This window comes from Arvicola amphibius, chromosome 9, assembly GCF_903992535.2.
Source record: "Arvicola amphibius chromosome 9, mArvAmp1.2, whole genome shotgun sequence".
NCBI classification, from domain to species: Eukaryota; Metazoa; Chordata; class Mammalia; order Rodentia; family Cricetidae; genus Arvicola; species Arvicola amphibius.
In genome coordinates, this window is record NC_052055.2 from 42,228,666 (window position 1) to 42,507,931 (window position 279,266).

General features: G+C 49.2%; 2 protein-coding genes across 4 annotated transcripts; one reads left to right on the forward strand and one right to left on the reverse strand.

The window, feature by feature from the left end:
- The first annotated feature begins 3,553 nt into the window (after positions 1-3,553).
- On the forward strand, positions 3,554-65,803 carry Mpped1 (metallophosphoesterase domain containing 1). Its single transcript, XM_038343951.1, is given in 7 exon segments — positions 3,554-3,760; positions 3,762-3,778; positions 10,993-11,174; positions 45,732-45,957; positions 60,825-60,940; positions 63,642-63,755; positions 65,685-65,803. Coding segments are annotated over 7 exon segments (981 nt in total).
- Positions 65,804-74,353: 8,550 nt separating this feature from the next.
- Positions 74,354-240,956, reverse strand: Efcab6 (EF-hand calcium binding domain 6). Of its 3 annotated transcripts, XM_038343334.1 has the most exons (31): positions 240,812-240,956; positions 231,565-231,776; positions 218,851-218,939; positions 210,528-210,594; positions 192,495-192,631; positions 185,974-186,086; positions 185,265-185,267; positions 176,500-176,624; positions 168,172-168,320; positions 154,559-154,669; positions 151,480-151,588; positions 149,752-149,919; positions 147,296-147,355; positions 147,030-147,190; positions 146,205-146,378; positions 144,444-144,612; positions 136,470-136,584; positions 134,174-134,307; positions 130,450-130,682; positions 124,883-124,979; positions 120,805-120,923; positions 113,409-113,588; positions 109,814-109,969; positions 105,558-105,756; positions 102,232-102,423; positions 89,063-89,290; positions 80,272-80,511; positions 78,961-79,111; positions 78,607-78,791; positions 75,688-75,837; positions 74,354-74,476 (listed from the first exon to the last, which is right to left on the reverse strand). In XM_038343334.1, exons 1-31 carry the CDS (start codon positions 240,951-240,953, stop codon positions 74,354-74,356), a joined length of 4,491 nt encoding a protein of 1,496 aa, XP_038199262.1. In that variant the 5' UTR covers positions 240,954-240,956. The 3 variants fall into 3 exon arrangements, with proteins under 3 accessions (XP_038199262.1, XP_038199260.1, XP_038199263.1); XM_038343332.1 differs by lacking the exon at positions 185,265-185,267 and having other exon boundaries at positions 78,961-79,132; positions 109,814-109,985; positions 113,401-113,588; positions 240,812-240,953; XM_038343335.1 differs by lacking the exons at positions 130,450-130,682; positions 134,174-134,307; positions 136,470-136,584; ... (14 more) ...; positions 231,565-231,776; positions 240,812-240,956 and adding an exon at positions 125,966-125,982.
- Between the last annotated feature and the right edge of the window lie 38,310 nt (positions 240,957-279,266).

The window sequence follows — 279,266 nt, forward strand, 5'->3', positions numbered from 1 at the left end:
CTCATTGCGTGCTATCTTGTTTCTAAACTCTGTTTTCTTCCAGATGCTACTGTCTGGAAACACATTTTTTTTTTGTTTATGTATGCATTTACCCTCTGCTCCAGCCCCTCCTTGGGGACAGGGACCTCTTTATGTTTTCAGTGTTTTTATTTATTTTTCTTTTTGCACAAGGGAAAGGGACAGAAAGTGGGAACTGAAATTTATTTGTTGAACAAGATGGATTCCTTCTTTCCTTTCTTCCTTCCTCCTTTCCTTCATTTCCTTCCTCCCTCCCCCTCCCTCCTTCCTTCCTTTTCTTTAATCCTTTTCTTCATTCATCCTTCCTTCCCTCCCTCCCTCCCTCCTTTCATTCCTCCTTCCTTCCCTCCCTTTCTTCCTGTTCTTCATCCTTCCTTCCTTCCTTCCCCTCCTTTCTTCCTTCTACCCCACTTCTCTGCATCTTTCCCCAACCTCTGGAGTAGTCCTGGCAGGACCCCCTCTCCCAGATGATCTGTGAGCTGTTCAAGGTTACCCCACGGACAGGGAACCGACTCAAAACTTTGTCACCCACCGTGCACATTGGGACCAGGTGTGAGCAATTTCCCCCGCTGAAAGCCGTTTTTCCCAGGAAGCTCCTCTCCCTCAGTGGACTGCGGAACTGCATGCGGGTGTGCTGGCGGCTGCTGCAACAGCCCATACACATGAAATGGAAGCTCAGAAGGAGGCACTGGGTTCCCGGTTTCCTTGGTTTCTCTAGGGCAGACCTGCGGTGAGTCCTCTTTATGTGAAGCGCAACACGGCACGGCAGGGCTGGTACCCTGGTATTCCCTGCCTGCCTCTTCCCTCTGAATCTCCTGCTGCCAGGCAGCTTTCCCACTGAAGTGTCTCTGCTGGCACCTGATTACCGGGTTGTGGGGAGGCAGTGGTGTGTTGTGGCTTCCCTCGATTCCTCTTGGTCCAGGCTGGGCCCCGTGTGACCAGCACTCTGATGGGCTGATGGCATGGGAATGTCAAGGGAAGAAGACTGTGACTCCTCAGGCTTGGACTGGGCTCTACAGACACCCATTCTCTGCCAGGTCTGTGCTGGGTGCTAGGGAAGGAATCTGACCAGACAGAACTGTCCATATGCATGCATATGTCAGTACCATCCATCCATCCATCCATCCATCCATCCATCCATCCATGTTTTTCATCCATCTGTGAAGCTCTGTGATGGCCACCAGGGAGAGACTGGATGCATTCACTGAGCACTTGCTGCGTACCCCCAGGCCATGTGACAACCATGTTTTCATGGGTGTCATCTTGTTTACTATTCACAAAACTCTGAGCTGGGGGACTCTTGCTCTCTCGTGTTGTGGGTGACCAGACTGCCCATGGGAGCGTCTGCCCATGGGAGCGTCGAGCACTTGCTTGTGGTCACAGCTGGTAGCATACAGGAATAAGTCATGGGGACATCATCTGCTCTTACCAGATATCCAGGTTTCTCACAGGACCCCCAGCAGGAAGGTTTCTGGTCCAAGGTCTTGGTCCGCTTAGAGGTGAATGGTGAGTGGTTGTCACCACCTGGACAGGAGATAGTGACTCAGGCTGAGAGAGCAGGATTGGGCCAGGAGGTTTGGGCTGGTGTTTTCAGCTTTCTGTGTGACTCCGGGTCAGATTCTACTTTATATTTCTCTCTCTCTCTCTCTCTCTCTCTCTCTCTCTCTCTCTCTCTCTCTCTCTCTCTCTCCCTTTAATTTCATATTTAGCATCTTTAAAAATATTTAAATTTTATTTTCTGTGCATTGGTGTTTTACCTGCATGCATGTCTGTGTGAGGATGTCATATCCTTAGAACTGGAGTTATAGACAGTCATGAGCTGCTATGTGGGTGCTGGAAGTCGAACCCGGGTCTTCTGGAAGAGCAGACAGTGCTCTTAACCACTGAATCACAGGGTGTTATATAGCCCAGGCTGGGCCTTAAAGTTGAATGATCTTGAACTCCTACCTCCCGGTTCTCCCCCCTCCACCCCCCGTCTCAAGGACTGGGCTTACAGACATATCTCACCATATATCTAGCTCTCCCATCTTTGTGAGATGAGGTCTGAAACTCACAGTTATCCTCCTGCCTCAGCCTCCTGAGACTACTGCTGTACCTACCTTGCCTGACAGGACTGTCCCTTTCTTTTCCTGTTTTGAGAGGAGAGATTATTGCTGTTTTATTTACCTTGTATGGGGATGATTGAGAATTTTTTTAAGAATTAATAACCCGTTTCTTCTCTTGCACGTAATTAAAATGTTCTCCAGTCTCTAATTTTTGTCATTTTCATAATCTAATTTGTTTTCGGAGTGTGGTCGATTCCCTTCCGAACACAAACAAGGGGGATTTTTCTTCCTTTAATGTGACTGGGATCCAAGTGTCCAGGAATCATTTAAACTACGTGATTTTTCTCCTTGGTTAATACAGCATAAGCAGGGCCATTGGAGGATCTTAAAAATCACAAACCCCAAAACAAGGCAAAAAAAAAAAATCTCCAAGTCATTGCTCACACAATTAAAAAATTACTCAGAATGGGATGAGGGAACCACGGTGTCAGTGACCAAGGCAGGCACAAGTCACCAAGATAAATGCTGTTCTCACTGGCCTGGCCTATGCCTCCAGGCTCCACACGGCTGGCTCAGAACCTGCTGCAGGGGAGTTTAGTCTAGTTAAATTCATCGGCAAACCGCAACCTTTCCACTGAGAGAAAAGTTAAGAAAAACTATAGAATTTTCGCTGTGTGATTGGGTGGGTTCTTGGATCCCGGGACCCTGCTGGGGCCAGGGAGGGAGACCCTCTCCACCAGCTTTTCTCCTGGGACCACTGTGCTGCCTCCGCAGAGGGGTTGTATGGCCACTGCTTGGAAAACCCCTCCTCTGGGTGCCTCCAAAAGATGTCCCGAGGTTAAATTGATGCTAAAGAAGGAATTTTCATCCTGTGCTCTTCTACCTGCTTAGACTTGCTGGGGTGAGGGTGTGGCTCTGCGGATGTGTTTGGGGGGTATGTGGGGAGGAGCTGGAGTTAGACAGGAATCCTTCTTGTTCCCCAAATCAGAAAAATAGAAATTTAACTTCCTTGTTTACAAAATACCAGCCATTGTCTCGTCCCCAGCTCAGCTACTGTGTAGATTCCAAGAATCTTGTTGGAGGGAAAAAAAAAAATGTCTGAAGTATTTAAACATGTTGGACCGCACATGCATCCGTCCATGGCATCGCGGGCTTTTTTTTTTTCTCCTCATGGTCTTCTCCCTCCCTTCTCTCTTCCTTTTTACCAAAGTATATTCATCAAACTGCTGAGTTGGAAAGATTTGTAATGAGTTTTTGAGCTGTGTGCGACTGTGTTTTTTCCCCCTTCTTCCCCCCACCCTTTCCCTCTTTCTAAATCTTCATCTGACATTAAATAAAACAAATCCCAAACAGATTAACTGTCGCATGGTTCTGCTCTGTCTCTCCAGTCTGTTTGCAGGTCTGGCGGGGGACCCGGCAACGGCGACGGAGGCGACGGCGGTGGCGGCAGCGGCGGTGGTGGGAGATGCCCGGGTGGCCCACGGAGGTCCATGTGGCGCTCTAGGTGGGATGCTGGCATCCTGAAGGCCGAGGCCCTGGCCCTGCTCCCCTGCGGCCTGGGCATGGCGTTCTCTCAGTCACATGTGATGGCGGGCGCGCGGCACCAGCATGGCCGGCTCATTATTGAGGTGGACGAGTACAGCTCCAACCCCACCCAGGCCTTCACCTTCTACAACATCAACCAGGGCCGCTTTCACAGCACCTCACGTGCAGATGTAAGTGCGATGCCCTGGGACCGGGCGGGTACAGGGCTGTGGTTTCCTCCTGGCTTCTGGCTCATCCGTGCACTACACACTCTAGGGGCTCGCGGACCAAATCTCTCTGTGCTACACTCGGGTTAAAGTTGGGAGGGACCTGAGGGAAGCCCCAGACTGGTGGCCCTGGGGACCCACACTGGTCCTTCGGACCCCTTTTATTGGACTAGATGAGTTCTTCAGCAGTGTTTTGAAAGTGAGATGGTTTGCACAGAGAGATTCAAGATTTGATAACGGAACCAGACAATTTCACTACTCGGGGCTCGCTTGTTCTGGGGAATGTCTCGGGGCCGAATTTCAGCTCCTAGTCTGATTTATTCCAACAGGGAGACTGAGGCACAGACAGGGAGAGGGTCTTTGCTGTAGGACCAATACTAGGTTAGGACCCCCATCCTGGATGAGTTGTCTCCTCTCCCTTTTGTTTGACTCCATGCTTCTGAAGTGCTCTACAGAGGAGGTAAGGGGGTCCGGGAACACCTCCTTTCTGTTTCAGACACATTCATAGCATTCTCACTGTGCCTTCTGGGTCAAGGTCACCTTGATCCCACACAGAGTGGGGAGAGACTGATGGCTCCCTGCTGACAGAATGAGAGCTAAGCAGCTGTGGCCGGTGTGGCCGGTGTCACGGGGTTGCTAGAAGGCCCTCTCAAGAACATTAGCTTATCCCTGGGGGTGCAGACACTGAGCTTCCTCTAGGGGCTGGAGCCCTACTTCTGAGTAGTGTGTGGGTTCACAAGGTCCCAGTAGCTGTCACTCAGGGTCACTGTACAATGGGTGAGTTGCTCAAATCCCAGCATGCAGAGGGATGGGGCAGCAGAGTGGTACGCACACCTTCCTTTCTGTGTGGCTGCCTGCAACCCCCGTTCTGTTAAACAGTGTTCTGGGGAGATAATTCCCTGGAAGAAAGACGTCGACGGTGGCAGTCGTGTGTTCTGGAGTCAGGGTTCCAATATGGGAATGCCTTCTTTCACAAGAGCACTTGCCGGAACAATGTTCCTTCCTAGAGGCTTCATCCCATATGGTCAGAAGGTGTCGTTTTTGATGGGTTACTAGCTGAGTACTGTGGAGGATTTAAGCAGCTAAGGGCACCATTGAGGACATGGTGCTTCTTGGTCTTTGGCACCTAGCAGCCTGGTAGGTATGCTGCGGTAGAGGTCCGCCTTTTTTCTGCTTAGATTTGTTGTTGTTGTGTTGTTGGTAGGACTGGAGATGATGATGATACTCAGGTCCTAATGCTAGGGTTGGTCCTGTCCAGCGGGATGTGGGTGAGCCCCAGGCCCTCAGGCAGAGCAGTTGGTGCTGATGGAGTACATTTGTAGATACACTCATCTGTGAATGTCCTGGCCTCAGGGATGTTGCCCTCTGGGGCCATTGGGGAATGTGGCTGGGTTGGATCAACCCGTGGAGACCCTAGCCTGAGGAAAAAAAAGCCACACAGACAGATGATAAGAGAGGAGAGCTGAGGATGGCTCATCCAATTTGGGGTGTCTGGGAACGTCTTTCTGGATGAGGTAGAGTCTAGTTGAGACCTTCAGGATTGGGGGACGATTGGGAAGGGTATTAGGGTTCCCTGGGCTAGGGAGAAGGAGTGTAAGGGTAGAGCCCCCAGAGGGCTGGAGAGCGTGTCTGAGAATCTCAGAGGTGCCTACTGGGTAGAGGACCCCTGAAGGAGAGGTTGGCTACGGGCCCTGGGGCCAGACTGTGTCCTGGGGAAGGGCAGTGAGTGGATGAGTGAGAGAAGGTGCCTGTTCCCGGTTCACCAGGGAGCAGTGGAGGCCGGTCCTTCCCTCCCCTCTCCCTTCCTTTGTTCATTCATCAAGTTCCATGGGAACAGTTAGGCAGCTCGTTGCTTAGAAACATGGGTCCTGGACTTTTCTACCTGGGTGGGGCTCTCACCGTTTGATGCCTCAGTTTCCCCAACTGCAAAGTGATGTTTACAGTGATGCCGAGGGCGCAATAGGGACGTCCCCGTGCAGTGGAGTCATGCGACCAGCTGGTGGTCATCATAGCACGAGCCAGGCCTGGGCGTGGAGCTTAATGCTCAAAGTGATTAGAGGCAGCTGCCTGCTCTCACAGGGCTTACGTTCCAGGCATCAGCTGATGGGCAGCTGTAGGTCATCAGAGCAAGATAGTGCTGGCACTTGTAACAGCAAAAGCCATGGAGAAAAAGCATGGCAGCTTACCTGTCTGTCTGTCTGTCTGTCTGTCTGTTGTCTTCCTGGTCTGAACCCTCTCCTGTTTGGCCTGCTCTAATCGTCAGCGAGAAACCTGGCTTCCATGAGCAACGGGGGCTGAGTGGCCACTGGGGAGCTGGAGGAGGCCTGCAGGCTGTAGGGGATTCCTTCACCACGTGGCCACTCTGCCTCCAAGAGAGGTGTGCAGGGTGGATGCTGCTTCCTGCTTGGTGTCTCATCACTGCCATGGGCTTTGTCCCTGGGGTGAGGGAAGTAAGGGGGAGGGCTATTTAATAATCCACAGTTTGTATTTAGTAAGAACAGTGACGGTTCGGCGTGGCCTCTCATGGAGCTGTTGTGATTTGCTCAGGTGCTCTGAAACCCTGGTGGTAACTTGTCTGCCTTTGCCTGAGTGATGACGGTCTGCAACTGCGACCTCTAGCTGTGGCCCTTGGGGCTGAGAGATCCAGGAGGTTCTCGGAGAGCCCTCCAGGCATCAGGACCCTGGGAATGCAGGTGTCACAGTGGACAGTGAGAGGAGGGACAGTTATTGGCGCCTGCCATGAAGGTACCCGGGGATGGGCACACTCGGTGCTAAGCAAAAACTCTTCCCTCTGCTCTTTTGGGGTCACTGGAGATATGGGTCAGAACCTTTAAAGACTTCTGGGCCCCTCAGGTGGTGCTAGACACTGGAGTATGTAGGGGCAGGAATAGCAGAGCTAGGCCGAGAGGGGACTTCTAGCCCTGGTCCCCAGCACTTGACTGGGTTGACACCTGACCCCTCCTTTCAGAGGCAGAAACTAAGGCTTTGGAAGGGGAATATGCACAGCCAGGACACCCACTTGGCCCTGTGCAGTGGGCTCATCCCGTCCACTAGCTGAGAGGCCGCAGACTCAGGCCGAAGCTGGGCAGGGGCCAGGGGCAAAGCAGGGGAGGACTCGGCATGTACTGCATTCCTAGGCAACAGATATAGCAGCTGCTTCTGGTTTTCCAAACCTTCCAACCTTCTTCCTGCCCCAGGTGTTCTGTGTTGTGTGCCTGTGGATAATTGTATGTGCATGAGTGTGGCGTGTACATGTGTATGCATGTATGCACGCACATGGTATGTGTATGTGTGTGTGGTATGTATGTCTGTGTCCGTGTGCATGTGTTTGCACATGTGTGCATGTGCAGTGTGTGCTGTATGAATATGTGGTGTGTGCACCTGATGACCTGGCGTGTGTGTGTGTGTGGGTGTGTGTGTGGTATGTGTGGTATATGTGTGTGAGAGTGTAGTGTGTGTATGCTGTGTGAGTGTGTGATATGTATGTGCACCTGGCGTGTGTGTGTGTGTGTGTGTGTGTGTGTACTCATGGAGGCCAGAGGTGTGACCCCCTTAGTAGCTATCCACCTTACTTTTGTTGACCTGGATCTTACCACCTCCTTACCAGGAGCCTCCTGTCTCTACCTTCCTAGTGCTGGGATTACAGGCGTGATATCTGATCTGTGGCTGAATCTCTGTCCAGTTTTCAGTTGACTTCTAGGGACTGAACTCTGGGGTCCTTCTGCTTCTGAGGCCAGTGCTTTCCTGATGGAGTTATCTCCTCAGCCCAGCCTCGGATCTTTGCATGGCTATTGTTCCCGTTGCTTCTTTAGCCCGTGTGCTCTGTGTCCTTCGTGGGTCACTCTTTAGGAAAGCCTTCTCCAACTCCTACTGGTCACACATGTCCGGCCCTGTCTCAGCTGTAGATGCTTCTTCTGAGGGGGCACAGTTCCTAGGCACCCCTGTGCTCCCCGCCCATGTCTGGGCCCTTACACGGCAAATGGAAAGAAAGAAGGAGGCAGGAGGGAGGGTGAGGCCAGGAAGAGCCCCGGGGATGCGGGAGGGTCTGGGCTCTGAGGTGCTGCAGCCTTTGAGGGAAGCAGAATGGACCACCCCAGCTGGAAGGGCTGGCTAGCCCAAGGCTGAACGATAGCAGGAAGTACAGGCTGAAGGGTGTGCATGGGCAGGGTGGCCAGGTCACCTTGGAACCCACCCTTCTTGGGCAGAGCACTAGAAAGAGAGGGCTGGGGCAGTTGTGTTGAATGGACAATCTATTCTCTTCCTGCCTTGGGCTTCAGTCTCCTCTTTTACAGGGTTCTCAGACAACATGGCCCAGGCCCACAGCTGTCCATGTTACAGGGACCTCAGACTTCAGAGCCCCCTTTACTGTGGGGCACCGGAGGGACAACATAGATAAGACCTGTGTTGGTGTTTGACACCAGGCATGCTGCTGTCCAGGGTGGCTTTTGGGGACAGAGTTGAAGGTGCTTTACCCACTGAGTGGTCTCCCTGGTCCCGCTGAGGTCAGCTTCTGTGGGTGACACAGCCTGTTCCAGAGCCTCAGTCTTGTCGCCTGTAGAGTGGGAATGCTGGCAGGGCTACTTTGCCAAGGGTCACCGGGAGGAGAGGAGAGGAGAGGAAATGTGAGGACTCTGTTGAGTTCCCTGCTGGCCTCCCAGACACGGGGAGTGGAGCTCGTTCTCTTTTTGTGCAAGGTTGGGCAAGCAGCTTTGCCGCCGAACTGAGCTAGGGAAAGGAGACGTTAGCTCGCTTGCTCTCTGGGGATCTCTAGGCTTCTATCTCCACAGTTCTCAGAAGCCCCGGGGTGCAGGGAAGTAAGATAAAGTTAATTAAAGAGCTCGGGCTCCCACAACCGCTCCCGTTGATGAGAGCCCTCGGCTGCCTGGTGGCCAGGTCGCCTCCTAAGGAGAGACTGCTGGATCCTACCACACTCCCAGCCCCCCTTATTCCTTTTTCTCGATTTCTTTGACTTTGTAACTTTATGGCATCTATAAAGTGTGCGTGTGCGTGCTTGTGTGCGTGCGCATGTTTGCGTGTGTTGGGTGAGATGGGAGAACAAATGGATGTGTTTGGTTTGCCCGGGTTTCAGTGTCCACTGGTATAGGTCACCCAGTGCTGATTGGCTGCCTGGGGTCCAGTCAGCGCTGTGGGGATGGGCAGAGAGCACAGATGGGGGACCCGCACACCCCGAACTGTTTTGGAGAGGAGGTGCTGAGAGTCCTAGCAGACATAGCAAAAGTGAGAATTGCAGGGAGATTTGCCTTCCAGATCTGGTCACATACTGCCTCCTTCTGGAAGCTTCCAGGAACCCAGAACAAGTTAGGGCCCTCTCTGATCTTTAAGCCTTCCATTGCCCTATTAAACTGGGACCGCAGAGACACAGTCTAGTCAAATCTGTGCTGCCTGCAAGCTGTGGGCTCCTGGTGGGCAGGGCCCTTGCTCACTCCTCCCTCTGGCCCTCACTGGCCTCAGAAGTTGGTACCTATTAGGAACTCAGTACTTGTGCTAATTGAACACAGAATGGGTGGACGGCGAGAGGAGACGAGAGCCCAGCACCTTCCTGACTGCCCATCATTGGACTCATTTGGCAAATTAACCTGCCTTTCTAGCTGGCCTATCTCCAAGCTGCCGAGGCTCTCTGTCTTGGCTTAACAGCCCCCAGAGAGGGACCAAGGGTACTACCCACTGTGGTGCCTCAGAGATGGAGGAGAGGCTGGCATGGTGCCTCTACCTGCTGCAGATCCAGCTTGAGGAGGCACCGTACACATTAGCATGCTGAACCCATGTCTCTCATAAGGTGTTAATTAAATTTCTCCGAAGTATATTGTCTGAAAAAAAAAAAGGATAATTAGAAAGATGTCTTTAAAAGTATTTATGTAACTGATACGGTACTGCTTTTGGTTTGACGCATAATTAGATTTAAACACGACTCCTCGAGCGGCGTACTCGTTTGGAGAGGGCTGCTTGTTGAAATGTCATTGCGTTGTTTTTAAGCGTTGTGAGCCTGGTGAAGTCGTTTAGTTGGGGATGCAGTACGCTCTGCGGGGAACACTGGACTGGGGGCCTAAGGCAGGTCCTTGGCTGGCTGCAAGGGCTCCTGGGAACGGGGTGGAGCTCAGTTAGCTATGTTCTTTTAATTTCTGGAGTGTTCTTGTCCAGGAAGGTGCAAGGCCATGGGTTCTGCTTGTGTCTAAGTGACAGTGGCGGAGCTGGGCTCAGGGACCTGGTTTTTTGACTGCAGGGGTGTTGCTTTACACAATCCCAGAAGGCTCTTGGTATCAAAATGACCACATTCTCTTAGTCCTGGGAGGACGCTCACCTTTCTTTTGTGGGGGGGGGGGGGGAAGGGAAGGAGAAAGGGGGAAGGGCCTCGCCTGCTGTTTTCCTGGGCAATGTGGCTTCGGCATCCTGCATCTAATGGACTAGGATTTCAGGCCACTAACCGTCAGCGGGGCAATAGTGCCCCCCAGGGGTGAAAGCTGGTTTTGAGAGGTTGAAAATAAAAACCATAGGCAGCTAGCACAGGAGACAGTGATTCTGTGTTTGTTAAAACTCCACGGGGCCAGCAGTGATAGCAAAGCCGGGAACTGTCCAGAACAGCTGGGCTGTAATTGTCGCTGCGCGTGGGCATGGCGACCGGGCGCTCAGAGGTTCTCTGAGGTTCTCACATAACAAACAAATGAAGCAGACCAAGCAGCATAAGAAAGGTTTATTTTGGCTCAGAGTTGGAGAGGGCACAGTCTGCCATGGCTTGAAAGTCATGATGGCGGGAACGTGACAGAGCTGGTCCCTCTCTATCCAGAATCAGATAGCAGGGCCAGATGACTGCTGGCGCTCAGCTAGCAGGACTCCAACCGTGCTCCCTCCATTCAAGACGAAGCCTTTAGGGAAGGGTTTCACGAACTCCCAGTTCTGTGTTTCCTTGGTGATCCAAAATTCCATCAAGCTGACAATGAAGATTAACCCTTACACTGAGGGACAGAGTGGAAACTGAGGCACAGGAGACAAGAACGTTTTGCTGGACCCGCCAGAAGGCTACACTCGGCTCATGTCCAGTTGGCTACTCTCTGAGCTGCTATGACTGGGAGCATGGAGTGGCTGTATTTTGGGGACCCACTATCCCACAGGATCACAGCTCTGTGACCCCCTGTAACCCACAGCATCTTCTCTCCCTGCAGGGTGGACCCAGTGCCTCACGACGCCCCAAAGCCACCTGGCTACACACGCTTCGTCTGTGTTTCTGACACCCACTCAAGGACAGACCCCATCCAGATGCCCTATGGTGATGTGCTGATCCATGCCGGGGACTTCACGGAGCTAGGGCTCCCGAGCGAGGTGAAGAAGTTCAATGAATGGCTGGGTAGGTCCTGCACACGGAGGGCACCTGGTGCTTGGGAGGACATGGCACCTGGAACTGCTCCCTCCTAGTAACGTGTCATCCCTGCCTTGCCCTGCTCCTCCTGAACCTACCGCTGTGTCTGTCCACCACCTTGGAGACTTCCCTGGCCTCTCAGATTGGGTCTTGTTCCTCCCTCCCATGCTACCCTGGGCTGTGACGTCCCACTTATTTGTCGAAGTCTTTGGTATCGGAGGCCTTCCTGAAGGGACTTGACTCCCTGTATATGGTCCACCCATGTTTTCAGCCTTGAGTGCCTGGCACAGGTGCACACAGTGCAACTGGTAGATGAATGAATGAATGAATGGCTGAGTTGGTGTGAGAAGAATGACTGTTTGGGAACCGTGATGCCAGGGCAGGTTCTTTACTCATTTGCTTGTGGCTCAGTCTCCAGTGAGAAGACCCTGTCTGCTCTGTGATCCCATGGAGTCACAGGGACCTGAGGTAGTTTATCCCGTGGGCATCAGCTGGTGTTGGTGAAGAAACTGAGCACAAGTCATGGGTGGGGCTTTGTCCCAGTGCTTTTCCTTTCCCAAAATAAAGCTATAAACTAACATGCTCCTCCCCTAGCATGCTCCTCCCCTAGCATGCTCCTCCCCTAGCATGCTCCTCCCCTAACACGCTCCTCCCCCAGCACGCTCCTCCCCTAGCATGCTCCTCCTCTTGCAGGCTCCTCCCCCTAGCATGCTCCTCCCCTAGCAGGCTCCTTCCTTTAGCAGGCTCCTCCCCTAAATACTCCCCCACCCAATACCTAGGGTAGGGAATTTGCATGTTCTGGATTCTGTGGAAAAGTCACGGTGAAGTGTGGCTCTTTCTCCGTCTTGGGGAGGGTTGGACAGATGGATGGCTCCTGTGTAGCCTGGTGCACTGGTCTGCTGTCCTGGAGAGAAGTAGGTGTGTTGATCCCTTCCCTAGGAAGCTCCCCAGACTATCCAGTCCTTTGCTGCCCCTGGGAGTGCCCTGCGCAGCTGCCTGGGATCTGTGGAGCAGGAGCCAGCCATGAGACGGGTAGCCATAGTGAGTGAGAGGCCTGACTCTGCCCGTGGAGACAAATATTTACTAGCAGAGCTTTTCTTCCACTTGGCAGGCTTGGCTCTTTAAATATTGATTTTTCAAATGGGGAATTTTAATCCAGGCTCATTTGGGCTAGAACATGGGAAAGCTAGGGTAGGGGAGTATGTAGCCAAGACCAGTGGTAGCCAGGTGCTTGCCTCCTTCAGGGTTCTCTATGCCAAGGGTAGCTCTTTAGAGCTTCCCTCTGGCTGGGTCAGGGTCACCACAGTCCAGATACTGTGTGCCAGGCTGGCATGGCAGGTTCTTTTTTATTCTCTGCCTTGGTGAAGTTGTGGCCATAGTTTTGGTGAGATGTTTCTTTGTGCATTCGCTTTTGACAGATGAGACTTCATGGACCCTGCAGTATGGTTCAAATACTTGAGCTGAGTGGCCTGTTGACCTGGATTGCTAGGGGACCATGGGGGTGGGCTGTGGCTTTCTCCAGGGCAGGGAAGTCTTCAAGGGGAACTTGACTTGGAGGCTTGGGCCTTGATAGAGGAGTTGAGAGTCAGTCAGTACAGGGTGTGGTCAGATAAGGTTTGGGGCAAAGCATGGGACCCCAAAGACTTCCTCCCATAGTCCTCTCTTCTTGGCTGCCTTGAAGCATTTGGAGAGGCCTGGGGTGTCACCGTGTAGGGTGAGCTCCAGGCTGGAGAGACGAAGCTGACCTCTGTTCTTGTTTCGGGGCCAGGAACCAGCCACTTTGTGGTAATGTTATTGGTTGCTAGAGTACTGCTTCTGCTGGGGGAAGAGAGACTCCCAAGGGCTTGGAGATTCTGGCTGGGAAATAGTTGTGTGTGTGTATATGTGTGTGTGTGTGTGTGTGTGTGTGTGTGTGTGTATGTGTGTATGTGTGTAGTGCATGTGGATACAGCATGTGTTTCCTGAGGGTCTACTTTGTGGCCTCCTGTGTAGAATCATCCCCTTCAGCCCTAATGACCCGAGGGAGTAGCTATTGCTAGCTCCATTTCACAGAGTAGAAAATCAGGGCCCAGAGAAGCAAAGCAACTTGCCCAAGGTCACACAGCTAGCGTGTGGCCGAGCTAGGGTTCACACTCAGGCAGTAGGATTCTGCTGTGGGACTCTTAGTTGCATTCCTTGCTCTGCCCAAGAACTAATAGAGTGGGTGTCCGGGTCTGACACCCTGGGCTTGCTTCCTGAACGGGCGACAGTGGCAGCTGGAGGTCTTTTCCGGACCTCAGTTACCCCATTTTGCATTGTGGCCAGGCGGGACTACTTTATCCACCTCCAAAGCCAGACCAGAGCCTGGTGTGGGAGAACCGATTAAGCTTTGTACTGTAGTGTGGAGTGCATGTCACGGTTGCTTCTGTGAACTGGTATTAGCCATATCAGGGCTTCCTCAAGAAAGGAGTGGAGAGAGAAACTTAGGAGAGCCGACAGGGCTGGCTGTAAATGCGCGTTAACCTCTCTGCTTCTGAGTGTTGACATGCAATCGCCGCCGTCAGTTGTCTCCATAGACAGAACTGACGGGAAGACAATGCTCTTTTGACACACCTTGGGAGAGTCCATAGGAGTCAGCATGCCTCAGGTGCTGGGGACAGTGGGGAGTCAGTGTCCAGGGCCCTGCTTGGTCTGTTGGGGAGATGGTGGCCTGGTCAATAGAGAGAAGCAGGAATCTGCCGAGGATTGACCCGGGAACCCGAGGGTGTGATAGTGCAGGCCTTTGACTGGGTGGTTCTGGGACACCCTGCGATGGGCAACCTTGGGCCAGGTCTGAGGGTGGACACAGGGTAGAGCTTGCAGAGCTGGGGAAGACTGTGGGGTGGGGGGCAAGGCTGCTGTAGGCCTTGAGGTGAGACAGAAAACAAATGAGAGCCGTGTAAGGAGGGGCTGGTTAGGAATTGGCGCTGATTCTAAGGGTGACAGGGGCTTTGGGGCTTAAGGGGGGAGGACTCCATGGCATCCTAAAGACAGATCTGGATAGCAGAGTCAGGGTGGTGGCATCATGGGCAGATACTTGGAAGGTTCCAGAATGGATGTCTGGGTCAGAATTATTTCCTTCGTCATGGCATTGAGTTCTTCTAGTTACTTAAGGAAAGCATGTGCTATCTGCAACAGATAGAACAGAGCTCATGGCTCCGAGACCTGTCCTCCTGGGTGGCTGGTGCTCTACGTCTGTCCAGGAGGGGTGGGCAGCATGCCTGAGAATCCCACCTGGCAATTCAGCCATCCCAGTGTACCCATGAGCCTTTCTCAGCCTGCAGGCCATGCCACCTCCCAGGTCCTAAGCTGAACTCAGGCAACGCCTTCCCTACCTGCTGGTCTCAGGGATAGATGTGAGGTTTCCTTCAAGGCCAGTTCCTCATGGAAGGGAGATTTAAGGCTCAGACTTTCAGTGAGGCAGTGAGACCTGAGCGGGGCTGAGCGGCCTGCCCCATGCTGCCTTTGAACTGCTGCCAGCAGGCAGGGATGCCTGTTTTTGTCATTCCAGGTGTCTGTCTAGGTTCTTGGAGGAGGAGTGAAGGTGGGGGCTGCAGCACCCCTGTTTCTCCCGTGACTGTCCCGGGAAGAAACGGCTGAGGGCAGGTCCTCCAACTTTTCTGAGTAAAAGAGGAAAATGCCAAACTTGCTGAATGGAGCTGGGGAACTGCTTCTTCTGCCTCCCCCTCACCCTATTCCCAAGGCTGCTTGGTTCAGGGCTGAGGACACCAGGTCAGATTCTGCCACTGCCACAAGATTGATGACAGTCCTGTTGGGAAGACGTCCGCTCATTGCTGGACTGCCTCCTGGCCCCTGGCTGGGGATACACGGTCTATGCGGCCTTCGTTCCCATTTCCAGCTGCAGGTATCAGGCCCTGCATGCCCTAGGGTGGGCCAGAGGCCCAGGGCGGCTCGCTCCTCCCCGTCCCTCCCCCTAGTCTCTGCTCTGTGCACCTGGCACCTGATTGGCACTAATGCACAGTTCTTCCTGGCCCCCGAGTCTCCTTCCTCTTTGCTTCTCCATCACTTCTTTGGGGCCCTGTCCTGATCCATGAAGGGGCAACCCTTTGTGCCTTCCCTCCCAACCACGTTAACCATAGACAGTGCCCTAGCTTCTACCCCCATGCTACTCTAGGGAACTCCACTTTCTCCAGGGCCAGTAGAATCTACCCCCCCCCCCCCCGCACAGGTGTCACTAGGCCTCCAGAACCCCCCCCCCCCCTCAACACACACGTAGGTATCACTAGGCCTTCAGGCTCGACTCAACCTTCCTTAGCTCTGCCCCACTCCCATGCATCATGGCATGAACTACATCTTGCCGCGTAACTGGTGGCTGGTGTCTGCCTATCTGGGCCCAGATGCCCATCCTCGTGGCCTGCTGGCCTCGCCACTCACCCGTGTCACCGGCTGAGCGCGTGTAGTGCTGGATGAGCCAGTCTGCCTGGCTCCTGTTCATCCTGTGGGCCTCCTGTGCACCTCTGAAAGGGCTGGAGATGGAGATCAGGCTAGCTCACCCAAGGCAGCTTAGCCTTGGACACGGAAGAAAAGCAGCAGAGTGAGGTCTCAGAAGGGCACAGTGAACCGGCTGATTCAGTCACAGAGTCTCAGGCAGAGGAGGAAGACGGGGTGGGGGGTGGGGGACCCTTAATGGAGTGTTTAGAAGTGTTATAATTAACTTTTCCTGGCACCCTGGCATAGAACGATAGAGAAGACAATATAAAAGGGGGCCAAGGATTTAGTTAAATAGAGCTCGCTCTTCTGCAAGGAAACCCTTAATTAAAATCTGAGAGGGAGGAAGGGGGTGGGGAAGTATAGGATTTACCGCACACCCGGGTCCGGATCTCGCCTCATTTGTAGCCTTGCTGTGGCTGTGTTGAAGGCCCGAGAGCTGCATGCACCTCTTGCCTCTTTGCAGTTCAGGTGGGCGAAGGAGCCAGGGGAAACAAGTGACCCTGCCAGCCCCCTGCCGAGTGGGCCCTGCTCAGAGTCTACCTCTTCCGATTATTCCTGTCGAACCGAAAGTGTTTCAGATGCTGCTGGAGTTTGATGACCCTCCTTAGCCACCTCTCCCACACTCCTGATTAGCTCTCACCTGTTCATCCCATGGTATGGTGGCTCCTGCTGTCCCTCCCCTCTTTGGAGGCCAATCTTGGACTTGGAGGGGAAAGGCTCCATAGTGCTGGGGTGTTAGGATGGGCCGGCCTTATACTGACCTTTGGCAGGACCCAGAGACCTTGAACTCAGGACCCTGGGACCACTGGTGGCTCTGTTCTCAGCAGCTGGTTAACCATTGCAATCAAATGAGAGCCCCGAACCTTGCCCGTGGGACTAGAGTTTCCTTGTCCTGTCCAGGGAAGCTGCGCTGGATTTATGGTGTTATGGCCCCAGCGTGGGTGAGTAGGGGGTCTGCCTGTAGACAGGCAGGGGTCCTCCTTCAGCCCAGTAGACACATGGCCTGGGGTCTGCTGTGCTCCTGATATGAAGATTCAGTGGTAATAGCATGGAAGTGTTGTTTTGACCCCTGAAGTTGTGACAGGTAACCCAAGTGAGAGGGCGGGATCATTTAGTAACAGACAGAAGATTCCAGTCAACTCACAGAGTGTGCGTGCGTGCGTGCGTGCGTGTGTGTGTGTGTGTGTGTGTGTGTGTGTGAGCTGGCTGTGGTGGGAGCTGCCTGGAAAGATCCTCTGGGAGGGGCCTGTGCTGAGAAGGCCCAGCCGTGAACTTCCCGGTGCTGGTAGAGGTGGGAGCCCAGGTCCGGACCACTTGCCACAGCAGCCTCTGGAGTTTAGCCTCTGCTCTGCTGTGGTCACCAAGGGCTTCTGGCAGGGGCGGGGGCGGGGGCTGGTCGGGCTGTGTTCAGGAGCCTCACCCACTGCAGGGTGGAGATTGAATACAGAAAACAGAGTGGCTGCTGGGCCTGGGGTGTTGGGGTTAGTGTCAGCCAGACTCCATGGTGGCTCAGACTGACCTGGCAGTGCAGAGGGCCAGGGCCAGGAAGGGAAAAAAACAACAGGGGGCGTTGCCCAAAGGTGTAAGGGGGGCAGACTGTTGACCTGGTCCTAACAAGAGAATGAGGTGAGATAAACTCATCATTGAGATAACGTGGGGACACAGTAGTTAGAAAAAAATCTATGTGAGCACCTTCATGGTGCTCACAGCAGCTGCCTGCACAAGACCTGCTCAGTATCAAGCTAGTCAGAGCAAATCTCCATGGGTAGGGGAGGGCTCCTAAGGCCCCACTCCAGCTGAGAAGCCATTGGCAGTTGCAGGTGGCTGGGGGAAGGGGAGTCATTCTCTTTGGGGCGTGGCTACTGGTAGGTTGCGGTTGCGCCAGCGGATGGCCCCCACCACCTGCATCTGGGCAGCACTAATTGAACACAGAGGGATAGTGAATGAAGGAAAGAGAGAGAAAGAAGGAAGGAGAGAGAGAAAGAAAAAAAGGGAACACAAATTAGGGTCCAGAGGAACTATAGGGGAGCGGCAAGGGTGGCATCATTGAAATACATTTTATACATGTATGACGCTGTCAGAGGACAAGCTAAAACAATCAAAATGTCCAATGTAACATTTAAAGGCGCTGGTGGTACATGCCTTTAATCCCAGCACTCAGGAGGTAGAGGTAGGCAGATCTCTGGGAGTTCAAGGCCAGCCTGGTCAGAGAGAGAGAGAGAGAGCGAGAGCGAGAGCGAGAGCGAGAGAGAGAGAGAGAGAGAGAGAGAGAGAATGGATGCCCAGTGCTGTGGAGGTTGGCATTCATTTAAAAATTAATTTCCTATATTCCTTATTAAAAAAACAAAACAACCCTTACAAAACCAAACTGTGTTTTAGGGGCTAAAAGGAGAAAATTAACTTCTAATAAAGATGAAAGGCCTGAGATTGGAAGTTGTAGTGGGCAATTTTGGCTGGCCATAATTACAGTATTTTCATGGTAATGCATAAGCCCCTTGAAAGGTGTGCTTAAGCGCTAATTACCTGTTTACAGGAGAGTGGCTTCTCAAATGAAATGAGACCCACCGGTGTGCCTGCCTGTGCGTGTGTGTGCGTGCGTGTGTGCATGTGTGCGTGCCTGTGTGTTTATGTGTGTGCGCATGTGTGTGCATGTGCGTGTGTGTGTGTGTGCGCGCGCGCGCGCGCGTGCCTCTGTGTGTGCATGTGTGTGCGCACACGTGCGTGCATAGTGTGGTTCACTGTGGTATATTTTATGGTGTTTTTTTTAGGACCAGAATTTAAAACATTTATGTCTTAAATAACAGCAACAGCAACAAAAATAATAACGTTCAAAGAAGACAAATGTGTTTCTCTGAAAGCCCTGCACTGCCCAGGGAGTTCTGGCATGGTTTAGGGTTTTAGTTTTTGCTTACTTGTGTCACATCTTATGTCAGAGGGTTTAGGATGTCTTATACACTAACAACGGCATAATAAAACACTCAAGTGTTTGCGGTGGATCAAAAGTCAGCACCTGGAGTGTCAACACGGGGCTACGTGGCTCTGGGAGTGGGAAATCGGAGTTAATCTTCCTGGGGGCCAAACTGAACATGGGAATGTGCCGATGCCTTCCCCTGTGATGCCTCGCTGCCGACTAAAGTTCGGGTTCATCCCCAGGGTTCCACTTGCGTCTTTCCCTGTGGGAGGATCTTGTCAAAAGAGTTTATGTGAATGACCACAGAAGTTTAATGGTTTCCTAGTGTCTAAAACATGTCCCCTTCTGTCACTCATTTTGAGCTTCCTGTCTCCCCCCCTCCCCCATTACCCCTGCTTTCCTTCTGACTGATTGAAGTTTCTCTTCTGCTCTGCTGGTCTGGGGATTTTTTCTTCTTCTTTTGCTGCATCTACTTGGTTACTCACAACGTCTTTATCTCCTAGACGACTCAGGAGCCAGCGTCACCACTGTTCCCATGGGCATCTGCACGGCCCCTTCCTGCCTCCTATTGCCACCATCTCGCCAGCGTCTTTGCTGCCCAGAGATTCCACCTCTTGGTTGTTTAGTAGTCTCCCCCGCCTGATGGTCCCCCCTGGCATTTGTTTTCCAGTTTTCAGGGTCCGCTACCCAGTCAGCGTTTGCTGAGCACCTTGTACGGGTTGAGCTTGACTCCAGATGCCCAGCGATTTGGCGGTGAGCCTCTGTGAGGCCATGGGAGAGGGCAGCACATGCAAAACCAGGGCTGCGATACAAGGAGGTATGGAGAGAGCTGCAGGAGAGGGTAGGGCCCTCAGGGAGGGGAAGGCTGAAGAGCCGCGAATGGATGGGGCTGGCACTGACCCTGTCCCAGCTCAGAGGCAGCTGCTCTCTCAGGCTGAGATGAGGACCAGGAGACCCACAGAGCGGCTGAGCCAGGGTGGGACAAAGCCAAGAATTCAGAGCTTCAGGCAGAGGGCGCTTTGGTGGGCTTGGGCATTGGGAAGTGTTTGGACAGAGGAAAGGTAGCCTCAGTCCTTCTAGCTTGAACAGGTTGTGGGACAGCTGGGAGCCTAAGGCTGGAGCTCCTACACACTAGTGACTGTGTTCCTCTTCCATACAGCGTCTGTAGAGCAGCTCCCTCCCTGACTACACACTTTGTGCTAGATGCTGGGTGGGTGGACAGTGGCAGGAACCCACGGAGACACCCCACGCCAGAGACATTAAAACAAGAGGATGAGGAGACAGCAGAGGGAGAAACTGGGACCAGGTTGGACCGATCTGGCTTCAGTCTCAGCTCCTTTTGCCTCCCAGATGTGGCACGGAGGACTGCCATCTGCAGTAGGGAATGTGCCCAACCTCTGGATGGAGGATGTGGCATGATCCTGATGTGTGGCCCGACCTTCCCTCTCAATTCAGGTTCACCAGCACTTGTCAGCTCCTGGTCAGGGAGTGTGTGTTCGTTACCTTTCTCTCATGACTCTGACAAAACCAGCTACAGGGAGGAAGGTTTCAGGTTTTGCAGTTCCAGGGCTCAGTCCATTGTGGCAGGGAAGGCATGGTGGCAGGCATGTGCGGCATCTGGTCTGCACTGGGGGACAGAGAAAGAGAGGGAGAGGGAGAGGGAAAAGGAGAGGGAGGGAGAGGGAGGGAGAGAGGGAGGCAGAGAGAGAGAGGCAGAGAGAGAGGGGCAGAGAGAGAGGGGCAGAGAGAGAGGGGCAGAGAGAGAGGCAGAGAGAGAGAGAGAGAGGCAGAGAGAGAGAGAGAGAGAGAGAGAGAGAGAGAGAGAGAGAGAGAGAGAGAGAGAGAGAGAGAGAGAGAGGCGAAGGCTGGTGCTCAGTTTCCTTCTTGTTATTCAGGCCAGGGCTCCAGCCTAGGGATTGGTGCTGCCCATGCCCTCTTCACTTAAACCTCCCTGGAAATTGCCTCACGGGAACACTCAGAGTATCTCTTATGTGATTCTGAATTGAGTCATCTTGGCCATGAAGATGAGCCATTGTGGTGTGGTCGGAGAGCTAGCCAGTTGCTAGTTCAGTCGGGAAGTGAATCTTGTATGATATGCTTCCTCTGCTGCACAGACATGGAGGGGTGTGTTGGGATGTGAAATAAGCCCGTGGGTTTTTTAAATGTCATTTTTCATATTGGATCGTATTCCAGAACAGGAATAATCAGGAAGCCAGAAAATCCTGGCCAGCACAGAGCTAAAGTCTTCTGTCCCCATGCACAGAGCTCTGAAATGCCTGGAAGGTTCTGTTTTCTCTCCCCCACCTCCCCGCACCAGAATCCACACCTGGGCTCAGCATCAGCCTCCTGAGAAGCTCTGGGCCTGGCGCTTCATCTGAGAATGTTGTCAGGCAGAGAGGCGGCAGGTGCTGGAGTCTGTTCCCAGTACAGAGCAGCCTCTTCTCACAGGAGAGGTCGGCTGTCCTGGTCTAGTCCTCGTTTTAACGTGGGTGCAGGGTGTTCCTATGTGTGTGTGTGTGTGTGTGTGTGTGTGTGTGTGTGTGTGTGTGGTGCATATGTGAGGTGCATGCATGTGTGTGATCCTGTGTAAGGTGTGTGTGTGTGTAGTGTATGTGTGTGGATTACTGTGTATGTATGTGGATTACTGTGTATGTGTGTGGTGCATGTGTGTGTGTATAGTACATGTTTGTGGATTACTATGTGTGTGGTGCTTGCATGTGTGTGGTGCGTGCATGTGTGGAGTTCCTGTGGTGGGGGTGCATGTGTTTGTGTGTGTGTGTATGTGGTTCCTGCAGTGGGAGGTGCATGCGTGTGCATGTGTGTATGTGGTTCCTATGGTGGAGGTGAATGTGCGTATGTGTTTCTGTATGTGAGGTGTGCTGGTGCATGTGTGCGCACATGCTTATGGAGGCCAGAGGTCAGCTCAGGTGTCATTTCTGAAGTGCTTCTCCACCTTGGTTTTTGAGACAGGGTCTCACTGCACCTGGATCTCCCTGATCCTCCTAGATGGTCTGGCCACGGAGCCCCAAAGATCCTCTGGTCTCTGCCTCCCAGTGTGTGTTACCATGTCCTGCCCAGCTTCTTCACATGGACTCTGGGGGAGTGTCAGATGGGTCCCCATGCTTGTGCAGTGCTCACTTTACCACTGGATCATCCAGTCCCTGGGCTTTTGTTTTAAAAACATCATTTTGTTTATATTTGTGGTGGTGGCGGGGTATGCAGGCCATGGCATGCATGGAGGTCAAAGGACAGCCCACAAGAGTCAATTCTTTCTCCTCTCCAGTGTGGGTTTTGGGGATCAGAGTTAGGCCACCACTCTTGGCAGCAAGCCCCCTTACCTACTGAGCCACCTCACCTTCTCGTGTTTGTTTTGGAAATCAAGTCTTATTATATATAAGCTACAGCCCAGGTTGGTCTCAGTGTGCCAGCCTTCTGCCTTAGTTGGGTTTAGAGGCATGTGCCACTTCCTCTGGTTTCTGGCCTTGCATTTGCTCTCATGCTGGCTCGTCATAGACTCTTATCATCTGGCTCTCTGCTGGGCAGGCTCCCAGTGAACTCAAGGTTTCTCATGCCTTACAAGCTCCCGTAAGATATCCGTCTTTTTCTCCTGAGGATCACACCTTGAGCATCAAGGCCCTAGACTAGCACTTTCCAGAACTTTCTGAGGTGTAGCAATGCTTTATACCTGTGCTGTCCTTGGGACCCACCCCACAAGCCTCATGGGAGTAGCAGGCACTTGAAACGCCACTGTGACTGAGAAGCCGAATTTCGCATTTTACTTGTTTGTAATGAATTTGAAATGAAGTAGCCACAGGAGCCTGTGGCTGTGCCCTCGGACAGCACAGACGAGTCCGGAGGGACGTGTGGGTACTGTCTTTATTACAGACAAGGAAACAGCGCCTCTGAACAAGGTATCTGTGATACAGTGGGAGGGAACGATGCTCTGTTGCATTAACACCAGTGAAAATCGAATCACGTTGAAGTTGCTGCTAGGATATGAGAATTCCAGCCTCCTGGGTTTCCTGCTGAAAAACACATTTTTCTCCAAAGCCAAGTGTAAGCCCACAGGAGCTTAATGATGATGGTCTTCCTGTGTTTTCCATACTTGTAATTTGAGAGAGGCAGCCCCAGGCCTGAGCAACACTCTCCCCTCTGTCACAGATGGGGAAACTGAGGTTCAGTGTGGATTGGAGAGTAGGAGCCTTGATACTCCAGGGTGACGCTCTCGCTCAGAACCATGGACAGTTCCAACTCCAGAAGGTGTTAAGGGTTAACTTTAGAAGGTGCCCATCGCTTAGACCAACCTTTGTAATGCTGTGACCCCTTAATATAGTTCCTCATGTTTTGGTGACCCCCAACTATGAAATTATTTTCATTGCTACTTCCTAACTGTAATTTTGCCCCTGTCATGAATTGTAAATATCTCTGTTTTCTGATGGTCTTAGGTGACCCCTATGAAAGGGTCATTTGACCCCCAGAGGGGTCACAACCCACAGGTCGAGAACGAACCACTGTTTTAGCCCTTAGTCTGACTTCCAAGTGCATGCCCCTTCACAGACACTGACACTCTGGGCCTCTCCCTGCATCACCCCTGCTGCCAGCAGAGAGTAGAACGCCCTGAGGTTCCTACACGTTGGAAAGGCAGTTGAAAGCCCAGTCCTGGGGCTAGAGTTGGACTCTCTCGTGTGTTGCCTCCCCCGCCCAGGTGTGTGACCTTGCACAGCATGGTGACCCTCTCTGAGCCTTAGTCTTCCTCTTCGGGAGGGAGAGACGCCAGCCAGCCATCTGTGCGTCTGAATGAGGCAGGGCAGGGGTGAGGATGCTCAGTCAGATACAAGCTGAATTCACCACTTCTGCCTCGCCCAAGTGTGGTACTTTCAAGAAGCAGGGACAGTCGGCTTGCAGCGGGGACTGTGGGAAGGATGGGATGTCCTGGAGCTCCCAGACAGGTGAGAGCTGCTTTTCTAGGCCCAGCAAGGTGGCAGTGGTTGACAGAGCCCTGGGGCCTTCCTGGGTACACCAACTGCTCTGCGGATAGGGTACATGAAGCAAGCAAGCCCTTGGCACTGAGACCAAGCATGCTCTTCCCATCGACCCCTGGGTGGGGGGACAGTTGATACCCTTCCCACACGGTGTACCTGAAGCCCGGGGTCCCTGGGAGTCTCCACTGGTAGAGCATGCCTTGTTTGTAGAGGGAGCTGGGATGTGGTGGTGTCCACTGTTCTGCCTTGCTTCGTTCTGCAATGATGCCCAGGTGTTCGGGATGGGGATGAGATCCCCTCCCTGGCCTTGCCTGGCTGTGTGCCTTCTGTGCAGACTTGAGGAATCTTCTCCCCCTGCCTCACTGTCTGCACCCACAGCCTTGATGGAGCTGTATTATGTAGACTGCTGCAGGGATCTGAGCGTGGCCGTCATTAGGGGCTGTTGTGTGTGGATTCTGAGTTAGCTCCCCTTCGGCTCCTGCTCCCAGCATGTGGCTTTGGATGTGTTCTGTCACCTCTCTAAGCCTCAGTTTTCCTCTCTGTAGTGGGTGCTGAGGTTGGAAGGGCCAGGGGCAGTGGGGTAGTCAGGGCTCAGCATGGGCCTGGTGAGGGACAGTTATAGCGGTAGTAGTAACTGCAGTGGCAAGTGTATGCACACGCCCAGAGAGCCTGGGCTGGTGTTTAGCAGTGGTTTTAATTATTAATACCTTCCGAGTGTGCACTTTCTCCTTGCTTCTCAATCAGACAGTGAAAAGTTCGGATTTAGCTCTTTGAAATTTGTTTTCAAAGAAAAGCAGATATTTGAAGTGCTGAAGTTTGTTCCTCTGATTTCTCTCAAGGAGAATTTCACACCTTTCTCAGAAAGCGTGAAGCAAATGAGGACCTGCAAGTGTGCGGGGCCCTTGTTGAGCTAATTCTGGGCTGGGTTGACAGCCGAGAAGCTGAAGCGGGGAGCTGGGAGCTGACAGAGGAAAGCTGGATTCCGTCACATTGCGAACCCTCAAAATAGTCACTTCCCAACTGATACCGTCATAGCAGCATTCGGGGGGGGGGCATTAAAACATTTACTGAACTGTGCGACAACCCCCTTGAGGTTCCTCCAGAGATCCCCTGCTGTGTCCTGTCATCCCGTGTGAGGTTTAGTTTTGTCAGCTTGACACAGCCTAAAATCGCCTGGACCGGAGCCTGGGTGAGGGGTGTTTACATTGGCCTGGCCTAGGGGCATGTCTGAGGGACATTGTTGTAATGAAGTTCACCGATGTGGGAAGACCCAGGGCATTGTGGGTAGCATCCTTCTCTAGGTAGGAGAGTCTTGAACTGGCTGGGAATGGAGAAATCAGGAGGGGCACGAGCAAGCAAGTGGATGAGCCTGGATACATTCATTCTCTCTGCTCTCGACTGTGGATGCAATGCCAGCAGCCATTTAGGGTCCCCACCTAGATTTCCCCACAATGATGGGCTGTAACCTGGAATCGCAAGGTAAAATAAATGCTCCTTCCCCTTCGGTTGCTTTTAGTTAGGATTTTTTTTTTTTTTAAACCACAGCAACAGGAGAGAAACTAGACTACCTGCTTTGGTGGGACTTGCCGGGTACCCCCAGACCTGGCTCCACCCATCCCTTTGTCCACCATTGGCATCTAGGCTGTTGTCAGATTGTTGCAAAATTGTTTCCCGCCTGTTTCTTACCTGTTCCAGCCTCTCTTGTATGCTCTACTCTTCTGCGCCATGCCAGCCTTTGCAGGGGATGGGGAGCTGCTGCTTTTCCAGATCACATATGCAGACCCCTCCCTCACTCCTGGCCAGCCTCAGCTGCTTCCCAGTGTCCCCAGGAGACTTAGGTGGGACCTGTTTCCTGTGGTCACTGTGGGAGCCAGGAAAACGACAGTAGAATGAAGGACTGGGTAAACAGAGGCGGCAAGGCGATGTACTTTCAAACGCCCAAATGCCTAAGGTATTTACTTATCCATTACAAGAACCGATTTAGAAGATAGAAATCTTCAGCCTTATTCCTTGTTTATTTTGTGTGTTCGTACAGGTGCATATAAAAGTGTGCGCATGTGTTTGGAGGCCTAAGTTGGCGTCCAGTGTCTTCCTCAGCCGCTCTCCATTGTAATGTTTGAGACAGGGTCTTGGAGCTCACTGATCTGGCTAGGCCAGGGGCCTTTGAGCTCCAGCCATCCTCCTGCCTCCACATTACCAAGCTCTGGGATTACAGGCAAGTGCTTCTCGCCTGGCTTAGGGCACGGGGATCTGAACACGGATCTCTATGCTGTGCGGTAGACACTTTCCCATTGAGCCATCTCCTCAGCCTCCCGACCACTTAGGCTTCACCTCAGAATCATTTCAGTTGCTACGGTGATGAAGTTTGACTTTGGATGAAACCTTTCTCCTTTGATAAGTGGACTGTGGCTTAGATGTGGCTGTGTCTTAGGAGTAAGCCTTTTGGAGCAATGCATCTTCAGTAACCCCAGGAAGTTGTCCTGGAGCCCTGCCCTACCCCCCAGGGCATGCTGTGGAATCCTCTGGTGGAATGGAACCAAGGGCAGCTTCCTCAGAATGGCCTTTCTAGAACGCTGAGTACCCCACATGCCAAAGCTCTTCCTGCCAGGGTCCAGGCTGCTCATCTTTGCAATGATTTCTCTATATAAACAATTTAAAATGAGTTGTGGAAAAGCGCACCCATCGTGGTACATGCTACTGTCACGTTTCTGGTTGGTCATTTTGTTGCTCCCGGCTTTTAGACAGGGTCTCGTGTCGCCCAGAATGGTCTCCATAGCTGAGGATGGCTGTGAACTGGTTCTCCTGCTTCCACCTCCCTGGTGTGGGGATTGTAGGCTTCGTTATCACAGCATCTGGTTTGCACAGTGCTGGCGATCGATGGAAATCAGGGGTTTGTGTTGAGCCGTCTGGGCCTGTGGCCATCTTCAGGCTGTGACCTCACCTTTGTCACCGGGTCTGTGCCCGTTCTCCTCTTCTTGTAAGGACCCTGTTCCATGGGATTAAGTCTCCCCTCTGGGACTTCATTTTATTTTAATTATCTCTTAAAGGCCCAGTCCCCACTCTGTGGTCATACTCTCAGGTCCTGGGGTTTTGGGCTTTGACACAGGAATGTGTGGGCCCAGTTCAGCACACACAGCTCTCAGCACCTTCACTAGAGCCATCTTTTTTTGGGGGGAAGGGTTCGAGACAGGGTTCTCTGTAGCTTTGGAGCCTGCCCTGGAACTAGCTCTTGCAGACGAGGCTGGCCTCGAACTCACAGAGATCCACCTGCCTCTGCCTCCCGAGTGCTGGGATTAAAGACATTCACCACCACCGCCCGACCTAGAGCCATCTTCTTTCCCATCATGCTTTTCCAGAATATTGTTAGTGCCTTGCCTCATCTGGGGTGCAGTGCCTTCCAGTTTGGTCCTGGGATCATTGAGAGCCCTGCTTCCCCTCCACCACACTGTCCTTCCACCAAGTGTCTCCTCTGCCATGCTGTCCTTCCACCACGCTGTCCCTCTACCACGCTGTCCCTCCACCCTGCTTCCCTTCCACCACACTATCCCTCCACCATGTGTCTCCTCTGCCATGCTGTCCCTTCCACCACGCTGTCCCTCCACCCTGCTGTCTCTCTCCACCACGCACCCCCTCCACTTTGCTCTGAGAGCTCAAGTCCACCCCTCTCTCCGACTGCCTTGAAGACTATCCACACGGGCTTCTGGTGTTTTGACTATTGCATTTATCTCCTGAGGCTGCTGTAACAGATTGCCATAACCTGATGAGTTTGACACAACAGGAATTGATCTGTTCCCAGTTCTGGAAGCTGCAAATCTAAAATCTAAATGTCGGCAGGGCTGCTGTTCCCTCTCAGGGCTGTGATGGGATGTGGGATGAGGGTGGGGCATCTTTGGGTTTTTTGTTGGTTGTTGCCAGTTTTGGACTTCCTTGCTTGTGGCCACAAGTTCTTGGATTTTGTTTGTTTGTTTTTAATAAAAATACATAACTTTCCTTCCTCCTTTCTAATCTGGATGTTGTGAGTGTGTACGTCTACGTGTGCGTGTGCGTGCGGGTGTAATGCATGAACGTGGACGTTTCCAGGTGTGTGTGTGTGTGTGTGTGTGTGTGTGTGTGTGTGTGATGCATGAATGTGGTGTTCCCAGGCAGTGGCATGGGTATGGAGGTCAGAGGGGAACTTCAGCTGGTTTGTTTTTGCTTTTCTGCTGCATACACTGGGCAAACCAGCTGTGAGCTTCCAGGGAATCTGTCACCCTATTTTCTTTAGGAGTGCTGGGATTACAGATGTTCATGCCATTGAGCAATCTCTTCAGCCCAGTGCAGTCTGGGTGCTTTCATTTCCTTGTCTTGCTCAGTTGCCCTGGCTGGAACCTCAAGGACATTGAATCAACCTTGCATCCCTGGGACAAATTCCATTTGATCAGGTGTAAATGCTTTCTGTGTGTTGTTGGGTTTGATCTGGAATATTTTAAGTTTTATTTTTAAATTATGTGTGTTGGGGGGCGGGGGATGAACAGGCCAGAAGAGGGCATTTGGCTCCCATGAACTGGAGCTACAGCTGGTTGAATACTGCCTGATGCAGGTGATGGAAATCAAACTCAGCTCCTCTGGAAGAGCAGTACATGCTTGTAAGCACGGAACCTTTTCTCCATCCCCTGACCTAGCTGTGCCTTCTGGTTTGCTATAAGGGCCACACAGTAAACTGAGAAGTGTCTCCTCAGTTGTGTTTGTCAGGATTGGTGTTAATGTCTCTTGTATTGTGTGTCTCACCAGTGAGGCTGTCTGGCACTTAGCTTTTGATTGTTGCACAATCCTTTCTTCTCTCCAGTAATGCTTTCTGACTTCAGGACTACTTTATCTGACATCGGGGAAGCTATTTCAATGCTCTTTTGGTTCTTGGTGGGTGGCGTATCTTCTTTTGGCCTTTCATTTTCATCTTTTACTCTTATTTATTTTTTTTCCATTGAAATTGCCTCTTAGCCTGTTGTGGTAGCTCACGTCTATAAACTCAAGACTTGTGTGACAGAAGAAGAGGAATGCTATGAAGTTTGGGGTCAGCCAGTGTTACAGAGTAACCCAATCCTAAACAAACACAGAAAGAAGAAAGAATGTCTCCTATAAGCAGCCTGTAATTATCTTTTAAAAGTTCTGTTCTTCTAATCCCTGCCTTGTGACTGTAGTTTCTAAGCACTTTATATTTAATACAATCACTGATGACATCTTAGTCTTCTCCCTACCCTCTTGTTCTATTTACACATTAATTTATATTAAATAGGTATTCTGTGGTTTATCATTTTACAGCCGTCCCCTGACCTGTGGTTTTCCTCACCTGCAGTTGAGAGCATCATCATGGCTTGGTGGTCCTCTCCATGGGTAGTGTAACTGGGCCTTATGGTCGTTCTTCTGTCTGAGTTTCCATGCTGATTTCCATAGCGGCTGCATCAGTTACAGCAGCAGTGTAGGGATCTTCTTTGTCCATATCCTTACCAGTACTTGTCATTATTATCATTGTTGTTTGGAGACAGGATCATTCAAACTTTGTAGCCCTGACTTTTCTGGGACTCTGAACCTCCTCTCTTTGCCCCTGAGTTCTGGGATTACAAGTGTGTACCACCATATCCTGGTTATTAAATTTTAAAATAGCTATTTTGTCTGGGGTGGAGTGGAATCTCAATGAAAATTTAATTTACATTTCCCCAATGTCCATTAAAGATGAATTTTTTTAAACATATTTTTTGTGTGTGTGTGATCGTTGTGTTTGTGTGTATGGTGTATGCACACGGGTGTGTGCTGGTGCTCACACCTGTGCACAAGTGTGGAGGCCAGAGGAGGGAATCAGGTGTTATCATTCTCCACCTTATGCCTTTTAGACAGGTTCTCTTACTGAATCTGGGGCTAGGCATCAGCTGTCTGATTGTCTCACCCTCACCCATAACTCTGGCTTGACAGACATGTGTGCCCAATGCTTTACAGGTGCTGGGGGATCCACACTCAGATCCCGAGGCTGTGCAGCAAGCACATTGCCACTGAACCATCTGTTCATACTTGCATTGCGTGTGTGTGTCCGTCACCCTCTAGGAACCAGGTTATGTGTGTGTTTTTTTAAAAATATTTTTTATTATGTATACGATGTTCTGTCTGTGTGTATGCCTGAAGGCCAGAAGAGGGCACCAGACCTCATTACAGATGGTTGTGAGCCCCCATGTGGTTGCCGGGAATTGAACTCAGGACCTTTGGAAGAGCAGGCAATGCTCTTAACCACTGAACCATCTCTCCAGCCCCAGGTTATGTGTTTTGCCGATGGCTTTCTACAGTTGGATCCTCCAGGGACCCGTTGTCTGTCTGGCAAAGATGAGTCCCGTTCTGTGCTCCATCTCCTCCCTCTTCACTGTTTCCTTTACAATGTGAGAAGGTTTTTAGTTTGTTGTAATCTTGTTCGCCAGTTCTTTTACTTATGGATGGAAATTTTTTTTTTTGTCCCAAAGTGGTCTCCCCTATCAGTTTCAAAGTTTTAGTCTCTGCATGTAGATGTCTAGTTTCTGAGTGTCTTCTTTTCTCTGACATGTGTCGTCTGTCACATTTGTCAAGAATCAAAGGCTGCAGCTGCATAACTTGTATTTGGGGCCTCTCTTATGGTTCACTGTTTGCTGGTCTGTCTGCACGCCCGTGCTTGCCATTGTCACTAGGGCTCTATAGCACAGTTTGAAGTCAGGTTTTGGGCTGCCCCCGGCTGTGCTTCTTTTGCTTGTGGTGGTTTTGGCTGTCTTTTGTGTTTGCATGTGAATGTTAGGATTGCCTGGTCTGGTTCTATGAAGAAAGTTATCGGAATCTTTATGGGAACTGCACTGACTCTGTAGACTGCTTTTGGTACTGTGATCACAGAGCTGGGGAGAGGGCATCAGGGGCGAAGTGATTCATGTGCAGGCATAGGACCAGAGTTCAGACCCTCAATGTCCATGTCAATGCCAAGGTGTGTGGTCCACATATTCCCAGTGCTCAGGAGGTGGAAACAGGATCCCTGGAGCAAGCTGGCTAGCTAGGCTAGCTAGATCAGTGAGCTCTGGGTTCACATGAGAGACTATGCCTCAATATATACCATGGAGAGTGATCAAGGAAGATGCTCAACATGAGCCTCGGTCAACTACATGCACACATGTGTATATTCACATGTATGTGTACCTACACATGTGAACACAGACACATGCCAGAAATGTCATTGAAATTTTGATGAGAATTTCATTGAATCTGTAGATGGCTGTTGGCAATATGGCCATTTAAACAATATTAATTCTCATGGTCCATGAGCATGGGAGATCTTTCCATCTTCTTGGGTCTTCTTCAATTTCTTGCTTATGTAGATGTCATTGTTGAGGTCTTTCATATGTACTCTTTGTTGTTTCCTAGGAATGATGTTGAGGTTATTGACCAAGATGGTTCTCCTGTTTTTTTCTAAGCACATTTATTATTGGTGTATAGAAAAGGTACTGACTAAAAAATAGTTTTAGATTTATATATGTGTGTGTGTGTGTGTGTGTGTGTGTGCCGTAGCACATGTGTGGTGGTCAGAGGACAGTTTGTGAGAAACTGAACCCAGGTCCTCAGACTCAGCAGCAAGTATCTTTGCCCACAGAGACCACTTGCCAGCCCCAGTTTCTGATTTTTGCAAGTTGATTCTGTGTCCTGCTGGCTTTCTGGATTTGTTCATCAGTTTCAAGAGTCTCCTGGTGGAGTATTTAGGTTCCCCTGGGTGCAGCAGATTATCAGCTCCAAACAGGGATAACACAACTTCCTTCTTTCCTATTTTTAGCCCCCTCATTTTTTCTTCTTGACTGAGTCCTCTGGATAAAACTTCAAGTTCTATATGTAGGACGGGTAGGAGTAGATGCCCTTTTCCTGTTTCTCCATGGTTTTCAAGGATTTTTTTTTTCTGCTTTCACCTATTTGGCAAGATAATGGCTAGGCATGTGTTCTGTATAGCTTTGATTATATTGACGTATGTGTCTTCTTTATTTAGCTCCCTCTGAGCTTTTATCATGAGGGGGTATTGAATTTTATCAAAAAGTCTTTTCTGCAGTTGACATGGTCTTCTGATTCTTTTAATGTGTTGTGCCATATGCATATAACTTATTTGCATATGCTGAACCATCCTTGTACCCCTGGGATGGATCACCTTGGTCATGATATATGATCTTCTTAATGTGCTGTTCAATTTGCAAAGTGTTTTATTGAGAATCTTTTCATCTTTGAAAATATTGGTCTATAGTTTTATTGTTTTTCCTGTATCCAGTTTGGGTACTGTCTTAGTATTCTATTGCTATGAAGAAACACCTTGACCACAACAACTCTTATAAAGGAAAAACTCTAATTGGGACTGACTTACAGTTTCAGAGGTTTAATACATTATCATCATGGCTAGGAGAATGGCAGCCTGCAGGCAGACATTGTGCTGGAGAAGGAGCTGAGAGGTCTACATCTGGATCCTCAGGCAGCAGGAAGAAGAGAGAGCCGCTGGGCCTGGCTTAGGCTTCTGAAACCTCAAAGCCCACCCCCCAGCGACCCACTTCCTTTAACAAGGCCACACCTCCCAATCTCTCTCACTCCCTGGTGACTAAGTATTGAAATAGATGAGCCTGTGGGGGCCATTTCCATTCAAACCAACACAGGTATCACGGCTGCACTGTTTTCCTGGGTTAAGTTTTGAAGCACTCCATCTCTTCTGTCCTGGGGAGGAGGTCGAGGCCCACCAGTATTTATTCTTCTTTAAAGGTTGAGTGGAATTCAGCCATAATTCCACCCAGTTCTGACTTTACGTTAGAGAGACTTTTAAAAATAACAGTTTCAATCTCATTACTTTTTATCCCTCTTTTTAGCAGTCTTTAATCCTCTTGGCTCAATATTGGAAGATCATATTGTATCTAGAATTTTTCCTGTTTTCTAATATAATTTCTGAAAAATATTTCTTCATAGACCTGTGGTGTTCATCTTTGCCACGAGCTAACTCTTTTTGATTCCTTGTATTGTTCCTTTATTTGCTATTTATTTCTTTTCTGATATTCATAATTTATTTTCTTGATGATCTTGGTCTTGACTTTTTTCTTATTTTTCTAAGTCCTGGAGAAGCATGACCTAGATCAGCATTCAGCAAAATGACCCAAGAGTTAAAATACCGTGTAAATCAAATGGACCTAAAAGACTTTGATAGAATATTCCACCCAAATTAATAAAGGACACATTCTTTTCACCTACTAATGGAATATTATTCCAAAATGGATCATATTTTACTATAAAGCATCATTGCAAATATTGCATGTATGCGTGTGTGTGTGTATGTTCATGTGTGTGTGTGAGAGAGCAGGGCAGAGACCTACTTGTGTATCAGTCTTGAGGAGCTATCAACCTTGTTTTTAAAACTGGCCTGCAGCTTGCTAGTTAGGCCGGCGAGTTCAAGATCCTCCCAGGTCTCTGCCTTTCCAGTGCTGAATTACAAATATGCACTGATATGCCCAACTTTTTTTTTTCTTCTTTAACATGGGCTCTGGTGATCAAACACAGCATCTTATGCTTGCATGATCTTTTATATCGACTGAGACATTTTCCCAGCCCAGTAAGACCAGTTCTAGGAGGAAAGTTTATATTTGTAAGTACTTAACCCACAACACTAGAGAGATCTCAGAAAACAGAGGTGAATGTTGCATCTTAGCTCTGCTGTCTCTCGTGGCTGCCAGACCCACCCTGGAACCTGATCCACAGCAATGCCAGTGCTCGATCCTCAGGACCATGGAGGAGCCAGCTAGTGCCAGTTCATGCTCCACCTGTCTTTACAGCAGTGTGATTTGTGACATAGCTTTGGTTATGTTGTGTGTGTGTGTGTGTGTGTGTGTGATGGTCTCATGTAGCCAAGTGCTTTAGTTTTGTTTTCTGCAGACCTGATAAAAATACCCTGACCAAAGCAACTTAAGGGAGAGTTTTTTTTTTTCCCCCTTTGGGCTTACAATTTCAGGTTACAGTTTATCATGGGGAAGCCAAGGCAGGAACTTGAAGCATCCAGTCACATCCCATCCCATCAGGAGCACAGAGCAATGGATTGAGGCATGTGTGTCTTCTACTCAGGGTGCTTTCTTCACTCCTGTGCAGTTTAGAGCCCCTTCCTAGGGAATGGGGCCGCCCATGGTGGGCGGGTATTACCACCTCAATTTATGTAAGATAATCACCCATAGACTTGCCCAGCAGTTAACCTGACAATCCTAGATTGTGTCAAGTTGGCGATTAAAAACCAACCATCCAACCTAGGCTGTCCTCAAATTCCCTATGTAGCTGAGGATGGCCTTGAACTCCTGATCCTCCTGCATCCAACTCCTGAGTCCTGGAAGTAGAGGTGTGTGCCACCATGTCAGCTTTCATTGTTGGCTTTGGAGCAACAGGAAAAGCAGGTGAGAGGTCAGCCTGTCTGGATGAAGTTACAGAGTGGATGATGAACTCCTTTTTTTTTTTTTTTATTAAAAAATTTCCGCATCCTCCCCGCCTCCCATTTCCTTCCCCCTCCCCCCACTCCCCTCCCCTTCCCTCTAGAGTCCAAAGAGCAGTCAGGATTCCCTGCCCTGTTGGGAGTCAAAGGTCCTCCCCCATCCATCCAGGTCTAGGAAGATGAGCATCCAAACAGGCTAGGCTCCCACAAAGCCAGATGAACTCCTTTTTATTTCATTGAAATGGTGTTTGCTTTCTGGTAGTGCCACAGAGTCCCCCAAGGCTAATAACGGAGGCAGTGGTCCCTGCATGCTTCCTCCCCTTCCTGATGCCCACTCCTAGATTCTGCTTTAAAGCACCATTTATTTATTTATTTATTCATTCATTTAATTTATTTGTTTATTTGTTTATTTTAGTCTTGAGAATATAATTTGATTACATTTCTCCCACCCCTTTTATCACCCCCCAGATCTTCCCACATACCCACCCTGACTTTCCTTCAAATTCATGGCCTCTTTTCACGAATTGTTACTGTATGCACCTACGTGCATCCATATATATCCCTAAATATAACCTTGTGTGTATGATTTTAGGACTGACTATTTGGCACTGGACAAGCAGTTGGGTGCTCTTCCCTGAGAAAGGCCACCTGTCCTGCTCCCAGCTTGCCTCAGTTGTCCTTAGCTCGTTGTGTAGGGTTGAGACCTCATAGGCTTTCCCCTTCTGGTGTGGCATGCCCGTTGGTGCCATCACCATCCTTGTTCAGCTCATGTTTGGGCAGCCATGTTGGTGAGACTTCATGGGTATGGCTTCGGATATTAAGAAGAGACACAGTCTCGCAGCAAACCCCCTGATGCCCTGGCCCTTATAAATGCTCTGTCCCTCTTCCAGGATGTCTCCTGAGCCTTAGGAAGCACCTGTGTCTTTAATGCACACCTGGAAGCTGCTACTTCTGATATTCTAGTTTCACTTGAACATTTCTTACAACTAGCAACCGTGTTTCAACATGGGGCCCCCGTGCCCTTGCCTGGGGTTTGGTTGGTTGTGCATTGTGCAGCATCTTGCTTCTCCCAAAGCATCTGACTGTCTTGTTGGTTTGGTTGTGTGTGTGTGTGTGTGTGTGTGTGTGTGTGCGTGTGTGTAGCTGCTGCAGCTCAATAGAACCGCCCTAATGGCATCACCCTCAGCATCCATTGAACAGGGACACACATACCAAGTGCCCCTGGGTACCAAGCTCCACACTGGGCTGTGTCTCACAGAGAGCTTGGAATGTCCATGAATGATGTGGTGGGAGATGCTGAGTTAACTCAGCCTTCTTTTCTTGTTTGCTCTCCCTGAAGCAAAGGCCTGTACCTGCCTGGACTTGGTGAAGCCCATCAGAGCCACCGTCCCGGCATCTCCCTTCACCTTCTCCTTACCTTGCCCCATCGGGGTCTCAGGTCAGTTCTCGAGGGTTGTGGCCACAGCTTGTCAGCAGCTTCCGGCTTCCTGCTCTCTGTGTAGTTTCCTTGGCTCAGCCCAGGTGGGCTGCTCATTCATCTTTGTAGCTTTCAGACCTCTGCACTTATAAGACCTGTTTTTTTCCTTGGCTGAGCTTTGTTGAGCTCAGGGAATGTCAGCTGTTAGGAGAGAGGAACCTGAGTGCACCAGGTTTCCTGGCCTATGAAAGGGGCTTTTGGTCCTTCCTGTTGACCTGCCTCCACCTATAACACCTACCTGGAGATTCTCAGGGAGCTGAGAGGGCTCTCAAGGTTCAGGACCTTTGTTCTACCCCCCAGTGCAACATTTGGGGAAACAGAGGCTCTGGAAGATTGCAGGGTGAGATAGTTGTGAGCTGAACTGATCCCTCTTCTGAGCCCTGGGCTCTCCATAGCCTCACAGTACCAGCCCCATATGGGACTTCATGCTCTGGGCTCTTCAGGCCTACCTTCCAGAATGGAAACTAGTATGTTTTCCAGACTGCTGCCAGAATGACCAAGCACATCTTAGCCATGGTGCTCACCATCTCTGGCCACCATTTGACCTTCTGGAATGTCCTTGGCCCTTTGCTAGGGAAACGTTTGCAGATTCATCTGACCTCACTGGCTAGTTAACTGTTGTTGGGGGACAATGATACCACATCCATTCATTCAGGGGATGTGTATTAGGCTTACTTGATACCCTGCACTGGGCATGTAGAGAAGTGTTGGGCAGGGGCCATCTCTGAAGGACTGATATGTGGGTCTGCCTTTGGAAGCTTGTTCCCAGGACCAGTTGGAGAGAGCCTACACAGAGAAGGCATCTTGGAAGGAGCAGCACTTGGCTGGTGGACATGGCATGAATTAGAAAGGGGGGGGGGCTGGAAGGAAAGGGTGTCTAAGGTGCATGGATCAGAATACACAGGTGACTCAGAGGTGAGATGCCCACTTGGATGGGAAATCAGAGCAGAACAGTTATATAGGCCACCACAGCCATATGCAAGTGCCACGGTCACCAGCTATGCTGGTTGGCTTTTTATTGATTTGACACATTTGGAAATGGGGGACCTCAGGAGATAAAATATGCCCCTAAGAGACTGGTCTATGGGAAAACTTAACATTGCATTTTCTTGATTTATGACTGATGTGAGAGGTGCAACCCCTGGGCAGGTTGTCCAGGGCTATGTCAGAAAGCAGGCTGGACAAGCCATAAGAACACGCCAGTTAGCAGCCCCTCTCCACAGCCTCTGCTTCGGTTCCTGCCTCCAGGTTCCTGCCTTGGCTTGTGCCGTGTGACCCAGGGTACATAAGCCAGGTAACCCCTACCCCAGCAACCCCCAGGTTGCTTTTAGTCTATGATTTATCGCAGTGATAGGAAACCTAATGAGGACACCAGCCCTCCTCCCACAGGTCTTTTGTGAATGTGCTTGGGCATGTATATTCTGCCAGATCATGGCTTCTGGGGTTATAGGAGACCCCACAGACTCCCTTCATCTGTGGGGAGCCTTATTAGGGGGTATAGAAGCATGGGTACCTTTCATCATGATGTGGTCCACACTGTGATAGCACCAGAAACACACAGTTGAAGACGGCTAGGACTGAATGTCCCTGTTTGAAAAACATTTCCCAGGAAAAACAAATGTTGGAAAGTTAAACATTTGGGCTATTAGTGCGGAACAGAAGAAAAACCGCATTTGCCTTTTAAATATGGGCACCAGCGTGGCACAGTGGTTCCAGGAGCATCCCACGCAGGACCCACAGGAGCCATCGCTGCGTGCAGTAGGGCCAGCCTTCAGTCTAGCAGAATGCCTGCCGTGGCAGCACACATCCGCCAGCAGCGATGTCTCTGCAGCAGGGAGCTGAGGGTGGGTATGGGTCCCCGAGCCTCCGCATGCCCTGGGTAATGCTGGGACTTTTTGGAGCCTCTGCGTTAACCGCCACTGTCTTGGCTCCCATTTCTGGGCTGTGTAATGAATTACGATACTGAATTCTCCAGAGAACCCCGTGATGCAGTGCAATCAGCAGAAGTCCCGATGTAAGATGCGGACCTTCGGCTTTTCTATGCTCCGATGCGTTGACAGCTTGGAGCCTCACCGGCTGCAGGGACTGGACTGGCCAGGGGTAGGTAGCAGCAGTCCTTCCACAGGCAAACCAAACACACCACAGCCCGCAGCCCCTTTGTGGGGCTCTCAGCTGGGACCTCGCTCCACTTGCCCTGATTATCCGGAGTACCGTACTATAAGGAACAGCTCTTGTGCCCCAGAGCCACTCAGAGCCACCAAACTGGTGGCCTTTAGCCTGTCCACTTGCCTGTTCGGCCTCATGGAGTGAAACCACCACTGAGGGTCTTGTCCACATTTCTACTTCATCTTTTGACTGCCTGAGCTTCCCTCGTGGGTTCTGGGATGGCATGGATTTAAGCAACCGAGTGCCCCTTCCCCTGTGCACGTCTGTCTTGTACAGCTAATAGAACAAGTCGTGGGCGGGGAGAGCTTGTGACTTCCTATCTTCACTAGCTCATGATGAGCTTAGTGAGCATTTAGGTTATAGGTGAGGGTGCTGGAGACCCCTCTTTGACCAGCCAGTGGGAGGTAGAGACGGGATTGTGCTTGGCAGCCTGGTACCCCGCCCTGCTGCCTTCCTCTGCATACTGAGGACTATGGTCCGTGCTTGCAGAGGATGTCAAGATGCATCAAGTATACATTCTAGTCCTGGTGCCTGACCCAGGGATGTCACTGCAGGGCTGCAGGTATATCCTGCACCTCCCCTGCCCGACTCTCACTGTCCTCCCCCCGTCCAGGTCACACATGGGATGTTCTCCTCCTCATATCGTTGGTCCACATGGCCCATGCTGTGTGCATGGCCCTATGGCTTAGGGGTCGTTGGCAGCTTGCTGCTGACTTCAGAGCTAGCTTTTTCCCAATGTTCCCCTAGACTGCGCCACGCTAAGCCGTCTGCTAACTCGAATCTCCCAGACATTGGCAAGCGTTTAAACCCAGAACTGTCAGCGACGCACTAAAAATGCAATCAGAGATCGTTACACCGTCTCTTATCCCACCCCCCTCCGCTGTGTTCTGTGAGATGGGGAATGGGCAGGAAAAAAAGCATAAGCGGGCATTTTCCTGATTGTCATTGTGTTTAGAGCACACTAAAATCCCGCCGGGTGCAATGCGCCACTCCGGGACCGGCACTGATAGTGCAGAAATATGCGTGCCTCTCTTTGAGTGTGGAGAGCATGCCGTGTGGAGGCAGTGCTTCCTATGGCATGGCACATGTTATCAGTAAAGAATGGTAACCCCTTTGGAGGGAGATTAATGTCAGGACTTAGGAAGCAGGCTCCCACAGGAGTCCTCCAGCAGGTTCTGTGTACCCCAACCTTGCTGCCCCTGGAAGCTTGTTGTGAATTTTCTTGGACTTCATGCATCTGGCAAATGCAAAGGAAAAAAAAACCACACGTCACCCTTATCTGCTCTCCTGATGGACAGTTTGTGGTCTCTTTACCCACTGAGACACCCTCAGCTAGCAAGCTAGAAGGGGTGGACAGCAGAGGGTCACTGTGTTGGCATGGTAGGGGGTGCCCACCAGATCTGAAGAGCCAGGGGTAGAGGCTGGTTTTGAGGTCAAGGGTTGGGGATCAGCATTCTGATGCGCCCTGCAAGGCCATCTGGTGTGTTTCCTATTGCAGGACTTAGGGTGTCCTTCAAACCACTGTTCTGGTCTTCCTCGGTGTCCCCAAAGCTCTCCTGTCCCTCAAAACCCTCGTGGGGTACGTCCCAGTAGAGGCTGGCTGTGGCGGTTTGAATAAGAATATCCCTGATAGCCTCACATGTTTGAATGCTTAGTCACCAGAGAGTGGAACTCTTTGATAGAATTAGGAGGATTAGGAAGTGTGGCCTTGTTGAGGAAGTGTGTCACTGGGCTTTGAGGTTTCAAAAGCTTACGTTAGGCCCAGTCTCTTTCTGCTGCCTTCAGATCAAACTGTAGAACTCTCAGCTCCTTCTCTAGTACCAAGTCTGCCTGCATGCTGCCATGCTCCCTGCCATGATGAAAACAGACAAAGCCTCCAAAACTGTAAGCCAGGCCCAGTTAAATGCTTTCTTTTATAAGAGTTTCCCTGGTCATGGTGTCTCCTCACAGCAATAGAACAGTGACTAAGACGTTGTTGGAGTGCTGCCTGAGCAGGAGGCCAGGGTTCAGGTCCTAGGTCTCCACTGTCCCACTCTGTGACCTTCAACAACTCCATATCCTCTCTAAGGCTCACTTTCTACTCTATCCCACAAAGGGCATGGGCCTCTGCAGGTCCCTAGACTGCTCTTGTCAGAGGAAGAGCCCTGTCCCTGAGATGGAGATTTAGCTTTAGAAGAACATCTGCCAGGGGCTGCAGCGTAGAAGGGCTGGACTCAGGCTTCTAGTAGAGCCCAGTAATGAAGAACATAGGCTTCCAGCCTATTGTGCATTTGGCCAGGCTGTCCAAGGTCTCAACTGCCTCTGGACTGAGGAGGACAGGGAGAAAGGAAAGGCATTTGGACTCGGCTGCTACCCTGAGCCTGGAACAGCTATCAGCTAGCTATCTAAGTCATCTTCTTGCTCCAGCTGCCCCCAGCTGGGACCTTCCAATGGCTGCCTCTTCTGGCTTCCCGCATGTGCCGTTCCTGGCTCCCCAGGGTGACAGTGTGACTTGGTCTTAGATGGTGTGTTCTAATCACCCCCACCTCTGCTTGCAGAACATCCCCGCCCCAGGGGCCACGCTCCTGTCTGGGCACTGGAGGCTCCTGGGCTGTCAGACCTCTTCTCTGCTGGGGGTGGGAGCAGGAGTTGCAGCAGCTGGGCACTAGGGGGGCTCACACACTCTCTGTGTGCAGGTAGAGGGTGGGAGGGTGACGCTACACAGAAATGCTTTTACCAGGAGCTTCCGGCATCTTAGCCACACTCAGGTCGGTGAGAGGTTCTGGGTTGTGGGACTAGAAGAGGAACCTGTAGCAAGGGATCATAACCCTAGGTCAGAGGAGGTGGCTTCACCCAAGTCAGTGATGACCAGGCCGCTGAAGAGCCTTCGTCTGGCTTCCAGTCTTTCCATGTGCCATAGATGGACCATGAAGATGGATAAAGGAAGGGAGTCCCTGGCAGGAACAGTTGGAGGGAAGGATACGGGAAGATGAAGCCCCCTTTGATGTGAAGGAGACAGAGCTATCCCAGGGTGGACTGACCACTAACAGTGTCCCTCCACCCATCTCTCCGCTCATCTCCCTGTGTGTCCATCTACCCACCCATGTTGGCATGCATGCATGTAAAATCCACTTATACACCTTTCAGTCATCCACCCTTACGTATGCTCCCCTGCCCCACCCACTCATTTAATCACCCATCCATTCACCTACCCATTTACTCTTTCACCCACCCACTAATCCACTCAGCCATCCTTCCTCTTACCCCCTACCTACCCACCCATCCATTCGCTCCCCACTCAATTATCCATCCACCTGCTCGTTCGCCCACTAACTACCCACTCACTCATTTATCTGGTCATCCATCTGCCCACCCACCCATCCATCCATCCATCCATCCATCCATCCATCTACCCACCCATCCATCCATCCACCTACCCACCCACCTATTCACCCATCTGTCCACCCACCCATCCATCCATCCACCCACCCACATATTCACCTATCTGTCCATCCATCCATCCATCCATCCATCCATCCATCCATCCACCTACCCACCCACCTATTCACCCATCTGTCCGTCCATCCTCTCATCCTTCCTCATGATGGCTCAGAAAGTACCTCCATACTGTCACGCTGGTGCCAAGTGTCTGCTGTCCACCATGGTTTTTGGTCACCCTGTTGCTGACTTGTCTTATGCTTAGGCAAGCCAAACCATTTTACTCAGATATCAAAAGGAAAGAAAATGCTCAGAGTCTGTAGAGGTCACAGGCAGCAGGTGAACTGCCAATTCCAGCTGACCACCCAGGCAGATGTACTCATGGCTAAATCTCCATCTCAGGGACAGGGCGCTCCCTCTGACACCCATCTTGTTGAAGGGAATGGATTTTTGAATCTGTCACGCTGGGAAGGTACAGCTCCGGCCTGCAGCCTGGCTTCGGGTGCAGGAAGTGACCCTTTGTGTGCTATTATAATCACTGGAGACTTTATTCCTCAGCTCTCCTTGTCTGCCGGAGGGAACCCCTGGGGGGAGCTGACAGCTTCATGCACACCCAGCCCCCAGGGAGTCACTGCTGCAGAAGCAAATGGAATTGTGCAGTTGGTGTAATTTGATGATTTGCTTAAGTGGCATCCCCAGTTAGAGACATGACAGAAATCCATTAGTGTGGCTCCGCCCCCAGCTTCACCGGCACTGGAAGTAGGATGGATGGGTGGTGAGAAACGGAAGCCAGGATGAATCAGGAACATTGGCAGCCAGTGGAGGCCACCCTGTCCGTCCTGCTGGGTTCTCTTGTGACGTGGTCCGGTCCTTGTCCTGTGCTTGGGCAAGGACTGATGAGGTTCCCAGGCTGACTCTGGTGGCCTTGGAGGACTCTGAGTCAGTGACCCAGAGGTACCGAGTTGGTCAACACCTGTAATTTGCCCCTCCCCTGCTCTGAGATGTGGGGCCCCTCCGCCTACTGGCTTCAGCTCTGAGGCCCTCAGATACGGAATACACTTGATGACCTCTACCTCAGATGACTCTGTGGGCAATCAAGGTCTCGATGACACCAGGACAACTGCCCACGTGGGCTCCGGGGATGGGTGGCCTGTACTGCTCCTCTCTGCCGCTCTGCCCACTCGGTCCCCAGTTCTGGCAGCTACCTGCGTCACTCAGCTACAGTGCTGCTGGTGGCTTTATTCACCAGGCTTACGCTAAGAACAGAGATGGGCGTAGCTAACACCTTCACTCCCCTGATTCTGAGGCTTTCCGCCAAGGGCTAGGCTGTGTCAAGCCTCAGGACGGGGTACGGAGGCCCCCATCTTCCGCATCTTCACTGGAACTCCCAGGCCAGGGCACAGTGATTGCAAGGCTCCAGATACCTCTGACAGCAGATGGCACCTCAAAATGGGTGAGCTGGGCTCTGTGAGACGACAGGACTGGTGGGGACTGGAAAAAATGGGTATTTTTATCCGGTCTAAGGGGTGCATAGTCAGCATGCCATGACTGAGCTAGGATCATTTATTTAATGACAATAAAGTAATAATAATAACGAAATATTGGATAAGTGAAGTTTTATTGGGAATCTCTCAAATTTTTATTTCTGGAAGCAAATCCAATTAAAAACAAAGTTGTACCAAGCTAAATATATCTGGAGATGGGATGGGGCTTGTAGCATCTATTGGACAAATTCTGGCTCAGAGGAGTTGATTTCTTTTTCCTTTTGAATAGCAAAAGTTTTTGTCCATTTCCATTCAATGTGTTCTGTGGAGCCAGAGTTCTCACAGGGGAGGTGTTCCTGTTTCCATCTCACGTGTGAGGAAACTGAGGCACAGTTTGGTGTGAAACCACACGGGGTTAATGGTGGAACTGAGCCAGGGACTCAGACCTCTCCCATCATTGTGGCTTCCTGGAGCTGATCAGCAGGCTTGGGGGGGGATCGACCAGTGTGCAGATTGGGGATGTGTGCACCTCTGAGTTCATCTGTGACCACACTGCCCTGGCCAGGTGGAAAATGAGTGGTTGCCCGCAGTTTTGCCTTGACTGTTAGACAAGTGGCCGGGTAGGTTGTGTAAGTCTCAGCCGGGCAGGCTTGGGGAAGTGTGTCACCGGCTTCTAGATTGTTCTGTTTGAGCACAGTCAGAATGTGTTATGTCAGGGGGAGCTGGGGAGTTTGTGCCAGGCTAAGTTACAGGAAAGAACTTAAGGGCAAGTCAGTGAGGAACAGAATCAGGGTTTATTAGATTTAAAATTGTGTCTGTGGGCATATGAGCGCACCAGCTGCAGAGGCCAGCAGAGGGCGTCAGATCCGCTGCGACTGAAGTCATAGGCAGCTGTGAGCCTTCCCATGTGGGTGCTAGGGACAGCACTGAGGTACCCTGGAAGGGCAAAAGCATTTTTAACTGCTATGCCATCTCTCCCCATCTCTCCAGCCCCAAAAGAAATTTTGGCAGTTTTAAGTATGGGTATTAGAGAGTGGGGTGTTACTTGGGCAAAAGATAGTATGCACTACTGTACCCCAGGTGTGGGTATGTGCTGGGTGGGGGAAGAGAGGGAGAGAGGGAAAAGAGTGGGGGAGAGGGAGGAGAGAGGGAGAGAGGAGAAGTTGACCTTAACTGTCCTTCCAGTAGTCATGGATGTGTTTTAGTGGCTTCTAACTTACATCTCCAAAGGTTTCGAAGGGTCTCTCTGACTTCAGAGGGTGGTTTAGGGAGTACAGTAGCTAGGATCATGGCTGATAAGGTAAAGCCCTGGGTCACAAGGGTTATGCAGGGAGTTGAGAGTCGCTTTCCCTGTGAACAAATTGTCTTGTTAGCGAGACTCGCAGGAAACTGCAGGTGACACGCGGAAAGAAGTGAGGGCACATTCCAGGTGGCATGCACGGGCTCTGAGTCCAGCTCGCTGCCATGCTAACGTCATGGATCTCCGTGTGAAAGGGACGCTGACTATGTCGGCAACCTGGGTCCTCAGCTGGTGAGAAGCTTCAAGCAGACCCCGAATTTTTCACCTTTCTGTCTTTCGCGGATTATGCAGCAGGGACTGAATAAAGTCACAGTGTATCACCTCACAAGGCCCTAAGCCTGACCTGCCTGTCCTGGCTGTCACATGAGGGTAGAATCAAGCTTCTTCCCAGAGTGCACACGGCGGCCAAGTCTCAACATGGTTGTTGAATCTGATTCTAAATCCTGAGTGTGGGTTGCTGAGAAGGCAGACAGAACTTGGTTCTTCTGTGAATGTGCACACATAGGCTGTATGTGTTTGCATTTGCGTGCGTGTGTATGCGTGCATGCATGTGTGTGTGTGTGTGTGCGTGTGCGTGCGTGCGTGCACGCGTGTGTGTGCGCGTGTGTGTGCGCGTGTGTGTGCGCGTGTGTGTGTGTGCGTGTGTGTGCGTGTGTGTGTGCGTGCGTGCGTGTGTGTGGTGTGTGTGTGCGTGCGTGTGTGTGGTGTGTGTGTGTGTGTGTGGTGTACGTAGGCCAGAGGTCAGTGCCCATGTTATCCTCTGGCACTCTCTGCCTTGATATTTTGCAGGATGTATCATTGACCTGGAGCTCAGCAGGTAGGCTAGGCCAGCTAGCCAGTCAGCCCAGGGACCCACCTCTCCCCACTTCCCTAGGACTGGGATTACAAGCATCAGACCTGGATTTAAAAACAACACAACAACATGGGTTCTGGGGCTGGAACGAGGCAGAGCAAACACGTCATCAGTTAAGCTATCGCCACAGCCCAACATTTCGTTTTTTATCCAAACCGGGGGCTTCCAGAGCCATCACAGCTTCCTGAGCGCAGCAGCCAAGGCAGAGGGCTGAGCAGCGTGGAGCCTGGGCACGGAGCGAGGGCAGGGAGAATGGCGTTTTCTGGGCTGATGGGGTTGGGGGCCTGTAGGTAGGCACGGCCCTGTCACTCCAAGACTATTATCCTCCTGTTTTTTGTAACTTGTATTTGTTTGTTTATTTATTTATTTATTTATTTATTTATTTATTTGACAGGATTTCTCTGTGTCCTGGCTGTCCTGGAACTCACTCTGTAGACCAGGCTGGCCTTGAACTCAGAGATCCACCTGCTTCTGCTGGGATTAAAGGTGTGCGCTGCCACCACCCAGCTAGTTTTTTTTTTGTAGCTTGTAACTTGATCATGTGGTTCTCGGTGTGAACTATGCGGATGGCGTCACCCCATAGTGTTCCAAAGGTCGGGCATTCCTGGACCTCATTTTGACTGTGAATTCCATGTCGGTGCCACTGGGCACTTAGGGTTTCCTGAGTGCAGCATCTCTGAAGGTCTGAATGGGGGCTCTATGGAGAACTGGAGGTTTCTGTTGGGATGTGTAGGCTGAGGAGCCCAAGATGGAGAAAGCTGAGAGATTTGGTGGCAGCCTGGAAGCAGAGAGGGTGAGGCTGGCACCCTGCAGCTTAAGTGTGGGGAGGACCCTGCTCCTGTGCTCAAGGACTGATGGCCAGTAGAGGAGGGAGAGCCAGAGGCAGTGATAGGGTCTCTGCCTCCTCTAATTCACAGCACAGGATGGGGGTGGGGAGGGGCGATCCCAGCTCTCTCCCTTTGGTGGCTCTGTGGCTTCCAGAAGGGCCGCCAGCAGCCTGCTCTGTGCCTGTCCACCCCACAGGCAGCCTGCCCTACGAGTACAAGATCGTGATTGCGGGCAACCACGAGCTGACCTTCGACCAGGAGTTCATGGCTGACCTCATCAAGCAGGACTTTTATTACTTCCCGTCCGTGTCCAAGCTGAAGCCGGAGAACTATGAGAATGTCCAGTCGCTGCTGACCAACTGCATCTACCTGCAGGACTCGGAGGTCACGGTGCGTGGCTTCAGGATCTACGGCTCCCCGTGGTGAGTGTGCCCGGCCCCCATCTTCACCTCGGGTTACGGCGAGAGAGCGGTGTTGGTGACTCCTGTCTCCTAGAGGTGCTAGGGACCCAAAGCTGAGGCTCAGGGACAGTGCAAAAGGGACAGAGGAAGTGGGACTTCATTTTGCCCTTCTCACTCTCTGTCTGACCTCAGGCAGGCCACCGTTACCCCTGGGCCTCAGTTTCCCATTTGGAATCAAGGAAGGGTGACATCACTTATATCCTCTGTTTTACACGCAGGCAGGTGCCATTGTCTCCAACTCCCTGACTGTCTATGGTGACGCAGACAGGCAGGGGAAAAAAAGCTTCCTCACTTTCGGATATTAAACATGATCCTTTAGCACTAGGGATCTCCCCTTTCTGCCTGTCTTCTGTCCTCCCACAGAACGGTGTGTGGTCGTGGGGAAGACGATTCATCTACCTAACTGGAGGAAGGCATGTGGGATCTGCAGCTGGATTCACCACACACATTTCTGTGTGGGGACAGCAGCTGTTTGAAAACATGCACAGTGAAGCCTTATTCCGATGGAGACCCGGGTATAGGCTGGGACTTCTCTCAGAACTCATCGGGTCACCTGGTTGGGTGGTTCTCAGAGTGCCCATGGGTCCGGACTGTCTTTGTGATGGCCAGTGTGTCCGTGACGTGGTATTCACTGTAAGGATGCCGCTGCTGGCTGCAGTGGCAATGATGGCGAAGATGGTTGGGATGGTGAGGATGGCGTTAGTCATAATTATGGTGCTGGGTATGGTGACGTCGTGATGGCAGCAGTGGTGATGGTATGATGATGGTGGTGGTGAGGTTGGTAGCGACGAGGATGGTGGTGGTGATGATCAGGTGATGAACAAGATGGTGGTGATGCTGGCTGTGGCATCATGGCATTGGTCCATGGATCGAAGCTTTCACAATACTCTCGTGGGGCCGGTTTGTTAGATCTTTCTACAAGTAGACAGATCTATTGGCCCTTGAGTGGCCGTAGGGTGTGAAGTGTTGGCCGGGTGAGTGGAAGCACTTCAGAGGAGATGGATGACCCCAGCCTCAGGAGAGGACAAGTGTTCACATAGGCAGGGAGGCAGAGGCACTGACTGGGGCATAGATACAGCAGGGTGAAGGGCTCTAGGTGAGCCATGCAGACACAGCACATCTGGGAAACCCTGGGCTGTCGTGTTTGATGTCCCGGGGTGATTTGAGGCTGATGTGGGCTAGGAAGCTGTCTGGATCTTAGAAAGCCCAGGAGGGGAGGCAGGTGCCAGCCTGACCCGTTCCCCAGGGGAGCCTGCTGTCTCTGCCTGAGGCTTGTGATGCTTAAGGGTTCGATGTACTCTCTGGTGTCTGTAAAGGTTCTTTGGGCACTTACGGATGTGTGGGACTTGAAACCAAGGGTGAGGAGGTGAGAAGGTGGCTGAAGCTGCCTGGCAGGCCACAGGGGCCAGTCTGGAGCAGCCGGCTCATGCAGCAGCAGCTCAGCAGGAGTGTATAATGGGAGGCGTGAGCAAAGGCTTGGGTACTGAGGCTGGCACAGTCTGGACAGGGCAAAGGTGGAATGGGGCCAGTGAGAGGTGGGGGCTCTGTGTATGAGGTCAAGAATCGGGACTGGCTCTTTGCTCTGTGGTTTACAACCTACCACACACACTCACACTCATACACTCCCCCACAATACTACACACATATCACACACACTGCACCACATAGACGCCACACAGTACACACACACAGTACAACACATACATTACACTAACTCATGACATGTTACACACACACACGCACACACACACACACACACACACACACACACACACAAAGTTCCCCCTTAAGAAAAGGTATTGTAAAGGTTAGACACATGCTTGGGGACCAAAATAACTGAGTTTAATTTTACCCTCACATTTTGTAGGTTGTGTGACCTTGGGTATCACTGGGTGACCTCTCAGAAAAGGGGTGGCAGTGTGCCCTCCTCCAATTGGTGGCCATAAGATGTCAGAGGGCTCCCCTGAACCCACGGCAGTCGCCGTAAGTGCTTGTAAGATAGGATGCCCTTCCTACATGGTCTAGTAACAAGGTTGAGGGGGTTGGTGGAGGTGGGCAGGGCTCTCAGGGTCTGACCACTGAACAGCCAGGCTCATCAGAGCCCTCCTGATAGTCAGCTGGGTGGCTTAGAACTAGGGCTTCCTACGTGTGTGATCCTTTGTCCAAGGGAGGTCATAGCTCATCACTGAGCTGGCTTTGGGGAGGCCAGCTGCCAGTTCAGCTATTGTCCAGCTGCTTTGAACTCCAACCACCAGTGGACCCACTGTGACTTTCAATGTGGACATTACTGGCCTCTCTAGTTCCTGGCTTCCCCCAGGCCTGGAGATCAAGGAGCTCTTTTATCCTGGTCACAGACCTCTGTCAGCAGGAGCACATGAAGGGATAGGATGTGGGGGAGGCAGGGGGCAGCAAGCTGTGTAGTTGTGCTCCTGAAAGGGCTCGATGGAATCCAGAACACTCCCTGTTGGAATGGGCTTTAGAACTAGGACTAAAGGAGGTGTGGCTGGGGGAGGGGCACCTGTATTTCTCAGTCTGTCTGTGCTTATGATAGGACCAGGCTTTCCTTGGCCTAGTGTCCGTTTGCTTGAGGCCACCTGGGGCTGGGAGCAGGTGGCAGGAGGTGACACACAGCCTGATAAAATGGCAGTATTTCACTACACCTTCAGCTGCTATGAGCTGATTGCTTGGATCTGCTTTTGCGGTGCCGCAGAATTAGTCCCGAGAGCTGTCCCCTCTCCTCTGGGACCTGCATGCTGGGGAGGCTACGTCTCTGGCAGCGTGCCGCACACACAGGCTGTGACAATCAAGACACCACCACTCCAGGCAGCCCCTCTGGTCCCACTGAGTCATGGGAAGATGATGCCACTAATTATAGCAGGGCTTGAGGTGTGTCTGGATGAAGGGACAGAGGAGCACCATCAGTGGGTCATGGGTCTCACAACTCATGATCAAGGGGGCATCCTCAGAAGGGGGGTTAGCTTTATGCCAGCTGAGGGTTAGGCTGGCAACCACCCCCATTTTATAGATAGGAAAGAAGAATTCAGGTAGACACATGGTTCAGCCAGGGCTACCAAGGCAGAGGTACCCCAGCTCCTGACAGCTGGGGAGCTCTGCCCTTTGTGTTAAGGTCATGCAGTACTTTCCTAAGTACCACTCAGGTGCCCCAGGGTACATGGAGGCCTGAGACTCATTCCCCTGGTTCATTAGTAAATGTATCAAGTCATCCATGAGTAGTCACTGAGAACCTGGCATCCATTGAGCCCTCATGGACCTGGTGGGAACTCAACCAATGTAGACACTGATGTCTGGGTTCCTGCCCTGGTCACAAATGGTGGTCAGCAGCTGTCCTCTGATTCAGGAAGAAGTCCTGGGAGTTGGGGTCTGGGGAAAGCACCCATGGAGAGAGCTGGGCACTGAGGAGGTGGGGGAGGGTGTGGTTTGTCATAGGCAAAGGCAAAGGCCACGAGGCTGGAGAGGGCACCAGGCTTGTGGGCACTGTAGCGTCTCTTCCAGGCCCAGTGTGGGTCACAGTAAATACAGAACCACAGGCTGGGCAGCCAGAGCCTCTGCCCCCGGGTTCTTGACTGGAAGCCCTGCCCTGTCTTCCCCCAAGCTACTGGGAACCAGGCTTTCCAGAGTAAACTCGCTCAGTGTCCCTCCAGGGAAGGGGTTGAGGACCCCTGCAATGCTGAGATGGATGGGTGTGGCCCGCTGCCTCCCTGTGACTTCTCCAGGAGAGCCCCACCCTGTGCATGTGTGCATGTGCATGCACACCCAGGAAGCTGTGTCACTGCTGGGGTTATAGGTGCCTTCCCTCCTCCTGTCTCAGGAGGCCCTGGGGGCAGCCATCATGCCCCTGGTAGTGAGGCCTCTGTGACTCTTGCCAGTGTTCTGGCCTGGTGAGTTGGCCCTGTCACCTAGGAGTCAGGTTCCAGTCCTGCCATGGAGCTGCAGAAGCATTGGCCGAGCTGTAGAGCCTTCCCGAGGCCTATGTCTGACCAGTAAACATGATGATGACGTGAGTCACAGGACAGGGATGGACATTACCCTCCCAAGTCCCTTGGTAGAGAAGGGACCCTCAGTGATCCCAGTCCCAGGGATGCTAGAAGCCACACACTTAAAGTGGTATAAACCAGCCCTTAAATGTGTGTTCATAGCTTGAGAACCCCCTGACCTGGCTACGGATGCCACTCAGACCTGGGCAAGGTATCTGGGCTAAAATCTCAGCTGTGGCCTGAGGTCTGAGGTGGATACTCCTTGGCACTGGTCAGCTACCCCTAGGGCAGCTAGCTCATGGTGGGACAGAATGACTGATAGTTATTGACACATCCCAGACCAGCCTAATCTACAGTCAGTCCCTCATCACGACTCCTTTTCCAGATGACTGGCCAAGTCGATGATTAAAACTAACCAGTATGTGGATGGCGGGGTTATTGCTCCTCCCTCCCTGGACACATTGGTGATGTGCGGCTTTCAGGTATCCTTCGTGGTTTCAGAGGCATGGATATGCCAAGAGGGGGTTGGGGTGGACCACACAGCATGTGTGTGTCGGGGGTGATAAGCAGGTCACCATCAAGGTGGGAAAATACACGCAGGACTGTGGTATGAAATCCCCGTGGCTTAGGAAAGAGGTGATCCGCTTGCACTGCACGAGGGGTCCGCACGCGAGCGGCGATTGTCTGGAGCCCCCTGCCCTCTCACTTTTACCTGAGTGTGGGGGATCCAAACTCTGGTCCTCACGTTTTCTCAAGCACTTCATCCGCGTCGTTTCCTCCGCCCCCTGTGCTCCTCAGCGAAGCCAGTTTGCCAAGTGACGTCCCCTGCCAGCCGCTGCTTACCTGTCCGCCTGCCAACACTGGGTACCATAAGGCTTTACTTGCTCTTGGGTGGGTGCTGGTGCTGCCGTGGGGCTTGGAGCCTCTTCAGGGTTTCTGGCCGCCCACATCTCTCTTTTCTGAAGCGCTTACGTCTTCTGCTTAGTCCATGACTTGGGGCAGGGATAGTCTGTCTTTTGGTTGGTTTTGGTGACATGAGGATGGGATCTAGAGTCTCACACATGCTAGGCAAGTTCCCTTATCACCTTATGCATTATCACCTATGCCTTATCACCGGGTTGGCCCCTTGGCCAGCCCTGTTTTTTTTTTCTTTCTTAGTGCTTTCTAGAGTGTCTCGTTGTGTCTGAGTGGGGGATGAGCCCTTGGCCACTTGACGCCGTTCAGATGGCCGTCCATCTTCTCTTCACTCATAGAAGACCTGTATTTTGGTGTGATTGAATGTCTGCATTTTTCTTCCTGGCAAGGGCTTCCTGTGTCCTGCTGACAGGATCCCCCTTTTTACCAGCCCCCCAGAATCTTAATGCCGGCTTTTCAGGCTTGAGCACTGGAGCCACTGGGAACGGTGGTGTTTGATGTGAGGTGTGTATGTGGAGGTCCCCACTTTGTGTTTTCCCTGTAGACACCATTGGCAGGCACCATGAAGGAAAAGTCTGTGCTTTGCTCTGCCTCCACAAGGCAGACTGGGTCTGCTCTTGCCCCTCTCCCCACCAGCTTATTCGGAACAGGATTGGAGTGTCACACATCACCCTAACAACTGGCTTCTTTAGTATCACCTCTGCTCTCTGGAACACTCGGGACCAGGGCCCGCTATCACACATAATCTCTGTTTCTAACTTCAGAGCCCAGCACGGCACAGTACCTGGCTTATGTTGATTGATGTTTCTCCAGGGGATCAGTGCTCAGTGGGGAGGATTCCAAGCCATGGGGCAGCCACTGCAAGCCCTGCCCTGATTGTTTGCCTGTGCGTGCATCTGTCTGTGGCTCTGCCTCAGGCCTACACCACCAACTCCTCCTGCACTAGGCTCCTGTGTCAGGCTGGACTCTGCACAACCATGGCCTGATAGTGCCATCTCCTGTCTCACCACACTGCCCACTCTCCCTAGGACACCAAAGGCCAGTTGCTTACTTCCCTGTGCCCTTGACCTGGCCTGCCACCCTCCAACATCTGGAAGGTAAAGAAAGTTCAAAAATCTGGGGAAACCTGCCTCCCTCCAGGGCACACAGTGACTCTGTGGGACGCTGGACACTGTTGCTGGTCCCTCAGCTGCCATCGGGCACACGTCCATCACCCAGAGTGGTTCTGGGGCATAACTAACTGCAGGAACAGGATGGAGTAATTTTCTGCAAAACCCTGCCTTTTTTTTTTCCAATTCCGCATATATACCCTATTCATTTATGGGTTTTGGATGCATTTTTTTGTTCTCATTTAACTAAAAAAGGCCTTGATTTTAAAAAGAGAGAGAGAGAGAGAGAAAGGAGTGAGAGAGAGAGTGAAGTTGGCACGCAGCAGGCCCATCTGCTCTAATTACTTCTGGTATTTTGAAAGAAGGGCTCTAAACCTGCTGAGACACGGAACTTTGGGAAGCGGCTGCGGGACCTGTGCCTGGGAGGCTGGGCTCAGATACGGATTCTGTGTTTGGCTGGGCTGCCTCCCATCATGGCTGGACCCTGAGGCTTTAGGAGGGGGCTTCTCTTGTCTCTAGAAGCCAGAGCCTCAGGGGGGCACTCTGCAAGACTGGACTGAGAACCCAGCCTGGCGTGTAGGTGCCAGCAGTGTGGCTGTAGCTGGGACCTTGGCTTTGTGAGGTGGTTGACACAAGGAGTCCCCTTGTCCTTTGAATTCAAAGAGGCCAGATGTAGACCATTGCCTGGCACACGGTTGGTGCCTCATCATGCTGCGGGCTGTGATCACCCGGTGTTGGGGTCAGGGATAATAAGAGCTGCTTTTACATAGTACATAGCCACAGATAACAGTCCTTCATTCAGGCATGGAGCAGCATCTGATGGTCTCCGTGGGTAGGCCTGGGGTGGGCGCTCGTGGTCTCTGTGGGCAGGCCCGGGTAGGATGCTCGTGGTCTCCGTGGGCAGGTCCGGAATGGACGCTCATGTCATCCTTTATCCCCAGTCTCCTACTTTGCTCCGTTAAGCAGGCCTGTTGCACAGCCTGGGGCAGGAGTGGAGCAGCCTGGGAACCTTGTCTGCCTGGGATGGTGCTCAGGGAAGCCTGCTGATGTGACAGGTGTGTCTGTCTTAGCACAATCCCCAAGACAATTAGCGAGGCCCCCACCTGTCCCTCATTTTATAGAAGGCACCGAGACTCGGGAAGCGAGGTGACTTGCCATGAAGGAGGGCCCCACAAGGACGAAGGGGAGCTGGTCCAGGGACGGAAGCGTGGTGCCCTCAGGATGGCCACAGTGAGGTGCTGCGTGAATGTCTTTCGCCAGGGGAGGAGCACAACCCTGTGTGATGCACAGTTTAGGGTGTTGCCCCTCAGAGGGGCTTGCCTACCTCAGTCTGTGAGTGTACCCAGCAGGAACCACCTTATGCCGGTGTCTTGGCTTGGGACATCCTGACTGTGGGCTGGGGACCATTGCTGGAGCTCTGGGCTCTGGAGTCTCTGGTAGAAGATCTGGCACTGTATCAGGGTATGCACTGTATGAGGGCTTTGTGGTCTGCTCATCTATTGAAGCCCTGGGGGCCTAACTTGAAGGTATATCACACACCTGTTCTCTCCCCTTCCCTGGCTTGGCAGCTTCTTGCTGTCCTACTGATGTTAAGGACCGTTCCCATGAAGTCCCCACACAGCATCTGCCTTGGACCGTCTTGCATCTTTGGGTGGTATTAGCTCGAGGTTATAGCCTTCATGGCACCCAAGCTGGTACTTGGTGGCTTCCCTAGAATTGTTCTGTTTGATCTCTGTCCCAAATGAACAGATAGGACTATGCTATCTTGTGTCATGAGCAAGCTGGGGATGTGCAGAGACACTGAGGGACTGGCCTGTGATGTCAGCCCTGGTAGGAGGCAGGTGTGTGGGTTGCTCTGCTCAGGCAGGGTGACAGCCTCAGCTGGTGCTAGAGTGGGTAGACTCCCCCGACACTGGCCTGCCCTCTGGTGGCCCCTTGCAGAAGGCTGGGCTTCTGCTCCCACATCTCTGCTCTCCTATGGCTGAGTCTTAGCCTACCTATGAGAGGTGAGGCAGCTGCTGAGCACTGAGCCATGGGGGTGGTCAGCCACCTCAGTAATGTCTGTTATTGTCTGCAGCCCACATACAGTCAGAAGCCACCTGTCTGTTGCAGGGAGCTGTCTATATGACTGGCTAGGCTTAGCTTCTCCGCAGAAAAACAAGGGCAACCTGTGCTAGCCACATGGGGGCCGGCAGCATCAGACACAGCTCAGGCCCTGAGAGACCCTGTGAGTGGGGCCACTGTTGCTCACCTCTTCTGTCTCCTCTTACTGGTACTGAGCATTCCAGACCTGGCACGCTGTGTCTATGACAGTCTCTGAGACAGGGGAAGAGAATCCTCGGCTTCTGGACTCTACTGAGCTGATTGTGTACAGAAATGTGCACATGTGCACATTCAATACACGGATGTAATATAGTCAATAAACAAAAAAGCCTGCACACACATTCATTTTATATATATATATATATATATTATATGCCTTAACACATACATGTGCACACAAACATACTCATGTGTCCACATGCACAGCTGGGCTAGAGATGTACAAATAGGCACACAGCGACACACACATTCAAATTGGTACGCTTGATAGGAGTGTACTCTCAAGGATACACACATGCACACAGGCACACTCACAATCTATTCATGTATGTGCACACATGCACAGGTAGACTAGGGAGGTACAGAAGGGCACACAGTTACACACATTCAAATTGGTATGCTTGAATGCACTCTCAAACACACACACACACACACACACACACACACACACACACACACTTCTTTTCCCTCTTCCTATCCTTATCTCTGTCTCCCTGAACCACTGCTTCACTGTTGCCTGTCCTCTTGAGCAGGCTGCTGTGCGCCCGCTCACTCTCCCACTCAAGATTAACGTCTGAGACGATCATCTGCCACCTCTGCACAGAGTCCCAGCAAAACAAAAGATGAGCAATTCCGCATATTGGAAGGGTGGGGGAAATTAATTAGGAATGACAAGGGACCCACTCTGCTGTTCTACAGTCTCTGCTGCTGACTTGCTGGCTGTGGTTGTGGCCCCAGCAGGTGCATGTGTGACAGACATCTGGGCGCTGCCTACTCTCAGCAGCCTCAGGCTTCTGGCTACAACCTGTCCACTCCCTCAGCCTCTGGCCTCAGCATGCCAGCACCCATGGGTATAGAGGGGCAGCTGACTTAAGTGTCTCCCAGAGTAGGAGGTGGTGTCCCCTCTGTGCAGTCTAGATTCTGGGCTTAGGAGCTATATTCCTATCCCTGGTTTCTCTGAGCCTCAGTTTTCTCTTCTGCAAAGGGGGTACAGCCTAGCTGGGGTGCTAAGGGTGAGTGGGGCCTTAAGAGGAGGGAATTAGAATTAGCAAGCTAGGGGCGGGTCTCCTGCAAAGGGCTACTGTGGTGTCTGAGGACAGCCACCAGAAGGCCAGCCCTCTCTGTACCCGAGTCCACTGTGGAGGTAGCGAGGATCCCAGCTGTCAAGCTTTCTGAGCATCAGAATGCAGGTCACTGGGGCCCAGGTTCTGCCCTGTGAAATGGTCACACACTGCCACCTAGGCAGGCCCTTGAGAGGGGAGGCAGCAGGGAGCTGAGCAGGTGGTGGACATCCATGCTCGAGTTGCTGTCATTTTGGAGCTTGACTGGCAAGCCTAGGGCAGGGCTCCCACTAGGAGAGTGCAGAGGGGAAGTACAGACGGGAGAGTGCAGAGGGGAGGGCACGGGAGGGTGTTAATATGCACTCAAGCAGAACACCTGCTGGCATATTCCAGTTTCCATTCATGCTCTCCTTGGACACACCTCCCCTAGGGCCACCCTGGCCCAGCCCTCTTCCAGGTGTAAGGGACACTGGCCCTGTGCTGGTCCAGACCATCAAGGTAGGGATGGGGATCCAGTGCCTAAGGAGGGGGGTGAGGGGACACTTTTGGACGAGATGGCCTTTGAGTTGGGCCTTATGAATATGAGACGTTGGGAAGGACCTCGGATGTGGGGACAGCTGAAGACGATGTCTAGGGATAGGTGGTATGGTCACATACAGAGCAGAGAGCGACAGTCAGGGCTGTGTGGGAACTTTATAGGGACCTGAGCTGATTTGTCTGAGTCAACCCAGGTGGGTTCAAGGGCCCTGTGTGCCACGAGGACTGTCCTGGAGGCAACGGGGAGCCGTGGAGGGATCTGGAGTAGTCACAGGGAACCTGTGAGGGACTCGGGGTCCTCTTTTCTATTCAGTCGGGCCGAAGGCTCCAAGGAATCTGTGGGAGCTGCTCAGGCAGGAAGCTCCAGTAGAAGAGGGAGCTGGTGCCTACCCACCCCAGGGGGTTCTTTGCATCCACCACAGACTTGGGCATGGGGTACAGGTGTGTGGGATCCTGACCCCAGTCCTTTCTGCTCCCGGGCATCCTCAGATATGCCACGCCTCTTGCCTTCTCTGCGCCAACAGTCCCTTGTGCCTAAAGGAGGACCTCCAGCAGGTCCACCCCAATGGTTAACTGAGCAGCTAAATGTGGAGGGTGGTAACATAGAAGGGTGGCATTCTATCATTTTGGGTTGGAAAAGGGAGCCTGGCTATGGACTGTATCCCTTAGGTATGGCTCTGCACCCCAGCTTCTGTGTCTGTGGTAGCCAGGGTGGTAGAAGCCTCCCCCATAGGTGGGGAGACTGAGAGACCCCTGAGCTGCCCCTCTGTGGATGTCCTCACAGTGTTCAGGAGCACCTGGGGTCTCCACTGCCCTATACTAGGCTCAGGAAATAGGTTCAGCCAGGGGTCACTCTGCCCCAGCTGAACCCCAGGGACGATGCCCACTCCGGAGCTTAATGCCTGCTCCGAGGAAGCAGAAACTGGGGCTGGACAGGCTCTGCTTCAGCTGCTTGCTCTACATGAGTGTCGGCAGCCCCATCAGCTCTCAGGGAACTGAACCTCACGCTTCAGCGGGACCCTGTAATGATTGGCCACAAGGAGGTCATTTGTATTGGCTAAGCAGGCCTAATTAGGCTTGATCTGAAGGTTAGCAGAAGCTCACAGAAAAGCTGTTAAGGGGTTAACCTCGGAGAGATTACGTTGTATTCAGCGCTCTGTTAAAGTTTGAATTAATTTTTCCCATGGGTTTGCTCACATTCTAATTTTCAACTAAATGAGACATCTGTTTCAGAAAAGGAAAATTTGCTCTGGTTGTCATGGCAACTATCATTCTGTAAGAAAATTATTCCAATGGTTACTTTAGAACAGAAAGACAGGGATTCAGGACATAAAGCTGCCTTCGGCTCAGTCGGAATTCTGATGGGCCACTCTCTGTAGCCACGAGGAGCCTTCGATGGGGAGGCCAGTGGCAGGTGGAGGTGGTGCCAGGCCCGTGTGTTGGGTTGGGGTAGAAGCTGGTTCAGGGACTCCTGGGAACCCCGGTATCCTGGCTTGAGCGTTCATGGATGGTATTCCAGAGTTGAATAGTAGTGAGGGCCAGGGCAGGATGGGTGTATCCTTCCTGGGAAATGTGACAGAGCCATACGGAGAGCTGGTCACTGTGGCTGTTCAGAGCGCTAGGCTTCCCTGGGTACAAAGGGTCAGTGCACCCCAAACAGCACCCCAGGAGGCTCCAGTGTAGACTTCACACTGAAGATGGTTTCTCTTTTGTCTCCTGGGTCAGCAGTGACTGGTAGTTGTGCCCGGGCCATGGTGGCCCAAAGGCCTCAGTGGGACCCCTGGAGTCTGCTTAGACCTTGATTATAGCACAGCCACCCAGGACTGCCCATCGCCCCGGGAAAAGCCCTCCTGGAACCGCCTCAGAAATATCTTCCAAAAATGCGACTTCAGGCTCTGCCTCCCTCTGCTCTCCAGTGATAATGGTAGACAATGGCATCTGGGGCATTGCCTGTGTGCACACATTCCCCCTGCCGTGTCCAGCCATATCCTTATCAGCCCCTCTTCTTCTGCGTTGCACTTAGCAGGACACAGTAGCCACCCTTGGGGGTCAAGCCTGGGAGGGGTGAAGGGTCGGTCCAGAGCAGAGTCAGTATGACCCTGCTTGGATGGCATCCCAACCTGTCAGAGGGGGCAGGCATTCCCCAGACTTCCAGGAGCTGAGGACCTTGCTGACTGCTGCCCCTGGCTGGGAGCAAGGTAGAAGCTCACCTGTGCTTTGGGATGGGAGTGGGGAGAGTCTCACGGCCCACAGGTGGGAGGGGTAAGATAGGGAGAGAAGGAGAAACAAAGGACAGAGGTGGGGAGGGGAAGTGGAACAGTTTGGGGCTAAATATCCTGCTGGGTTTGAGTCACCACAGGCTCTGCCAAGAGTGCGGTGTTGTCCTGGGGGTGTGGAATGGCTCCTCTGGGCATCCCCATGAGAAAGTCTGTCCAATCTTCCCTCCAGAGTAAGGCTCTGTGGCGCCCGGTGAGAAAAAGCTGGCAGACAGTGTGGCCTGGGCTGGCTTTGGGCGTCCATGGGCTATTTCCCGTGTTTCTAAGAGCTACCTACCCCTGCAGTGGCTCAGGAGCGCTAACACTAACAGGTGCCTCTTCTCCACACTGATGGGGCTTTGTCCTGCAGAATAAATATTTGATTAGAGTTTTGAAAAGTGAAGCCTGTATTGGGAAGACAGCAGGTAGTCACACATTGTTCCCCATCCTGTGTGCTGGCAGGATGCTCAGTGATTTTGGGGCTGCCGTGGTCTTTCTGATCCCCACCTCACAGTGCCTTCAGCTGCAGTTCCGAGAATCCTAGACGGTGATTGAGAAATTGCACAGCCCTTGGAATCCGTAGAGGGGGATGCCAGCACCAACCAGGGCCGTGGCAGGAAAGGACCCTTACCTTGTTACCAGGGTGTGTGACTTGGGGATGGGGATATCCACATACAACCCTTTATCAAGCTGAAGTTCCGTTTCTGCTCTCAGGTTCTCTGAGGTCTCCTATCCTGCTTCCCCTTTAGAAGTGATCTTGCCAGCCATCAAAAATGCAATATGAAAAACCTTCCCCTAGATAAAGCCTTATACCCAGACTTTGTGGGTGGCTTTTAGGAGTGGTCCATGGTGATGGGTGTGGTGGTGATGATGGTGGTAATGGAGGTGATAGGGATCGTGATACTGGTGGTGATGATAGTAATAGTGGTTTTAATGATGAACGACGATGAAGGTGATGGTGGTGGAGGCAGAGATAATAATGGCGATGGTTGTATGGAGGTGTTGATGGTGGAGGTGGTAATACGGATGGAAGTGGTGCCAGAGATGGTCAAGGTGATGGGGATGGTGACAGTGATGATGGTCAAGGCTGTGGTGGAGGTGATGGTGGTGACAGGGATGGTGATTGTGGATGTGCAGACTGGATGGTGGAGGTGATGACGGTAGTGACGGAGGTGACAGAGATGGTGGAGGTGATGGTGACGGAGGGGGTGAGGATGGTGGTGCCACGGCAGGGCACTGAGTTCTCACTGTTGAGCAGACAGTGCCACCTCCATTAAACAGAGAACCCCAGACACTGAGCTCTGGAGGAGTCAGGTGTTTACCACTTGTGGTCAATCTCATTTTCTTAAAACTCACCCCTCATCCAAGATGTATAGGTGGCAAGTGGTGGACTATCCTGACCTCAGTCAGTTTGACTCCAGGGCCCCCTTGAAGCTGTGTGTAAGTAGCATGTGTGCGTGCGTGCATGTATGTGCGTACGTGTGTATGTGTGTTGTTTTCTTTCAGAAGAACGCTGCTGAAGATGGGCAGGAGCAGGCATGAGTCAGCATGTCTGAGGGAGGAGGCATCTGACAGGGTCACCTCTGCCTGTGCTGCTCTTCCAGTGGCCAATCCCAGTCTAACCACTGTCCCCTGGTGGACACTTCCCATGTGCCGGGATCCTGTGGCTAAGGTGGCCATTCTGTACCTGGGCCTTGATCCTTGGTTCACCTCTCATCTACCTGAAGTGAGAATCATGGTCCCCAGCCCAGGGACAGGGCCACCTCCTCCACTGGAGGATCTGGAACCTGCTCCAGTGGACAGAGGAATCAGGCGGAGCCACAGGTACCTGCGACTTAAGAGTCAGGGCTGGGTGTGGTAGCTGGTGTGTGCTAACTGTCTTTAGCAAGCTTTCCTGGAGGCTTGTGTGATGAGGAGCCAGCCTCAGCTTTGAGGTGCTGGCTATGACATGGTACCAGGTCTGCTCTGTGTCCTGACCACAGTGACAAGACCACAGTGTCCTGACCACAGTGACCAGATCACAGTGACAGGATCAAAATGTCCTGACCACAGTGACCAGAGGGCCCTCTGCTCCATTCACCAGCATTTATCTGCCTCCAGCGCCAGTGTCTGACATAGAAAAAGGACCTTTGAAACCGCCACCCCCCACCATATGACCTAGAGTGGCCACCCATGCTTCACATGCCCAGGTCCAGCACTGCAGGCTTGATGCCAAAAAAAGCAGTCCTACAGCTCAGAGCCTACGAGGATAGGATTGGGAGTTCTTACATGAGGTTCTGTGGAAGCCCTGGAAGTCCTAAGTAGTCATGTTGGTGGCTGCCAGGAGTGTAGGGGCATCACTGGGTTCACAGCCATCGATGTCAGCCATGCTGGCCAAGGGTAGGATTCAAGGTGACAACTTTGGGCACACAAGGGGCCGTGGGGGCAATGCCTGGCCTTACCCAGCTTGTGGTGTGTGCTGGTCGGCAAATTAAGGGGCTGCCTGTACTGCTTGGCTGCTGTTCCTGGAGTCTGCTTCACCCCGGTCTGGCTGCACTGACGGTAGCTGGTCGCCATGGCTGCTTGGCCTTGTACCCTTCTCTCTGACTGTGCCATCCTTGAGACCCTCCCTAAAGTGCCCTTCTTCTCTCCTAGGCAGCCCTGGTTCTATGGCTGGGGATTCAACCTCCCGCGAGGGCAAGCGCTGCTGGAAAAGTGGAATCTCATCCCGGAAGGTGTTGACATCCTCATAACTCACGGACCACCACTGGGTAAGCTCTGGTTCACCTGCCCAGGCTGGACCGGGTCCTGGAGGATGGAGTTTTTGGTGCCAGGCTGTGCCCAGTGGAGCCCTGGGTTGGTCAACTGGGTCTGACTTGCTGGGGTGTCGCCCTCACCTAGCCAATGCCCCCAGGACCGAGGATGCCACCTCCTGATGTTGCCCCTGGCTGCTGTACCCTAACTCTGAGCCTGTTGCTCACCTGCTGCCACTTTTCGGACCCCCTGGCTTCTGCCTGGCCCCCACCAGTCCCTTCTCCTATCCATCTAACCCGCCCCCAGCTCCTTCTCTGATGTTGCTGTCGCTCCTCCAGGCTTGTACCTTGTGTTGACCACCCTGGCTCCTCACTGCCCTCCACTCCTAGGCAGCTGCTCCTTCTCCATTTTCAGTGGAGGACACTTGAAGCCCAGGCCTCTGCTGGGACAGCACAACAAGCTGCTGACCCAGCTGTGCCTATCCCAGCCAGGGCCTCCAGGCCATGGGCCAAGTCCTTCCTCAGTTTCATCTGAATTGTGTGGGTTCTGTGGCCCTCCACCCCCTCATCCTCTCTATTTCCTGTTCTCCCCTTACTTCCTCCGCTTCCTTTTCTTCCCTCCTTCCGGATTTCCTCCTCTACCCATTCATCTTTTTCCATCCATCCATCATCCGTCCATCCATCCATCCACTCATCATTCATTCACCCATCCATCCATCCACCTGCCCATCCATCCATCATCCATCCATCCATCCATCATCCATCAATTTTATTAATTCATCCATTCATCATCCTTCCTCCATTCAGCCACCCATCATTACCCATCTTCAATCTTTATCTCCCATCATCCATCCACCCCCTATCATCTATTCATCTATCCATCTGGCAATAATTCATTTACCTATCCATACACTCTCCCGCCTGTCCGTCCATCCATCCACCCATCATCCATCCATCCACCCATCATCCATCCATCCACCCATCATCCATCCACCCATCCACCCATCATCCATCCATCCACCCATCCATCCATCATCCATCCGTCCATCCATCCACCCATCCATCCACCCATCATCCATCCATCCACCCATCATCCATCCACCCATCCACCCATCATCCATCCACCCATCCACCCATCATCCATCCACCCATCCACCCATCATCCATCCATCCATCCATCCACCCATCATCCATCCACCCACCCATCCATCCATTTATCCAGAATTCCATCCTTTGGCTTCTTCTCTCCAGATGCCCTGCCCTAGTCACAAAGCACGCTGCACACCTGTTTTGGGAATGCCTGTGCACCAGGTGGTGTCCCAGCCGGTTCTAATGCACTTCCTTTCAGATTGTAGTTGCCAGGGCAATTGGGTGACTACAGTTAGAGAGTCCCACCCCCAGCCCTGTCAGCCCACACTGCCACATAAAGATGGGCCTACATGATTCCAGTTCCTAGGGCAGCACTTCTGACAGCTGGATGAAGCCAAGACACAGGGATATGAACCTGTCTGTGCAAGGTCTAGGAGCCACAGACCCTAACTACTGCAGATCCCAAGCCGGCCACCCCATCACCCAGTGCCGTGTCTGTCTCCCTTCATTCCCTCCCTCCCTCCCTCTCTCCTCTCCTCTCCTCTCCTCCCCTCCCCTCCCCTCCCCTCCCCTCCCCTCCCCTCCCCTCCCCTCCCCTCCCCTCCCCTCCCCCCCCCTCCCCTCCCCTCCCCTCCCCTCCCCTCCCCTCCCCTCCCCTCCCCTCCCCTCCCCTCCCCTCCCCTCCCCTCCCCTCCCCTCCTCTCCTCTCCTCTCCTGGGCTGCACTCTGTCTCTCCCAGCGAAGCTTGCTGGGTGCACTGAGTTGAAGCTCTCCAGCCCTTGCTGGCAGCTCTACAGCATGTCTCATCCACCCAAACAGAGAGGGGCTGACAGAAACCTGACTGCTCACTCGAGGCATCAATTATTCTTCGTTTGTGTAGCCATGTGAGGATAATAAGCCACCACCATATGGGGTGGCTCTGGGAGGCTGGTGGCCAACAGACACAGCGGGCCTCAGCCAAGGAAACTAGCTCATGCTTCTGTGCACCCCTTCTCCCATCTCATGTATCCCAGGCCAGCCTTGCAGTTTTTATGTAGCCGAGGATGACCTTGAACTCATAGTTCCACCTCCACCTTCCCTGTGCTAGAATCAGAGCCATGCACCGTCACATCTACAAGTGCCCAGAGCTTCCTGCCTGATAGGCAAGCCGTCTACCAACAGAGCCATGCCTCAGCTTCTATGTGGTTTTGTAGAGAACATTTTTGTATTGGAAATCTCCCTCTGAGGCTATGGAGGCTCCACTCTGCTTCCAGCCACTGGGGTACCATGGACACCACGGACTCAGTTTGCTCTTCTTTGCAATGGGTGGCACACACAACCCTTGGGGCTGCAGGAGCAGTCATGGGCTGGGATCTGTAGTGGTTATGTGCATCTGGGCCCAGGTACCTGGCCTCCCCTTGGCTCTTGTGAAGAAACCTCTTAGCACAGCCCTACCCACGAAGGGAAGTTGAGCCTCCAGGAGCTGCCTGGTGACTAGGCGTCTCTCTAGGGGCAGAGGCAGGGTTCTGGAGCTTGTGGCACTGAGAAAGCAGCTATGCTGGGGCTGTAGCATAGGGCTCCAGGTGCCACCCAGTTTGCACTCACAGATGCCCGCTGTCTCCATCGGTGACCTTATTGTCTTCCCGCACAGGCTTTCTAGACTGGGTCCCCAAGAAGATGCAGCGCGTGGGCTGCGTGGAGCTGCTCAACACCGTCCAGAGGCGAGTCCAGCCGCGGCTACACGTCTTTGGCCACATTCATGAAGGTGAGTCGGCAGATGGAGAGGGAACTCCCACTGGGGTGCTTCTAACTGGCCTTTCTGAGGGGTTTCTTGTCTTCCTTAAGTCCTGCTCACCAGCTCCCTCACTGACTTCTGCAGGAAGCAGCCTGCTTCTGCGGCCCATGCATAGACCGCCTCACAGGCTTGCTGCCTTGGTTAGTGTGGATATGCTGACTAGCAGAAGGCAAACTCACTGGAGTGCCAGGTTTGGCCACACTGTGGGCAGGTGGCTCACAGTCCTAACTACCCACACTGCCCACACAGCCCATCCATGCACACCAGCTTAGTCCTCAGGCATTAGTCCTGGAGCCTAATCTCAACTACTGATGTAACCCTCTCCCCACACTCCTGCTGTTGTTTTCACACAGGGACCAGCAGGGCTCACAGTCCCATCGGACAGGAACCATGTGGCTGCTTGAGTTGGGATAGGGACTGATAAGGCTTGTCCCAGGAGGGTTGACTGGTCGCTGACCCTGGCTGTGGTGGGACCAGGGCTCCTGGGCCTTCACCTGTCCACATCTCATAGTTTTCTAACTTGGAATTAAACAAACTCTTAACAATTTTCTGGGCATCTCTGCAGTGTGCTTGGAAGTCAAGGTAGCAGAGCACACTGGTCCCTGAAGAAGCTCCCTGATTGCCGGGCAGCAGCCAGGCAGCCAAAGGCAGAATATAAGAGCTCGTAGGGCAGCTCATGAGCCCTGAGATTATCATGGACCCTCTTGTGTGCATGCAGGGCCAACATATGTAAGGTTGCCTGGGGCCCAAACCATACCCCTACATATTTGTGGAGGTGAAATGGCGCTTCAGAGAAGAAAGGGAGAAAGTGTGTCCCTTCTGGTGTGAAGACAGCCTGAGCCAGAAGAAGGGATCTCAACAAGCAAAGGCGGTGGGGGAGGGCATGTGATTGGAAGACGGGAACGTGGCAGTGGTGACTGTGGTGATGTGAGGCTGAGGCTCTCAGTGGTGACAAAGATGTTGGTGGCAGTGACACTGAAGACAGCGAGGATGGTGATGTCATGACAGGGCAGTGCTGGCAATGATGGGGGTGTTGGCGATGGTGATAGCAGTATGGTGATTATAACAGTGAGGGTGACAATAGCGATGGTGTCAATGACAATGGTCACGGGGTGGTAGCAGCGGTATGGAGAAGGATAAGGGCTGGAGAGGAGGAGAACACTCATGGTGCAAATGATGCCATGTGATAATGGCAGTGTCGGGGACAGCAACAAAGATGGTAGTGATGTCGTCCAGGTGACAGTGCTGCTGATGGTGTGGGGATGATGACGCCATGGTGACGAAGGTGGCAGTGGTGGTGATGATAAGGACGCTGGTGATGTTGCAGGTCGCGAGATGAGGATGATGGCAATGGCAGGGATGGTGATAAAGATGGTGATGTTGATGATAATGCAGCTGCTGTTGGCGATGCTGATGCTGGTGGTCATGGGGATGATGACAGTGAGCGGGATGGGAATGGTGGCTATGATGACGATATGGTGATGCAGCCTATGGACACACCTGATCATATCTGATGCTGCGGGGATGCTGGGGACTGTGGAAATCAGGTGACTATTCCTGATCACATCTGATGCCAGTGGTCACAGGGAGCATGCCGAGGACACCATGGGGATGATGCTGATGGCTAGGAAGACGACTTAAGGATGATAGTGACTTACTATGTGCTTTCCCGTGACATGCATTGCCCTAAGCATTGCATATGGGCCGTGACCTCAGCTGGTCCCCCATGGCAGGCTCAGAACCACCCTCTTAGTATCATTTCCACTTAACAGAGAAGGTTTGAGAGCTGCAGTAGCTTGCCCCACACATGTCCTGCCCATGGTGGCAGAACACATGTAGCTGCCACAGCCACTAGACAGCTCCAGGTCCTGGTCTGACAAGTGTGTGCTTCCTTTCCAGGCTATGGTGTCATGGCGGACGGGACCACCACCTATGTGAATGCATCCGTATGCACTGTGAACTATCAGCCTGTTAATCCTCCCATAGTCATCGATCTCCCAACACCCCGGAACTCCTGACTGCTCCCCACTCCAGCTCTGCCTGCCCATGTCAGCTCCGTGTATCTGGCCGAGAGCCTGGATCCCCTAACCCACCTCCTCCCATGCAGAACAGCCCAGACGGTCCATCTGGCCATGGGACCAGCCAGCAATGAGTAGAATCCTTGGGATAAAAGAAATCGCCTTTGACTGTCAGCCTTCTGCCACTCACTGCTGGGGCCTTGAGCAGCCCCATCGGGGCACCGTGCTCACTTCTGTTTTCTGTGTGTCCATCTGTCCTTCATCGCAGCGCCTCACAGGCTCACAGCCCTCTCTGGTGGGGAAATGACAGAAGTGTCACCACACTCGATCAGCACCCTCCTGCTCTAAGGAGCCACTGCCCTTGGATGAGTTCTGGGAAGTTTTATACAAATGTCCTGTTATCCAAGTGCATCTCTGTAGCTTTGAGCCCCAAGGTTGGGGCACACACAGCCCTCCCCTGGATGGAGGAAAGGATATAGGCCTGCTCCTTGTGTGCAGGAATCTCGGAGTGTTCAGGGACATCTCAGGAATTCCAACAGCCCCTGGCCAGGCCTACAGCCATTGGCTTGGCTTAGTCCCTCTTCTTCCTTAGAACCCTGCTGCTGGTGTGGACAATAGACGGGTGTCCCTAGCTTCTGCTTAGAGCCTGGATTTGGGGGTCTTGGTCCTTCTGGGTGGTTCTTCTGGCTGACTCCTCAATAATAGTGAGGCCATCTTGGGCCCCCTGGGACCACATGACTCTGTAGATCACAACATCCAAGGGGGTTCTGCGGGCTGATCCCCTGCACCTGGTCATATACATGTCCAATCTGTGTGGCACACACGCCCCTCCACTCCTAACCTGGTTCTGTTCGTGTCCACAATGGGCTTCATTGCTTGATGTGATTTCCCCTTCAGAGGATTGTTTGCTGGGTTTGTCAGTACCATTGGTTACCAGGAGGTGGCGCCGTGACAGAGCAGCCCTGGGCACTGATGGCAAGGCTACCTGGGGTTGCAGCCTTTCTTGGGTTAGGCCTTGGGTGAGCCCATCTGCAGGGGACAGAGCCAGCAGGCCCTGGGGCAGGAGCAGGCAGGGTCAGAAGTTGTTATTATTTAAAATGCTGATATTTGTTCTCTGTGGACTATTTTTGCACTTAATTCCGATTCCTAGTAACACGTCACAAAAATAGTTATTTGTCCTGACCCTTGCTGTTTTACACCCTCTGTGTCATGCATCTGACACAAAGGCCTCACTTCCTTGGCCTGGGACCAGCTATCCTGGTACCTTTCATTCAGTATAATGTTGGTTTCTCTACAGTCATTCCTGCAAGGTAGGTGGGTACTCTTACCCTGTTATAGAGAAGAGGCCACCGAGGCCAGAGAAACGAGGTCACTTGCCTGAGGATGCATAGTGCAAAGTGGGCAGCGACGAGATTGGGACCTCATCTCTGGTCACCCAGCCCTCACTGTCACCACCAGAGTTCTCTCTACAAGGCAAGGCGTGGGCCAAGACTGTTTCATGTTGAAGGGTCCTGTTCAAAACTGGCTCTCGTCCATTCTCGATGGAGAGCCCCTTAGACCCTAAGGAATTCTGAGCTTCGAGCCTGGTACCCCATCATCGTGTGAGACCCATTTCCAATTCTTTCCCAGCAAGTGAATGAGCCAGGCTCATGTGGTGGCTCACTGTGGGTGGGGCTGCATTCCCAGGAAGCCTGTGGTGCCGGGACAGGGGTGTCCTACCAGCCACAGGGCCGCAGGAATCTCGCTTGGGCCAAGTGGTTCTTGGTGTGTGGGGACATTTACAAGGCCTCTTCTCTGTGCCTCAGATGCATGGCATGTTTGGGGCAGAGGAAACGCACCTCCCGTGTGCTGTCTCATCTCTACAGTTTCTATGTGGACCAAGAACTATAAACTTTTAAACAAAGGTTTTTCCTAGGGCATCTTTAGAATATGGCATATTTTTATGTGGAGAAGGAAAGCTGTGGGGGCAGCTATCTTTAAGGGAAAAAAATTCACTGGAAGTCCTCAGGATTCGAAAGATGGCCTGCTCCTCAATCATTTTGGCATAACTTGATTGTGGCTGTAATTTTTTTTTGTCAAGCATGTCAGACAATAAAGTCTTTGTAAAAAGAAAAAGCCGAGTCTGCCTGACTGATCTTTCTGTGGGTGTCCCTGGGTCACGAGGGGGCAGAGGGAGGAGAACCCCGAGTTCTAGAGGCTAAAGACATCCCTGTGTGTTGGTGATGAGCCCTCCATGCTTATCCCCACCTCCTGTGTTTGCAGGGGCTGCAGAGGTGGTGTCATGGCAGGGCTGTGCTTGACTGAGTGTCTGAGCTCCCAAATGAAGCACTGTGGTGTGGCTTGTTCTAAGGTGATACGGCCAACCAGCCCTAGACAGACAAAAGGTTCACATATTACCTAAGAAAGCCACCCCAGTTTAAGTCTCTCCTGGCTACAAATTTCTACCATTTATACACATCCACTGTCCAGCTATTCATCTTTCTATACACTCACTCACCCAATGGCTCATACTTTCGTATGTCCATTCATCTACTCACCCAGCAAGCTCTCCATCTGTCTACCATCCACCCACCCTTTCATCCACCATCCCTCATTCCATCCATCATCCATCCATCCATCCATCCATCCACCATCCATCCACAGAATTATTCATCTCTCTATGCATCAGCCAAGCTATCTATCCACACTCATTTGACCATACACTACTGATGAAACCATTACTTTACCTGACCTCCAGGGTATCCCTCCATTCATCCATCCATCCACACATCAAGTTATCCATTCTTCCACTCATCCTGAATAACCCGCATCCAGCTCTTTATTGATCCAGTCACAACCCTTAGCACCTCCCAAAGGGCCTGGCTTGGATACAGAAATGCTGCAGTGACAGACAGATTTGGAAGGGAAGATTGGGAAAGGTAGATGGGAGGACAAAGGCCATGGAGAGCCAAGGACGGCAGTAGATGGGGGTGCCAGTGGGAGTGTGGAATTCAGAACAGGTATAAGCAAAAGCCACACAGATCTGCTTGGGCCTCCTGAGCAGGGGGTGACCTGGGGTCGTGAGAGGAGGTGTCCTGTGGTCCAGTTGACAAAATGACACGGAGTAGAAGCTTCTCTTGGGACACATCTGACACAGTAAGTAAAGTCATGGATCTGGGGCAGAAAAGGCCTGAGGGGTGGCCTAGGACGGGCATATAACAACCCCCCATAAACCTCTCCTCAGACTGCCCAAGGCTTCACAGGCCTGCAGCATCCTGCCCCGGGACCTTGACTTCTGAACCATTGCTCCCGAAAACCCTTTTCCGTAGGAAGAACCACCCCAACTTCCGCCCATAACCATCGGAGCCACAGTCGGTAGCGTTCCTCTCCAAGGCTGCTGCCTTACGGCATCATCACATTAAAGCTGCTTCAGTGCAGCAGACTCTCTGGGGCACACCTCCCTCCCACCTCCTTTCCTTATTTCACACACTAAGCAAGCACTCTACTACTGAGCTCTACCCCTCTGCAGCCCTGCTGAGACGGCCTACAAGAACTCATCCGGGCAGGTGGATGTCTTGGTTCTCCTGCTCCTCCTCCTGAGGGCTGACGTCACAGGTATGATGGCGGACTCTCATTGGTTAATAAAGAAACTGCCTTGGCTTTTTGATAGGGCAGGATTTAGATAGGTGGAGTAGACAGAACAGAATGCTGGGAAGGAGGGAAGTTAGTCAGATGCCTCAAGCAGTCGCCATGACTCTCCTCTCCGAGATGGATGCAGGCTAGAATCTTCCCGGTAAGCCACCCCTGTGGTGCTATACAGATTACTAAAATTGGGTTAATCAAGATGTGAGAATTAGACAATAAGAGGCTGGAACTAATGGGCAAGACAGTGTTTAAATGAATACAGTTCGTGTGTTGTTATTTCGGGTGTAAAGCTAGCCGTGTGGGAGCTGGGAGGGATGAAAAACAGGCCTGCCCGCAGCCCCTCACTAAACAGGTAACTACCACAGGGCCCTGGGGCTCAGAACTCCGATTCTCTTCCTTGCTCACATGTGCTTTAAGCACCAAGCCATCTCTCTGGCCTCTTGTGGTGGTATTTAAAATCCTATATATTCTCTCTGTCTGTGGGTTGGTCTTTCCAGTCCCATTCTCAGAGCAAATGCTGAACTCTTTCAGTAAGCTCAATTTGTCGTTTTTTTTCTTTTGTTCCATTGTTCTTCGTTGGGAACTACTATTTTCAGGTGTGTTACTTTTGTTTACGCTGCATTTGTTTAACTCTGTGAAGCTGTGTTACTGTGCCTGCCTAAGATGCCTGATGATCTAGTAGAGCTAAACAGCCAATAGCAAGGCAGGAGAGAGAAATAGGTGGGGCTGGCAGGCAGAGAGGATAAATGAGGAGAAATTTGGGAGAGGGAGGAGGAGGACTTCAGGGGCCAGCTACCCAGTCACCCAGCCACCCAGCCACCCAGCCAGACATGGAGTAAGAAAGAAAGAAAAGGTATACAGGAAGAGAGAAAGATAAAACCTCCCAAGGCTAGAGATAGATGGGATAATTTAGGTTAAGAAAAGCTGGCAAGAAACAAGCCAAGTTAAGGCCAGGCATTCATAATTAAGACTAAGCCTCCATGTGTGATGTATTTGAGAGCTGGGTGGTGGGCCCCCTACAGAGCCAAAGGTAAGAGCGAAGACATCACAGCAACAGTATCATTTGTATCATTTGTAACAGGTGTTTCCCAGAGTCTACTGATAGGACATCATCAACCTGTGGCTCTACTGGGAGGCGGAGCCTAGCAGGAGGAAGTTTAGGTTACTGCAGGTTTATGGTCAAAGGGAGTGCTGGGAGCCCATATTCTCCTCCTTCCTGGCCGCCACAAGGTGAGCAATCCTTTCCACCAGGCCCACCTGTTACGTGTACCACACAGCCGAAAGCAACCAGGCCGATGGACTGAGCCCTCTGAGACGGTGAGCCAAACTGAACCTGCCTTCCTCAGAAGTGTCCCACCTCAGGTGTCTAGTCACAGCGACGAAATGCTGACCGAGGCAGGCGGTGCTTCCAACCCGAGGTCGGGCAGACTTCTCTCAGGCTTAAGTTCTGTTTCACACACCTGTGTGTTCCGGGCTCAATCTTGCATGGTGTGAGGTGTGCCGAGGTTCATGCTCTACACACAGGCACTGCTCCTCCATGTGTCAGAGTCAGCAGGGTGCATCTGTGTGGGACAGTTCTGGGCTCCCCATTTTGCTCCATCATCTTTTGATGACGCGGTACCCCTAACTACTCTGCTTGTGTGTACTCCTTCCGATTAGCTTATGTGAGTCCTCAAATTATGTTGTTTTTTCCCCCCAGATTTTGAGGGAGAATACTCCATCCTCCTTTTTTTTCTACACATAATTTTGGGTTAGCTGGCTGCTGTCTACCAAAAACACCCTCTGAGATCCTGCCTGGGACTGTATAGAAGGCACTGCTCAAACTGCGGGGAGGGAGGCCTGGAGATGGCTGACTTGGTAGTTAAGGGCACTTGGTACTCTTGCTGAAGACCAGAGTTGGATTCCCAGAACCTATGTGGGATGGCTCAAAACTTGTGCTCCCAAGGATTTGACTTCCTCTTCTGGTCTTTGCGGGTACCTGCACACAGGCACACACAATAATATCAGTCTCTGGGGAAAACCTAACTGTGAAGATGTGTTCGCACTACCGAGTCTTCCAACTCAGGAGCACCATGCATCTCCTTGCGTTGTGATCTATGGTTTTGTTGATCAGTGCTTTGCAGTGCAGTCTGCCACTGTACAGGATCACCTGTGGGGGTTTGGGGTTTACTGTTCTTCTGGAAGGGGCTTTCATAAGCAGTGTGTCATAAACACAACTTCCCTTCCAGTTGAGCATGCTAACTGGAGATAGTGATGTCTAATGACCCGGTGGCACATTGCCTACTTAGTTCTAGGAATGTCCTGTGAGGCTGGTCATGCTGGTTCAACACAACGATTCTTGTTTCCTCACTGTTTTGACTGCTGAGAGAAGTTTGTGTGTGTGTGTGTGTGTGTCGTGGGGTATAAGTGTGCACGGGGGTGTGCCTGCATGGGAATGGGTGCGCATGCATATGTGCATGCATGCGTGCGTGCAGACTAGAGATCAACCTTGGGTGACTTCCTCAGTCACTCCGCCTTATTTTCGAGACAGGGTCTCTCCTGAATCTGAAGGTCACCGAGTAGGCTAGGCTGGCTGCCTGAATCCGCAGGGATTCGCCTGTCACCCCCTCTCCCAGCACTGAGATTCCAAGCACATGCCACTGAGCCCTACTTATAAACGTGTCCTTTGGGTTGTGTGTGTCTAGAAAGCTGCGTTCCCTAATCTGGCAGGGCCTTCTGCCAGCTGTGGTGTTTCGGCCATTCACCCGTCAGTCCTCATCTCTGGCCATCTGGGGAGAGGTGGTTTCTGGGAAGAGATGGGTCTTCACCCTGGCCCTCTGCAGACAGTGGGCCTCATCCCTTGGCTGGTTCCACAGCTGGGTGTGCATGTGACTGCACCTGGCCCTGTATTCTTCCTTCTGACGTCCGGTGTCACCAGCAGGCTTGTGGAGGGTCTCTCCCTTTCCTCTGATTTCCTGCCCGACAGCTCCCAGCGTCCTGTCATTTCCCTGCCCCTCTCTTTGCGTCTGTGCACACCCTGCCGGTCTGCTACTGTGTCCAGTCTCATTTGCTGACAAGCCCGTCGTCGTGCCACTGTGGTTTGCATTTGCAACACTTTTCTTGATCCCTTGGTCTTCCTCGCTGCTGGAGTTTCCTGTGCGGTCAGGCTCACCATCTTCCTCTCCCATTACCATTTGTAACAAGCATGTCTGCTCCTTTCACCTTCAGGTAGTGTCCAAAATCCACGTCGAATCTGAGCCTCATGCCTGTCTCTGCAGACTGTCGTTTTTTTTGAAGGCTGGGCGTGTGTACCAAGGGGCTCCCACCCTTCCCCATGCAGGGACAGGGAGTGAATATTCTGGGCTTTGTGGGCCCCCTCAAGTCCTGCCTCCTATTGTTGCCACCCTTTCCCCCTCTCAGCTCCTAAATAGTACCAGACAAGAGTGTCTCAGCCACAAGAAAACAGGAGTTGGCTTTGCATTCTGAGGAGGAACTGGCAGAACAGACAGCAGATTCTGAGTTCAAGGTTGTGTGAGAGTCCGTGTGGGGAAGACAAAGGCTGAGGCATATGTGTGAACACCTACAACCTCCCTCCCCCCGCAACTTCATCCTCCACACTGGATTTCATTAGGTTACTCAGCAGACGCAGGGACCCTTTGGGTGTCTGGGGCTGGAATGGCATGGACCAGACATCCTCATGAGCCCAGTGAGGGACTGCAGTAGGACCCTATCCATGTCACACCAGGCATCTGGCTGACAGTGCTGGGAGCCAGAGATGTGACCAAGTTTAAAAAGTAGGTCTCCCTGCAGAGCTGATCCCTGGACTCAAGCTACCGGCCAGCTTGCAGCTTTGCTTTCCTCCTGAGAGGGATCCAGAGGCTGTGCCTGACCAGACTAGGCGTGGTCACCAAGTGTGGGTGCAAAGTGGTCTGCTGTCGCACCCTGCCAGTCGGACTCGGTGCCCAGTGCTACTGGGAAGAGGGAGGGATGAGGGTGCACCCTGCACGGGGATACTGCCCTAGGCGGCCCCAGAGGTCATGGGAGGGTCCCCACCTTGGAAGGAGTGTGGGACTCAGGAGAAGAGGGCAGGGGCAGGGACACTGTCCTAGTTGCTGCTGCAGCATAAACATCATGACCAAAACCAATTTGGGGAGGAAAGGGTTTATTTCATCTTACAGCTCTGAGGTCGCACTCCATCACTGAGGGATGCCAGGGCAGGAACCAGAGGCAGGAACTGATGCAGAGGCCACAGAGGAACTCTGCTTACTAGTTTGCTCCCCATGACTTGCTCAGGCTCAGACTCAGGACCACCTGCCCAGGGGTGGCACTGCTCACAGTGGGCTGGACCCTGTCATATCAATCATTAATCAAGAAAATGCACTACAGACTGGCCTATAGGCCAAGCTGATGGAGGAAATTTCCCAGTTGAGGTTCCCTCTGCTCAGATGACTAGCTTGGGCCAAGTTTACAAAAAAACTAATCAGGATGGCCATGGCCACGGGGCTCCAGCTGTCCTCTGATCTAAGGCAGAAGTGGGTGGGCAGAAGCAGCCTTGGCTCTCAGATAATGGTGCAGGGACCATGGATGGGAGGGGGTGCCCTGCAGGCAGTCGTGAACAAACCCCTAAGAACCCCAAGTTTTACAACATTTTATTAGCAGTAGTTCTTCCAAAGTCTCAAGAGTCATTCCTGCAAAGACTATTTTATTTGCTCATACTAATGAGTGAGGGCACCCGAGGCCAGTGGCCGCCCTGCGGTTACCCAGGGAGGCCCCAGTGAGGGTTGGAGTGAGAGCCTGCACGTCTTAGGAAGGAGCCTGATGCTGGGTAGGGTTAGGCTATAAAGTCGCTTTGGGGAATTCACTGCAGCCCTCCATTGTCTGGTTTTGCTAGTCTTGGGGACAGACCCTGAGGCCCCATCTGTCCCCAGTGCAGCCCCGCCTGGATGCCTACTGCAGGAAGGCGCGCAGGAAGTCATTGTAGGAAATCTTGGACGACAGCGACTTGTCGTAGTACTCGAGCACATGGAAGAACTCCTCCTCCGACAGGTTGATGCTGTACTGCCGCAGCACCTGGGGGCCAGCAGGTGGGTTAGCAGTGGCGGTGGCTGCAGGTGGACGCCCCCATCCTTAATCCTGAGGTTCAGGGCACAGAGGAGCCCTGGCTGAGGATGCTAGGTGCCCACTGCCATCACCTCCTTCCTTTCCAGTGGCAGGACCCAGGACACCTTCTCTGAAGGGACGGGGCATGCCTTTTTCTTAATGTCTGGGAAGAGGTGGGGGCTCCGGAAGCCACCTTGGACCATGAGGTGGGGAAGGAAGCTGGGTGTTGAGGGTGGCAGGACAAAACTGGGTCCCCGACCCTACCGTTGAGCCAGCTCTGGAAGTCCCACCTCTAGCCTTCTACATGGGAAAAACGAGCCTTCCTCCTGAAGCTGTTATTGTCTTATACCCTTATAGCCCAGACAAATCCTGCTAGAGTTCCCTGATAATATGTAGAAATTAGGTTATCGTTTTTCCCTGTGGCTCACGTTATCATTCATTCCTAAGAAGAATGGGCTAAAACATGTCCCTAGAACATGGGCTAAAAGATCCCAGGGCCCCAGGATTGAGGGCAGCTGGTGGCCATTGAGCCTAATGGAAGAAAAGTAGAGGAGGAACCTGAGGCCCCATTCACACCCATGTCCCGCACCTCCAGTTCTGCTGAAGACGTCCCTCTCTTACCATCCTCTCTGCTTGACCCACCCTGCGTCCCTGGGAAGGGGAGGAGAACCCTAATCTTATTGTCTCCTATCTGAAATGGACTAAGACAGACTCCCTGGCTGGGATGATGCCTGGCCCCAGCGCGCATGGGAAGCTGGAGTGGCATATGAGTGGGTTGTGGGTGGGAGGCAGAGGGTGGCAGACCCAGAGTTATGTGGCATCCAGGATTAGCTGAAGCTAAATGACACCACTGTGGGGTGGAGTGGGGCTCCCTGTGTAGGAAACCACTATCACGTGCACACTGTTGGGCTGTCCCAACACTCCCCAAGACCCTGATAGGACACAGGACTAGGTTGGGAGCCTAGCAATAGCAATAGTGTGGTCTCAAAGGAAACACAGGTATTGTGTGTTCATACACACACACGCGCCCACTCCTTGGAGTTTCCATAAGTAAGGGGCAAGCAGGCCATGGCCTGGGCCTCTGTGGGCAAGTGCAGGGTCTCTAGAGCTTTCCATGCTACTGGCCTTTCAGGCCTGGTCCCTGCACCACATCACCAGAGCCAGGGAGAGCAGCGTCTCACCTTCCTGAAGTCAGCCACGCTCAGGAGCCCAGTCCCGTTCTCATCGTAGGTCTTGAAGGTACGCCGCATGGGCCTCCAGCAGTGAACAATCTTGGGCTGGATCCTCAGCAAGGCCGAGTAAAAGGACTGAGTCTCCACACCGGCTTCTTTCTAAAACCAAGATCAGGAAGGCGTTTGGGAACTGGGGCGGGCCTGGCAGAGACACAGCACACTGCCTCCTCAGCGGGAGGCCTGGCCCTGCTCCGATCTACTGCCTCACAGGTGCAGAGGGTTGTGGGAACACCTCAGAGTTGCCACAGCCTTCGGGTAGGGGATTCTTCCTGCCTCCAGTTCTCAGATGGAACCTTGTGGCTGAGGGAGGGAACATGATCCCAGCTCGAATCCAGTCACAGCAGGTCCCATTTGTAAGGACAGGGCCATGCAGACACTAGGCCAATTTCAAAGTCCTACTGGGGTAAGGACAAAGACAAGGCCTTCCAGCAGGTTCTTTGATGAAGGGCATTTGAAAAGCTACAGGGTGCAACCGTGCATGTTAATGGAAATTATCACAGCACAGTGCTTATTCCTTTAGGTGTGATGTCTGAGTGTTTCAGCCCCAACACATGTCTGCGTAGCATGGAGGTATATTGCAGGCAAGAACATGAAGCGAGTCCTAGGAAAGCTCAGACCAACATGGCCCGACATAAAACAAACTAGTGAGGTTCCATTGCTTTCAGTTTGTCACTTAACATCTGGGAAGGAGACACCCCCAGTGCCCAGAGCTTTGCTGGCTGACAATCTGCCCACCTGCCAGGGCCCTGCTGTAACCTGGCTCACCCACACTGCTGCCCAGCCCAACCAACCCTGTGGCCCAAGCTGCTTGCCCACGCCATGCCTGCCCTACTCTCAAAGTTTCTGAGCAAACTGAAGCCTCCAGAGGAGGAAATCTCCCTTTCAGCTTCCCTGCAATGGGGCTTCTGAGCCGAGGCCATGGCACACCATGGCCAGGATGGCCTAGGACAGGAAGCCTTTCCAACCAAGGAAGGAGAACCATTCTGTATTCAATGAACACTGGGGGCAGGAGAATCCAGTGGGTGTATTCTGGGACATCTGGCAAGAGCCTAGTCTCCTTCTGACACTCAGAGTTCCCATCATGGTCCTCCAGACTTTCTAAGGACGGGGAAATATCTGGAGGAGGCCTCTGTTCCAGACAGCAGGTTATCAACTTTCTCTTCCCAAGAGACCCATTATCTACTCCTCATAGACCATTCTAGATCATTTCTAGGAGGGGAATCTGAGGCCAGAGAAGCAGAAGGAGACTAGATTAGGGAGGCTTTGCAGAGTACAAGATCCCATGGTTCTCCAGCTAGGTTCCTGGGCCCCAAGAATGTCCAAGGAGGACCAGAATGGCATCTACTACTCATAGGGCTGGGCTAGCTTGAGGTACAGTTGGCTTTGCCTTTCACTGGCTCCTACGGGCAAGCGGCATCTGATACTGGATCTCACCTAGAACTTCACGGGGCTTCCTGTATGGTTTTTGTTTTTGAACGTACCATTTGTTCCAATCCCTCTGATGGCTGCCCAGGTGAGGGTGTGGGTGGGGTGAGGTCATCAGTCCCCATTGAGCTATGAGACTGGAATTAGATTTGCTTGCTTCTGGGCCCTATGTGAGCTACTCAAGCATGCTCCCCTCTCTACTGCTCAGCAGTGTGCCCAGCCCAGATGTACTCCTTATCTAGCTCAGTATTCCAGACGATGGAATAGGGGCATAGAACACACTTTGTGGTCCCACATTCTTGAGAACCGTGAGCACGGCTAGGGTATGATGGAGCTCAGGTAAGCACTGGATGTGCTTGTTGCTTGTAATGACGATTTCACAGCTGAGAATGAAAGGGGAGCCAGGGCTACTCTCCTGGTTGGGTCTCAGTGCCTCTGCCATCCTGTGAAGCCACAGTTGAGCGTTGGTGGCAAGATAGAAAGAGTGCAAAAAGTTTGAGGCCTGCCTGGGTCACATGGTGAAACTGTCTCCAAAAGCTTCGCTCCACCAACAAAGAGGAAAGGCAAGCAAGGGCAGTCACAGAGGATGAGCAGGGGTGGTGGTGTGGTGGGGTGTTAGCTGCTCAAGCCCCAACCACACTCAGCCCAGGCTCCACTCCCTCGGTGTACATTCACAGCCAAGTGCTGAAAGTTTAATGTGGTTGTGAGCCCTGGGCCCCCCATGCCCACTTGGCCTTTTCTTTACCCCAGGGCACTCTGCGGGGAGGAAGCACTGCCCCAGACCGAGAATGACCACTGTGAGTAGATGGCTCCCTCCAAAAGACTTTCAGGCCCCAGGCTGTATCTCTAGACTCTGCCCTCGGGGTTCCAGAAGTAGAGGGAAGATTTTTTTTTTTAAAAAAAATCAATTTCTAGGACATTTTTAATATCACAGATTTGATGTCTCCAAAGTCTCATCTTTACCCTAACACACAGTCCCCGCTATCTTAGCAGACCTGGCAGCCTCCTCCCACTGTTCTGGGGCTTCAGATAGTTAGGGAATGGAGGTGCAGGGTCTCATTTTCAGCACAGATCCTGGGGCTCAGCCAGAGATCCAAGGGGGCATTTGTGGGGAGGTGGCGAGTCCTGGCTGGTGCTGGCAGGGCAGGGTCAGGCTTTGACTGGCAGCCCCTGGGGACCCTGTGGGTCCAGGTCCACCTGTGCTGACAAGCGAAGGGTGCCTGGTTCATGACCCTATGGTCTCCAGGGCAACACACCTACCATCTTTTTTTTTTTTTTTTTTTTTTTGTTTTTTGAGACAGGGTTTCTCTGTGGCTTTAGAGCCTGTCCTGGAACTAGCTCTTGTAGACCAGGCTGGTCTCGAACTCACAGAGATCCGCCTGCCTCTGCCTCCCGAGTGCTGGGATTAAAGGTGTACGCCACCATCGCCCGGCACACACCTACCATCTTGTCTGCATTCTGGATCCTCATCCTCCGCATCAGTGAGGTCTCCTTGGCCTTCAGCAGGAGGACGCAGCTCTGAATGAAGTCGCAGTAGGCAAACTTGCCGTTGTTCTTCAGGTCGTATTTGACAAGGAGCTGCTGGCTCTCCTCTTTGCTGATGTCCAGCTTGAACTTCTCCACGAGAGCTGAGGACCAAGCAGCCCAGAGCACAGTTGCTGGGGACTCAGGCATTCTCGCCCTCATTTGGCTACCAGTAGGCTCCACCCAAGAGCACCCTCACAGGTTCCTCCCATCTCCCCACCCCCAGAGCTGGCAGGACAGAGGCACGTCTCCCCAGGGGAGAGTCAGACGGACCCAGGAACTCTGCTGCAGTGACACTTCCTTGCTTGTTCCTGTCCTTCTCCTTGCATTCCTTCAGGAGCTCGCGCCAGCAACCCTGGATCTGCTTGCGGAGCTTGCTCTCAATGGGCTCGCAGTTCTGCAGGGGTGGGGTGCCCAATGGGGTCTGTGGGGAGGGAAAGGGTCTCTCAACTGGAGGTCTCCTGAGGGCAGTCATGGTAACCACAGGGTGGACCTGAGGTCTGAAGTTCAGCTCTGTTGGCGCCAGGAGAGGGACCCTACTTCTGCCCACGAGCCATTCCATAAGAACAGCTTTGGAATTAAATACACAGCCATGTTTTAGAGCGTGCACCACTTCTTGCTCTTCCTAAATTCCACAAACTCCCTGTGCTCCTTGGCTTGGGGATCCTCCCACCCTCAAGATCAGCCACATCAGATGGAGCCTTTCTCGGGCCTACTACCTCAAAGCTACGCTTATTTCCCCGGATTCCCAGTTTAAAGCCCCTTAGTGCCGCTGGTCATCTCTCTGCCCAGATCTCAGCAGAAAGACCAGCAACCTAATCATCTCCCTCTAGTGTGTGGTGTCTAGGATGTGGCTAGCCTTAAGGAGTTGCTGACTCCTGTTCACCTCTGACTTCACTGAAGACCACGCTCACTGTCACCCTGGGATCTGTGACACCAGAGCCCCTTTGGGTGGGGACCTTTGTCCATCTGGAGCCGTAGCAAACACCCAGTGCACAGACAGTCTATAGAGACAGTGCTGAGTGTATGAGTGCCTACCAGACCCTGCACCTGAGGCCACATTTCTCTAGGCGCATGGTGTAAGCACACAGCAGCTGCCTGGTGGGCACTTGGCGTGGTGTCAGGTGCCCTTCCCTGGAGTCAGTGCTATTCTGCTCAAGGACAAGGGAGGCGCCCCCGCCCCCAGCCAGGGATGACTCAGGGCTCTGTCACACTGAGAGGACTGAGGCCCAGGGAAACACCCAAGGTCTCACCTGACTCCAGTGTAAACTGGGAATCCATTCATCCGTGCGGGTGGTGCCCAAGGTCAGAGCCAGGCTTCCCGCCCATGGAGGCTGTGCCCTACTTCTACCTCTTCCTTCCCTTCTGGCCTTTTCTAGGTTCCCCTTTCCATCCTGCCCCTCCCCCATCCTTCCTCAAATTGCACCCCCAACCCCCACCCCCGCTGCAAACTGATACTAGAGCTCCCCCCCCCCCAGAATCATGAGCCCAATCTGTCACCTGCACTGTGAGGGAGAAACACCCGGCCCGTGTGCATGGATCTGCCTGAGATGACATGGGACACATATCAGGCTGGGAACTCACACTGGGGTAACTCCTTGATTTCAACCCAGTTCTGGGGGCCCGAGGAGAGTGGACGGTGGATCTGGTTCCTTGGGAGGCCTCAGGGGCACTGCTTCCCCTCTGGGCAACGGTCGAGTCTCCAGAGTCTCCAGCAGCCATGGGCGTCGAGGGTGCTCTCTCGGTGCTGAACCTGCTGAGGAAGTCCTGGTACTTGAGCCTCCCCTTGGCATTGACGGGCATCTCGCTCCACAACCTGTCAAACTAATAGCATTGAGTCAGTCCCAGGGGAGCGTGAACCCAGCCTGAGTCCCTCGGGAGTCCTGGAGAAGTGAAGCCAGAGGTGGCAGGATGTGACTGTGGACCAGGGTTCACGTCAATTAAAAAAAATTAAGGAGAAAAAAATCCATTTGGTTTCTGCAGGATAGAAGCCTCTGGAAGACTGGGGGGCGGTGGGGGGGGGGAGAAGGCAAGACAAGAGGATTATTCATGGCTTCCGCAGGACATTTTTTAATTGAATTGGGTCCTTAGTGAGCAGTTTAAGGCCATTAAATCCTGTGATTAGTCACAGTGACCGAGCTGTGGTGCATAAAAACATTTTAGGAGAAAATGCAAATCAAACCAGGGCCCCATCTCCGTCCCAAGAAAGCCGCCGGCCTCATTCCTCAGCTGTCCCTGCACACCTGAGTCACAGTGGCCCGCAGGTGCCACCGCCTCAGCCACTGCCTTTGCCGCCACAATTTATTTCACCCCAAAGGTAAGAAATGTCCCTCTTGCAAGATGAAAAGGAAGCATTTGGAAACCGGAGAGAAGTTTATGGCTTTGTGTGGTGACTGTCTGATGCCACAGACCATATGGAAACTACAGCATGGGACAAAGTGACAGGCGGTTTCCCACATGAGCTGCTTTGGATGGCTACAGGGCTTTCAGGGAATCAAGAAGACAAGCTCTTGTCCCCCTACCTGACTGCTTGCAAAACCCCCAGCTGACAGACCCTGGCATCAGCCCCCCACGGGATAGAGGCCAGGAGGCTGAGCTAAGGGACAGTTTCCTGTTCCCCTTGCAGTCTAGAGGTCACCAGAAACATACTTTCCTCCTGGGTGTCTCCTGGGGTTTACCCACAGTAAATGACTTAAAGTGACCAACTCTTGGGCTCCGTCTAAAGTCCCCAAAGACTTGCTAACTGCCATACCAGCCTACTTGTGGGGTTAGACATGTGGGTGCCTCCCTGGGATTAGAGCATCTTTAGATTTGTACCACCCTGACCTGTGCTCAGGCAGGCAGCTGCCATGTGTGGGATTTACAAGTAGGTATGCATACCAAGCGTATTCCCAGAGGTTGGTGTCTGGAGCTGAGAGGATTGGAAGTCATTGAGAAAATTAAAAACAACCCATGATGGGTAATAAGACTCCACAGAGCTGATGAGCTTGGAGGTGGACTAGCCCGGGGCTTCTCCAGCTCTAGGAAGCAGAAACCCCCAGGGAGTCAGCTAAGACTTGCCCACAGGGTTCTGATTCAACTTCAGAACCTACAGGAAAATTAAAAAAAGAATATATTGGAAATGTACAAGATTCTGCCAAAAAGCAAGTGAAGTGGACCAACTCACACCTGGGAGGCTAACAGGTCCACCCCAGGCTCGCCCTGGTCTCCAGACCCAGCCAGCACCTTTTAGAAGCTGTGATTCTCACAGTGTCCACACATCTGGCCACTGTGTAGACAGAGCCTCATCTGCCATTTGGCTGCAGGCCTCCCTCCTCCCTCCTAGTCCCTATTCTTCCACGGCGTTCTGAGGAACTCTCTCCATCATCACAAAACCCACATCCTCATGTTCCCTCTGAACCCAGCTCTGGCAGATGCTGCCCCTGAGGATGATGGGGGTCTCTGAACTCCCACAGCTCCTTGTGTTGGGTGCAGAACTGCCTCCCAGCATGGAAACGTGTAGCAGCATCTCGCAGGCTCCGGCTTCCTCCCCTCTGTGCCTCTGTTGTCATCTTTGGTCAATGTATTCCTAACGACAAGTGCGGGTCCCTGTTAACCCTGATTCTTTGTCTTAGTGAGGTTGCTATGGCTGTGATAAGACACCATTACCGCTCAGTGTTGGACTTAGGCTGGCCACTCCAGAAGCAGCACAACCGTCTGTGATGCTCCTGGAATCTCATCTGCAAGCAGTATTATCTTAGCCCATCCCGGTCCCACATTCTACTTGAAACCATCTGCATATCCATCTTCCCTTTGTTCTGCTGTGCTCCTCACCTGGCCCCAGGTGCTCACTCCACCTCCCCCTGCACCGAACTTTCCTGGCAAAGCTGATCTCGTAACTAAACACAACTGCAGTGTAACAGCTTCCAGACTGCAGCCCACCAAATGGCATGCAAAGAAATAAAGTTACCACACAAATGAAGGAGCAAAGCCAAGGCTGACTCTGCCTTCAGATATCAGAACTGTTAGTGCCCATACCTGAATGTGTTAAAATCAAGCACTGGCATTAGCAATGAGAAATACACAACTGACAGACATTTGAAATTAGGGGAAAATAAAGTTCCTTGAAACAAAAATGTAATCACTGGAAAAATTTCATAACAGATCACAATCAAAGGCCATACTTCTTAGAAGAAAAATATAGGCAGAAAGAAGAAAGGCCTCAAACAGAATGGGTAAAGAAAGCAATGCTGAACAAACACCGTCGGGGTCAGTGATCCATACGGGTTTAATCTGTAGAGAAAAGCTGCAAGACAAAGATTAAATACTAATAACAATATCATGAAATGCAAGAAGGCCACTGAATCACAGCAACTCAATACTCTCACAAACTGGAGAGTAAGGGAACCTGGTTTAAAAACTGGTAAGATGTAAAGGTAACAGCCAGTTATTGATGAGGAAAGTATGTAGCTTTTGCCAATAGGCTAGAAAAGGGGTTTTAGAAAGCTCAATCAAATTTTATCAAGAAAATACATTTTCAAACAATGTAAAGGAAATAAGCATGGCAGGAAGCTTAATATTGACAACAGAAATAAATGGAAACAACAACAACAACTAATGTAAATGAGCCAAACACCCATGTAAAATGGCAGGGATCACCAGAGAAGATGTTTAAGAATCTACTTATGTACTATTCATAAAGCCTACATGTAAAATGGAAATATCAGGGTTGTCAAAGATTTGAAGAAGTTTAAATAGATATATCAAGCAGACACTAAATGAAAGGAAGGCTCAGAGGCCACACTGCTATCACATTAAATAGACTTTAAGATTAAAAGCTATTTTCTTAGAACTTGATACATCTAACACTGAGTTGCAAGTATCCACATTTCTGAGCCATTGATGGGCCAAGTTAACAGAGAATAGAGATTCTGAGGCTAGAAGTAGCAGCTGGTTTCAATCAGCAGGTGTAGACTGCTTCATAAGGCTCCATTCAAAACACACCATCTAGCTACAAATGAAACATTTATAAAGAATGACCACACATCCAATCTCAGATAATTCTAATAACTGATAAGATCCAGTCTCATTCTCTAATTAAAATCATGTTCATTTATAAGTTAATAACTCTTTAAAAACACATTCATTCGGGAACAAAAAACCACCCGTATTTCAAAATCAAAGGACCCAAGATGGGAATAAGAGACTAGGAGCTCCATTATAATTTTACAACTATGTATCAAAATTTGGATGCAGCTAAAGTAGTAATTAGACAGAAATGTACAGTTTTAAGTGCCTATTATGGAAGGAAGAGCAGCTGAAATTCAAAGCCTGCATCCAACCTATGCCAAGGAAGAGGGAACAAGAGCTAGAGGCTGTCAATACAGCAGGAAGTCCACAGAGCTGAAAGCAGATCCTCAGAAAAGACTAAGAGCACACACATGGTAGTGTGAGCTGGAGGGGGGGCAAGTGCTGTGTGGTTCAGCTGTGTGGCACATACAGCAAGAAAAGAGGACACATTCTATGATGAGTCAGTGCATGCCAATCAGAAAAGTGAGGAAAAGTGAACAAATCATGTAAAAACATAAATCACTAAAGTGGATGAGCCTGGGTGGCCCTGTAACCATCAGAAAAACATACTGGCAGTTAAAACCCCCTTACAGAAAACTCCGGGCCCTGGGAGGCTTATAAGCATTTTTTAATTTTCAGGAAGCTGGTGGCCCAGTTCTGCCCAGGCCTCTCTGACGAAAAGAGGAGTGTACAGTCCTAGATTCTACTTACACGGTTGGCGTACTCTTGATTCAAACGAGACACAAGCACAAGGAAGTACAGATGACTGTCACAACCGTCAGCACAATTGTTTTCAGGTTTAGAGGGAGGTGAGAGCGTGTGCACATGTGGGTGCTGCCAAGGCTATAAGAGGGCACTGGATTTTCTGGAACTGGCATTCCAGGCAGCTGTGAGCCACCATGTAGGTCAGATTCCATCCTAGTCCTCTGCATGAGCAGTCAGTGTTCCTAACCACTGAGTCACCTCACCAGCCATGGAAACACTTTCAACACGCCCTGAGCAAACTGTAATTACATTTGCTTTCCGACCATGTGGTCCATCAGCACAGCTCACTGCCTGAGAAACCCAATAGGAAAAGCTCCATGCCTATCTCGATACATGTATCCATGTAGGGGAAGCATTGGATACAAATAGTACCCACCTACGGTTGCTAGGTTTTAGAAAAACAGGCATACAAAGAACTTAGATCAGGAGTTCCTGACATGTGATATAGAAAAGTACCTCTAGGGAAAATAGATCTAACCTCGGAACCCTGGAGCATTCCTGTTCAATCAAGGCTAGAACAGGGAAGCTGTTACAGCGCTGTTTAGATCTGTGGGATCTGGGCATTGCTACAAAGCAAAAAAAAAAAAAAAAAAAAAAAAAAAAAAAGACACCTGCCTGCTATTCAGAACTGGCCTGAGGTATCAGCTCAGGGAACTGGTTGACAACTTATTATTACAATGACTGAATTTAACAAAGTCATTATGACAAAAGCCAACAAAACTTAACTGAAGGTATGAAGTTACAAGTTTTCTTACAAAGAAACAAAACAGACATTAAAGACACAAAAGATACCACACAGCAACAACAATAGAGCAGAATGAAAGGTAGCAGACACCTATAGGAAGAGAGGGAGCCTGGGTCAGCGGAGAGGAAGCTCAACTGGTGCAGTCCAATAAATGTAACAGGCTCCCCTCCCTCATCTCCCCTCCCCCTGGGGGCAGGAACTCCTGAAGCCCCACTGGCAGAGAGCTCTCGATGCCCCTGCCTCAGTATGGGCACTACAGGCGTGTAGCACCACACGACTTCCCAGGGGAACCCATGTGATGGCGCTGGAACACTCACAAAGTTGAGACTGGCAGACCTGATGGGGCCACGAAGACCCGGGTGCTGGCTATTTACAAGTGGTGGAGCACAGTGGAGTTGGAGCAGACCTCCGTGAAAGAACGGGTGACAGACAGCGCTGGCACTGAAGATGAGGAGGACCAGAGTCCCCAGGACTATGCAGCCCCACTTCACATAGGTGGACAAACAGGTGCTGCCCGCATGGCAAGAACAGAAAGTGAAAGCTCCGAAAACTTGAGAGAGGACCAGCTGACGATGTTCCTATAGCCTCGGGTAAAGTGAGGATGGCTCAACCACAGCTAAGAGCGGAGCAAGAGTGAGCTGTGTGTGTGGGGTCCACTCAACTGCAGTGATGTAGTATATAAAAGAATACGCACATGCATATAGTGTGAACGCACACATGGGCACACATACATGTGCATACACATATCCACATACGTAGTTGCACACTCACACATACACACATATGTACATGCGATTCACATTCAGCTCCTCCCCAGCTTCTCCTCAATGTCACTGTGGTTGCTGGCTCTTTCCTTATGCTCTCTCCAATCTCTATGACTTCTCAATCTGTTGTTCCCAAGCTCTGTCTGTTCTTGGCACCGTGAGCCTGTATCTTAGGCTCTTAGCTATGCCCTGTCCACGTTCACCTTGCCCATCCTCCAGCCTCTGCCTTGGGCACTCTTCTCTACAGCTTCACGTGGACAGTTGGCCTTGAACCTCCTTACTCCGTGCTGCCCAGTACCAACACCTAGCTCCACTGCCACTCACAGACACCGGCACACGCTGTGGGATTCACCTCTGACACCCTCAACCTCTTCTTGTCCCCTCTGTCAATGGTCTGCCCTTGATCCCTGCCCTTCATCTCTCTCCACACAGAAGCCAGAGGGCCCCTGTTTAAAGCCACTGATCAGGCCAACTGGCATAGGGTAGGGACAGCCCTCTCACATCCCGAGTGAAGACAAATGCACCCACTTGGCTCCTGTCCTATAGGATAGACTCCTGTAGGGAGTCTTGGGCTCATCTCCTCAAAGCACTGGTCATCTGCCAACGGTCCAATCCCATCACAGTTCTGTAATCCATGTCCCTCCTGCTTCCTGCTAACCCTACCTAGTAGCCAGGTTGTCCCTTTGAGGCTACCTGCTCAGAGAGTCTCCCCAACCCTGCTAGTTACAAGCATGGCTCCCATTCCCTGTCTGTACTTTTTCCTTTCCTTAAAGAAATATACAACATCATCGCTGGCCAAGAGACCGTCTGTTTTACTTTCTAAAAGTTAGTATGTTTACTCTCTAAAAGTTCTCCGAGAATGCAGACCCTTCAGGGACAGGGTGGGGCTGCTTTGCCATCAGGCTGCTGGCAGCAGGAGTAAAACCTGCTGTTCCTGGTTCAAGCTGCTCCTGTCTGCACTGCTCTCTGTCTCTGTGGGCCTGCATCCTGTTGTCAGGGAGACCACGGTCCCCTGTAGGTGCCTGGTCATGGCCTCTCAGCTCCCACAGGCTCCTTCCCAACAGGCAGTAGCCTGCACTGCTCATAAGCTCTGCTTCACTGGCCTCTGATGTCCCTCCTCTGCTGTGATGATTAATACTGACTGTCAACTGGACAGGACCTAGCATCACCTAGGAGATGAACCTCTATACATACCTGTGTAGAGGCTTCTGGATTAGAATAATTAAGGAGGGGAGACATACCCGAAATGTAAGCAGGACCATTTGATGGGTTGGGGTCTTGGGCTGAATTGAAAGTAGGAAATGACCAGCAGCCACCTCTCTCTCTGCGTGCTGGCTGTGCATACAACGTGGCAGCTTCCTTAAGCCTCTGTTGTCATTGCATCCCCATAATGACAGACTGTGCCTTCACACTCAGAGCCAAGACAAACCCTCCCTTACTCACGGTGCTTCTTCTGGTGCCTTGTCACGCAGCATCAGGGGAAACTCTTCTGTTGACAGAGCCTAGCACCAGCACTCACACCTGAGTAGGCTCTGCTGCCTCTGGGCATTTGCTGCCCATCAAGATGGGTGCCTATGTTCATAGAAACTGACTCAGAAGCCAAGGCTGTGATCAGGAGACCAGGGGCATGGGAAATGGGAAAGAGAGGAGGATGGAAGGGCCAAGTGGGACATGACGAGCTCTGACAAGTGGGACTGGGAAAGGCCTCCCTCTGCATCTGGAAGGAGGAGTAGACAGAGATGCAGGGGCCAAGTCCTGGCAGAGGCAAAGAAGGCGGCTGGCCAGAAAGCAAGGGTGCCAATAGGGCCCAGGGGAAGCACCAGAGATTCCAAGTGACTGTTCTGAGTCACACAGCTGGACAAGTGCACAGCTAAACAGGCGCACAGCTTGCACAGGCGCACAGCTGGACAGGCGCACAGCTGGACAGGCGCACAGCTGGACAGGCGCACAGCTTGCACAGGCGCACAGCTTGCACAGGCGCACAGCTTGCACAGGCGCACAGCTGGACAGGTGCACAGCTTGCACAGGCGCACAGCTGGACAGGTGCACAGCTTGCACAGGTGCACAGCTGGACAGGCGCACAGCTTGCAGAGGCGCACAGCTGGACAGGCGTACAGCTTGCAGAGGCGCACAGCTGGACAGGCGCACAGCTTGCACAGGGGCACAGCTGGACAGGCACAGAAGCCTGAGTTGTTTCATTACCTGCAAGCATCATTCTCACTTTGGCAGGTGTCTGTTTGGGGGACAAAATTGCACATAAATGTTCAGAGAGACTCCTTCCTGATAGAGATGCTTGCTTTCTCTGGAAAGTCGGTTGTACCCACAGGCTTCCAAGTCATATCTCTTCCCCCACTCACAGAGCTCTGGAAGTCAGGAGAGCTGGACTTCTTTGAGTGTGAGACAATGCAGGTGAGCCAGACCATGGGGGACAAGATGGCAGTTAAGTGGTACTTAGTACTCCAGCACCATCCCAACACGCTTGGCACAGCATGCTGCCCCAGGGTGCAGGAGAGATGAGGAAAGCCCTGCCAATCATACCAGCACCAGATGATGACAGATGCACAGGAAGCTGGAGCTGATTTTAACAGCAAGAGGGACAGGAAGCTCACCCTGATGAAAATGGTGTGGTTCACAGCTGTGATAGCAACAGCCACTCCTGTGAGTTTCAGTATGATTTACGACAAAATAAAACCTCAGCAGGGCGCGGCAGCTCATGCAGGCACTCCTGGGACTGGGGAGGCTGAAGCAGGATGATCAATGCACGTTTAAGGTCAGTCTGGTCTACACACCAAGTTCCAGGTTATTCCAGACTATATATTGAGAGCTTATTGAAGAGGAAGGGTGGGGGGAAGAGGAGAAAGAAAAGGGGGAGGGAAAGAGGGGAGAGGGAGAAAAGGAAGAGGAAGAAGTAGAAGAGGAGGAAGGGGAGTGAAAAAGAGGAAAAAGAAGAGGGATGAGGAGAAGAAAAGGGGAAGTGGGTAGGGGTGGAATTCTTTGCTCCAACAACGGCTGTGGCGGGGGTGGGGTGGGGGGCGGGCAGCCACGGTCCTACCTGCTCGTCTGTCAGGATCTGTACATGGCGGGTGCAGACAGATCTGAACTCATCTCTGGAGACTGTGCTGCTCTTCATGGTGTCAAAGTTCTCAAACTCCTGGGCCATGGCATGGTAGTGGGACGCCACTGCCTTGTGCACTCGTGCCAAGATGTCTTTGTTGGCTACTTCTTTGGGAGATGTGGGGGGTGAGATCTTGGGCATCTTCTCTGCCCACTCGTCAGCAGTCTGCACAGAATGGAAAGGAAATTGATCCACTGAGTAAACAGTAGGTATCTTTTGTCGCTGGGTGCGGGGAGCAGAGCTTAATAGGATAGAGAAGAACAGATGAGTCACGATTTCTGATGACAGGTCAGCCCAGCTGTTTGGAAGCTTGGACTCGCCTGTCATGAAAATGGTCCCCAGGGTAGCATTCTGCCCTTGGAAGGTGGATTGTGGAACATTGAGAAGACCCAGGAAGGGTTCACTTAACACATGAAAGGGTTGGGGAGAGGGCTCAGTTGGTAAAGTGCTAACCACAGAAGGTTAACAAAAGAACTTCTGGATCCCCAGAAGCCTGCAGCGGTGGCTGGAGCTGTCCATGGTGCTGGGACAGAGAGCTGCTCAACCTGGGCCAAGATCAGGGACTTCCCAGACCAAGGCCAAAGCAACTTTATGAGCAGGCAAACCCCACCTTCAGTGTCTGGCACTTCACTAGGGGGATAGATGGACTGGAGTGGCAAGCAAGGGGTAGTCACTCTTGAAACATCAGCAAAGGGGCCAGGAAAACTCTCAGTTTATTTGGAGCCAGGCAAGTCAGATCTCTGTGGAGACTGGTCGCCGTGATGCAGCCAGGCTTGGGAGACCCAAAGGGTCAAGGTGTGTGTTAATAGAGTCTTCAACCTCCTGCAAGGTAGGAGACAGCTTTGAAAAGTACCTCCTTGCAGAGTGAGCCGAACCTCCTAACACTAGACCTGGGGGAGGGAAAGTTATGCTCTGATGGTAAAGACCCGGCCAGTGATAATCCAGTGGTGAGAGAATCCAAAATATCCAGTGCAGGAGCACTGACCATGGCCTGGCCCTGGTTCCAGCCCTGGCCCTGGTATATCCTGATTGATGGGACTCATCATAACCTTGCTTTGATTCTGGCTCTTACTGTGGATACCACGGCTGTGCTAGACATTCAGCAGGTTTAGACAGCAGATCCTTATAACGAGTATTCCAACTTGGCCATGCTTTAAATGATCTCACAGCAATGTCTGCACTCTGTCACTGTCTGGCGGCATGCTTTATGAAACTGTAGCAAACCCCAGCAGCAGCTGGGAGTGTCCTTGGGAACATAGACACACGCTTCTACTTAGACCCCAGCCCTCTCACACACCTACTTGAAATCATTTGTAAGATAAAGAAGCATCTCCTCACACTTGAGAAAAATCAAAGTGAAATCACTGATGTGTCACATGCCTTTCAGAATTCGTATGGTTGGAAGTGTGAGTCCCAGAGCTCAGAATACTCTAGCATCCCTATCCTTCCATAGTGGGTCAGCATCCAGGGACCAGAGGGTACCCTCCTAGTGTGGAGTCCTGCCTCTAAGTCTAAAAACACACCTGAAACACTGCGGGGAGCAGCTCAGTGTGGGAGAAAGGCAGGCCCATGGCTGGCTCCAACTTGACTCCACCTCTGCCTGACTGGAAGAATATACAAGTAGCTTGCCTACTTTTTGCCTGTTTCCTCCTCTCCTGAGGTGGAGGTAGGTAAAACTGACCTGGGGTAATGACTGTGTGATAGCTGAGATGACCTTGAGGGGACAGTCATGAGGTTGGTTGGTTCCTACCTCTACAAGGGTTCCAGTCATGGACACTCCAGGATGGGGCAGCATCTTTACCCACTGCCTGTCCTTTATAGCTGGGCTTCATCTATTTGTCCTATGATTTATCTATGTAACCCAGGCTGGCCACAGGCTCAGCATCTCCATGCCTCAACCTTCTCCATGATGGAATGATAGACACCTGGCCTACCTTACATATTTTTTTTAGAAGATTCACCATTTGAGATAAGACAAGAAGATGAAGAATAAGATGCTGAAGACATCGTTCTTGTTAGATAAAGACACATTGGCTAGAAAGTCTCCAAACAACTTAGGAAAGTGGTCCAATCTGAGCTAAAACCTGCTTTTGAAAAGCAGTAGCCATGGATGGGTTATCAGTTGAAGTGAGGAGAATCCCGCATCACATTAAAGGCAGGCCGGACACACAGGTGAGATCCCGAGAGCGACGGAGCCTCCTGAGGGAAACCTGCATCTACTGAGGCAGGGATGGATGGAGAGCAAGGCCCTGTTCCTGATGGAAAGAGATGCAAGCGGCAAAGACCCTTTCAAGTTCTAAGAAAACCTCACTGGGGGGCTGGGGAGACGGCTCAGTGGGAAAGCACCTGCTGCATAGGCACAGGGACCTGAACTAGATCCCTAGATATTACCCTATAAAGGGGACAGGGTGGTGTGGCTCTGCAATTCCAGCCTGGGGAAGGGGAGACAGGAGCATCTCCGGGGTTCATGGACCAGTCAGCTTAGACTAATGGAGTCTCAGGCCAGTGGGAGATCCTATCTCTAAACAAGGTTGTTGGCTCCTGAGGAATTACAGCTGAGGTTGTGCACACAACCATCTATCTCTCTCCCTTCATCTCTTCCTCCTCCTTTCCCCACACACCTTCAATGAATATATGGGGAAGGGGGTGGGACTCAAAAACATTTTGCCAACTACATTGATGATTAAAAATATGCAGTCACACAGTTTTAGGAAAGGCTAGCAATGGGGGGAGGGTCTGACCCAAAGATACTGAAGCTGGCTGTAACTATGGTCTAGGGAGAATCATGGAGCCTGGCTGAGACTTGGTCTGTGTTGCTGAACATCAGCTCTGCCTACCTGTGATGGGAAATCAGCCTCCTCCATGGAGCCTTTGATGAAGAGGCCTGTTGGCCACACAATGTCACAGCACTAGACAGCAGAGTGGTTGCCTTAAGTCGATGGCCCCGACGAGGGGCTGCGGCTCACCAGTTTCCTCAAAGAGACTCCTCTCCCCGGAGCACCACCAGCAGAATGGAACCCTGTAGCCACCTGATCCCGCATCCAAAACACTCACAAACCCCACCAGCTCAGCCAGTTTTCACCTCACCATGACAGTCTCTTGTACCCGTGTTTAGGCATGCTCCCCTGGGGAGGCTCTTTTCTAGAAGTGACTATCCAATAAAGGACAGACCCTCAAGGGCTCCTCAGAGCCCCCAGGACAAGAGGCCAGCCTCACAATGGGCTCCTGCATTCTGTGACCTCACCTGCCTAGCTCCAGCTAAGAGCTCCTGCTACCTGCAGGACACTACAGGTATAGCTCTGCCCTGGGAGCCTGTGTACTCTGTCCCCTTTCCTCCTCCAGTCTGTGGCATCTCAGAGACCCATCCATGTGTCCCCTTCCTTGATGATTTCCTGTCACACTTGTCTCTGCCCTCTACACTCTCTTTTACTTTCTCACTCACAGATAGCAAGGGTTGCAGTTCTCTGTTTCCTGGGGAGTGAGTCCCTAAAGGTCAGGAGAGATGTTGAGGCACCATGGAACTAAGGAACAAACAGCAGACACACAATGATGCCAGCGCTGCCAGTGGTATAATGATGGAGGGGGCAGGATTCTGCTGCTCTGGTTGGTGGTCATGGATCAACTGTCTGGAGGCAAAGAAATGGAAATGACAGCAAGAGCCTGCTTTAGCCAACTATGAGCTCTGGCCATCTCCATGCTGGAGAGGAGGAAGAGCGTTATGGAGCCAGAAAGCGTCCTGGTGGCCATCCCTAGCTCTCCTGGCAGTCTCCTTAGAAAATAAACTAGTGCAAATGAGCACGGTCTGTAAAGCAAAGCGTTGGCAATGACCACCAAATTCAGGCATGTGGTTAGGGAGAGTGTGCTATTTTTATAGATGGGCTACAGTGCAGCCGCTAGAAGGTTCCAAGGGAAAACTTAGCCAGAAAGCATCAGTAATGGAGGAGAAGGAATGGAGAAAGATCACAAGGTGGCTGCATAAGGAACGGTCACACCTGTGCACACCTGTACATGCCATGACGCATGCCCCGTGCACCTGTAGTCTGAGCAGCAATGGCGAGGCAGGGTGCTGGCCAGACTCATGTCATCTGTGATGTTACCTAGTTCCTCTGCTGTCCATGTGTGCTGCTCCATCCAGAAAGCAGTGGTCAGAGTGAGTCTCAGGGTCTGGGGAGTGGGTGACATCCCTGCCTGAGCCATCCACTTAGGGTGAAACCGCCATCCACAGAGTCTGGAGTAGGCGGCACTTACTGATGATATGTGTGGCACACCTATGTTACCTGGAGACTCAGGTAAGGAATGGCTCTCCAGGCTCTGCTGACATGGAACTTAATGTCCCAGGGGAGAGAAATGTGGGCCAAGTGCCCCAGGTGAGGGGGAGGACCTTCAAGAAGGGACATGGCTGTCTGTGTAATGCCCCTCCTGACACTGTCATGAAGGCACAGAGCCGGCAAAGAGCAGTACTCATAACCCAGTACCAGCTAAGCATGTCCCTCCTGCAGCTGGAGAGTCGGCCGCTCGCTGTGCTGATGACATCATTCCCCTCTCAGCTAGAAGTGGGAGGTGGGCAAAGGGAGGATCTTAATACTGTCCAAGAAGATGTTCAGGGTCTAAGATGGCAGAAAAGGCAATAAGGAGATGGGAACCTTGCACTGACATAGCCGTTCTTGCCAGCTGGAGATGTGTTTGTCCTATGGACCAGTCATGGCTGCAGTTCCACTGAGGTCATTCAGACAGCACAGAAATCGCACAAAGGAAGGTCACTAAAAATCCCACCCACTGGGTCAACTACTGTCACCACCTCTGAACCACCACAAAACACTGGCATGAGGGGCCTCAGGCCACTGTGGCACTGTTGCCCCCATATGTGCGCCAACACCTCCCAGAGTCAGTGCCTGCTGGGCTCTGGCCCCCAGCTCCCACTGCCTCTCAGCTCAACTCCCAGCAGCCTCACTGAGCACCCGTGGGTGCCAGGGAAGAACAGATGGCTCCCGGTCTGGTGCTTTTGTGTCCCATATGAATGGGGGGAAATTGTGCTTTTTCTCTATAACTAAGAGGAATGTTCTTCCTAATCAGAGAAGACACTGCCGTCGTCTTCAGATACAGAAACCTTCCACCAGCATCCTGCTTTACTGTAAAGGTGCCTGGGAATAGGAATCAGTGCAGGGAACAAAGAGGAATGTGTATGTGTGTGTGTGCGTATGTGTGCATGTGCGTGTGTGCATGTGTATGTGTGTATGTGTGTGTGTGTGTGTGTGTGTGTGTGTGTGGACTCAGGGCACACCTTCAGGAAGAGGAGCCCAACTCCTGGTGTCCTTAATATTACTGAGGCACGTACAGTGCAGAGGCAGTAACCTGCCCTAGAGCAAGCAGGTTCAGATAAGGTATTTTAAGGTATTTAGAGAGTGAGGTCCATGACAACATCGGCTCAGAAACCCACAGGTGTACAATTCAACTCTGAAGGTCAGAGCCAGCCCATCTGACTACGCTTCACAGGGCCACTCTGCTCTCAGGACTCAGAGACGATCCTACAGTCTCACTCACCATCCCCCAGAGCGAGGAACCTCCTGAAACCTCATCCACAAGAACTCGGCCGGTAAGAAGAGGACCCTAATTAGAAACGGCACCAAGCTCGGCACTTCCTTTTAGAGAACGCCTATAATTAGTTCCAGGAATTGAAAAATTGCTTCATTCCATCAAATATTTTGATTAGCAAGGAAATTAATTGTACTGTGTCTTCATTTGTATTTACAGTGGGTAAAATGAATGCTAAAAATAACAATAGCGGCAAAACTGCCTGTCCAAAAATAAATAAATAAATAAATAAATAAATAAATAAATGGAGCATTGAAAACCCAGATGAAAATGAAGCCTGAGTTCTGGAAAGAAAGGTGCCCACTGCCCACCTGCGATGCCTGCCTGAGAGGTAGGGCAGAGGCAAGAAGGGGAGGGTGGTGCTCATGCCCCAGGGAAGACTGTCCTAGACAGGTGTCAAGACCCAGGGCTCTCTGCATGGTGAGGCAGTAATGCTACCACCCCAGGCCCTATCCTGAGTGTCCTGTGGCCCGAGCACTGTGGAGGCTGATGTGAAATGTTTCCACAGGCTCATGAGTTTGAATACTTGGCTCCCAACCGGGAGACTGTGGGAGCATTTAGGAAGTGGAGCGTACCTGGGGAAATATGTCACTGACCTTGAGATTCCCAGCCCAGGTTCTAGTCCCCTCTCTGCTTCCCAATCCTTAAAGATGTGAACATTATTTCCCTCAGCATGGAGCTGCCCAGGGCCTGCTGCCTGCCACGATGGACCATATCCCCTCAAAGTAAGTATTTCCTTCTGAGGTTGCTGATTACAGCTTTGCCTAGAGAATTCCTGGCTTCCAGAATGTCTCTGGAAAGGCCCTAAATCAAACCAACTCTGTCAGTGCTTGCTGAGGTTGGCCTAGAAGCTGCCGGCCATGTTGAACTGTGCTGCCTTCACGGGGCACAGGCTAGACCACATACAGTTTCTGTGATCCTCCCACTGTCCTGAGCAGCTGGGGCTTTCTAGTTCACAAAGCTACAGGGCTGGGCTCTGAGAGGTGGGACTTGCGCTGTCCTCAGGGTCCCCCTGCCAGTGACAGAGCTCAAAGTGGTCCCACTCCAGAAACGGTAGGCTCCCATGATGATTCCTGCCACAGCCATGCAGGAGAACACAACAGCCTCCTTGGAAGAGGATTCAGAAATTCCCAACCCTACAGGGCAGATGCCAGGTACCAGAGCTGTGACTGAGACTGAAACCAAAGATGCCCACAGGGAGGAAACGGTGCGGGTAGCCTCTCCTGCTGCACATCCAACTCGCCCTCACAGGCTCCTCAGAAAACCCCTGCCTGCTCCCTCACCGCCCCCTCTGCCCCACTCTCCTAGGTCTCCAGCTCACCTCTGCACACAGTGGGCACTCACACACACTCCACACAGGCCCGTGCAGACTCCTGCCTCACAAACCCTTCTAGAGCATGAAACTGCCCTAAAGTGCAAAGCGTCAAAGCCACCCCTTTGGCCCTTTAATGACTCAATAAACTGGGGCGAAGTTGCTTCAGAACATGCTAATAAATTCCTCCACTCAAATAACTTCCACACCACTGACCACATCATCACCAAGCATTCAGCACAAACGGGAACAGGGCAGGAAACAAATAATTATACAGACATTTGGTGCTTGCTGGGCCAGGGAGCCTGTGAAGCTCTGTCCACAGTGCAGCCAATCTGTGTAACAGTTCCTAAGGGCAGACAGTGAGGTGGCTTTCACTTTACCGGAGGGGAACTGAAATCCCAGCCCTAGATATCTAGTTCAGGGGGTTGCAGGTGATGGCGGGGCGGGGGGGGGGGGAGGAGGTGCCAAAGCTCTCTGAACCTCAGTTTCCTCCTTTGTAATACAGCACTGCCATAGCCCGCTCACAGCATGTAGCAGCATCCTGAGGACCAACCAAAGGGGACTCATGGGAATGCCTGGAACGTGGGTGGCTCAGAGCACCTCCCTGATGTCCACCTGTATGGTGACATTTGAGTGTGGATTATAGGAGGGTGACAGTGGCTGGCCAGGCACAATCACTGGGAGGGCAATTTGTCCTTTCTTCTTAATTTCTTAGCACACCCCAGTCAGGTGTACGCAGAAGCCATGGAATAGAACTTTCCAGGTTGTTTGTATGTTTGTTTGTTTTTGGAATGGTCATGGTCATCTCTGTGAAGCTGGGTCACCCAATGGGGTCCTCTGAGTACTACCTCAGGCCTGGCTCAGGTGGACTCCTGGGCCTGCCCACAGTGGGACTCCAGCTTTGGTGGGCTCTTCTGCCCTGACCCTGCATCTTGCTAAGCACCAACTGCATTGGTGCTCCTGGAAGTAGAACGAGCCTGTGCTAAACCAGCCAGAGTGGGAGCCAGGACCCAGGATACAGAATGATAGGTGCCTTTGCGGGAAGGGTTCAAGACCCACATGCCTGCTCAACAACCACAAGATGGGAGAGCACCAACATGTTTGAGAAGAGACATTGAGGCTCATACAGCATGACAGTCGGGCGGAGTGAGATGAGAATTACACTCTGTCCGTACACTGAAGGTCTCACTGAGGGCATGAGCACAGTCCTATCTCCCAAGGATCCAGCAGCCTTGGCTAGGCAGTGATCTCTGCTGACTTCCTTTCTGCAGAAGGTGCTGGCTTCCTTAATTACATCAGTAATCTCTTTAATTACTTGCCTCCTCTGCATCCACAGAGGAAAAGGATGACTGGTGTCCCATTAATGAGCTTAAGGGATGCTTTACCCAGCCCTATCACTTCTGACCTTTCCTGGTGAAGAGCCTGGGATTAAGCTGTAGCAGGTTCAGTGAGGAAAGCTTCAGCTTCCCTCCACCTCCCCAGTCACATGGAGCAGGAGTCCCCAGTCATTCTTGGTGGCCCAGAGCAAGACGCCCATGCTCTGCAAAGCACTCAAGAGCTGGTGGGTGGCCTCTGTCCCCGCTTCCCGCTCCAACTGGTGAGTAAACAGGACAAGGGACACCCACATGGCGCTGTGCGATGATCCCCTTCACAGAGGTCTATATGGTCCCTTAAGCCTGTGGTCCCTGGCTCGGATTGACATCCTGGTAAATGGCATCTTGTGGTGCACCCAGGCTGAGGTATTCACCTCTCAGCCAGGTGTCCTCAGAATGCTGGGAGCTATGCAGGGATGGGGTGTGGCTACCTTTCTGCAGCATCCTCCTAGGCCAGTCTCACTGTGGTACAGTTAATCGCTAATGAATGAAGGCGTAGAGAGGGTGGCAGCGGCTGCCTCTGTGGGCTGGGCTCTTCCAGTCTTCCACTGCTGATCACTTAATATCACTCCATTGGCCCTTCCTCCAGAACCCTCATGGGGTGTTGGGCAAAGTGTGTCTGGAGATGAGGTGACTTATAAAGAGAACCCCTAATAGCTGGTGTGGGGTCCTCCAAGTGCCCCAGGTAGAGCCCTAGTGGTACCCCCCCCGGGTGGGGGGGGTCCTGTGTGGCCACTGAGGTACGGGCTCTGCCTCTCCCACATTTGGCCTCTACGGGTCTTTTGTTGTCAGCCTGAGCAGACATGGGCACTTCCACACTAGCAGCTGCTTTAGTTACCTTAGGACCTTAAACCTGGCATGCCTCTTCCTAAAGACCTCAACTTCACCCACACGCCAGCGACCCCATGCTGACAGGCCCTGATCATTCCTGTCTTGGCTAAGGCCCCTCCCCCATAAGTCTCCTTCTCACACAGGCCTGCCTCCAGTTTCCCACCTGTTTTGGAGCACACCCTCACATCAGGCATGTGACCTAGCCCTTGTTCACTATCCCCCGGGCTGGAGCAGGCACTCTGGAAGGCAGGGATCATACACCAGGTGATGTATAATTTCCTGTAACTCTGCTCCAGGGGGATCCAACACCTTTGGCCTCTCTGGACAGCATGTGTACACATACTCAGACACAAACAAATAAAACAATTTTTAAAAATTAAAAATAATTTTAAAAGGAATCCCAAGAGTGCTGAAACCTCTAGCAAACCCCAAACCCCGTTGCTTACAGAGCCTGCCTGGAAAGACCCATGCAGAGGAGCAGAGAGAAGGACCCTGTCTTAGGGTTGCTGTTGTTGTCAAGAGACACCATGACCAAGGCAACTGTTATAAAGGAAATCAATTAATTGGGTGGCTTACAGTTCAAAGGTTTAGTTCATTGTCATCATGGGGGGACACGGCGACAGGCAGGCAGACATGGTGCTGGAGAAGGGGCTGAGAGTCCTACATCTTGACTTGTAGGTCACAGCAAGTGGTCTGTTTCATTGCGTATAGCTTGAGCATAGGAGACCTGAAAACCCACCCCTACAGTGACATACTTCCTCCAACAAGGCCACACCTACTCCAACAAAGCCACTCCTCCCATTAGAGCTACTCCCCTTGTGGATCACTTTCAAACCGCCCCACACCCCAAAACAGCCACACTGATCAACAGAGGGACAGTCTCAACTCTCCCCTTTAAAGCAATGGATTCAAGTTAACTAGTGTGTGATGGACACATGGCAACCACAGATGTTCCCTAAAGCCATGAACACTACCCACATTCAATCACCTGAGACTTTAAAACATAGACAACTGTTTAAAAAATATCTTATAGGGAGTTGCTTTTAAGATCAATAAAAATATTCATGTCCTTTGATCTCAGTCATTTTTGTTCTGGGTTTCCTTAAAATGTAGACTTATGGGGTCTGGGGAGGTGGTTCAGTGGATAAAACGCTCATCACGCAAGCATGTGGACCAGAATTGGATTCCAGCACCCATGGAGAAACTGGGCAGGAACATTCCTAAACCAGCACAATTCTTAACTGCGGTCTAGAGACCTATCCCTATACTCACATGTAGTGATATTTCATCTGTATTTTAACAAGCAAAGCTTGCTTGAAGATCATGGAGTAAAACAGCTGCCCTGGCCAGCCTTACAGACCAGGCAGTGGTGACGCACACCTTTAATTCCCAGTTGCCACACTACTTTGCCATAGAAACCAGGTGGTGGTGGTGCAGGCCTTTAATTCCAGTACTAGAGAGGATTATAAAATGGGAGGAGACAACTCTCAGTCTCATTCTGAGGATTCTTGGAGGCAGGATCGCCATTTCAGACTGAGATAGAGTTAAGAGCCAGTGGCTGGCTGTTTTGCTTTTCTGGTCTTCAGGCTGAACCCCAATATCTGAGTTTTTATTATCTTGCTACACCCACAGATAAGTGTAGCTCTCACTCCTCCTCTGAGAAGCTCCCTTTTCAGAACAGATGGAGACATATGGATGGAGATCCCACAGAAAGCCCAAACTGGTCAAAATGAAGAAAGCAGATGACCACAGGGTTCCCAGTCCCAGTGGATATATCTACAATACAACCCTACTCCCGAGCCTTCAGGAACATTGTAGACGGGAAGGCTGGAAAATGGGGAGAACCAGAGAACCAGAAGTCTGCTGGGAGACTGTGTCGTCTAGCTAGGACAGGGAGGCTGCAGCCATATCTCAAAACCACAGCTGCCTAAACAAGACCTGAACAATGATGAGTGGACATGCCACGGTGGATGGGGGAATCTCACAAGGCTCCACCCCTAGATGGAGAGGCACAGGTAATTAACGGCTGCGAAGAGAGGGAAAATCAGACTTCCCCAAAGATGAGCTCCCTGATAGGTTATCCAACCCCACATCCACATACAAGCAACACCAAGTGGACCTGTGGTGGCTGGAAAGAAAATGGCCCCCGAAGGTAGTGGCCTAGCTGGAGGAAGTGTGTCAAATGCATTAAAAACAGAAACGACCATCTTCGACGAAGTGCAGAAGCATCGGCCTGGAAACTGCCTTTCTTGCAGTGGGCAGAAGCAGGGACATGACTTGGTGAAAGCGGTCTGTCACCTCCCTCACCCAGTTAATAGTGAGGAAACACACAGGGATGATCGGGAGCTCACGGCACTCACAGTGACAAGCCACCATCACTGTGGGGGTCACATGACTGCTGCCTTTTCTGAAATCTGTACAACAAACAATGTATTTCTGATAAGATGACGAAAAGCATAACCACAGTGGAGAGCAACAGCCACCAGATGTGAAGATCACAATCCTGCCACAGACCAGGAGAAGGTCTTTGCAACTTACAGGCGACAAGGGCCTGCAATCTCTGCAGCTGAAATCATTAACACCAAGGCAGAGGCTAATGTGGCTGAAAACACAGTGGGCTGGCGGGGCCACGGTGCATCAGGAAGTCCAGTGTGCACTGAATAACCACCTAAGAGACGCAGGCAGCATCAGAACCAATAGCTACTTCACATGGAACAGCAGTGTTTGTGTGTGTGTACCCCTGCACATGCTTGCACATGCATGTTTACACACATGCATCACATATGTGTATATGTATACATGTACGTCACAGAAGACAGGCACAGAGGCTATTGTCTTTCATGGAGGAAACCCAAGATAACCTACATGCTTCCAGCAGAAGGGTGTGAACACACACACATGTATACATGCATGTACAAGAATACTAGTGTGCTCTTGACAGATTCCATTTAATATTGAGATTATTTTTGTAATAGCTTATGTAAGTGAACTAAAGCCAATGTTAACATTAGTGAAAACTGGGCATGCTGGCTCTTGACTGTAATCCCAAGTCTTAGGAGGCTGAGGCAGGAGGATATCCACAAGTGGGAAACTGGAAGCCAGGCCTCCTGGGTTCACACATCAGCCTGTACTCACTGGGGAGGTCACCTAGAATCTCCGGGCCAAAGTCTTATAAAATTGGCATACTAAATTAGGTGGTGCCTAACCTGGAGGTTCCTACCACTGGCTCTGTCTCCTCTCTAGGACTTACCTGTTAGACATATGACTGAGGACAGTGAGCTTGGGTGTCAACATATGGTCACACATACACAGACAACTGGAAGGGACATCAAGAAAGAACCAAAGCAGCCAGCACAGAGGACAGCCCCATCTATCATGGGCTCTCTGTGGTTTATCTACTGGTTTATCCCTCCTATTCCTCCACATTAAATGTTTCCCTCCATCAGGGGTCACAGCAGGTACGGCCCCTCCCCCAGCACATGCTGTCCACTCAATCAGCTAGGCTGGAACTGCTGTCAGTGATGCTGATCCCACTTCTGCAGCCATGAGAAGCAAGCTCGCAACAAGTGGCAAGTTCATCCAGAGTCCCTCTCCGGAGACGACAGAGAAGAGCCCCGTGGGCAGCTGTTGCCATCGCCCCTCCATGGAGTCCTCCCTGGCTTCCCACCTGGGCGTCTGTCATGACCCACCCCACTTGCACATTCATCTCTGCCTGGCGCTCGGCCGGGGCAGCCCTCAGTAGGCCACGGTGGCCTCGTTTCCCTGGACATCAGATCATCTTCTGGGATCTAAGAGCCTCTGAGTGCGAAAGGCACGGAATAAAAGCAAGCGCTTGGGCTTTCTTTCTTTCTTTCTTTCAAACAAACAAACAAACAAACCCCACTTCCCCATGAAGCAGAGGATACACTTTCCCTCCCAGCCCTCCACACAGTTTTATCAGTTTTTCATTTTGAATCAATTGTTCCTTGTTGGTGCGTTGCAGGACGCCACCTTACCTCCTCCAGGAAGGAGCCGAAGTTCTCCAGGAAGTACTTCCAGTGTATGGTGGGTGTTAGGTGGAGTCTTAATTTCCTCAAAAAATAATGATACTGGTTATCTGTTAGTTTCTGACAGAAACTCTTCAGGACATCTCCAAAGTCCATGGCCTTCACAAACCCAGTGTCCTCTTTATCCAGGGCAGAAAATGCCTAAAGCAAACAAACACAAGGAAAGCTGGTAAGGCTACTGGCAAATGAATGCCGCAGCCTATGCTTGAGGGGCTGTGCCCACACCATGGGCCAAACCGTGCAGTCACCCTGACACACTGCAGGTGTCAGCGGCAATCATGACAAACTGCAGGTAGAGGCATGCGGTCATCAACTAGGAAGATGTAAAAACGTGCTATGAACAGTGCACACGTTTCTTTTCATCTGTTCAAAGGAAATCATTCATTCTTACTGCACTGGGAAGTTTGTATCAAGTGGTGGACTTGAAATGCCTCCCCCTCCACACACAGACAGGGTTTCTCTGTGTAACAATCCTAGTTGTCCTGGAACTAGCTAGCTCTGTAGACCAGGTTGGCCTCGAACTCACAGAGATCCACCTGCCTCTGCCTCCCGAGTGCTGGGAATAAAGAAGTGTGACACCACCGCCTGACAAAAATGCCTTTTTTAGAAGTAAAAAATTAACGTGCCTGCAAGCTCCAGTCCAGCTCCCCTGAGCCTGCTTTCTTGATCAGTGCTTTGTAGGAACACCTTGGGGCAGGAAGTATAGTAAACAAAGCACTACAGAGCTTTACAGCCTGCAGTCACTGAGGAAGTGGGGCAGTCCCTGACCTGGATCCTGGGCTGAGATGCTCGGCTAAGTCCTGATCTCCCTCAACTTCAGCGCATTCTCCATGAAGGGCACTTAGCTGAGGGCGGTTGTGAGTGAGTATTTGGCGGAAAGGTACGGGGATGTGGGAGCCAGGTGCACAGCCATCTGAAGATCAAGCACAAGGAGCAGTTTGTGCTGTGAGAGTGCGGAAGTTATGTGGTGTGGGAGACACTGTGGCATTCTGGGTAACGCTCGAGAAGCAGTGTGGGTCCAGCTCCCTCTCGCCACAGGGCCTGATCCTCCTGGGCGTCTGTGGGTAAACTCGGTCTGCTAGCCACAGCATGGGTGTAGGAGCTGAACAGGAAAGGACTTTGAAGTCTATAGAAGGCTGCAAGGGTACAGTGTTGCTGTATTGCCTGGAAACAAGACAGGTGTGTGGCATCTGCAGTGGCACTCAGTGATGTATTCAGACGCCTGGTCCCCTCTAGTGGCCACCCTGAACCAGTCTCACCCCTTCCTCTTCCCTGACCTCAGCCTGCCTGCACCCCACAGCTCACCTCCTGCACTCTCTACAACAAAACCTCAGGCCACACAAAGAACACTTTTCAGTAATATCCACTGTGGTTCCTCCCTGGGGCCCACGGCCCCCAGCTTCAGAAACATCCTAAGAGATGCCAAGCTGTGCCACTTATGGCCCGAAGAACAACAAACCACCCTGGACATGGAGTTTTGTTCCTGAGTGGTGCTTCTGAAAATCTGAAAATAGGGCCAGTATGCAGAAACTGGGAGTCTTGGCTGGTCCTGAAACTGACAAGCCTGGGGATGCCTGGCCTCCTACGGCTCACACGGAAGATGCACTGCAGAACTGTCTTCCCCCTTACTTCTGGCCAACTACCTGGGATGCTAAGTCCTCACAGAGAGCTAGATACTGGCATGCCTGCTTTGTAGGATAGAGGCCAAGTTCTGTGGCACCTCCCAGCTGTCTAGTTTAAACCCATCTTTCGGCATCTTTCCCCACTGCCCCTCATTTCTGGGTCCAAGAGCAAAGGGAGTAAATGGATCTACTAGGTTTAGAGAGGTGGCCTTGGGAACCTCTGCCTGGGAGGGCTTTATAATCTAAGATACTAAACTTGATGTCACTGGTGAGCAACAGACACAACGCATGGCAGTAAAATACCTCTACATTTCTCCAGAGACAGTGTTCTTTCTATATAGATCAGGCTAGTATACTACCTGCAGCAATTCTCCTGCCTCAGCTTCCCAAGCAATGTGAGATAACAGGTATGAGTCAGCATACCCAGCTAGGATTTCTTGGGCCTTCCAGAACTGGAAAAGGGAATGGACTGGTCCTTCTCTGTCCAGCTACGTTCACAGCTCTGCTACCGATGGCCTGCGAGACTATGGCAAATTCATTCGCCCTGAGCCTCAGTTTTCCCTCCTGTACAACAGAAAGAGTGGCCCCAACCTGCAGGCTATGCTCAAGGACAGATGAAATCCATGGATTCTCATGAGGGTTGGCACCCCACTGAAGCTCCCTGCAGGCAGGCAGAATGATGTCTACAAAGCTCTGGAAGCCTCCATCAATGTAAGCCAAGCCCTCTTGGGGTGGAGGCTAGGACTCTGAATGTGGGGGTGGTTCTCCCTGGTGAGGGCCTCAAGCACATGGTCCTAGTGGCCTCTGGCAATCTGCTGGTCGGAGCTGACTGTCACCTGGGGTTGGTATGCTGGCCTCAGCCACCTGTGGACCAGGCTGGGGACACACCTTTAGGAGCATAGTTCCACATCACTCTTTCCAAAGACACCAGCATGGTTCCAGCCACCACATCACATAAGTGGGCCACTCAAGGGACAGAGGAAGAACACCCTTCTCCTCGGATGACCCACAGCTTTCTGGTCTCCTTCACAGCTGTCTTCGTGATGCCCCCTGTCCTGTTCAACCTTCTGAAGGCCACTTTAACATCACTTATCCCCATGGGTCACTTTCTTGAGCACACTGAGAGCTCACGAGATATGTGAGCCACTGTCATCCAGTTTCCCTGTCCTTCAAAACAAACTATACTTGTGTGTATGAACGTGAGCACACTTGTGCCAAAGTGCAGGTGTGGAGGTCTGAGCATAGCCCGGATTGTCAGCCTCATCTTATCACTTGTATGAGGCTGGGTGTCTCTGTCTTCTCTGCCTGACCCTGTGGTCTCAGCTTGTCCCTCAACTCTGTCTTCTCTGCCTGGTCCTGTGGCTTCAGCTTGTTTCTGGACCATCTCTCTTCTCTAGCTGGCCCTGTTGCCTCAGATTGCCTGGTATTTGCTGAATCTACCTCAATGGGCTGAGCAGGGTCAGGGTGTTTTGTTTTTTTTTTTTCTCAGAGCAATCTTGGAGGTGCAACTGCTCCAATCAGCAACCTGGATCCACTCAGGATCCACTGAGGATGCTCAGGAGACTTGGGGGAGGTGGATCTGGGCAGGGCTTGGAGCCGCTGGGAGGGACGGAGGTGACTTTACCTGACTGGGCTCTTTGCAATCTACCATACCTTTAACAAAGCAGGCTGGGAGGATTCCACAACCGCCTGCATGCTCTTCACCACCTCCTCGGGGTTCAGCCTGGAGAAGCTGGTCCGTGGAGAGCTTTCTTCTTTTTCTTTCGGCTGAGCTTTGCTTGTCTTGCTGATCTCAAGTGCTCTCAAGAAGTCGAGGGGATTGATGCAATTGTTATGCACACTGATGCCCAAGCTTCTCCCACAAAAGAAAAGAATAGATTCATTGAAAAGAAAAGTTGCTTATTCATTCAACAAACAGTTGCAGAATACAGGGGCAGTGTGTATGTGGTGGGGGGGCGGGAGAATGGCTTCAAGAGGAGGGTGCCCACCCTGCTGGCACAGGCCCACTTGTGCTGGTTTCTGATGTGCACACATGAGTGCCACCACAAAGAGGAACAAGGCGAGAGCTACGAGAGGCAAGACTGAGGGTTGCCCAGAGGTGAGGCCATGGGATGGGCTGCCCTATCCTGAAGACCCAAGACCTGACAGCTGGGTACTGGGGCTCAGAGTTTCAAAGAGCAGGAAGCAGCAAGGGTTGCTGGGTGAGAGATGCTGGCCAGCCCTTGGGGCATTTGTGGAAGGGACTGGGAGGATAGCAAACCTAACTGGGCACCAGCCATCTGAGCTACGGCCTGGAGAGGAGCTTCCTGTCATGGTGGTGTGCAGGGAGGCGTGGCAGGGGAACTCAGAGGAGGAGTTATGTGTGTCAGAGAGACTACAAGGATGGGGGAACTGAGGCAAACGCACTAAATTCTTTTCTAAGTCTCACTGAAATGAGGCTGTCAAGCCCAAAGCTCTCCGAGGGTATTGTGCAAAACTTATCTAGCTTAATATTTCCTCAATAAAAACTCCATCTCAGTATATGTCCCCACAAGGACATCCATGGAGCAGTGATGGCCCCTTTGTGCCCTCAACTTGGACTGGGAAACAATTCCCTTCAAATTGCAAAAGAATAACTTGAGTAAGGCTGGAGAGTTTCCTACAAACACCCAGTGTGACTCAGAATAAAGTTTCATGCCTTCCCGTCCCCATCCTCCTGGGCTGGGAACATAGCTCGGATGAGAAAGCGCAGCTAAATAAGGTCACCGACCTGAACTGGGTCCTGTCCTCATGTTCTTTTGTTTGTTTGTTTTAAAGGCTAGATGCAGAGGTGGAGGAGACATGTGGATGCCAGGGGTTTGCTACCATAGCCTACTTGGTGAGTTATAGGTTGGTTTCCTGTCTCAAAAAAAGAAGAACGAAAAGGCAGACAACATTCATGCGTGTATACACATATGCATGTGTACCTGCACACGCACATGCACACAAAAAGGTTGCTGCTTCTGTGAGTTGGTTATCGGAGCCCTTGAGTACCAGCTCGGACACTGAGCAGAAGAGAAGTTTCCAGTGACTCGGATGCTTCTGCAGGAGAGGCAAGGGCCTAGCTTTGCAAGGTGCAGCTGCAGAGCAGCTCAGCCTGCTTGCGTTGGCACGGATCATGTGACAGGGACACAAGGAGACAGACAATCAGCACTGCTTCATGCTTTAGGGAGGAGCTGCCAGCGCAGTATTAAAATGCAGCAATAAAGCAAATGCATATGCGGACCTCCTTGTGAGGGTTTGGAAAAGTCTATTTTGGATCCAGGAAAGAATAATCTACATGTAATTACCAATAGTCAAGATGTTTATCATCAAGGGGTCTTTGAGGAGGAACAAGCGACTCAGTGATGGATCCTTATTAAGGCTTCAATGCACAGAAAAGTTGATCATCTATTGAGAGGTGGAGCGCAGAAGCTCCCAGGCCTTTTGTGCTGTTTATAAAAGTATCAAGTCTAACCACGATTTAACAAGACTCTCCCGGAACCACTTAACTAATTATTTATCTGTATCCATTTTCCCATGATTTATTCATTGAACATATCAATTCTTATTCAGCTGGAAATAGATTCAGTGGGAAGGCGCTGAAAGGAGGGAGAGAACACGAGAGCAGTTGAAGATGGCATGGCCCTTCATTTCCATGTAACACACATATCATACAACATATATAGCCATGACTAGCATGGGCTATGTGCGGAAGAAGACCCCAGGCAAAAAGGGAGAAGCTGAGTAAGCAGAGAGGGAAACACAGAGTCACAGGACAGGCAGGGCCCTGCAACAACGGTGGCCTTGCCCGCATTTCATAATAATGGCCAAGACTTCCAGAAGAAATGGGAGCGACCAAGCCACAGGTCCAGGAAGCTTGGTGAACATGGAGCGAGACAAACCCAGACTGACCTACACCGGAGCACAGCAGATGCAAACCGACAGACTCAAACCACAGGATCCCAAAGACAGAAAGAAAGATTGCGAAAGGAGCCAGAGGGAAGGGCAAAGTGTTCCTACGTGGGATAAAAGCAAGAAGCACATCAGACTCCACCAGAAGTCACATGGGAGACGGAAGCGGGCGTCAGAGCATTTGAATGATCAAAGAATTCGAGTTCTGTCTCCAGGGCAACTGTCCTTCAGAAGGGAACCGGGGCTGGGAGCTGGATATACTGGGGCCTTGCTCAGGCCAGCCTACTGAGTGATTCTACAGTCCTCCCACAGGTCCAGGGTCCTCAGGAACAGAATTTCCAACAGACAGATGTCATTCAGCATTAACACATCCTGAGTGTGCTCTGGGATACCATGCTGTACCATTTGTCTCAAGTTCAAGTTCACCTGGGAGCCCTGGGTCTAACCTGACAATGCTCTATTCTTTGGTAAATTAGCATCCCCAACAAAGGCTGTAAAGGTGCTGACACTGGGAACTTCAAGGAGACAATGCACCAGGTTTCCCTGCAGTGTAAACCATGCCAGACTCACCTCTCTGGGGAACTTCCTTCTACTCTGCTCCCAGCATCCCTGGTAACATAAGCATGCTTTTGAAAGATGTGTCCAACATGAAGGACTGTTGCAAAAGCCATACTGAGGACAGATTTCTCAGGTGAAGAAAACTGGTTTTAAAAGGTTAAAAACTTTTATTTATGTATCCATCACATACGCATATGTGCATGCATGTACATGGGCCACAGTTTGCATGTAAAAGTCAGAGGGCAACTTGAGGGAATTTGCTCTTTCCTCGCATAACCCGGAGCACTGAACTGAGATGGTCAGGCTTGGCAGCAAACACCTTTACCCACTAAAGCATGCCCCCCTCCCTGCCACACACACACCAAGAACATTTTGAAAAACAGTTTGCTAATTTCTGATAAAAAGGAGACTGGATGTCCGTGAACGAAGAACAGTATACCTGCTGCGGGACAATGACACAGAGAGGACAAACCCAAGCCCTGAATACTGGGAGACAGTCGGAGAAAGAAGAGTTGAAAGTGAGAACCGGGGCATTCTCCTAGAACCCCAAGAGAAAAGTAAGAGATACAAATTAATTGAGAAAGATCCAAACCCTTGCGGGGTCAAGTCAGGGTGGCTTCAGTGTTCAGCATCAGGAGCTTAAAAATGAACAAAGGAGTGGAACTCATGAATGAGCTAAGACAAGAACACTTCCAGGGCTGGAGAGATGGCTCAGTGGTTAAGAGCATTGCCTGCTCTTCCAAAGGTCCTGAGTTCAATTCCCAGCAACCACATGGTGGCTCACAACCATCTGTAATGAGGTCTGGTGCCCTCTTCTGGCCTGCAGGCATATACACAAACAGAATATTGTATACATAATAAATAAATAAATATTTTAAAAAAGAACACTTCCAAAAATCACAGAACACAAAACAGCGTGCCTTAGGAGACTGAACACACTGGACAGGGACATTTGTCACAGGGGATTCATCAGTGGTGACAAGGAACCAGGACACTAAAGGGAAGAATAATCACATGACTCTGAGGACAGTACTGTGTAGAAAGGAAAAGTGATGGCTGGTCACCGGAAGGTGTATCCTGCTGAAGGACCACCCAGAGTCAGCCCCAGCAACAGAGAACTGGGCCATTACAGTTCTGTGTGTTTTTGTGAGGTGGTAGAAGCTAAGGAATGAGAGACAGGAGACAGTCTATTCCAAGGCCACCAACAGAAAGCCTTGAGCTACTGACTGTGAGGGTGGGAGGCAGGGGCAGGGGCAGGGGCAGGGGCAGGGGCAAAAGGACTGCTGATTTCTAGGAACTGGACCCTGGGAGAAGTTAAGCCCTGACCAAACTAGTCTCTGTGCTTCTGGCTAAAACACAGAACAGTATTACCAGTCCAGTACAGCAAGGGGCATACTGGGGGAAGGGAAGGGAGGTAGGGAGGGGGGACAGCAGGCAACCTCTTCAGAAGGCTGATAAGCTCCTCTTCCTTCAGGGAACACCCACATTCTTGCAGCGCGTTCTGCACCTTGGAGAGGGATGCAGAGCCCATCTTGGATTTTTCTAGCATGTTGAGTGCCTTGCTGATCTCTTCATAATGTTCCATGAGCTTCTCCCTGAAAGAGAAGCCACCTCAGACACCTAAAGCCAGGAGAAAAGCGATTTTTGATGCCCACTCTGCTGTGACAACTTGATTGCTCAGCCAAGAGCTAATTTGGAAGGTGCTTTGTGGGCTTGGTGCAATGTTTACATGAAAAGGTGTCCCTAAGAAAAGCTATCAGCCTCTGCCACTGCTGTTTTATTACTGCTATCATTAGCAAAACTGCCCTGGAGAAATGTTGGCCCTGTGTTTGTGTTAGAGCTGGTGCTTTTCAAAGGGAACCAAGAATTTAACACAAGGATATGGCAGGCAAGAAAAATGCCTCTTCCCTCAGTAAATGTATGTGTGCACCCACTATGTGAGTGTGCTGCTCTGGGTGTTGGGCACACAAGGGCCTCAAATAGGCATCCTCAGTGGAACCAAGATCATAGAGGGACAGGTCTGGGGTCATGGAGAGGACGCGTGCACAGCACAGTGGGCTGGCAGGAAGGAAGAAGAGCTGGTGCGAGGAACCCCTGAGCCTCACAGCCGCAGTGGACCGCTGTTGTAAACACTGGAGCTGGTCTCACTGGACACCAGCTGACCAACACCAAGGTGACAGGACTGTGCTGTGCAAGTGTGCGGGCCTGAGCTTAATCCCCAGCTCTGGGAAGGCAGACGGGCAGATCTCTGGATCTCACCTGCTAGCCTAGCCTAAAGACAAGCTCCAGGTCACTGAGAGGCCTTGTCTCAAAGATCATGAAGAATAGCACCTGAGGTTGACCTCTGGCCTCCAAATAGCCAGCACACACATGCACATGGATGGGCACATGCATTCTCCTGCCTCCCCTACCTAGCGTGGCCTGTGACAGACTGTTTAGATTCTGTCATCTTCACTCTTTCATGTCTCCAAGCATCTTTCTCCTAAAACAAGATGGCTCAGGTGCCATCTTGGTTCCTGGTTGTCCCTCAGGGGACAGAATGGGTCATCTGTTCTAAATGTTAAAACTGTTCTGGCTCCTGTCCATCATCTCCACTTCGTATTTGTGGGATGGCTCCTTGAGCAAGGCTGGAAACAAACCGCTGAACCAAAACTGTCGGAATGCAGGAGAGGCAGGCTGTGGTGAGGCACTGGCTGGTCGGCAGAGAGGATGGTACTTGGCAGAAGCCATGTGGAGGCCCAGGCCCTTCCCTTGCGGGCCTCCTGTCTTGCAACAGGCTCGTGATACTGATGTCTGACCTAGGAGAGCATGCTGGGTGTCCGGAGTGTACCGACAGCACCTGCCTTGGGCTGCTTACCCCAGCCCCATGCTACGGATACGGAGCCCCTGCTTGTCACACGACAATGCCATCCCACTTAGCTCTTCGAAATGAAAGCGGATGAAAGTGAAGAGGATCAAAACAGTTTTTGGAGATACATATTTTTAGAAAATTGAGGCATTCAGCATTTCTTGGACTGTCTTGTGAGCAGCAATTATTTCCCTTTCAGAGTAAACATGTGCACAGAGTAAATGAGGGCTTGGAGCAGAGATGGAAGAACGCCGCCAAGCAGAGCTACTGTTGGCCCACACTGAGCAGCACGACTGTTCTGGGGTCTTGTCTTCTTCTGGCTCTGACCAGGGAGGCTGACAAGGACCCCGCTGTGACCTTCCTTCTCTGCTGGGTTTAGCTGCCCCCTCTCCATGTGCATTCTAGAAGGGTCTGTGCCAGTGTCTGGTCACTGTGGCTTTTCTGACTTTCATTCTTAAGAGCAGAATAAAGGCCTGGAGAATGAATACAGGACCACAGAAGCCTCTGCTTCACCTTTAACATGCACTAGGGCACTCCTAGCAAAATCAAATCCGTGCAATTGAAACAAAAACCTATTTCTCCATCCCTTCAGTTCATCTACCGATCCGATCGGAGTTCAGAAAGCTAGTCGCCCTGATGGGCAGTCATTATTTAACGCTTCCTGCAAGCCAGGATCTTGTGTGTGCTGCGGGTGTGCACGGAGCCAGCGGTGGTGGTGCTGGGTGTTGCTCCTTAGAAGCCATCACTTTGTTTTGAGCCAGGGTCCCTTCCTGGCCTGCAACTCCCCAGGTTGAGAACCAGCTGACCAGTAAGCCCCAAGGACCCACTTTTCTCCACCTCTTCAGCATTGGGTTTGCTAGCAGGCAGCACTATGCCTGGGCCAAGATGATTAAAAAGAAAAGAAAAGAAAAGAAAATGGAGCTGATCAGTTGTTTGTCTTCTCTGGTAAGACAGTGCCATGGAGGCAGGAGGTCAAGCAAGTGTGCATGAGTTATCTGGTCCTGGGGGTGAGAATGTAGTGTCGCGCATCTCTTCAGCTCATCCCTGCACTGCCACCAGCATAGAGAAGAGAAAGCACATGCGTTCAGAAGGGCCAAGGAGCCTCATTACTCACACGTTGGGGGAGAGACGGGAGTGAAGACCCTCATGGGTAATGAGGCCAGCCCTGTCTGCTGAAGATAAATTCCACTTTTCATCAGTTTGTGGCATATTTGATTTATACCAGCTTTGTGCATATTTTACACTGAATTTCACAAACTCAATTCTCGGCCTGCAGTTTCTGTGGTGCGGTAACTTCAACATAATCCAGGGGTAAATTCCACCTGCTTGCCTCTTAAACCCATCTCATTCCTACTGTGTCTGTGGCTTCCTTGCTTCCTTTGGAGGTTCCTTCAGTAGCCCCTTTTCCACTTGGGTGCCATGTAGTGTGTGGGGTGGAGATGGGAGCCGAGTCCCACCATTTGATAGGACAAGCAAGGGACAGTCGCACACACAGGTAAAATCAAGAAGAGCCGCAGCCAATTACATAGCCAATGGCTCGGCCTCACTCCATGTCTCCCTGGCCTTGCTCAGGTACAGATATCCTGGTCTATTCATTTCAAACCCTCATGGCCTGTGGACCATTGTCACGTGCATTCCATTGTTTCCAGCAATCGTTTCAATAGGCAGACACCAGGTCATACTCCTCAAGGCCAGCATGCTGACTCAAGATGGGAAGGCGCTTCCTTTGTTGACGTCAAAGGTGTACTGTGTGTCACCCTGTGCAACGGTGAAGCAACTCTGGGTTGTCCTGAAGATAAATCCTCTAAGCAGAAGTGGTGAGTTAAACCACAGCCATTCATTCATCCATACATCCATCTAAACGTGCTTACGTGATGCCTGTGGGGGTATCACAGACATCCTATGGGGCCTACACTCCAGATGGGCCACAGCAGGGTGCAGGCACCATGCAAGTGCACAACCAGGAAGGGCCAATATTCAAGGAGGGGCTAATAACATAGGAAAGAGCACGTGAGGGAAAGACGTGTGGAAGCTTCCTGTTCTGTGGCTCTTTGGCAAAGATGATTTCTAGGCTCTACAGTGGGGCACGATGTTATAGCCTTACAGGAGTCCTGTCAGAGCAGCCTCCGCTGTTTGGGTGAATGAGGACAGAATCCAGAAGCAGCCCCCAGTACTGACACACCCACCTTTCGGTCATCTGCTCCAGCTCCTGGATTTCCTCCTGGATCTGCTTGGGCTTCGTGAAGTGACCCAGGAAGTTGAAATAGTCTTCCCTGTAGGGCCGGTGGACCTTCGGCGAGTACCGGATGCCCAGTCTCTCCAGAAACTCTTGGTACGTGATGTAGCCCCTTCCCTCCGTGTCATAGCTTTCAAAAACAAAAAAACGATGTTGTCATCAGTGGCATGGAGGGTGGGCTGGCATTCAGGGGCCAGGACCACGTCAACAGTTTGGGGGAAGTTTTCTTCCTGGCTAGCTACAAACAAGCCCAACAGACTCATCACAAATCTAGTCTAGGTCTGTGCCTCTGACCATCTCTGCACTTATACCTAACGGGAGCCCTGAGTGACCCACACGTACACTGGCTCCGTCATCAGTGTGACCTCCCCTAAGAGCATGGACTCAAATCACACAGCGGCCATGTCTGTGGAAACACGGTGGCAATTCCAGGCCACTGAAACCCCCCTGCACACATTTTTCTGTGTAAATGGACTGTACTAAGGGTTAGAAGAAATTCTTTCAGAAGCATATTCTATCCTGAAGCCTCAATAAATGAGTCCCACTTGATTCAAGATGTTGAAAGCCCCCATTCCCACTTTGAAGAGACACCAATTACACATACCCAGCGAGAGAGCCTAGAAGGAAAACAAGATAAGAACTGTGCATTGTGCCTTTTAAGTCATTTTCTGTTATCAAGATTTTTCTGAATTATAATTCATTAAAAAAGGAATAATGGAGGTTTTATCTCCTGATGCTATTCACATAGAATAGAATTACTTCAATAAAAATTTTAAGGCAAATTGACCATTTTCTTCTTCTTTTTTTCTTTTTGAGGCATTTGTTTTTAACAGAAGGATTTCGGCCCACAGCTCACCAATGAAAAAATGAAATCTATAGATGTGGTCTTTCCGAGATTAATTTAGGAGCTACAGGAGTCAGGATATCCCATTTACTGCATGCAAGCCCAGTTCCCTGAGGGACAACACTGGTTTTGGGAGGCACTCTCTGTGTGGTACCCAAAGAGACACCCCAGTATGGCCACACTGTGCCCTGCCAATGAGGTGAGTTATTTTTTTCTTCTAAGAGCTCACAGGTAGAGCAGTGACAGAAGAGAGCTGGCAGCTATGACAGGTGTGAGCGCTTGTGCTCCAATATGCAGGGATGCCACAAGTCAAAAGGCTATCACCCTGCCGGTTAGCTAGCATGCCTGCCTGGATGCCTATTGGAGATGTAGCCTTGTCTCTTAGCCTCTGGTCCCCCTGTGCTCTGTGGACCTGCAGTTTCCCTTCAGACCTGACTGACATGGAGAGGAAGGGAGTCACCCTCTGGAGACTGTACTCCCTCAGCTAAGGCAGTTCAGGGTACCGCGGTACCCCTAGCAAGACCCTACCAACTCTCAGGAGCCATGGCAGCCCTTCATGGTAGACTCCGGACAGCTGCATGTGGGCTTGTTACCACTTATGAATAGCCCGCAAGCCTGTCCCAGGTGCGTGTGATTAACACGACTTTCATACTCTTTAATTCAGGAAAGTACAGCCGGCCTGTACTTTCTGTGAGTTTTGTTTTCAAAACAATACACACGGGGCTGAAGAGGTAGCTCAGTGATTAAGAACACTGGCTGCACTTTCAGAGGGTTTGGGTTTGATTCTCAGCATCCACATGGGGACTCAGAACTACCCATAACTCTTGTTCTAGGGGATCTAATGCCCTCTTCTGGTCTCCTAGGACACCAGGCACATGTGTGGGACACGCACGCATACACACACACACACACACACATGCATATATGCAGGTAAAACACTAATACATAAGATAAATAAATCTAAAAAATATTTAAATAAAACAAAACACAGAGCACCTGTCTAGCCTCCAGGCGGCACCTAGCCTGACACCAGAGTGATGTACCATGTGACTTAAGTAAGACACTCCCCAACAGTATTCCCAGGACCCCCATTCTCACGGGAGAGCTGCTGAAAGAGGGTCAGCAACCCTCCTTCTCATGGTCCATACTGGGGAAATCCTTTCCCTCCTCCCAGGTCTAAAGTCTCATGATCCTGACCTCCCTTGGATTCTTAGGGGCTAGTGAGGGACAATTAATGCTTATGGGGACATCCAGGCAGGGTCTGTAGTAGCTGTTGCTGGCTGCAAGCCAAGTATGGGCTCTACCAGCTGCTGGGTTCGGTTCATGTCTCCTGGTGCATGCAAGCTTCCTGAGGCACCAATGTTATTTTATCCATTGCTCTCAGCTTGCAGGCCTGAGGCAGGCTTGCTATAGCCAAATGATCCTCACGCGCGCGTGTGCGTGTGCGTGTGTGTGTGTGTGTGTGTGTGTGTGTCCGTCCATGTTCCAGACTCAGGCGGTGTATTTCTAAGGCACAGATTCCCCCATAGTCTGTTCTCTGCTGTGACACTTGGGCTGAATGAAAAGGCACTTCTTAATTACATTATTAATGAAGATCACAAACAGGCTCTTCTCATCACAGAGACATGGAAGAGCAGATTGCACTGTTGCAAAAAAATATTGCTATGAATGTGAATAATCATAGAGCTAATTCTGCTTACATAACCTCACCCTTCATTATGCAATCCTCTGTGTAACATTAAAAAAAAACCCAACTGCCTATAAAGGTTGAATTTTAAAATGGCTGCGCAACAGATGTGCCAAGGAAAACGTGTCCTGAGTGGAGGCCCCATAAAAGCTGCCATTTGCCATAACAGTGGCCATGAACTCATGATACAGGCAGGTGACCCTGCCCATTTGGTGTGCACTGTGATCAGTCATACGTGGGCCCTGAAGACATGAGCATCCATTGCTCAGATTCGCTGGGAGTCAGTCCTTCATGCTATGTGGACACTGGATTCTTACATGTGTTTCAGGACCTGGAGGTAAAGGGCATGGTCAAAGCTATGGGACATGTCCTGCAGATGACCCAGACCATGTGGAGGGGAACCAGGAACCTTGTGCAGCTAGAATGGGAGGGATTCTCTATGGCACCATCTTAGAGAGTGGTTTGATGGCTCAAACAGCTGCTCTTCAGATGAAAAGTGGCCAACTTCCTATGCTGGTGTCCACCGGGCACATTTAGCAAGTCCCGACAGAACTGCAACAGATGAGGTGGCCTCTGATGTACACCCATCCAGTGCCAGGTCACTTCCTCTGCTCTCCCAGGTCTAACGCTCTAGCCTTGCACAGAGCCATGGGGCACAGGCTCCTGTGTCTGCTGGAGTCCTTTGCTGCTCCAGCCTGTGGCAAAGTTCCCATGTTGGGCCTCATGAGTGACATGTTTCTGCCCAGCCAATCCTCTTTCTAAGCTGCAGGCCCTGACCACTCAGCCTTGAGGCACTTGATCTTGAGGCACACTGTGTCCAAACATCACCGAGTTGACATCTATGCAGGGCATCCAGGCTTCTCTCTGCCTTCAGTGATGACAAGAGCAACCTCATTTCCTATTAATGGAAAACAGGAGTGATGGCCTACAGCATGGCTTCTTTTTCAGAGTTCTTGGTTAGATTTGAATACTGACATACAGCTCCATACTGTAAAGCACTATTTTATAACTGAGTTCCAACATAGGACCCTGACAGAACTGAGTATAAACCAATATTAAGTGCCGCCCATCTTCCAGGTGGGGCCTCCTGGCTGGTCTCCACACCTGCTGATCTCCACACCTGCTGATCTCCACGCCTGCTGGTCTCCCATGCCTGCTGGTCTCCCATGCCTGCTGGTCTTCCACGGCCTGCTGGTCTTCCACGGCCTGCTGGCCTCCAGGCCTGCTGGTCTTCCAGGCCTGCTGGTCTTCCAGGCCTGCTGGTCTCCCACGCCTGCTGGTCTCCTACGCCTGTTGGTCTCCACACCTGCTGGTCTCCACGCCTTCTGGTCTTCTACACCTGCTGGTCTCCATATCTGCTGGTCTCCACAGAACTCCTAACTTGGCAGCACCTACTGTACCCTCCCTTCTATTATAACAGCACATCCATAACAGGATTTCGTCATAGTTTCCAAGAAGTTGCTTTATGGATTCAAATAATTTGAGCCCCACCTGATGGAATGAGACCTTGGATGCCTCAGAATGCTAATGTTGCTCCAGGGAAGGCCCTGTCCCACCCCATGTGCCCTGGAAAGGCTATGGTCTTAGGATTTTTCCATATTAAGTGGTATATCCTCAGCTCCTTCTAGACACTCTGCTCATGGGGCACGCTTTCCCCAGCCCCGAAGTCTTGGGTGCAGTGGCTGCTGACTTAGACTCGGCTGAGGCATCCTGTCCTGGAGCTGCAACATGGACACTGGAGAATCAGCTGCTCTTTAGCTGGGACCCTCAGGAGCCAGACAGTCTCTGGAGGGACCGTGTGACTGAAGGTGAGTGCATGTCTGGTGAGGGGGCTGAAGTCTAGAACTGCTGGCTGCTCTTGGGAGCTCAGGATTACAGCTCCAGAGCTGGTTCGGTGGGCAGCAGTCCTTTGTTTCGTCAACCCCTAGAGCCATCTCTGGCAACGAGAAGAGCCCACGTGTGGCCCTCCAGCTCTACAGTCCCCCCTCCCTTGTAGGGTGAGCACCCACAGAGATGCTGAAGCTGCCCCTGAAAGCTGGCTGAGTCTTCCTCACTTCCTGGGAGAGAGATGTCCTCAAGAAACATCAGGCACACTGTGGAGTTTTGGTGACAAGGGGAATATGGAGGAGCCTGAGCCACTAAGATATGGGGTCAGTTTATTAATTTATCTCCACAGCATAAACCAGGCCCTCCCAGGCTAATCCACAGCTCTAGGAAGTGCACTTCAAAGGCTCAAGAAAGTACTGAGTGAATAATGGATGCTGAAAGCCTTTTCTGCCTAGATCTGTTGTGTTCTCTAATAATCGGGTTTTCAGAAGACCCACACCACTTTCCTCTTCGCTCCTGGCAGAATCCCTATTCTGGTATCATTTGGACACATCCAGATTCCCTGAACAGGAAGGCATCATGTTGGTATGAGCTACTCCAGACTTTCTGGACCCTGTTTATCCAGAGCAGTGGGGTACACTGCATCTCTTACACTATCAGTCAGCCCTGGGGTTCACCTGTCTCATTGCTGTTTCCGGGTACAATCTAGTGTTAGGATAGCCGGAGGAGGCTGTTGAGGTCCTGAGCACCACAGAGGGGGTGGCCTCACTGTTCATAGTGCCTCCTGCTGCAAAAGTGGAGAGCTGCTTGTTTTCATCCACAGCTGAGAGACTGGGGGGGGGGGGGGAGGTGGGATGAAGAGGTGATACCCAGTCCATGTGCCTGCTGTCTGCTCTCCTTGATCTCACCTGAACAACCTTTCTGATCCGAATTTCCATCTGGTTAACTGTTCTGGCTGCAGATGCCTTGCGTTCTCCACACATACTGCAGAGTGCCCTATACTGTTCCCAATGGAGCCCAGGGCCCCACCGCTGAGCATATGAGCTGCTCTGTGCATCACATCCCTGGAGCTTCTGCCTTTGCACACGGTCTCCCTTCCAGGCTGCCGAAGGCTGACATGACCACCTGAATCCTTGACCCTTAGCTCCTTTCCCTTTCTCTTTCAGGAGAGCTGGCAGCTTCCTCCTGCTTAGAACCAAGAGCCCCGTTGGCCTCTGAGCTCCAGGCTGGTCTCCTGCAACTCCCTTCCTGCCTATAGCCCAGGGAGGTTTCTAGAATGTGGGTCTGTTCAGACTGTTTTTCTGGTCCTCAGGAAAAGGTCCACTGTGACCTGGCCTTCATGGAGTTAAGCTGCCATGCACGGCTACAACACCTCATCTTGGGAAGTCCTACTGTCTGTCTTCTGGCTGCCCTGGCTTCCAGCAGCCATTGTCCTGAAAAGTGACATGCCATTCCTTGCTCCTCCTGCAGGACCTCTGTGTCCCACCCACTGTTCCAAGGAGATCCAGATCAACAGATGGCAGATGAGGTCAGAGCCCTGCTGGGACAGTAGTGGCGGCTCCTGTTCAGTGCCAACTGGGATGCTAGCAGCTTCTAGGCAGTTTTATGATCTGTAAGAGAAGCCCTGATTTCCTATGAACCATGAAACTGGGGTGGTTTGGGAGGAATTTCTGTGCAGCCCTCCTTCCTTGGCTTTTCCACTGGCTTCTGGTCCCCAGTGAATATCATGGTCCCTTTTAGGCTTCCAGACCTTTTGACATCTTTGTTTTCATTCCTTGAATAAAGCCCAAGTTTCTGTTCCTACTGGATGCTTAAGGTAGACACTCCTGGATGCTCCTGCACTTGAATGACCCCTTCTTGAGGATATACCCCATGTGACAGATACCACCATGAACTCTCTACCTTTGCCCTTTCCCCCTTGAACACATGAAGTCCTAGCCTCCCATGCAGTAACTCCAAGCTGCACTTGCCAGTTAGGCAGAAACAGACCGCCCACTTCTAGACTCAGCTTTTATTTAAGTCTTCCACCATGGGCAGGTGAAAAGCTGGAAACAGAATATACCATTCAGTGAACATGACCTCAAGTGGGCATGTGATGCTGGCGCACACATCCCGAGGACGCGGGGGCTGCCCAGCATGTACTGAAGAAAAAGTCACTCAGAGATGGAACCAGAGCTCGCAACTCACTGCACTGTTAGCTCACAGCTCACTGCACTGTTAGCTCACAGCTCACTGCACTGTTAACTCATAGCTCACTGCACTGTTAACTCATAGCTCACTGCACTGTTAACTCATAGCTCACTGCACTGTTAACTCATAGCTCACTGCACTGTTAGCTCACAGCTTGCTGTACTGTTAGTTCGGAGCACAGTGCTCTGTTAGCATACTGGAAACCCAGGCATCAACACAGGGGCCTGGTTCAAATCAGCTAAGTCTAAAATGCATTTGAAAAATGGCCTTTGCATCAGATCCTATCCCAGTTTAAGAGCGCTCCCCGCCCCTCGAAAACTGCTCCAAGTTGTCAAAGTTTGCTTATGTTCTCAATAAACTTGTCAGCATAGATTGCCAGCTCTAGACATGGGCAGACTGTCTTCACCTTTGCTGTCTCTGCTGAAAGAGTTCCCTGAGAGCTGGTGGGACTGTAATTTCTTTCCCTGTTGCAGAGAAACCAGGAGCTTGAACTATGACTTTTCAAACCTCTCCACTCAGTACTACTGCTGGGGAATACCCAGTTCTTTAGAGACCTGAGGACCGGTGTGTCTACCCACAGTCAGTTACTTTCCACCAGGAAGGAGGACCCAAGACACAGGATTGGATGCAGCCAAAGAAACTCATCCCCAGCTCACTTCCCAGAGGTCCTGGTAAGGGCTGTGCATGGATGTTTCCCTGAGACCCTGGTGAGAGACGGGCATGTACGCTTCCCCTGAGACCTGTAACAAATTGGCCAGACACACAACAACAGCCCCACTGCAGATTAGAGGCACTTACGTTTGCCAAAGCTTCTCAAATTCCCGTGGGGTGAGGGGGATGTCAAAGCCATACAGTGCGTTCTTGATGTCCCTTCGCCGGAGAATGCCGTTGCCCTCATTATCCGTTTCTATGAAATTCTACAATGGAAGATGGTATTCAGTAACACACAGTAGAAAGGGCGGTTGACAGCTTCGGGAACACTCTAAGGTACGTCTCTATGTGTTTTTAGTGTTTCTGGGGTGTGAGGGTGTAGGGTATGGAGGTGTAAGAGGCCAAAGGTTAAGTTCGGGTGCCATGCCTCAGGTGCTGCCTGCCTCGTGTGTTTGAGACTGAGTTGTGGGGCTCACGGATTCACACCCCAGGGGGGCCTGCGAACCCCCCAGGGATCCTCGCTTCCTCAGGGACCACAGTGCCTGGCTTGTTAAAATGTAGGTCCTAGGGGTCAAACCCAGGTCTTTATGATTTTGTTCCCTGGCCTAGACCAGACTGCTCTCAAACTCCCAGATATTCACCTGCCTCTGCCTCCCGAGTGCTGGGATTAAAGGCCTGCGCCACCACATCTGTTAAGTGGGTATCAACCGAGCTATTATCCCCAACCTTTAATATTTTTAATGGAACTTAGAAAAAATGGTTTTAAAAAACTCTTCAAGAACAAGGAGTTGCATACTAGTTAGCCAGGATGTATCCATGAGGACTGGAGAGCTGCTCAGAGTGGAGCATCTGCCTCCCATACCCTGGAGTCTGGATTCGATCTTACCCACAACAAAAAGTTACTAAGGTGCACTCATAAGTTACAGTGATTAGAAACATGTAGAGCTGGGGCCAGGACAGAGAAACTGACCAATGGTCATATGAGGCGTTCAGAGGCTCTGTGGGAAGGGGGTGGACAGAGGTGGAGCTGCAGGACGATGAGGTGAAGGTGGGATTGACAATGAACTGCAGGGACACTGGCCGCCATGCAGAAGGATGAAGGGGGCATGCCTCCCACACAGTGCACAGCAGCTCCTCATTTCAAGACCTGAACTGGTGGTCCCTTGAGGAGAATGGGAGAAGGTCTTCAATGAGATCAAGACAGGGCAGAAAAAGACAAAAAAAAAAAAAAAAAAAAAAAAAAAAAAAAAAAAAAAAAAAAAAAAAAAAAAGGACCCCAGCAAGCATTTCACAGGAAGCCCGATTAATAAAAAGATGGGCAGTCTCAGCAGCAAAACGTGAATCGCAACTGAAGGAGATAGTCCTACAGCTGTTGAAATGGAAAGCTCCCATGTGAGGGCATGGTGCTCCAGGCAAGAGCTGAGCCGTGGCAAAACACCCAAAATTATTCCGTCTGGTCTCTGCAGAAGCATGCTGACTGCTGGCCTAAGATAATATTCTTTCCCTTCATCCAGATGGAGGCTGCCTGGTGATTCCTTTAATTCTCTTTAAATTACATGTTTGCGTTCTATATACCCCACTCCAGAAGAGTCCCAGCTTAAACATAACCAGGCCAACAGCACTGGGTCCTAGCATAGGCCCGGCATGGAGGAGTCCTGGAAGGCACTGCACTGTCCCAAGGGCATGCGAACACCCAGCAAACAACCACCTCTGGCTGTTAGATGTGGAAGAGGAGTGAGGCCCGAGGGCGAGCTGCTGCCTATTGCTGGAGATGCACAGCGCAACTAGTCACAGATGACATGCACGTGCAGAAAGCCCAAGGTTCCAGGAAGATGGAAGAACCCTTCCTCCTCACGCTGTGAGCCCAGCGTTTGGACAGCACTTGACAAGTTGGCTTCCGACCCATCACACCTGAGGGCAAGCATGTACCAGCAAATGAAACCAACCGTGGGTGGGAACTGGCTGCCTTGGCAGGGTAGGATTCATCACACAAAGTGGGTTCAATGCTTGAAAATCCTTCACTGTGATCCGTCACATGGGCAGGGGGGAAACAGTCACGTGATCATCTCAACAGCTGCAGCAGCACATGACAAACCTGACCCTCACTGATGACAATACCTCTCAGCACACTAGGATCAGAAGGGAGCGTCCTTAACTCAACAGGAAGACAGCTAGAAAATCCCCAGAGCTGGCAACTGTGCCTGGCCATAAGCGGCCCACGGAGAGCAGAACAGAACAGCAGGTGGGAATGGGCAACTCTTGGTCAGAGCAGGGAGGAGGCAGAGGAAAGGAGGCTGGCCTGTCACCTTGGAGAGGGGACAACAGTGAGGAGGAGGGAGATAAAGGAGGGTGCAGCCTGCCTCATTGGGCCACACAGCCCACTCCATTGAGGACACAGTGTGGAGGAAAAGCAGGCCTGGGCTTGAGAAAATCAAACAGAACTCTGTATTAGGCAGGAGCCAAAAAGGAACCAATGGGAGGACAGATGACTTACTTATTCAGACATGGAAGGGTCACCCCTAAAGACAGAGGGAGGATACTCCAGCTTGCTAGCATGACCTTCCTTTCTAGAGTGAGGTCACTGTGTCTTTGGTGACTCCACATCCTAGCGTCAGGAAGAACTCCCTCTGCCCATCCTGTCCTGTTGTCCTGTGGTTTAGCTGTCACTGCCATTGTCAGATTGGATATCTACGACACCACAATTTATGAGCTTGCTCATGGGGGCCACGCGCCTTGGAAACACACTTTCTGTCATCTCATCAAGATGGGCTAAATCAGCTCTTACGATGCCTGCTGGCTGTTGTGCGAATCGCTGGGGGCACTTTCTCAGACTTTCCCTTTAAACCTTAAATCTTCCCCAGCATGAGCTAACACCAGGAACTTCTCCACGGACTCCTGAGCTCCACACTTTCCTCCCACCGGTGACCCTGAAATAAGAGCTAAAGTGGGAAGAATCTAGTGGTGTGTCTCTGGGGTTGTTTGTGTGCTGTCTTTGTCAACATACAGATTTTTATTAAACACCCAGATGATGTTTTCAGGCTGGTACTCTTCAGGGGCATGAAATTAAAATGATTAATTCTTGAAAGATACTCACACTATCTTAGATTAATAAAACCAATTAAACATTTGAAAATCATAAACAAATGTAATATCTTTCTCCCCCTCTCCCTCTTAGTAGTAGTTCATGCATCTTAGGTTGGTCTCAAACTCACTTTGTAGGTGAGGCTGACCTTGAACTCCTGATCCCACTACCTCCACTTTCCTAGAGCTGGGAACCACTGTACCTGAGTTTTCTCCCCCTCCTTCTTTCTTTCTTTCTTGATTGCTTCCTCTTCCCTTCCTTTTTTTTTTTTTTTTTTTTTTTTTGGCTTTTTAAGACAGAGGTTTTTTTGTAGCTTTTGGAGCCTGTCCTCGAACTCACTTTGTAGACCAGGCTGGCCTCAAACTCACAAACTCAGAGAGACCTGCCTGCCTCTGCCTCCTGAGTGCTGGGATTAAAGGTGTGCACCACCACCACCAGGCTTTCTTTCTCTCCTCTCTCTCCCCCCTCTCTGCCCCTTCCCCCTCTCTCCCCCTCTCTCTTCCCCTCTCTCTCCCTCTCTCCCCCTCCCCCTTCTCTCTCTGAGACACAGCCTTCCTATACAGCCTCATTCTGCCCATGACTCTCAGGGATCTCACTACCTTGGCCTCCCTGACCAAGAGTGCTAGAATGGCAGGCACACGCCACCATGGGCAACTTCTTTCCTCTACCTTTGTGTGCATGTGCACATTCCACAGTACATGTGTGGAGGTCAAAGGACAACATGGAAGAGTCAGTTCTTCTCTTCCCCACGTGGGTTCTGGGAATTGAACTCAGGTCTCCCAACTTGGCAGCAAGTTTCTTTACCTGCTGAAACATCCCACCAGTTCTTTATTGTATCTTTAAGCATCTTTGATAACTGCTAATGTTTCAAGAACAGAATACCTTCTTTGAGTTCACTTTCCTTAGTTGTTAGAAGTAGACAAAGAATGTTCTAGGTCTTTATAGTTATACCATCTCTATTACTTAACAACAATAGAAATATCCAAATAACTTCATCATAACTTCAGTAACTGATGGTGTTTTGGTTAGAGACAAAGCCATTCGGAGTATTGTGGAAAGTCTGTGAAGAACAGCAGGAACACACATCGTGGGTACCTGGTGGTGTCTCACCTCTGCACTGCTTGGCTCCCTCCCCTTCCTTACCTTGGACAGGTCTGCCCATCTGTTTTTTGCTTTGATGACGAGGTACTGATGAGCCTGCTCACAGGCTAGTTCTGAATCTGCAACTTTCTGTTTATATCTTAAAAGAAGAACAAACAACTGTGTTTAGAAGTGACAGGCTTAGGATTCTCCCAAGGCCTCCTCCCGCCCTTGATGTTTCAAAGATGCCATCAAAGTCTGTGGCTTCACAACTATTCCAACGGTTCTCACAACACGTTATTTCCCCCAACTCCATGGCAGGGGGCCTTTGGAAACTTTATTTTCAGATTTACGAAAAATCATCCTTCCCCCAACACACAAAGCTCACAGGGCCTGTTTCCTCCCTGGGGGGTTTGGAAAACAGAATATATTTATAATATAATGTGTTTTAGGAAGCAAACAACTAGCAATGTTTAGTTCTGATTTTGCAAGTTCAGGTGAAAGAACAGACTCAAATCAGCAGAGCAGCAATTAAAAAGCATGGAGGTTCCTTCTCCCAAACCCAGCTACTTTTCCTTCTCAAGATTTATTTTCATAATTTCTAAACAAGATGTGTATATCTGGGGGCAGTAAATGCACATGAGTGTAGGTGCCCTCAGAGGAGCGGGGCTGCAGGCAGTTGGAGCTGCTTGACAGTGGTGGGAACTGAACTTGGGGCCCTTGTAAGAGCAGGGTGTGCTCCTAACAGCTGAGATCCCTGTGCAGTGAATTTTCAAGGGGTAGGCTTATAGGATTCAAAGATTACCACAACTCCTTTGTATTTACTTACAGATGAGGGACACTTAAGAGACCTTAAAAAGACCTTTTGCTGTTGGCCCGGCAGGCCTGCGTGAGGCACAGTGGTGGCTGTGGCTGGAGAGGGAGGAGGACGCCCGGGCTGTTCTGCCAACCAAGCAGATCAGGAAACTGTGGACGACTGAGACCACTGGCCTGGTCAGTGGCTGTCTTCAGGATCCGTGCTTTGCCCTGGGCCCTGTCTACCTGCCTCCTGGTCTGAGCCTTCTTGCTTTTCCTACTTAATGCTTCTGATATCTCTGACCACACCCCCTCTACCCACAGAGCAATGCCATGAATGTCTGGCCTCACCCATGTTTCTTCGCCATTTCTCTCCAACTGCCTACTGGACTCCTTAGAATCACGGAACTTCAAGGGTGGGAAAGGATCCGCTGTTCTGCCACCCCAGCCCCTGTGGCTATAGTTCCTGTGGGGGGCCTGCAAAGGCTGGCAGGAGCCTGTGATTTCTTTCTCCACTGGCATGTAAGGATGGAAGCCTGGCGAGGTGCTGAGGGGTGGGGGCTTCCCTGGGTGACCCTACACTGTGCAGAGCAGCAGCTTTGGGTGGGCTTACCCTCTGCGTCTCCACTCTTGAAAGCGGCATTCTGACCCGAGTTACTTTAAGCACCGAGATGGAACAAGGCTGCATCTTGTTTACACAAGTAAACAACCACCATCTGCCAGCACAGCAGGAGCCCAAACCTGGTAAATAATTTATCTGTGCCAATAAATAACAGCACCTGTGAATAGGTGGGATCCTACCAGAAACACTAGGCCCATGAGTTTATTTGTCCTGCAGGATGTAGCCCCTCTTGCCTGGGCCTATCAAAGGAGTACCTTAAGATGAGACAGGGCAGGTCTAGAGACCAGCCACCTGGAAACAGTCATGGCGAAGGACCCTGCCTCTGTTCCTGGGCTCCAGCTCAGTTATAGGTTCTCATGTGGTGACATGTGGCTCACTTTAAACTGTCACTCAGAACAACCTGCCATGCTGACCTGCGCTCGGCAACTTTGTGCCCTGGACAGCCCTGTGCTGGAGGTTATGGCATTGTGATCTGTCTGCTACAGATACTTCCCCTGCATCCACACGGGATCCCAACCTCCAGTACAGCCCTTTGGAAGGCACTCTGTAGCCTGTACATACAGACGACTGGGAGTTACCAAGACTGGATTATAAGCTGGGCTTGAGGGTGTATGCCTCAGCTCTCAGGAGTGAGGAGAGGAAGAGTTCTCAGGCCAGTTTGGGCTGTACAAAGAACTGAAAACCCACACAAACATTGGGTGGATGATAAGAACTTGTGTGACCAATGGCCACAGGAGCTAAGTGAAATGAAGAGTACTTGGGAAAACTGGGGCAACTCGTGAACTCAAGACCATTAGTAGATTGTGGTATCACAGGAAGGCATAAACATACTGTTACAGCCACAGATTGCTCACAGGGACAGCTGTTACTGTTAGACTCTCTTAATCCTATCTGTTCAGAGGCTTTTCTGAACCTCCCTAGAGGGGTTCCAGGACCTTGGGCACAGGCTACCCCAGCCAAATCATACACCCTATTATTAACCAAGCAGCCTGCCCACAAACACTGCTGCTTCTCTAAGCACTGGGCCTCCATCATCACACGCTACCCAGGCTCAGCTTTTCTACCCATGCCTCTTCTCCCTGTGCATTGATCCTGTTCCGTCTGGCCTCTTTCAGCAATGCCTCATTCCTTTCTTGTTCCTTGGCACCTTAGGTTCTGACAACTGTCACACTAGCTTTGCTCTGGTCAGCCACAGCAAACACAGGACCAGAACCTGCAATCATTGACTACAAAGTCTATAGCCTTAAGGAGCTATGGTTTAGTACAAATGCCAGACAGAAGTAATCAGATTACCTCAGAGACAAGTGTCCCCAGAAATGGAGAGAAGGCTAAAGCTGGGGACCAGGGAACAGCTCACAGGTGGTGTGAAGGTTCAGGGAACCCCTGGGCCTTGAGAGGCTGAGATGCAATCCTTGTCACCCTCCTTCCCCTTTCATTGGCCTAAAGGCAGACCTAGAAGAGGCATTACTTACACGACCACCACCAGACTCAACCCTATGATTTTCTAGTTGGAAATTAGATCCTAAGCAGGAGAGTGGGCACTGAGAGAGGGGAGTGAGCTGGGAGAAGGCCCCACATCTCTGTCAGAAGTCCAGATCTATCTGTGGTATTAGCTGGTGGCCTAGCAGTGGCTCTGCCCGCCATCCCACTGGGCTTGGCCCTGGGGATGTACCATGGTGTCCCTGGAGGAGTGCTGTAATGGCTTGTAGGAGGAAGGCTGGAACTCTCAAGCTAAAGAGACTGTGAGCCAACAACCTACTGAGACAGGCCTACTAGTCAACATACCGCAGAGGATTCTAACAGGACCAGGGTATCATAATGAAATACTGCAAAGGCCCAGCAGCATTCTGAACAGGCCTGGCACTTCTGTAAATGTTGTTCTCTGGCCTCGAATCACCTTCTACTAACCGAAAGATTCCTCCTCACATTCCAAGACCCAATCAAGTGTACTTGCTTCTTCTGGACTCCTGTCTCTACCCTCCCGGGACTCCAGTGCGGCTCTTTACTTCTGTGTCCTTCTCAGCTTCCACCCTGAGCTCCTGATGCAGCACTGATCCCTGTTCACATTGGCACCACTGAGGCCAGACAGTGCCCAGCACTGAGCTGGTCCTTTGCAAAAATCCAACAAGTGAGCAGGTGTGACCAAGGCATATCACTAGACAGCTAAGTCTATGCTCTATGTTAAAATTGTCTATGCTCACTCTGCATATTCTCCAAAATACTGTTTGGCAGTATTATCATTATTAATTATACATCTGTGTGGACATGTGTTTGCATTAAGTGAATGTGAGGATAGGTGCCCAAGGAGGCCAGAGATGTCATAGCTCCCTGGAGCTGGAGTTACAGGTATGTGGATGCTGACAGCCAAAATCATGTCATAGCTCTATAACAGGTTCCTAACCTCTCCAGCCCCTCAAGATTTATTTTAATTTTGTGTGTGTGTGTGTGTGTGTGTGTGTGTGTGTGTGTGTGTGTGTGTGTAGTGGATACATACATCTGAATGCAGATGCCCTATGGAGGCCAGAAGAAGGTATGGGATCCCCTGGAGCTGGAGTTGTAGGTGGTTGTGAATCTAGGAGCCAAAAATTCAGGTCCTCTGTGTGAGCAGCAAATGCTTCTAACAACTGAGCCATCTCTTTTCCCTACTGGCAGGATTGTTATGTTTCCACTTCGATGTTAAGCCAACAGATCTCACATTAACACCATCTAGAACCTGAGTGAGGATGGTGGGCATCCCACTCGCGTGTCATGTGACCATTTTTCTTAGGAAGGGATTATAGTCATTTTCTTGCTCCCCCTCCCCAGTAATAATTACAATAAAACCCACAAATTCAGGGTGAATTAGCAAGGAACATGGTCAAAGAGCTTCTGTAGCATTGTGAAATGTTACCAGGGTTTGGTACGGGGCCACACCTCTGGCAGCCCCATGTGCTTAGATAGAGGGAATTGTGGTTTGCAGCCCTTCAGCACCCTGGGGAGGGGGAAAGTCCTGCTAAGTATGTCAAGAAAAAACACTGGGAAGATGTCTCAGTCTGTAAGTATTTGCCTTGCAAGCCTGAGGATGCAAGCTGAAGTCTCAGCACCTATGTAAGAAGCTAGCTGTGGTGGCACATGCTTGTAATCCAATGCTAGGAATGTGGAGACAGGAGGATTTCTGGAGCTCAATGACCAGCCAGTCTAGATAAGTGAGGCCCACATTTCAGTGAGAGGTACTGTCTCAAAGATAAGGTAGACAGCTCCCAGGAACACCCTGAGGTCAACCTCTGGGGCTGACCTCTGACTTCCGCACACGTGTGCACACGTGCACACACACCCACATCCATGTGTGCATGGACACAAACATGCTTTAGAAAGAATGACGCTGCAATTGTCAAGGACAGACCAGCTACTCTGCACACTGTCAGATTCCTGCAGCTGTCACTGTGTGCTTCTGTGACAGGTGTCTGGTAGGTGTCTGGTAGGTGTCTGGTAGGTGGTAGCCGCACTCACTCTGATCTCCCTCAGAGGAGCAATGAGGGAAGCCTGCGTGGGCACTGAGACTCTCCTGACCAGGGTGAGGTCTTGTGGGTCAGGCAGGGGTGTAGAGGCACCGCTGTCCAGGAGAGGCTGGAAGGAGGTTCCTGCATCTCCCGAGAAACTCTGTGCCTCCCTAAACTCTCACATATGGCCTGGATGGACGGCTAGAGCTGAGGAGGAGATAAGGGCATGCATTCATGTGGACAGTTCATGAGTTTACTTCAAAGGGGCACTTGAACCTTGTTCCTGTGAAGCCCTGCCCCCTGCCCTACCATGGCCTTGGACAACAGAGTGTTTCCAAGGGTTGCCCATGTCAGTCTTGAAAGACTGAGAAGAAAGTACACATCTGACTCCAGGTAGAGAAATGGACAAGTACATACGTGTCTGCATTTATACGTATGAGAAAAAGCCTGAAACAGTAAGCAGTGAGTTATGAAGTCACACCCCATAGTGGAACTTTGTGTGTCTTATTTGTTACACCTGCTATGTGGTATATGTGTGTGTATACTTGTGCATGTATGTGTGTATGCGTGTGTGTGTTTTCTTAAACTCAGAAAAAAAAAAAAAAACCAGATGGCTCCAGAGTCGATTTTGTGTCCCACTGTGGCTGCAGCAGAACCACTGGCCTTCCAGATGGTGAGGCTGGCACACACCGACAGTTCTGACCACACCAATGGCTCTGACATCACCTTCTTACCTAATGAGCCTCTGAGGGGCCTCATCTGCTCTCCAGGGTCTCTTCTCACACAGGTTCTGAAACTCTCGGAAGTTTAGGGTAACACTAAGTCTCAAGCCCAGGAGGCTGAGGAAACGCTCAAACTCACAGTCCTTCATGTTGAGCTGTAGCTGCTGTAGCAATCTGTGAAGATCATGCATGTTGATTATGCCATCCCTGTCAGTGTCTACTTTAAAGAAGGCAGAGTAGGGGTCCTAGAAACAAAATGCACACGTCAACACACTTCCCTTCCATGCCTACTAGCCATCACAACCACCCCCCTGCAGGGACACATGGAGACCCCCACCACTCCTAGCTTCCTGGCCCTGAATGCCTCTCCCGGGAGTGAGAAATCGAGCTGGAGAGTGCTGACAGCTTGGGACATCTGCATGTCCCTTGCCTGTGTATGGACGGAGGAAAGCAGGTAGGACTTCCTAGAAATTTAAAGGTCTCCCTGCTTCCTGGAGCATTTGGAATGTCTGGCCACTTCTCTTTCCAGATAAGCAAATTCTATGCCAGGTTTCACACCCAGGAGCCATATGCCCCATGCCTTCTATCTGGAAAGTAGGGAACAGACCCATTGCTCTGTCCATGGTGCTGCCCAGAGGCTCCTTGATTCCAATTTTGAATACGAAGAAACAGGTCCAAGGGTCACTGGGAACTTAAGTGCTGGCACCTCCCACAGCAGACTTGTCACACCCTCTTAGTGCCAGTGTGACTTTGGGCCAGGCATCTGACCTTGACACCTTTGGTTTCTTCATCTATAAAATTGCTAAGGAATGTGGTGTGGGAAGTCCTTCTGTATATGTGTTGCTTTTATTGGTTAATGAATAAAGAAGCTTCTTTGGCCTATGATAGTACTGGATAGAGTTAGATGGGAAAATTAAACTGAATGCCAGAAGAAAGCAGGTGGGCCACCTACAGGAGACAGACACACTGGAACCTTGCCGGTAAGGCACAGTCACATGGCGGTACACAGATTAATAGAAATGGGTTAAGATGTAAGAGCTAGTCAATAAGAAGCAAGAGCTAATAGGCTAAACAGTGATTTAATTAATATAGTTTCTGTGTGGTTATTTCAGGTCTGGGCAGCCAGGAAATGAATGAGTAGCCTTCTGCCAACAAGAATGTGCCACACTGTAGAGGCCACTTGGCATGTTTTGTGAGTGTCCTAAAATTGTTTGTCACTATGTTTGTTGCCTAAAGTCAGACAGAAATTGTGAGTCTCTTTCTGGACCAACACCCACCTTATGGCTACAATGTGCATTGTACTTTGGCTTGCAATGCTGTTGACATAGTTTTAGTACCCTTGTGTCTGTGGGTACCTCACACAGCTCTTCCCTGGGAACCTGTCTGGTGTCCTAGAGGCACCACCCAGATCCCCTCGTTCTACAGCTCCCCAGTAGAAGTTGTTCAGAACATTGAGTTGGCTTGTTCCATGTTAGTGTCTAATTAGATGCTCTGGGATTTCGTGGGAAGTTCTAGCTGAATTTGCTCACTGATTCACTCACCAAACATTACTATGTGCAATCACTGTGCTGAACACTGTGGGGGATTGTTTAGATGCCTCTGGCTCTGCCTCAGAGTCACTGCCATCCAGAGGAGAGGGGGCCCTGGGTGAAGTGCTCGGTGAGGCTGCAGACCCATCATTCATTGCTTCCCTCTAAGTCTGGCTCTGAGTTTCTCATACTCGAGACGCTAGGATGTCCAGAATGAACGAGGCCAAAGGCAAGCCTCTTGCTAATCCTCACGGGCTTCTCGCCTTGGCAGATAGTAGCTTGTTCTTATTAACTGCTCTGACCATATCCGCAGAGTCCTAAGTCCTCCCTTTCATGGCTCTAGAATGTGTCACACATCCCACTTGTTCCCTGTACCTGGAAACTGTCTTTCATGCCTAACTGCCTCAATCCCACCTAAAGCCTGGATCCCTCAAGAATCTAACAGAATCCTGGCTACCGTGTCATATACATCAGGTTATCCCTGTGCCCTGGCCATTCATGCTGCCCATCCCCTGTGCTCTGAGTCTCCCTTATAGAGAGTCCAACGTATAAACCCCATCCCTTTCTACCTTCCCCCTGCTGCTCTCAGATGCCCAAGGCTGCCTCAGGCCATGTCAGTGAGCCCTTCCTCCACAGCCACAGTGTCTGCAAAGCTGTGTCTATCTCGTTCCTTGCCTCTGCCTGCAGGCTGACTCACAAGCACAAGACTTGTGCTCCTGTCTATCTGGCTCGAGCACCAGTTCCCAGAGCAATGTCCCACAGCCATATGTGATAAAGCTTGTTGGATAAACGAGGCTAAGAGTATGCTCTGGGTACCTGTCAGGTGCTAACCCTCCACTGGGTGCAGCAGAAGCACAGCCCTTGACATATGGTCCTCTCACAGTGCTGGGGAGGAAAGACGGGAAGCAGGTAATAGCACTCCAAAGTGACACACAACACAGCAGCCAAGAGTGAGACCAGTGTCCCACCAGCCTTCAGTGCTGTGCTACTGGCACAACTGAGGACCCGGTGCCTATAATTCCCACAAGTTTACAAACTTCAGTCACTTCTCATCTCACCAGTGCCCCCAACCCTAGTGCGTGACAACCCCAAGTATCACACACAGGCCTTGCATCTGAACAGATACACTCCAGTTCCTAGCTATTGTTCAGCACCTGGCACACCATGTGAAGCCTCACATATTCACCAACTAAGCACTGATCACGCTGTGCTGCAAGCAGGTGGCAGTCACTCGGGGTACTGTGGTGAGTGGTGAAGGAATGCTGGGGATTCTGGACCAAGCTGCTTACAGACTGGGTGCCCTGAGGGCCAACTGATCTGTGGGGCTCATGTCAGGGCTTAAGGACAACAGGAAGGAAGATGAACTGGCCAAAGTTGTCCCAATGGAGAGGACAGGTTGCCCAGGAAGGGAACAGAAAATGCAAACAAGATGGGGGCCATGCCAGAGCAGAACCAAAGTGAAAAGCTGGAGTCAAGTGGGTGATTGACCAGAGCCACGTGTGGATGGAGCACCTTCAATGTTAGATGCAGACCATGAAGTGGAAAACGGAGTGTGGAAAGGTAACATGCCATCTTCCTGTGGGTCTGCTTCATTCTGCTCATTGTATAAAGGAATGGGACGAAGGAGCAGAAGCCTGGACCTGCAGAGACACAGCCACTGGTATGCTGGTACAGCTGTCCCTGCCAGCCAGGTGATCAGGTCAAGCTCAGGTTGACGATCGAGCATTTGATTTGGCCTTCAGAGTTGGGGCAGGGGCCCCTTCCTCCTCTGGGTGGTCCACCTTAAAGGACTCTGCCTTGCTGTCCCACGGTACTCTACCAAGATCCCCTCAGCAGCCAGTCACAGTGTCTATGAGTTGCCACTCACTGTCTGTGTCTTGGGCAAGAGAAGACTCCAGGCAGGGTACTCACACATGTGGTACAGACTCCAGCATGCAGTGAGCATGCAACATTTGTTTGGTGAGTGAATAAGTGCAAATGGGTGTGTAAAAGACCCTGAGTTCACTGTCCCACGTGTGGCCACGTCCCCTGAGAAGAGGGGCTCCTGATTTCTACCATCAGTGTTGACTGGGCATTTCAGCAGAGTGGGGCCTCACAGGCTGCCCATCCCACCCCAGCCAGCCCCTGTGTGTCCCCTGGAGCCACTGGGTGGGGTGTAAGTAGGGCGGAGCCTTAGAGAAACTATGATATAAAGGATCACAAGTTACCCGGAACAACTCCTTCAGCTTCTTCGTGAAGAGTCTCTGGCATTCTTCAGCCGACATGAAGTATTCATCCAAGTTTGGTTTTGAGGCAGCGTGTGGCTGCAGTGCATTAGTTTCCTGTCCACTAGGCTTAGTGTCTGAAAGGATATTAAGTGGGAGATGTCCATGAGCTCTGCGCCCACCCCATGTATGCTTCCCTTCAGAAGCCTGGTTGAGTAAGACCCCTCATGGCATGGCGTCCCATGGTCCCAGTAGAGCACTGCTATTGGCAGGACGACCTTCTTTACCCCCCAACATGTCTTAGAAAGGCTCTTATCTCAAAGGAAGTGTGGTTTCTACACCACGAGGACATAGGGCACATGACCTTAGTGTGTAACCTGTCCCATGATTGTGTCCTTTCTTGGTTCAGCTCCTGATTCCCAGGGCCAGAGGAGGACTTCTGCCTCTTTCTTCCCCCTCTCTCCAGGCTCATGTCCTAAAGACAGGATATGAAATTTGGTCCCTGCTCATTAATTCAACAGGCTTTCCTTACCACTGTATCCTTGTCAGGGGACATCATTAATGACATCATGCCAGGGCAACTTCACAGAGTTCACAGTCTTGGACTACAGAGGATTCTGCTCAGGGAGCATACCTGCCACCCCAGCACTTAACAGAGCTAACGGCGTATGGTGAGCACGTGGCACTTGTTTGGTAGTGATGGAGTGGCACTGTGTGGGTGCTCGGGCTCTGAGCTGACCTCATCACCATGGACATGCCCCTTGCACAGAGGCCTCCTTACCTATCCCACAAGGATGACAGAGCAACACGGGGGAGGGGTTCCAGAGTTAGATCCTTCCAACTACATGAAGAACTAGATTTTCACGCCCCCTTTCAGTGCAAGGAAGTGTATGGTGTGCTAGAGATGGGGCTCACAGGGTCCCTGGCTGCTCCAGGCAGCACTCTGGATTGTATGGCTAGAACTTCTGGAGCCTGATGGCCAACTGCAGCCTCCTCACTCATCCCATGCCCACCAGGAGAGGCCATCCTACTACACATTCTAGGACATGGCTGCAGTAACATGTGGGGTCTTTGGGAGGTTGCAGGGTGGGGTTAGGGCTCCCTAACTTCTTTCTTCATCTCATAGTAGGGGGGCTTGCTATTTTTCAGCAGATGACCTGATCTGATCCCTCAACAGTGACCACCTCTGACACACATGTGAGTGCACGTACACACACACACAAATATACACACACAAACACATACACGCACATGTGTGTGCCTTTCTAAGGTCACTAGCACGTGACTTTCCCTTCCTGAATGTCAAGTTAGACAGAAGGTGAGAACATTTTATAAGCTGTTCCCGTTGTCCCTGCTACCTAGTACCTTCCCCTACCCCACCCTACCAGGAGTAGGAGCTCTTGTTGTTTAAGTAGGGATGCTGCCTGGGACACGCTCTCCAAGGCAATGATGTCACCCCTCAAAGCCAGTGGCAGGGAAAGAGAGCGCCCAGGGTCACTAGAGCTGCCCAGTCACACACCCCCCCCCACACACACACAGGTTTTCTGCAGCAATGAGAAGTACACTCCTTCACAGGAACAAGAACCACACATGAACTTAGTAGCTGAGGCAGACAACTGGAAGCAGGAAGGTGACAGTCTTGGAACCTTAAAAGGGTCAGCGTTCCAGCTTTCCCTGCTCTCTCAAGACTATACTATCTACCCTCAACTGCCAGAGAGCAAGAGGCACAGGTGGCCAAGGAGGTGACTCAGCTCTGCCTTATCTCATCACACAAAATCTGGTTCCCAACTTTTTAGGGACCGTTAGGGTTGGGGCAGGACACGCCTAGGTGGTCTTGGGTATGTAACCAACTCTGGAATGTCTGTAGCCCACCTGTGAAGAGGGAGGAACAACACTCAGCAGTGGGCGGCATTGCTAATTACATACAATCATCTTTTGATTCTTTTTCTCAGCATTGTTGGTCTGAAACCAAGCCTTGTGAATGCCAGGCCAGAATGCTTTTGAGCTACATTCCCAGCCCTCAGATAGCATCTTTTTATGGAGGAAAGTCTTAACAGTGGTGAGGAGGATCTGGAGAAGCACTCTCAGGACCACCTAAGCTTGCAGTCCCGCTCCTAAAGTTCTCTCTGACGTGGTGAAATGACGGAAACACAGATAAGGTTAGGCTGAGAAGGCTTCTGCCTCTCAGCCAAGGTTGCTGTCCCATGGTCAAACTGGTGGCACAGCACTGCCAGGAAAGAGCTGTGGTACCATCTGGCCCCACCGCAGCAAGACACACGAGCATCTGCCGGCTAGCTACCTTCAAATCCCGAGGTAAAGTCCTGGTAGCTCATGCCTTCCTTCTTGTAGCCTATCTTGGAGGCCAGCTTTGCATATTGGCTATCATTCATAGGCATTCCACTTTCTTCCAGGACCTAGCAGGGAGGAGAGCAGGAGGGAGAGAGGCATTAGGGTGTCTGACCCACATTCCCCTGCTCCTCCACAGGCTCCAGTGGTCATTATTACTTGTCCTCTTACCCCGCCCATGGCTGCCGAGGGTGGGGCCTGCCTCCTGTGTCCCAGACTGGGGCAAAGGCCTGCTTGTGAGGCCTGTGAGTAAACAAAGGGCACAGGCAGTATGACACTCAGACACAGCCAGCTCAGCTTCTCTTTGCCAACGCCCTGCCAGACAAGGTGCCCAGCTCTCTCTTGTCTCTCAAGTGGCTTCTGGGTCCCATAAGCTAGCTTTTTATTTGCATATTTTCCAGGAGTCCAAGGCACAATAAAGGCAGTTTCGGGAGGGAAAATAAGATTGTCCCTCAAGTTCTATCAAGATCCACAGAAGGAAGCTGTGTGGCTCTCTTCTGGGAGGGCACCCGCAGGCACCATTTTGCCTCTCTCGTGTGAGTCCACTCGTGAAAGGTGGTTTCTGGACCCTTTACTCCAACTCCCCCCCCCCCCCCCGTTCCAGTTGTGTATATGGTGTGGGGAACAAATGAGCAAATACATCTCCTTGTGTAGCAAGCACTGGGGCAGAGCTGTCCCAAAGTCACCTTCCTAGGGGACACTGACTGGCTGAGCTGCTGTGGGTAAGACGATGGGTCAGTAGGTAGACAGGGACAATCCTCCCACAGAGGGGTTTTGGGGGTCAGTGCAGGGGACAGAAGACACAACATTCACGGTCTGAGAGTGGAGACCTTCCCAACAATGGCTGCAGTTTCCAGGCTCAGAACAGGACTGGCTGTGCATCTAGCAGGATGGCTGAACTCACTGGGCACAGAGACAGCTTGTGGGGGGCTGAGTGTGCAAGGCTGTAGGAAGAGGTGGTGTGTCTGCACAGCAGGTGTAGTGGGATAATGGATGTGTGACTAGACCGGGGAAGCCATCCTTGATGGCCTGTTTATTGAAATTCACTCCCAGAAGCCTGGCAGTGGCAGCACACACCTTTAATCCCAGAACTCGGGAGGCAAAGACAGGCAGATCTCTGTGAGTTTGGGCCCAGCCTGGTCTACAGAGAGAGTTCCAGGACAGATTCTAAAGCTACACAGAGAAACCCTGTCTTGAAAAATAAAAAAAAAATAAAATTAAAATTAAAAAAAGAAAAAAGGAAAAAAGGAAAGAAGGAAGGAGGGAGGGAGGAAGGAAGGAATTCATCCTAGGAAGGTGCAGGAGCCCCGGTTGGGTACAACATGATCTGTGCTGTCCTCCCCATGGTACCCTACACTGGTCAGGACAGGGAAAGAGTTCGTAGGTCAGGTGCCATGACACAGCCATCAGCGTAGCCAGCTATGTTCCTAGGGGCCTTGCCTTCTCAGGAGCAGCTGGCATGGGACATCAGGAGGAGGCGGAGACTCTAGGGGACACTAGCTTCCAGGCTCTATGGAATATCTTGTGAATGTTCCTATATGGCCCACTGAGCCTGCTTCCATGGCTCCCTTAGCTTGGATTGAGCCTTGGCATTGAAAAGACATATCTTGGGAGCCTGGCACTGGTGCCATCCTTTTTTTTTTTTTTTTTTTTTTTGGTTTTTCGAGACAGGGTTTCTCTGCAGCTTTGGAGCCTGTCCTGGAACTAGCTCTTGTAGACCAGGCTGGTCTCGAACTCACAGAGATCCGCCTGCCTCTGCCTCCCGAGTGCTGGGATTAAAGGCGTGTGCCACCACCGCCCGGCCGCCATCCTGTTTTGAGGATCACACTGCATGGGGGAGACGTGGACGTAAGTCGACACTGCCAGATGGTTCTGGTGTTATACACAGCCCAGAGCAGAAAGTCTGAGGACAGGCCTAAGACAGGACTGGATCCCATCGACCAGCCTCACTAACTGCAAGCCATGCGCTGTGCTGAGCCTTCCATTTCACCCCATCAGAGGCTCAGAGAAAGGACCTCTCAGAATCCTCGTAGGAAGATCTAGAAACAGAGGCTACTGACTTGCCCTGGTCACCTGACCTGGGAGCGGTAAGGCTGGGGCTCAAACCTGGTTCTGCTCACAAACCTCCTCATCCCTGTTGGACTAAGGAAACCGGGGAGGGGGGACGACAATGGGGAGTGAAAAGTGGACTGGACGCACCCGGGGGAAGAGGGAGCTGCCTGCTGTGGATTCTGGGGTCCTTACACAAATCCTAACTGGCCACACAGGGAGGGGTAACTGAAGTCTTGGCAAATATCTTGTGACCCCCACCAAATGGGTGGGTGCAGGAGGCCACTAGGGGTATGAAAAGGTCCTTTCTCAGGTGCCCCCATCTTCCCTGGAGGCTTCAAAAAGCATTTTTCCTCCCTCCCTGACTGGGCACAGTGTAGGGTTTCCAGGCACTTCCTCCCAACTCGGCGGCAGACTTTGAATGACTTGAACAGTCTAGAAGTTGCTCTGAGCACAGAACAGGCCACACTTTATTCAGGACTCATCCATCCTTTCTGGTTTGAGGGAAGAGGATGCAGGGAGCTGGAGGTGAACACTGGGAAAATGGCTGATATATCCTTCTTGGTTTGTGGGGCCTAGTCTTGGTTGTGTGCATGTGTGTGTGTGCGTGTGTGCGTGTGTGAGTACAGTGAACAGACCACAGTGTGCCGACGTGTGCTGACTAGGGGTTGTGTGGTTACTGAGGAGAGATGCTCAGTTCCAAGGCCACCCTTTGACTAGGAATCCCACACCATCTGCGCCATCCTTCGCTGTGTTCCCAGACCTGGTTCTGTGGAGGAGCCTGCCGCGGCATGGGGCACGACAACTGTTTAGATAGAACTCTGCGGCCCACACAGAAGCACCCAGAGGCAATGGGTCTCAGGAATGAATAGATGGGTTACTCACTTTGAAAAAACTAACTTCCTATTTTGAAAACAATCACACATGAATTATTCATCGCCAAGTCCTCCCACTTAGTCCTTTCACCAAAACATATGCAGCAGAGAGGAAGAAAATGTCTGCAGGCAAATGTTTCCCAGCCTGGAGGGTTGTGAAGAGCTGGGGAGCCTCACAGCCTGTCCATTGGGCTGGGTGGACCGCTCCCCAGGGCCACGGAGCACCACGGAGCAAGCATGGTCTCGCTGAATGCCCCCAAGGCACCCTCACACCTGTCTCAATGAACACAGCAGCCAATCCAGAAGACTTATCCCTAATGCCTGCCAGCAACTCACAGGCAGTGGGCCTTAGCCACAGCCTGGCGCACAGACTGAAATCTATCCAGCTAAACCCTGGCTTCTCTGGGAGACATGCTCCTGAAAACCCACCGAAGAGTGACAAACTGGTATTGAATCTCTTCTTTCTCTCCTTGGTCTCATCTGCATGCATGCGTGTGTGTGCGCGTGCGTGCGTGTGTGTGTGTGTGTGTGTGTGTGTGTGTGTGTGTGTGTATGCTTTTAGTTTTGTTAACCACGTAGGCTAGCCAGTGAGTCCCGGGAAAAGTCCTGCTGGCTTTTCTGCTAAGCTGTCGTTTGTTTATATTTTCATATATAGTAAAATTTCCAAGGCAAGGCTGTAGTTTTTAATCTCAAACACTCCTGTGTATTCCGTGAGTTGAAAGTAGCCTTTCACATTTAGTCACCGGCTCTCCAGTTCCATGTGTGTGTGCAGTGTGCATGTGTGTGCACACATGCCGAATGTGAGGCTAGTACTGGGAAGTATCCTCAATTCCTTTTCTTTCTTTTTAAGATTTATTTATTTATTATTGTAGGACCCTCACCCCTTATTCTCAAAGGGGCAAAAAAAATTTCCTACCAGAATGTTTTCCCAGGAGTATAGTGGTCTTCCCCTCTCCCACCCGGGAGATTTCAAGCATAAGGTCACTTAGCTCAGCCCAGCCAGCCACCTGGTACAGGTTGATAAAGATGATAAAGATGTCCTAACTCAGGAACAGTGGCCTTGCTCTAAGAACAAGGAAAAAGCTGACTTAATAGAATGGGAGGGAGCAAAAGTCCTTGCACCCATGCCAAAGCAGCTTCAAAAAGCCTCTTTGTAGTTATGCCTTTAAAAGCCTACCCCACAGAGGAGATACAACTCCTCTCTCTACCTCACTATAACGGGGTTAGTAGACAGGGGTTCCAAACATGTTTGTATTATGCTGATTAAACCTTGCTTATTACAGTCTGGGCCTCTCTGGTGGTCTCTCTCTGGGGGTCGTAATCTGGACACAATAATTATAAATGCAGTGTTCTGCCTCCATGTATCCCTGCAGGCCAGAAGAGGGCACCAGACCTCATTACAGATGGTTGCAAGTCACCATGTGGTTGCTGGGAATTGAACTCAGTACCTCCAGATGAGCAATCAGTGCTCTTAACCTCTGAGCCATCTCTCCACCCTCACCCCTCAAAACAAGGTTTCTCTCTAGTCTTGGCTGTCCTGGAACTCGCTCTTAGATGATGCTGGCCTTGAGCTTACAGAGCTCTACCTGCCCCTCCCAAGGCAGAAATCACAGGCGGCCATGCCCCCACAGCATTCTGGTGAGATTTGGGCATGTAAATTCCAGTGCTCATGCCTGCATGGCAAGTGCTTTAACCATGGGCATCTCCTGTCGACACTTCTCCTGCTCTTTATCCCTCACTGGGGGCATCTGAGTCTTCACAGCATCTCATTCCTTGAGTTTGGGAACTCCCTGCAGCATGGCTGGTACTGAAGATGGACTTGCAGTGAGGTACTTTAGGCTTGCCTTCCTTTTGTTTTGCCTTGCTAGGCTGAAGACATCCATTTGTCTCCACTCTTCAAAGGAGACTGGACACAAAGTTCCAAGCTGATGTGGCTCTGACTTTGTGCCCACTCACCACTAGTATGTCCTCCAGCTCTATCATCCCTGCTGATAGTTGGGTGGCTGCTTGGAACATGGCTTACACTGCTCTCCTGCTCTCTGATCTGGGTTTTTAGCATCTTGTCTCTGATTTTGTATTTATCCTAATCTGGATCTTCCGAGTTTCTTAAACTCACAAACTTAGGCTTTCTACCAAAAACTGGAATGCGCACACACACACTCAGGCACATGCACACACACATGCATACACACACAACTATTTATTTAAAATTAATCCTGATTAGGAAGGAATCCTCAAAAATTAGTCATGGTCCTAAAAACAATGTAATAATAATAATAAGGTAAGAAAAGCCTGGAAAATTATCACAGCTCAGAGGAGCCTTGGGTGCGGGGATAGCTAAGTTTAGCGTGCAATCTGGATGAAGGACCTTAAGTAGAGAACTAAGGAACTCTAAAACACCAGGAACCACAATGAGCGACCAGTGCACACTCACCATATGATGTACAAAGGGAGCGCTTTAGGCAGGATGAAGGAAATGAGTCCAGTTTCAAGCAAAGAGGAAGAGGAGGAGGAGGATATCGTGATACACAGACAGCTAGCACAAATATGTAAGGTCAGGTTGCTGGGTTGGGTTGATTTCAGCACGAAAGATAATGTCTCATGGAATTTTAGATTATATTTAAAACTGAAGCATGTGGCAAACAGTACCACAAAAGAGAAGACAATGATGACACAAAACCCACAGTTCTTATCTTTTTTGGGGGGGAATAAGAGTTTATTCTGGAGCCATTCTGAGTGACCATGACCTGGGAACACTGACTTAGGTCACCCCAAATTCATGTTTCTACAGGGAGGCAGCTTCACGAAGTTTCTATAATTTTACAGAATAAAGAAAGTCATGAATCCAGGCAACTTTAAAATACGTTGGTGGGTACACCAGAGAGGTGGGTGCAACGGGATGTAGGGAGCCATTCTATTTGCTCACGATGACTCGTGACTCTTAGCTTTTGGTAGAAGCTGGTCATCTGCTGAGTTAATTGGTTCCACAGGTTTTAATCTATTTGTCACGAGATATTAGTTCCACGTAGAGGTGGGCAAGGAACGGCTGTGCCAGGGGGCTAGAACTAGCCCAAGATAAGGTCGTTAGCCTCCGGACCCACACCATTCCAGTCTCTCCATGGCTGGAATTCTAATCAGCCAGCCAGTATCTGCAGACATGGCTTCTTTCCAGGAGTTTGGTTCACAGTACTAAAGCTCCCTGCACTTCTATGGGGGTGCAAGCAGTGAGCTGCAGTCTCTAGCATTGGCTTTACAACTGGAACGAAACAAGAGTCATCTCGTAACGGGATACCTGGGAACACTTAACCACAGAAGTAGTTGAATAACCTAATGGCAAGGACAAACAGAAAAGAAACCATATGATGTCCAGATTAGAGAAAATGGTAAGATACTCAACTCACATCAGGATAAGTGAGTTAAATGTGCTCATGAGAGGCTTGCTTGTAAGTGCTCAGTGAGTTTGAAAGTCAAAGGTAGGAAAAGACAGCACCAGCCTAACAGTCACCAAAACAAATCAGAAAGAAGGTGGCCTTGAGGCCATCAGCATCCATCTGTACCCAGAGTCACACAGATACAGGGATCTCTGTGTTTTGAAATCTATCTCAGTAACAGCCTCGGGGTGAATCACACAACATTAACAGAACATAAAAGAACCCAGTAAACAAACCCACAGACACCCGACAGACGTCACACTTCTCCCATCATCTGTGGAACCAGCAGACCTTGGTAAAGGTACAGAGCTTCTGAAAACCCATGGAGCCCAATCCTTAGGAAACTGAGCCTCCTGCCAGCTGGCCCTAGATAAAGGTCAGTGGTCAGTGTGCTGCTGCTGTACCAGTTTGGTGTGGCTACCTGCCCTGAGAATCCAGCTGCCCTTGGGCCAAGGCTGGGGCTGGAACACAGAGAAATAAGTCCAGACCCCCAAGGGTCTTGGGGGGACTTAGGCCAACGAAATGAGGTGTGAAGGACCCCAAACAAAGCTGGTAGCCCCATTAAGGCACCCTGGACAACAGGAAGTTTTGGGGAACAGGAAGTCCAGTCACTGAGCTAAGCCTACATGCCCACCTTCACCCACCACCTCCTTCACCATCATGGAGGCTTCAGCTGCTCCCCAGGGCGTTTCCTGAGCCCACACGAGGAAACCTTTCCTCTACATGCTGAATCTGGCCAGGCACCCAGAGGATATCCAGAGTACCTTCTGTGCTGACAGTGGATAGTGTCATGACAGCTCCCTATGAGCTAGCGTCATCTGAAGGGGGAACCTCAACTGAGAAAAGGCTGCCATAAGATCCAGCTGTAAGGCATTTTCTTAGTGATTGGTAGGAGAGGGCCCGGCCCATGGTGTAAGTGTAAGCCAAATAAAATCTTCGCTTTGGTCATGGTGTTTCATCACAGCAATAGAAATCCTAGCTAAGACAACAACATAGTTTCCAAAGCTTTTATCTGCAACTGCTCTAAACGGGAACACAGGGTGAAGACACCAGAAAGAACTCTTGATCTGGGCCTCTGTTTATGACTCCTGGCCTGGAGGTAGACACCAGGGAAAGAGCAGGCACTCAAGAAGAGTATTGACTTATTGGAAATTGATTCTATTGCTTTCTAGCCTGTCCACATGGCCACTACAGCGTATTAACGGAGATGCCTTCCCGAGGAACAGCCAAAGTGCTCCTGGCTGGAGCGCTCATTGTAGGAATCTTTTTTTTTTTAGAGCCTGTCCTGGAACTAGCTCTTGTAGACCAGGCTGGCCTCGAACTCACAGAGATCCACCTGCATTGTAGGAATCTTAATCAATAGTGTAAATTAACTCCTAAAGCCCATGCAGGGCCCTCAAGCTGAGACTCTTCTAGCACAAACCTGCTGGTTCCCTAAGCAAAAGTACTGTCCACCACTTCTCCTCCCTACAGCAAAATAAACAAGCAGCAACAATGAATGGAGTGTGTGGCAGTGGGGTGGAACACGCGTACCCAGTCAGGAAGGGAGCCCCACATGGCATGGGTTCCTACCTTCCGAAAATCCTCCAGGCCGATCTTCACATCAGGCTCCTTGCTGATGCTAAGAAACTGCTCTTTGAACACGGGATCCTGCTGCTGGATACAGTGCTTGAGTCTGTCGATGACTTCTTCCTTGGTCATGTTCTTGGCCTCTGTGGTTTTGTTCCTTGTGGGCTGGGTTCTGAAATCACAAGTAGGCAATGAGCTCTCCACCAGCTGACATGGCATGCCTGTCCACCGTGTATCCCACAATAGTTAGGGGATTTATTACCCCCATCAAAGTTCTAACCCGAATCAGAGAGCAGGGCTTCCTTTCTGTGCTAGTGGCCTGCAGAGCCAGGACTGCAGGGTCAGCAGCACAGTATCCGTGCAGAGAGTCCCGCTGCCAGTGCATGACGACGCCAGCAAGGCAGGGCAGGACTGTCTTTACACTAAGACTCTCCACTCGGAGCTGGGTGGAAACAGCATGCGGCCAGGCACACGTGACGGTTAGTGGTGTCAGCTGTACAGGATCTGGAATTGCCCCGAGCTACCAGGACCACCTGGGAGGGACTCTCAGATGCCAGTGAAAGGATTTTGTTGACATAAGGTAAAGGAGATGGGAAGACCCACACTAAAAGTGGGCAGCACCATGCTCTGGGCTGGGGCTGGGGTCTGACTGCACTGAAAGGAGAAAGCAAGCCAACACCAGCATCCACCCTTCTCTGCTTCCAGACTGCAGATACAACATGACCTGCTGCTTTACGCTCCTGCAGCCATGACTCCACTTCTACAGTGGACTGCTGTACGAAGAATAAAAACAGGGAAACAAAGTCAGGGCCTATGGGGAAGCGTCAAGTTAAAGCATTTGGTAGTAACTAGGTGAATGAAGTCATGGGCTATCTGTGGTAGAGCAGAGAAGTCATGGTTATCCTGAGTTTCTCTGTGGAATCAATTCACAAAATGTATTATGAGAGGGTGTGCAGTTGGAAGCTAATTCTTTCCAGGCTCTCCACAGTCTCCTAGGCCCTGCAGAGTAACAGGACATCCATCAGTGGGGCAGCTATGCAGAGCAGAGTTCCAGCCTTCCCTCTAGGAAAAGCTGCTTTATGAGCAGCTTTAACTGCCACTGTTGCTTCTCCTGGCTTTGGGGAGACATGTGGCCAGATAGTTAAGCTTTCTCTTAGAAGACATTCCCATCATCTCATGCTCAAGAGCTTTGAGAGAGAGAAATGCCAAGATGGCAACTCCCAGGCGCTGCCATTCCTGCAGGCTCACAATAGGCTACCAAGAAGCAGTTAAAACCAATACTTTTCCAGAGGAAGTAAAAGCCGGAATATCTTTTTTTGCAGCTCACTGAGTGTGTTTTGGTCGACACTTCAGACAGTTCAATCTGGCTATCGTTTTAACAGCTCCACCTAGTCACATTAGGAGATGTTAACTGTGTTAATGGGCTATGGCCAAGATTCTAAGTCCTGTGAGAGAAGAGGTGTGGATGCACGCAGGGGCAGAGCAGTCAAGTTGTCCGGGAGGTGAGAGTCTAGACTGTTGACATCAGAACAACCTCGGCAAGTGCCCCAGCTCTGGGTCTATCCCACTTCTGTTTCTAAAATCTGCAGGTGGGTTCAGTTACTGACCAGAGTTCCTCTCGCTCTAACCACGTGTGCCCAGTGCACTGTTCTTTCTTAATGGATCATAGCTCTGATGACAGAGAGCAGCTGCATGTGCCCAAGGAATGCCTCCTCCAGCGAGGTGCCGTGGTGCCCAGGCGCCTTTCCTTTGCTCTTATTTTACCTCTCAGGAAGATCTGGCTGACTCCGCTCCTCGTTTTGCAGCTTTTCGCTTAGCTGATCCTTCGGAACAGAAAGTGGAAGGATGACGGGCGGTGGGATATTGACACCGATGGACAACAGAAGTTTCTTGTACAGGATCCGTCCTGAGGCTATGTCTTGAAACTTACCGGAGAGTCTAAAGTTAAAAAACCATCAGAATGTGCTCATTTTTTAAAAAAGGCTAAAATTAAGATTTTTTTTCAAAAACTATGTGTTGGTGGATGTGTTTATGCATGTATCTCTGCACCTAAGTGCGGGTGCCCAGTGAGGCCAGAGGCACTGGAACTCCTGGAGCAGGAGTCACATGTGGTTGTGAGCGGCCTGATGTGGGTGCTGGGAACTGTTCCTGGGTCCTCTGTAAGAGCAGTTTGTACCCTTACCCCCTGAGCCATCTCTTCAGCCCAAGGCTAAAAATGAAGAAGCCCAACCCCAGGTATCCAGGAGGATTGTGATTTCCACAGGCGCTGTGCTTGCACATGCATGCATATACACAGAGACACACGTGTACACTTATAAACAAATCTTTTTAAAAAATAGAAAGCAATAGGAATAGCCAGCAATCCTAGAGACCCAGATGGGGCCTGTGTCCCCTGACTCCTTGGAGCCTCACAGTGGTTACACAGCTTCTCCATCCATCCTCTTTAATGGTGTTGGTGAGATTCAGTTACACAAAGTAAACTCTTAGAGTGCTGCTCAGTGAGGATTCAACACGGTGTCTGCTACCGATAGTATCCACGGATGTAATACAGCAGGCTGGGAAGAAGAAGGGAAGGACCTGTGAACTTACTTTACGAAGTGCTCATTCGAGAGATATGGGCAGAATATGTTTATGACTTTCTTGAAGTTATTTCTTGCTATGGTCCCTGTATCGCCAAGGTCATATGACTGCAGCATGCCGTAAAAGGCCTGGAGGTTCCTGGTGATGGAGTCAAGCACCATTTCGTCTACCTAACATAGGAGGAGAAATACATTTACCACATTGGAAGCCGGTATGCAGGCACCCTCAGAACACATGGGGATGGTATCCACAAACAGAAGGCCAGTGGTACTTACTGAATTCCAAGCCACAGGCGGAGGTGCCTTGGTGTCTGTAGAGGGGGACATTTTTCTCACCTAAGTGAATGAGAGAAACCTTATGGGTACAAGTGCTTCCTGAGGGGCAACAGGAAGCTACAGGCTTAGATTTGAAAGCTGGCTCTGCCTGGCTGGTCCAGGTTGGAGCAAAATTTCCAAAAGGGAAAACAAAGTGGATGCCAAGATCATATAACAAAGGAGAATATGCAGCATTCTCTAAAATTAAGTAGCAAACCTCACTGTATTAAATGCTAGTGATGGCTTAATGAAAGATGACAGACTTGAACACATTAACAAGACTTTATTTGTAGGTAAAGTCAGGTACAATATACAAAAGCATATATCCAAACCCATCAAAATGCATGTGGTAGATGTACCACTTTAAAAAGCACAACTTACATTCAAATATAACTGCTTTGATAATGAAAGTGTTTATCTACATACAAACCATAGGGTTGAAAGTGTATGTGCTTATACATATGACAGGTTTGAGTGTGTGTGCACATATATATTATAGGCTTTTGGAAGGTTTGGGTGTATGTGCATATATATATATGACAGGCTTGAGTGTGTGCACATATATACAACAAGATTGCATATGTGCACATATATTTGGAAGGTTTGAGTGTGTGCACATGTATATGATATGTTCGAGTGTGTATACACATACATATGACAGGTTTGAGTGTGTGTACAGATACACATGGCAGGCTTAAGTACGTGTGCACATATATATATGGAAGGTTTGTACATGTGTACAAATATACAGCAGATTTGTGCATGTGTGCACGTGTGTCACAGCTCCAGTTACACACACAGAGCAAAGATCATGTCCCTTGTTGCATGAGAGGCTGCTTACTGTCTCAGTTTGGCTTGGTTTGAAAATGTGCACAGTTGCTGCACTGCCCAGGGGTAAAAAGCCCTGAGCACCACAGACCTGAGCTAAGCCAGGGTCTGTCCTACACCAGGGTTGGGAAAGGCACTGAAAACCCCACCACTCACTCTGCAAGCAGGGTTAGGAAGGACCAGGGGCTCAGGGTGTGGGCAGTGTTTGTGCAAGAGAAACTCAGGCAGTCATCAAAACGACTGAGACTGAATATTTAGAACTGGAACACTTCTGAGTGTACACTTTAACCTGCTGAGTTGCCACAGAAACACCACAGGCTGCTGCTGTCACCAATCCTGTTGTAAAAGATGTGTGTCTTGCCGGGCGGTGGTGGCGCACGCCTTTAATCCCAGCACTCGGGAGGCAGAGGCAGGCGGATCTCTGAGTTCGAGGCCAGCCTGGTCTACAAGAGCTAGTTCCAGGACAGGCACCAAAGCTACAGAGAAACCCTGTCTCAAAAAAAAAAAAAAAAGATGTGTGTCTTCAAGAGGTACAATATCTGCCCCTGGACGTAGCTCATGGAGATGGTGGCCGCCCAGGCTCCCACCCCAGATGACCTCCATGCCCTGAAAACTCATTTGATCTTGTTCTCAAGCAGCAGTGGTAAACTGAGTCAAGGTATACTTTGAGGTACTGCCTGAGTACACAAGTCCAATTTCTCCTGACCAATACGGCTAGGGATGGATGTAACCAAGGTCTTACTTGAGGAACCATAAACTCCTCTATCATTTCCCACAGTTTTCATGCTTAAAAAGTGTGTGTGTGTGTGTGTGTGTGTGTGTGTGTGTGTGTGTGAAGGCATGGACATACCTATACATTTTGACCTAAGTTTTTCACATTTAGGTATGTGAAGGTCCACGCTCAGCCTAGCAATTTCCCTCCATGGTGAAGGCAAACAGCTCAACATTCTGACAATAAGACCACGCAGCCATGCATGCAGCAATCTGACTTGTTCAGTGTTCTTAAAGATTGCCGATGTTAATTGCTGCTGCAGAGCTTTTAATAAAGCTGCCTGTTTTTCAGTCAAAACCAGCAATGACTGAAAGCTACTGGTAGACAGCAGGGGAGCAGGGTGGCTGCCCCTAGACCCCTAAAACTGTGTCAGATCAGGGCATGGGACCCCTTCCCAAGCATGCTTCTGTCACAGCTCTTTTATTTTTTTCAGATACATTTCATGATATAGTCCTGGCTAGCCTGGCATTCCGCTTCGCACAGGGTAGCCCCGAACTCACAGCACTTCTGCCTCAGCCTGTTGAGAGCTGGGACCACAAGTGTGTGCTGCTGCCACCAGGTGTGACCCCCAGACACTCCTTTGTGAGACCCGGCTGCAAGTGCAGCACCGCCCAGCACCTGTTGCTTCAGGACAGGCTTCTCAGAAATGCCAGAGAGCATCCTCAATACGCTCTAGAAAACAAAAACCTCTTAACTGTAACCTGAAATGAAAACATGCAGAAATGTGAATTCATTAATTTATTTAAACTGCATTTTGCTTAGAATGCTGACTTCCTGGCTTTGGGAGTCACCCAGTCAAGAGACCGTGGTGACCTACCTTGGGGCTATCATCCAACACGTCCAGTAGGGAGCTGATCTTCACTACTCCAGTGCCCTCGGGGTCAAATGTCTGCTTCAGTTCATTGAATTCCAAATCATTTAACTTTGCAACCATGCAGTTTAGGGCGTGTCGCAGTTCGTCCCAAGTTATGTATCCACTGGGCGTCTGAGTACGAGAGTGTAAATAATATCAAGAATTTTTTTAAAAAAATTAAAAGGCAGGAAATGCTATGTACATACTCAGCAATAGTAAAGCACTAGCTTCGGCCAAGCTGAGCTATGACTTAAGACAGCAGGCAATGGCCACTACATACACCGTGTATGTGTATAAGATCAGGGCAGAGGTAGGCACCCCCAAGGCTTTCTAAGGCTTTTCCTAGAAGAAGAGATCCTCTGCCAGGCAAAAGGCAGGAAATAGCCTGGAGGAATGAGGGGCACAGGCCAACCCCTTCCCAAGGGTCTCCACAGCATGAAGAGTCCTCCTCCTCCTAGCCCCACATGTTGGCTCAGAATCTCCCTGAGCTCCGCTGCAGCTTGCCAATTGAACCTAATATCAACAGGATGTGTTTCCAGTCTCTAACCTCATGGGTTGCACAGATGGGCAGCTGCTGAAGGAGAGATCTCTGCCACATTGCATAAAGGAAATACTAGAAGTGAAGCCTTCTGAGGTAAGCTTGTTCCATGGAACTGAATGCTGTTGATAACTAAATATGAAAATCAAGAGGCCCTGTTTTCTGGGAAGGTGGGAATATAGAGCCTCTACCCCGGAGAGGGAATTTCCAGTGTCAGCCAGCAGCCGTCATTGACTGCCAGGGTATGGTATAAATGTGTGTCCAGAGGCTAAGAGAGCAGAGTTCTTATTCTTTTATTTTTATATGTGGATGTGTGAGTGTCTGCATATGTGTGTGTGTGTGCGCATGCATCTATGTGTGCCTGGTGCCCTTGGAGGCCAGAAGAGGGTGTCAGATGTCTTGGAAGAGGAGTCACAGGAAGTCAGGTGCTGGAACTGAACCCAGGTCCTCTGAAGGAGCAGCAAGTGTTCTTAAGTGCTGAGCCCCTGAAATTCTTATTTTAAATATTATTTTCTATGTGTATGTGTAGTGTATGCACACACATGAGTGGAGATATCCCATGTTACATGTGGAGGCCAGAGGAGGTTAACTGGTGTGATGTCACTCTATTTTATTGAGACAGGGTCTCTCTCTGAACCTGGAGCAAGGCTGGCTGCCATAGAGCCCCAGCTGTCCACCTGCCTTCTTCTCAACAGCACCAGGTATATCCAGTGCTTTTCTGGGTGCTGGGGATTTGAATTCAAGTCCTCATGCTTTTACAGTAAGTGTTTATACTCACATCTCCCAGCTATGGAAGACAGGTTCTCTGAGGTAATCGGACTAAATATGTGTGACTTATCTATGTCTGGGTCATCTCCAGCTAGAACATAACAGACAGCATCTCTTGAAACATTTATACATGCATCCTTGTGAGGTTGTGCTTCTGTTTCTCTTGGCTGATACCTATGTATGGAATTACTGTTCTTTAGAGCTGCTGAACCAGTTTTTATTCCCATCACCAGTGTATGAGAACTCCAATGTCTCTGCATGCTTGTCAACTTGGTCCCTTTGGTTACCCTGTCCTGACGAACACGATGTAGCCTCCTGACTGCCACACTGAGTGTGAATTTTCCTACCTCCTGTGGATCTTTCCATAGAAGGGTTCAGGCTCTTACCGTGCTGGTAATTAACAAGGCCTTCTTCAGGGCTGTGTAGCGCTCCTCCGAGTACCTGAATAACTTCTTGATGACATTTTCCTTGCGCGACTGGTTTCTCGAGTCATTGCTGCAAAAAGAAGCAGGAGAAAACTAGGAAGGATATTGCACCCTTGGACTTGCTCTGGTAAAAAGCAAATGCTCCAATTAATTCTTACAGTACGGGCTTTGCAGAGGCTCTTCTTCAAAAAAGATAGTGTACAAGGGCAGGCCTGTTTGCTACTAGGTGTGGGAAGACATATGACAGAGAACTGTCCCAGAGAAGATGTGCACAGCCATCTCTTAGCTATGCCATCCTGTTCCTCCTGCTGCCCCCGATACTGAGCAACCCTAGTCAGACATCTTTCAAACCCACAAATTTGATCTCACAAAAAGACCAGGAAGGAAATCAGAGGTTGTTGGCCACCAGGACCATGGGGCAGGCAGCTGCAGCACATGGGTCCCGCAGCTGAGGGCATCGGAAGTCCCAGCCTCTGTCCTCCAGTGACTATGCCATGGTCACTTGCACCCTCAAGACTTCTTGTCTTTTCTTACCTCTGACCTTGAAGATCCATCAACCATGCCAGTGCTCTTGGAGGCCATGGTCATCCACTTTGGGAGCTAAGGCTTCCTTGTAAATTCCCATCAGAAAGGGAGACACAGACCCCTGTGTGGTACTCTGAATAAAAATGGCCTCCACAGACTCATATATTTGAGTGTTTGGTCCCCAGTTGGTTGAACTTTTTGGGAAGGATTAGAAGGTGTAGGCTTATTGGAGGAGGTATGTCCCTGTGGGTGGGCTTTGGGGTTTCAGAAAGTTCCATGTCATTCCCAGTTAGTTCTCTCTGCCTCCTACTTGTGGGTAAAGATATGAGCTCTCAGCTACCGCTCCAGCGCTATGCCTGCCTGCCTGCCTGCCTGTTGCAACTCTAACCATCTGCAACCTTGAGCCCCAAATAAATGCTTTTTTTTTGTAAGTTACCTTGGTCATGGTGTTTTGTTACAGCAATGGAAGAACTAGATACCTTGTAATAAAACTCAGTTATGGGCCTCCCTTTCCTCAGTACTCAAAAGAAATCTTCTATTCTCACAAGATAGGACGTGACAGTAGGTGGTTCCTATATGGGACCACTCTCACACTTGCTGGGGATTTGATTCTCTGTCTAGTCAGCTCTGTGACAGCACACCTGCTACCCCATCTTAGAACTGTATTCTGGCTCTGTGTCTCACGGCTCATGTGAAAAATGGAAGAGAGTGTTGCGAAAGTCAGAACCGTATTGGCACAAGCACATACTGGGCGAGCAATCCCCCTGGGTCTGTTATCATGGATATCAGGCACAGTGACAGGCCCTTCTCCATTCTGGGAAGACCTTTTGGGAATCAGGCCTCCCTACCATAGACTTCACTACACATCGTTACCTCTACCACGACAATCAAAAATGTCCTTTGATATTGCCAAGAGTCTCTTGCAGAGCACCATGCCCCCACGAGAGGACAGATGCTTCAAAGCTAATGAAAGCCAGCAGGTGGACGTGGTGGCACACAACTGTAAACTTACACAGGAAGATGATAAGATCAAAGTCAGCCTAGACCACACAGTGAGACCTTGTCTCTAATTTTAAAACAATGCCACAAATAAATAAAACTTTAATTTTATCCTGGAAAGCCTTAGACAAGGTGTTATCAGACAAGAAAACTGTAGCAAAATGGAATTGCTCAAGACACATGCCTCCTCAGACACATGCTCACAGAGCCTCCTCAGACACAGCTGCTTCCTCAGACACATGCTCACAGCTGCCTCCTCAGACACATGCTCACAGCTGCCTCCTCAGACACATGCTCACAGCTGCCTCCTCAGACACATGCTCACAGCTGCTTCCTCAGACACATGCTCACAGCCCCTCCTCAGACACATGCTCACAGCTGCCTCCTCAGACACATGCTCACAGCTGCCTCCTCAGACACATGCTCACAGCTGCCTCCTCAGACACATGCTCACACCTGCCTCCTCAGACACATGCTCACAGCTGCCTCCTCAGACACATGCTCACGGCTGCCTCTTCAGAAACATGCTCACAGCTGCTTCCTCAGACACATGCTTACAGCTGCCTCCTTAGACACATGCTCACAGCTGCCTCCTCAGAAACATGCTCACAGCTGCCTCCTCAGACACATGCTCACAGCTGCCTCCTCAGACACATGCTCACAGCTGTCTCCTCAGACACATGCTCACAGCCCCTCCTCACAGTAGAGCAGGGCTCTGGACCCCTGCAAAGCTGATAGCCAGATGGTCATTAAATACCCCTGGGTACTCAGGTGGGACAGGCCGCAGGAAAACAGAGTGAGAACTAACTCTGTAGTATATTTTCCTTTGCACTAGGGCTGAACACTCTCAATGCCCCTGATGAAATTATATATTTGTTAGAAATAAAACATAACAAAACACTGTGTATTTTCTTCATGGCCCATACGTGGTAATCAATAAAGATCACACGGAAGTTAAACAAGAGAGTCCTTAGAGATAAAGTCTAAATTCTAGAGTGGCATCTTAGCCCTTTATTTATTTTGCATTTCTGAGTTGCCACTACAACTTCCAGTTAGAATTTACAACAGACATTAGCAGGGAACAAACACTGCTGCCCGAGGCAAGAAGTTCCCAAGACGGCCACATCGCTAGCAGAGCAACAGGAAAACAGGCTCTCTCCCTTCCCATGAAACACACAGCAAGTGCTAACTTGCACACAGTCTCCCGGGACACACTTGGAGTTGAGGGACCCCGGTGAGCAGGTGCTGTGTGTGCTGGAGGAGCCTTCGAGCTCTAGGCGTGTATTATCCAGGCTCTTTTCCCTCTGCAAACTGGAACAAGAATGCCATCCCTACTGATTAAGGAAACTTAAAGCCAGAAAAGTGAATGCAAAATGATTTATAGACTCTAAAAAGCTAGGTAAAACTTGACAACTAGTCAGTGGAGACAGTTGGTCATTGAATGAATGAAAGACTCTAATCCACATGTTCTCCAACCTAATGCATACTGTGGTTTGTAAACTGGTTTTAAACATACCTGCTTCTTTTCTTCTGGGGAGTTGCCTTGCTGACTTCCAACCCCTGCCGCTCATAAAATGCTGTTAAAAACTGCTTCCAATTGACTTTTGTGGTGGTTTTAAGTCCAAATCTGCATGAAACGAAAACAACAATATTAAACAGTTTTTTCCTATAATACCCCACGGATTAGATACTTAATATTGAGTCGAAACCAGCTGCTATGAATTTATATGAAGTTTCGAATCTATGGCAAACAAAGTCATTTTGTAAAATAGCACCACAGACTTGAGTGTTTAAAAGCAAGGGGAAATCAGGTCTTAGCACCCTGCGTTGCCATATCCTGTCAGTGGTGGCAAGTTCTGCAGAAAGAAACAAAGGGAATTAGTTAAATTCTTATCTTCACAAGATAATATTTTTGAACTCATTACTTGAAGAATTCAATGACCTCGTTTGGCAGGGTGATGGCTTTTAAAGTGCTGGTGACCTTAGCCTGTCATTGTTTACTGTGGAGAGGACGGTACAGTGGTTCTGGGTAGACCTTGCAGGCAGGAGGTTAGGGGGATAGCTCAGTGGCAAGGTATTATTTAATTAGCAAGATTGTATGGTTGGCCCAATACCAGCTCACAAACCCTTCCTTACACATGGAGAGAGCCACTGATAGGCAGTAGTTGGGGCAGCGTGGCTAAGAAGTCAGGAGCCAGCAGATGCATGGGGCCACAGGAGCTGGAAAAGCCTGGACTCAGGGGTCCCGCTCATAACTATACCTCAGCCCACTGAGCCCTGCACTGGGCGTCTCCTGCCACACACTGGGATGGTGTTCACAGCACGGGAGGCACTGGGCTTAAGGTCTTTGCCATGGCAGCAACATAAAGTGATACACAAAGGTTTTTTTAAATTTTTTATTTTTGAGATTAGTATTGCATAATTTCCTTTTTCTTACTCCTCCCTCCAAACCTTTTCTTGCTCTCTTTCAAGTTCATGACCTATTTTTTGTTCACTAGAAGTTGTTGCCTGCATATACACATATGTAGATACATATACATTCTTAAATATAACCTGTTCCTTCTGTACAATGTTGCTTTAAGATATGGTCTCAGGGCTGACCATTTGGTAGTAGATAAGCAATTTGTGTGCTCTTCCCTAGGGAGGACTGTTTCTCCCACTCTCAGCGTCCCTTAGCTGTCTGTAGTTCTTTGTGTAGGGTTGAGGCCTCATGGTCTTTCCCCTGTCCACTGTGGCCTGTCTATTGTTGTCCTTGCTCATGTGTAGGCAGCCAGCTCCTGCACCTACGGCTCTGGGAACATTGCGGAAGAGGAGGAGGAGTGACTCTAAGAGACAGAGACTCTGGAGCTGGCTGTGAGACTGTATCTCCAGGTAGTCCCACCGACATGACAGCATAATTAAGGCTTTAGTTAGAATAAATAACTGAAAATTGGTCAAACGTGCATTTCTAAATCGATATGGTCCTGTGAGTCAGGGCCCCAAATCATGGAGGTAAAGATGCCAGTTGGGGCATCCTAAAGTGAGGGGAAGTGTAAATCTCTGTCCCTTAGCTTGTGTGGAGACCTTCGACAAGTCGCTTCCTTTTCTAACTGCTCACGGTGAAACCACGACAGTGTCAGCCCAGGAGGCTCCGAAAGGATAAAGACAACACCTGCAGCGCACGGTGGGCAACACGCAAGTGTGTGATCACGTGCCTCTGCTTCCTGGTGGCCCAAACACTAGTATCACACATCCCTCCAGCACAGGAGGACAAAGAGCCCACACAGAAACATCACATCTGAGAGGCCAAAGGCAGCATGAGGCAGGCTGCTTTGCTTTCCAAATCTGCATGGAAACTGGACTGAAAAACTTAAATTCTTGGCCTACATCAGTGGTTCTCAGCCTTCTTGATGTTGCGACCCTTTAACACAGTTCCTCACATTGTGGTGAGCCCAACCATAAAATTATTTTCGTCACTACTTCATAGCTGTAATTTTGCTACTGTTACGCATTGTAATGTAAATATCTGTGTTTTCTGATGGTCTTAGGTAGCCCTGTGAGAGGGTCATTCAAACCCTAAAGTGGTCAGGAGTCACAGGTTGAGAAACATTGGCTTACACAGATGATATCTTAAAGTACAGAAGTAGCGGGGATTTGGGCCTGCTCTGAACCTGCCCGCAGCACACAGGGTAGGATGAAAGATTCCTGCCTGCCGTGGTTCTAAAGCGGAGCCAGGCCACCAGGCCTCGCTCTGGCAGTAATTAATCTCACTCAGCCCTGGTTGCTTTCTTTCATTACTGTCTACAAAAATACCTTGAGAACTGTCACCCTCACACCTGCCCACTGCCTGACAAGAACAACCTAAAGGAGTGGCTGTCTTCGTCCCAGAGGTTGGCAGACCTGGGAAACATCTGTGGCCAGGGGATTAAGATGCTGAGTATCATTTGGCCCCAAACCTTCCCTGGTGATGAGGTGTCCACCAGTCCATGGTCACCGCCTACTGCACAAACTGCATCTAAATCTGCCACAGGCTGCTTCAGGACAAGAATGCCTCTGCTGTACTCCCATAGTCACTGCATGCAGATCTGTTCGCTGCCAACCCTACCTTCAGCCGACTGACTTATGCCACCTGTGGCTGCAGGCTAGGCCTCTGAGGCAGCAAAAGACCACTTCAGAAATGCTATCATTGTAACCAGTCGCTGGACAACTGGTGCCTGGCTGGTCACAGAGAGAGGGATGTGGGACAAGGGTTACGGGTTGGCTTGATAGAGGGAGACCCAACCCTCACTAAGAATCTCTGTTCAAAGTTAAGCACTTCTGAGAATGTTAATTGCATGTTTAACCTATGATACATGCATACACACACACATATATGCACACACATACATACCTTGATGTGTTTCCTTTTGTGCTTTTTCCCTCTTTGAACAATTTGAACTGTGGCGGACAAGCCATGAGTCACATGAATGACAACTGTTAGATCATTTTCTACATCTGAGTACCCCAAGCAGGAGCTCTGGCCAACCAGTCCCTGAGAAAACAGCTGGACCACCTCCAGGACAGCTAACTATTGGTACTCCTCCAGCCACTTAGAGGGACACTTCAGCCCAGCACTGGAACCGATGCCCTGGCTCCCGTTCCAGACACGACGGCATCAGCCATCAAAAGCTCTGTGTGGGATAACAGCCCTCCAGGAATGTTCCAGGCCCACAGTTCCAGTGTGGACTGTCGAGACACTCAGACTCATGAACTGAGCGGCTACCAAGTTCTTGGCATCTCTGGTGTAAGAGAGCCATTGCTGTACTACCCAGAACCAAACAGTGCAAGCCAATCTAATAACTCCTTTCAACAGATGCTCATTCTAGTGTTCAGTTCCCTTAGAGAACCTTATGTAAGTTATCAGCATTATGTATTTTCATTTCACGTTGTGTTTTCTCTAGTAGATTAGTGCAGAAAAGCTACACAGTGGCCATACTCATACAGAACAGAACGTGACAAAACTCAACATGTGTGGTAAAAGAAAAAGCTTTTGGCAAACAAGGAAGAGAAAAGGAATTCCTTATTAATGCAAGGAGGACCACTGTGGAAAGCCCATGGCTGACCTGATGTGCACCAGGCTGGAGGCCGGGGAGGACGACAGAGAGAAAACTGCCTAAGCCAAATACTTCAATAGGACTAGGGGAAAGAGGGCAAACACACAGAGTGTAAACAAAGCCCATGAACACACTTTAAAAGTAGCCACATAAATATATTTTAACGGAAAACTGCAAACAGAGACTGCACTTTTGTTTCCCGGCCACCCAGCCCGAATAATCACACAGAAACTGTATTAATTACAATACTATTTGGCTAATGGCTCACATGTATTTCTAGCTAGCTCTTACATCTTAAATTAACCCATTTCTATTAAGCTATGTATTGCCACAGGCTTTTGCTTACCAGTAATGTTCTGGCATCTTTCTCCTTTGGCAGCTACATGGCATCTCTCTGATTGCCTACTCTCTATCTCTGTTCATATTTCCCATCTGGCATTACTCTGATAAACCATTGGCCAAAACAACTTTATTCATCAACCAATAAAAGCTACACATATATAGAAGGACATCCCACATCATCAGACAATGGACAAATGAAAGGGCTCAGAGGGGAAAGGTGTTTGCTGTCTGATGACCCAAGTTCAATCTCTGAAATGAAAGGAGGACACCAGTACCTACAAGTTGCCCTATGACCTACACATACACATGGGGAGGGGAGGGAGGGAGGGGGGAGGGAGAGGGGGAGGGAGAGGGAGAGGGAGAGGGAGAGGGGGAGGGAGAGGGAGAGGGAGAGAGAGAGGGGGAGGGAGAGGGAGAGGGAGAGGGACAGGGAGAGAGAGAAGCGAAATGAAGAACAGGCAAATCAAAACAAGAAACTATGCTGCTGACTATCAATTAGCAAAGATTCCAAAGCCCCAGTGTTAAATGCCTGCCAAAATGCTCTCACGAGCCTCCCCTGTAAGAATAAATTAACACCTTTCTGCGGTGCTTTTTTGGCAATATGTGATATATACCTTAAAATGGTTCAAGCCCCTTTGACTTGAGGGATGACAAAACGCACTTCAGTTTTTTAAATAGAATGAGAAAGCTTCAGATGCAACAGTCTGGGAGAAAACAGACTATAATTAAACCTCAGATGTTTCCAGCTACAAATACATCAGAGAACGTATATGTGCATGCGTATACTCACAGACTCGGAAATGACGTAGAAAACATATTAGCAACAGCTATCTCTGGCTTTATTAGCAGGGGCCACCTCTGGCTATATTAGCAGCACAATTTCTGACTATATTAGCAGTGTCTTTCACTAGCTATTATGAGCCCAGGTAATCTACTTTTTCCTTTATGGTTTCCTTGTTTTCCTTTTGGAACACACATGGCTTTCTAATTAACATGAATAAACACAGCTTTCAAAAACAGACATACTTTCCTTAGAATTTCCACGGAGAGCACAATGAACCTGAGTCACAAAGAGACTGCGCCCTCTACACGGGGCTGCTGATCAAACCCTGGGTCTTGTCCACACAGACCGCAGACCATATTCCTGAACCTGGCTTTTGTCCTCTCTCCAGCACTCATGGATCTATTACTGTCCCAGGCAATCCCTGCTCTGGCTCCTGAGGAGAGAGCCAACATCAGCTCCCTGTGTTTCCAATACCCTAGGGATCAGGGTAGGGACTTAGGACATCAGATGCATCCACCATGCAGAAGAAGAAACACCAGATGCATCACACTGTGCTAAAAATTGCATGGCTAGACAAAGAACAGAAATTAGTCACTAGTCACGTGGGTCCATGGTCTTTACTAGGATGACACAGCAGGAGTTCCGCGCAGAATGCAGCACAGGCACAACAGTGACGAGGGCAGGAGGAGGACGGCCAAAGGAGAGGCCAGGACCGCCATGGCTGCCTCTGTCCCCTCTTCAGTGCTTAAAGCTTTGACCTTGTCCCGCTTGCCCTCTCCAGTCTGGGTGGTCTTGTCTGTGCCTCCCGCCTACTAAGCCAGCTACACAGTCTGGGTGCTAGGCAATCTACACCTGTACTGCTGGCCTTGACTCTGCTTCTCGTAGCTGCCCGGCAGCAACACTGTGGTTTTGTTCTAATGAGCATCGTCCATTCTCTCCTGCCTTCAACTCCACCAAGCCCCTTCATACATATGGCAAGCCTGGAAGGCCCTTCCCTCCACAGGGAGACCAGAGTGGCCATTGTCCTAGGTGTCGACAGGACCTTCTGCCTGCCCCTCCAGCTTCCCTGCTCTTTGCTCTCAGGCCAGCTGCCATGTGGCCTATCCTCTGGCTACTCCCAGGTTTTCCGATATCTGAGCATGAGCTGAGAAGCAACCATGGTGTGTATTGGTTGATTTCACTGTCAGGACAGAGACTGTGTTTCTTTGCCGAAACCCAAGCTCCTGCTGGAGCACTCCTGCAGCTGCAGATTAATGGAGTCACCAGACACCACCAAATGATCGGAGGCTCACACATAGGAGAATTTCTGGCTATAGCAAAGGGGCCACAGGGTGCTTAGGTAGGACCTAAGTGCAGCCAGGTATGCTTGGCTCTGGAGATCTACACAGAAAGCCCCAGTCAGTAGGAATAGATGCTAGAGTTGACCCTTTTATGTAGACATTTGTGGCCTTTGTCTAAGAAACAAACAGTCTAGCACTCAGACCGAGAGCTCCTGGACCAAGGATGCCTCTGGATACCCCTGGAGAGCAAGCTTACAAAACAGCCAAGGCTACAACTGAGTTTCCTCCTGGCAGAGGCTCACAGAGGTGATGGGTGAAAGCCAGATTCATTTCCTGGAAGGCCCCTTGAGATTATAGGCTTATCCTGTAGTTGTTTCACCGGCTCCAAAAGATGTCATGAAGATCTGGATTGTTTGTCAGTGTGAAGCCTTGCACTGGCTGTGTCTGAGATGAGAGCAACAGGGACAGTATGGGCCCACGGGGAAGAACACCTCACACCAGAAAATGTATGCATCCATCTTCCCTGCTTGCCCTCTGTGGGCCAGGGGAGACCGGAGCAACTGCTGAGGAGTGAAATGGTCTCCAGCATGTGTCCACTGAAGTCACCTGGCTGGCCAATGCGTGAGCTCCTTGGGCCTGGGACAATGACTGTGCATCACTGGATGTGGAGTGAGGTGATGATGCAATCACACGTGGAGGTCCACGAGGCCCTGACGTCACCTGTGCAGCTGTGGACAGAGCGACTGGCAGTTTCCCAGTGCCTCACAGCAAAGGTAGACTTTCATGTCGCCCTGGAACTGCTGACCCACCTGCATTTGTGGGAACAAAATGTGAAGGGACCCTGACACTCACGGAGTGATGCCTTGTTCTCATGTGCCACAGCTGTCACACTGGATACTTGTAAGAAATGAATCATTGTGGGGGCCATTTTCAGTATGAGGTGCATTAGAGCCCCCCGGAGAGTCATGGGTAAGCAGGAGACACTGGGCCAATCTTCCCTAGCGGGAAGCCAGCACCTGCTTCTCTAAGCTGTCAGTTTGCCCTAGGTTACAGGCAGCCTGCTATGGGACAGGTCACAGGTCAGAAACAGAGGGACTCTCAAGGCCCAGGATGTGTGTTAGAAAAGGTTTTGTGACCTGAACCAATATGATAAGGAATCTGAGGAGGGGGCACGCTAGGCACTGAGAAGATTGTACCTCATAGCACGTCTCACGATGGGGGAACTCAGAGGAAGAGAGGTCTGATTACGAATAGAAAACCAACATTTTGTGCCAGCTCAGATTCGCCAGCCACTTTTGCCTGTTCTCTAAGCTGATTTCGACTTGGTGTGGCCACAAAGCAAACTGCTTTGCTTTAGCTGCTCTGCGACTCCTGTACTCTATGAAGTAAAGACCATCGAATAAAGGAAAATTACCCTGGAGGCTGCAGCCAGACACCTGAGTCCAAAGGGGTAGAGGGAATGCCATGAAGGTCCACCATCGTGGAAAGTGCCTAATGAGTTCGGGTCTTGGAGTAGTCCCTTTAAAGTAAAAAGCTGCCGGGCCTTATGCCACCAATCACAAACAAGGGAACACATTCTTGAGTTGGTCCAGTGATTCTGATTATTCGCATAAGGAAACACCTTTGCTGGCAGGAGATGGAGATGCTCTAAGCGGGAGGGAGTCTGCTGACCAAGACACTCAAGGTCACTGCCTTTCACTTGTATCTGGTCGGGGAGGGGGGGGGGACTGTGAGGGGGGATCTGGGAACACTCAGGAGTGGATGCTTAGTAGACAAAGCAAGACAGGATCTGCCCAGGTAAACACAGACCATTCTGGTAAGATCAGAAAATTTAGACTATGTCTGGTTTCTCATGATGCTCTGAGTCCAGGGTAGATAGTAGTCAAGGATGCCTTCAGCTAAAAGCAAGAGAGATGTGGGCACAACCCTGTGGACCAAGTGATCCCAGCACTGCTCCTCACAGGCACTCGTGCCTCTCCATTCCTAGCCCAGGCCCCAGTACAGGTTGCTAGTGGTAAAAACCCAACAGGGCTTCCCCTCATGGAGATGATGGATTAATCCTGAGTCTTTAGCAGTCACCATTTAAACTGAAGAAATAGGGTTATGGACAAATAACTGACAGCGTGGGGAGCCAGCATTCTCTCTAAAGCCATAATGGAAAATGAATGGGTTGTCATTGTTCAGTGGATAGGCCACTCCAGACAGGCTCCAGAGAAATGTTTGGGCACAGTGGAAATCTAAACTGATGTAATAGCACAGGGAATACAGGTTAGAACAAATTATGATTTAAGATATGCAAATCAAAGCCAACTGGGTAACAGGGCTTGCTGTCAAGACTGGTGACCCAAACTCACGTGGTGGAAGGGGAGACTGACTCCTACGAGTTGTCCTATGACCTCTACATCTGCTGTGCAATGAGCAGGCAGGCACACGTGTACATACACACATGCGTGCGCTCACACACATGCGCACACTCTCACACACTTACAAGGGAAAATAATTATGGGTGAGCCATTTTAAAAACAATGGAGAGAAATGATAATTTAATAAATAACAACAGGAAAATAAATCATCGATTTGGAAAAAATTTTAATTTAAATATCCAATTTATATTACAAGTGTTTAATTTTAGAAATGAGACATGGGCTAGAGCGAGCTTCTAGCCCAAGCTGGGCAGGAACGGTGAGTGACAAATTCTAAATGACAGAAGACATCCAACAAGAGAAGATGGATGTGTTTGATTATATTAAAGTACAAACTTTGAGACGCTGGAGCATCGTGTTAATGAAAAGGAAATAGCAAGCTGAGGGAGTTCTCACACAGACAGGTTCTCTTTGGATGCATACATGATTATAAAGAATTAAACCTGAAGGTGATAAAATCCACTTTAAATCCTTCCGTTTGGGCCATTAGCCCATTAGGACAGGAGGAAGACTCCCACCACGGGAGGTAGAGTCACAGCAGGTTGGCACCTGGAGGCGGCCAACCTCAGTGTCAGCCCCAGAAAGACAAATTAAGACAATAACAGGGCACCGCTTCGTGCCTCATACATGATCAATATTTAAAATGACGTTAATGTGCAATGCAGGAGAGGAAGTGAATCTGGAACACTCACAGCCCGTGATGGCAACATAAACCGCTAGGGTGGAAACTTCACGCGGTGATGCGTGCCCTCAGCCCACAGGAAGGTCAGCCAGTAAGCAGCGTGCTATGCAGTGGCCAGAACAAGAGAGATCCTGCCTAAGGAGAGAACCCATTCCCCAAAGCAGCTCCCTGGCTTCCTCATGTGCTGGAACTGCTGTGCAAGCCTATCCTGAGTCACACAGCTACCGTCTTGGGGAGTCCAGCAGCACCCTCTTGCAGAAGGTCCTCCCAGCTGGGCTCATTGGCTGTTTGCACCCTGATGGAGGGCGGGAGATTCTGAGACCCTCACCTGAGCGTCCAGCTCCTTACCACCTGTTGTCGGTAAATCTGCCTTGACTGTACGCGGCCTCAGGGAGAGCTAGAGTGTATTGGGAAGACTAGCCTCCTCCACCTGTGTGTGTGTGTGTGTGTCTGTGTGTGTGTGTGGTGGGGGAAGCCCTCGTCCCTACTGGATAAAGCCTTTCCCAGTGCTGCCTGTAGGGGTAGGCACGCCCACACCCTGCATGTGACCCTCACCTATGCTCTGTAGGAAGCCTGATAAACTCATTGGTTCCCCGGAGTGAACTTTGGCAGAATCGTGCCTTTGTTTGGGGACCTCAGGAGAAGGGGGAACCAGAAGGAATTTTAGCATGGAGAGAGGAGGTGGGGAAGGAGAAGAGAATTATCTCCAATCTTCAGCAAGTTCATCTTAAACCAAAAGGCAAAACAACCACTAAAAAGAGCAACAGGCACAGTGTCATCAGCAAAGATCAGAGAAGAAATATGCCTGAGTCTAGAAAATGATAGAAAAAGCCTGTGAAGCTAAGACTTGGGGTTTTGAAAAGTTAAAAAAGAGACTCCTGTTAACTCGACTAAGGAAAAGAGAAGATAAAAACAAAACAGAATAAAACAGAAGCCTGGGAAATCTATGCATAGTGGTACATGGCTACAACTCCAGGGTCCAGGAGCTGAGGCAGAAGGACCATGGGTTTGAGGCCAGCCAAGGCAACTCTGTGAAATCCTGTCTGAAAAGCACCTTTTCGAAAACTTGGCCAGTAGAGGCCACCTGACAAACACAGCTAGAAAAGCACCACAGTGTTTCAATACTAGAGGAGACAGGCAATTCGTGATTCTTGAGAGATGGCGGCACACACACCTTCAGGTCTGTGCACAGGAATGTGGGTATCACACTGGGTGGCTGTCCCATATCTGAAATGCTTTTTGAGATTGTTTTGAGTTTGGGAATACTGGGGAGGGACCTCAAGTCTAAACACAAACCGTCCATGTGTTTCATACACGCTTACAGACTTGAAGCTACAGGACACAGACAGACCTGAGGCTACATGATATGGTTCTGTTAGCTTTCATTTCGACTGGGACCCTTGGACATCATGTCAGAGTTCAGAAAGTTTTAAATTCAGAATCGCTTCAAAATGTGGATTTTTTTCTAAAATTTATTATTGTATATGTGGGGTGGGGGCATGCCTCACGGCATGTGGGGAGGTCAAAGGACAACCTTGCAGAGTTAGTTCTCTCTGTCCACCTGTAGGTGGGCTCTAGGGATTGAATGCAGGTCATTTATCAGGCTTGAGCATCAAGTACCTTTACCCACTGAGCAGTCTCCATAGTCCAGAATTTGGATTTTCAGACTGGAGATGCTCAACCCATACATAAATCATTGTACTGTTGAGGCGAGCAGGCCTGCTTTTTGTTCCGCCCCACTCCTGCACAACTAGCTTTGCCCCAGAAATAATTACATGGAAACTGTATTCATTTAAACACTGCCTGGCCCATTAGCTCTAGCCTCTTACTGGCTAACTCTCACATCTTGCTTAACCCATTTCTAATAATCTGTGTAGCACCACAAGGTGGTGGCTTACCGGGAAAGATTCAGCATGTCTGACCTGGTGGCTGGCTTCATGGCGACTCTCTCTCTCTGCCTTCTTTCTCCCAGCATTCTGTTCTGTCTTCCCCACATACCTATGTTCTGACCTATCAGGCCAAGCAGTTTTCTTTATTAATTAACCAATGAAAGCAACAGATAGATAGAAGACCCACCTACATCAAATCATGATGCAGACACTGGGACATTCACTTTGCTCTTGTTTCTGGGAATTCTGGGTGAATACCAAAAAAGGCCTCAGAGAACTCTGGGTCCCTGAAGAAGAGACCCTACCAAGAGAACATGGCGGCCATCTGCATCTCTAACATTCTCATTCTATGTGCCTATGGTACTCATCACTTGGCAGGTCACCCCAGCTGGGATCTATTCATTGTCTGTTTCATCATTTTTAGCACCTACCACAGTGTCTGACAGAGGAAGACACTTGGTAAATGTTAGCCGAATGACATTTCATGGATTCATTAAAATGATAATTTCCAAGAATATGAAGCCAATAGGAAAGGTGTCTAAGACAGTCATTTCTATTTTTAAAATCAAAGCAATCCTGTGGGTGTACCTGACTACAAATGCAAAAGCTTCTTATGTGTGTGCACGAGAGCGTGGGGTGAGGGGGAGGGACATCTTCTGGCTGTTTCCATTATTCCTATTAAATTACTATTATGAATTTTGAGACTGAGAAGGGGCTCCAGATATCCTAGAAATAAGTCCTAAAGTTGGTTGCCAACAGGGTAACTATAATGAATTAGAATGTATGAAATACATTTAAATTTGAGAATTTGTAATAATTAAGAAAAGGTTATTAGGAACTGGGAGGTGGTGGCACACGCCTTTAATCCCAGCACTTGGGAGGCAGAGGCAGGTCGATCTTACAGAGTGAGTTCCAGGACAGGCTCCAAAGCTAGAGAATAAAACCCTGCCTTGAAATAACAAAACAAAACAAAACAAACAGAAAAGAAGGAAGGAAAGAAGAATGGAAAGAAGAATGGATAGAAGGAAGGAAGGAAGTAAAAATTATTAGGAAAAGATTCCCGTTGTTCTCTGTGGAAGAGTCTGGTGAACCAACTCCTTATTTTGAAAAGCATCCACAGAAAGGCCAAGCAACAGTGTTTCTTTCTGAATTGTACTTGGTTTTGTTGCTGTTGTCTTGTTTGGATTTGTGTGGGGTATGAGCAGGCTATGCACCCATGTGGAGGTCACAGGACTTCTGTGCCACTTCTTGCCTTCCCCCTTGTTGGAGACAGCCTCCTGCTCATGTCTGTATACAGTCTGGGAGTTTCATAGGACCCGTGTCCTCCCATCCCACCATATCAGTGATGGCTCACAGATGCATGCTCCCGAGTCCAATTGTATGTGGGTTCTGGGGATCTGAACTCGGGTCCTCACACTTGTACTGCAAGTGCTTTACACGCTGAGCTGTCTCCCTAGTCCCCGACTTTCTTATCTAACTGTGGAGATGGCACGCTCTCATCACAGAAGAACCACAACATGGCAGAAGAACAAACAGAATATTACCATCGTACCGTCTCTAGGGAACTATGGGATCTACGTGTGATTGACAGTGACAGCTAACATGAACAGAGAGACAGGCAGCCCACTCACCAGTCTGTGGAGTAGTGTTCCCTGAAGCAGATAAAGCCACAACCATGGGTCCTCAGAGGTGCCAGTTCAGGGCGGGTGGGGGGCTGCAGGAGGGAAGGGGACCTTAGGAAATGGTGCTGTGGGTTATAACAACCAAATCCAGGCTGTAGGAAAACTCCAAGGAACATTTAATCTAACTTTGTATACAAGGAACAGGTCCAAGGCAGCCTGCAGATGAACAGGCAATCAAGGTGTGCTTGCTGATATTATGCAAAGTTAACACAAGCTAGAGTCATTTTGGAAGAATGAACTTTAATTGAGAAAATACCCCCACCTGACTGCCCTGTGGGCAAGCTTGTGGGGGCATTTTCTTGATTGACGCAGGAGGACCCAGCTCACCGTGGGTGGCATCACCCCTAGGCTGGTGGCTCTGGGAGCAATAAGAAAGCAGACTGAGACCACCTTGAGGACCATGGCCTCTGCAGTAGTTTCTGCCTTGACTTCCCGCAGTGATGGAATGTGACCTTAAGATGAAATAAACGCTTTCCTCCCCCTAGCTGCGTTTGGTCACAGTGTTTTATCACGGTGACAGAGATCTAACTAAGATGTTTGCGAGCCGCAAATGGCGATGTGCAGAAAGATTTACATTCTGACTCTCTGAAACTGCAATGGCTGCACTCGAACCCTGGACAGACAGTTCTTAGTAAGTGACAATTCTGTCCTGTCTGGAGACTGTCTGTCTTCGTGATAAAGAGTGTGCATCTTTTGGAGGCACCTGGAAGTGAGAGGCCCGATGTTGCTCAGACGCCGGAGTTGAGGCAAATGAGCAGAGGCACAAAGGTAGTGACCAGCAGGCACCTGGGGGCCCTCAAAGCTGGCGACTGAGCTCGGGAGTGGATCTGTAGGGCTTTCTCTTTGCCTTTGATTATGTGGGGAAATCTCGGTGGCACCAAGTTTAAAGCACTAAATAAAAAATAAACGAGGTTCTTCTGTGTTGTCTTGGCTGATGTCTGGGGGGAACCTGTCAAGAAACAATCGGATTCTTACCTTTTCATTAACTGGATAAAATTCCTTCTCGGTAACCGGTATACGAAGGTGTCAAGGACAACCTTCAGGTAATTCAGCGAGACGTAGCCACGTTTGGAAGGGTCTCCTGCGCTCAGGGCTTTTTCGATCTTTTCATAAGACTTTGAAAGCTGCAAGGAATTGAAATTCGGGTGCGACACTCAGTCAAGTCAACATCCTGGAGCCGTCCAACCACGGCACTTTTGTTTCTCTTTCTAAACCGAAACCTCCGCACATTTCCATCTCCGAAAACTGATCAAAAAGGTTACTGTGGCATGTACTGAACCCCAAATGTTTAATGGATGAGCCCACGACAAACAACACCCTGCTTGCAGCTGACAAGTTTCTCAGGGAGCGACGGCAAGGACGATGGCTTTACCTCCGACTGCAGCACTAAAAATACTGCTCGGCTCTGCCAGTGTGGTGCATCTTAATATGCTTCCCGCATTCCCTACCGAGAGCCCACGCCATGTACTTCTGATAAGTCAAGCCATCAGATTCGCAAGCTGGGAGCATTTCATTAAAAAAAAAGAAGTTGCTTTTGTGGCATGGAAATTGATTAATATAAGGATTATATAAACATAATAGACACTGGACACCTCATAAATCATGGTTTTAAAAGGGGGATGATTATAGAGGAGTAAACCAGCTTTCTCCTGAGACTCTGAGGATGCATGAAGTTGGTTCAAAGCTGGTCCTCATGACTCATAAAAACCCTGTGGGCACTGGTTATCATTTATGGAACACTGCTATTTATTATTAGCTGATTACTATATTTATCAACCATCTCAGTTTGTCTGAATTCAGTTTTTCCTGCTAAATGGAGAATAGAATAACCATCAATATGGTGTAAGAGGCAGCTTTCTTTACAGGTGTCTGCAAATGGACACACATGTACAGGAGGCTCCATCCACCCAGGGAATGAGAAGTGGTTTGGAAATGCTCCTGAGCAGACACAGTAGTGGTCGGGATTTTGAAAATCCTCAGAGGGATTAAAGGGAATGCACAAGACCCACAGAGCTCTGCAGACTCTGTGGCATGTGCTTGTAATTCCAGCACTCCTAAAGAGGTGGGAAGAGTGGTCAGAGAGCCTGGAATACACAGTGACAGATCCTGCATCAACATGATGGAGGGGAGAACCAGCTCCCAAAGGTTGCCCTCTAACTTTACACACACACACATACACACACACACACACACACACACACACACACACACACACACGTGCGTGAGCGCACACACACACACAAATAAATTTTAGAATTCCAAATCTTTTAGAAAGGGCCTAAGTAGTCAGGTATGGAAGCGCACGCCTTTAATCCCAGCACTCAGGAGGCAGAGGCAGGCGGATCTCTATGAGTTTGAAGCCAGCCTGGTCTACAGAGTGAGTTCCAGGACAGGCTCCAAAGCTACACAGAAAAACTGTCTCAAAAAACCAAAACCAAAATCAAAACCAAATTTAAAAAAAAAACAGGAGGGGTGGGGCTAAGCTTCCAAGAAAGAACTAATAAAAAACTTCAGTAAGCTCACCTACTTCTTTCATGAGAGAGAGCTTCAGCTGAGCCCCGGCCTGGGGGAGACTCACCCAGAGAAACTAGAGCACCAGGTGGTGTGCAGTCTCCATGTATTTACTGGGCTAATAAAATCTATCCTTTTTTTTCCCTGAAACTGGGTCTCACTCACTGTGTAGGCCTGACTGATCCAGAACTCACTACACAGACCAGATCTGCCCGTCTCTGCCTCTGGAGATTGAGGACTAAAGCCTTAAACTACCAACCAGCTAACAGAATCCATCTTAACATATCAGAGGCCTGTGGGCTTCAAGAAGGCTTTCCAGAGCATGCTTTGCCGTGACTAGGAGCTCCTCGAAAATGAGTGACACAGAAACAAAAAACACCACCACCACCACCGCCACCGCCACCACCACCGCCACCGCCTCCGCCACCGCCACCGCCACCTCCTCCACCACCGCCACCTCCACCACCTCCACCACCGCCACCACCACCACCACCACCTCCACCACCACCTCCACCACCACCACCACCACCACCACCCACCTCCACCACACCACCACCACCACCACCACCTCCACCACCACCACCACCACCACCACCCCCCCCCCCACCACCTCTTCCACCACCACCACCACAACAACAACAACAACCCTCACTGTTTACTTAAAATGTTAAGGTTTTGTGTAAGAAAAATACAAGCAATTCAGCAAACCACACAAAGGAACTAGAGGCATGGGACATCTCCCACCCCCAGCTCTGTTCTCTGGAGGCTCCCAATGCAGTCCTAACTACAGAAATGATTTTATAAACGGCAAACGTGCCACACTTTCGGGCTGGACAGAGGCTTTTGTCACTTAGCAATGGCGTGTTGAAACATTTTTCTAAGAACTAGCGTACACCAGTGATGGTCTTTGGGGTAACACACGGCTTGCTTGCTGTGACATCACTGATGGGCCAGCAAGAGTTATAGCCAGCTTCCATCTTGACGCAAGTGGCTCTATGAACACCTCTCTATGCCTGTCTCAATGAGACTACACCGTCTCTCCCCAGTGCCCCGCCCTTTTCTGTCTCTGCACTCAAAGCTGTGTTTACAGCAGTACGTGTTCTCTCTCATCCTTCTCCTCCACCAGGGCTAGAAGACTTCAAAACAGAAGCACTTAGGCTGCCTTTGTTCACTAATAGTGACCCAGAGGGCAACACAGATTTGGTGTGTGCCATTCGACATATCTAAAAGAAGATATACAGGAAACAAATATTCTAAGCAAAAGTCTCAAAATATAAAATGATGTTCTACGCCTTAGCAAAAAGACTAACGACCCTCAAATTCCCAGGGGAGACTGAACGAGACAGGCAAATATGAGCAAGTTTAACTGTGTCAGGTAGGGTGGTTTGTGGAACAGAACTCCATATGCTCATGGTGGGCGTGCAAGTGATCGTGGGAAACAGGGTGATGCTTCAGTTAAAACAGAACCATGTTCTAGAGCATCAACTGACAGCAACTCCATGCCTGGATGGGATTTCCAGGACACACAGCACCGTGTGCCACAAGCTATGCAAATACACATTTAGAGTGGGACCTAGTGACACAAGCCAAATGCAACCACAGGAGAGCATGTGTTCTACACAGTGTTCAGAGGACAGACACTGTGTGAAGTGATGACAGTGTGCAGGGGACAAAGAGGACAGACACTGACCGGGGGAGGTGACACAGACATTGTAGGAGATGAGATGATGACAGACACTGATGGGGGAGGTGACGCAGACATTGTAGGAGATGAGATGATGACAGACACTGATGGGGGAGGTGACACACACACTGCACAAGGGGCGGTGATAGCAGACCCTGAGTAGGGGAAGGCAACACGGTTGCAGGGGGAGGTGACACAGACAATGTGCAGGGGAGCTGACAGACACTGCAGGGGGAGGTGACGCAGACATTGCAGGGATGATGATGACATACTATGCAGGGGAAGGTGACACACACACTGTAGGGGGAGGTAACACAGATGCTTTGCAGGAGACCACATGATGAGGTACTGTAGGGGAGGTGACAATGGCACTATGGGGGGGGTGATGACAGTGTGCGGGGAGGCGACAGACACTATACAGAGGAAGGTGATGACAGAAGACTCTACATCTGGAAGGTGCTAAGGCAACTTGGGTGGATCATAGCCTACGCACAAACAGGGTAAAAAAGAGGGCTTTGCAACTGTGCCAACACACTACTTCCAGAATAGTCAGAGCTACACAGAGAATCCCTGTCTCAAAAAACAACAAATGAAGTGGCAATCAGACAAGCACCAAGGGGCTTGAAAGAAGCTCAAAGCAGAGAAACATCAATACAAAGGGGTTAATGCAACCTGGAGCAGGAAACATCCGGGCCATCAGGGCAAAGATGACCCAATACAAGCACACCTGGGAATAGTACTGAAGGAGTGGGGCTGGGGAAGAGGGCAGGACTGGGAGGAGGAGAAGAGGGAGGGACAAGGCGTGTGTGATTTTGTGTTATGACCCAAGATATTTGCAGACTCAGTGAAGCCCTGAAGCTAGACAGCTAAAAAAAAAAAAAAAAAAAATGCACCCGTGTTCCAAGAAGTGACATCAAACTGCTCCAAGTTGACAAGACTCAGCTTTACCTTTTCACATTTCAAGGGTCAACACATAAGAACAGATTTGGGGACACCCAAATCAGCTGCAAGAGAGCCATCGGGATGACCTCAGATTCCTCACAGCACAGCAGGTGCCAGAAGGCCGTGGGAAGAACGCTCACTGTTATGATGAAATGAACGCACAGTATCATCACGCACAGGCAGACCAGGCACATGGTCTCCTCGGTGTGGACACAAGAGGAGCAGAGCATCCATGAGCCTTTCTTGAGAAAATTACCAGGCAGTGAAATCCAGCCAAGCAAAAACTAAATCAAAATTAAAAAGCCGAAATGCTGAAAGCCCTGAACTCCCCTGGTGGCCACCAAACATATCTGGGTATGAAACAAATGCCAGACGTCTGGGGGATTACCATAACTGTACATAATATAAATATTACCAACTCTAAGAACACAATATAGATAGCAAAAGCTGTGGTGTGGGGGCTGGGCAGGAGAAACACAGAAAGTGTCAGTCACTTGTCACTTGTCATCAAGTCCCACGGCAGCGAGCCAGCCCCTTCAAAAGCATCACCACCTCTTCAGCTCTGCCTGCTTTTCTCCATCCCCCTCATTGTGCTAATGTCCCTTCAGGGACTTAATATGTTGTGTGGGAAACAGACATCCAAAGTTCTGGGGCGTCTTCCTGTCACTTGTGATTGACAATACTGAAGGGGTAGTGACAGCTGGGACCCAGAGCCACACTGCCTGGACTGCCAGGCAAGTTGTGTACCCTCCTCCTGCCTTGGCCCTCTCACCTGAAGATCCACACACAGCCAGTGCCTGTCATGTGGAGATTCAGTTCATAATTCCAGGCACCAGGGATTTAACCTGGTCTAGGACACCCCATGAATAGGGCTAATCAAGATGTCATATGACATTGAGGCTTGCTTTACTCCTGGTAAAAATCAAAGACATTTAAATTAAAAGTATATGTTTTTAAAAGACTGTTTGGTTTCTCTTTTGAGACAAGGCCTTGCTGTGTGGTCCAGGCTGGCCTGGAACTCGAATACCCCTGCCTCAGCATTTCCAGTGTGGCTCCACAATGGCCAGCAAAGATCCCCTTAGAAAATCCTTTCTATCTCTGCCCGCGAACACAGTCGTCTTTCTACCCACGAACAAGGAAGAGCATCAACGGGGGTCACCAAATGCAGCTTGGGCTGCTCTGGGTGGAGACTCTGGGTGACTTCCCGGTTCCTGCGCATGTTTCCAGAACAGTTTACACATTCTCTATTGAGGGTTATATATTTTGGGAAGGTCATGTTTTTATGAAAATAGGGTTATTTGCCAAGAAGGGAAAGCAAGCTGTGCCGATTTATCAGTAGATACGAATGCGTCCTTTCTCAGTTCTTCCCACCAACGCTCGGTCAGTGCTTCTTCACTTCTTGTCCTACCGCAAAGTCCACGTTAATAACTTGCAAAATTCTGTGTATGTTAGAAACAGTTATCGAGGCTGGAGGGATGGCTCAGTGGCTCGGAACACTTGTACTCTTGCAGAGGATCTGAGTTCAGTTCCCACGCTGGGCAGCTCACAACCACCTGTAACTTCAGCTCCAGGGAATCCAGTGCCCACTTCTGGCCTTCTTAGGCACCCACACACAGGTGCTCAGACACACGTGCAAAAACATACATATAAATAAAAATTAAAAAAACATTCTTAAGACACACTTATTATCCATCTGTCATTTATGTCCTCACTTATGCCAAGCTTATCTCATGTTTGTATGAAGTTTTACCGTAAGAAAATACTGTCAAACTTGGTCCTTTTCCTCACGGCTTTTAGGCTTTACTTCATACTCAAAAGATACCTTAACTTCAAACTCGCAATTGTTGCATTGGCTGTGGCTGCAGCTGCAATTTGGTGGTAGAGGGCTTGCTCAGCATGGTCTGATGCCCAGTACCACAAAAAAACCACTTTTTACCCACATTGTTCATTCTGGATTACAATAGTTGCTCTGTGTAGAAATGGGTTTCGGTGAGGGGTAAAAGTTTTCCTCCAAAAATGTCTGGCAGACAGATGATCTCAACGATAATCTCACCACTAACAGCCTGCCATCTGCCTATGCCGTGCTTCCCCGAAATGCCTTGTGCTGTAAGAGTGATGGCTAGCTTTAACTGTCAACCCGACACAACCTACAGTCACTCGGTGAGGGACTGTCTTTATCAGGTCAGCCTGTCTGTGGGAGAGTGTCTTAAGTTAATTAATACAGGATGACTCGGCCCAGTGTAGGCAGCACCATCCCCTAGGCAGGGCGTCCTGAACTGCAGCCCAGTGTAGGCAGCACCATCCCCTAGGCAGGGCGTCCTGAACTGCATCCCAGTGTAGGCAGCACTATCCCCTAGGCAGGGCATCCTGAACTGCAGCCCAGCGTAGGCAGCACCATCCCCTAGGCAGGGCGTCCTGAACTGCAGCCCAGTGTAGGCAGCACCATCCCCTAGGCAGGGCGTCCTGAACTGAATATGAGTGGAGAGAAGGCTGAGTACAAGTAAGCATCATGACTGCATTTCTCTCTGCTCATAAGTGCGGACATGATGTGACTACCTGCACGAAGTTCCTGCCTTGACCTCCCCACAATGACGGACTGCAAATGTGAGGTGAAATAAACCTCCTCCTCCCCAAGATGCTTCCTATCAGGGTATTTCTCACAGTAAAAGGAATGAAACCAGAACAGCAGGCTGAACTCATGGACACAGCTTGACTCATTGGCAATGGCTTTCCTAACCCATGCTCACTGCCCATGGTGACACCAGCTCTCTACTGTGCCAACTGCTAAACCTTAACAAGGAATTTAAATGCAGTAGGAGAAATCCCTCAATTTTAATTTTTCAAGAGACACATATACAATATAAATATAAGAGATAAGAGATAATGACCAACCCCCAACCCAAGGTTAGAAGAAGAGGTCTCTTCGTGTGTTCACTAATGACCAACCCCCACTCAGCCACATGACCAAGTTGTACCATTTCTTTATATGGTTTCTGTATTTTATTTTAAGTTAGCCTGTGAGTAGCACAGAGGACACACTTCAAATTAACTTCTCGGGCTCCAGAGATGACTCAGTGGTTAAAAGTGATTATAAATGTAAGAGGACCTGAGTTCAAACCCCCCACACCCATGAGCATGGCCATGTATGCCTGCAACCACTGTGTCTACAGCTGGGGACAGGCAGATCCTGAGATCTCACCCACCAGCCAACCTAGCCAAGATGGAGCGCTTCAGGTCCAGTGACAAACCCTGTCACAAAAATAGACAGGAAGCAACAGAGTAAGACAGCCATCATCTTCCTCTGGCTTCCGCAAGTACTCACAGGCTTGTGCACATGTACACACATGTGTACATACAGCAAACACACACCATTAGATATATACACCATACACGCACCACCTTCCACATTCACACCCCACACCTACACACCCTCATATTCATACCCCAAACCTATATACTCCACTTCACACCCCACATCTATATATACCCCATATTTATACCTCCACCCCCTATATTCATACCTCACACCTCTGCTCATACCCCACATCCACACACCCCAAATCATACTTCTTTCCCACACACCCCCACATTCACACCCTACCCCTACACACGCCCACATTCACACCCCACACCTATACACGCCCACATTCACCCCACACCCCTCCACATTCACACCACACACCTACACACGACCATATTCACACCTCATACCTACATATCCCCACATTCACACCACACACCTACACACGCCCACATTTACACCCCACACTTATACACGCCCACATTCACACCACACCCCCACACACCCCCACATTCACACCACACACCCACACACGACCATATTCACACCTCATACCTACATATCCCCACATTCACACCCCACACCTACACACGCTCACATTCACACCCCACACCTATACACGCCCACATTCACACCACACACCCACACACGCCCACATTCACACCCCACACCTACACACGCCCACATTCACACCCCACGTGTACATACAAAATTAGCTTTGCCACTGTCAGCATCATCCGTGCATTCTGAGGAGAAGCCCCTTGGCAGTCTGAGGGGTGCTGGGGGAGCCGAGTTTCAGAATGACATCCAGAGGAGATGGCTTCTGCAGTTATCAGCTTGCCTGTGGTGACATTTTGGCTCTCACCTCTTGACAAAAGATCTTTTCCAGGTCGTCTATGGAGTAGTTCTTCCAGACATCCTCAGATGACATGGAGTTGAGCGGCCGCTCCCTCCGGGCAGTCTTGGCTTGCTGATTCTCCCTGGGGAGCTCTGGTAAGACAAGACCGCTTTGGTTTACTCACGTTGCAGAGGCCGACTCTGTGTTGTTTGCTTCTGATCATTGCCTGCTTGATAAAAATTAAGATGAATGAACCGAGAAAAGGATGGATTATTGGATTCGTTATACGGAAATATATTGATAAATGGGGGAAAAAAGAAAATTAGCCTTCTGTGCTACTGTATGCCAAGATAGACCCTGAAATGTGGGGTAAATGTGATGAAATTAGACCTGTCTGTGCAGTGGAAGAAAACTAGGCCCATTCTGATCGGACGGCATGCGCTTCATCGGAGACACGTCAGAGAAACACCAAACCAGAAACCTTTCCGTGACAGGTAGGCTCAGTGCAAAACAGCAGAAGGGAAGGGAACAGGGGAAACTACTGTTCATATACAGGAGAAGGAAGTTGGTGTGCAGCCACATCTGTGATCCCAGGACTCAGGGGGCTGCAGCAGAAGGATTCACATAGCAGGTTCTACACAGCAGGATCCTATTTTATATATATATATATATATATATATATATATATATATATATATATATATCACCACTGGGAGTGTTGCATTGTGTGTATGTGTATCATATATATGAGAATGCATTAAAAGAAAGGTTGATTTGCATCCTGTCTGAGCAGCTCTCACAAACCAGTGAATGCAAATATCTAACTGAAGAGTAAGGTTGGAGACGGAGATGGACAAAGAACTAAAAATACAGTACATGTGGAAAAAATGTTCACAGTCACTGGTCATTTAGAAAATCTGCTTAAAACAGGTTATTTTCTACTTACCACAGCAAGGACTAGGAAGATAAGTGAAAGCGAGAAGAAGGCTGAGGGGCTTGGCACCAAGGTTCACGCATGAGGACACAACTTCAAATCCTAAATCAGACATGGTTCTCTACACCCATAACCCAGGCTGATGTACAAAGTCCTTTTGTATATGTGTAGTTTTTATTGGTTAATAAATAAATCTGAATTGGCCTATGATAGGGCAGAGTAGAGCTAGGTGTGGGGAGGGGGGCAAACGACACTAAACTGAATGTTGGGAGAAAGAAAGCAGAGTCAGGAGATGCCATGTAGCCATGGCAGGAAATAGACAAGCCAAAAAAAAGCCTTGCTGGTAAGCCATGTGGCGACACATAGATTAATAGAGATGGGTTAATTTTAGATGTAAGAGTTAGCTAGCAATATGCTTAAGCTATTGGCCAAACAGTATTGTAAAAGATATAGTTACTGTGTGATTATTTTGGGTCCAAGTAGTCGGGAACGAATGAGCGACCTCCTACAACAAGGGGCTGAGATGGTGGGTCCCAGGGTGAGTAGGTGTTCCTATAACCAAGACAGAGACAACAGAGGAGGACACCTGGATACTCCTCAGGCTCAAACAGAAGAGTGTGCCCGTACATGCATGTATACCATACATATACACAGAGAAATATATACACAGATATACACACATGTACACACATGCACACTAACAGACATCTACAAACACACACATTAACATAGAGACACGTATAAACACACACACACACACACACATACATTCACACTAATATAGGAAAATGTCAGGAGGCAGCTCTCACTTGGCACAGAAGCAACCCATGTGCAAACATTCTGAACTCTTCTGTGTGCTGTCTGTGGGACAGCAGGCCACCCAGCAAAGGTCTGCATGTGAGGACACTTTCTACAGTGCCAAAGGAAAACAGCTGTGACATTCCCAGTAGTGTTAACAGGGAGCAGCCTCACAAATGGATGCTGCCAAGGCTATGCAATAGCCACACAGACATGAAAAACAAAGAACTTGTGCTGGAGAGGTGGCTCAGCCACTAAAAATACTTTTTGATTTTGCAGAGGACCCAGATTCGATTTCCAGCACCCATGTGGCAGCTCGCAACAGTCCCTAAGTCTAGTTCCAAGGGATCTAGTGCCCTCATCTGACCTCCTCAGGCACCTGGCATACACGTGGTGCGCAAATGTGTACACCAGCAAACCACACACTTAAAATAAGAAAATCTTAAAGAACAAGAAAGGCATGTCTGTGACAAAAATTTGACAGTTTCTTTGCCATATATTCTTTCATGATTAAAAGGGAAATTAACATAATTTAATTTTCATTTTCTTACTTATTTTGTATGCCTTCTTGTCTGTCCATCATCTACTGATTTATGTACCAGAAAAAAAAATAATCTAGGAGTATCTGACCAGGAGAGTGCTGAGCGTGGAAGGATGTAAGACACAGGGTCAGGGGATGGGGGTGCCTGGTGTTTTGCATCTGGCTTTTGTCCAACAAGCCCATGTGCTTCTCTAGCAGAAGAGGATGGAGCGCATCTCAAGTGCAGCCATCTTCCTTCTCAACACTGGATGTGAAGAGGCACAAATGGTTCCCCAGATTTATTTCCTAAAATGTCTGCAAATAAGCCACAGCCAAATGAGGCACGCTTACTTTAGCGACAGCTAACAGGCTGCCAGTCATCTGGAATTCCACTTCTCATCTCCAAGGGAGGAAAAGGAAAAGAAGACCCTTCCCCAGGTCCCTCTGAGTGACATTAGAGACACAGGGACAATCTTTCCAGCTGGGTCTCAAAACAGAACCAGCTAGGTTCTGACCCAGCCAAGGGGTCCCTGGGCTCCCAGCAGACTCTTCGGTACTCCAGTTCTCTACTTTGAGATTCTAGGACTGCAACACACACACACACACACACACACACACACACACACAGAGAGAGAGAGAGAGAGAGAGAGAGAGAGAGAGAGAGAGAGAGAGAGAGAGAGAGAGAGAGAGAGAGAGAGAGAGGACAGTGCACACATTCTCTATTTCAGCAAAACGCAGGGCCCTGGGGGCTGAAGCGGGAGGTGAGGCAGGAGGCCTGCCTGCGCTCTCTTCTCCTGAGATGCTCTCTCACCCCTGGGATCATTCTCTTCCACTCTCTGGTTTCCCATGAGTTTTCTACAGTATTTATTTTTTCATTTGAGAGGACTGGGGATGGAACCTGGGTCCTTTCCATGCTAGGTAAGTACTACAACAACTCAGAGAATCCCAAAGATTAAAGGGGGTCTAGGCTCCATTCAAGAGAAGTAAGCAGAGAGTTTCCCTCACCCCTGCTTTTTGCTCCCAGATAGATTGTGCTCTTGACATGCGAGGCAGCCATGGATGCCAGTGTAGCCAAAATAAATAGAAACTGTTGTCCTATATTCAGAAAAATCAAAGGTAACAATTGCCAGAATTCAATCCAGAGAAAAGGACAGCACTGAATCCATGAACTGCTGTTATAATCAACAGATGAACATGTTCTAGCAAATTCCATCCCATCAGTCACAATTCACAGTGGACGTTCACAACAGAGCCAGTGCCAGGTATAAAGAATTAAGTGGGACTCACACAAGCAACCCTTATTAAACTAAATGGGTTATTTTTTTAAAAAAAATAATTTAAAACAGACGTGCACATAGGCAGGAGTGGGGAAAAAGGCTCTAGGAGTGGAAGGGGCTTAAGAGGGGAGAATGGGGTGGGCATGACTGAAATACGTTGTATACATGCATGAAATTGTCAAAGACAAGTGAAAAATTATTTTAGAAAGAGAGCTCTGTCTAGTCATTCTTAATTACAAAAGTGAGCGTTTAAAACACGCAAACAGGTGCATATATTGTTTTAGTTCTTAAACTCTTGAGAATGTCCTCCCAAAGTTCAGCACTCTATCATACAGAAAAAGGTTACTGGTGAACAAACACTGGCAGGCTAGGATGTCACACCAGAAGAATTGGGGATAACAGAGGGGAGACTGGGGTGTCCCAGGAGGTTTTTCTCATTGGGCATCCCCAAGTCTCTAACCTTGGACACGGGGCAGACCGTACTCAAAACATGCCACCTGGCTGTGACTGGTGACTCTGCCCTCCCTAGCTACACAGCCTTGGACTACTATTTCCTCACTAGCGAAAAAACAGGTTGGGGGAGGTGGTATTTACCACAGGATTGCCACACATCAGATGAGTTCATGGATATACTTGTGTAGCTCCTGATAGATTCTCAATAAAGTATTGTCTTTAGATCCATTAGTGAGAAACTTCTTCAGTAACTGGTGACCAGGAAGAGGCCCTAGCAGCAGTAGGAGCTTGGGTACAAAGCAGAAGCAAAACCACTCCCAGGACAAAAGGCTGTACTGCTAGCCATTAACGGCACTGTGAGATTTGCCAAGCCCCACATATTAAGTGTCGCTACCACACACCAAAAAGGTTGGTGGAAGATCACAGATGGGTTAATTAACTTGACTGTGGTAATCATTGCACACCACAGCAAAACATCATCTGTGTTAAACATAAAAAGCTGTTGGTTGTGCTCCGACAAAGGTGATAGAGGAGTCTTTGTGAAAGAAGGAAGCCACCTGAGCCTCACGCTCCCCTTCCTCTACTGCGGTGTGAGTGGCAGCCTCTCGCCAACATGCCTCCCTTGTCTAACGGGTTGTGTTCCCTGAGGCACAGCCCAACACAAACCTTTCTCCCTTAAGTAACTTCTTGTAAGTATTTTGTCAAAGCAATGAGAAGAGTGAAAACTACACAAACCACCACAAACATGAAGATTAGACTGAAAGGAATACAGAGCAAACAAATGCAACCACGGGAGAGAGTAAAACAAAGATTCTATCAAGTAAGAAGGAAGGGCAGCAGGAGGGAGGAGAGAGGAAGAGGGAAGGAGGAACTGGAGTAAGAAGGGAAGGAGCAGGAGGGAAGAAAGGAGGGAAAGAGGAAGGGGACATCTGAAAAAGCAATGTTTTATAAAAGAAGACACAAAAATGTCTAAGACACATGTAATATGAATAACTGAAAAGAAAAGCAAACAACAAAAGAGAACAAATACTAAAGATGACAATTCAAGAAATTATCCTGAAATAAAAATGACTCAAATCTTCATAGTAAAATACCACGTGATATACTCAGGACATCAATCACAGGTGTCTACGATTGGGTTTTAAATGAGTCTTAATCTTCATTGTCAGCTCTGCTGACTTTGGAATCACCTAGGAGACACACCTCTGGGTTTGTCTGTGAAGTAATTTCCAGAGAGGTTAAACTCAAGGACAAAGACCTTTGTTCCCATGGACTGGAGTTCCCATACTGCACAGAAAGGAGAAATAAAAGTCAGCTGAACATGAGCTGCAGCTCTCTCTGCTTCCTGTCAGTGGACACAACGTGACCAGCTGCCTCGTGTCTTGATGAGACTCCACTACAGTGGACTGTATCCCTCAGATTAGGACCCGAATAAGCCTTCCCTCCCCTAGGCTGCTTCTTCCAGGTATCTGATCACAGCACTACGAGGAGTGGCACATACAGAAGACTGGTGCTGAGCAGTGGGGCTATTGTTGTCATTATGCACCTTTGGAAACGGTCCATGTGAGTGTAGAAGCTTGGAACTATCAGCCTGAGATGCTCTACAGCTGCACGTGGAGCTCAGTGGGCAATTCTAGTGAGCGTCTGGTAGACCAGGATGTGCACAGCAGTAACAGCAATACAGACAGTGGAGACTGTGAAAACAAGGATTCAAAGGGGGTCAAAAGAACTCAACAAGCATTGGAAAGAGGCCACTTGCGTTATGTTCTGGCAAAAAACCAAACATACACACATAGAGCTGCTTCCTACCCGCATCCTGGCAATCTGAATGAGGCTGAGTTCAAGAGTAATGGACTAATTGGGAGCAGATTTTTAAGAGCATTGGGCTGTGGCACAGTTACTGCTCCCTGCTCTTACCCAGATTCACAGCAAGAACCGACTGGCTGGGCAGGAATCTGTGGATAAAACTGTAGGGGAGGGGAATGCAAAGAAAGCAGCTACCATAACTTAAGTAGCCAGTATAATCAAGGAGACACCTTCCACTCTGCACTGGGACAGTGGGTTTTGTCAGCAGGCTCCCAGTCATCAGAGTCCAAATGAGCTTCAATTGCCCATTTAGAGGGGTTTCCTGCCCAAAACAACTGCTGGGGGCAGTGTTGTCCCAAGTTCAGCTTCAAGGCACACAGAGTCCACTGTGCTGTGGTAGAATGAGCCAGACTATATCTGGAGCTAGTACAGAACTTAGAAGTGTTGCCAACTGGTGCTGGGTTTGCAGGTGTTAAAAATACCAAGTGTTATGAAGTCTGGGAGGCTTGCATTAAAGTTCCAGGAAGCTACTAAGGCCAGACAACGTATGGCAGAATTGAAAAGTGATGCCAAAGTCACTGGTGGCGACATCAGGACCATGTTAGGTGAGTGGCACAGGCATGGGCTTGATCTGGCCCAAGAGAGATGCTATGTGTGCTGCTGGAGAGGCTGGGATACCCATGCTCATTGGAATCCAGGTAATACCACCACAAGACTCAGAAGCTGGACACAGAGTTGCAAGGCCCATTATTTGCCTTGCTGGGTTTGTGTCTTACTATAACCATTCTTGGCTTGTTACTTCCCCATTCTACCCTCTGGAATGGGAAGGTTTACTCTATACAAACTGGACATATGTAACATTTATTTTACAGTTTAGAAATCTTCTTGAGTATCAGAGAAAACTTTGAGCTTTTGACAGGCTTTTAGAAATTTTTAAATTACATTTTGTTCATTTATTTTGTCTTTATGAATATGTGTGTATATGAGACAGAATATATGTGTATATGTCAGTGAGAGGTGTGCGTATGTATGTATGTGTCTGTAGGAGAGGGTGTGTGGGTGTGAGTATGTGTCTAAGTGTACATGTCAGAGAAAGAGTATGTATGTGAGATTGTGTGTGAGTATGTGTGAGAGAGAGAGAGAGAGAGAGAGAGAGAGAGAGAGAGAGAGAGAGAGAATTGGCTCTTTCAACTACATGGATCCCAGAGACTGAACTAGATCATCAAGCTTGGAGAAGACACTTTTACCAAATGATCCATCTCACTGGCCTAGGACTGGGCTTTTGAGCAGTATTGGGGATGTCAACGATTAGGGGGACTTCTGAAGTTGGACTAAATGAATAATGGATTGTATTGTGAGATGGCCATGCTCTTTTGAGGCTAGGATGAAATATTAAGATTTAAAAGCAATATGTTTGGCTACCAACATGACAAGGTATATACTTGGGATGGTTAATCAACTTAACTAGATTCAGAAACAACAAACTTTAAAGCACTTTAACATTGTTTGAATTTCTAAACAATGTTTGAGACCACCTCAGTGAGACAGCAGCCAAAACCATGTCCTGAGTATGAGCCCTTTGCAAAAGTGCAATGTGAGAGACCCAACGGGCTGCTGCTGCTGCCATGAAGTCCCTGCCTCGTTAACTCAGCTCATGCTAGCTAAAAGCAGATTCTGATTAATAAAGGTGTATAAAGAGACCGCAGAACAAGCACAAATAAGTGAGTAATACACTGGCAACGTAAGAAGTGGAGTGGAATAAAATACACTCAGCTCATCCAAGTCCCTTGCACGCAGTGTGAACGCTACGGAGAGAGGAGGCGGCGGGGCGAGAGCAACGTGACACAGGAAAGACCAAGACGTGAAAAGTGCTTTGCAGCTGATCTGACTGAGAGCACAAACTGTGAAACGAGGGCTTGGTGACATGAGGGCGGCACCTAAGTGAGACAGAAAGTGACACTACAAACCCCGGGAGACCTGGTAAAGCAGTTAGAAGCACCAGGGATAAGCTGACTGCGGCAAGAGCCAGAGCGCAGATGACGCTGAGGACACCCAGGGGAGACTGCAGAAAAACTGGAGAATAAGCTCACAAGAGAATGCAGAGACACCGAACACAGAGATGGTCAAACACGATGATTTGCACCCCTCCTGCCCCAAACCTGGAAAATGCAAGATTTAGTTTAAAAATACATCGAACTACCAAAAACAACAACAAAACCTTTAAAGAATGAAATTTGCAAATAGAAAACACACCATGTTCTAGAAAATTGCTGCAGAAGGCTCAATGATAGGCCATGGCCTGCTCTGCTACTGAAAGTTCCTAAGAAGTTTCTATAGGCAGTTGGAGAAAGCCATCCATCACCGTGAAGGGAGTAAGCAGGCCTCAGACTTCCCAGACAGACTGAGATCAGAGTGGATGGTCTTCTGAAAGAGAAACTTGCCACTCTCAGTTATAACATCCAGCCATGACGAAAACATCGCTTCCCCGAGGTTCCCTGGGATTACTATCCTGCTGATGCTCCCAGTAAATTCTTGTAAAATGGCCTGCGGACTTGGCAGCAATCATTCATTTCTACCCAGTGCATTGGAAGATGCCAGGTGTGGATGACAGCGCTTACTGCTGAGCAGCAGCTTTGGTTTGGAGGCTTACTTCAGCCTTTGGCTTGTCTGCACTTGCATGGTAGGGTTGCAGGGGATGAAAAGAGAAGACAGAACCATGCTCAGCAAAGACCAGAGGCCCCCAGCAGTCAGGGTTAGCAGAGCCAGCCTGGAGCCTGACAACAGTGGCTCTTTGGCTTGCTGGGAAAGCAGTGCCCTGAGGGGGTTTGCAGAGCTGCATTAAGACAACATTAAAACCAAACAATGAGGACAGGTGTTAAAGAAGCTGGTCACAGGGGGTGACCCCAAGTCAGGGGACTAAGGAGAGTGTCTGAGTGACCAGTGTGGCCAGTTACGTGACTCAAACATTCTCCTGAAAGAAATGGGCTGGGTTCAGAACCACCACCAGCTGGACAGTTCCAGGCACTGCCTCCCTGATCTACTATCATGGGAAAGCTGCCTCGAGGACACGCATCCACAGATCCACAGCTGCAAGCTCCTCTGTCTTCTTGAATTGGTTTCTTCCTCACTGACGGAACAGGCATCACCATCCATACTCACTGAGGTTCAGAGGCAGCAGAAAGAACAAATGACACCCAGAGGACCTCATGTAAGGACAGTGTGTGAGTTCAGGGGATGTCCTGGGTCCCAGTCGTGTACTTACTCCACACACATTTCCACTGTGGAGATCATGGTTCCCAGATGCATATGATGCTGTGACTCCTGTCACACCTCTCTTTGTGTGTGTGTGTGTGTGTGTGTGTGTGTGTGTGTGTGTGTGTGTATACATGTACGGGTGTCCATGTAAGTGCAGGTGCCCATGGAAGCCAGAAGAGAGAGAGCATCGGGTCCTTTGGAGCAGGAATTACAGGCAGATATGAGACCCCTGACACGGGTTCTGGGAACAGCATTCGGCTTCTTTGGAAGAGCAGTGCGTGCCCTTAACGCCGCTCATCCCCAGCTCTTTTCTTTCATTCAGCTCTCACGTTATTCTTTTAAATAATGGTATCACGGGCATCTCTGTAGTGGATGCATTTTTCCCATACTGGGATGTATTTCCTTAGGGGAGAGAAGAAACTTTAAAATCCTCAGCGACATGTTTGGGAAGTCCTTACCTGAACCGGACTGTGGGTATTTAAAGTTCAAGTCATTGATTATGCTGAGGTTCTTCAGGAAAGCGTTGTAGTCCACCGTAGTGCCGCCATTAATGTTGTACTCTTTCAAGAACCTGCAACACAGATGCTCACTGAAGTCAGACAGAGCTGCAGCAAGCCTGGACAGAAGCATGCTTACTACAAGGTCTGCTTCACACTGCGCTGGCACATGTTAATATCTTCCTGCTATTGCTGCCTCTGTCAAGACCACTGTGGGAAATACTGCTGTTGAGATTCTTAAATACAGACGGTTGGGACGGGGGGGGGGGGGGGCGGAGAGGAAAGGCTCAGTCAGTAAGGCACTTGTTGTACAAGCACAAGGACCAGAGTTCCAACCACAGAACCTACACAAAGCAGGCCAGCATGGACATGTGTCTGCAAGTCCAGTGATGGGGAGGTGGAAGCAGGCAGACTCCTCTGGACACTGGCCAGCCAGTTTATCCTCCCTGGGGAGTTCCAGGCCAGTGAGAGGCCCTGTCTCAAAAAACAATAATAAAAATGAAACAAAATGAAAAAAAAAACAAATCGTAGGCAACCCCTGAGGACAACACCCAAGGCTGTCCTTCGGTCTCCAAATGCATATATACACATACAGACTAAAACTGCAGACACCTGAGGGAGAACGCGTTATCAGCTTGTAGAAGGGCACAGAGAGAGAATAGGACAGAACATACAGTCCTCTTCTTGGGAATGTTCCAGACACACCTCTACAGTTTTCTTCCTTTTCTTGGTTGGAAGAGGGAGGACACCAGATCCCAGGGCCCAAGAGGCCACTTCTTCACTAGACAGCAGAAGCAATGCTAGCTTCCTGTAAGAAGTATAGAGACAGGGATCTGGGCAGCGAGCCAGTGAGAATCACATTTCTGTAACCAGGGAGCCCAGAGTGTGAAGGGTGGGAGATGCAACCAGATGACTGCTTTAGCTGACAGCAGCCTATCACTGCAGGAGATGAAAACCTCAGCCCACAGAGGCCCACAGTCCCCATCAGCAAATGGCCACGGAGTCCAGCTGTTCTTGAGGCATTTATGGTGTTTACATATAATAAGATTTTTTCCTGTTTGTTTTGGTACAGGATCTTGCTATGTATCCCAGCCTGGCCTTTAATTCGCTATGTTCTAGCCATGGCTTCCAAGTGCTAGAGTTATAGGTATGGGACCGCCACAACCAGCTCAGAACAAGAAAACTGAAAACCATGCACAACACCTCTCTCTCTCTGAAATACACTGAGATAAATGGGAAGCTTCGGTTTTTTAATGTGTTTCCTATTATTCATATCTGTGTGTGATAAACAGTTTTTTAGATGATTTTTGGGTTACTACATTTCTAAAAAATTCACAGTTTTTAAATGTTTGGTTATATTCTCCCCATATGTGTTGGTTTCTATAATTATCTACTTTCATGCTTTCTCAAAATTTAGTAATTAATACTTAAAGTATTTGTCATTTTTCTGGTTTCCAGATTGAACAGGGAGTGTCGCATATCTGCTTCCCACTTGTATGTCTCTTTCCACTTTGATGAGGCTTGCTATTGTCCTAGTAGGAAAACTTATCCAGAGAAATGGTGGCTGCCAGATGTTAACTCAGAAACTTTCTAAACAGTCCCTGAGCCCTGATCCTGTGAAAACAGCCCAGAAGCTTGAGACCTGGGAGGCAGTAATGTCAGTATCTTTCTGAGTCCTTGGAGGCTGCTGGCCAGCATGCTGCTCTAACAAGGCAGCAGAGCTTGGTGAGCAGCTCACCCAACACTGCAGACCTTCATGCAACATAGCGTCCCAGCAGCCAGGGTCGACTCACAGGAGAATGCTGGCTGGGACTAAGGCCCTGGAATCCTATGCTCAGAAACCTGCTGTATGCATGCAGAGGACAAATGGAAGCTCATGGTAGCATGCCCTGGAGAAAAGACTACAGAGATGGAGCCTGGCATTGAACAGAAAGGCAGGGTCTCCAAAGGCTTCGCACGGGGCTGGGGAAATGGATCAGTCTGAGAAATATTTGCTATGCAAGATGAGGAGATGAGTTTGATCCCCAGAACCCATGTTTTAAAAACAACAAACAAAAACCAGCTTGGTATGGTGGTATATGCAATAATGCCGGAGTTGGGGAGATGGAGACAGGTGAGTCCTTGGGGCTCACTGGGCAGCCAATCTATCCTACTCAGTGGAGTCTCAGGTCTCACTGAAAAGTTACACATAAAAATACAAGGTGTTCAGTGCTGTAGAATATTATTTTAAGATGTGCTACAAATTTGTTTATGCTTTGGGACATTTGTTTAATGATGCAAAGATGTGTTGCATTCTTTTATGTTGCATTTATATAACTCTGTGAAGCTGTGTTACATTGCCTGTCTAAAACACATGATTGGTATAATAAAGAACTTAACAGTCAATAGCAAGGCAGGAAAAGGGATAGGCAGGGGTGGAAGACAGAGAGCATAAATAAAAGGAGAAATCTGGGGAGAGAGGCTCGAAGATCTGGGAGCCAGAGAAGGAGCAGGACTCAAGGGGCTGGCCACCCAGCTACACACCAACAACCACGGAGTAAAAAGTAAAGAAAGGATATAGGACAAAGATGAAAGCACAGAGACAAAAAATAGATGGGATAAATTAAGAAAAGCTGGCTAGGAGCCACCAACCCCATATCAAGCAGAGGTCTGATCTCCAAAATATATTTAAAAAACTCAAGAAATTGGTCAACAAAAGAACAAATAATCCAATAAAAACATGGAGTACAGACCTAAACAGAAAACACTCAACAGAGGAATCTAAAATGGCTGAAAGACACTTAAGAAAATGTTGAATATCCTTAGTTATCAGAGAAATGCAAATCCAAACAACTCTGAGATTCTATCTTACACCTGTAAGAATGGTCAAGATCAAAAACACTGATGATAACTTATGCTGGAGAGGATGTGGGGTAAAGGGAACATTCCTGCATTGCTGGTGGGAATGCAAGCTGGTACAACCCCTTTGGATGTCAGTGTGGCGATTTCTCAGAAAAGTAGGAAACAACGTTCCTCAAGACCCACTAATACCACTTTTGGGTATATATCCAAATCGTGCCATAAGGACATATGCTCAACTATGTTCATAGCAGCTTTGTTTGTCATAACCAGAAACTGGAAACAACCTAAATGCCCCTCGACCGAAAAATGGGTAAGGAAAATGTGGTACATTTACACAATGGTGTACTACACAGCAGAAAAAAAATAATGACCTCTTTAAATTTGCAGACAAATAAATGAAGCTAGAAAACATCATTTTGAGTGCGGTAGCCCAGAACCAGAAAGACAATTATCACATGTACTCACTCATAAGTGGTTTTTAAACATAAAGCAAAGAAATCAAATCACAATCTCAGAGAACCTAGACAACTAGACAAAAGCTGGCTAGAAACAAGCCAAGTAAGGTCGGACATTCATAAGAAATAATACACCGTGTGTATGGTTTATTTGGGAGCTTAATGATAACTATAGGTCATTTCCCAAAGAATGAACATGGCTGACCTCTGGGCTTTCACATGTATGTGCACATACATGCAGGCATACACATGTGAACACAAATATATAGTAACTATTTCTATAGACTTCCAAAGAAAAAAACTTCGATGAAACTTCTTAAGACACTAATCCCAGGGACTCAAACTCAAGGTGGCAAAACGGGCAGATAGCAGCAAGCAAGTAGGGATCACTGGAGCTGGGTTTAGGGAGAAGGGGATCCCCAGTGAGCTCTTGAGCCTTTCAGCACCGCCCCCTGGAAAAACCCCTTTCAGGTAATCCTGGCTCAGGCTGGCCTTCTGAGGCTTGCTTGACTACTGGGCTGTTCATAAATGACTTCACATAGATTCAAATACTTGGACCAGAAAAAGAGATGGAATGTGGGATGGAGTGATCCAGGGAGGGAAAATCAGTGAGTGGGATGCTGGACAGTGCTTACGAAGCTAGTGGTGAGTTCATCTCCGGCCTTGGGTGCTGTATAGGCTAAGGTGTGTTCTGCGGGCAAACAGCAACCATCTTGATGGAGGAATGTCTATGTGTTACTTTTATTAATAAAAAAAACTGCCTTGGCCCTTTAAGAGAACAGAAAATTAGGTAGGCGGAGTAGACAGAACAGAATGCTGGGTAGAAGGCAGGGGGCAGACGCTTCAGGCAGTCGCCATAGTGAGCAGTCGCCATGCTTCTCCTCTCCGAGATGGATGCAGGTTAAGATCTCTCCTGGTAAGCCACACCTCGTGGTGCTACACAGATTACTAAATATGGGTTAAAGCAAGATGTGAGAATTAGCCAATAAGAGGCTGAAACTATGGGCCAGGCAGTGTTTTAAAAGAATACAGTCTCCGTGTAATTATTTTGGGCAAAGCTAGCCAGGTGGCGGGACGCAGCCCACCGTTCCTTCAACACCATCTAGTAGTTGTAACACTATCCTGGGTCATCACGTTTGTGACACTGTCCAGTGAGATGAGCACCTGCCACACGCAAGCATATCACAGACGTGTCACACATGTTATATCATGTCTTCATCCCCATGCTGTGTGGTGGGTTTCTCGGTGCATAGCTCATTTCCCACATGTGTGCATGCATGCGTATGTGTGCATATGCACTCACATGCTCGCATGTGTGCATGTGTATGAGTGCATGTGTGTTTGCCCCAACATGCTGGTAAATGTGGGTGGGTATGTATGTGTGCAAGGTGACTAGAGGACAACCTCCTAAGCTATGGTGTCTCAGGCACCATCCACCTGTTTTTATTGTTTTGTTTTATTGGTTGAAACAGAATCTCTCAGAGGCCTGGAACTCATCAAGGAGGCTAAGCTGGCTGGCCTGTGGTCCCCAGAGATCCTGCTTCTACCTTGCAAACTCTGGGTTTACCAGGACATGCCACTACAGTCTACTGTTTTTCTCTTCTTTAATGTTGTTTCTGAGGATGGAGCTTAGGTCCTCGTGCTTGCAAGGCAAGCACTCTGCCGTCTAAGCTATTTCCCCAGCCCACTCAACACCTATTTCTTTAACAGAAAACTGAGTCCTGGCAACATCTTGCTCTTCCAGCATTAGGGAATACAACCACAGCTTTGACTTCAGAGCCTAGCCATTCCTACCAAGCACCTACTGCAGACCCCAGACAGAAGAAAACTGCTAGAATGAGATATTAAAAACGCTCCAAACAGCAAAGGGTGAAGTCAACACCAAAGCAGCCACAGGTGACGTGTCTTCTGGGGCCTCCATAAGGAAGGCACTAAAAGCCCTGCAGAAGGCAGCTCCTTTGAGCTTCTGTGTGAGTCTATGGGAAACAATTCTATTGTAGGCCATTGTTAGGACCGGGGTGTGAAAACAGCATTGTTTCTGAGGCTTTAAAGAAATCGAGAATAAAAATTTGTGGAGTTCTTTATTATTCTACTTAAGAGATGGGGAAACAGACAGTAACTTTTTTATAGATTTACTAGGTTGGAGACTGCAGTGCCAAACACAAGGTTTATTGTCAAATAAAAGCCTGCTTTGTTTCTGACGGCCTGTTTCAGAAGAGGGCTGCCTCCGCTCTGTAATTGCACGCACAAAATTATTTAATTTGTTTTGTTTGGATCTTATTCTGGACACTTTCCCAGCCAGACAGGATGTAAAAATTAAAACATCTATTATGCCTTTTATATTCTGAGGTAGGTTATAAAGAGGAAGAAAGAAGAAACATATTCAAGAGTGGAAAGGATTCATTTTTTTTTAAGTCTCTGATTGTGAGCCCCATCTGAGCTATGGTCACATGTCCTCTGCGCTACCTTGCTCTGAGGAAAGTTCCTCTCCTGCCTGCAGCCCTGACCTTGTCTTCAGGAGATGTGTCAAAAGCCACAGTGACACCTCAGAACAGTAGCCTATAACTCCAGAGCAAGGCATGCCCTTAGCCTCTGAGGAAACAATAAAGGATTGGTACTTTGGGAGCAGCCTGAATGATCCAGGCATCCCTGAGTCACCAGGACATAAGCCAAGGTCCAGCAGTGGGTGCCTGAATCACATGACACTGAACCATCTATGTACACATGTGAGTCTGTTTGTATTATGCATTAGGTTTTGTCCTGTTGGTTTATAAGCACAATGAGAGATTAACACGAATATTTTAAAAGGGGGACAAGACAGCACCCTCTGTATGATAGAGGGCACTCGGAATGCATGAACTGTTAATTTTAGGACTCTTTCACTGAAATCAAACTCACTGTGGACTGGAAACACACAGGATGGGGACACTAAGCAGGACAGACTGGTGACAGGTGATGGGGTAGTCAGTAACCTGTGTTCGGATCCGAAAGCCAGACGGCTGTGCCCACCCCAGCCTCCTCAAAGAATAAGAAACACTAGGTCCCACTTCTGAGAATTCACAGATTTGGGAACTTGGGAGAATGTCCAAAATGAAGTTGGAGGGAGGGGCCCAGGAACCTGCCTCTGCCATTTGTCCCCGGCCCTGGCTTCAAGGTCATCACACCCTCTCTGCTCTTGCCACTCACTTCTCATACTCCTCATTCCTCATCTTCAGGCAGAACGTTTCCAGGACCCGCCTCAGCTCTTTGGACTGCACCGTGCCTGTGTTGTTGACATCGATGAGCTGGAGGGCTTTCTTCATGGTCTTCATGTTTCGGAAGACCTGCACAATAAAGAAGGATTTTGGAAAAGCCAAGGGGCCCAATGGTAAAAACTCAAAAGCTAACAAAATATGCAGAAGCTTTTTTTTTCTTTTTACTACTTCTTGTAAAATAAAATGTTTTCAAAGATTCTCAGCAGTACACATTGCACAATGACATCTTTGGGAAAAAAAAAGAACATTTTGCATATATTAAGAGTTTGCAAGGCAATTGTCTCAGTAAATGGTCTTAGTAAGTTTTTTAAAAATCTCTTTTTAATGTAAAGCAGTAAGTCTCATACACAATTCATTCCCTTTTAGGGCTGTATGAAAAAATCTTTTTTGTTAATTGATGCTGAAAAACTAGTCCTGGCATAGCTGGACTTGTGTGATTTTTGCTTTCCATGGCCATATGCGAACTATTTTTACTGCTAGCTGGAAAATCTGACGGTCTATTTCAACCTCTCATTTTTTTTTTAAGATACCACAGAAAAGTTTTGCAGCGATGTCTGAATTCAGCAAATGAGAGTTACCATGTGAGGTGTCTGGAAGGGCCCTTGGAAAAGATGCAAGGACAGGGAGTGGGTCTTCATGCTGATTAGACTTCTGTGGGGTTCATCTGAGAACTCAGAGCCCCACTAGCAAGTGCTCACACCCCAACAAGTCTGCATTTTCAGATTTAGTAACTGATGGCCAAGGAGACCCAACTCAACAGCACGCAGCTAAACAATAAGATGTCATCTTCCAACTCCAGCCTGTCCTTTCACGACATTCCCCTAAAGGAAGGCTAGACATGCGGACACAGTGTCACCAACAGGGGAAAAAGCAGCTGGGAGTGAGAGCCAGACACCGCGTGGGCAGAGGCATGGGCCTTCAGAGGAACATAAACACTTCCGGCTACTGTGGTCTGGAAGGCTTCCCACAGGAGGTGACAAGCACAGAACCAGCAGGGGTTGACTCCAGAGCCTGGACAGGAGGGCACTGAGAAACAGCGAGAAGGCTGGATCCCAAGGAATCTGGTTCTACATTCAGAGGAATGGATACGACCATATCCAGCCTGGATTCTAAGGAAGTTTCTCAGTAAGCCTCAAAGAGTGGGGAGAACCGCCCGATAGCAAGAGGGTCCCCCTTCTGCCAGCATTTTCTCCACGTGTCCCTAGGCCATCCTAGACTGATGGAGCCCAGCTTATCTATAAGGCGGCCCCTCCCACAGCCTCTCCAGGGCAGTCATCTTCCATCTCTAGCTGAGGATTCAGGATCTGGGTGGGGTGAGTGGTGTTCTGGAGCTGCTTTCAGCTCTTGCCTCTGCCTTACCCTGGCCACTTGCCTCTCCACCTACTGTTCCACCCCTCCTACTGTGTCACCAGGAGACTCTCCTGCCAGGACCCTGTGAGTCCTGAGTGTCTATGCAAGACCATCCTGCCGACACCTGAGCTCACTTCCAGAGGCCATGGTTCCACTCAATCTCTGGGCTGTGTTAGTACCAACAGACACTGACCCTGCAAGATCAAGGTGCTTGTGCCCTATGCTTTCTAAATCACCCCTCTTCCACAGCCCAAAGCCCACCAGCATCCCCCTCACTGAGTCCCCTGCTTGCAGTTCCATCCCTCTCCTGTGTCCTCCCTACTTACTCTTCCTCATCGGATCCCCTTGAATGCATGATTCCACTTCTCCCTACCTCAACCCTGAGTGGATTCAGCCCATGGCCTATCCCCCGTTTTTTTTTTGTTTGTTTTGTTTTGTTTTTTTGGGGTTTTGTGTGTGTGTGTGTGTGTGTGTGTGTGTGTACACCACGGCAGCAAAGAAGGATCAGCATGCAGTGCCAAGTCCTGGTGGAATGAGGGTCTGAGTTAAGGAAACAGGAAGCACTTACTGGCACATTTCTCTCTCAACACACTGGGTGTCTGGGAGAGGGGCTGAAGAGATGGTTCAGCCATTAAGAGTATGTACTGCTCTTGCAGAGGACTGGAGTTTGATTCCCAGTACCCACAGCAGGTGACTCAGAACAGCCTGAACCATACTTAGGGTATCTGATACCTCTTGCTCCTATGGACAGAGCCACATATGCATACACATACATACATATGCACACATGCCCACAACATATATACTCTCCTACACCCATTTCAACTTTAAAATTTTTATTACCAGTACTGGGGATAGAACCCAGGACTTTGCAAACACTAGGCGAGAGTTCCCTTGGAGCCATGCCTCAGACCCATTCCTTACCAAGCTAGCTGTTTGCTTTATGGAGAACATAGCTGAGTCCAGATAAGAACATCCAACTGCCTATCTGTCATATGCCAGTGACCCTCAGATTTCCCACACTGGAGCTGTTCTTCCCACACCCTCCCACCCCTGGACAGCAGATCTCCCGCCTTTCCTCTAGCCTCATTCACATCCAGCCCATCCGGACAGCCCCTCAGCACTTTCCTAACTTCCAGAAGGATCCTTGGAAGCTCATGGGACTCTTGTCCCTTTGGTTCCTCAGAACACATTAGCACCACTGCAGGAGAGCTTTCTCCTACTAGTCCTGGGGTCTAGGGTGTCACTGGGTGGAATGCTCACGTTCAGGAAACATGTGGGAATGTGTGACTGGATCCTTTCTGTTTGCCTGGGGAAACAGTCATGTGCTGAGAAGGCCTTGTGGTCTAACTGCAAGGGCCTCTTCTGACCTATCAGGACTCTGGGGGCTCTGGCCCAGTTAAAAGGTGTAACCGTGACATTTGTTTGGTGTCCAGTGACGACACCCATCACAGGCTCACTGGCTGACAGCTGCAAAGCCACATACTGAGTCACCACAGCCAACTGTCTTCTATCAGCCAGAGCACACGGGTGGCCCTAACCCTATCCCAGACTGGGACTGGAAATCACAGACCAGCCTGCACATCTATCTCCCACCCCATCCCTAAAGCTAAAGACGGAACTCCACAGCAATTGCTTCCAGGGTCAAGAAGAACTGTAGCATCCTCTCTGCTGCTAAGTCCCCGTCTACCTCTCTGGGAACACGGAGGAGGACAGGAGTGACATCCCGCTTTACAGCCCCATGGCAACCCATATGGGTCCCCTGCACGGAGAGCCACAAGCCGCAAGCCTGGCACGGAGCTCACGCCCACCAGAGGTACTTCTCCAAGTTTCCTATCACTTGTCAGACGCAAGTTTGGCACCAGCCATGGAAGGGAGCTACAGATGGTAAGACTTAGCAAAGGCAACAGAGTGAGAGCCCTGGTGAGCAAGACTTGTCGGCATAGGGTGGGCGAGAAGATGAAGGGAACAAGAAAGCAAAGATAAGGGCTCAGCAGGGATGACTGAGCTCTGTTCATCACCCCTTCCCTGCCAGTGTGAGTGACTTGGAATTCCCACAGGTCATGAGCTCTTCTCCCTGCTGGAAGACTGAAAGGCCCTGAAATGATCTCAGCCGCTCTCCTCCTTCCTCTGCTCCAGCTGCGAGCCCTTCCTTTCCCTTGCTCCCAGTAGCAAGCAAGTACACACTTCTGCAGCTCTGGTCTCTTCTGACGGCCAGCTCCCTCCCTGCCCTCACTCATGCCGTGGTCACACAGCACCTGCTCAGAGAGATGCCTGAGCACACTTTGGATCTATCTGGACCACTTCCTTCATTTTCCTTTGCACACACTGACACCTGTGTCCCTGGCTTACTTCCTCTCTGGAACATGGCTCTGTTCTAGGCTGCTGTGGTATCCTTGGGGCTCAGTACTTACTGCCTGGCCTTAACATGCAGTAACTATTGCACAGAAAGATCTCCCCTTGTTCTCTGTTGTCCAATCAGGCAGGGTTAGCTGTGGGAAAATACTCTGGACAAAAGCTACTTCAGGAGAAAAGGGCTTATTTCAGTTTCTTTCTTTCTTTTTTTTTTTTTTTTTTTTTTTTTTTTTGGTTTTTCTAGACAGGGTTTCTCTGCAGCTTTAGAGCCTGTCCTGGAGCTAGCTCTTGTAGACCAGGCTGGTCTCGAGCTCACAGAGATCCGCCTGCCTCTGCCTCGGGAGTGCTGGGATTAAAGGCGTGCACCACCACCGCCCGGCCTTATTTCAGTTTCTATTTCCAGGTCCCAGTCAATCACTGAGGGAAGTCGGGGCAGGAACTGAAGCATGAACCACAGAGGAACACACTCTTATTGGCTTGCTTTCTGGCTATGCTCAGTGGCCTAGGGAGGGTGCTGCTCACAGAGGGCTGGGTCTTCCCACGTCAAACTCTTATTGGCTTTTTCTGGCTATGCTCAGTGGCCTGGGGAGGGTACTGCTCACAGAGGACTGGGTCTTCCCACGTCAATTACCAACTAAGATAATCTCTCACAGACACAGCCACAAGCCCATCTGAGTCAGGAAACTCTTCAACTGAGGTGCCCTTTTCCCAAGGGGCTCGAGGTTGTATCAGTTGACAATAAAAGCTAACAAGGGAAGTCTGGAACCTTCTCTCCAGCTTTCCTAATCACTCTTCCACCTTGTCACTGTCCCCTGATGCTGACCTGGATAACTTGTGTTTCTCTGGACAGAAATGGATGGAAGGAGGGTCATGCCCATTGCCTGTCTGACTCTGCCCTCTGTTCTAGCCCTTCCCAGGACTCTGGTATCACTTTGGAGAGGAGTGGGTGTTAACTACAAAAGGAGGGGCTACTATTCCTCACTGCCCTCTTTAAAACCAGCACACTTCTCCGAAAGGAAGGCATGGACCTCATGTCTTTCCCAACAGGTCAGCCTTTCTGATGTTTACCTCTGTACTGGCCTCCAAACCCACTCATTCACATAGTGTTGGGGCTGATTTTCCCTACCAGACAGCAGCCTGGAAAAATCCTGGGGACACAAAGTCCAGATGTACTCCACCCTGCCTGGCCCTTTGCAGAGTAAGACCATTAGGCACGCTGCTGTCCTACCCACAATCCCTTGCAGACAGCTGATTTAAGCAGATGGCTGACAGTCAAGTGTGGTGGTACTGCAGTGGCTGAGGCAGGTGGAAGAGGTGGAATGCCACAGGTTTGAGACCAGCCTGGGCTATGTACTGTCCAAAACAAAACAAAACAAAACAAAAAGTCGCAGTTTTGCCCCTTTGTGGGGGGTTGCATGTGTAATCGCAGCACTTGAGAGATATAGCCAGGAGGATCAGGAGGTCAAGGGTTACTCTGAGAGGTTTTTGCCCCCTGAGAGCAGACCTCAGCCCAGCTCCAACAGCTCTCTGACCCCAAGGTGGGGTGGCATGTGGTCTAGAGTTTGTACTACTCCACCCAGCTCCTCACTGTACCACTCCTCACTCCCGCATTCCCCTTTGACCAAACCTAATCTTTTTCTATAACTCAACCTCTCTCATGTCCTGCCTAGCCCTCAAGAGCAGCCCATGCTAGGCCCTGAGAGCCAGGCAGCATCTGATGCACTCAAGGTCCTCGGAACACAGATCCGGATTAAGAAAGAGAACACATGGCAGGCAAATGAAGTTCGAGTTCCTCCACCAGGAGAGAAAGCCCAGCACACTCAAGTGTGGCACTGTAAACCTATAGGTCTTAACTCAGATGTTAAAACAAAGCCATTCTTCACACAGAGGTGAAGATGGGGAAGTGACCACTATTTTTTTTCTAAATAAAGGAACAGAGTTTAAAGTTACATACCCTGTGAAGCATTTAGGTGACTTTTTAAAATTATTTATTTTTATGTATACAATATTCTGTCTGTGTGTATGTCTACAGGCCAGAAGAGGGCACCAGACCTCATTACAGATGGTTGTGAGCCACCATGTGGTTGCTGGGAATTGAACTCAGGACCTTTGGCAGAGCAGGCAATGCTCTTAACCTCTGAGCCATCTCTCCAGCCCCATTTAGGTGACTTTTAAGAGGGTTATTCAGCAAACGGCTGTGATGGGAACTGCAGCCAGGGTGAGCGGGTGAAGACAGAGTGCTAAGTACCCAGATAGCAAGCTTGCACACCATGGAACCCCTAAGAAAGACATCCCTCAAGCCCACAGTGCATCCTAAAAGAGCGGCAGCCTGGAGGAGGAGGAGGGTTTAGGTGGCTGAATGATGGGTGGTTGAGACGATGGGTCCTGTGTTAGCCACTTCTCTTGTGGCCACAATATAATGTGTGACAAGAACAATGCAGGGGACAAAGTGCTTACTCTGGTTCACCGTGAAAGGCTCTGGAGCATGACACTGCAGTCACACCGTCTCTCTGTGAGGCAGACAGGGCTAAGTGTTGGTGCTTAGCTCACTTTCCCCTTTCCATTCAGTCTAGAACGCTAGTCCATGGAGGCTGTTGCCCATAGTCAAGGTGGGTCTTCCCATCCAATCTAGCTAGTTCCTCATAGGCATGCCCGGAGCTTATTCCCCAGGAGATTCTGAATCCTATAAAACTACAGTAACCATCACAGATGGATGGAGGAATAGATGGTAGCTATGTAGATAGGTAGGTGAATAGGTGGATGGACTGATGGATAGTGGCTAGTTGGCTGGCTGAACAGACAAATGCTGGACGGGTGGTGGCGAGAATATATAGGTAAATAGGTGTATAGGGAGATGGCATATGAAGGTAAACAGGTTGGTTGGTAGGTGGATGATGAATTACAGATGGGTGATAAACTGATATGTGGGTAAATAGGTGGATTGATTGAAGGATAATGGCTAGTTGGCTGGATGGATAGATAATAGATAGTGGATAAATATGTAGGTATATTGATGGATAGATGGATCAGTTGATGGACTGATAGGTAATAGTTGACTGACTATATGGATGAATGTATATATAGGTGAATAGATGGCTAGATTAATGGACTGTGGATAAATTAGTAGATGATGGCTAGTTAGCTAACTGTTAGACAGATGATGGATGGGTGGAGGATGGATGAATATATGGGTGGGTAGATGGCTAGAAGGATTTGGTAGATGGGTTGATGACTAATGGCTAACTGTATGTATGTGTGTGTGTGTGTGTGTGTGTGTGTATGTGTGTATGTATGTATGTATGTATGTATGGTTAGGTAATATAAATAGGTGAAAAGATGGGTTTATGGGTACATTAGTGGGCGATGGCTGACGGATGGATGACTGGATGGGTAGATGGACCGATAGATGGTGGCTGGCTGACTAGGTGATGAGTGGAGGATGGATGGATACACAGGCAGGTGGATGTATGATGGATGGGTGTATGATGGATGGATGAGTGGCTGGATAATGGGCAGGTGATTGAAACATGCATACAGAATAATGTGGGTGATCTAAGGAAATCTTGTGCAGATGGGCAGATACCCACAAGCATGGCGAACAAGCATCTCATTTCCGTTAGACTTGGGGACCTGCTCAGCATCCTCCTGGTTGAAGATCTGAGGGCAAGTCTAATGAAGGGACTAAATAATACCAATGACCTCCCTGATGGTGGTATGTACAGGAACAGGACACCTGAAGCCTCCATGAGTTGAACAGACATCGGGAAAGGCAGCAATCTGTGTTCTCCTGATCCCAAGGGCTGCTGGTCAGATGAGGGTCCCTAGCAGTGGGAGCATATAGGACAGACCACCAGACATGGGGCTAAGGAGGTTAGAGAAGATAGAACTAGACACCCATAGTTTTGAAGCTCCCCAAGTGTGACCTAAGACTATCCAGAGAAAGCAAGTAAGGACGTGTGTGTGTGTGTGTGTGTGTGTGTGTGTGTGTGTATGTGTGTGTGTATGTGTGTAGTGGGGGTGCTCACTCTTCTCTCCTGGATCACAGACTCCATGACCCGAGGACAGAAAAAATATCAGTGAGAGACAAGACAGGCAGAAGCCCAGCCCAGGAGGGCAAGTTGAATTGTTATGCGACAGAGACCTCTAACCCTCAGGCCTACACTGGCCTGGTTTATATCTACATATGATCAGAAAGCCAGGAGACCCACCAAAGGCATCCCTCAGTGACAAAAAACGGGGAGATCTGTGTGGGCCTGCAGAGCGGCTTGAGGAAGAAAATCCAACTGCTTCCTATTTGTCCCCCACTGAGCTCAGACAGCTCCGTAAACTGCCTGCAGTGGATGCGTTATTACTCGTTATTACTCTGCGGGGCTTTGTTCCAAATGCTTTGTACACAGTATGAGCTCTGGGAAGGAAAGCCTCAAGCACAAATAAATACGGCCACCCAGCCGTGTGTGTGTGTGTGTGTGTGTGTGAGTGTGCACATGTGAGTGTGTGCACGTGCACAAGTGTGTGTATGCACGTGTGTGTGCACGTGTGAGTGTGTGCACGTGCACAAGTGTGTGTATGCATGTGTGCGTGTGCACGTGTGAGTGTTGTGGTGCGTGTGTATTTGTGTGGTGTGTGTATGTGTATGAATGTGTGTGTGTGTGTGCGCACACTTGTACAGGTGTGGGAAGGTCAGAGGACAAGAATCCCCTCAGGTGTCACTCCTCAGGAGCCATTCACCTTGGGTTTTGAGAAAGGGGTCTCACTGCCCTGGGGCTGAGCAGCCAAAGAGCCTGAAGAGAGCCACCAGCCTCTGCCTGGCCAGGACTGGGTTTATAAGCACACGCCATCACACCTGGCTATAAGCACCCAGACTTTAAAGGGGCAGAGAGCAGAAATCTTCCTCTCTGGAGCCTAGATTTACTCTACCAGCCTGGCTATGGGGAGAAGGCTGTTGCCAGAGTCAAACTGCAGACTAGCTGAGTCCTCCCACCTGTGGGCTTCTCAGCTCTTTGACCTACTAGCCAACAGGTCTCTCTCTTGGAGCCCCCTCTTCCTGCCTAGTTCTGATAGAAGGGGGTCGAGAGCTGCATACAAAGAAGCACACACACATATGCACATATACACGCATGCACATATACACACATACGTGCACACACATGCACATATACACACAAAGAGAGGGGGGAGGGAGGGAAAAAAGAGAGAGACAGAGAGGAGAGAGACATGGGGGGGCAGCCTGCAGAATGAGCCCCAGGGCTGGGAGCAGCTACTGCCCCTATTTTGGCTCCCTACAGTGTGCAAGAGAGTGCTCAGCAGCCACTGCTGTCCGTCTGCCACCTTTCTGTCACCACCACCAAACTCATTTCAAATTGAACAAGTGAACATTTTGAGATGGGACCACAAAAAAGGATCCCTCTTACAATAAACACATCAATGCTCATTTTCCTTATTATTCTACTTTTGGCTATTTTGTATAAAATCTTTAATTAAAGTTTTTCTTTGAAATTGTCATTATCAAGCCAGAAGAAAGGAGGGGGGGAGAAAAGAACAACACAGCTGTGCAGATATGAAGCACTACTCGGGGCTAAATGAACTGGAACGGAGTAGACGCTTGACGGTTATGTTCTGAGTTTTGGCTCTGCGTTCTCAGCAACGCAGTCTAACTTGTCACTTTATATCGATTCCATCTGTTTACACTCTGAGGAGTATTGGCTTCCTACCGTGAACATTTCCTATTTACCAGCTGGTAGAGATGAGCCAAACCAGATAGGAAAAAATTAGACTGCATTCAGAGCCTCATAAACACAGACTCTCAGCTCAGGGACGTGGGGGGGAGTGGCGCCCGGGCATCGCTCACCTCTAACAAAGCCCTCGCCTCCCTGCCTGTCTGCCTGAGAGTCCCTGGGCTCTCCCCACTCTAGCGCTCACTCCCGCCCCACCCCACACCCCCACGCACACACCCGTGGGCACAAGACATTGCATTTATTTATTGAGCATATGCACACCCTGACTCTACCAAAACTGAACAAGCTTACATAAAAAAGACATCTGAATGGGATCCATGGAAATAGAGAAAAGAGGGCAGACAAAAAGAGAAACGCAAATGAAAGAGACTCAGAAGTTGCAGTTCCTGTGATGGAACAAAAACCTGGTTCCGGGTGTCCCCACGGGGACGTGAAGAGGGAGGCTTGCTACTGTGTACTCTGCCGCCACGCACAGAGCCTACATTTGATTTTCATTGCTAGGTGCCTACCCAACATGGATAGCTTAGAGGATATGACAAGAAGCTCACGCCTGTCTACCAAGGGACTCAAGGGTGCCAGGTCTCCACGTCCCTGCTTATCTTTTCTTTCTCTTTCTTCTTTCTCTTCTTTTAAAAGGTTTTTGTTGTTATTGTTGCTAAAATATAGTCTCATTATGGAACCTTTGCAGGCTTGGAAGTTACAATATAGAGCTGACCTTGCACTTAACAACACTCCCCCTGCCTCTGCCTTCTGAGCCACGCCTGGCTCCCTTTCTCATGCATCAGGGCAGTATTTCTCTTAGGAGGAGACCCCAGCTCACACAGGACACAGCCTCACAGTACAGAAGACTAGACTGCCACCCTGACCTGGCACCCACTCTTGGCTGCATGTCACTGGAAAAGGCACTGCTCAGAAGCAAGCAAGCACACCCAAGGGGGTTGCTCAGGAAAAGTTTTCTGATGGCCCAGCACCGAGGGCTGCCAAGAGTTGAGCCCATCCTATCCTCCTTGAATGTGGGAAGGCCAGAATCCTGTCCAAATAGACAAGGACAAGCCCAGTCATCTCCTTCAGCATGCCCCAGGCAGTTCTTCTGCCTGCCCGTTCCTGGGCAACAGAGAGAACAAGAACGATGCCCTGGCAACACCTGGGTCTCTTCAACGATGCCTGATCTCCGCAGGAGCTCCTGAGCTGCACTTTGCTGATGTCTCCATTAACACATAAGGCTCAGGCAAACAGCAGTGAAGAAGGAAGATGTGGCAGAGTCAGGGGACCAAGTCAATGGACCTGGTGACAGCTACCCGTGGAGGGTGACAGGAAGGAGAAGAAAGAGAGCCCCATGTCCAGCACGGGGAGCTGGATGGATGAGATGGAGAACAGCACAGCTTGGGCAGGATCTCTCGTGCACTCAGGACACACTGAGTCAGGAAAGCAACTTCTTCCATCAGTTCCTGAACACTTTTCCCTGAAAATTGTTTCAGGCAATGTCTCCAAACCCCACTCTGCCTTCCTACCTTCTTCCTGATTGCTCAGACTGACGAGTGTGTGATAAACACAGGTCCTGGAGTCTTGCTCTTCTTCAGACTAGGCTCAGCCTGCCATCCACCGTGCTCTACGGCACCCAGTGGTTACAATCATTCTTCCTCTGATGAACCCACAAGGCTCGCTATCCAAGTCCCTCATCTGGCTCCCACACAGCAACTGACAGTGACTTACTCAAAATTAAATCTCATTCAAGGTGATGTGGTGACCAGCAAAAAAATAGAATAGCACCCTCATCAAGGAAATTTCTCTTTGCAGAAGACAGAGATTACTACAGAAAACCATAACCAATCAAAATGCAGAGCTGTGGAGCACAGTTCTAACTGACATACCCACAAAACAACTCCTGCGCCCAAGGGGACATTATAGAAGAGGGAACAGGGAGACTGTAAGAGCCAGAGGACTGGGGAGGTTGCTGTGAGACTGTGTCTCCTTGGAATGTCAGAGCTACGCCACGAAGTTTCACCAACATAACTGTGCAAACATGAACTGAGCAAGGACAACACCAATAAGCACGCTAATGTGGAGCGGAAGCTCATGCGGCCTCGACCCGACACGCAATGAACAGAATGCTGAGAGTGGAGAAACTGTCTTCCAGGGAAGAGCACGCCTATTGGTTATCCGGCATCTAGTGGTCAGCCCTGAACACATAGACTAGTAATATTATACAAACTGAACAACTTGTACCTATAAATTTGGAGATGTGTGTGTGTTTTATATGTGTATGTATTTATGTATGTAACAACAATAATGAAAAAAGAGGCCATGCATTTGAAAGAGAACAAGGAATATATGGGAGGGTTTGGGGGAGGAGCAGGAAGGGGGAAATTATGTAATTATATTAATCTCAAAAAAAAAAAGAAAAAGAAAACCAGACCACCATCCTCTATCAGCGCTTGTGTTCCTGCATCGACTTTATGTGTCTGAGGGAGAAGGGGACAAGGGTCAAGTCTTGTCACCTGTCACCATCTGGTCCCCATACACCACACATGCTTAGCAAATACAATCCAATGCGAAAAAGCAGCCAATGGCTTCAAAGGCCTCCTCATAGGCATCCCAGTTCCATCTGATGCACTGCAAGGTTCCCCCACAATACTACACACAGCCACACCTTCACACCTCTCCCCCAGGGGCTGCCTCACCCCAGAGACTCTCAACACAGACCCTTCCTGGCCTACACCCTTTCCTAATTTCCCAGGTGAGCAACAGCTGCAGGGAGACTAGCTTTCTCAGGGTCACTGGACACTGGGGTTCGAAGGCCCGCTCAGGCTGCCTGATTCCCCACTCTATGCGAAAACTTGACTATCCCCCTTTGTTTGTGCTATTGGTTTGCCATATGTGGGATACGTAGCTTAAAAGTCAAAAAGATAAACTTAGTCTGAAATAACTATAAATTCCAATTGAGTCTTTGATACTGTTTCCTCACGAAGCTTCAGTAAATTAATAATAGATCAACCAAAAATAGCTTCTGGGCTAGAAGTCCTTTCAGCGTGATTTTCCGATAGAGTGGCAAGTGGTTGTTTTGCGGTGTGAGCGGAGCATGGAAGCACCGCTCTTCTTTTAGCTGCACGGAAGGCACGTGGAGGAAGCTGTGACATTATTAATCACTATATTCGGTTATGATTGATGGGCTTTTCTGCGGGGAGGAAGAAGTGCCTCAGATACAATCTGTCCCAACAGCTCTGCGATATGCTAATATTTTCTTCAGATGAAAGAGGAGATGTGTTCAAATACCTGCCGTAGCAGGCGGTTGATACTGAGAGCTCCAGAGGGGCCAAGGAAGCAGGAGCTGGAGGGTGGGCCATGTAAGCAGGGGCCAGAAGCCTGTGGGTTTAGCAAATGACCTCGGTTTCAGCTTAGCATGGCTTTCGTGTGTGTGTGTGTGTGTGTGTGTGTGTGGTGTATGTATGTGTGTGTTCATGAGGAACTGACATGTATGCAGGCATGTGGATGTACACATGGAGGCCAAAAGTCAATCTCAGGTATCCTTCCTCAGGAGCCAATCATAGTTTTTTGAGACAGACCTCTCATAAACAGGCTATGCTGCTTGGCCAGTAGGCTGCAGAGACAAACCTTCACCTGCCCAGCACTGAGATTACAAGCATGCATTACAATGATCAGTTTTCTTACATGGATGCTGGGAGCTGAACTTAGGTATTCATGCTTTCAAAGCAATCACTTCAATAGATGAGCCATCTCTCCAGTCCTAAACATAACTTTGCAAATGCCTTTTTAAAATAAAGCTCACCTGTCTAGGAAGATGACCTACCCCTCACTCTTGTGTTTTCTCCACTGGAAAAGCACAGAGAAGGAGGCAGCTCACTTGAATGATCCAATTACTTCTGAAATGATGTAGGCTACATCCTACAATGCTGAGGCACCAGGGTAATCCCATCAATGCTGTGTGAGATCACTCAGTGTCCAACAGACATGCTAGTCACAGCTGACTGGGTCAACCAGATGTTCCAGCATCACAAGTGCCCATGCTCTGGAGCCTTTCTCCTTTGGAGAACCACACATTGCAAACAGCCTGGGCCTTTGGCAGTTTCTCCTTTTATGCCTTCTTAACTGAATGACATATGCTTGAATTCCAGTCTCTAGTTCAGAACTGTTTTTGTGTGTGGCAGGTTGAGCAAGGTCTGGAGTCCTAGCCAAGCACACGATGTGCCACACTCCTGTGCAAGGCGGAACCACTTGGAGCTACTTAGCCATCCTCTGGACATGGCTATTAGTGCTCCCCACCCAGACACAGGGTGAGGCTTTCTTCCTTTCTCAGCCTCCTCCATTTCTACTCCACTTTATGTAGGAGTCCACAAACACAAGACAGGGCAAAGACCACTATGCACTGACATTTCACTCTGATCCCTCTTTGTCTCGTTGGAGTCCTGACTTCAAAAACGTGAACTGGCTAAGTCTTGGACTTATCCCGCACCCTATGATGGAGCTGGGACCTGCAAGGCAGACAAGGGACAAGGGCACAGGCAACAGGGTGGGAGAAAGTGCTAAAAGGCAGGATGCCAGAGAAAGCGTAGGGAAAGTGGCTGCTCCACAGACAGGTGACATCATGGTCAGAACAGCTTTGTTTATGACTCTGGTAGAGGCAACAGAGGCTACTCTCAGATGAATGGTGACCCTAGCTATGGGCATGACAAGGTCATGCTTGCTGAATGCAAACATCAGCCACAGCACCTTTCCTGAGAGACCCTGAAAGCAGGGTAGCTCAGGGAGCTAACAAGGAGGCTGGAGCTGGGGCTTCTCCACCCACAGCTGTGTACCCAGGGCCAGGCTGCTCATTTTTTCCTCAGTTTCTCCATATTAGTATGGGATGACAGTGGCCCTGCCTTGTGACAATCTCTGGAGACAGGTTCAATACAATGAAGTTCCTAAAAGAATTCTAGTGAGTGCTCAGCACGCTGCTACTGGGACTGGAGTGGGCAAAAGTCACACACTGATTAGTGTCCAGAAGAAAACCAACAGTCAGGTGCCTTCCCCAATCCATCCCCTCTCTCCTCCTCTTTCCCAGCAAGCCTGCCCTGCTCTCTTTTGCTGTGATTATCATGAGTGGCCACCTGACCACAGACGGGACTCCGGCCACCACATGAGAGGGTACACAGAGCTGGTTCAGGCTGCTGGCAGGGACCTCCCTCAGCCAGGGGTGGAAGTGGGTGAGGGGCACACGCCAGCTGAGAAGCACGGAAAGAAGTTTCCCCTGGTGTCCTAATTTCTCTTCTGTTGCTATGATTAAATGCCTGATCAAAAGCTTCTTAAGGAAGAAAGGGTCTGTTAGTTCACAATCCCAGGTCACAGTCCATCATTTCGGGACTCAAGAAGCTGGTCACACCACATCCACAGTCAAGAGCCAAGAGGCTAGCCACATCCTTGCTTACTGGTCATGCTCAGCTTGCTTTCTTCACTCTTACCCAGTCAGGACCCAACCATGGAGCAGTGCTGCCTACATTCTGGGTGGATCTTTCCACCTCTATTAACAAGACCATCCCTGACAGACATGCCCACAGGCCAGCCTACTCTAGATAATTCTTCATTAAAACTATCTTCCCATGAGAATCTAGGCTGTAAGAAGATGCAATAAAAAATGTGCAGGCAAATGGATGGGTATAGAAAAAAACATACTGAGGTAACCCAGACCCAGAAAGACAAATATCATATGTACTCACTCATAAGTGGCTTTTAGACATAAAGCAAAGAAAAACCAATTCACAGTCCACAACCCCAGAGAACCTAGAAAACAAAAAGGATTCTAAAAGAGACAGACAAGATCTCCTAAGTAAATTGGATCATGGGGCTCATGGGAGAGGGTAGAAGAGGAGGGGAAAGAAGGGAGAGGAACAGAGAAAAATGTATAGCCCAATAAAAACAAATAAACAAAAAAAGAAATGTAAACAAATAGCAATAAAAACAAAACAAAAACACTAACCAGCACACCTTGCTTTAGGGAAACTCATTGGAAGCTGGGGTGGGTGAGGGTGGCTCTGAAGTATCATGGGTCACACCTGAAGAGGGAAAGCTCATGAAGATGAGAGAGAGAGAGAGAGAGAGAGAGAGAGAGAGAGAGAGAGAGAGAGAGAGAGAGAGAGAGAGAGAGAGAGAGAAGGGCTTGTCAATCTTGAGTCAGTTCCCTCTCCTCCCCTCTCTGTGCTTTCCCACTCTCTCTCCCATGCTCTCTCCCCAACTAGTGAAGCAGAGGTTTCTCCTGGCCCTCACCTGAAGAATATTACTTACTGTGTAGCCAAGAAAGCATCACCTAGTGCCAGGTTAAGGGTTTGGCATGGAGAATCAGGCTCTCTAGTCATCAGAGGCATGGAACACCCATCCATCTACTTACATTTCTCCTCTTGCTGGTACAGAGTCATGGTGAATCCCACCATGGATACAGGAAACCAGGGCAATGAAAAGCCTGGCCTCCCCAGGAAGCAACCAGGGTGTCTATAACTCTCTAGAGCCCACTGTCCCTAGTTTTCAGGAACAGGGAACCTGAAGGCTACAGAGATGCAGTAGAGGCCCAGGAACACACAGCCAAAGGGCTTCTTTGTGACTGCAATCAAGGTCAGGGCCAAGTGAGTATGTGAGGTCCAGGCAGGACTAGGGTGAGTGGAATGGACCTGCGTGTAGACTAAATTTGAGCCAAGACTAGGTAGATCTTCTGAGGCTGCCCTGAGAATGCCCTTGACTAAAGAAGGTGGGCCCAAGGGAAATGGCACCTTTCCACCCAAATCCACACGGCAAAGTCACTGAGTCACAGGGTCTAGGAATCATCCAGCCCAGGTTATGCTCTGGCTGACAGAAGGCAAGACTCCAGTGCCCTGGGGCTCACTGGATAATGAGTGAACACACATTGACAAGTCTGAGTCAGAGGCAGGGACAGATCACCTTTACCATGGAAAAATGAGGGGATGACAGTCCTGGGGTCCAGCTAGTCTGCCCAGTGATGGTGCGCTACTTTCAAAGGCGCAAGAGTAACTCTGACCTCCAAACTCAGTGGCATGTGCATGTGTTCTTGGCTCTCATAAGCCAAGTGTACCTGTAGTTAAAAAAACAACGAATGTACTCTCTTTCATTCCAGATGAACTCTCCCAGCCCTGGAAGGAAGGCACGGGAAGCACCTAACTTCACTAACCCCATGGCCACCCACTTAGCCTCCAGCATCATCATGGAGCCCCTACCAGGATCCAGGGAACCGAGAAAGGACTAACGGGTGGGAAGCTGGGTCTACTCAGTGGGGCAGCCCTGTGTGGGGTGCACAGTAAAAGAGATGTTTTCATGTGGCCTTCTGGGGCTCTTCCTCCCCTCAGGAAGAAGCTGTCGCTAGCAGCGAGCCTCCACTACCTTTGGATGTCTTTAATGGCACACTACCCTACATGGTGGGCACTGTTGCCTGCACTGTCACATGAATAAACTCAGTAACAAGGACTTCCCTGAGGCCACCTGGCTGGGAAACAGCAACACCCAAGAGAGGAACTAGGCCATGGTGGGGTCCACGGTTAGTTTTGGTTGGCACAGTCAGGGTTGTAGGCAGAACTGGACTTCAGGCATTTTTACCAGTAGAAGCTGAGGCCCCAGTTCTACTCACCACCCTCAGAGCCCTGTCCTCACACGAATCCCAAGCAGCTGGCTTTCACAGGAGCATCCTGTGATGGATACAGCTTATGTAGAGACAAATAAAAGACACAACCAAAACAATTACCCCTAGTACTGAGTGTTTCTACAGAACAACCCATGGGCTACACCCGAATCGGGACCAGGCATGGCTCCTGCTCATACCAACATGTGACTCGGGTGTGGGGACACACAATGCTCTGAAATGATCAGTCGATGATTTTTCTGGTGTGGATGGAACAAGCCGTAGAACTGGAGCAAACGTGTTGTGGCCCTCTTGGTTATTTTTGAGTTTGAAATATATGGAAGTCTCAGAAGAGTTCAAAAAAGAAAGAAAATGCGTCCAATTTAAAACCAACATATTGAATCGAGTAATTTAAGCTATGATTCTCAAACTGTTCATGGAACTGACAGGCTCTGGTGCATTTTAAAAAGACATCTCAATTCCAAGCCTGGCATGGCATCCCCACCCCCTCCCAGCCAGGGTGAGCCCTAACCAAGTGGCATAGCCACAAAATCTCATCTTAACACACAGGAGCTCCGGGGGCTAAGTGACTCCTCACTGTAATATCTCCCGCTTGGCGCTGGACTGGTTATTTTCTCCAAGCTGCTCCTGACTGGCATTTACTGCTCAGGAGCAGTTGCTTCCTCGTCCTGATGAGAAACTCGCTCATGTCTGACACAGAAACAGGACAGGCAGCTGCTCATACATGTCCCAAGTTAACACAGAAGATGACATCATCATCAAGAGAGGTAGGGTGGCAGGCAGGGTGCCTTCTTTCATGGCGCTCACATGACTAGGAGCCCTCACTAGGGTCACCTGCCTGGGCTGACAGGGTGGGGAGAGAAACATCTTTTAAAATCCCTGTTACCTTTCCGGCAAGTTGGGCTTCAAGCTCTTTGAAGGTCCGACTGTGATCAATCTCTTCCCCATTTCCCCTTGAAAATAAAATAAAGACAATTTTGTTACTATCCCTCCCCGACACACACAGATGTTGACACTGGACCTGCACAGTACCGTGTCAAAGCCTTTCTGAATCCTCTCTTTTAAAGTGCTAAGTGTTTTTCAGGAATGTGAGCTTCCCTGGGCCTTACTTTCCTTATCAGTAAAAGAAAATACAGTATTTACTTATCTTCAGGGACCTAGTGGACACCAAGGCTCACTCCATCCAAACCCACAGCACTGTTCTGGGTCAGGAGTCATCCAATGTCAAGTCTCAGTGAGACCCTGCTCCCAGCCTCTAAGTTGTTGCACCCCATTCTGACCACGGTGGACTCCAGGTCCTAATGACACCAGGAATCTCTCGGTAAAGGACTTCTGGGCCATTGTAAGCCTACGTCACCTGCTTGGCTCCACCTGCTCTCCCCGCCCCAGCTCTCTTGAGGTTTGCAGGATCTGTGTGGCTACCAAGCCTTGGAGCTTTAAGACTGACTGGTGGGGTTGGGTGCTGAGCCGGGAACAGAAGGGGCAGAACGTGGGCTCCACTGCTTCATGCCACTTCACCATCACCGCCCACACAGCCAGACTAGGCCAGGGTGGGCAAGAGGACACCATCCTAACTAGAGAAAACAACAGATGGGGAAAACAAACAAATGGTGATGGGTGCCAGGGAGAGAACAGGGGCGAAAGGGGGGGTGCTAGAGGCGGGACAATGGGTAACCTTTGGGGTGAGGGTACTAAGACCTCTGCTTGGGTGTGATGTGAATTGAGACCCTTGAGCTAAAAGACAGTGCAGCTCTCCAGGCCAGACAAAGGGCAATAGTTGGCAGCCCCAGGGGCGGGAACTGGATGAACGGATTAGAGGCACACAAGGGAAGTTTAGAGACACAGGGGTGTTGTGAGCCGTAAGAAGGAATCCGGACTTCTAGCTGAGGGGTGTGAAGCCCTCCCAGCAGCTCACTTCACTTTAAGAAGCCAGTGCTGAGAGCAGGTCAGGGCTGTGCCCAAGTTACAGACAGGACGGGTCAGCAATCCAACTCTGTAAGCTTCTTCGTACTATTTGAGTGGCATATTCAGTCAGTGCGAGACGCTGTTCAGAGCACACACTTAGGAGTTACAGAACAAAATCGATAATGAGCATAGAATAGCACAACCTTCTAAATCCTTTCATTAACCTTTCTGTGCGCTAGGCCTATATGTTTCTCTAGCAGCAACTCGTCAATCTTTGTCTTTTAAGCAAAATGTTTACAATAATTAAATGTTTAAGTGTAATAACACACATTTCCTGTAAGCAGCAGCTACTCTGACTCTCTGTAGGGAGTCTTTCCATCTTCTGCCCTCAGCTCTTTTGATCCTTTTACCGAAGGCATCTTCACTCTTCTTCAAGTCCAATAGCTGGGTTACCAGCCTGCAGTCTCTAGCCTTTAACTGAGTATTTAGCCCCTTTACGAAATGCAGGATGCACATGTGAGTTTGGGGTTGGTAATCTGCTGCAAGTTCATTATTTTTACCACTTGTTCTAGATTTTTCTCTCCTCTCTTCGCTTTTAGATATTTTTAAAACTCATTTCCTTTTTCTCTGTCTGGAAGTTAAACATTTGCTCTGTATCTGTCAGCTGCCCTAACAATGTGCAGATGTAACAGTTCTGTGTGTGATGTCAATGCACCTAGCCTCTTTGTCAGTAACAGCTGGGGCTCAGAAGACTCCACCTCGGTGCGTCCAGAGAAGTGCTGTGGCCGTTTGCACAGCCAATCACACTTTTATTTCCTCGGTTTCACGATGTTCCTTGTTTTCTATTCCTAAAATCTCAGGCCTTCAGCCCTGATCATTTTTCTTTTGCCTCTTCTATACTCACAAATGAAATTTAAGATGCCTTTCTTTGGCAAAAATTTTTATTTTGAAACATGTTTCCCACTCCCCTGGCTTCAACTCCTATTCTCCTTCCTCAGTCCCCAGTGCTGGCTCCACCACCCCTGCCCAGACTGAAGCGGCCTTGGGGGCCTTCAAGTTCAAGACACAGCTACAGTCAGGCTTCCTTTCTTTCACACTGGCCCCTCTCCTATTGGCTCTGGAGGCTTGCCTCTCTGTGGCAAACAGCCTGTCTTCCCTGCAAGCCCTACTCCTCTCGGCTCACAGCCTTTGTTCTTCAGCTCCTCTATGGCACTGCTACCTGCCTGGAACCCGCTCTACCCTTTGAATCTGTGCCCTGCTACTGCTGCCTGCTCTATCCATTGGAATCCTGGTAGCCAGGCTGCGGAAGCAATGCCACACCACACGGCCTGTTCTCTAGTAGGGAATTCAGCTTCGACATAATGATCATACTCCAGAAACGTCCTCAGAACTCTGTGGTGAGTCTTCAAAGGTGGAACTCAGAATGCGTTTTCAACTTCACTGAGATCTGCGTGATGTTATACAAGGAAGACTATTAAAATTTATCCAGTCAGCACAGTGCCAGTGCCGTATGAATCTGTCACTGCATAGAGGGCGCTTTGTGCAGTCTGTACGTGAAAGTGTCCCATATGCCCACCAGAAGCAAATCACAGTAGTTAAACTAGCTCATTTTGGCTGGGCATGTAATTCAGTGAAGTGCTTGCCTAGCATGGGCAAGGCTCTGGCTGGTCCTCCTGAATACACCTACCCCATAAACACACCAGAGGAAAGAGAGAACACTAATTTCTCTTTTAGTAAATCACTGCACAGGTGTTCTGAAAGATAAATGGTGACACTATTCATATTGCAGAGCATCCATGTTGGAGACAGCAGTCCCCATTCTGAACACAGCATAGACTTAAACATCTGGGTTATAACGGCATCTATAGGTAGAATGTTCCTTCACTCTCCCTGCTGCCTCCGCTGTAGTCAGCTTGCCATGGCACACCAGGAGCCCCCGTGGTAACTTTTATATGCAGTCAGTTCTGGTATAGATAAGGTGGCCGGGGCAGGAGAGAAGAGATAAAGGCCATTTCTGAATGGTCTTTCCTCTGCATGGCCGATGGCATGGAGTATGAGCTGGAATAAAGATGTCCTCCACAACCATCTTTCCAGGAGGGAAGGGCTGTGGCCACTGTCAGCCTTACCTGTACCACAGCAGGGACTGGAGATGTTTTTCTGCTACAGCCCAGGGATTGGAAGTTAAGCAGCTCCCACAGGATGCCTCAGTTGATGCAAGCTAGTATAAACAAATCATACAGGACCTGGCTGAAACACACTGGACTAAAGACAGCAGGCAAGCGTGTGGTTCTGCGTTTTCCAACCTGGATGCTCAGTTCCTGGTGTGGAGAGTATCAAAACGCCACAGAACACCACAGTGGCCAAGGCAGCTTGCTTCAGAGCGTGAGCGGCTCGGCCCCAGCTGACCAGGAGCAGCGACTCCCCATGCCCCGGCATCACAAAGTAGAAGCACTGAATACCTCTAGCTAAGAAAGGACCAAATCTCAGAGGAGACGTGATTTCTGTGCATGCCCACGATGCACACAGCCTTAGTTATGCTCCTTCCTGTGCTGGTGAAATCCCTAACCCGGCCGACGGGCAGTTTCAGGCGCCAGGCAATGAGTGGTAGAGCAGAGTCTGCTCAGCCCATGGCAGCTTGTAACACAGGGCAGTTTCAGGGAAGGGCCAGGGTAGAGGCACACTGCCCCCAGGACACAATGCCCCCGTCATGAGTTTCTTCCTCAAACCAGGCTACCCCTCCCAAAGTTCAACCACAGGTTGACAGTCTACTCCAGATTTAAATCCAATACTGGGCTAATCCACCCATGAAGGCAATCCTCATTATCCAGTCACTTCCCCAGAGCCCATCAGCTGACAAAGCTTCATTCAAGGGCCTGTAGAAGACAATTCCTTGTCTTCTACCCTGACACACCGCATCATAAGGTTAAAAATCTGCCAGTTGGTGTCCTAGCTAGGGTTGTTATTGTGATGAAACATCATGACCAGCTGGGCGGTGGTGGCGCACGCCTTTAATGCCAGCACTCGGGAGGCAGAGGCAGGCGGATATCTGTGAGTTCGAGACCAGCCTGGTTTACAAGAGCTAGTTCCAGGACAGGCACCAAAGCTACAGAGAAACTGTGTCTCAAAATACAAAAAAAAAAGCAATGGAGAAAAGAGGGTTTATTTGTTTTACACTTCCACATTATTGTTCAGCATTCATCACTGAAGGACATCAGGACAAGAACTCAGAGTAGAAAAAGCCGGGTGGTGGTGGCGCACGCCTTTAATCCCAGCACTCGGGAGGCAGAGGCAGGCAGATCTCTGTGAGTTCGAGGCCAGCCTGGTCTACAAGAGCTAGTTCCAGGACAGGCTCTAAAAAAGCTGCAGAGAAACCCTGTCTCGAAAAACAAAAAAAAAAAAACAAAAAAAAAAAAAACAAAAAAAAAAAAAAAAACTCAGAGTAGGAAGCTGGAGGCAGGAGCGCTGATGCAGAGGCCATGGAGGGGTGCTGCTTTCTGGCTTGCTTCATATGACTTGCTCAGCCTGCTTTCTATAGAACCCAGGACCACCAGACCAGGGATGTCACCATCCATAATGGCCTGGGCCCTTCTCTATCAGTCACCAATTAAGAACATTCCCTACAGACTTGCCTACAGCCCCATCTTAGGGAGGCATTTTCTCAACTGAGGTCCCCTTCTGAGGATGACTTTAGCTGTGTCTCGATGACATAAAACTATCTATCACAGTCAGACAACTGCAGTCAAGAGTATTGTACTCTGGCATCAGAGACTGAGTACACTGTGGCAAGAAGAGAAGAGGGCAGTACCATGTCCCACAGCAGACAGCTCGCTCTCGTTCTTGCAAACAGCAGAGAACTGTGAGATTGGAGAATACTTTTCTCACTGATTTTATATTTCTCTTATTTTTAAACGTTTAGCAATTTATTTACTTGTTTTGCACAGTATCCATGTGGAGGACACTTGTGGGAATCTGTTCTCTCCTTTCATCACGTGGGTGCTAGGGACTCTGATCATCGGGATTAACAGCAAGTACCTTTACCTGCCGAGACATCTTGTTGGCCCTCTCTCTGACACTGACATTCTGCCATTTCACCAAGATATAACTAGTTAGGCATTTCTTTACCTGCATCTGGCTAGAGTCTCAGCTGTTATCTTTTTATCCCTGTGCTCTTTCTCTTCCATATCTGTGGTTTGAATGTTCCCCTCCAAATTTTGGCCTTGTGTATTAAAGTAGGGCCTTGAAGACGCTATCAGTGAAGAGGTAGCTGGTCCTTGCACCCCTCGCCTTCCTCCAGTAAGACACACAGAGAAGGCTGTGGTTCTGGGGCCTTCATCTTGGGCCTCCTGGCCTCTGGAACTCTCTGAAATGGTTTCTACTCTTAGAAATCACCCAGGCTGTGTATTCTGTTATGGGCACACAAAACAAAAGAGGACCCATCTTGGAAGGGTCTCCTCCGAGTCTTTGTCCCTTGTGCCCATCCTCTGTTTTGCATCTCTGTGTCCTTCTGTGCTGCATCCTTCAGAACTGCCTTCCAGTCCACTAGTGTTCTTTCCAGCTGTGTTTACTCCACTGTTCTCACCAACCTGCTAAATCTACACCTATAATATTCAGCACCATGCGTCCTATCGTGCACTAGCACTACCAGAAGTGCTCTTCTGCTTGGTTTTCCCCCTGTGGTGGCCCCCCTTGGTTTTGCCTCTTGTCTTCTTTACTTCAAATGGACAGCAAAACTAAGCATAGGAATTCACTACTATGTGGACAGCGATTCATTATGACTTGGTGGAAGCCCAAAGAGCCCAAGCTGACTACAGAAAGTATCCTCCTCTGGACTCCAATTTTCATTTTATTTTGGCCTCCTAGAGGAACCCTACTCTTGACAGCCCACTAAACATTAAAATGCCTATTTATATATATTTGACTTTTTTATTCAGCATTTTACTTGTGTTCCATATAAATGCTGTTCTTGGCACATGTCCACAGAAGGAGACTTAACTAGAATGCATGGTCTCCAACCATCAAGAGAATTCAGCTTCATAGTAAGTCATAAATCTTTCAAATTTGGTTTAAATATTTAACCTTTTATAGTTAAGTAACTTAGGATCCTTCTCATCTCAAAACATCAGACTAAGGTTTCATAATAAGACATATGCAAAAAGATCTCTTAGTTTTGGTTTTTCCAGCTTCTTAGTTATTTTTATACAAGGAATATTCAAAGCAGGATATGGTACACACAACAATACTATCCCACAAATGGGGTAGGACTGGGTCAAGAGTGTGGTCGGTTGTTCTTCTGAGTGACTATGGGAAGCAGCTTAGTCTGTGACTTATTCAACACCAAATAGAGCACTTGGGCCTTCCAGCCACAGACTATATATGGGTATGTTTCTGGTGCTGTGATGGGTTACCCAAGACCGGGTAATTTATAATGGAAAGAATTGTTTAGGCTCATAGTTAAGGAGTTGGTTAAAGAACTGGATGGTCCGAGGTAGAGATCTCTAGTGAGGGCCTCACACTCCTTCAGCTGGTGGCAGAAAGTGGAAGAGCGGGAGCGTGAGGAAGAGCAGGTGGGCAGGTGGAAGAGCAGGCGGGCGCATGAGGAAGAGAAGGCAGGCGCGTGTGGAAGAGGAATCCTGAGAGCCTCTGGCTTCACGGAAGCCACTCCTGAAGGGAAATTATCTAGTCCCATAAGAGCAAGAGCCTACTATCATGGACACAGTACAACCTTTTCCACCGGTTCTTACCCCAAAACCAAAGGCTTTCCATTGGGCCCCACTCCCAACAATGCCAATCAAGAAATTAAGGTTAATGTGTGAATTTCTGGGGACCCATTCAAGCCACAGAGAGGGCCTGATATCTGTCCCCGCAGAGAGAGTTACTTCACTAGTGGTTTTTAAATTATGATTTAATGAAAAGAAAGTCATAAAATTTGTTCTCATGGGCTGGGAATACAGTTCCATGGAAAAAGCACTTGTCTAGCATGTGTGTGGTCCCTGGGCTCAATCTCTTACCACCATAAAAAAAAAGAACCACTGACCCATTTTAAGTACATAGTTCAGTAGTATTCAGCATATTCAAGACGCTGTGCAGAAGTTTTAAGGGCCACATCTCCCTATCACCTGTGCCCCCCATTTCCCACAGTTCCCCATCACCCAGGGCTCTCTATCACCCATGGCTCCCCACTGCCTCTTCCTCCTGCTGCAATGTTTGTGCCTGAGCTGCAGGGGGCAGGGAAAGGGGGACAGGGCGTCTACTGTGACTCTATAAAGGCAATACTGAAAGGCACTAACTGCACAGGATCAGACTTATTTCTACTTATGTGCAAAGGGTGTACGACCTGTATGTAGGTATGTACACCTGAGTGCAGTGCCCATGGAGGCCAGAAGTGGGCACTGGATCCCAGGAACCAGAGCTATAGTCAGTTGTAAACTCCCAGACATGGGTGTTGGGAACTGAACTCAGGTTCTCTGGAAGAGCTACAAGGGCTTTTATACTGCTGTGTCATCTCTCTAGCCACCAGATTAAATTATTGTAATTGTTTGCATAGTTCCGCAGAAAGTGAGGCTTATTCACAGAGCCAGATAAGCAGTGAGTAATTTTCTCACCAAAACAGCATCTCCTAAGCCACAAACTGGAACCCAAAGCATTCCTGTTGACAGAGCTATTGAAGGTTATGTGGCAGCCCCCACAGGCTACAATGAGCCAGTGAGCCCTACATTTATGCTAAAACTATAAAGCATAGTGGTGACCTTACAAAAGCTTTAACATCCTGTTTTCCTCCATCCAACAAAACACTATCACTTCCCAATAAATGACACAAAAATGTACAAAAACAACAAATTTCAAATCTGGAATCTTAGCATCTTACTTCAAAATTAAAACCTGTTTTTTTTTTTCCAGATTTAAAATACATTGTACACAGGATATTTTTAAGCCTAACTTTGACCTGCTATGTTTATGTTCTATTATAGCTTCATTCTTTCTAAATAAAACTTTGACTGAGGAGTAAACCCCTAAACGTTATGTGGACAGGTTCTGCCCGTGCATTTCCCATGGAGACACAGGTATGAGCCAAGCATGTGCTCCACACCTGCAGTCCCAGCACTTGGGAGGCTGAGGCAGGAGGATCATGAGTTTAAGGCCAGTGTGGGACATATGGCAAATCTCAGTCTAAGAGAGGAAAGAAAGCGATACAGATGTGTGACTGGGACTGGCTCTCATTAGACTGGCCATTGCCTGTGCTGTGACTCTGATGCATCATTTCAAATGTCAAATGTTAATAATACAAGTGACCAAAACCCACTCACCTCTTTATAACGTTTATATTTACATCAATTCCACCGAACCTGGACAGGAATTCGAGGTATGGCACGTTGCCCGAGCTGGTGAGTGGGATCTACGGTCAGACAGAAAGCATGACAACGTGTTAGAGAACTGAGGCTCCAGCCACAGACACAGAGCAGGCTTCTGCGTCGTGTAAAGTTGTAACACCAAAGTTGCTAAGGAAACAGACACATTAGTATACATTTGTGAGTCCTTCCCAGGAGTCAGAGCTGATCACGTCCTCAGAAAGCGTGGGATGAGGCAGTCTGCGCTCAAGGAAAAGCCAACATGTGTATATAACATTACCAAACATCTGACCTGAGCTCACCAAACATCTACATGTAAATCAAGCAGAAGCCACACAAACATCTCCTATGTGTTATGTGTACTAGAAGCAGAGGGGAGACAGAGACATCCATCTAGTTTCAAGAGAGAAGACTGTCACTGTTGAGAGTTATTCTTCTAGTACCTTTCTAGTATAATTATTTAGCTATTGGGGAAGCGGTGTCATGCAGAGTAGGTGCAGAGGTCAGAGGACTGCTGGAGGAAGTAGTTCTCCTCTTCTCCCATACGGGCTCCAGGGACCGACCTCAGGCTGTCAGGCTTATGGGCAAGCATCTGTACCCACTGAGCCATCTCACTGGCCCAAGAGTTCGATAAAGGATACTATTGGGTCAAGTGAGCCAATATGAATTACAGATTAAATCAAATGATTAAATCAATGGAGATTGGCACTGCATTGTGATTATGCCAGAGGTCAGTCCTTGTTTTTAGGAAATCTATACCCTGATGACAGAAAGAACTGTGAGACTGTCAGCTTCTTCGGTGTTTGAAGACTTTCTCCAGAAAACAAAATGCACTTCAGTGTGTTGAAGATCCATGACCTCCCTTGCACAGGGAGCAGAAGAATTAACCCCATGACATAACATGATAGAACAGCTGCATTGCTGAAAGCAAACCATAGAGTCAATACAATTCCCATCAAAATTCCAATGATACTTTTCACAGGAGAAACAAACAAACAAAACAAACCCTACAATTCTTACGGAAACACAAAGATCCCAAATTGCACTACAGAGCCTTGGTAACAAAGCCTTGGTGCTGACACAAACAAATGTCGACCGATAGAGCAGACCAAAGGACTAAGAAGGAAAGCTACACACTCCAGCCACCTCTTTCCCAATGAAGAGCCAAGCACACACTAGAAGTTGGTCTCCAACTCTTGGCTCATGGTGCTGAAACACTGGACACTCAAAGGCTGAAGACCAAACTACATCCCAGGCTCACCCTGTGCCATAAAAAAAGTAAAGAAAAAAAGCATCAAGGACATTTATGTAAGACCTGAAACACTGACCCCACTGAAGGAAAATGCAGGAGAGATGCTTGAAGATCTAGGCACAGGCAAGGACTTTCTGAAAAGGACACCAACTCCTCAGGAACTCACTGCAGACAGTTCAAAGCTCTTCAGCAGAGGAAACCATCACCAGGGTGAAGGTATGGGATGAGAGAAAAGCTTTGCCAACCAGTCATCTGACAGGAAATTAGGATCCAGAATATATATTGAATAGCCAAAGAATAAATAATCATCAAGCAGGTGAATGAATTGAACAAACTGTTCTCAAGAGTACACATGGCTAATGAACACTCAAAAAGATGTCTGGCCTCCCTTGTTACCAGGGAAATGCAAATCCCGTCTACAACGTGGGCCTCAGGGGATGCAGTGGGTAACAGGGCTTGTTCTGCAAACACGAGGACCTGTGTATGAATTCTTGGCACCCATATAAAAAAATAAAATAGAAAAACAGAAATAATTTTTTAAAGAAAGGGCATGGATATACATGCCTGTAAACCCAGCACTGAGAGTGGAGCCAGGTGGACCCCAAGAGCTGTCCAGCCAACAATTCTAAACTGACATAGTGAGTTTCCTGACCAGCGAGATACTGCTGCCATGGAGGAAGACGTGATGTCATGCTCTGACCTCTGCATGTGCATACCTGCACACTGACACAGACATACAACCACACAGAGAGACACGTACACACACAGCACTAGAATTAAAATCTTAAGCGACATGATTAATTTTGTAAAGTTCCAGTGTGTTTCTTTCCCACTCCAGTCATTTGGAAAGCAAACAAACAACCACAGCAACAAAGGCTGGCCTTTGAGGGAAAGGACCTGTGTACTGTGCGGGGATGGAAGTTAGTGCCGCCATTACAGAAACCAAGACACAGGGCCCTTCTGAAGCTAAGAACAAGACCACCACGAGACCCAGCTGTCCCTGGGTCCACAGTGACGGACCCTAGATCTGCACGCCATAGAGATATTTAGACACCGTGTGTATCACGACACCATTCACAACAGCCAAGTGATGAACTGGCTAGGCATCTGTCTGCAGATGAAGGGAGGAAATGTAGGGAACATAACAGCCATGAAGGATGAGATCGTGTCAATTTCAGGGAAATGGATAGAGCTGGAGGTTTAATGGAGTAAGTTAGACTCAGGCAGATATAATAAACATGCTTTCTCTTACACAAGTCTAAGTTTAAAATAAAAGGCATTCTTTCTCAGCCTTTTGACTAAATTAAGGGTAAAAATAAGACATAGGAAAGTAAAAAAAAAGACTGGTGGAGAGAAGGGAAGGGAATGAAAAAGTGATGGGGCTATGTGTGATTAAAGTATGCTACAGCACAGAGCGCGGTGCAGCCTTTAGCCCCGGCACTCGGGAGACAGAGGCAGGCGCATCTCTGTGAGTGAGTTCCAGGACAGCAAGAGCTGTTAGACAGAGAAACCCTGTCTAAATAAATAAATCAATAAATAAAGTACGCTACAAACACAGGGAAAGCAAGACCATTGTTTTGTACCGTAAGTTTTCACTAATAAAAACATATGTACTGGACTGAGGTGATGGCTCAGAGGTTAAGAGCACTGACTGCTCTTTTAGAAAACCTAGGATCGGTTCCTAGTGCCCACAAGATGGTTTCAAAGGGATATGGTGCCCTCTTCTGGCCTCTACAAGCACTGCACATACATGGTGCATAAACATACATAGAGGCAAACATACATACACATAAAATAAAAATAACTAAATCTTTTAAAAATACGTACAATGTACATGTTGAGTATATTGCTTGCATATGTGCCTATACACACACACACACACACACACACACACACACAAGCTGAGATCCCAGGAGAAGAAAATAAAGGCACTCTTTGCCACAGACAACTCAAAACCGAGGGAAATAGGATTACTGTGCCACAAATGCTTTAGTATCATTCTTAAGGAAAATTTTCTGAATGTTCAGAATTATTTCTAATACAAAACTAATTTTTTAAATGAAGGTAATTATTAAAGAAGGATAATAGATTTTGAATCTAAATAAACATAAGAATATGATCAATATAAATATTTTATAGTAATTCTCATACAGGTTCACATAATGTACTATCTCTCACACCTAATGATCCCCAAGTCTGCACAACTGCTGATATTTACTTAGCCTGGAAGTATCAGCCTCAAAGCCTAATATCTCAATGTTCCCCAAAGGATAAATTTCTCTTCCCCATTTAAAACATGTGTAACTAGGAAATGAGGCCAGAGGGATGCTGGCTTATGATACGTCTCTGGAGAAGCTTTTCCTGCAAAGGGCACCTGTGACTCCCACGTCTGGTAGTATGTATGTATTTCAGGAGATAAGGTAGTAGCAGGTGTTCAGAAGTGTTCCTAACATGACAAAAGATGGGCAAGAACAGGTCAAATGTGTGGCTCAAGACTGGATGTTCTCAGTGATAAGATAAAAGAGAATGGGGACCTGGAGGGACGGTTCAGTCAGTAAAGTAAGGACCTGAGTTTAATCCCCAGAAGTCACATTTAAAAAGCTAAGAGTCTGACAAGTGCTTATAATCCCAGTGCTTTGGCGGTAGAGGCAGGAGGATCCCTGGGGTTCACTGTCAAGCAGCCTGGCCTATGTGGTAAGTTCCAGGACAATGAGCAATCTTGTCTCAAAAACAAGGTGGGCAGTACTGAGAAACATTTGACATTCTCTTCTGATCTCCATATGCACACGAACACACGTATATATACACACATACACATGCACACACACTTAAGTTGAAAAAGAAAGAGGAGACATTTGCCAGATTACAGCCAATAAACAGGCACACACGTAGACAAACATGTGGACTTCGGAGGCAAGTTCTGGAGCTGGATCCGGGCTGCAGAAGAAGGAATTTCACAATTTGTATTTACCACCAAGTGTTCCCATAATCCTGGTCTCCAGCTTAGAATACCAAAAGGCCAAACCACAACTTAGCTCTCTGAAATCCATTTTCTCACATGACATTTTATTTTTTAAATCATCTATGACTGGGCTGGGGAGATGGCTGACAGGGTAAAACGCTGCACAAACAGGAAGACCCGAGATCACATCCTACACACCTATGGAAATACTAGGCAAGGAAGCATGTACTGTAACCCTACACTGAGGGTGAAGAGAGACATGTAAATAGTGGGACTTGGGGGCCAACCTGTCTAGCCAATCAGTGAACTCCAGGTTCAGTGAGAGACCCTGTCTCCAAAAATAAGATGGGGAGCAATAGAAAGACATTCAAAGTTGACCCCTGGCCTACACACACACACACACACACACACACGCGCGCGCGCGCAAAGAGAGAGGTCCATGTCAGTACTCAGAGACTCTTTATGGAAACAACGGTAAAGAGCAGGCCACAGCAAAGTCTAAGGTGCCCCAACACTAAAGCATCCTGATGTGGTTCTCCAGTGAACACTAGAGCTAAAGGATGTGTAGATGGCTTCTGGAAAGCTCTATTCTAATTTCTAGGTCAAATTACTATAAAGCCTTTCTTGAATTTGTGCATTTCTGGTTGGACTACCAACTGAGGAAGAAGGATGTCACCCATGAACTAATCAGTTCCACTCAGGCGTCACGCTTGAGCTCACTCATGGTGACCTTGACCCTCATCACTGACCACAGATCCTGAGGCTCCAGGCCCTGAGGAAGCATGCCTGGTGTTGGAGGAAGAGCCAAGAACTGCTGTTTTAAAAGTCTCCAGTTCCCAGTACCTTCTTCTAAAAATGGCATATATGTCATGGTTTTTGTATTTCTTCTCCTGCACAGGTGTTTAGCTTGAGGAGATTATCACCACTGTCAATTGACATCAGACCATGGCTGTAAGAACATAGTAGGGATTTTTTTTGCTTGTCTGTTTGTTTGTTTCAAGACAGTGTTTCTTTGGGTAGTCCTGGAATTCACTCTGTGAGTTCCTGGAACTCACTTGTAGGAACTCGGATCAGTTCAAGGCTGTCCTTGAACTCACAGAAATCCACCTGCCTCTGCCTCCTGGGTGCTGAGATTCAAGGCATACACCAATACCGCTTGGCTAGAGATTATATTTTAATTCTCCACTTGGTATAAAGTGTCTGCCCAGTATTTACAAGGGTAAATAGTCTTCTTAAGTCAGAAATAGTCCCATATGACAGCCACTCCACCCTCAGCAGGTCCCCAAGAGAGTGAGAGTCTCTGTCCATACAAACCCTGGTGAGTCAATGTTCATGGCAGCAACATCCACAAATGTCAGAGAGCAGAAACGACCTAGAGATCCCCAAGGCTGGTAAGTTTGGTGCATCCACACATGGACCAGACGACAGCCATGGAAAGGACTCCAGGGCTACCCTGACGCGGCCCAGGTGAGCACTGAACATGCTAAGTGAAAGTAGCCTAACATGGAAGCACACACATGGTGGGGTTCCATTTGTATGAAATACTTGGCATTGCCAGGTATGGTGGCACATTCCCTTTAAGCCCAGCACCTGGGAGTCAGAGGCAAGCAGATATCTGTGACCTCAGGGCCAGCTACATCTCTACAGTGAGTTCCAGGCCAGCCAGAGTTATATAGCAAGACACTATCAAGAAGGAAAGAGGAAGGAAGGGAGGAAGGAAGGAAGGAAGGAAGGAAGGAAGGAAGGAAGGAAGGAAGGAAGGAAGGAAGGAAGGAAAATAAAAATAAACATTTGGCATCTCCAGTGTCAGTGAGTGCATTAGTCACTCCTGGTAGATAAAGGAGGGTAGGGTGGGAGCAACTCCTAACGAGCCTGGGCTCATTAGGTATGCAGGGCATATGCACTCTATCTTCACTAAGCTGCTATTAAAAATGTAGACAGCAGTGACTCTCTCTCTGACTCGGGCACTCTGGCTCAGCCTGTGATGCCCTCTGCTGCCATGTTACTGCAGGAAGATCCTGAGAAAATGCCAGGTGACCTCCAAATGCAAGAGGAGGTACTGGGGAAAGGAGTCATGTAACAGGAAGGCTGGTCAAGAAAACATGCTAAGGATGACAGAATCCAGACATCGCACTCACTGAGGAGAAAGCTATAGTCCTGGGAAAGGAGAGGTAGCCACCCCTGGAACATTGGGGAAAATGGGAGACAACTGTCTTGAACTATTGGCTTTGTGTGATCACCCAGAAATGGACGGAATGTGACTGCAGAGAGCCATGTGTGTGAACAAATGAACTCCTAGAGCTCTGCCCACCAGGAAGACTCCAGGGATGGCCTCCCAACAATGGGAGCCGCCCTCCGCCTAAACCCTTCATCCAACCAGGGTGAGCCAAGCTCTGGAGAGCAGGTAATTCCAGGTCTCAAGCAAGGTGGCTCCAGAAAAGGCTGGTCTGTCTTAGAAGGCAAACAAGCCCTCAAGGAGTAATAGAGTTGTGTCTAAGGCTGGGGAAGCACACTAGAGGGGCTGCTGCTGGCTGCACAGGGATGAATTAAACACCAAAGTGAATAAATAATGAATTCCTAACCCACTTACTGGGAGACCACCAGTCTCTGCGAAATGTGGAGACAGTGGGTGAACAGATTGAAAGTCAGATGAGAAACGGAATATTTACTAATCTGAAAGTTTCCCTCATGGAATATTAACTACAACGTGCACACCCCAGAAGGTCTGACAGATCTCCCTTTGTGAAGTGGCCAAGGCAAATGTCAGCAGCTCTGGGACACACTAAAATGAAATGTGACCCGAGAAGAGCTCAAGGTCACTGCTGGGATACACACACAGAGATGTGTCCCATCAGAGATGCTGCCAACACCTGCTCCCGAGGAAACCCCAGGCAAACCCACATGGGGTCTTCTGCAGCAGCAGAACATAAAGTCAGGGAAAGATGGGGGAACTGTCCCAGACTGACAGCGATAAACCGTTACCCAAATCAAGGGCAGGGTCTGACTGTAACCTAGACCTGCAAGGTGGGCGTGGGGCGAAGGCATGGGACTCTGTTGAGCTGGGCATCATGAGGCAAGGGGAGTCTCCACTTGAACAGCTGGGCTGTGGCTGATTGAAGGCAACGCCTTGGTTTGAAGGAAATCTACACTACAGCAACTGCAGATAACAAAGAGCTTTTTCCTCAAATGGCTTGGGGAAAAGGTGTTCTCTGAGTTCTACACCCAACTTGTCTATGACTTTGCTTTGAAAACACAAGACTGTGACAGTGATAGACTGATATTTCTGGGGGAAAAATCAGGAAAGAGCAGGTTTTGGAGGGAGTTGAAACCTAAAAGGGGCAGGTAGCGGGAGAGCTTCTCTCAGTTCTCAGTGGTATTTAGCTTCAGGCTCCCCAGCTTTTACACAATGGTCTTTAAGCTGCATGCGTGAGTGTGTGTGTGTGTGTGTTTGTGTGTAAGTTCATACCGTACATATATGTGTATGTATATGCTTGTGTGTGTGCATATGCATAATATATGTGTGTGTAGTATAGGTGTTTCATTTGTGAACAAACACTCCACTGTCCTTACTCTCTCCACTTGACCAATTGTGAGTTTCTGCCTCATCCTGCACAGAGAAACTTCTCTGGAGAGATCTGGAACTGCACTCATTTGTGGATAGATGATGCTGTTCATGCAGCAGAATAAGGCTGGGGTTTCATTGGATTTTAGGCACTGTGTGGGACCAGGATCTGTCTCTGATGCATGAGCTGAACATTTTGGAGTCCATTCCCTATGGTGGATGCCTTGTTCAGTCTTGATGCTGGGGGGAAGAGGCTTGGTACTGCCTCAACTTGATGTGTCAGGCTTTGTTGACTCCCTATGGGAGACCTTACTCTTTCTGAAGAGTGGATAGGGGGCTGGGGGGAGTGAGTGATGGGTATCCGTGGTTGGTATATAAATTTTATTTAAAAAAATTTAAAAAGACCACTGTGGAAACAGTGATAGATAGAAAGTTCGTAAGAGCCAGAGGTTGGGAGGACCAGAGCAGAACAACGCCTTCGGAGCAGGCCAGGACCACTGCACTTGAGAGCTCACAGCGGCTGTGATGGACTGTACAATGTCTGTGCAAGATCGAGCCAATCAACATGGTAGCACAGAGGAGGATGGGCCTCATGAGCTAGGACAGACAGTTTTCCTTAAGGATATTGCTTTTAGTAGTAGTAGGTCAACCATGCTTCAGTGAATGACCCACACCCAGGAATATGTGGACAGCACAAAACAGACTTAGTGGGCTATTCAAAGAAGACAAGAGGACATAAAGTTGGGAGAGGGTTGGTGGGTCTGGGAGGAGTTAGGGGAGAAGTTGGGATGGATATTCTCAAAATATGTTATATGTTATATATAAACTCTCAAATAATTAATAGTATATTTTAAAAGAGAGAGAGAACTCTGTCTCTGGCCTAGGGGGGCTAATATGCAGAAGCAAGAACAACCATAGCACCACGAGGAGGGGGTGGGAGAGACACCCACCTTCTGGTGCTATAAGCTCTGCCCGAGTGTTTAGCCAACTTCAGGAAACCACTTGTGTACAAGAATCAAAGCAGTGTAACTAAACACAAAAGATCTAAACTAAGAGGTGAGTTCTGACCTCTGCAGGGAAGACGGAGTTTATAGTTAGCTGTCTGTCAAAATGAAGCATCTTCAGAGGGACAGCCAGAGGCCAGAGGCTCCACAGCATTCACGCCCATGACTGGAGTCACGTGTGTTGTGGGATATTTGTTTCACCAGGCAAAGATGTGTTACATTCATTTATGTATGGAATATTACTTTAACTGTGTAAAGATGTGTTACATTTGGTTATGTGGCATTTGTTTCATGATGTTAGGATGTGTGTCTAATTATGTGAAGATGAGTTGCATTTGTTTCACCTTGCCTGCCTAAAGGCACCCGTGGTCTAATAAAGAGCTGAATGGCCAATAGCTGGGCAGAGAAAGGATAGTCTCTCTGACAGGCAAAGAGAATAAAGTAGGAGGAGGAAGGAAAGAAGGAAACCCCGGGGCAAGAAGCCAGGCAGCCACCAGACAGCCAGACTGAAGAAGCAGTGAAAGTAAGATATACAGAAGAAAGAAGGGTAAAAAGACCCACGGCAAAAGGTAGACAAAGAGAAACAGGTTAATTTAAGTTAAAAGAGCTAGCCAGAAACGAGTCTAAGCTAGGCTGAGCATTTAGAACTAATAAGAAGTCTCCATGTCATGATTTGGGAGCTGGCTGGTGGCCCAAAAGAAAAAGCCTGTACACACATGTGGCTGCTAAGCTCTAGAGATGTGGCCAATACAAGTGAGTAACTGTTTTTCACTTTATTCAGTGTTAGTTAACCTAAATTTCAAAAATTATACTGATTCCATTATTAAGAAATGTCTAAGTGTGTTTTTAAAAAGCTGGGGATGTGAATCTTAAGTTTCAAGCAGATGTTTCACGGGCTCACAGTCAGATCAAGTATTTCCAGTGAAGACGCTGAAGCTGTCCGTGTGTGTGCTCACCGTGTTTAAAGACTTCAGACATGAAAAGGTAAAGTACTGATCATTTCAACAGTGACAGCATTAAATGTAGTAGTATTTGAACATTCATGATTGAATAAAACTATCATTAAAATTAATTCCTGGGCCAGCAGATGTCTCAGGAGGTAGGGGGGCTTGCTTTCGGGCTTGCTTTCAAGACTGACAACCTGAGTTCAATTTCTGGGATCCATTTGGTAGGAGAGAACTGATTCCCACAGCTGTCCTCTGACCTCCACATGTATGCCATGTTGTGTACACACACACACACACACACACACACATACACATACACACACACACACACACACAAATAAACAGTTCATTTACTCTATTATTCACCTTCTGAGATGACCACTGGAAATTTATCTATATGGCGCACACACTATTCCACTGGACCAACCTGGTATGTGTCATTATCCAAACAAACTCAAATATGAACAGCCATGAAAGCAGACCTTCTCAAAAGATAAGACTGTTGGTGAGAGCCAGCTCAGGGGCAAGCAGCGTGTTGCATGTACCAGGCAAGGACCTGAGAGCAGCAGTCTCCGCGGTGTTTAAGGAAGAAAGATACAAACAGAAGGGGGAAATCCAAACAAGCAAAAAGGGGAACCAAATGAAATTCTAGATGTTAATAAAAAATGTCTAAAGTTGCAGGCTCAGGGGATGATGGACCAATAACAACACAAAAAGAATAGGAAAAACCCAGTAGGTTTGGGGATAGATAGATACCTGATATCTAATGTTAAAAATACATAGAATATGATGTTTCTAAAACAGAGAAACGTGGGAGCTCATGGGGCAATAACAAATGCCCGAAAGGGAGAGGATGAGACTAAAACATGTTGACTAAACATGGTTGAGAACTTCAGAAAAAACAAAGCTGAACAAAGGGGAACCCCTAAAGAACAATGTGATTTGCACAGGAAAAAAAATCCAGAATACAGGTTTTGTCTTGAGGCCAGGGCTTCACTAGTCCAAGTTGGCTTCCAAATTGTTATGTAGCCCAGACTAGCCTGGAGTTTGAAATCTTCCTGTCTTAACTTCCCTAGTTCTGGGGTCACCATGTATTCCACTACATGGAAGAAATGTGATGAACTCCTGGAGTTAACACGAGAACTGGGTGACATCTGCCATCCACTGAACAGCTGTGTTCATAACACTTTATCCCAGGTCGGTTACATGAAAATTAGCCTGAGGTGGTGCATACGTCAAATTCTAACAAAAAATAGACTTCTAAAAACACTACCATAGCATAAAGCCAGACCATGATTAAGAATGAAGAGATAAAGCGTGATTACACGCATGTGTGCACATGCGTGCACAAGTTCGACTCGCATGCTGGAAAGAATGCTAACTGATGCTCCCGTTGAATTCTCCATTCCTGTAGTTGCTAGCATGCTCACAGGCTTACTAATGTTGAATCCCTACCAGATTTATATCCTTTTCCCTACGGGCTGTACCAGAAATCCTTACTCTTTCCACTTATCCTGGCTGGGATAGGCCAGAGATTGGCCCAAGGACCATTCACATCCCTCCCCAGGCCCTGGCATTATACCAGTTACACAGCCTCTCCACCTCCCTACAGCCTGTGAGAGAACAGGCTGTCCCCTCTGCCTGTGCATTATGACCTTCCTTTATCATTTCACTAATATCTACTCCAAACTCAACAGAAGAAAAATTAAATGTCCCTCCCAGACAGTCTTCCTAGAGTTCCAACCTCAGTAAAAGAGAGTCTGTATGCTTTAATGATCCTTGCCACGAGCCTTGTTAAACTCCATGAGTTTAAAAAGTCGGGAGCTCCTCAAGGGTAGGAAGGAATCAGAACTCAGTATGTGCCCTGCCCCCACCTGATGTCCAGCATATCAGAGATGCTCCTTAACTTGCCCTTGTTTCTTAAATTCTTTAATTTACGCTATTTATTGTGTGTGGACATTTGTGCACTCACTGTGTGTATGTGTGCATATACATGTGGAAAAGAGTGCACACACAGAGGTCAGAGGGCAACAGCGGCTCTCCTCCTCTATCACTGGCTGGTTACAGATCTGCCTGTCCCCACCCCCTCCTCATCCCCAGCACTGGTGACAGATGCATACTACTGTGCCAGTTTAAATGTGGATCTGGAGCCCCAAACTGCGATCCTCGAGTTTGCACAGCAGCCACCACATCCAGATGCCCACAACATCCCCACCCAGGAGTTGAGCCCAGGATGACTAACCCAGAGACTATCTGGGAAGCATCATACATTTTGATGTGAGAACAAGTGCTGAGATACTATGCCCTAAAACACAAATTGAGGGACTAGAGCAATAGCTCAGAACTTAATGACATTCTCTTATAGAGAACCCCAATTTTGTTTCCAGTACCCACATCTGGTGGCTCATAACCACCTGTAACTGCAGCCATAAGGAATCTGGTGCCCTCTTCAGACCTCTGCAGGTACTGTATCCATATGCATATACCCCCACACATACAAACATACCAAAAAAATTTTAAGCTGGTCATAGAGGTGCACACCTTTAATCCCAGCACTTGGGAGGCAGAGGCAGGTAGATCTTTATAAGTTCAAGGCTGTCATGATCCACATAGTGAGTTCCAGGAGCTACAAAGTGAGACCTTATCTCAAAAAAAAAAAAATAAGTTAGCAAACAAACAAATCTTTACATATACACAAATTGACCTAATACTTATATATAGAAGTTTTTAAGGAAGAAAATGACAGGCACACTTTTGTGTGCAAAATATGAGCAAGTGAACGCTGATCATATCATCTGAACTGGGAGGAGCTCAAGTGACTGGTGAACAGGGATCACAGCCCCAGTCGCTCACAGAGGTCAATGCAAGGGCAGAACAGTCACGTTTTCCTCTGCCAGCCCCCTGGCTTCTCCAGAACAGCCCATACTGAGTACCACTCATCCTACCTGTGCCAGCAAGTCCTGGAACTGCTCTCTCGTGAGAGGCATGAGGAAGGCCGTGATGGCACGCTTCAGCTCCCTCTTTGTCACCGTCTGGCTGTGGGTCGAGTCGAGAACCTGGAAGACCTTTCTCATTTCATCCCTTTTGTTGGAGAGCTTTTGAGATAGAATCCGTTCAACATCTAAGAAGGACAGGACTGGGTTGGCAACAGGTGTGGCTGTGGGTGAGACAGAAACATCGAGTGAGCGAGCGCGCTTAGACCAGGATGCAACAGACTGCAGAGCTCAGCTTCCTCTCCCATCTTCCTGTCTCTGCTCAGCTAATGCCTCAGCAAGGGCAGCCGAGTTCTCACCTCTGGAAGTTGGTTAGCACAGGATCGCACCCATAAGGGAAACAGGCAAAGGTGCCCTTCCCTACAAGGACATGGATATGAGAAGAATTCTTGAGGAGAGGAAGAAATGTATCTTATAGGCCAATCTTTACTTTTACAATTATTGTGTGTGTGTGCGTGTGCGTGTGTGTGCATGTATTCTTATGTATGTGGCTGAAGGGATGCCATAGCATGCACGCAGAGGTCGGAGGACAGCACGAGGGAGTGGGTTCTCTCTTTCCACCATGTGGGTCCCATTCACCAAACTCAAGTCACCAAGCTTGACAGCAAAGTGCCTTTACCTGCTGAACCACCACAACAGTCCTCGGTGAACCTTTATTGTGTGTGTGAATACACACATGTTCATGTGAGTGCTCATGAAAGGACACGCAGATGTGGAGGCCAGAAGCCAATGTCTTCATTATCTGCTCAACCTTATTTTTTGAGACCAGAACGAGCAGTAAGGAATAAAGACAAGCTCCACTGAAGACCTAAAAATAAGGGGGCTGCTTTGGAGTGAAAGGGTAGCTTCCTAATAGAAAGTGGGGGTGCCGTTTGGAGAGGCCATGGAACCTATTTGCTATCTGCTATAAACAGGTCATTGGTGGAAGGGCCTTTGAAGGTTACATCCAGCCCTGGTGTGTGTTCTCTCTGTGTCTCTGTCTCTCGCTCTCTCTCTCCTCTCTCCTCTCTCTCTCTCTCTCTCTCTCTCTCTCTCTCTCTCTCTCTCTCTCTCTCTCTCTCTCTCTCTCTCTCTCTCCCTTTCCTGGTCCACTGTTATGTGATCAACCATCCACCAAACACTAGTGAACTGAGCTGTTCCACCACAATGGACTGAAACCCTCTGCCCTCTGCCACAGTGAGCCTGAAAGCCTTCTTCTCCTTTGTTTCTACCAGGTCCTGTGGTCACAGTGCTGGAACTGGTTATCTCTGAGGAGGAGGAGAAGGAGGAGGAGGAGGGATGAAGGAGGAGTGGGCACTATGGGAACAAAGAGGAGTCCAGTGGAGGAGGCAGCATGGCCAAGACCCATGAATGGTCCAGACCTTGGGCCTCATGCTCTAGTTATGGGATGCTGCCATGACATTTCCATCAACAGAGAGAGCCCAAAGTCCCTCTCTTACCACATGGAGGAGGCTGGAGTACGGAGACAGGTCAGGCCATCCCAGCTGCACAGGGGCATGTTTATGGAACGACTCACAACATAAAGGTCACAGAGTCGGGAGGGCAAGGTAGGAATTTTTTAAAAAGCAGAGATGAGGGCTGGAGAGATGGCTCAGAGGTTAAGAGCATTGCCTGCTCTTCCAAACGTCCTGAGTTCAATTCCCAGCAACCACATGGTGGCTCACAACCATCTATAATGAAGTCTGGTGCCCTCTTCTGGCCTGCAGACATACACACAGACAGAATATTGTATGCATAATAAATAAATAAATATTTTTTCTAAAAAAAGCAGAGGTGATAGAATGTTTGATTTGATTTGTCATGGGAAGTGGGAAGACAGTGAAGTCCATGCAGCCTGACAGGGTGGCCATGGCCTCCACATCAAAAGAGCAGGAGATAGAAGTTTCTAAGATGGCCACAGGGAGCCCTCCCCATGCAGTCTTTGCTCACACTGCACTCTTTTTTCCTGCGGCTCTGATAAAATACCCTGAGAAAGCAACTTAAGGGAGAGAGGGCTTATTTGTCCCGCCATTCTAGGTCACAGTTGTCGCCCAGGGAAGTCAAGGCAGCAGAGGCTCACATCCATGGTCACTCCCATCCAGTCAAGAGCAGGCAACAACAGATTGATGCCCATGCTGTATTCAACTCCCTCCCCTTTACAGGCAGCCCAGGGCCTCACCCTTGAAATGGTGCTGCCCACATTCAGTGTGGGTCTTCCAGTGGTCCATTAAGAAAATCCCTGGGGGCTGGAGAGATGGCTCAGTGGTTAAGAGCATTGCCTGCTCTTCCAAAGGTCCTGAGTTCAATTCCCAGCAACCACATGGTGGCTCACAACCATCTGTAATGAGGTCTGGTGCCCTCTTCTGGCCTTCAGGCACATGTGCAGTCAGAATATTGTATACATAATAAATAAATAAATAAACAAACAAACAAACAAAAAAGAAAATCCCTCACGGCATGTCCACAGGCCAACCAATCCAGACAGCTCCTCTGAAGCCCTGCCCCACAGCCCAGGAGGTTCCAGACTGTGTCAAGTAAACAAACTAACCACCACAGTCAATTGTTGCTCCTCTCATCAAGAATGGGAAGGAGTTTTCTTCAGCCCCTGCTTGTGTACAGCATCAGCCACACCTGTGCCTGAGACCAGTGGCACCGTGGGTGAGATGTAACTGTTGTTCTTTAAAGCTACTGTGTTGGGAGCTTCATCCCCACAATCTACACCTGGGGCAGTGAAAGACAGGCTCCAGAGAGAATTCCTGAGTCCAGTGTGGAGTGTCTAATGTGTGCATGCCCTCTTGAAGACCAAATCTATGATAAGGAGATCAGAGAGCTTGGGGTAGGGCAAGGCATGTGGGAGTCAGAAGCCTGTATCATAGGAAGCATAGGGGAATGGGGAGGTAAGGAGGGTTATGTGGGAAACCCCAATTTTGTGGAAATGGAATTTACCCTTCCAGAGCCACTGACCTATCACTGGCAGCCCTTGTTCCCGGTGCCAAGAACACTGCAGTAGGCAGACAGGACCAGTCTACCATCTGGAGGGGACAAGACAGACAAGGGGCAGGCAGCCAGTATGTCACAGGGTGATGACAGATGGCAGTGAGTGTAGCAAGGATGGCAAGAGACCAGCAGAGTGTAGGAAGGGGGCACCATGGCCTAGTCTAGCCAGGCAGTCCAGGATCCCTCCCCGGGGAGCTTGGGAGCCAAGATCAGAATGTCAGAAACGAGACAGCCAGCTAGCTAGCAGAGGTGACTACATTCCAAAGATGGACCACAGCAGCTCTGTAAGAGCTCTATGCAGGAGCAACCTGAGTCTGTCTAAGGGTACAGAGACCAGGGTGGCTGTGAGGGACGCAGGAAGAGCCAGGGTTGGGAAGGGGAGGATACCTTCATGTCAGCTTCAAGCACCCGGACAAAGGATCAGGACTTTGCTTTACTTTGGTTTGGTTTTGAGACAGGGTTTCTCTGTGTAACTACACTGGCTGTCATGGAACTCACTCTGTAGATCAGGCTGGCCTCGAGCTCAGAGATCCACCTGCCTCTGCCTCCCAAGTGCTGGGATTATAGGTGTGTGCCACCACCATCCGACCCAAGGTTTTCTTAAAATGCAAGAAGGCGGCCCAGGGATGATCAGGGAGGCAACAGCAACACATCATCCTGGCCACTACAGAGAATGGACTCCAGGGACAAGAAACAAGAGAAGAGGATCAGAGACGCCATACATCAAGCCCATTGGGAAATGGGTGTGGCTCGACTCTGGTACCACGTTGGATGTGGACCACAGACTGGCAAATGAAGACATGGTCTGCTGACTCTCGTGCAGACTGTGTGGCCTGGGGACAGGCAGAGTCTGAAGAAGCAGATCAGGACCCTGCCTTCATGTTCAATGTGAGGATCTAGGCCAACAATGGTGCCACTGATTGAATACGGGGGCAAGGGACTTTGTGGAGCTTGTGTAAGGTATCTGCAACCAAGGTGCAAACAGAAAGCCAGCCAAGCAGCAGGTATGTTCTCTGGAGCCTCGTGGGGAAATCAGCATGGAACAGGGAACAGACTGCTTACACATGACATTCCAGGACACAGAACCAGGAAAGACACAGTGGAGAGGGGAACCAACACAGAGCCTGAAGGCAGAGGAAGGCTCCAGAACTTGCCATCAGACCCCTAAGGATTCTCAGGAAGGCAGGAGTCTTTCCACGCACCCGTCTCCTTTTCCAGCCACTAAGACTCTCAGCAGCAGCTGGCTCCCACAGAGGAGCCGTGTGGTAAGAATCAGCTAGAGTGTGCAGCAATTCCTTGGCCCGCCGGGTGTCATAGGGGACCCTCTTCGCATTCACGCTTCCACTCTGGGATCTCTTCTCAGACATTTTGTGTATTTTTTAATTGCTTTCCAAGAAGCCCCAACTTGGCACTCGGAACTGTGATTTAAAGGCAGCAGACAGCATTAACTGGGAACTGTGTGGAATTACTTGAGAGCAGCTTTTGGTTTCACAAGCCCGATACAGCACCTCAGACACAAGCCCGATGCGGCCCCTCAGACTAGAAATGAAAGGCCGACCCAAACCTCCTCAACTGCTGCAGGAAGAACCAACTGACGCTGGATGAGCTTTCCACTGCTGGTTTAGAAACTGGAGAGTGACAGCAGACAGCAGACTGCCCCTCTAGCCCTACCACGACAGAAAGCAAGAAGAGTTAAGAACATGCACAGTTAAGAACATGCACAGTTAAGAACATGCACAGTTTCAAACGAAGCCAAGACCGGAAGATGCAACAGAAACCAGATATCACCAAGGACAAACTCGTCCTCAATAGCCCAGAAAGACAGTGCCTTCTCTCTGCAGAGAGGAGGGAACAGACACAGCGTAGACAGCCTGAGAAGAAAACAACCCCATGTTCAGTAGCCACATGTACTGGTAGACAGACAATAATCCCGGGGCCTTGGTCAACTACATGAGTGGCTGGGCAGGTGACAGAGAGCTATATAATAGCACCCTAGCACTTTACGTCTCCCACAGCTCAGGCAGCTATTCTCCAAGAGCTGGCTATGGGGGCGGGGCGGCAGAAGCAAGGTAAATCTATATGGAACACATGGAGTCTCTGCCCGTGGACTATCAGAGGCCTGCCGCAGGTTCAAGGCAAGGCAGCTGTGGTGGTTTGGAAGACAATGCCCCCGTAGGGAGTAGCACCAGTAGAAGGTGTAGCTTTCTTGGAGTGGGTGTGGCCTTATTGGAGGAAGTGTGTCACTGTGAAGATGGATTTTGAGGTCTCATATATGCTCAAACCACACCCACTGTTCAGACCACTTCCTGTTGCCAGCAAGTAGGTATGGGACTTTCAGCACTGTCTCTAGCACCATGTCTGCCTGCACACTGTCTTGCTTCACACCCTGATGAGAAGGGACTACACCTCTGAACTGTAAGCGACCTACCACAATTAAACAGTTTTCCTTTACAAGAGTTGCCATGTTCATGGTGTCTCTTCACAGCAATAGAAAGCCTAAGACAGCAAAGGAGTCAGGGGATGTCCCAGCACATGCAGAAGCTGTTGGTAGAGCTGGATATCCTACCCTGCCACCTTAACCTCAATCCAGGAGGGCTACAATGCAGGAGATGACCCCTAGAGACCCAGCTGGCAGCTCATGTGCTTGGCTTAGCAGCAGACTACGTGGAATGAAGGAACCAGCGAGTATGAAGTTGAAATAAAAGATAAACTTTTAACTTACTATTTTCATCTGGTGTGTGTGTGTGTGTGTGTGTGTGTGTGTGTGTGTGTGTGTGTGTGTGAATGCTTGTGTGCCACCTGCGTGCAGTGCCCGCAAAGGCCAAAAGAAGGCACCAGATTCCCCAGAGTTGGAGTTGCAAGCCATTATGAGCTACTTGATGTGGGTGCTGGAAGTAGAATTCAAATCCTCTGCAAGAGCAGCAAGTGCTCTTAATGGCTGAGTCATTGCTCCAGCCCCAGAAAAAAAAAATTTTAAAGAAAAGGGGTATATTGTGGCAATTATACTTATTTGGTATTATCTGCTTGTACAAGTTACAGAGCTACCTCTCCAAACCCACATGCGCTCATAGACAACATGGGCAACGGTGCTGAGCAGGCGATGGTATGCACTGGAAGGGGAGAGTGGTGATGCCAGACACACGCGCGTACATAAGCGAATTATGCCGGAGGGGAAGGAGACACGTGTACTCAGGTACTCTGGCACATGCATATACCTGTGTGGAGGCCAGAAGCCAAGCCGAGCGTCCTTCTCTATCACTTTCCACTCTAGGTTTTGAAGCAGGGTCTCACACTTGGCCTGGAGCTCAGCAACTGAGCCAGGCTGGCTGGCTGGTCATTGATCTCCAGGGATCTATCTGTTTCTGCCTTCCTTGTGCTTGAATTCCAGGCAAACATCATGGTGCCTGGCTTTTTCACTGGGTTGTGAGACCAAATTCCTGGCCCTCACGCCTGCTCAGAGGCACTCTACCAACTGAGCAGTCTCCCCACCCCTGTAGACATAGCTATAAAAAGAATTTAGATTCATTCGTTTTATTTTATGTGTGTAAGCATTTTGCCTGTGTATATATGTGTACCACATGGGTGCCTGGTGCCTGTGGAGGTCAGAAGAAGGCATTGTATCCCCTGTAGTTACCACGGTTGTGAGCTGTCATGTGGGTGCTGGGAACCAAACCCAAGTGCTCAGCAAGAACAACCAGTGATCTTAACAGTTGATCCATTTCTCCAGCCCCAGAAATAACTTTTAAAAAGACAAAACGCTTCCATAAATATTTTAATGTAACTGGCCAACATGAAAAGCAAATGACAGAGAAGAAACACACTTGAGGCAAAAACAGATCGAGGGGCATGGGTCCATCCAAAGGAAACTTATGCCTGCTAGTAATAAAGATCAATCCACTGTATGCAAATGGGCAACTGAAAGAACAGGCAACTCACGGGCCAAAAACGCACAGCAGGTAAACCTGAAAATGGGAATTTAAATCACTATTGAGCAAATGTCATTAGGGGCTCAGGAGGCCGATGGCTCAGTGGACAAAGCTTGCCATGCAAACATGATGACCAGAATTTGGTGCCCAAAACCCATGTGACACTGAAGGCAGAGGCAGATACCTATAACCCCAGCATGCCCATGACGCTAAGAAAGGACATAAAGACACAATCCTAAGACACTTGCAGCTAGCCTGGCCTATGCAGCAGGGAAGACGGACCCTGCCTCAAATAAGGTGAAAGGCAAGGACCGACATCCAAAGTTGTCACACCTGTATGTGCGCAGGCACTCACATTATGAGCACACATATACACACTTTAAAAAAGACATGTAATTAAAACATAAATATAAGCTGGGCAGTGATGGTGCACGCCTTTAATCCCAGAACTGAGGAGGCAGAGGCAGGCTGATCTCTGTGAGTTTGAAGTCAGCCTGGTCTACAAAGCGAGTTCCAGGACAGCCAAGGCTACATAGAGAAACCCTGCCTTGAAAAACAAACAAAAACATAAAAGTAATTACTTCTGCTAGTGCACAGGATCTTACGAGATGATATTCTGCTGGGAAACTTACCAATGAATGCCTGTGATATTCTCTGGGGGAAGCACATGTGTACCAGCTTCTGGGGGGTTCTTTCTGCAGTGTTTAAGAACTCTGGGAGAGGGATGCCTGGACTCAGCAGCCCCCTTCACATTAGTCTCCTTTGCTCTGTCAGGCTTGTCAACTATACTAAGACTGCCCCTGGCATTGCTCTGTAGACATGAAGCTATGAGCTGGAACCGCTCTACATTTTAAAAAGTCATTTTTTTCATCAGAAACTACCTTAGCAACAGACCCCAAGTTAGGGTAGACAGGTGGCCATAAGATGTTAAGCCTGTATCCCCAGGCTCACTAGTAGACACATAGGACCATTGGGGTAAAGTATTACCAGCTATCAACAAGCATGTGTCCACTGAGATCAGTGCCTGTCCCTGCTTATAGGCACACCCGATTGTCCTTCACAGTTCCCTCCCCCAACTCCATCCTGCATCCTTTGGAGTTCCTTCTTGAGCCCTCGCTGCTATATGCACACCTCAGTGTCAGTGTTCAGCGTGCTCACTGCCTTCTCTCTGGCTGCATTCCTGTAGGGCCGGCCTTTCAGCAGACCCAACTCTGTCCTCAGCACCTATCAACAGTGCTCAAAAAATGTTTGTAAGTGACAAATGTATTTAGGAGGAAATGAGTGACGGTCTAAAAATGCATAATTTCAGAAAATATTAAGTCAAATTCTGTTGCTTTTAAACCAAATGAAGAATCCAAATGGCTTAATGACTCCCATCCTCACAAAAGACCGTGAAAATATGTATTTGTAGCTGCTTTCTCATAATTCCAAAATGCAGACACAACCAGAATTGGGGGCGGGGGATAGCAAACCTCTGCAGACATGTGATGGGCTGCCGGGTGGCTGTCCAACAGGTAAAATGCAATGAGGAAGGGACGGTCTTAGCAAGTGACAGCCAATGTGACAATGAGTGCAGGGCGGGATATGAGCTTGCCTAACATACATGAGGCCCTGGGTTCCATCCCCAACAACCACACATAAATCTGGTGTGGTGGTTTAAGCCTATGATCCTAGGGCTTGGGAAGTGGTGGCAGGAGGATCATAAGTTCAAGGTCGTCCTTGACTGTTCAGTAAATTGTAGGCTATATCAGGCTATATGACATCCTTGACTACATAGTAAGTTGTAGGCTATCTCAGGCTATATGACACCCTTAACTATATAGTAAGTTGTAGGCTATTTCAGGAGGATGAAGAGGATGGGGAAAAAATTGAGATGTAGACCTTAAGCCCTTCATAAAAACATGAACTTCATCTAGATGTAAATCTCAAAACTATGAAATTAGAAGGTTATATAATGGAACACCGAGATGGCTGGGGGAGGAGTTACATGGGGAGATTTGGTCCCTTCTGTTCAATCTTCTGCAAACCTAAGACTGCCGGGAGGCAGGCCTGCTCAAATTTGTATAACTGTCATTTACTGAATAACACAACCATTAAGCTGACAGAGTCCAGGAACACACAGCCTGGGTTCAAATCTTGACCATTCACTTTAAAACTATGAATAACTTTGAGGGGTCCAGGCCTGCATTTCCCCATACCGGATATAGGGAAGGTATCAGAACATGACTTTAACTGAGCCCGTGTCAAGCAGTAAGTGGTATCTGTCGACAGGGTTGTAATCACTAGTGAGTACTCACTTGACGAAGAGGATCTACCTAAATCTTGGCAGCCAGTCCTTGAATGCACTCTGCTGGGCGAGGAGTGGGGGCGGGAATGCATCAGCTTCTGGGTAGTAGGGTACAGACTATGCCAGTCTGGTAAGATCGCCATTTTGCGCATTAAATCCCTGTGAGAAGAAACAGAACAGATTCCAGCATCTTCATGATGTAAACACGGCCGACTTCCGGGATGCTCCAGTCTGACCATCCTTAAGGGGAACACTAAGTCATGCCTAGATTGTTTTCAGCAGATCCAAAGAACTTGGGAAGGGCAGAGAAAAAAAACATTTAAGTGTTGTTTTCTCAGTCCTCCTCTGCTTAATCACTGGCCTAACCTGGTTGTTTCTTCCTGCTGCCTCCTAGCTATGCCTCTCCTCTCAAGTCTGGAGTGTTCCCATCTCAGCACCCTTTGCAGTGCTGGTTTGGTGGTCATTTCTTCAACCTGCTCTCATCATAAAGTTTTTCCTTCTCCTTCAATTATGACAGACAGTTCTGCTGGGTATAGTAGTCTGGCTTGGCACCTGTGGGCTTTCAGTATATGTATATACATGCTTATACACACATACACACACACACACACACACATCAGTGTATATTTTCAGTGGTTTATCATTCAAGCCAGTCAACACCCAGCACAGATGGAGGAAGAACTCACGAGGTCCCACTCCTAGCAAAGGGACTACTGGGGGCTGGTGGCTGCTGGGGGAGGGAGAGTCGGCCATCTTCAGGAGTGTGCTGGTAGGCTGCCCACGTTCCTATAGGTAGCCCTACACCCACACACATATACTAGAAGTACTAACTGGACTCAGATAAAAGAAGAAGATCTGGAAGTGTGAATATGACCCAAATACACTGCATACATGTATGACATTCTCAGAGTAATTCTTTAAATCAGAGTGGTGTCAGCACTGCTGGCTGATTTCTGGGGCCAGCAGTAAGAGGGGAAAAGCTCTGATTCTTGCTGGATGTGGTAGTAGATGCCTGTGGAGGTAGAGGAAAGTGGCAGAGAGTGAGCTTGTCTCAGAGAACAAAACAGAAAGAAGGTTCTGAGTCTCTGGGTGCTCAAGAGGAGCAGCACTGTTAACAAAGACGGCAGCAAAAACAGGCACAAGGACTCTGAGCATCTCCACACAGCATCTGAGAGCCTCCAAGGATGGTGGGCACTGTGGAAGTGAACCTCACAGCAATCTGGCAGCATTTAGTCATGAAAAGGGCCAGATGTCAGGGCTAGCAAGAGGGCTCAGGGGGTGAAGGCACTTGCTGCCAAGCTTGAAACCTGAGTTTGATCCCCAAGTCCCATGTGGTAGAAAGAGAAAACTGATTGCAACAAATTTGTCCTCTGACCTCTGTACATGCACTTGCACTCTGTGTGCACACGTGTATGAACGCACAGACACACCCATGTGTATACATATGCACAACACGAGCACACAAACACACAGAGAGAGAGAGAGAAAGAGAGAGACCACTCCTACAAGTAGTCCTCTGATATTCACATGTATACCATGACACATGCCCACACACATACAAATAAATATAATTTAAAAGAATTAAAAATCTCAGCCTCCTGAATGAGTAGGCAATGGGGTAAAAATTTGTTAACTAAACCTTAAAGGGAAAGCTGCAGCTCTGGAAAGTTCCCATGTTTTCCTGGAAATCCAGCAGGCCACCCAAGTAACAAGCGCTGTGTGCACATCGAGAGGCAGGTGCATTCTTGGGAAGGCCCCAAACTCTCCCCTCAGGATGCCCTTGAGGGTCTGCACAGCCAGGGGGAGAGGGCTGGGCAGAGCTACACATGCCTGGCTGGAGAGAAGGAATGAATGTCCCAGTACATGCAGCACCCAGAACACTTGGAAGACTTGCTGTTCCCATGCACTGAGAAAATGTCCAGTTAGACGCTGACTACGAAGTTAATCAACCAGCCACTTGGGGTCTATGCAGAACAGAGGCCAACCTTAAATGTGAGTTTAGAAAAATCCAGCAAGCCGTAAAAGACACAAACAACAAGAGAACAGAGAGAGGGGTGGGAACATGGCTGCCATGATTCCACCCGTGCACTATTTCAAATGCCAAGTGTTCAACAAAAGCTTTAGTATGGTCCAGGGTTAGAGAGAGAGAGATGGTTCAACTGTTAAGAACACATAAGGAAGACTAGAATTTGGGTTCAAGCACCCACATCAGATATATCGAAACCTCCTCTAGTGTCAGTTCCAAGGGATCCGACACCCTCTTCTGGTCTCCATGTATATCAGGCATTCATGATGTGGATATACTACACACAGACTAACACAGGCTTTAAAATAAAATCAATCTTTAAAAAACAAAATTAAAATGAAGGGATGGCCCTATATACTTGCCTTCAGAATCTAGGCAATCAAGAAGAGTTCTATGGAAACATATTACGTGTTAGCCGGGTGGTGGTGGTACACATCTTTAATCCCAGCACTCTGGGGGGCAGAAGCAGGCAGATCTCTGTGAGTTCAAGGCCAGCCTAATCTACAAGAGCTAGTTTCAGGACAGGCTCCAAAGCTACAGAGAAATGCTGTCTCGAAAAGCAAAAACAAAAACAAAACAAAACAAAAAAAAACCATATTATGTGAAAAAAGTTTTTCAACTAAAAAAAATGTTAAAAGAAAAAAAAGATAAATCCTATATCCAGTATAAAAGTAAGGGGGAAACGAAGGCTTCCTTGGTCCCATGAAAATTCAGATAATTCATCACTAGCAGACTTTCTTGCAAAAGCTCTCAAGGAACATTTTTAGAAACAAAGAAAAGTTATATAGGTCAGAAATCATACCAATAAAGCCAGAGTACTTATAGGAGACACAAACATGAAAGAAGCCACGGGCACCAGGAGCAAAGCCTGACACACTGAGGCACCTCACACAACCCAATGGACAGGGACCATGGCTAGAGACTTCCATACCTACTGTTAACAATGGCAGAACCACTAGTTCCAGAACAGGCTCCAAAGCTACAGAGAGACCCTGTCTTGAAAAACAAAAAAAAAAGGAAGGAAGGAAGGAAGGAAGGAAAGAAGGAAGGAAGGAAGGAAGGAAGGAGAGAAGAAAAAAGAAACCAAAGCAAGCAGATGGAAGAAAAATTGAAGATTTGACGGCTTGGGCCCAAAAACAGCAGAGAAAGCCACAGAGGAGGAAAGTCACTATTGAAAAATATTAGCAAAGTTGATAAATACCAGTGGGACCAAGGAAAAATGGGAAACTCCCTTTAAAATTAGAAATGAGAGAAGCATTATTACCTCTCTTCCAGAAATAAGGACATAGTACAATTGGGCAAACTGAGAGAGAACGGAAGCACTCGAGGAAGACAGGGGAGGGGGATGGAACTAAGGAAGAAGCAGGAAATCCAGGATGCATGATGACAAACGAAAAGACTGACTCATTATTTAAAACATGACACAGAGACCAGGGTCAGATGGACTAAGTAGTGATTCTACCAGATGCTTGAAGGATAATTAAAGGCCAGTCTACCACAAATGCTTCTGAGAAGGAAGAGGGAGGGCTCACCCGGCACTGGGTGATAGAGTGCTTGCCTAGAATGACAGCAGCAGAGGCCAGCGCCTGTCCGCACATCTATAAAGTCAGAGCTGGCCTGACAAAAACCAGACCACGGCACCAGAAATCACAGTCAAAGCCCAATGCTCTGTGTGACACAGGAACACAAACTAACTAATCCTAGAAACTTGATTAGAGCAACGGCACAGCCAAGTGGGGTCATCCTGCGAAGTAAAGATGGTTGGCGCATAAACGCTAACCAGGGCCGGAGCTGGCTCAGAGATACAGCCCTCTCACTTCTTGGGACCTGGTACAAGTGTTGCTGTGATAACCACATGCACACTTTTGTGTGGGCGTGCACTTTGGTTCACTTGTGTAAAGTACCTGGAAATGAACCTGCTTGGTTGGCAACTGTTTTCCTCCTATTTTTTTGAGACAGAGTCCAGATTTGCACCATAATTATCAAAGGGTCTTGATGGGCCAAACTGTTTGTGATTAAATATAAGTATTCAAAACCAAATGACCATTGGACTAAAGAAACAGCTCAGCGGTTAAGAACACAGGCTACTTTTTCAGTTTGGTTCTCAGCACTAGCATTAGCTAGACCATAACTGCCTGTGATGGCAGTCCAGGGGATGGATCTGGCATCCTCTTCTGATCTGTGCAGGTGTACATGTACACACACACACACACACACACACACAAACACACACACACAATCACTGAGCATTCCAAACACAGAGCCCCCGCTTCCTGATCACTCTGCACTAAACCCTTACTCTTTTGTTTTTCAAGACAGGTTTTCTCTGGGTAACACCTCTGGCTGTCCTGGAACTAACTCTGTAGACCACTCTGGCCTCAAACTCACAGAGATCTGCCTGTCTCTGCCTCCCGAGTGCTGGGATTAAACATGGGACCCTTAAAGAGTCCCATCACCTGTGATGCTGGTACAGTAGGGACCAAGCTTCTACACATGATCTTTATGCTCCATCTGCATCAAAAACACAGTGTGAGGCTTATCCCATGAGAACCTGAAAGCTCCGGCAGAGCTCCTCTTTTAAGAACTGGCTGGTTTTGACTGCACTGAAAGCAGGGGACCACAGTATCACAGATAAGCTTCCAGAATCCTACAGAATAAATAAAATCCTGAACCTCTCAGACCTAACACTGTAGCTATGTCCCAAGAGGGACAGTAAAGATGATAAGGCTCTAAGGATGTGGTTTGATTGGCAGAGCACTTGTTTAGAATGCTCCAAGCCCTGTGTTCAATCCCCAGCACCATATAAAACTGGTTGTGGGGCTGTCCTCGTTTTTTGTTTTGTTTTGGTTTGGTTTTTCGAGATGGGGTTTCTCTGTAGCTTTGGAGCCTGTCCTGGAACTAGCTCTTGTAGACCAGGCTGGCCTGGAACTCACAAAGATCTGCCTGCCTCTGCCTCCCAAGTGCTGGGATTAAAGGCATACACCACCACTGCCCGACATGTCCTCATTTTCTTTCTGTTGCTGTTATATAGCACTGACTAAAAGCAACTTGGGGAGAATAGGGTTTAATTGAGCCCACAGCTTGTAGCCCATCATCCAGAAAAGTCAAACTAGAGGCAACTAGAGGCAGGAACTCAGCAGAGGCCATAGAGGAGAGCTGCTCACTGGCTCGCTCGGCCTCCTTTTTACACAGCCTAGGACCACCTGCACTGCAGTGGTACTGCTCATAGTGGACTGGGTCCTTCTACATCAATTAGCACAGACATTCCCATGGGCCAATCTGATGGAATCAATTTCTCAACTGAGATTCCCTCCTTCAGACCACGTCTAGGTCTATATCAAGTTGTCAAAACTCTGTGTGACACCTATAATCTCCTCACTGGGAAGGTCGAGGCAAGAGGATAAGAAGGTCAAAGTCGCTGAGTGGTGGCGGCACACACCTTTAATCCCAGCACTCAGGAAGCAGAGACAGGTAGATCTCTGTAAATTCGAGGCCAGCCTGGTCTACAAAGCGAGTTACAGGACAGGCTCCAAAGCTACAGAGAAATCCTGTCTCAAAATAAAGCAAACAAACAAAAAATAAAAGATTCAAGGTCATCCTTGGCTATACAAGTTTGCATGTTAGTTGATGACCAAGTCTGCCCTGTGATTTCACAGAATTAGTAAGTTCCTGGAAGACCGAGGAGTGGAGAGACTGGGAGCACAGGGTCTCCTCAGGCATGCAGAACATCCGCCTTCGCCACACACGCTGTTGCACAGGCCCCAGGGTTTTTATTTTCCCCATAAATCCCCTTCTTAATAACAACGCAGCTTGCCCAGGCTTTGGCCTCATGCCTTACTGTGCCACCTGAGGAGTGAGATAATCAACCCAAAACCACTGCCTGAGGTGTGCTTTATTACTTCAATACAAAGTCATTCAATTCAGGAACACTTAGCTGAAGGCAACATGGAAGAGAGAGAGAAAGAGAGACAGAGAGACAGAGACAGAGAACCACCATCCTATGAAAAGTAATTCCTTCTGAACCCACTGAAAGCCCGGCAGGAGACCACCCCATCCCCCCCCCGGGGGGGGAATGGCTGGATGACCTGTTCGGTTACTTCCAACTCTTCTTCCTGCCAACCACAGAGTGATATGATGCAGTTGCCACAGAGATGCGCCAAAGAACTGATTGGAATGGCTCTGGAAACAGACCCTATGTGATATTTACCCTAAACATTTATGATGTAAATACATTACAAATGAGTATTCACTCAGCAAAAGGTACAGGCAAGCCACGGCTGCGGTCTAGACACAGAATGAAACACACCCCTCTCACCCTCCTGTGCCTTTCCAACTAAGTCGGGGTAGAAGAACATGGTAGCATGTTTAAGACAGGAACAGGGCTGGGAAGGTGGCACAGTTGGTGAAGTGGTTGCTATGCAAGCATAAAGACCTAAGTTCAAGCTCCCAGAACCCATGTAAATAAGCTGGTCATGCTGGCAGGCTTTTAGCCATCCCAGTGCAGGACAGGTTGAGATTGAGATGGGAGGTTCTCTAGGGCTCTCTGGCCAGCCAACCTTATCATAGACTTAGCAAACTCTGTATTCAATAAGGGACCCTGTCTCAAAAAATAAGGTGGGAAGAGACTGTCTTTGGCCTCTACATATGTATTCATATACATGAACCCATACACAAACGCATATACACAAAAGTTCAGGAGCAAGGGGCTCCTCCCTCTTTAACAACTCCAATGTCAACTGTAGGGACTAGGGTCATGGGAGACTGAGTTATCAAAGAGAAGACAGTGGAACAGAGAGGCTGGGAGCAGGTGGAACATAGACTGGGATGGCCATCAGGTGCAGCTGAATAGAAAGAAACCCTTAACATTGCAACTTCAGTTAGCATTATCATTTCAAAACATCTGGTAGAGAGACTCCTAGACATTCCAGACAATAGGAAGAAAAGAGTGTTTGAAGTGATGGGCATGCCAGCTACCCTGATCTGTTCCTTACACAAAATCCATGTATTTGGATGGCATACTGAGGCTGAGAACATAGCTCATTGGTACGCCACTTGCTTAGTGTGTATGTATACATATACATATTCATATTCATATACATATACATACAGATTCAATCCCCACCCTCACCAAAAATAAGAGGTCAAACAATATTCTATAAACTCATACAAATTGCCATATCCATTAAGAATAAAAATATACATCATATAGGTTTCAAGAAATCCATCGCCCTCTTCTGGCCTCCATAGGCACTGCACACACATGGTGCATTTACATACATGCAGGCAAAATGTTCATATACAAAAAGCATATTTTTAAAACCAAATATATATAGAAACAGAATTCAGTGCTAGGGAGATGACTCAATTGGTAGATTACTCCCTTGTAAACATAAGAATCTGAGTTTGATCCTTAGAACCCATGTTTTAAAAAAAAGTCAGACACAGGTTGGCAAGAAGGCTCAGAGGTTGAGAGCACTAGCCCAGAGGACCCAAGTTCGATTTCTGGCACCTACATGGTGGCTGACAACTATCTGCCACTCCAGTTCCAGGGGATCCAATGCCTTCTTCAGAACTCTGCCAGCACCAAGCACATAGGTGGTGTACATATGTACATACCAGCAAAATACCCATATACACAAAATAAAATTTAAAACCAACAGACAAAAGTCAAATGTATGTATTATCCCAGCACAGAGGGGTACGGCGCCCTGAGCCAGCGAGCCAGCCTCACGTCACCTCTCAGAAACACACTCTCAGGGGACATCAGGCTGGGTTGAACAAGTTTGCCCACTACTTCAGAAACCCCTGAAGTGGACTGATAAACATAGTCCATAGGGCCTTTTCAAAACTCCCCCACAAAGCCTCCATAAACACAGGCTTTAAGTCAAAGTAATGCAATAAGCTAGCAAATCTTCTATGTATGTCGTGATTCTACCAGCTTCAAACTCAAGGCCTAGAACCTATTTCTCAGGCCGCTGAGTATCTAATCATCAAGGCTGTAGCAATCTCCTGAGCTAGATTCCATTACTTGCATCTTTCAAGAAGGGGAAATTAAACACTAGAGAAAAAAAAAAAGCCCCAATTTACTGGGTCACTAAGGCTGAAACCCAAACTAAAGTTGATCCTCAGCCTCTCACACACTTACACCAGTGTGCGTCTGTGTGTTTATGTGCGTGTGAGAGCGATCTGTGTGGACAATGGGACTTACATAGGTTTGATGGGGGGAATAAGGAACCACACTATCAACTCACAAGAATGCCCCGAGTTTGCAGACTATGGCTGCAGCTACTAGAAAGGAGGCCTGGGAGGGGATGAGTTGGTGTGTAAAGTGTCTGGCACACAAGCACGGGGACCTGAGCTCACATCCCAGCACACCAAGTGAAAAACCAGGTGTGGCAATGTGTGCCTGTAACCCCAGTGCTGACAGGCAAAAGCATGCACAGCCCTAAGACTTGATGGCCAGCTACAGCAGCCCTAACAGCAAGCTTTGGGTTCAGTGAGAGACTGTCTCATAAGCAAGGTGGAGAGGGGCAGAGAAAAACACCCAACCTCAACCTCTGGACTCCAGATGCTCCCACACAGATGTATGCTCAATACATACATGCAGGCGCTAGCACTCTTGAGGAACCCAGGGTCCTGGCACTGTCCTGGGGAGCCCAGCTGGGTGTCTCACACTGCCTCCATCTTAAGACTTGCTGGCTGCAGCAAGCCCTGGTCTACAGTTCTCAACGTAGGAATTAGAAGGATGTGAGCTGATCTGCAAGCTGCTTCCAAATGATAGGGTACCTTAAAAAACAATTTAGTCAGCCATCTGAATTCAATTTAACAGAAACAACCACGGTTATAAACTGACTATAAACTGACCAGTCTCCATGACAGCAGCCTCCTGTGTGAGCCCCAGCCTTCCTTCACTGGGGCCTCCCACATCCCCACAGAGCCCCCTCCTTTATCCCGAACCCAGCCTAAGACATGCTGCTGGGCTCTCAAACCTACCCTGTCACAGAACAAGACAGGCCTCATAAACCCAAAAACGAAACAAGCACAACTCCTAAGGATAATGTGTTTTAATGAGCTGGAAACGCGATTATAAGAATATATAGTAACAACGCATTTAGAACAATGTAAAGAAAGGGGCCCAGTGAGCATGCAGTCCAAACACCCTGATATAAATACCTGATCCCTCACATGGACAGCATGGGGAACAGGTGACAAAAATAGCTGTGCTGGGATGGGGGAGACTGGGCCCTTTTGTTTCAGATGTTCTCTTACAAGTGGGTCATATGAGCTGGCTTCTGCCCACCTTGTGCTTCCCACCACCAGCTGCGCCCTGCCACTCCTAGCTGAAGCCTCCCTGCCATCCAAAGTCCCTTGGGCACCAGGACTGCCTCTGCACTGCACCCACCATAAGGTGCAACTATACTTTTATGTGGGAAATTGTAACTTAGCTTAACAAGCTTCATTAAACCAAGCAGCCTCTCTTAGCCCACAAACACCACAAAGCCACCCGCTGCACACACACTTATCACACACATACTGCACACTCTCCACATAAGCGCTCACCACACACATACTATACACACTACACATACACTACACACACAAAATACACCATATACTCTCACCACACACCATACACCATACACACTACATACTCACCACACACTTACCACATATACACTCCACACTATACATACACTCCACACACCATATACTCTCACCACACACACTCCACACATAATACACGCTCATCACACATATTTTCATACATTCCACAAGTCACCCCTCCTACCATACACACATGTTCACCATACACATGTACCACGTGTACCCACCGCAAACATATCACACACGCTTACAAATAGTCACCACATATATACCACACTCTCACCACACAGATCACATGCTCACCATACACACGTGACATGTATCATATACACTCGATATACATACACAGCACATGCTACACACACCCTCACACTTACCATACTACATACCTCTACTATACACATATCACACATGCACATACAAACTATAGGCACATACTCACTGCCTAGAAATACACATCAAATGCATGTAACACACATACACACACCATCCATCCTTCCTTCGTCACCATCCATGACTCCTCGCCCTTCTCCCATCTATTGAAAAGTATAACGTGTTAGTAAAGTTTTTACGGTAGCACGAGTCTCATGAATTTCCATGTCTTCCCTAGGAGGCCAAGAGATGAGGGACCATGACTATACCTAGCACACATCAATCCTCAAAAGAGCAATGCATGAGCTAGCATGGTGGCACACACTTTAATCTCAGCACTCAGGAGGCTCTGTGTGTTCCAGGCTGTCAGTGTTATGTCCTCTCTGTCATGGTCATAGTGCCCTACCCAGTGGATTTTTCAGTAACCACTTCTACCGCACCGACAGACAGGACAACGGGAAGAAGCAGAACCACAAAGAAGTTTGCTGCCACAGCTCTCAGCATTTCCCAAGTGTACGAACTGGAAACAATTACACTCTTCCCCTGCCTTACCAGCAGACAAGGTGTGTTTGGCATGTGCTATTTATAGCCAGCCAAGTCCCCCAAGTCCTCAGATGGAGTAGGCAAAGTTTGCAGAGCTTCCCTGCTTTCAGTTAGAGCAACCAAACATTTGCTGCTGCTGCCACCTATGGCAGAGAGAAGGAATGGCTGCAGGAATCTTGAATGGCCCAATTGTTCCCACAGGTACCTGGGTTGGGGGTTGGAGGGCAGCCCAGGACACCCAGGGTCTCTAATAGTGGCTGTGGGATTGACATCAGTCCTCAAGTCAGAACGCACAAGCCAGGGCTTTCTGAACAAGCAGGAACGCTCCTACTTGCCAAACGAATGGCTGACACAAACCAGAAGGAGGTGGCACAAAGAGTTTCACCAACTTTAAAAGGCACCTTCCCCGCAGACTCTGCAGCAGGCAGAGTGGGGCTGGACACAGCAGTGCTTACCTGGCCTTGGTGCTGCACGACCTAGTGCTGTTGACTTTGGCAGTATTTAGCTTGACACCGCTGCGTTTCATTTTCTCCCAGATCAAATACTTGCGAATCTGAGAATCCTGGGAAAGCAGAGAGCAGCTGAGTTAGTACCCATGGGCTGACCAGTTTCCTTGGTTCTCTGAGCCACAGGTAAAGTCACCGCCAGCAAGCACTGTCGGCACACTCCTCCTCCCAGGCTCCAGCCTCTCTCCTCTCGCTCTCTCTTCTGTCTTCTACACAGCAGCCTCAACAATGACTTGGAAGCCCTATGGTGTCTTGTTCCTCCCAATCACTGTCATTCTTACAGGCACCTTGGGCCTTGACACCCAGGAAGGCACCACATCAGCCTGTGTCTTTCTGCAGCTGCCTCCCACTCCTGTTCCCACACCTCTACCACACTGGCCTCTGGTGGTCCCCAGGACACACACAGCCCTTTCCAGGCAGACACCTTTGTCCTCACGTGCCATCACCTCTGCCTACCCATCCACACCTCTCCCTTTCTACCTGCTGAACTCTCCTTGTCCTGGGGCTTACTGCTTCTCCAGCCTGCATGTACCTCAGAGCCACCTGGACTCTTAGAAACAGACTGCGGCACCCAGTTCTAGATTCTGATTGCGTGAAGAGCGGGTAGGAACTAAGAATGTGCGATTGTCCGAGTTCCGTGGGGCTGTTACCACCTCCACAGGCCCCCGGACATCACTCTAGAATGGCTGCCCTGGACCTCAACACGAATGTTACTTCCCTGGGAAGTCTGTGTGGATTTCTCTACACAGGTCGGCCTTCCTTACAGTTACTCTGACCTCAGTCGTCCCGCTAAGCCTTCGTCCATTTTGTAATGATGTGTCTATTGGTGTGAGTCTTGGAGACTTTGGAGATTGCAGCCAAGGAGCAGGAGAGATGCCTCAGTGATTAACAGCATTTATTCCTCTTATAGATGATCTGAGTTTGGTTCTCAGCACACCTATAACTCCAGAGGATCCAATGCCTTTACGTGCCCTCCACATGTAAATAAATGATAAATCTTTTAAAATAGCACTGATTTATTAGTATAGCAATATGTCATTAGGTGCCATTTTATTGCTACATTCCTTTAACAAAATACAAAACTATTATATTGTTTTCCTCTAGGCCCATGTCCTATCTAGTCTTAAGCAGTGTCAGGCATGGATTCCATCTCAAGGAGTAGGTCTTAAATCTAATCAAAAAGCAGTTTATTACTCCCATAATATCTGTGCCACTATTGCACCAGTATATCTTGCATGTTGGTCAGTGTTGCAGATTGCAGGGTTTGTAGCTGGATGATATTGATGACCACCTTTCTCCTCCAGTAGCATGTACAATACCTTCCTGCATCATGAATGCTAGTTAGTGTGTGTGGGGGGGTGAAACTTTTAATTAGGCACTAGATCGACTTCTCCATGTTCAATGACATAAGTAAATGTTGTCTTCAGCAATAGGGACTTACTATCAGGTTGCGGAGAGCAACTAATAGCCTTGGCAGTAGCCTGTGATGTTTGGAGGGTTCCATGGGACCCCTGTGGTCAGCCCTTATCAGAGAAACTTCTTGCAGCTGACAGGAATTAACACAGAGACCCACAACTGGACAATGTGCAGGGAGTGAACTCTGGAGCACTCAGTCCTAAATGGGATGTCTTCATCAATCCCCTCCCCACATGGAAGAGAAGGTGGGAAGATGTACACATCAGAGGTGATAGGCAGCTGCAGACACAACAGCAGTGAAGCACATATGAACTCACAGAGACTTTAGCCACACACAAAAGACCAACGAAGGCTCAAGCCAGACCAGGTCCCAGCACTGAGAGAGAGAGCCGTGGAGATGCAGCCCAATAACCAAAAAGCTACCTGCAACTGATACCCGCTGACATAGAGAAGTGATGCCGGGTATATCAACCACACTCCGGGGCAGGTCCCATGCCCAGGAGCAGTTGGCCACATAAGACAGAGTCCATGACTTTGTTTTGTTTTGTTTGGCCTTTTTGTTTCATTTTATTTTTTTTTTTGGCTTTTTTTTTCTTATTGGTCTTTTGCTTGTGATTTTCATTTTTGTTTGTGTTTTTGTGGGGTTTGGGGAGGTTCAAGACAGGATTCCTCTGTGTGGCCCTGGCTATCCTTGAACTCATTCTGTAGACCAAGCTGGCCTCAGAGATCCACTTGCCTCTGCCTCCCTGAGTGCTGGTTATTAAAGATGTGTGCTATCACACTCAACTTTTGTTTTTGTTGTTGGGAGAGAGAAAGAGACTGAGAGAGAGAGTGAAGTTGAGTGAGTAGGGAGTGGAGAGGTTCTGGGAGGGAAATATGATCAAAATACAGTGTATGCAATTTTACATATCGTTATATATTATTGTTGTATATGCTTGTTATTGTTGTTATATATTACACCATGTTCACATGAAGGCAAGAACGGAACCAGAAACCATGGAGGAGAGCTGCTTACCGGCTTGCTTCCTCCAGTTTAGATCAGCTACCTTTCTTCTACATTCCGGGCCCACCTGCCTAAGGATGGCACTGCCCACTGTGGGCGAGGCCGTCACCATCAATTAGCAATCAAGAAAATGCCTCACAGACACTCCCACAGGCTAAATTGGAGGCAATTCTTTGAGGCTTCTTCTTTCTCGGTGTGCCAAGTTGACAACCAAGAATAACCATTGCACTCCTTATCCACCTGGCTCATTTCCTCTTTCAAGATAAAAGGTACAGAGCTAGGCCTGGTGGTGCAACCTTTAATCTCAGCACTTGGGTGGTGCAGGAGAACAATTCTGTATCTGTCAATTATGCTTTAAATAAATGCTGATTGGTCAGTAGCCAGGCAGGAAGTATAGGCGGGACAACCAGACAGGAAGTAGAGGTGGGGTAATAAGAACAGGAGTATTCTGGAAAGAAGGAAACTTCCTGCAGTCCTACCCAGACCATGGGGGAGGGGGTAAAAGCAAGATGTGACCTGCTAACATAGATAAGAATAATGGGTTGATATAAGTTAAAAGATTTAATAAGAAGCCTGAGCTAATGTGTCAATCAGTATCAGTTTATATCTATTGTAGACTCTCTGTGTGATTTTCTCTGAGACTAAATGGCTGGGGAACCAGGCAGACAGAAACCCCAACATGCAGGCCCTAGTGTTACATGGGAGGCAGAGGCTGGTAAATATCTGTGATTTTTAGGCCAGTGTGGTGTATATAGCAAGTTCCAGGCAAGTCAAAGCTATATAGTAAGTCCCTGCCTGAAAAAAAAAAAGAAGCAGGGGAGCTGGAGAGCTGGCTCAGTAGTAGTTAATAGCACTGGCTATTGTTGCAGAAACCTTAGTTCAGCTCTAACATCCACACAGGGGTTTACAGCTGTCCTGCTTCTGTGGGCACTGCATGCACATAGTACACACATGCATACATGCAGGCAAAACATTCAATACATAAAAATATTTGTAAAAGATTTAAAATACAATGCTTCCTTGGTGAGAAGGCCCTATCAGTCACGTGACAGAGAGCGTAGGCCTTTGAATTTATCTTCTGACCACTTTGCTTGATAAAGAAAAAGAGACAAGACCCGGAGGCACCTGCAGTTCTATCCCTGTGTCAGGGCCACAGATGGGAGAGGCAGGACTGTAGTACTTCCTGACTGTTCTCTAGCCCCATCTCAGTGTTCACTGATTCTCTGCTTTCAGACGGTTCTGTGGATCCAGACGTGATAGTCAGCAAGCCCCTCCAACAGAAGGGACTCCATTGGCTTTTTAAACCTATTGAGACCTGGCACAGGATGAGCACGGCACAGGGTGAGCATGGAGCAGAATGAGCACAGCATAGGGTGAGTGTGGAGCAGGGTGAGCACAGTGCAGGGTGAGTGTGGCGCAGGGTGAGCATGGTGCAGGGTGAGCATGGAGCAGGGTGAGCACGGCGCAGGGTGAGGATGGAGCAGGGTGAGCACGGCATAGGGTGAGCACGATGCAGGGTGAGGACTATGCAGGATGGGAGTGGCACAGGATGAGCATGGCATAAGCCTTTGTTCTGGATGGGCTGAATGAACACCTGACACAGATGGAATTCTGGGCTAATGTTACCCTGCTCTTAAAAGTTAACAATGTGCTGTGCAGGACAAGACACTGTGACAGGTTCTATACATCTCGTTCTTAACTATATCATGCTTAGGTTTTCCAAGAAAAGACCATCCTGAGAAAAGGAACTATTCAGAACTTGATGGTAGAGATTAACAATGCCTAGAAAGCCAGCACCCTGCAAAACCGACAACGTGCAAACTTTCATGGCACAAACTTTTATGGCTTTGGTGTTTTGTTAGAGACAGGGTTTCACGTAGCCCAGGCTAACCTAGAACTCACTATGTACGAGAGTACGACCTTGAATTCCTAATCCACCTGCCTCTACCTCGCTGCCTGCTGGATCCGCACCCAGTTCCAGCTATGCTTCTTGCCCACAGGCAGAACCACCATGTGGCAGCTAGTTCCCACATCTATTGGTTCATTTGCCAGAGAAGGACTGATGTCCAGTTTTTAGCAGATGCTATTTATAACAGAATCCTAACAAAAGTACCATCCATCTGCCTTGGCACCCAGAGAATGCATAGCTCAACACAAGAGTGGAAACTACACGCAGCCAACAGCAATGGCATAAAGAGCAAACTGTTGGCGCTGGCATCACCACAGGGTAGGGAGAGAGCACTTGACTAAACTGGAGAAAGACCAAAAGCCACACAAAAGATGTGGCAGCTACATCCACATACTTGAGAGAATGCTGTCTATTGGACCATCAAGTGAGGGTCCTATTCTACCTGGGGACACGTGCATTAAAACGCCACAGCCGCCGCTGCCACCCATGACCCTCCATACACTTCCATACACACCTCAGCCACCAATCTTCTTCACTTTTGGACAATGGGAAAAACAAAAGACGTGGGTCAGACTGCCGATACCGTCTACGATGCCAGTTTGCATGTGGATTCTTCTCCCATCCCAGTCTCCTCATCTGCGAGTGGAAACAGCTGCTCTCCTTCAAGTGTGTTCTCAACCTGGATCCTCAGGGCGAGGACCACATGTGACCTCTTACAAGCTCTGCAGACTCTCAACCAAGTGCAAAAGAATGGGTGGGATGAACTGAGCCTAGAGCTTCCTTGAGCAAGTGACAGAGTGTGGACAGGGAGCCTGCGAGATGGCTCAGCAGGTAAAAGCGATTGCTGAGAAGCCTAACAATCTGAGTTTAGTCCCCAGAACCCACAGGTAAGAGGAGAGAACCAACCCCCACAGTTGACCTCTGACCTCCATGTGCATGCCACGGCACCCACGCCCTCCAAAAAATAAATAAAAATCTAAAAAGAAAAGTTGCTAAGGCCAGTGCTCTCATAGCTGGAGAAGGACCACCATTCATCTCTGGGTGAGTGCTCACCAGTGAGTAAGAAGATAACTCAGAAAACAGGGCAATGGCACCATCTCAGGTTATTAAAGGATAATCAAGCAATCAAACTAAACTCAAGAAAAACCACTGCAGCGTGGGCACTGGAGGAATATGAAGTCAAGGCGGAGACCATCACTGTGCCATCTCCAAAGCCCAGACAAGGGTTAGCACTGGGCAGGTGCTGACTAAATCATTGCTAAGTATATTAGTACCCAATGGATGGTGTCAACCCAGGGGACAGGATAATCCCACTCACGAGGTCCCTGAAGAGAAATTTTCAGTATGTGTTACTAGAGACTGTTATGACTCAGTGTTCTTTAATTCCAAATATTCAGTTCAAACAACAGCTTCTCTCCTGAAAGTGAGGACACTGAGCCTACGTGCTTATCATTTAGTGGTCATCTAGAAGTATAGCTCGAATTCTAATTGGTCTTAATAATAAAAACCTGAGTCAGATATAGTGGTAATGCCAAAAGATCAGAGAATCAGAGCAGCCAGCCACTAGTTCTTACCCCTACAGAATCCTCAGACCGAAAGGGTGATCCTTTCTCTACGGATCCTTGTACTGAATGCAATGCTCTCCTCTCTCCTCCCAGACATATCACCCCCTTCTCTACCTCCCTCTGCACTTAGTGCTGGGATTAAAGGTGTAAGCCATCACCACCTGGCTCTGTTTCTCTTTTAGACTGGATCAATCTCATGTAGCCCAGGAAGGCCTTGAACTCACAGAGATCCCTCTGCCTCTGCCTCCTGAGTGCTGCTGGGATTGAAGGTGTGTGCCACCATTGCCTGGCCTCTGTGGCTAACTAGTGGCTAAGCTCTGCACTCTGATCATCAGGCAAGCTTTATTTGTTAGATCACGAGCAAATATCACCACATAGAAGCCCTCCTCAGCCTTGCCTGATGAAACCCAGGAGAACTTTCCCTCCCGTCTAAATGTGAGGGAAGATGTCTTCCCAAAATAACTAAAGGCCTTACTTTCCTGGATTAAATAAATTCCATTTTGAAGGTGCTGGGAGTTATATGCCCAGCCACTGGTATCTTTTTAAAGTCTGTTTTGCCTTGAGTTGATAAGAAACTCACAGCTAATGTCACAGCCCAATTTTACTGATCAAGACCTGAGCATTGTCTTTCCTCCCCATGACTGTTTTGTTTGCTCTAATTTCCTCTCTGAGACTAACAAGTAACTTAGAGAAGGAATGGGTTTACCTGGCTCACACTTCCAGGTCACAGTCCATCACTGAGGGAAGTCAGGGTAGACACTGAACCAGGAGCTTAAAGCAGAGACCATTGAAGAATGCTGCTTGCTGGCTCGCTTTCTGGGTTACTCACTGGCTCGTGCTCAGACAGCTTTCTTATACAATCCAGGCCCACCTGCCCAGGGAATGATGCTGCCCACAGTGGGCTGTGCCCTCCTACATCAGTTAGCCATCAAGACAGTCCCCTACAGACATACATGCAAGCCAACCTGATATGGGCAACCCCTCAATGAGACTCCCTTCTTGGCAACTCCAGGCTGTGTCAAGGTGACATTTTAAGCTTCTTGGGACACTATTCTGTCAGTATTTTGCCTTGTGCTGGTTTATATGTTTTAGATAACCACATGGGAGGTGTTCTTACGTGCCATCCCAAAGGCCTGCCTGGACTTCAGGTATGTAACTGGACAGTTGCTTGTTAAGAACACAGCTTCTACTATCAGACAATATGGGAGCAGAAGACACATTCTACTGTTTCTCAGCTTTGTGAAGGGTCTCACTCTGTACCACTAACTATACATTTTCATAGTAACTGTACCTTTTCATAGTTGAGTTCTGAGAACTAAATTTAAAAGGTATGTGGGGGCTAGCCAGGTGGTGGTGGTGCACACCTTTAATCCCAGCACTCGGGAGGTAGAAGCAGGTGGATCTCTGTGAGTCCGAGACTAGTCTGGTCTACAAGAGCTACTTACAGGACAGGATTCAAAGCAACACAGAGAAACCCTGTCTTGGAAAACAAAACAACAACAACAAAAAGGTATGTAGGGGCCAATGTCATAGTTCACTGGATAAAGATACTGCCGCCAAGCCTGACAACCTGAGTCTGATCCCTGGAACCTGCACATAGGAGAGAATTGACTCATGCAAGTTGTCCTCTGGCTACTATATGGGCTCTCGTGCATATTCATTCTCTCTGTGTGTCTCTTCTCCTCCCTCCCCCGACACTCACCACCAACAGCAACAACTGAATCTAATAAAACTTTCAAATCCATACGAGGCCCGCCAATGTGCCTGACATACCAAGTGTTCAGTGTACCCACCCATGGGATCAGTGACCAAATCACAAACTGGAGCAGAAGAAAAGACAACAATGGCGTCTGAAACCAAATAAGCAAAACAGCAGCAAGGAGCCAAAGGCCAGGACAGAACAAAGTGGTGCTGAAGCCGTGAGCACTGGAGGTGACCTGTGACTCTGGTCTAACCATAGGGTTTGCCCGAGCACCCATTCCTTCACATGTTCTTCCTGATGCTGAGAGCATCCTGAAGGATACTATACCGAAGGTGAATTAATACTTAATTACAAGAACCCTACCTGTGCCATCCTATGAGCCCACAGGAGTTATTTTTATATAAATGTACTTTACAAAATGATCATGGAAAGAAACTTAAAGGAAAAAGGGGTTGATGGCATCTTTTCTCCTGGTTTTATCATCTACTGCCTGTGGTTTGTGTGCCAGTACCAGCGGAAGAAGGAGTCACCAGGAAGCCAACCTGTGACAAGCCAACCTGTGACTCTAAGTATCTATGTCAGTGGTCTCAACCTTCTGAATGCTGCGACCCTTTAACACAGTTCCTCAAGCTGGGCAGTGGTGGTGCATACCTTTAATCCCAGCACTTGGTTCCAGGATGGCCATGGCTATAAAGACTGACCTGTCTCGTGGAAAAGCAAAAACAAGAACGAAGCCAAACAGATTCTCAAGGGGTGGTGACCACACCACAAAGTTACTTCACTGCTACTTCATAACTGTAATTTTGCTACTATTGCGAACTGTAATGTAAATATCTGATGTGCAGGGTATCTGATATGCGATCCCTGTGAAATGGTCGTTCAACTCCCAGGGGGTCACGACCCACAGGATGAGAACCACTTATCTATGAGCTTTAATTAAACATTGGCTCTTGATACAGACCAGTGAGGTAGCTTTACTAAAGCAGCTGCCTCTTTAGCATCGGGCTGCTGAACAGTCCTGCAGAGCTGAACAGCTGTCCAGGTCACATCATGGGTGCCCAGATTCTGTATGAGGAAGAGAAGTGGGTGCAAATAAAACTGACATGAACATATAAGCTATAAGGTAAGCTTTGTGGGGTTCTTAATTTTTGAGACAGGGTTTCAATGTAGCCCAGGCTAGCCTCAAACAGGAGATCTTCCTGCCTGCCCTAGCCTCGCAAATGCTGGGATGACAAGTGTCATCCACATCCAGCTTCAGTTAAGCATTTCTTCCAAAAGATTCCCTACCTCTAACCAAGCCCTGAAATGAAGGTAAAGGAGAAAGGCAATACACACATAATGCAAACGAGCCCTTTTCTTCATACTCATAAGACTGGGTCAAAGACAAACACACATCCACCTAAAACCCAAGGAGGATTCATTTTAAAATCCCTGGAGCTTAGCCAAAGAATGTTTATTGGGTTGAAGGCAATGGATTAAATAAAAAGATGAAGTGTCTTAAGTATAAACAGGATCTAAGCCCACTCCTTCAAGGACACAGATACAGTTTAAGAAACGCGGGTGCTTTGTCCAGGAGTGACTTAAGAGGGCTTTGAAGAAGCAAACTTGTGGAAAGTAAACATTTTCAGGAGGCAGCTAAGCCTCTGTGAGTTCAAGGCCAGTCTGGTCTATGTTGAGGGCTTCAGGCTAACCAAGGCTACACAGGGAGACCTCCTAAAAATACATAAAAACAAAAATAGTTTTTCAGGAGGAAACGAAAGGGAATGGGACGGGAGGTGAGCCAGAAGGCAGTCTTCAGCCTGAAACCTCAGTATATTTCACGAAGTGCTTTCACGTGGAATTTGGGCAGCGGGGGCGGGTAACTAATGTCAGTCAAGGCTGTTTTCCAGAAGAGAACGTTTGCCTGGAAGCAGAATGAGGCGGTCCTGCCTTTGCGACTTGCTACCTGTGGCTGACAGGTCTCTCAAGTTCTCCTCCAGACGGAGTGCAGAAAGTGGTGTTCGGGACCTACGTGGGGCGCAAATGACCAGGGTGACAAACACCACAAGCAGTGGGAAGTAAGAAAAGTTACCTCCCGTGGGTGCCCGCCCGCTCCCCCCGCGTCCCTCGCTTCCCTGCGTTCCGCGCAGCCCCGCACTCTCCTGGTCCTCAGAAGCCGCGATGCCTTACCCGGCTAGGTGACCTCCACCTCGCTGCGCTCACACCCGCGCGCGGACCTGGTCGCAGGGATTCCGGGGGCCGGCGCGAGCCTCGTCTCTAGGACGCTGTTGCCCTAGCAACCAGAGCGCCTGATAAGTGGACGGCGAGTCCCCGCCCCCAGCAAGAAGCAGAGTTGCGATTGGCCAAAGGAAGGGCGGAGCCAGATGAAGCTGGAGCCTCGACAGAACTTCCGCCGGAAGCGCTGTCATTGGGCGGGAGACTGGAGCCAGCGACAGGTGTGGTGTTTTTGTTACGTTTAATTTTCGCGTTTGAGATCGAGTCCCACGGACCTGCTCCGCCTCTGAGAAGCAGACTTTTGTAAACACTTGTTTGTTTTTAAGTTATTATAGCGAAGTATTCCTGTGTTCTCCTTTTCCTTATATAATTGCTATATTCATCACAATTATATATAAGTGTATGTATATATACATATATACGTATATATAATCAATGTACAAATATGCCATACTAAAATTCATTATCATTTTAAGAATTTATCTGTTACAATTAAAAATAGTAAAATAAAATGCTTGTTTCATTTTACTTCAAAAGAGTAGTTTTATGTGTTTGACTATGTGTCTGCATGTATATATGTGCACTTTGTGCATGCAGTGCCCACTGCAGCCAGAGGAGGGTGTCAGATCATCCACAGTGGGAGTTAACAGATAGTTGTAAGCTGCTGTGTGCATCCTGGGAACCAAGCTTGGATCCCCTAAGTGCTCTTTATCACTAAACCAGCTCTTCAGCCCTGCCAGAAGCATACCTATGGATAATGAATCTCATTTCCAAATCATATTTCATGAGTGCTAGCTGGATCTCCAGTGGCCAGAATTAGCATGTCTGGCAGAGGCCTGTTGTAAGGTATGACTCTACAAAAACAAGACCTACTAATGCTGCCTTTGGACTCCACTGTATATCCAGCACATGGCATGGTGGACAACCATAAAGCCCTAACAAATTAGTTAGTAATGAGTCCCTGGGCCTAGTCAGAGCACAAAGAATCATGTTAGTGATCATGAAAGCAATGGCTTCCCAGACACTTTACACGCCCTTCAGTCTCCTTCAGAGCATGCTAAGATGGCTCCTATGCAAACACACACACAGTATTTTGTCCAAGGATTCACAACTGATCAAGCCAGACCGAGAATGAGAATTCATACAGCTGAGTCCACCATCCCCACTTACAGCCTTCCTGCCACTCTTATTTGGAAAGGAAGACTGGCTGCAAAGGGTAAGACACCCCACACACACATCCGCTAGGAGCTGAGTTAATGGGTCCTTAGCCCTGTGCCGTACAAATGAACCAGATATAGTCCCTGCCTTTCGGCCTATTTAAGGAGTAAGCTAATGTGCCTACTCACTCTGGTCAGGCTGCCCACACTCATTCCTCTAATGGAATGACAAGGCCTCACCTCCTCAAGCAGAATCCATAAGTCCCCAGCACACATGATATATGCTCACAATTTCTTAGACACCCTCTCTTCTTTCAAAAAAAAGGACTGCTTTTCAGGGAGTCTAATTCCTGTGCTAGTGCCCTCGGTCCCGCTTGCTAGCCTTCTCAGAGGCCTTTGTATTTGTAGCAGTTTTCTAAGTGCTCACTAGGGGGCTCTAGAGCCCTTTCAGAGAACGTGTGGCCAAAACCATTTTCCTCATCAGAGTTAAGACACTGCTGGGTTTTTCAATTATTCTCACCTAAGTAAGGCACTGATGGAGATACAAACAAAAAACCAGAGAATCCAGCTGTCTGTTAGTAAACAGATTTCCGAAGGTCACCTTTTGTTGTTGCTCGAGGAAAATATTTCCATAAAATCCTATTATGGTACATAATGGTCAATACTGATTGTCAACTCCACAGGATCCAGCATCATAAAAAGACAAGCCTCTGGGGATTTTTTTTTAATTGTTTTTATTAAGCAACATGTTTTTCTCTGCTCCCTTCCCTTCCTCTACCCTCCAATTCTACCCTCTACCATGGTCCCCATGCTCCCAATTTACTCAGATCTTCTGTTTTTCTACTTCCCGTGTAGATTATATCCATGTATGTCTCTCTTAGGGTCCTCATTGATATCTAGGTTCTCTAGAATTGTGAATTGCAGGCTGGTTTTTCTTTGCTTTATGTCTAAAGGTCACTTATGAGTGAGTACTAAGGTATTTATCTTTCTGGGTCTGGGTTATATCATTTAATATGATGTTTTCTAGATCCATCCATTTGGCCGGACATTTCAAGATGTCATTTTTTTCCCACTGAGTAGTACTCCATTGTGTAAATGTACCACATCTTTATCCATTTGTCAGCTAAGGGGCGTTTAGGTTGTTTCCAGGTTCTAGCTATGACAATGCTGCTATGAACATATCTGAACAAATGTCTTTGTGGTATGATGGAGCATCCTTTCGGTATATGCCCAAAAGTGGTATTGCTGGGTCTTGAGGTATGTTGTTTCCTAATTTTCTGAGAAATTGCCATACTGATTTCCAAAGCAGCATAACCAGTTTTCACCCCCACCAGCAATGGAGGAGTGCTCCCTTTACCCGACATCCTATCCTGCAAAATCTGTCATCAATGTTTTTGATCTTGGCCATTCTTATAGGTGTAAGGTGAAATCTGAGTTGTTTTGATTTGCATTTCTTTGATGGCTAAAGATGTTGAACATTTCCTTAAGTGTCTTTCAGTCATTTAAGATTCATCTGCTGAGAGTTCTCTGTTTAGATCTGCACCCCATTTTCTTATTGGATTATTTGTTCTTTGGATGACTAATTTCTTGAGTTCTTTGAGTATTTTGGAGATCAGACCTCTGTTCAATGTGGGGTTGGTAAAGATCTTTTCCCATTCTGTAGGCTGTCCTTTTGTCTTGTTGACCGTGTCCTTTGCTTTACAGGAGCTTCTCAGTTTCAGGAGGGCCCATTTATTAATTGTTTCTCTCAGTGTCTGTGCTACTGGGGTTATATTTAGGAAGTGGTCTCCTGTGCCAATACATTCAAGTGTACTTGCCACTTTCTCTTCTATAAGGTTCAGTGTGGTTGGTTTTATGTTGAGGTCTTTGATCCATTTGGACTTGAGTTTTGTGCATGGTAATAGGTATGGATCTATTTTCATTCTTCTACATGTTGACATCCAGTTATGTCAGCACCATTTCTTGAATATGCTTTATATATATATATATATATGTATGCATCTTTGTCAAAGATCAGGTGTTCATAGGTGTGTGGATTGATATATAGGTCTTCTATTCAGTTCTATTGGTCCTCCTATCTGTTTTTATGCCAATACCAGGCTGGTTTTCAGTACTGTAGCTCTGTAGTAGAGCTTAAAGTCAGGGATTGTGATGCCTCCAGAAGTTCCTTTAATGTATAGGATTGTTTTGGCTATCCTAGGTTTTTTGTTTTTCCATATGAAGTTGAGTACTATTCTTTTGAGGTCTGTGAAGAATTTTGCTGGGATTTTGATGGGCATTGCATTGAATCTGTAGATTGCTTTTGGTAAAATTGCCATTTTTACTATGTTAATTCTACCTACCCAAGAGCATGGGAGATCTTTCCATTTTCTTGAGTCTTCTATTTTTTTTCTTCAAAGATTTAAAGTTCTTGTCATACAGAACTTCTACTTGTTTGGTTAGAGTTATTCAAAGATATTTTATGTTATCTGTGGCTATTGTGAAGGGTGATGTTTCTCTGATTTCTTTCTCAGCCCATTTATCATCTGTGTAAAGGAGTGCTACTGATTTTTTAATTAATCTTATATCCTGCTATATTACTGAAGGTGTTTGTGAGTTGTAGAACTTCCTTTGCGAAATTTTTGGGATCATTTATGTAAACTATGATTAGCAAATAGTGAGTTTGACTTCTTTTCCGATTTGTATACCCTCTATCTCCTTTTGTTGTCTTATTGCTCTAGCTAGAACCTCAAGTACTACGTTGAATAGATATGGAGAGAGTGGACAACCTTGTCTTGTTCCTGATTTTAGTGGGATCGCTTTGAATTCCTCTCCATTTAGTTTGATATTGGCTGTTGGCTTGCTGTTCCTTGTATCCCTGCTCTCTCCAAGACCTTTATCATGAAGGGATATTGTATTTTGTCAAAGGCCTTTTCAGCATCTAGTGAGATGATCATGTGGGTTTTTTTCAGTGTGTTTATATGGTGGATTACATCGACAGATTTTCATGTTTCATCTCTGAGATAAAGCCTACTTGGTCATGGTGAATGATTTTTCTTTTCTTTTTTCCTTTCTTTCTTCCTTCCCTTTCTTTCTTTCTTTCTTTCTTTCTTTCTTTCTTTCTTTCTTTCTTTCTTTCTTTCTTTCGGTTTTTAGAGACAGGGTTTCTCTGTAGCTTTGGAGCCTGTCTTGAAATTAGCTCTTGTAGACCAGGCTGGCTTCGAACTCACAGAGATCTGCCTGCCTCTGCCTCCCAAGTGCTGGGATTAAAGGCATGTGCCACCACCGCCTGGCTAGCCTGTGTCTTTTTATAGGTGAGTTGAGTCCATTTATATTAGGAGATACTGATGACAAACGATAGATAGTTCCTGTTATTTTAGTTTTTGTTGGTGGTGATGTTTTTGTGTGTGTTTTCCTCTTCTTTGGGATTTGCTGCTGTGAAATTATCTATTGTCTGTATTTTTGTGGATATAGCTAACTTCCTTGGGTTGGAGTTTTCCTTCTAGTACTTTGTGTAGGGCTGGGTTTGTGGGTAGGTATTGGTTAAATCTGGTTTTGTCATGGAATAACTTGTTTTGTCCATCTACGGTGATTGAAAGTTTTGCTGCATATAGTAGTCTGGGCTGACATCCGTGGTCTCCTAATGTCTGCATTAACACTTGACCAGGACCTTCTGGTTTTCATTGTTCCCATTGAGAAGTTAGGTGTAATTCTGATAGGTCTGACTTTATATGTTACTTGGCCTTTTTCATTTGCAGCTCTTAATACTCTTTCTTTATTCTGTTTGTTTAGTGTTTTTTAGTCCAGTCTATTTAGTGTTTTGTAAGCTTCTTGTATCTTCATAGGCATATCTTTCTTTAGGTTGGGAAAGTTTTTGTCTGTGATTTTGTTGAATATATTTTTTGTGCTTTTGAGTTGGACTTCTCCTTTATCTACACCTATTATTCTTAGGTTTGGTCTTTTCATGGTATCCCATATTTCCTGGATATTTTGTGTTAAGCTTTTGTTAGATTTAATGCTTTTTTGACTGATGAGTCTATTTCCTCACTATCTTCAACACTTGAGATTCTCTCTTCCATCTCTTGTATTCTGCTGTTTATGCTTGCATTTGTGGTTTCTGATCATTTTCTCATATTTTCCTCTTTCCAGAATTCCCTTGGTTTGTGTTCTCTTTATTGTTTCTATTTCTGTTTTCAAGTCTTGAATAGTTTCTTTCACCTGTTTGATTGCTTTTTCTTGATATTTTTAAAAAGAGATTTGTTGATTTCTTCCAATTTTGTTTGTCTTTACCTCCATTTCTTTGAGAGAATTTTCATTTCCTCTTTTAGGGCCTCAAACATTCTCCTAAAGTTATTTTTAGGTCATTTTCTTCTGCTTCATCTGTATTGGGGTGTTCAAGTCTTGCTGTTTTAGAGCCACCAGTTTTGTTGGTGTCATGTTGCTTTTTGTGGTGTTGAGTGTGTTCTTACCTCGTCCACCCATCATTTCCTCTGATTGGTGTAGTTGGGGCTGTGTCTCTGGTGATCATTGTTCCAGGTGCCAGTGGATCCATTGTTCCAGGATTCAGATGGTTGTTCCTCGTGGTGGAGTCCGGGCCACAGTTCCAGTCACCCTGGAGTGATGTAGGAGGGTCTTCTATCTATCTGTTGCTTTCATTGGTTAATTAATAAAGAAAACTGTTTGGCCTGATAGGTCAGAACATAGGTAGGCGGGGAAGACAGAATTGTGGGAGGAAGAAAGCAGAGACAGGCAGACGCCATGAAGCTCCGGCCCGAGATGGACGTAGGTTAGAATCTTCCCAGTAAGCCACAACCCATGGTGATACACATATTACTAGATATGGGTTAAAGCAAGATGTGAGAGTTAGCCAAGAAGAGGCTAGATATAATGGGCCAGGCAGTGTTTAAATGAATACAGTTTCCGTGTTATTATTTCTGGGGGTAAGCTAGCTGTGCAGGAGCCAGACAGAACAAAAAGCAGGCCTGCTCACCTCATCACTACACTGGAGGTCACTCAGTGTTCCCAGAGGTTGCTTGGCACTCCCGGAAGTCGCTTTGCAATCCCAGAGGTCATTCAAGCCTGCTCACAGAGAGATTTGCTAGGGCCTGCTCCTGCAGAGGTTGCTGGCTCAGGCCTGGTCCTGTCGAGGTTGCTTGCTTCTGCTCCTATAGAGGTCACTGGCTCAGGCCTGCTCCCTGGTTCCTACTCCTGCTAAGGTCGCTGACCCTGCTGGTCCTGCAGAGGTTGCTTACTCTGGCAGAGGTTGTTCACTTGTGCCTGCTCCAGTGGAAGATGCTAGCTCAGATGCCTCTGGGAATTTCTAAGGATTATCCAGATTAGGTTCATTGAGGTGCCACCTACCCTGAATGTGGATGGCACCATTCCAGGAGCTGGAACCCCCAAGTGCAAACAAAACAAAACAAAACAAACAAAAAAAACCAAACAAACAAACACTAGCTGAGCATAGACATTCACGGTTCTCCATTTCCTGACTATGGATGCAATGTGACCAGTCTTGTCAAGTTCCTGTTGCCATGATGTCTTGTTCACAATATAATTTTTTAATATATTGATTTATATGCATATGGGTATTTCATCTGCATCTATAGCTATACACCATTTGTGTGTGTGTGGTGCCCAAAAGGGTCAGAAGACGGCATCAGATCTCCTAGAACTAGAATTACCAGGGTTCTCAGTTGTTGAATATTTTTTTTTTTTTTGGTTTTTCAAGACAGGGTTTCTCTGTAGCTTTGAAGCCTATCCTGGAACTAGCTCTTGTAGACCAGGCTGGTCTCGAACTCACAGAGATCCGCCTGCCTCTGCCTCCCGAGTGCTGGGATTAAAGGCATGCGCCACCACTGCCCGGCTTTGTTGAATATTTTTACTATGTAAAGATGTGTTACACTTGTTTATGCTGTGAATATTACTGTGTAAAGGTGTGCTACCTTTGTTTATGCTGCATTTGTTTAATTACATAAAGATGTGTTACATTTGCTTCACCTTGCCTGCCTAAGGCACCTCATTGGTCTAATAAAGAGCTGAACAGTCAATAGTTAGGCAGAGAGATAGAAACATAAGTGGGGTTGGCGGACAGACAGAATAAACAGGAGAAAGTTGGCCTCGAGAAGACAAGAGAGAAGTAGGAATGGAGAGGGACATCCCTGGGGCCAGAAGCCAGGCAACCACACCAGCCACACATGAGAAGCGGTGAAAGTAATATATACGGACAGACAGAAAGAAAAAAAAAAACCCGAGGCAAAACGTAGATGAAGAGAAACAGATTAAGTTATAAGAGCCAGCAAGAAACAAGAGCTGATATAAGGCCAGCATTCATAACTAATATTAAGTCTTCATGCCATGATTTGGGAGCTGGTTGGTGGCCCAAAAGAAAGCCTGCTATAGTCCTCAGTATGCCTAATGTTGAGCTATACTACAGAGCCATGGCAATAAGAAAAAAAAAAAGCATGGTCTTGCTCTATTACAAAAACAACAACAAAACAAAGGAAGCAAAGAAGAAAAACCTGTACCAATGACTTACAGCCCAAGACAACTGTGGCTGGTTTCTCTTCCCATGATCCTGGCGATTGAACCCAAAGCTTCCCACATGCTGGGTAAGTTCTCTACCCAAGTTCCACCCCAGCCATCAATAATCTGAAATAGTGCCTCACCAAATTTCCCAGGCTGGCCTTGTAGCCTAGAAAGATCTTGAACATGCTGTCCCCTGCCTTGGTCTCACAAGGATCTGGGAGGCTGGTGCCACAGCCTTGGCTTAATTTTTGTGCCTCGTTTTAGGTCAATGTACCACAAGCTGGAGTCATCAGAAAAGAGGAAAGCTAAACTGAGAGAATGCCTCCATCAAATTGGGTATAGGCAAGCCTACTGTCTTTTCTTAATTAGTGATTGATGGGGGAGGACCCAGCGCATTGTGGGTGGTACCACCCCTGGGCTGATGGTCTTGGGTTCTATAAGCAAACAGCCTGAACAAGCCATGGGGAGCAAGCCAGTGCACAGCACTCCTCCATGGCCTCTGTATCAGCTCCTGCCTCCAGGTTCTTCTGCCTCCAGTTCCTGTCCTGACTTCCTTCGATGATAGACTTAATAACGTGGCAGTGGAATGAGTTGAGTAAACTCGTTCCTCCTCAAGTTGCTCTCAGTGTTTCACTGCAGCAACAGAAACCCTGAGACAATTTCCTGACTATACCCGTGGGTTTGTCTATGTGAAGGAGGCACACAGTACACAGCACCTGGTCCTAGCTTCAGCTCCCACCCATGCTATTTTATTTTTGTTATCCCCCCCCCCACCCCATCTTTACTCTGAAGTGTTTTCCTGCTCTGGAAATTTCTCACTTCTGTGTGAAGAGTTAACTATTTTTCACAAGAAGCTAAATTCAGCTCACTTGTTTTATTACTCAATGAAACCATAGCACCTATTAGTGTGGGTTTGAGCTCTGTCCAAACAGACCAGGTTCTGTATGGAGACAGTGGCCCTGAACAACAGTCTGATGACTGTCATCTCCTCTGGGAAAACTTTCCCCACCCTGCTGATTCCCTCAGAGCTGGGGTGGGGGAGGGGCGCCCTGCCAAGAGCTGCTTTCAACAGGCTAGGGCCTGGACTGTGGGGTGCACATCCTCCCGTATCCCCCTTAGCAACATTTACACCAGGATCTTGAGGGACTCACCTCCCAGGAAACAGACTACCCACACGTCACCCTCCACCAAGTCTCTGCTGCCCTGCCTGAGTCCTCTGGTGACACCCCTGAGAAAGAAGTCAGAGGAGTTGTGGCAGAGCCCAGAGCTTGCCTAGGATGCGTGTAGTTTGGGTTCCATCCTCAGTACTGCCACCAGGAAAGGGAGGGGAGGTGGAAAGGAAAATATTCTTACAGTGGGGTACGTCAACAGATCGTTCATTCCCGTCGGAATCAAGAAGACAGACTGCTGTAGGGCCACGATCCTCAGGCAGGGCTGTAGGTCCGGCCACTCACAGCAACCTCCTTCCCAGTTGTGAATGCCTAAGAGATGGGACTAGAGAGACAACTTGTCACTCTGCCGGTCCAGGAAGAAGGTAGTAGAGATTATACCTTTGCGCTGAAGATAAGCAGAGGACGTGGCAAAACCCTGGGGAGCTGCCCAGCTCTGCAGCGTGCCTGCCGCTGCTGAAGGCTGGTGGAGGAGTGCGGTCACCACTGGGATGCACAGATTGAGCACAGCATCACCAGGAGTCAGACACTGTCCTGTTGGTGGCCTCCCAAATGCAGACCAGCCTCAGCTCAGCTTTGCTTAGGAGAAAGGGAATGAGGGGTGCTGGAGAGCTGGTTCAACAGTTAAGAGTCCTGGCTCATCCAAAGGATCTGGGTTTGGTTCCCAGCACCCACATGGTGGCTCACAAGGATCCCTAACTACAGTTTCCAAGGAATCTAATGCCCTATCTGGCTTTTGTGGGCACGAAGCATGTACAGGCTACACACACACACACACACACACACACACACACACATATACATCTGTGCAGGCCAAACACCCATACGCATAAAATAAAGTAAATCCAAAATAATTGAAAATTAAAACAAACGAGGTATAAGTAGCTCCTGCTGCAGTTATTTTTCTTGACTAAAAATAGTCCCCCCTCTTCTGTTTCCTCCCCTCCCCCATATTTACCTTAACAGATGATAGGCCTGCTCATTTTCATTCCCTAAGCCAGAAACTAACTAAATGGCACATTTTAAACACGGTCATCGCCAATAACTGACAATAGCCTGTAAACGGGGTGGGGGGGGGCTTTTCCTAGAGCATTTTAGGATTCAATATGGAGAGAGGCTGTGTGCAGCTTGGTGTGGCACCTCATCTTCCTGTCTTCCCCCAACATGCTGATATACCATCGAGCCCCTCGTCCCGTTTCATGGTTGCTGACTATCTCCTCTCACGGAAACAGGAACCAAAACCCACTTGTCTTGCTCCTGAACAAGACCACACAACGCACACAATGGGACACACTGGGACTTCCGATTTCAGCATCGCGCTGCAGGCATCTTAGGAGGATGCCTTCCCCCACCCCCACTGGAACTGAGCTGCAGTTAGAGCAGAGCTATCTCCAGCTGCATCCACCTGGACAGCAAGCGAATCCCAGCCACCACCAGCAGTTCTCTCTGCTAAGAGGGGGGCTCTCGCAACAGTTTGTAATTAGCCTTGTTTAGCATCTAATTCGCCTTTAGTTAGTTAACAAGCACCTATTGATTACCTGACAGGAAAGGAATGCTACACTAAGCAGTGTTTGGGAGAGTGAGGAGGGAGGCATCTGCTACTGGGGAGAGGGGGTTGAAAACAACCACTTTGGGAAGGATGGATAAGAAACAGAAAACAGCATACAGGGAATTCTTCCTTTTACCAAATTCATGGCCGTAAGTCCCGGCATGTTCCCCTCAATGGACAGAAACCTGTAGCCACATCTTGTTGTCTCAGGGTGAGACTGGGGTCCTGCCCTCGGCCAAGCTCAAGGTAATGCAGCGACAGCCTCTAGGCTTCCTTCCCTCTTCAACAGCCCAGGTGTGGAAGGGACCCAGGACAGAGACAGTCACCACGTCCTGTCAGTCTCACTTCACGAGGCTCCCAACAGTTCAAGTAAAATGATGTGCGGTGGGGAGGGAGGGAGGGAGGGGATCAGCAAGTCAAGTCTCATTCTTAAGGTTGTATTTAAGGTGCGGGTGAGGGACACAGACTAACAGGAGTTAGAAAAAAAAGGCTGGGTGTGGCTCAGATCCCCTGGAGCTGGAGTTACAGGCAGTTGTGAGCCACCTGGGAATGGAACTGGGGTCCTCGGCAAGAGCAGCAAGTGCCCGTGTAACCTCTGAGCCATCTCGCCAGTCCCGTTCTTGCTAACATCAAGCATTCTTCTTAACACCAAGGGAAGTAAAAGGGATTGGGCCCGGTCTCATGAAGCTTTCCAAGAAGGAGCTCACTGTATCCCAGATTCGATACAAGAAGTGAAGCGTCCACCCAAAGGGAGCTCAAAGCTCTCACACTCTCCACAGTTGGATTGAGTCCCTGGCAGCGGGAAGGAAGTGAGACGCAGCCAGCCGGTTCCCCTTAAAGAAGAGTTTCCTCCCTCTTTGGACGCTGTGGTAGACTATGAACAGGCGGGGAAGGGGAGCAGGAACAATAGCCAAATGGCTATGGCCACTCACAAGAGATTCCCAAGGGCATACAGGGAAACAAGGGAGTGTGTGCCTCCACAGAGACTACCCGCCATGAGGCATTTCCAATTTCCTCTCAAGTGGTACCCAACACCACACATCAAGATGGTGGCTTCAACAACTATATATAAGATGCTGAGGGCTAGGGAAATGGCTCAGTAGATAAAGTGTGCTGCACAGGCTTGAGGTCCCAGAACCCACATAAAAAAGTCAGGTGCAGAGGTGGGGACAGTTGATGCCTGGGCCTCACTGGCCACCAGCTGAGTTGGTCAGCTCCAGGCTCCATGAGAAACCTAGCCCCCCAAAACAAGGGAGAGAGCCATTGAGAAAGACACTCAACAGGGACTTCTTGGCCTCACATGCCTGCAAACGTGCATACATACACACACACAAAAATATACACACATGCTGCAAACGTGCATACATACACACACAAACACATATACACCCATGCCTGCAAACACGTACATACATATACGCAAACACATATACACACATGCCTGCAAACATGTGCATACATACACACACAAACACATACACACACACAAATAAAAAAATTTAAAAGGTGAGATGTATTTCCTGGTTGCCTTTCAGTTTTTGGACACACTTTAGCACTGCCTGGTTTCTCAGAAAACATTTTTAATAGAACACAAGCTCCCTCCTGCGGCGGCTGGAGGCGCCTTTCTGAGGCAGGTTTCAGGGCCCCACAGCTCAGACTCGGAGCCAAACCACACTGGGATCTGAGCAGGAGCCAGATTGTCCTCTGGTGTGAGAAGCTGGTAGAAGCCCAGCGTGCCTTGGAGACCATGCTTATGGCCACATCGCGTGGCAGGTGTTTTGGTGGCTGGCGGTCTCCTGCGGGCCTCATCCCCCCTGGGCTGCAGAGATACAGTCACCATGCTTAGCTGCCCTCTCCAGACACCTGTGCCAAAGTCACAGGAGGCCCTGGGGGCTGCACACTGGGAACCCTGGCCAAAGATGGCAAGGTCTCCTTGTGGTCTCAGGAATGGTGGCAGGGCTGGGGGACTCCAGGTAAGAAAATAGCATGGCCTCATTTCCCTATGCTATCCGTTCCTCCCTGGGCTGCCCTTCCTGTTTCCCAGATCCTGCTCCTGCCTGTTGCTATCTATACCCAGCAATATCTCCCACCCTTTCTGAGGCTGCTAGCTCTGAACCTCCAAGGTGCAACCTCTGCTCTCCCCCCTGGTTCCTTTCATCTGCCTGGCTAGTGTCTGGTTTTTGGTAGGCAGAGCAATGAGCCCACAGAGGGATGAAGAAGCGGATTAGAAATGAGCAAAGATCTAGAGAACAGAAGGGCCAAGGCTGTCTGCAGCACTTAGCTTCACAAGAGGTGCTCAGCAAATGTCAAGGAGGGGAGGGGGTGAGAGGCAAGTGGAATGTCCTAGGAAGGACCCAGTGGCTTCTTGGCACCGAGTTCTGGGAGGGGACTTGGGAGGAGAGGCCCCAGGCAGTCTCCTGGAGTGATTCACTGGCGCCACCTAGAGGAATGGTAGAGCTCTGGTCGCTGTGGAACAGGTCATGCCAGGAGCCTGGAGCCAGGAGCCCAGCCTATGCCTGAGTTGGGAAGTTCAGGCTCTACCAGATCAGCAGCAGCATACAGAAGATTCTGGGCTCTGAGATGTGACAATATTCATCCATCAGCTTTTGGTAAGGCACTATACCTCTGCTGCCAGGGCAGCCCTGTCCATGGAGGCAGCAGGAGCAGGAAGCAGGAATATAGAGGAGCCTGTCCAGTGCAGGAAGGGATGCTCCTGGGTGGAAGTGTGGGGCTGGGAAGCTCAGGGAAGGAGGAGGAAGGTGAGCATTCCAAGGGTCAGCCAGGCCTAATTGGGACATCATCTGCCAGGGGATAACAAGGACCACTGCGAGATGAGGCTTCGAGGTCATCATGGGACAATCAGCGGCTACGGTCAGAGGCCATTTCCTGGCTATATCCAGACTGAGGTGCCACCCTGTTCCAAAACACGCAACATGCAGTGTACAAGGATGGACGACATTGTGGGCAAGGGATGCCAAGCTCTAAGCAGGGCAGGGATGGCTGCACAGAGAAGGGCTAGCCGCAAGGGAGCCAAATGCCCTCCCCAGCTATCAGCAAACAGGAGATGTGGGTAAAAGCTGTCCCCAGGAGATCCCCCAGATGGGACCCTGCTCTTGGTGATGTCGGTGCTCACATAGGGACATGGCGTTTTTCTGCCCCACCCCCACCTCTTGGTGGGGTGTCTTTTTCTGCCCTAACCCACCCCCACAAAACCAATAAGCTAAACCCAAGCTGTGAATTGCCGTCAGTGGTGCTGGCTGACCTGCAACACGCGGATGGGCAGCGGGCATGCTAGGTGACCTGCAACACGCGGATGGGCAGCGGGCATACTAGGTGAGGGTTTCCTTTTATTTTTAGTTCTGAGTTTTTATTTTGGACTTTGGATAAAAGTGTTTCACTGTCATCCAAACAGGCCTTGAACGCTTATCTTCCTGCCTCAGCCTCCTGCTTGCTCACATTTTATGCAGGAACAACTACTCCTGTTTTGATTTAGTGTTAACTTGTTTGGTTTGGCTATTTGTTTGGGGTTTTTGTATGTTTGTTTTGATGTTAGCTTTTTTTTTTTTTTTTTTGGTTTTTTCGAGACAGGGTTTCCCTGTAGTTTCTAGAGCCTGTCCTGGAACTAGCTCTTGTAGACCAGGCTGGCCTCGAACTCATAGAGATCTGCCTGCCTCTGCCTCCCGAGTGCTGGGATTAAAGGCGTGCGCCACAGCCGCCCGGCTGGTATTAGCTTTTTGAGGCGGGTTTTTCTGCGTAGCTTTGGAGCCTGTCATGAAACTCGCTCTGTAGAACAGGCTGGCCTCAAACTCACAGAGATCCACCTGCCTCTGCCTCCCGAGTGCTGGGATTAAAGGCGTGCGCCACAGCCGCCCGGCTGGTGTTAGCTTTTTGAGGCGGGTTTTTCTGCGTAGCTTTGGAGCCTGTCATGAAACTCGCTCTGTAGAACAGGCTGGCCTCAAACTCACAGAGATCCACCTGCCTCTGCCTCCTGAGAGCTGGGATTAAAGGTGTCACCACCACCCCGCTTGGGTTTTTTTTTTTTTTGTTTGTTGAGTCTCAGACTGGCTTTGAATTCACAAACTTCCTGCTTCTGCCTCCCTACTGATGGCTTACAGGTGAGTAACACTATGCCTGGCTCGGGAAGGTTTTGGGTCTTATACTCTTATACTCAGCTTCCAAAGCGGCCTCCCTCCTGGTGGTGGGGACTATTCCACAGAGTGAGCAAGTCCAGCCTGATGCCTGAGGTGTTGCCTGGCTCTAAAGCATGGAAGCCTTTCAAGTTCGCAGAGGCTCCAGGACACCAACCAAACTGGTGAGGCAGGAAAGGAGACCCGGGGATCCTCAGCAAGAGGGCTGCACTGGTCTGAACTTCCAGCCTCTGCTGCTCCCTGAGAGGCTTTCTGGGGGTTTTCTTCTGTGAATCCAAGTCAGGCAACCACCGACCTGAACTCTGGGCCTGGTCACAGAGAGTTCTGCAGCTACTAGCCTGTGCATCCTTCTCTGCCTGCCCAATCCCTTACCAGAGCCCAGCTCAGCACCTCAATGCTCCACTCCAGCATGGCTCTTCTCTAAATGCACTCAAGATACCTGTCCATCACTCTGTGTGCCTGTCACCACAGCAAGAGGCAGGAGGCGTGTGGGAATAACTGGGACCTCCAGGAATGCTTGGAACCTCTAAGACTCAGGTCCTGCCCCGACTCTGTAGCCTGAGCAGTACAGCTGGGATGAGGGGCTTTCACCCTCACACGAAACTCTCAACAGCCCAAGAAAACAGGAATAAGGTAGCATGTTACTGATTAAACCTTCTGGGGCTTCCTTTTAGTTCAGAGCCCAAGTTCCTATGATCTAGAGGGCATTTTGTTGAGTGGATGCCTGTAACCTCAAACGGCTCCTGTACAGGATGCCTGGAGCCTACCAGCCCCACTCAGCCATAACCTCCTAAGCCCAAGTCCTCATGCGAGCTCACTGGCAGCAACATCTACCTTTTTGGAGGTGGGGGAAGTGTGTTCTGTTTACATGTAAACATAAATGTTTACATGTGTGTGTGTGCAGGTGCATGTGTACATATGGAAACTAGGGGTTTTTTTTATCTTTATTGAGCTCTACATTTTTTTCTCTGCTCCCTTCCCTGTCTCTCCTCTCCCCCTTAAACCCTCCCCCAAGGTCCCCATGCTGCCAATTTACTCAGGAGATCTTGCCTTTTTTCTTCTTCCCATGTAGAATAGATCTATGTAAGTCTCTCTTAGTGTCCTCATTGTTGGGAGACTAGAGGTTTACAGCAAGAGTTCTCTTTGCTTGCTTGTCACCTTATTTATTACGGCAATCTCTCACTGAGCCTAAATCTCACCCACCCATACAGGCTAGTCTAGCTTGTTCTGTGGATCCTACCTCTGCCTCCAAAGTGCTGGGAATTACAGGTGGCTACATTCACACATGGCTGGGGATTTGAACTCAGATCTTCATGTTTGAACAGCACAGGCTTTATCCACTTAGCAACCTCAATGCCCATGGCCCACAACTGCAATCCTGATCCTGAACTAGCCCTAACTCTCCTCGGCTCGTTTCTGACTGGAACTAAAGCTCGGAAAGCTGCGTCTTCTTGCTGCCTACACAGCACTTGCTACACAGCAGGACTGTGGTCCCTGCCTAAGCCGAAGGGTTATAGGTAAAGCAGGCAAAGGAGCCCATCCCCTTGCGTCCTCTGGACTCCTTGATGTGTGCCCAGTTTGGGAATGACTAAGGGCAGACCCTTCTAGGCACAAGATTACTAACCAGAATCTGCTTTCACAATAGACTTTCCCTCTCTACAGAGGAAATGGTGCCTAGACTTGCCCCCCTCTGCCACCCACAGAACTGGGGAAGATGGCCAGGAAGGGTTGGACCAGGTGAGTCTCCATCACACCATCTCTTGGGCTGGAGACAGAGGCAGGTAGACTGCACAGGTAGACGAGATCCTCAGAACACCAAAATCTCTCCCCCAGGTTCTTCTTTCTCCCTTCACCCTTTCTTTCACCTCCAGGTCAAAGGTTCTTGAAAAGAGTAGGTGGGTTTGCACAGGGGTAAACAACCAAATTCTACCTCATCAGGACCCACCCCATGCTATTTCCCTCTGTAGCCATTCAGATGGGATAGGGAAGGGGTTGGGCTCACACTCCTTCAAAGAGAATGCACAGGGACCCTTCTCCGCCCAGCATACACGCCACACAAGCAGGGAGGTGTCTTTTATTAAAGATGCAAGCAAGCACAGAGTACCATGTGTGACTCCAGAACATCCATACAGTACTAAAAATAGAAAAATAGAAACAAAATTTCACAGAAAGCAGCCTTCCTTCCCAGACACACAGAAAAGGCGCTGCCATGCCCACCTCAGAGTCATGCACCCGGCCCACACAAGCTCTTCCCTGGACAGAGGTAAAGCCAGCTGCAACCAGACCTGCTTCAGAGACCACCCACCGCAGGCCCCTTCCTCAGCCAGAGTCTCCCACCACCACTCCGGCTCTTCCAAGCCTGATAAAGAACAGAACGAGTTAGTCCCCAGCAGGAATCTGCTGGTCCACCTTTCATCTGGCCATCAGTTGGGCCAAATTTGAGCCAGAAGAGAGCGGGGTAGGTGTGTGTGTCCGTGCGTGCGTGCGTGCGTGCGTGTGTGTGTGTGTGTGTGTGTGTGTGTGTGTATGTGTGTGTAGCACACAGGACCGTCGTTCCCTTAGACACTCTTGAGGGTCGAGGTACCCACTCAGATGGGCAGGCTTGCCAATCCTGTCTGCATGGAGAACATCAACCCTGCAGACTAGGTCTCCTAGGTGAGAGCCTTGGCACAGCTGGAGAGCAAGAGACAGCGACTAGGAATTTTAGGACCATGCCATGTTGTATAGCTTGCCAGTAGGAATGTGTCAGTCACCGCCTTGGGGACAAGAGAAGGCTGTAGCAGATACCAATTCTTGTGTCTGTGGGGACTCTCGACACGCCATCAATGCCTTCAAATGTCATCTGCAGCCTCAGGTCAGCTTCCCTCCCGGACCTTTCTTTGGGCTCTTCTGTACTAGGCTCCAGGAGCTGCGTGCGGAGGGTGTTTCTGAAAATGGCCTGGGACAGGCCCTGGCTTGCTGGCAGGATGGTTCTGGAAGACTGGCTAGACCACAGGCTAGACCCACCTCTCCAGCTCCCCCCCCCCATGTGATCCCAACCCATCCTTTGATCTCAGAACAAGGTGGGGTAACTG

What these genes read in the sequence shown, in the direction of transcription:
- Efcab6 (XM_038343332.1), bottom strand. Translation starts at nt 240,953, where the DNA reads ATGCGCAAAATGGCGATCTTACCAGACTGGCATAGTCTGTACCCTACT. An exon ending in AGGAATGAGGAGTATGAGAA is followed by an intron (nt 186,087 to 192,494) that starts GTGAGTGGCAAG and finishes TCTGTGTTGCAG; the next exon opens with GTTCTTGAAAGAGTACAACA. An exon ending in CCCAGCCTGCTTTGTTAAAG is followed by an intron (nt 102,424 to 105,557) that starts GTATGGTAGATT and finishes TGTTTGCTTTAG; the next exon opens with GCATTTTCTGCCCTGGATAA.